The sequence below is a fragment of the Neofelis nebulosa genome, chromosome 15 (genome assembly GCF_028018385.1).
Source record: "Neofelis nebulosa isolate mNeoNeb1 chromosome 15, mNeoNeb1.pri, whole genome shotgun sequence".
Taxonomy (NCBI): domain Eukaryota; kingdom Metazoa; phylum Chordata; class Mammalia; order Carnivora; family Felidae; genus Neofelis; species Neofelis nebulosa.
Window position 1 is genome coordinate 5,710,455 of NC_080796.1, and position 288,358 is coordinate 5,998,812.

Consider the following 288,358-nt stretch of genomic DNA (forward strand, 5'->3'; position numbering starts at 1 on the left):
ACATTATAGAACTGTAAACATTTGCCCATCACTCACGTACTTGACTGTGGTCTCTGGGCAGCTGTATCACCCATGCCGGATGGGCTCTGCAGAACAGTTCAGAGGAATAAATCAATATAGATGCAGAAGAGAAAAGACAGGAAGAAGCTGATGATGGTCCTGAAGAAAATACTATCCGGTTCACAATCGGTTTTCATGTAGGGACTCTGTGTGCCTGGCTTGGGGTGTGTCTTTCAATGTCACTAAATTCAGCCTCTGAGAAAACCGATTAAATTTTGTTTAATCTTTGTTTATTTTTGGGAGAGAGAGACGGGGCACGAGCGGGGTAGGGGTAGAGAGAGAGGGAGACACAGAATCTGAAGCAGGCTCCAGGCTCCGAGCTGTCAGTACAGAGCCCGACGTGGAGCTGGAACTCGCGAACCGGGAGATCATGACCTGAGCCAAAGTCGGAAGCTTAACCTACCGAGCCACCCAGGTGCTCCCAAAACCCGTTAGATTTATGGCTAAGTGACCTTCATAATTGTACCTTCCCAACAAGTTGTCACAGATGAAATCCATCCCTTCATCTGTGCGTCTATGAGTCTGTCTATCCATCCATCACCGATCACATGGATCTGTGTGTCAGCTGTTGGGCTGACAGTTCCAAACACTCCGTCCATAGCCACCAACTCTGTTCAACAAATCAATCTTGTTTGATTGTGATTAAACAATCATATCTTCTCCTCCTATCTTTTTTTTTAAGGAGGCTCCACATGGGACTTGCACTCACAACCCTGAGTTCAAGACCTGAGGCAAGATCAAGAGTGGGACGCTTAACCGCATGAGCCACCCAGGCACCCCATCTTCTCCTCCTATCTTATTTCCATATGCCCCTAATACATCCTCTGTTCCAGCCAGGCAGATTTCTTCACTTTTACCCACATATACCACGCTCCCCACACATGCAATACCATATTTCTCCTTCCTTGTGGAGAGGAAACAAAGACTGCTTTTTAAAGACATTTCTAAAACAGTTCTTTCTTTTATTTTTTATTTTTATGTTTTTCAGTTTTTAGAGAGCGAGAGAGAGAGGCAGAGGGAGAGAGAATCTCAAGCAGCTTCCATGCTCAGCACAGAGCCTGACGCAGGTCTCTATCCCACACCCTGTGATCAGGACCTGAGCTAAAATCAAGAGTGAGATGCTCAATGGACGCTCAACCGACTGAGCCACCCAGGTGCCCCTGAAACGGTTCTTTCTTTCTTTTTCTCCCCAGATTTGAATTTTTTAATTTTTAAATTTACATCCAAGTTAGTTAGCATATAGTGCAATAGTGATCATGAGTAGATTCCTTAATGCCCCTTACCCATTTAGCCCATCCCCCCACAAGTCTTCCAGTAACCCTCTGTTTGTTCTCCATATCTAAGAGTCTCTTATGTTTTGTCCCCCTGCCTGTTTTTATATTATTTTTGCATTCCTTCCCTTGTGTTCCTTGTTCTGTGTCGTCAAGTCCTCGTATGAGTGAAGTCATATGATATTTGTCTTTCTCTGACTGACTCATTTAGCATAATACCCTCTAGTTCCATCCACATAGTTGCAAATGGCAAGATTTCATTCTTTTTGATTGCCGAGTAATGCTCCATTGTGTGTGTATATATATATATATATATACATATATATATATATACACCACATTTTCTTTATCCATTCGTCCATTGATGGACATTTGGGCTCTTCCCATACTTTGGCTATTGTTGATAGCGCTGCTACAAACATTGGGGTGCATGTGCCCCTTCGAAACAGCATACCTGTATCCCTTGGATAAATACCTAGTAGTGCAATTGCTGGGTCGAAGGGTAGTTCTATTTTTAACTTTTGGAGGAACCTCCATACTGGTTTGCAGAGTGGCTGCACCAGTTTACATTCCCACCAGCAGTGCAAAAGAGATCCTCTTTCTCTGCATCCTCACCAACATCTGTTGTTGCCTGAGTTGTTAATTGAAATGGTTATTTCCTATCCTACTTCCTTCATGAGAATTTCGCCAGCAGCCATCCCCCACCCCAGTCATTGTTTACCTAACATTTTTAAAGCCATTAACAGGTTTTAGCACTTCAGGGTATGTTATCTTCAACCATACACTAAATTGGGTTGGTTTGGGTTGCGTTAGGTTCTTTGACTTGAACACTGGGGTCAATGTCTTCTCCTCCTGTTTCTTTTGTCTATTAGCGATCCACAGGAAGACTGGCCTATAGTTCTTCTTTCTTCTACTTAGGTTTTGTCTGATTTTGGTATTAAGATCACAGTGTTCTCATCGGATGGATTGGAAAGTAGCCCTTTTCACCACTCACGGAAATATTGCCATAAGATTAGAATGACACCTCCAATGAAATTTTGGTATTTAGCCAATAATAGCAATAAGGACTGGTGTGTGGGTGTGTGGGTGTGTGTGTGTGTGAGAGAGAGAGAGAGAGAGAGAGAGAGAGAGAGAAACAGAAAAAAAACCTGTTAAACTATGATTACATTTATTCAATGGCTATAAGACTATCTAGAGGTTACATTTCTCTAAGTATCAGTTTTGGGGGCGCCTGGGTGGTGCAGTGGGTTAAGCCTCTGACTTCAGGTCAGGTTCAGGACTCACAGTCCGTGAGTTCGAGCCCCGCGTCAGGCTCTGTGCTGACAGCTCAGAACCTGGAGCCTGCTTTAGATTCTGGGTCTCCCTCTCTCTCTGTCTGCCCCTCCCCCCCCACGCCCCGTCAAAAATAAACGTTATGAAAAAAGAATCCATTTGGGAAATTTGTGTTTTTCAAAGACTTTGTATATTTGGTACACATTTTTCAAATGTATTGGCATAAATGTGTTCATAAGATCCATTTGTTGTCTTTTCTATCTCTGCTGTACCTATAATGATGTCTTTTTAATTCTTAATTTTTTAACATTTATTTATTATTGAGAGACACATTGGTATCAGTTATGTACTATTATCAATAATACTGAATGGGACATAACCTATATATTCATTGGTTGTTACATAAGCTATATTTTTTTCTTCAATGATTCATCTTAGAAATAGAATACTAAGGAAAAGGTGTGGATATTTAATATTTTGGTAAAAACGAAAGATTGGCGTTCCAAAAAGAAGTCACCGAATTAGGGTACCACCATCAGTATATGAGGATTCCTATTTACCCACAGCCTTGATTGCAGAGAATATGATCAATCATAATTAGTCAATTTGGTGATTGAGAAATAATTTTTCCTTTTACCTTCTTTTCCTCAAATTATTAGTGAGATTGCATATATTTGCACATATTTAATAGCCATTTGTATTTTATTCTTCTGTCACTTGATCTGTAATCATTTCCTATTTATAGAGAAATGTTATTTATATAGTCTGTGGGCTTATTTGCATATGAGTTACAAATGTTTTTCCTTAAAGTCTGTGTCTTTTAACTTTGTGTTGTCTTTTGTGGTACTGCTGTGTTCATTTTTTAAATTGTGCTAAAATACGCATAACATGAAATTTATCGTCTTAATCCTTTCTAAAATTTATTTCTTTATTTTGGTGGGGGGAGGTGCCAGTGGGGGGGCGGGGCAGAGAGACAGAGAGAGAGAGGGAGAGAGAGAGAGAGAGAGAGAGAGAGAGAATCCCAAGCAGTCTCCGCAGGGTCAGCACAGAGCCCAACATGGGGCTCGATGTGACGAAACTGTGAGATCATGACCTGAGCCAAAATCAGGAGTCAAATGCTTAAGTGACTGAGCCACCCAGGCACCCCAACACTGACATTGCTTTCTAAACTAAGAAAGAACAAGGTGGTATCTTCTATGTTAGAAGAAAGACTGCAATCCTAGCTTACTTGTTCTTTAGAACATATTAGAAAAAGCGTTGCCCTATGGAGAAGCGATCAAAAACCATGACATCAAAGTAAATTTTTTAAAATTAAAAAAAAAATGAGAAGTGTTGTATGTTTGGCAGGCAATACAGGAAAGCATTATTTTCTGGGTTTTGTAATGTCGCCAATATTTAGACTTTTTCTTAACGCCGCAGTTTGCCACTTTTGACCCGAAATTTGTTTTTGCAGTTTTAATTTTTTCCTCAAAGCGGTCTTCAAAATTCTGGCAGTTTCAGACCCCGTGAAATGTAGACTGGCACTTGTGGCCAGGCATCAACTCATCCTGTCCCCACCCCTACCCCTCAGCCACCTGGGCACCTGGGATCTTGTTCGCCCCATAGTCCCAGGTGCCCCCAAAAGGGCAATACACATGTGCCCAATGAATGGCGAAATGTTTTGTTATTATTGGTGGTTGTCATTATTATTGTTAGCAACAAAAAGGAGAGGAAGAGGTTCCTGACATTTTGTTGAGGAAGTTAGGACGAGGGTGGCTTTGAACTTGTAACACTAAGTTGGCAGCTGAACTTGCACACCTGTGGGATATACTCTGGAGCAGAAGCACTAAAGACAGTGCCTACATTCAGAATCGTCCACCGTCATCTTTGCATAAGCCTGCTCCCGAGGACTCTAATGGAGAGGGACCGGGGGGAGAAAAGTCACAGGCGCCCCAGGGACGTGGGAATCTGCGGAAGCCACTGGAGGCCACTCTGTAGGTGTGGCTGGGAGCCCAGAGGCTGCTGACTGGATTCCTGCTTCCCAGGAGCTGCCTCCTGACTCCCCTGGATGCTGCAGCTGTCCCCTGAGGTCCCCAGAACCCATCATGATACACAGCGCATGGCGGGAATTTGATAACGAATTTGCTGATTGAATCCATGGCACCCTTTGAGATGCGGTTCTGTTGGTTTTGAATGTCTGTGGTCTTCAAGATCCTCTACAACCGAGACTCTTAGCTTAGGGTCTACGAAGCCCCTGAAACTGGATGTAAACTACAGGCTCACGTGTGCTTTCCAGGGGGAGGCATCTACAGAACCCACCATATTCTCTATACTGTTTAAGGCTCCCAAGAAATCGAGAAACACTGGGAAAAACGAAGAAGCATGTGCCACTGGGAAAGTCATCCCAAACCACTGTTTTACAGAGAGCGGCACTCCAGGAGCAGGAGGAGCCTTTGGGATGGTCCAGTGGGGCTAAGCCGACAGACCCAAACAGATGCCTGAGGACCCAGACAGATGCCTGGATGGGACAAACGTGAGGTCCCAGGACATCGTCTGTCCTGCACTTTCCCTGGGATGGACCACAAAAAGTCTTCAGACTTAAGTGCTTATTGTATAACCAATACCTGTTCATTTCTCCGTCACTGACTGAGGCCTCAGTCTGTGCCAAGCTCTGTGCTAGATGCTGGGGACATGTGGGGGCTAGGTTCCCGGGAGAGGGGACACAGTGAGTCTGTCTTATTTGTCTCCGTTCTCTAAGCTCTGGCTGCTGTCCAGCACATAGAAGGCACTCAATCATTAGCCACTGCCTTAGACAATGGGACAGAAAAGTGGTTCAGTCTCTGGTGTTTGGAACCTAGGAACCTCAGTGCGAATCACAGCCTGTCCACTCACGTGCCGTGTGACTCTGGGCAGGTTGCGCCAGCTCTCTGAGGTTCAGTTTCCTGGAATGTAGGGCAGGAACGAACTTCAAGGGGCCTGGGGGTGGTTAAGAAGCTGACGGGTGAAAAGAGCCTGACTCAGGCTGAGCGCCTTTCCAGCTCTAGCTCTGGGCGTTAATATTGTCACCACGATGTCAAGGAGCTCAGGTGAACACTCGGACCTCCACTCAGCTTGCAGGGAATGGGGAGGACTCCCCAGATCACCTCCGTGTCTCTTCCACACGAGGACCGAGGGATCAGAAATGGGGGTGTTGCCAGGGACGGTAGAGCAGCATCTAGCAGAAGGGAAGGACATCTGGAAGAGAAAGCTTCAGAGGCTGGGACAGAGGTTGGCACAGAAGCCAGGAATGTGACCCGCATGAGCTGGTGGCCTCAGCACAGGAGGCTAGACAAGGTCCCCTTAACAGGACCCAAGACTCAGGGCCAGTGCCGGAACAGCCTGCTCCCGGCCTCCCGCCCTCCTGGCCTCCCCAGGTGCTGGGTCTCCGGGTCCGCGGGCTCAGAGGCCCGTCTGCCCTGTTCTGCTCCATCTGTACTGTGTCCAGCTAAGGGCACTGCCTCCGCTGCCCCCGCGTCCCCAGCGCTCAGGATGCCCGGGCAGGAGAGGGCTCTGTGCAGGGCACAGCTGGGCATCTCCATGGCTCTGGGCCGCCCGTCAGCAGCTGGGCCTGCGTCCCTCTGGACACCAGCTCCTTCCTTGGGTTTCTGGCTCTGCTGGTCTCTGCAGGAATGTTCAAGAATGCTGTCCCTTCCCCTTTCCCCACTACCCCCTGCCCTCCCTCACACCCCTGCCCACAGCCCTTCCCCTCTGCCTTCTGCCAAAAGAATCCAGAGCAAAGCAGCGTTCTCTCCTGGCCTTGACTGCCTGGGAGAGTGGTGAGAAGGGACAGTTCTCTCAGGTTCATGAAATAAACATTTGGTGGCAGAGGTCGTGAGGGGCTGGGGATCCTTCGGGAAATCCTGGAGTGGGGTCACAGGCTGTGGGTAAGGAGTGGACCGTCCAAGAGGAGATGGGACTCTGTCCCCTGTCCCTGCAGGGTCTAGGGACGGATGAGGAGTCCTAGAGCCTGGATTTGGGGGAGAAAGGAAGGAGCAGGGAAGGTGCCCCCTCTGAGCCAGTACAACCCCTCCCTGAGTCAGGCGGGCCTTAGCCCAGACTGCTTGGACGGTTACTCAGACCAACATTCAGTGAAACACTGAGAGTCCCAGACTTCATTCGATAAACCACCAAAGCACCAGCCCAACAGGCCGCGTTCCCAGTTGATTCACATTAGCTGCTCAGCCAGGGTTGGCCAGTTGAAGGGAACCTAATTCTCGGTAGAGCCGTCGTGTGAGAGTTGGTTTGGGACGCCCTGGCTTCTGAGTCAGCTTGGGAGCCGAGCAGACGCCTGGCCACTGACGGTGCTCAACTGGCCATTGGGGAAGGCTCCACACGAGGCGGCTGATGGTGTGAAGGTGTGGGGGCAGGATGTGCACAGCTGGGCTCCTTCCTGTGCTCCTTCAGTGGGGCTTGGTTTGGGGAAAACAGTGTCATGTTTTGGGTCGGGGATTGATAGACACAGAGAAGAGGCTGAGCTGCGATTCAGGCTGCTTTTGTGGCTCAGACGCCTCCTCCAGGAGGAACGTTGGGGCAGGAGGAGTTGAGGACTGAAGGGAGGGAAGCCCTTGGTTCAGGAGTCAAGGGCATGATCCAAAGGACTTGCTTGGGGGTTCAGGGATCTCTGTCCCCGGGAACCCGTTGCATTCCTGTCCCAGATCCATCCCTCATCGGTGTTGTGAATCTCTGAAGGTCTCTAAGGTTCCATGCCGGCAACTATAAGATAGGGGTCCCCAGGCCCTGCTCTGAAGCAGGCTCCAGGCTCTGAGCTGTCAGCCCAGAGCCTGACGCGGGGCTCAAACCTAGGCATTGTGAGATCACGACCTGAGCTGAAGTCAGGATACTTAACCGACTGAGCCACCCAGGCACCCATATCTGCTGGGTTTTTTAAGTGCACACTGCAAGATCCTGGAGTGCACGATCAGCTGGTTCACAGGAGATCAAAAGTTTGAACTGTGAATAAGTCATTACTACTTTCGCTGTGATCTTCTGCCGGCCAGGTGCCCACCAGCTCTTATTGTGTGAATGCATTTCCCAGAGTGGTATGAGCTGGATGTGGAAAGACAATGTGTTCCGCATCTAAGAAGACACACACCTCACCCCCAGCAGCGGGTAACAAAAACAGCATCCTGCCGCACCCCAGGGTGCACCCCGCAAACAAATCAATGGAAGGTACTGTGGAAATTCAGTCATTAAGCAAATTCAATGCTGATGGAAGTTTATTCAGTGTACCCGTATAATGGAAAAGGGGAAGGTGCCGCGCCACATGCTTTTTTATTCCACCTGTGAGAAGTTCTCATTGACCGCAACAGACAGACCTTAAGGCTATGACCATGGAAGTAAACATGGGTTAACAACTCAGCCTTGTTGACATTTCGTGGGAAACAATGTCTCAAGCTAATGTTTGCACATTAACTGGTTGCTGAACATGAGTGGAGCTAGATCTCTCCTTGAAACACCGCTGCCAGGTTATTTTCAAATTAATAAACCGGGTGTTTTAAAAGTAATTCTTCATTAATAAAAATAAATTATTTAATTAATTAAATCATTCTGTAACTACTGAAGATCTTCGGATTAACATAAAAATGGAGCAGATAACAGAGAAAGTTCTCCTATGCCCTATCCTCTCCCCCCATCCTATTTCTTCTATTACTCACCCCTAGTCGTTTTGTGCTATACCTGTCACTATTAGTGAACCAATATTGACGGATACTTGACATTGACGTTCACTCTTCGTGTTGTACATTTCTATGTTTTTTAAAGATTTATTTTGGAAAGAGCGCGTGCACACGTGCAGGTGGGGGAGGGGCAGAGAGAGAGAGGGGGAGAGAGAATCCCAAGCTGTCAGTGCAGAGCCTGACGCAGGGCTCCAACCCACGCACTGTGAGGTCATGACCTGAGCCGAAATCAAGAGTCGGGTGCTTCATAATCAACTACGCCACCCAGGTGCCCCAATTTCTATGTCCTTTTTTTGGAAAAAACATTGAATATCTGGTACCAACCAACCAGAAGAGTCTCACTGCTCTAATGATCCCCTGGTTTCATCTGTTCACCCCTTCCTCTTTCCTTGAGACCCCTGGTCTTTTTAGTGTCTCTCCAGATCTGCCCTTTCCAAAATGTCATACAGTTGCAATCATGAACATGTCACGGTGACTTGGATGGCCTTTACTGGAAAGTCTAAAGGCTCTGTTTCTCATTATCTTCTGCTTCTTCCCATTGCCTTCCTTTGGCACCAAGGAAAACCCTGCTCATGGTTATTAACTAACCGGCTCCATAAGCCCCCTTCCGTGCCCAGTCGACCAAAGCTGCCTAAGTGCCAAGTAGCACCACTCGTGACTGGCACGTCGTTCTAGATCCCCCCCCAGGGCCTATCGAGGAAATTCCTCATGACACAGCAGACAAAGAGGCTCCATCTAATGCCAAGGTAAGGTCTCCTGTCTTTGTCTGAGATTGATATGTTGCTTTGGCGGTTTATCTCGGGTTTGATGGATTTCACGCAGGACGACCTGACAGTGTATATTATGGATGGCATATGCAGTTTCCATGGTGGGGAGAGTGTCATTTGGGAGTCTCTTACCAACAGATACCTGAGTCAAGAGGGCACTCAGAAATGACAGCATCCATTCCAAACTGGACAGCAGTGAACATCTTGGCATTTCTCTTCCTTGGAAAAGAATTTTATAATTGCCAATCAAAATGGACCTGAGACCTACTGTCCAGGAAAAGTTGGTGCCTTTTGGCATAAGTACACTGGATCTACTCTTGCTTTTGGGTTCCCTTGAGTCGACTGCCTTTTCCCATCTGGTTTCCTAGACTCCCAAGAGAACAAAAGCCCCATGCAAGCAGAATACAGTATGACCTGACTCTCACTGTGTTTTCATTTCTGGGATTGCAGGGGGACTCAAGGCCCCGTGAAAATGGTACATGTTTTACAATCATTTGCCTATGGAGGAAAAATCCTCAAGAAAGGAAAGGTGGGGCTTTCTTGCTGGTTTTAGTCTGGAAGGTTACCCTATTTCCAGCTTCCTGTTGGGAAAGGGGACATTTCTGGAAGGACCGATTTTCCAGATAAGAACCATGGCCAGTGCTCCAGTCCCTGGGAACAGCCATGCTCCCTTATACGGGGCGGGTCTGTGTGTACGGGCTTTAGGGGCAGGGTCTCTGTGTGCGTCTGCGTGGTGTGAACGTGTGGTGTGGGCAGTGCCTGTGGGTAAGAACATGTGTTTCCCCAGGAGATGTATGCCCCATGTACACGTCACAACGCTGGGTCCTTCTTCTGAGAAAGAACCCCATCGCCCGGCACGCTTTGCGTACATTGTCTTGTTCACCCCTCGCCACGGCTGTGCTGGCGTTGGCTTTCTCTCCCCGCCCCTCGGAGAGAGGGGCTGAGGTGCAGAGATGAAGGGCCCAAGCTCAGGAGCTACCATGTGGCCCCCAGGCACGTGGCTGCAGCTCTGAACTCTGACCTGCACTCCTCACACGCACTCGACGTGGGGCGAGGGAGTTACGGCATCTGGGAACATGCCTGGAGCGCCAGAGTCCACCCAGGTCCCAGATCCTGCCAGCCTTACAAGGTGGCCTCATCGGTCACGCAGCAACCCCCCCCCCCACCCCCCGCAGCCACAAGTGCATTCAGCTGACTTTGGCACGGCCATTAGTGTGAAATGCAGGTAGGAAGCCCTGTGCTCCCGGTCGGCCTACAGTTTGTGAGAAGTGTGAGGCCACCTCGGACAATGTAGGTCAACACCTGTCAGTGCTGGGGTCACTCCTCAGCCTCTGGCCCAAAGCAGATAAGACTCAGGGAGATATTTTAGGGCATTTAATAACAGGATCACCACAAGCCCTGGAAGCGTTGGGTTGTGTGAGCCTAATGGCCGGGGACAGTGACAAACAGGAACTCAATATGCGCTTTGTTATCAGCCTGGACTCTGCCTCTCTCTCCCTTCCCGCCACTCTCCTTTGCCTCCTTCCTTCACCGAGACGGGTGGCCCGGAACAGCTCAGTTCTTGCTTGTTAGCCTGTTGCTGCCAGGCAGGCTGGGCCCGTGTCGTGTCAAGCAGAATCCCCTACGTGAGCACAGCAGCACCGCCATTGAGTGATAGTTACCCTGTGTCCTCCTGGCTGCCCCCCGAGGGCCTGGTGGAGCAGCATCCTGGGACAGGGCCGAGGCCAAGGCCCCGTCCAGTGCCACGGTGAGCTGACCTGCCTGTGTCTGAGACACAAACCCTGCTTTCTAGGTTTCTTTCTTTCAGTTGAATTCATGTGTGAAAATGTGGGCATGCTCATCACAGATGACATTGATCAGTTCCTTGTTGGGGATGGCTGTCGAGTCCTACCAGTGACATCTGGTTCACGCAGCTGTTTGCGAAGGGTTGCACCAGCTCGTAGACTGTGTGTGTGTGGGGGGGGTGGGGGTAGAGGGGGGCAGGGCTTTCCTTAGCAAGAAATGCCCCCTCATCGGACTAAGAATCTCATGACTGGCAACCGACATGGACTTGAGAGGACGTGATCCAGGAATTTTCAGCAGCGTTCTCTACTCTGGCCTTTGGGGCTTCTACTGGATGGTCTCCCGGCTAGGTCTCTAAAGTCACCCAGAGGACACATGGGAGCGATCTGATCCTCATGCTTTTCTGTCCATTGCAGGTGGTCTCGGGATTAAGTGAAAATGGTGAGTTCCATGGAGTCCCACACTTGCTGGGGAAAGATCTAGGTGGTGAGAGACGCGGGGCTTTCCTGCTGGCTTTCATTGGGAGTGCCACCCCGATTCTGGGTGCCTGCTGGGAACGGGGGCTGGGGATGTGGGGAACGAGGCTGACACTACAGGGAAAGAACCGTGGCCATTTCTTCACAAGCACTTTTGCTCCCTTTGGGTGGTGAGGGTTTGTGTGTATGGTGGTGGGCTCTTTCCTGTGTGAATTTAGGTGATGTGGCTCTGAGTGTGTGTGTGTGTGTGTGTGTCTCCCTAGACTGGTGTCCCCTCCAAAAACACAGGTGACAACATCAGCTTCTAAGTGAAAACTCCCATCACCATTGTCTCATGCAATTATATGTATTTCAAACTTGATCAAATTCTGCACTTTGTGTACAGTTCATTGTATGCTAATAAACTTGGGGGGAAATCCCACTGCCAGCTAGGAAGGGTTCCCAGCATTCTAAGTGGACAAAACTGTTTCAAAATCACCATTATTGGGTCAATAACCACTGCATTTAGTGGTAGATCTCACCTCTGAGCAGGCTGTTTCCTTAACGCTATGGCAGGTGGATCAATCCTAATTTAAGAGAAGGAGCCCTAATGGTATCTAATTGGCCTCTGGGACAAGGGAGGCCAGAGAGGGGGATGGATTATGGGGAATAGCACAGCCTGTGGATGGGGAGCCAGGCACTGCGACGAGGCCCTCGGCCCTAAGCCCCATGGACTGTCTCTCACGCATCCCCTGCCTGGGGACCACTTATGAGCAGGGATGAGGCAGGACGAGCCGGGGTGCCGGGTGAGAGCACTGCATGGACATCGTCCTAAAAGCCCGGGGAGAGGGCCTTCCTTCCTGTCCCAGCCTCTTCTCCATCTACCAGACTCTTTCCTTCATTGACACTGGGGAGGGGCAGACAGTGGAGTCAGGTCTCCTGTTCTCCCACCCAGGACATATCACAGGGATGGAACCAGAGCCAGGCCAGACACAAGGAGGTTCCCAGGCCTGATCCACTGGGGGCCAGGGGGGACCAGTTTGTACTTTTCACCTGCTTCTGGGGATCACCTGACAACCAGTCCTTGTCTACACACTGTTGGCCAAGAGTTGTTTGGCTGGAAACACATTCATACAAAAGGGATCTCACCCCACGTGACCAGGGCAGCTGTAGAACATTCTAGTTGCAGAGGAGGTGAGAGGGGCACAGGCTCCAGTGCACAGGGAGTTGAGCAAAGTGGTGGGGGCTGATCCCACGGTTAAGGTAGTCCTCGCTGTACCTTTCCCTGGCTCCGAGGACATCAGTTGGAGAGTTTTTCTGACAGGTATTGGAGTTCTCGGTTCTAAACCCCATCCGTTCTAACCCTTCCTTCCACGCGTGGGCACAGGTGCCCTAGCCCTGGGTGGTCACTACAAGGGCACTGACAGCACCGCCCTCACTCTTGTCTCACACAGTGCTCAGCACTGGGAAGCGCCTCTTGTAAAACTTCTGGGCTGGGATCTAGTTCAGGAGTGGAAAGGTCCCTCCTCAGCTTGTCCCAGCCTGTCGGGCCCCACACTAAGTTGGGTATCTCTCCTGGCTCTGGTCCAGATCCGAGAGAGGGGGGGTGGTTTCCTGAGGACAGTGAGGTGCCCCCCCACCCTGCTGCCCTGATTACATCCAGCACAGCTGTGGGGGGTCATGCTCTTCGCTCTGCTTACAAGTGGGCCCCTGCTGGGATTCCTCTAGGGCTTGGGGGGTGGCCGTCCTCTCTGAGTGTTCCCAGGGACTCATGGAGTGCCTGGCACATGTGTATGAGCCCTAAGAACCTATTAATGAGAGACCGTGTCAGGCCAGCAAATCCTCTGCAGGCACCCCCAGGGCAGGCACGTCAGGTCTTCTGCATCTTTGGATCCTACAGCTGCACTATCCGGGGGGAAGCCACTAGCCAGACGGGCCGGCTCATGTTTAAATGAATTAAAGTAAATGAAGCTAAACATTCCATCCCTCATCACACTAGCCACAGTTCAGGTACCCAGCAGGTGCATGTTTACAACACAGAGCATTTCCATCCCGACAGACGGCTCTCCTGGGCAGCTGCTCTGAGCCTGGCCCAAGGTGTGCTCATGGAACCCACCTAACCCACCATGTGTCCGTCACAGTGGGAAGGTCAGGTTGGTTCGTGCCCAGGTGAGAGCTATCACGATCCAGTGCAGCTGGGGAAGTGCCCGGTGAAGGTGGATCCTTTCTCTCATTTGCAGGTTTGCAAGGGTGGTCAATGTCTCCTTGAAGGACTCTGACTCCACCGAGCCCAGGGAAGGTCTGAGGACCCAGAGGAAGGACAGCTGATGCCGGGTGGGCCAGCATGGGCTCAGCTGGAGCAGCAGGGACAGGGGAGACCCTCTCTCTAGTACCCTGCTTGCTCATGCTTGTGTCTGTAAAGATTGGATTGTCCACTGAAGATATGATTCGAGCAGCGAGGATGAAGAACCCCTAGGTAGGGAACAGCCCTCAGGTGTATCAGGAAATGGTTTCTGGGAGCTGTCAGGTTATACCTGCCGCTTTGGAGACTGAGGGAGGTGGGTATGAAATCAGAGAGAAAAGGAAATGTGCGTCCTTCTCATATTTTAATGCTGTAGGAGTAAGAGCTGTTATGTCTGTTGGCAAGCTTTTCTTGCTTTGTTATTTAAAGTCTCTCTTTCCGCTAAGACCTGCTCTCTTCTGCTCTGCCTCTGCCAAGCATCAAAGCCTTGGTTGCAGTAGGTTCCCACGTCTTGGGACTTGAGCAGGGGCAGTTTACTGGGTCGGATTTGGTGTGATCTGTGACAGAGGTGGTCTGATGAGGCATATTCTGGCATGCACACTTGAAACGGAGACAAAGTGCTTCCATGTGAGCTGGGTGCTGGGGACCCGGGGACCCTCTCCCTCTGCACCTTCAGGTCACAGAGCAGCGCCTGTATGGGCTACCTTCAGCTTTGCCCCTGGGTGAAAGGGTGCTCCCTGGGTGAGCATCACAGAGAACGTTTCCTCTCCAGCTCCTGCAAGTGCTCCTGGGACCGTCAGAAGAAGTGAGGTGGGAGGTGCTCCCTGGAGCAAGTTCTCTCCTCCTCTCCTCACCCAAATCCTGGGTCCCTGGAGCCGAATAAATCCTGTACTTGCCTCCACGTGGAAGGGACCTCTGTGCAGCTCCCCCCACCCCCACCCCCGCTGATACCCTCCCTGGTTGGCAGGATTTCTAGAGGCCTGTGTGAATGCCACTGGGCCCTCGCACACACTGGGTCTCCAGGCCCCGCTGAGCTGTCTCCTGGGAGTGAACAGCCCCAGGAAAGAGGCTCTTGGCAGTGGGGCTGGGGTGCCTGCCCCTGTCAGATCCCACTCCTCCAGCCACACAGCAATGGGCCTGCTCCCCACACCATGGTTATAGCCCTCCGTGTGATCTTTCTTGTGCCTGCCTGGGTGCTCCCCCTCTCCTTCCAGTGCTCAGAGCAGAGGCTGGCAGGCACAGGGGTTTCTACGGCTGCACCTGTTGAGGTTTTCCCCTCGCTTCACCTATAGACTGGGGGACTTTGGGAAAGTTAGGTTACCTCTAATGTCATGGTCACTGTCCCTAAGGGGCTGGGACTTATGTGGAGGAAAGGGCTGTGGGAACGCCCAGTATCCCCCAGGTACCTAAGGTCAGAGCAGGCACAGGCCAGCCACACAGTATGGGGAATGGATTGTCTTCTCCAACGGCCCAGCACAACCATGAAGGTGCCCCTGGATTTGGCCGGATTAATTGATGGATTGATTGGTTAGGGAAGGTGGCAGTATAGCCATGGCATGCACACTTGGGTTCCACTCTCCCCATATTGGAGGAAAATACAAAGGTGGAGGCTGACCAGGAGACGGGAAATGGACAGGAATCTGGAGGCAGGAAGGAGTCCAGGTGGTCATTGGGGAGGGAACTTGGGAGGCGGGCAGTGTATTGCACACAAAGTCCTAGGGACAGTGACTGCCTCTTGGAGGGACGGGGTGGCTCAGGTGCTGCTTCCTGGTCCCAGGTATGGAATCCGAGGACTAGGAAGGACCTGGAGTCCCTGGACCTGCTCCTCATCACATTGGAGAAAGGTGGGAAGAGGGCCCCAGGGGGATTGTAGTGTGAGGGCACAGTTGCCATCTGGGGTCAGGGATGTAATCCCAGAAGCAGCAGCCCGAGTTCTCACCTCCCCTGACCTCATCCTCTCTTTCCCACGGCCACCCCATCACTGTCGCTGCCCTTGTGCACGCAGAAGTCTGTTTTACAGATCCTGAGGATTAGGATTCAGACGCTAGCCATCTGCATATAATTTACTTCCTACTTCGGGCTCTTTTCTATTTATTTCTGGCGCTTAAGTCTCCTGTGTGACTCTTCCCTGCTCCCTCTTTGGATGATTCCCATCCTGAAGGACCCAGTCCCATCCAGGCCCAGGAGGGCCTAGCATCTCCAGCGTCTATATAATCTCCCCAGCATCCCGTCACCAGCTTTCCCAGCAGCACCCTGTTTCCAGGGCTGAGCAGCCCTGTGTGGTGGGTTGGGCACCAGGCTGGAATGAGGAGGGCTGGGATCGCTCTGCTGGCGGGCCCCCCTGGGAGCCTGTGTCTGCCCTGGCCGAGCCCGTCTTGGTGCTCTCCTGCCCCAGAGACGGGGATGGGGGCCTCTGCAATCACATGACTGTCTTCTGCCTTTACAGCTACCAAGATCACACAATTTTAAAACAAGAATTATTCCATCAGGAATCTGATTCCAGAAATCCTCCTGTCGTGGATGAAAGAGAATGTGTCAAGAAAGAAGGGGCATGGAGTGGAACAGGAGGAGGAAATGGAGTGCAGAGAGGCAGGAGGAAGTGCAGAAGGCAATCAAGTGCCCTTCAGGGAACCTGGACGCCCAGGAGCTCGCTGGGGCAGCCCACAATGCACGTGACCTTGCAGGAGGACCTGAAGGTTATGGCCACGTGCCACAAGTGAAGGGTGTACTGACAACGTAGCCCAGGGAGCAGATAGCCATGCCCTGCCCAGCCCTAACTTTGTTGGGACACTGACTCCTGACTCCACGGACTCCTGGATTTGGGCGACAGGGCTGGAGGCCCCTGCGGGGCCACATGGAGCAGGTCACATTGTGTTCTCTGGGAAAGGTGTCCCTGGAGGGTTCAACATCTCAGTCCTGCAGGACCCTATGCTGCCCAACCCTCTCAAGGGAAACAGTGAGCACATCAGCCACTCAACAAGGTGAGATAGTGCAGGGTGGGCTGGGTTTTTTCCCAGTTCAGGCTCCAGGGGAAAGAGGGAGGAGGACAGAGGCCGGGGGTCTCCCTGTGAATCAAGAAGGTGGTTCCCCTGGCTCAGCTCCGCATCCTCATGGGCACAGAGCAGCCTGTGTTTAGATAGGGGCCACAGCAGCCTCCAGTCCGGGCTGGGAGTTTCCCAAGGCCAGTCACCCCCCCAAACCCTTCAGAGTTCTCTGGACGCCCTGGGTCACCTTGTGGCACCATTTCTCAGACTTGGATTCTACAGATTTGTCGTATATGCAGAAAAACCAAAGAGAGCAGACAATTTTGAAGCAAATTCAATGCCGTGCTAACTTGGAATATGTTAAGGAGTAAGGTTTTCCAGTTACTTACATTTCTCTTTCCAATTTTGTAAATAAATATAAGAAATAGAACTTGTATTATATTTTAAAAATCAGTGTCTTCTGTGACCTTACCTTGCTGGAATATGCTAAAGACATATAATTCATGATTCCAATAGGACGCGTACTGATTGTGTTTTAATTGAAAGCTGTAGGCAAAGTTTGATGGGGTGTTAGGAAGAAGGATTGTGAGTGAGGAAAAGAGCGGAGAGTTTCACAGTCCACTGTGACTGTGCAGGTGTCATGATAGTCTGTATTGCATGTGGGGTGGGGAGCAGGGTCACCACTCTCACCACCCTGTATCATTAGACCTCTTGTTCCTCACAGGGCCCAGAGGGTGGGACTTGGGCTTTTCCTCTTGTAATTCTTTTCGTTAGCTTCCCCAATTGGAGCTTTGTGTAGAGAGGAGCTGGTCTGTTTCCCTCTGGGAGAGTGGTAAAGCTTTCCTTGCCCATAGGAAAGGATCCGGTCTATAAGGGCCACCTATGCTTGCTTGGACCTTGCGTTTCAACATCTAACTTAGCCAAGGCCAATTCCTACCTCCTGTCCCCGGACGTGAGTCAGAGGACCTGGGACAGGACAGACGCCTCACCTTGGTGTTTCAGCATCCTTCTGTGAAAAGGATGAGAACAGTTCTCCAAGGCCACTCCAGTTCCTCGATCTCGGACACCAGCTTCCCCAGCTGATCACCTGTCTTGATCTTATCTTTCTGAATGAGCACAGACAAAATGGGCACAAGAAACCATCCTCACAGGGCTCCTTCTGGCATGAATTGACACACTGCAGGCAGCGGACATCACCACATTTTAGGAACGTGGGTTTTTCTTTTGTTTTTTTCGTTTTTGTTTTTTTTTTAATTTGCATGATATTCATTTATTTATTTATTTATTATTTTGTTACTATTTATTTATTTATTTTTTCAATATATGAAATTTATTGTCCAAATGGTTTCCATACAACACCCAGTGCTCAGCCCAAAAGGTGCCCTCCTCAATACCCATCCCCCACCCTCCCCTCCCTCCCACCCCCCATCAACCCTCGGTTTGTTCTCAGTTTTTAAGAGTCTCTTATGCTTTGGCTCTCTCCCACTCTAACCTCTTTTTTTTTTCCTTCCCCTCCCCCATGGGTTTCTGTTAAGTTTCTCAGGATCCACATAAGAGTGAAAACATATGGTATCTGTCTTTCTCTGTATGGTGTATTTCACTTAGCATCACACTCTCCAGTTCCATCCACGTTGCTACAAAGGGCCATATTTCGTTCTTTCTCATTGCCCTGTAGTACTCCATTGTGTATATAAACCACAATTTCTTTATCCATTCATCAGTTGGTGGACATTTAGGCTCTTTCCATAATTTGGCTATTGTTGAGAGTGCTGCTATAAACATTGGGGTACAAGTGCCCCTGTGCATCAGCACTCCTGTATCCCTTGGGTAAATTCCTAGCAGTGCTATTGCTGGGTCATAGGGTAGGTCTATTTTTAATTTTCTGAGGAACCTCCACACTGTTTTCCAGAGCGGCTGCACCAATTTGCATTCCCACCAACAGTGCAAGAGGGTTCCCGTTTCTCCACATCCTCTCCAGCATCTATAGTCTCCTGATTTGTTCATTTTGGCGACTCTGACTGGCGTGAGGTGATATCTGAGTGTGGTTTTGATTTGTATTTCCCTGATAAGGAGCCACGTTGAGCATCTTTTCATGTGCCTGTTGGCCATCCGGATGTCCTCTTTAGAGAAGTGTCTATTCATGTTTTCTGCCCATTTCTTCACTGGGTTATTTGTTTTTCGGGTGTGGAGTTTGGTGAGCTCTTTATAGATTTTGGATACTAGCCCTTTGTCCGATATGTCATTTGCAAATATCTTTTCCCATTCTGTTGGTTGCCTTTTAGTTTTGTTGGTTGTTTCCTTTGCAGTGCAGAAGCTTTTTATCTTCATAAGGTCCCAGTAATTCATTTTTGCTTTTAATTCCCTTGCCTTTGGGGATGTGCCGAGTAAGAAATTGCTATGGCTGAGGTCAGAGAGGTCTTTTCCTGCTTTCTCCTCTAGGCTTTTGATGGTTTCCTGTCTCACATTCAGGTCCTTTATCCATTTTGAGTTTCTTTTTGTGAATGGTGTGAGAAAGTGGTCTAGTTTCAACCTTCTGCATGTTGCTGTCCAGTTCTCCCAGCACCATTTGTTAAAGAGACCGTCTTTTTTCCATTGGATGTTCTTTCCTGCTTTGTCAAAGATTAGTTGGCCATACGTTTGTGGGTCTAGTTCTGGGGTTTCTATTCTATTCCGTTGGTCTATGTGTCTGTTTTTGTGCCAGGAACATGGGTTTTTCAAGATAACTGAGGCAGATGAGACATCTCCTTCCTTCTTTAAAATGTTCAGCCATACTCACTCTCTGTGGAAAAATGAGCATGATAGTAGAGTTTCCTAAGGACCTAAAGGAACAGGGCTGCGTGGGGTTTTATCCTCTTTGCTTGCACAGACATGTCACGTACTTACTACGTGTCCTCCCTCTACTAGGAAATGCCATGCACTACAAATATAAACATAAGTCACTCTTGGTGCTGCTCTTCTGATATTTGAGATGCTAAGTAGAATTAAAGACTCAGTTGGTCATTCAGCTTTGACCTGAGCTGGTAAAATAGACCAGACCTGGAGTGTCCAATACTGTAGCCACCAACCGCCTGTGGAAATCGAGGCCCTGGAATTCAGCTCCTCTGAGTTGAGCCGAGCTCTGAGTGTGACATGCACACTGATTCTGAGGACAGAATAAGAAAAGAAGAAGAAGAAGAAGAAGAAGAAGAAGAAGAAGAAGAAGAAGAAACTTTCTTGTTGAGGTTTTAAAAACAATGTATTTTTGAAATCAAATACACGTTGAAGTGGTACCATTTTGCCCATTACAATGATTTGATTTTTGACTTGTTTCTTTTTACCATAGAGCTACTAGACAATGTGTAGTTGACATGGGTGGGTCCCATTCTATTTCTGCCTGCAATTGCCAGTCTAGGCTGAGAGATCCTCCCAACTCACAGAACCACTCCAACCTGGCCGTGGCTCAGACCCACAGCAGCAGCTGAGAGGTTGAACCAATCAATGGGAGAAACTGAATTCAACATCTCGTACAACAGTCCAAGTCATGATCTGTTCAGGGAAAAGAAAGAATATGTCATCTCTCAAGCCTGGGTGCTGAAAATCTACTCCCACCCACAGCTCCTAGAACAGAGAGCCCAGGCATATACAGTGTCCCTAGGGGCACACACTGTGTTTGTGATGGAGGTGGCCTCCATAACACTTGCTGTATTCATAGAGGATTCGTCCCCTGCACTTTGCCATCTCCCATGTGCCTTTTGTAGAACACTGACCAGCAAAAAGGAGGTTGCAGAAGAGTGGACTCCTCCTCTAGGAGATTCTTCTCTGGTTTCCAACTCCTTTCAAAGGGGGCTCAGTTCTGAAATGAGATGGATTCAGAAGGGGCTCCTTATGTTAAAGGGTCCTCTTGCCACCCTACCATACCAGGACTCACCTATTTCATCATCCGATTATGTTTTAATTTAATTCTGGGAGGACTGAGATTTCCTGATGACAGAAATGGTGCCACATGTGTTTTTATTCCACATGGAACCGAACTTTCAAAAGAAATAGCAGTTTCAGACATTTTGAATATGAGGATTGATAAAGGTGAAGAATTATCTGTGGTCAATAAATATCATGTTTTCCTTGTCTTGTGGACAAAACCAGACATGAATATTTAATTTCATTAATATTACTCTCTCTATACAATACTCCATAGTTATGTTGCTTACACAAATATGCTTCATCTGTCAAGCATATAATGTGTCATAAAATTCCCATTTCAATTTGACTCACTGTTTAAAATTAAAACCTTCTGGTTTACTACTTAATACACTTAGCTTCTATAGGATATGAATTCTCACTCACGTTAGCGCAACGATTTGAAACATGTGGGCCCAGAACCTAGTTTTGAGGAACCGTGGGGTACCAAGCTGAAGAGGGGAAGGAAATTGGCTGTGCTTGGTTCCACTCCTAGGAGATAAATTCTTCACTTTGATTTTATTGCCACCCAGTGACTAGAAAGTAGAAATCTCTTACTGCCACCACGTTTTCCTGCACAGTAAAATATAAGATTATCGGTGTATCAAAGCCCACGAAGCATACTTTAAACAGATTTGAGCTTCAAAATATGGGAAGGTCATAACAACAGTTGGTAAATTAAACACATTTTAAATATCTTTATTAGTGATCTGTCGATGAAATTTGAGAAGTTTGTGTTGTGTCTCACTTATTTGGGTCTTTATTCTTCAACTGTAGGAAAGCGGAGGGATTGTAGTTCTTGAGTGACTTTGGCAGACACCCGAAGAAGGTTGGGCGAACCGAGTGGTAGTAAACACGGCTGGCCGCTAGGTGGAGCTATGTCAAAGACGATGGAAGCACTTCCCTGTTCCTGGCCTCATGCAGGCTTAAGGCATCCACTCTTACCTTCTGAAATGCCCACCGGAAGGCAAACACCCACCTGATCCTGCAGTTGCTCCGTTCAGTAAGCATTTCTGTCTCCTGATAACCAGGGGTAGCCTCACCCCCTGCTTCTTCACAGGACGATTCAAAACTGTAGCCGTTTCAATTCGTAGGTACGTGTTCAGCCTTCCCATTTTCCGGGGAACTTTGATCCATCCTTACTGTGTGGCCAAACTCCGCTACACCCAATGTCCCCTCAATTGTTCCTACCTGTAGAAACCTTTCCTTTTGTCCCAAGACAAATGGTGTTTGTACTTTGCTCTCCCAGGACAACTTGCGGCGGTGGGGGGGGGGGGGGGGCTTCTGATAGAGGGTGTGGTCTTAAATTTTCTTTCATGACACAAATTTAGAAGAGAGCTGGGCCTGTGGTCTTGATTTTGGATATCAAATACAAGGAGAAAAGTAGACAACAAATAGTGACTCTTGGATTGATCTATGACTTAATGCTTTGAAATCCATCAGACTTCCCATACATTGTCTCCTGACCTTGCTTCTCCCTACACTTTCCTGGTTATCTAGGAGTAATACAAACAACAGAACATAATGGAAGGGAGAAAACTTGATTGCACACTATGTAAAGAATAAAGCAAAGGAAACTTGCCTGAATTGTGGCACGACATCAAGAAGGGGAAATATTAAGATTATCTAAGAATTATTTCTAAGTTCCTACCTCAGAAGTCAAGTGCTTCTCAATTCTCGTGCTTCTTGTACATTTTCACACATGTCCAAACTTGAGCTGAACAAAGGAAAGCAAACATGAAACTCATGCAATGCCAATATCGAGAAGTGGTGGTTGTTTTTGACTTTGAGAGACATTGTTCTAAATGGACTATAAATGCTCTGAGTTCACACCTTTGTCAGCCACCAACAGATTTAAACCTCATACACTTTACTAGGATTACCAAGGGGTGGAAATGCTGTGAAATGGCTAATCAATAATAGTTTTGATGTGAATGTTAGTTTAGATAGAAGATGCAGGATAGGATTTAGTGTAACATTAGTAGTCTCATTTCTGTTACAGTCGGTAGCAGAAGTTTCAAAACAGAAACGTTGTTGTCCAATTTCCTGTGATTTTGCACCACTCCAGTTTGCTTCACAAATCCTTGAAAATACATATTTGCAATCACAGAGAGAAATATCTGGGGAGAAATGATGGTGTCCCCGGAGTGAGCTTTTAGAGTACACTTCTCGAAGCAATGATTGTTACATTTCATTAAAACATTTTAGTTTTTAACAGGGCCCCTGGGTAGCTCAGTCAGTGAAGCATCCGACTTTGGCTCAGGTCGTGACTTGTTGTTTTACACGTTCAAGCCCCACATCAGCTCTGTGCTGACAGCTCAGAGCCTGGAGCCTGCTTAGGATTCTGTGTTCTCCCTCTCTCTCTGCCCCTCCCCCACTCACACTCTGTCTGTGTCCCTCTCAAAAACAAGTAAACATTAAAAAAATTTTACGTTTGGGGCGCCTGGGTGGCTCAGTCATTTGAGCATCCGACTTCGGCCCAGCTCATGATCCCGCGCTTTGTGAGTTTGAGCCGTGTGTCGGGCTCTGTGCTGACTGGCTCAGAGCCTGGAGCCTGCTTTGGATTTTGTGTCTCCCTCTCTCTCTCTGCCCCTCCCCTACTCTGTCTCTCTGCCTCCCAAAAATAAATAAACCTTAAATTTTTTAAAAAAATTTTTCCTTTTAAGTAATCTCTGCACCCATTTGGGGCTCAACCTCACGACTCCGAGATCAAGAGTCACACACTCCACGGATCGAGCCAGCCAGGCGAGCCCTCATTACTTTTTACAAAATCTAACTATGAGAATATATTTAATGCATTCACACCAGTGGGGTCTGTGCCTAATTCCTTATAGATAGATAGATATCGACCCTTTAACATTGGGTTCAAAGAGATTGGGAGGAATCCTCCTTTTTCTTAAAGAGACTTAATAGACATGGCTTAAGACAAGGTTTCTTAAACTGGGCTCTGTTGACATTTTACGCAATGTAAGTCTTGTGAGGAGCTGCAGGATGCCTTGCAAAATGTTTAGCTGCATCCCTGGCCTCAGCCTGCCAAATGCCAGCCGTGCCTTCCCCACTGTTGACAACCTTAAATGTATCCAGAATTTGCCAGATGTCCCCTGGGGGCCCAATTTCTCCCTGATTAGGGACCACCAGAAGCCAATATCATGTGTCCCAGAGAACTGGGAAGGTACTCTCTCCAGGTACAATAATCTAGTATGTACCTGAATTAAGTAACAGTAATATTGGACTAATGGGGCATTGAGAGGGTGTGAATACAGTGAGTGAGAGAGAGAAACTCCAATGTAAGTCTGGAGGCCAGGATTCAAGGGGAGGTGAGGGGAGCGCTGAATGCTTTTAGGTAACTCAAATGATTCCTATACATTCATTAAATTAATTGGTTTCTCACATTTTAAAGAAGATGGCTAAGGAGATAGCAAGATGGAGAATTTAGATGATTAAACCATTACTGAGTGCCGACCATCCAATCCATGCCTGGCAACACGGATGTGGTTTTGTCACACACTGACTCTGGGTCTGGAGATTCCAGGCAGAGATGTGATTCTCAGTACTCAGTCTGACAAAGTGGATTATTTCATTATGTTCCTAAAGTATAGCCTAGGAGATCCTGAACAGTACCGTCCACTCTATTGCTGTGCTGTGAATGATCTCCATCTCCACTCTCCTCTACGGTAGCAACCAGCTCTGAGCGGCTCTCGAGCCCTTGAAATGTGGTCACGTTTCATGTGTCACAGTGGAAATCTTAACATTTTGGATGGATAGGATCAAAAATATATTACTCACATTAGCTTCACTGTTTTACTGTTTTTGATTTTCCTTTTTCCAGTGTGTTTACTGGCAAAGCCAAAACTATGTATGTGCTTTGCATAATTTTTATCAGACCTGGAAGGTGGAGAGTGACCTGGAAGGTGGAGAATTGTGCCCTGTTGGAATCCTGAAAGTCACCCTTGTCCTGGGTTCATGTCTAGGCCAGGTAGTACATGCAGACAGAACGGGGGATCCTGCTAAGTCTGGGTCCTCCTTGCATCTCAGCTCAAAGCCCTGGACATTTTTTTTTCTTTTTTTGCAATGTAAATACATATCTTTATTACTTAATTTTATACCTTTATAAAATCTATATTAATTAATACCTTTCCTATTGTTTTTCTGATGAAAACATACATACAATGGCAGAGTAGAAAATCTTAAGATTTAGAACATATAAAATTAATAGAAGTCTCATTCTACCATTCAAAAAGAACACGATAACATTTCTGTTCACCTTTCCCATATTGACACAAGAAAATTTTCCCTTAGTTTTAGTTGAAAATTTTCTTTTTATTATCTTTTCTTAATGTAAATATTATTTTAATTACTATTTTTCATTTTATGACTTTTTCTATATGTGCCATCCCTGATTCTAAACTCCTAGACTAATTTGGTAGAGAAAAAACATGTAATTAATGTAGCTGTTAGTGTTTTATCAAAAACACAGGCATGTGTGTTTCAGTGAAGAGCTAAAGGTAAACTCCTTGTCCCACACCTTTGCTAAGAAAATAAATATGCCTTCTGTGTAATTACTCTACATCAAATTGTGTTTATAATTAATGGGTCTATAACCTGACTAAATTACTTTAAGATATAATGATTACTTCTAATATTTCATCTGGGACAAAATTTAAACTTTGTTCTAGAGGTGTCCTGGGACTGAGGTTGGTAGAAATGGGTATGGATTGTGTTGCAAATAAAAAAATGGGACCTCTCTTTATTCTCAAAATATTCTCTTTTTCCCTCTTCACCCTGCAATTTTGACTAGTTATTATAATTGGTGTTGGAGGGGTCAGGTCATTTCCCTTCATGTAATTTATTTTCAAAACAGAGAATGACAATGTGTGAGACCAGGATTCAGCTTTTGAAACACAAGCACTTAATCTCCAATGGTGTCCCTGTGTCTGTAGAGCCGCACCTGTCCACACAGCAGACGTTGGACGGTGTGCACCTGCATTCCCCATGAAAGCTCTGTTGCCATGGTGATGAAATGATGTAAGATGCCCGTTTTTCCAACTGCCAGTCTCTGAGCTGAGCACTTCAAATCTGATAGCGAGTGAGTTCTCAGATCTATACCTAGCGTCTTCGAAGATGGGCAATCTGATTTGTTGCTGCCGTGGTATGTTCATAAAGATCTTCTTAACACTGTCTGCTACTAACTGGACAGTTAGCTGTTGCTCAAAATATTTTTCCATGGTTTAAAATCTCCTCTATCTGGTCGTTCGGAGTTATGAATATGTTTTATAGTTTTGTTTTATCTCTTGATTTTCGGTTATTCTATCAAGATAGCTCTCTTGATATTTTTTCTTCATTGAGAAAAGTGGCCTATATCCTGCACCCCTTTCTTGTCACCACTAGGTATTCCTAGGAGAAAACATATGGCAATGTCTATTGTAATGTAGGATCTTTTAAAACTCCAAAAGTATGTATTCAAATTATTCATTACAGAAATGTAGAGTGAATCCAGAATGGTTGATATGGAAGGTATCCATCATTGTTTTTAACATGCTTTCCCTATAAGCTTTATACCAAAAATGGGTACTGGGTTCAGTATTTGGGGAGATGTGTTCCTTCATTCACATAAAGAGTTGTCCAAGAGAGACCCTAACAATATGAGAGTTCCAACAATTTGTGGCCCCCACACACGCATTTACTTTTATCCTTTGGGTGTTATCCAGAATTACACTGTATACATTGGATCACTCTGGAGAACGATCATGAATATTTCTGGTCAAGGGCCACAGAGAGTGGGATCCAGGGGTCACCAACAGCTTTTTTTTTTCTTTTTCCTTTTCTTTTGTATTCCTTTTTTTTTTTTGATGCCTCTGATTCTGTCAAAACTAAATTATGTTGAGGTAAAATGATAGTTTTAGGCAAAGCAAAGCAGCTGTGTGTCATAGAACGATGGTCTGGGAACTCAGAGTCCCAGGTTTGAATCCACCTCTGGAACTTGCAAAATCGTAAGGTCTCATTTAAGATCTATCCCCTCTAATGAATCTTTCTGACCACTTGTCATACACCGCACACTTTGCATGCAATAATTCATTCAATGCCATCACAAACATATGTGATGGTTTGTTACTCTTCCTACTTCTCAGGAGGAGAAACTGAGGCACAGAGATTCTTGTGTCCAGGAGCATGAACTCCTAAGAGTCAGGATGTGAACCCAGGCCTGTAGTCCCAATGCTCATGCTTTAACTACTGAACTGCACTTCTACTTAGCCATGGGATCACTGGCTGTGCAAAGGAGTTCCAGCATCTGTGTGTATATCAGGAATCACCTGGACCAAGGAAAATCCCACATGCTGTCTATTATTATGAGGTAGTCTCTGTGGTCCCATAGCCCAGGGAAACTCTCAAGGCAGATTATTATAGAACTTGCCGTAGTCACTAATATGAAAAGGATCTAGAAATCTTACATGGTTCTGGTCAGTTCAAAGATTCTGAAAGTTAGTAGGCACAAGTTAGGAAAACCTGGTCAAATTCTGCCAGTGCTGAGCTACTCCTCAGCACTTGGCCTGAGTCCAGTAAGGACTGAAGAGATCCTTTAGAGGTGTTGGATGGCATTGTCAATACGAGTGAGTCCTAGTAATGCTGAAGTTCTGTGAGCCTACCCATGAGACAACGAAAATGAAGCCTCAAAGTACCAATTCACAATGAACCTTGTGCCATCACCCTCATTGCTGCTCCCTCGTACAGCTGAGTTAGAGAACTGGTCAGCGCCTGCTCAGTCAGTTTCATGGTGTGGTCATTCTTCAGGACACGGCACAAATCTGATAAGAATCGGGAACATAACGGGCTGGTGCTTTACTCAGCGGCTGGAGCATGCATCTCTTGCTCCCTGGGTGATGAGTTCAGGCCCCGTTGCATGTGGTGTGTGAAGACTCATTCAGGAAAAAAGATTCAGGGACATAATGTAGTATATTCGGTAACATTATCAGCATGAGCCCTAAAAACAGCTTGATTCCCAAGAACTACACACTGTAGGGAACGTGACCAATAAGAACTCAAACATTTGATTACCAGCCCGGTGTCCATCCTCCCTGTTTAGGCACTCTCATCCATGCTCCAGTGGGGCCTTTGCTCCTTAATGAACTATCCCATTGCTTGCTAGTAAATGAAAGCCAATAGCTGACATGCTTAATGAATATATATCCGGGTAGCATCGCAAGGCAAGACGAGAAGAAAAATAGCACATAATTAATAATACTGTTTGGTTTTCAATGGTGGGCTTTCCTTATGTACAATTTGTTAATCATTGCTGAGCTTCATAACAAAGGATTTATGATTAACTAACACAGACTGCCGTGCCTAGATTCGAATCTAGTCTCTCAGTAAAGGGTTGGTTATAATCACCTGCAAAACAGTAAACAGCAGATGAAAGACCAATGCAGGTCCGGGTGATCCTTAGGGAGAGTCATGGTGGTGGAGAGGGAGGAGGCTTCTCCAGGCCATGGGTATGGAGGGGTCCATCTAAAAGGAGATGGGACATGGGCCCCTGCCACTGCAGGGTCTCAAGAAGGATGAGGAGTCCGTAGAGATCAGATTTTGGGGAAGGAGGAGGAACTGGGAAGGGGCCCACTCAGAGCCAGTACAACCCCTGCCCTTCACCAGCCAGGCCTTAGTCCTGGCTGCTCAGATGGTTCCACAGGCCAATAGTCAGTGCCACGTTAAGTGTCCCAGCCTACATTCAATAAACCATCAAAGCACCAGCCCGATGGACCAGTTTCGCAGTTAATTCACAGTAGCTGCTCAGCCAGGCTTAGTCAACTGAAGGGAAGCTAATTCTGGGCAGAGCCGTTATGTGACAGTTGGTTTGGAATGTCGTGGCTTCAGAGTCAGCTTGGGAGCTGGGCAGACCACTGGCCACTGAAGGTGGCCAAGTGGCCATTGGGGAAGGCTCCTTGTGAGAGCCCTGGTAGTGTGGATGGCGGGTGAGGATGGCCACTGTTGGGCTTCCCCTGCTCCTTCAGAAGGGCTTCACTTGGTGGTAACTGCATTGTGCCTTGGGTCAGGGGTTGAAACCTAGAGGTGGGAGGCTGAGTTAGGATTTGCACTTTTCTCCTAGCTTAGGCACCTCCTCCAGGGCATCAACTGTCTTCCACAGAGACCTTGGGGAGGAAGATTTGATAAAGAGACTGGGGGAGCCCCTGGCTCAGGGGTTCAAGGCATGATCTCAGGTGCCCTGGGAAGGTCCCAGATTTTCAGGGATCTCTGTCCCCGGGCAACATCTACATTCCTATCCTGGACCTCCCACTCTTCAGAATAGTGAATCTTGCTGAGTCACTTAATCTCTCACAGAAAATATGGGTCACAGGCCCTGCCCTCTCTGCCCCACGGGGTTGATATGGGGATCCCAGGAGGTGGTAACAGGACTTCCCCATGAGCTGTAAAGCATCCTAGCCATGGGCAGGATGAAAAGGAAGCTTCCATCCTCCTTTGTCCTGTAGCCATCCAAGTCCCCACTCTAGATTCAACCACTACCAAGTGTTTAGGTTAATGTTCCGGACATGTAGTGACTGAACACTTACACACTGCTTCTGAACCATCGGTCATTTTTCCCCGAAGACTTTTCCTGCATTTAATCACTTTCAACTTCATACCATAAGACATATAAGCAGCCCCTAAGAAAGTTTTCATTGTGCAGTACAGGGAACTTAGGCACAGCCCAACAGGCACCAACCCCATGCTCTCAATGACTGGATTGCTCTCATTTCTATCCTGTCTCACCCAGATAAAGGTATTTGCCCACACAGTGTCTGTTGGAGCTTTTCTTCTGTGTCTTTCGTGGTAAGGGTACTCAACCTACAAACTCACTCTTACTGATTTTCAAGCAGTTCATCACAGGCCCTATGCTGCAAGGTAGGTTTCCAGAACTGACTTCTTTTGTATAAATGAAACTTGGTGCCCTGAACACCAACATTTCCTCCCTTTCCCCTCCCTCCAGCCCCTATTCTATTCTCTGTTCCTATGCATTTGACTATTTTAGGTTCCACATGTAAGTGTCATCCTGCAGTATTTGTCTTTCTGTGTCTGGCTTATTTTGCTTAACACCAAGTCCCCCAGGGCCATCCGTGTTGTCACAAATGACAGGATTTCCTTCCTTTTTAAGGCTGAATAGTCACCCATTGTATGGACACACCACATTGTCTTTGTGCATTTGATCATCAATGGACCTTCAGTTGTTTCGCTATATTAACTTTTGTGAATGCAGAACAAGGGAGTGTAGGTATCATTCAGAAGACCAGATTTCAATACTTTTGGATGTGTTAGCCCAAAGTGGGATTGCTGGATCAAATGGTACTTCGTTTTTAAATGTCTTGAAGCACTTCCATATTGGTTTTTCATATTCACTGCATCAGTTTACATGCTCTGTTGGGCAACTTTTAAAAGGTCATTGATTGATTGATGGATTGATTGATTGAGGGAACGGGGTGGAATCAGGGATTTGATCCCAGACACCTTGAGATCATGACCTGGGTCGAAATCAAGAGTGGGACACTTAACCAACTGATGAAATTATTAATATGGTCAGGAAGATCGGGCATTCCTGCTGGAATCAGTGTGGAAGTTACCCTGAACCCAGGTTCCTTGCAGGACAGAGGCTTGAGGGTGTGAAGAAAAGACAGATTTCCGAGGGGAAAACCTGTGACTATGGTGACAGTGTGAGAAGAAAATGTATTCACTGTGTTGTGTGTGTGTGTGTGTGTGTGGTGTGTGTGTGTGTGAGACAGGCAAAAAGTGAGCGACAGGGAAACACACAAAGAGAATGAGACACACTCCTAAGAGAGAGAGAGACAGGTGAGAGAGAGAGAGGAGATGTGTGTTTCCCCAGGAGACACGTACCACTGACACTGCACATAACAAAGGTCTACACTCGCAAAAAACTCCTCATGCTGCACACTTCAAGAAATACAGTTGAGCATGGCTCAGCAGTAACACTCAATCCATGCAGGTAACCAAGCCTCTGTATGCTCTGGCCAAAGTTCATATGAGGAACACTCCCTGAGTTATTCTTGAGCAGCACCAACAATATACTGAGGAATATTCTATGTCCTTCTAGGTGACCCTAAGGAGGAAAAACTGCGAGCCAATCATGCAAGGAAGTACGAGGTTGTTGCTGAGGTAAGCTTGCCCGTCTTTCCGTGAGAAACGCAAGTGCTATGTTAGAGTGTTTCCAATCAACATCTGTGGTAAATATGACAATGTACATTTTGGATGATATTGTTACTTTCCCTGATGGGGAGAGGGGTGAGTGGTTGCCTCTTGCCAACGGTCACCTAGGACAGGGGGACATTCACCACTGGCAGGGCCAAACCTGGTAACAAACAGTGTCCTAGGATCTTTTCCGTCAGAAGCAATCTGTCCTGCTTGGGTGAAGAATTTCGTAGCAGGCATCCTCGGTGTTCTAGAGAGACACATCCCCAGGAGAAACAACTTCTGACAGACATCCCATTCATTTGCTTTAGTGGCCTTTGACTCAACCGCTGTGTCCCAACTTGTACGGTCAAGACGCAAAGAGAACTGAAGAGTGGTGCAAATAGTGTATATCATGATCTTACCCTGATGGTGTTTTCTTTCCTAACATTCAGGTGGCCGTAGGAGCACAGGACAAAGGTACGTATCCTGGAAACTGTTTCTTGCTGAGAAAAATGTTTAGATGGTGATGCAGGTGGGGCATTGTTGTTGTCTTCATTCTGGAGAGCTACCCAAATTCCAGAGGCCTGGGAAGACTGGTGCTTGTGAGTTGGGGGAAGGACCTACATCCCAGGTGAGAAACTATGTGATATTTCTACAGTAGGAGAAAGATAATGTATTCCTTGAGTGTGGTGTGTTTCTGCGGGCATGAGTCGTGGGGTTTTTCTCTGTGTGTGTCTGTGTGTCACGTGATTGTGACTGTGAATGTGTGTAGAGTGTGTTTTCTTGAGAGACACACAGACTAAGCCACACAAAATGACACAGACACACTGCAAGGCAGACAGAGAAAGGTACATGTGGGATTGCCCAGAGAATCTGTGTCATTGACACTGCACAATGATGAATGTCTACATTGTCACACACTCCTCCTACAGCACACTTCAAGAAATACTGCTGTGCATGGCTCAGCAGTGACACTTAGTCCATGCAGGTAACCGAAGCCTCAATATGCTCTGGCCCATGTTCATATCAAGGAACAGTCCCTGAGTTATACTTGAGCAGCACCAACATGGTACTGACAGGTATTCTGGTCTTTGTAGGTGTTCCTGAGGAGGAAAGGCGCCGGCCGCATCCTGTCTTGAGTCACCAGGCTGTTGCTGAGGTGAGCTTCCTGTCTTTCCTTGAGGAACACAAGTGATTTCTTAGACTCTTTGCAATCAACATCTGTTGCAAATGTGACAATGTACCGTCGAGATGATAATGTTATTTTCCCTGTGGGGAGAAACATATGGTCAATTTCCATGGTTGTTTCTTGCCAACTGTCACCTTGGTCAGGGGCACATTTACCACTGGCAGTGCCAAACCTGGAAATAAACAGCATCCTAGGATTTTTTTGGCAGAAGCACTTTTTCCTTTTGGGTGAACAATTTTGTAGGCTGCATCGTCAGTGTTCTTTAGAGACACATCTCCAGGAAAAACAAATTCTGACAGGCATATTATTTTTCCTTTTGTGGCCTTTGACTCAAACACTGTGCCCATCCTGAATCCCAAAGTCACCAAGCGAACCGAACAATGGTACACATACTGGACATCATGATCTCACCCTGATGGTGTTTTCTTTTCTAACATTCAGGTGGCCGTAGGAGCACGAGAAGAAGGTATGTGTCCTGGAAACTGTTTCTTGCTGAGAAAAATGTTTACATGGTGATGCAGGTGGGGCATTGTTATTGTCTTTATACTGGAGAGCTACCCTAATCCCAGAGTCCTGGGGGGACGGGTGCTTGTGAGTTGGGGGAAGGACCTACATCCCAGGTGAGAAACTATATGATATTTCTACAGTAGGACAAAGATAATGTATTCCTTGTGTGAGGTGTGTTTCTGTGGACATGAGTCCTGGGGTTGTTCTGTGGTGTGTCTGTGTGTCACGTGATTGTGACTGTGAATGTGTGTTGAGTGTGTTTTCTTGAGAGACACACAGAGTAAGCTACACAAAATGACACAGACACACTGCAAGACAGACAGACAGACAGAGAAAGATACATGTGGATTTGCCCAGAGAATCTGTGTCACTGACACTGCACAATGATGAATGTCTACATTCTCACACACGCCTCCTACTGCACACTTCAAGGAATACTGCTGTGCATGGCTCAGCAGTGACACTTAGTCCATGCAGGTAACCGAAGCCTCAATATGCTCTGGCCCGTGTTCATATCAAGGAACAGTCCCTGAGTTATACTTGAGCAGCACCAACATGGTACTGACAGGTATTCTGGTCTTTGTAGGTGTTCCTGAGGAGGAAAGGCGCCGGCCGCATCCTGTCTTGAGTCACCAGGCTGTTGCTGAGGTGAGCTTCCTGTCTTTCCTTGAGGAACACAAGTGATTTCTTAGACTCTTTGCAATCAACATCTGTTGCAAATGTGACAATGTACCGTCGAGATGATAATGTTATTTTCCCTGTGGGGAGAAACATATGGTCAATTTCCATGGTTGTTTCTTGCCAACGGTCCCCTTGGTCAGAGGCACATTTACCACTGGCAGTGCCAAACCTGGAAATAAACAACATCCTAGGATCTTTTTCAGCAGCAGCACTTTTTCCTTTTGGGTGAACAATTTTGTAGGCTGCATCCTCAGTGTTCTTTAGAGACACATCTCCAGGACAAACGACTTCGGACAGGCATATTCTCTTTCCTTTTGTGGCCTTTGACTCAAACACTGTGTCCCATCCTGAATCCCAAATTCACCAAGCGAACCGAACAATGGTACACATACTGGACATCATGATCTCACCCTGATGGTGTTTTCTTTTCTAACATTCAGGTGGCCGTAGGAGCACGAGAAGAAGGTATGTGTCCTGGAAACTCTTTCTTGCTGAGGAAAATGTTTCCGATGAGGTGTAGGTGGGGTATTCTTGTTGTCTTCAGTCTGGAGAGTACCCGGATGTCAGAGTCCCGAGGGGACTGGTGCTTGAGTGTGGGGGGAAATGACCAACATCCCAGGTGAAATCTATGTCCATGTTTCTATAGTATGAGAAAGACAATGTATTCCTTCTGTGCAGTGTGATTGTGTGTGCATGAGTCTTGGGTTGTTCTGTACCTCTGTATGTCGCATGATTGTGAGTGTGTATGCGTGTGTGGGTGTGTGTTTTCTTGAGAGACTCAGATACAGAGAGACAGAGCCACGCACAGAAAGAGACACACACAGTGAAAGAGAGGGAGAGAGAGAGACAGAGATGTGGGTTGGCCCAGAGATATGGGCCACTGACACTGAAAAATGACCAAAGTCTACATTCTCAAAAATCTCTGCATACTGCACACCTCCAGGAATACTGCTGAGCGTGGCTCTGCAGTACCATTCGGTCCATGCAGTTAACAAAAGCGTCCGTGTGCTCTCGCCCGTGTTCATATAAGGAAGAGTCCCGGAGGCGTTCTTGAGCAGCACCAAGAAGACACTGACATGTATTCTGTGTCCTTGTAGGTGTCGCTAAGGTGAAAAAGCGGCGGCCCCATCCTGATACGACGCAGCAGGTTGGTGCTGAGGTGAGCTTGCCTGTCTTTCCCTGAGGAACACAATTGCTTTCTTAGAGGCTTTCCCATCAACCTCTGCTGTACATAGGACAGTCTACATTTTCGATGATACTGTTACTTTCCCTGATGGGGACAGTGGAGAGTGGTTGCCTCTTGCCAACGGTCACCTTGGTCAGGGGGACATTTACCACTGGCAGTGCCAAACCTGGTTAACAAACAGTGTCCTAGGATCTTTCCGTCAGCAGCAATCTGTCCTGCTTGGGTGAAGAATTCCGTAGCAGGAATCCTCGGTGTTCTAGAGAGACACATCCCCAGGAGAAACAACTTCTGACAGGCATCCCATTCATTTGCTTGGTGGCCTTTGACTCAACCGCTGTGTCCCATCTTGTATGGTCAAGACGCAAAGAGAACTGAAGAGTGGTGTAAATAGGGTATATCATGATCTCACCCTGATGGTGTTTTCTTTCCTAACATTCAGGTGGCTGTAGGAGCACAGGACAAAGGTATGTATCCTGGAAACTGTTTCTTGCTGAGAAAATATTTAGATGGTGATGCAGGTGGGGCATTGTTGTTGTCTTCATTCTGGAGAACTACCCTAATCCCAGAGGCCTGGGGGGACGGGTGCTTGTGAGTTGGGGGAAGGACCTACATCCCAGGTGAGAAACCATATGATATTTCTACAGTAGGACAAAGATAATGTATTCCTCGAGTGAGGTGTGTTTCTGTGGGCCTGAGTCCTGGGGTTGTTCTGTGGTGTGTCTGTGTGTCACGTGATTGTGACTGTGAATGTGTGTTGAGTGTGTTTTCCTGAGAGACACACAGAATAAGCTACACAAAATGACACAGACACACTGCAAGACAGACAGACAGACAGAGAAAGATACATGTGGATTTGCCCAGAGAATCTGTGTCACTGACACTGCACAATGATGAATGTCTACATTCTCACACACACCTCCTACTGCACACTTCAAGGAATACTGATGTGCATGGCTCAGCAGTGACACTTAGTCCATGCAGGTAACCGAAGCCTCAATATGCTCTGGCCCATGTTCATATCAAGGAACAGTCCCTGAGTTATACTTGAGCAGCACCAACATGGTACTGACAGGTATTCTGGTCTTTGTAGGTGTTCCTGAGGAGGAAAGGCGCCGGCCGCATCCTGTCTTGAGTCACCAGGCTGTTGCTGAGGTGAGCTTCCTGTCTTTCCTTGAGGAACACAAGTGATTTCTTAGACTCTTTGCAATCAACATCTGTTGCAAATGTGACAATGTACCGTCGAGATGATAATGTTATTTTCCCTGTGGGGAGAAACATATGGTCAATTTCCATGGTTGTTTCTTGCCAACTGTCACCTTGGTCAGGGGCACATTTACCACTGGCAGTGCCAAACCTGGAAATAAACAGCATCCTAGGATTTTTTTGGCAGAAGCACTTTTTCCTTTTGGGTGAACAATTTTGTAGGCTGCATCGTCAGTGTTCTTTAGAGACACATCTCCAGGAAAAACAAATTCTGACAGGCATATTATTTTTCCTTTTGTGGCCTTTGACTCAAACACTGTGCCCATCCTGAATCCCAAAGTCACCAAGCGAACCGAACAATGGTACACATACTGGACATCATGATCTCACCCTGATGGTGTTTTCTTTTCTAACATTCAGGTGGCCGTAGGAGCACGAGAAGAAGGTATGTGTCCTGGAAACTGTTTCTTGCTGAGGAAAATGTTTCCGATGAGGTGTAGGTGGGGTATTCTTGTTGTCTTCAGTCTGGAGAGTACCCGGGTGTCAGAGTCCCGAGGGGACTGGTGCTTGAGTGTGGGGGGGAAAGACCGACATCCCAGGTGAAATCTATGTCCATGTTTCTATAGTATGAGAAAGACAATGTATTCCTTCTGTTCCGTGTGATTTTGTGTGCATGAGTCTTGGGGTTGTTCTGTATCTCTGTATGTCGCATGATTGTGAGTGTGTATGCGTGTGTGGGTGTGTGTGTGTGTTTTCTTGAGAGACTCAGAGACAGAGAGACAGAGCCACACACAGAAAGAGACAGACACAGTGAAAGAGAGGGAGAGAGAGAGACAGAGATGTGGGTTGGCCCAGAGATATGGGCCACTGACATTGGACAATGACCAATATGTACAATTCAGAGTCCTGGGAGGACTGGTGCTCGAGGGTCGGGGGGGGAAGGACCAACGTCCCAGGTGACAAACTAGGTGATGTTTCTACAGTAGAAGAAACATACTGTATCCCTTGGGTGCGGTGTAATTTTGTGTGTTGAGTCTGGGGGTTGTTCTGTATGTGGCTGTATGTGTCGGGATCGTGACAGTGTATGTCTGCGTGTGTGTGTGTTTTCTTGAGAGACGCAGAGAAAAAGCCACACAGAGAAAGAGACAGACACATTTCAAGAGAGGGTGAGAGAGAGAGAGCGACAGAGAGACAGACAGACGTGGGCTTGCCCACGAGATATGTGCCACTGACGCTGAAAAATGACCAAAGTCTACATTCTCAAAAATCTCTGCATACTGCACACCTCCAGGAATACTGCTGAGCGTGGCTCTGCAGTACCATTCGGTCCATGCAGTTAACAAAAGCGTCCGTGTGCTCTCGCCCGTGTTCATATAAGGAAGAGTCCCGGAGGCGTTCTTGAGCAGCACCAAGAAGACACTGACATGTATTCTGTGTCCTTGTAGGTGTCGCTAAGGTGAAAAAGCGGCGGCCCCATCCTGATACGAGGCAGCAGGTTGGTGCTGAGGTGAGCTTGCCTGTCTTTCCCTGAGGAACACAATTGCTTTCGTAGAGGCTTTCCCATCAACCTCTGCTGTACATAGGACAGTCTACATTTTCGATGATACTGTTACTTTCCCTGATGGGGACAGTGGAGAGTGGTTGCCTCTTGCCAACGGTCACCTTGGTCAGGGGGACATTTACCACTGGCAGTGCCAAACCTGGTTAACAAACAGTGTCCTAGGATCTTTTCCGTCAGCAGCAATCTGTCCTGCTTGGGTGAAGAATTCCGTAGCAGGAATCCTCGGTGTTCTAGAGAGACACATCCCCAGGAGAAACAACTTCTGACAGGCATCCCATTCATTTGCTTTGTGGCCTTTGACTCAACCGCTGTGTCCCATCTTGTATGGTCAAGACGCAAAGAGAACTGAAGAGTGGTGTAAATAGGGTATATCATGATCTCACCCTGATGGTGTTTTCTTTCCTAACATTCAGGTGGCTGTAGGAGCACAGGACAAAGGTATGTATCCTGGAAACTGTTTCTTGCTGAGAAAATATTTAGATGGTGATGCAGGTGGGGCATTGTTGTTGTCTTCATTCTGGAGAACTACCCTAATCCCAGAGGCCTGGGGGGACGGGTGCTTGTGAGTTGGGGGAAGGACCTACATCCCAGGTGAGAAACCATATGATATTTCTACAGTAGGACAAAGATAATGTATTCCTCGAGTGAGGTGTGTTTCTGTGGGCATGAGTCCTGGGGTTGTTCTGTGGTGTGTCTGTGTGTCACGTGATTGTGACTGTGAATGTGTGTTGAGTGTGTTTTCCTGAGAGACACACAGAGTAAGCTACACAAAATGACACAGACACACTGCAAGACAGACAGACAGACAGACAGAGAAAGATACATGTGGATTTGCCCAGAGATTCTGTGTCACTGACACTGCACAATGATGAATGTCTACATTCTCACACACACCTCCTACTGCACACTTCAAGGAATACTGCTGTGCATGGCTCAGCAGTGACACTTAGTCCATGCAGGTAACCGAAGCCTCAATATGCTCTGGCCCATGTTCATATCAAGGAACAGTCCCTGAGTTATACTTGAGCAGCACCAACATGGTACTGACAGGTATTCTGGTCTTTGTAGGTGTTCCTGAGGAGGAAAGGCGCCGGCCGCATCCTGTCTTGAGTCACCAGGCTGTTGCTGAGGTGAGCTTCCTGTCTTTCCTTGAGGAACACAAGTGATTTCTTAGAGTCTTGGCAATCAACATCTGTTGCAAATGTGACAATGTACCGTCGAGATGATAATGGTATTTTCCCTGTGGGGAGAAACATATGGTCAATTTCCATGGTTGTTTCTTGCCAACTGTCCCCTTGGTCAGGGGCACATTTACCACTGGCAGTGCCAAACCTGGAAATAAACAACATCCTAGGATCTTTTTCGGCAGCAGCACTTTTTCCTTTTGGGTGAACAATTTTGTAGGCTGCATCCTCAGTGTTCTTTAGAGACACATCTCCAGGACAAACGACTTCGGACAGGCATATTCTCTTTCCTTTTGTGGCCTTTGACTCAAACACTGTGTCCCATCCTGAATCCCAAAGTCACCAAGCGAACCGAACAATGGTACACATACTGGACATCATGATCTCACCCTGATGGTGTTTTCTTTTCTAACATTCAGGTGGCCGTAGGAGCACGAGAAGAAGGTATGTGTCCTGGAAACTCTTTCTTGCTGAGGAAAATGTTTCCGATGAGGTGTAGGTGGGGTATTCTTGTTGTCTTCAGTCTGGAGAGTACCCGGATGTCAGAGTCCCGAGGGGACTGGTGCTTGAGTGTGGCGGGAAAAGACCGACATCCCAGGTGAAATCTATGTCCATGTTTCTATAGTATGAGAAAGACAATGTATTCCTTCTGTGCCGTGTGATTGTGTGTGCATGAGTCTTGGGGTTGTTCTGTATCTCTGTATGTCGCATGATTGTGAGTGTGTATGCGTGTGTGGGTGTGTGTGTGTGTTTTCTTGAGAGACTCAGAGACAGAGAGACAGAGCCACACACAGAAAGAGACAGACACAGTGAAAGAGAGGGAGAGAGAGAGACAGAGATGTGGGTTTGTCCAGAGATATGGGCCACTGACATTGGACAATGACCAATATGTACAATTCAGAGTCCTGGGAGGACTGGTGCTCGAGGGTCGGGGGGGGGAGGAACAACGTCCCAGGTGACAAACTAGGTGATGTTTCTACAGTAGAAGAAACATACTGTATCCCTTGTGTGTGGTGTAATTTTGTGTGTTGAGTCTGGGGGTTGTTCTGTATGTGGCTGTATGTGTCGGGATCGTGACAGTGTATGTCTGCGTGTGTGTGTGTTTTCTTGAGAGACGCAGAGAAAAAGCCACACAGAGAAAGAGACAGACACATTTCAAGAGAGGGTGAGAGAGAGAGAGCGACAGAGAGACAGACAGACGTGGGCTTGCCCACGAGATATGTGCCACTGACGCTGAAAAATGACGAAAGTCTACAATCTCAAAAATCTCTGCATACTGCACACCTCCAGGAATACTGCTGAGCGTGGCTCTGCAGTACCATTCGGTCCATGCAGTTAACAAAAGCGTCCGTGTGCTCTCGCCCGTGTTCATATAAGGAAGAGTCCCGGAGGCGTTCTTGAGCAGCACCAAGAAGACACTGACATGTATTCTGTGTCCTTGTAGGTGTCGCTAAGGTGAAAAAGCGGCGGCCCCATCCTGATACGAGGCAGCAGGTTGGTGCTGAGGTGAGCTTGCCTGTCTTTCCCTGAGGAACACAATTGCTTTCTTAGAGGCTTTCCCATCAACCTCTGCTGTACATATGACAGTCTACATTTTCGATGATACTGTTACTTTCCCTGATGGGGACAGTGGAGAGTGGTTGCCTCTTGCCAACGGTCACCTTGGTCAGGGGGACATTTACCACTGGCAGTGCCAAACCTGGTTAACAAACAGTGTCCTAGGATCTTTTCCGTCAGCAGCAATCTGTCCTGCGTGGGTGAAGAATTCCGTAGCAGGAATCCTCGGTGTTCTAGAGAGACACATCCCCAGGAGAAACAACTTCTGACAGGCATCCCATTCATTTGCTTTGTGGCCTTTGACTCAACCGCTGTGTCCCATCTTGTATGGTCAAGACGCAAAGAGAACTGAAGAGTGGTGTAAATAGGGTATATCATGATCTCACCCTGATGGTGTTTTCTTTCCTAACATTCAGGTGGCTGTAGGAGCACAGGACAAAGGTATGTATCCTGGAAACTGTTTCTTGCTGAGAAAATATTTAGATGGTGATGCAGGTGGGGCATTGTTGTTGTCTTCATTCTGGAGAACTACCCTAATCCCAGAGGCCTGGGGGGACGGGTGCTTGTGAGTTGGGGGAAGGACCTACATCCCAGGTGAGAAACCATATGATATTTCTACAGTAGGACAAAGATAATGTATTCCTCGAGTGAGGTGTGTTTCTGTGGGCATGAGTCCTGGGGTTGTTCTGTGGTGTGTCTGTGTGTCACGTGATTGTGACTGTGAATGTGTGTTGAGTGTGTTTTCCTGAGAGACACACAGAGTAAGCTACACAAAATGACACAGACACACTGCAAGACAGACAGACAGACAGACAGACAGAGAAAGATACATGTGGATTTGCCCAGAGATTCTGTCTCACTGACACTGCACAATGATGAATGTCTACATTCTCACACACACCTCCTACTGCACACTTCAAGGAATACTGCTGTGCATGGCTCAGCAGTGACACTTAGTCCATGCAGGTAACCGAAGCCTCAATATGCTCTGGCCCATGTTCATATCAAGGAACAGTCCCTGAGTTATACTTGAGCAGCACCAACATGGTACTGACAGGTATTCTGGTCTTTGTAGGTGTTCCTGAGGAGGAAAGGCGCCGGCCGCATCCTGTCTTGAGTCACCAGGCTGTTGCTGAGGTGAGCTTCCTGTCTTTCCTTGAGGAACACAAGTGATTTCTTAGAGTCTTGGCAATCAACATCTGTTGCAAATGTGACAATGTACCGTCGAGATGATAATGTTATTTTCCCTGTGGGGAGAAACATATGGTCAATTTCCATGGTTGTTTCTTGCCAACTGTCACCTTGGTCAGGGGCACATTTACCACTGGCAGTGCCAAACCTGGAAATAAACAGCATCCTAGGATTTTTTTGGCAGAAGCACTTTTTCCTTTTGGGTGAACAATTTTGTAGGCTGCATTGTCAGTGTTCTTTAGAGACACATCTCCAGGAAAAACAAATTCTGACAGGCATATTATTTTTCCTTTTGTGGCCTTTGACTCAAACACTGTGCCCATCCTGAATCCCAAAGTCACCAAGCGAACCGAACAATGGTACACATACTGGACATCATGATCTCACCCTGATGGTGTTTTCTTTTCTAACATTCAGGTGGCCGTAGGAGCACGAGAAGAAGGTATGTGTCCTGGAAACTGTTTCTTGCTGAGGAAAATGTTTCCGATGAGGTGTAGGTGGGGTATTCTTGTTGTCTTCAGTCTGGAGAGTACCCGGGTGTCAGAGTCCCGAGGGGACTGGTGCTGGAGTGTGGGGGGGAAAGACCGACATCCGAGGTGAAATCTATGTCCATGTTTCTATAGTATGAGAAAGACAATGTATTCCTTCTGTTCCGTGTGATTTTGTGTGCATGAGTCTTGGGGTTGTTCTGTATCTCTGTATGTCGCATGATTGTGAGTGTGTATGCGTGTGTGGGTGTGTGTGTGTGTTTTCTTGAGAGACTCAGAGACAGAGAGACAGAGCCACACACAGAAAGAGACAGACACAGTGAAAGAGAGGGAGAGAGAGAGACAGAGATGTGGGTTGGCCCAGAGATATGGGCCACTGACATTGGACAATGACCAATATGTACAATTCAGAGTCCTGGGAGGACTGGTGCTCGAGGGTCGGGGGGGGAAGGACCAACGTCCCAGGTGACAAACTAGGTGATGTTTCTACAGTAGAAGAAACATACTGTATCCCTTGGGTGCGGTGTAATTTTGTGTGTTGAGTCTGGGGGTTGTTCTGTATGTGGCTGTATGTGTCGGGATCGTGACAGTGTATGTCTGCGTGTGTGTGTGTTTTCTTGAGAGACGCAGAGAAAAAGCCACACAGAGAAAGAGACAGACACATTTCAAGAGAGGGTGAGAGAGAGAGAGCGACAGAGAGACAGACAGACGTGGGCTTGCCCACGAGATATGTGCCACTGACGCTGAAAAATGACCAAAGTCTACATTCTCAAAAATCTCTGCATACTGCACACCTCCAGGAATACTGCTGAGCGTGGCTCTGCAGTACCATTCGGTCCATGCAGTTAACAAAAGCGTCCGTGTGCTCTCGCCCGTGTTCATATAAGGAAGAGTCCCGGAGGCGTTCTTGAGCAGCACCAAGAAGACACTGACATGTATTCTGTGTCCTTGTAGGTGTCGCTAAGGTGAAAAAGCGGCGGCCCCATCCTGATACGAGGCAGCAGGTTGGTGCTGAGGTGAGCTTGCCTGTCTTTCCCTGAGGAACACAATTGCTTTCTTAGAGGCTTTCCCATCAACCTCTGCTGTACATATGACAGTCTACATTTTCGATGATACTGTTACTTTCCCTGATGGGGACAGTGGAGAGTGGTTGCCTCTTGCCAACGGTCACCTTGGTCAGGGGGACATTTACCACTGGCAGTGCCAAACCTGGTTAACAAACAGTGTCCTAGGATCTTTTCCGTCAGCAGCAATCTGTCCTGCGTGGGTGAAGAATTCCGTAGCAGGAATCCTCGGTGTTCTAGAGAGACACATCCCCAGGAGAAACAACTTCTGACAGGCATCCCATTCATTTGCTTTGTGGCCTTTGACTCAACCGCTGTGTCCCATCTTGTATGGTCAAGACGCAAAGAGAACTGAAGAGTGGTGTAAATAGGGTATATCATGATCTCACCCTGATGGTGTTTTCTTTCCTAACATTCAGGTGGCTGTAGGAGCACAGGACAAAGGTATGTATCCTGGAAACTGTTTCTTGCTGAGAAAATATTTAGATGGTGATGCAGGTGGGGCATTGTTGTTGTCTTCATTCTGGAGAACTACCCTAATCCCAGAGGCCTGGGGGGACGGGTGCTTGTGAGTTGGGGGAAGGACCTACATCCCAGGTGAGAAACCATATGATATTTCTACAGTAGGACAAAGATAATGTATTCCTCGAGTGAGGTGTGTTTCTGTGGGCATGAGTCCTGGGGTTGTTCTGTGGTGTGTCTGTGTGTCACGTGATTGTGACTGTGAATGTGTGTTGAGTGTGTTTTCCTGAGAGACACACAGAGTAAGCTACACAAAATGACACAGACACACTGCAAGACAGACAGACAGACAGAGAAAGATACATGTGGATTTGCCCAGAGATTCTGTCTCACTGACACTGCACAATGATGAATGTCTACATTCTCACACACACCTCCTACTGCACACTTCAAGGAATACTGCTGTGCATGGCTCAGCAGTGACACTTAGTCCATGCAGGTAACCGAAGCCTCAATATGCTCTGGCCCATGTTCATATCAAGGAACAGTCCCTGAGTTATACTTGAGCAGCACCAACATGGTACTGACAGGTATTCTGGTCTTTGTAGGTTTTCCTGAGGAGGAAAGGCGCCGGCCGCATCCTGTCTTGAGTCACCAGGCTGTTGCTGAGGTGAGCTTCCTGTCTTTCCTTGAGGAACACAAGTGATTTCTTAGAGTCTTTGCAATCAACATCTGTTGCAAATGTGACAATGTACCGTCGAGATGATAATGGTATTTTCCCTGTGGGGAGAAACATATGGTCAATTTCCATGGTTGTTTCTTGCCAACTGTCCCCTTGGTCAGGGGCACATTTACCACTGGCAGTGCCAAACCTGGAAATAAACAACATCCTAGGATCTTTTTCGGCAGCAGCACTTTTTCCTTTTGGGTGAACAATTTTGTAGGCTGCATCCTCAGTGTTCTTTAGAGACACATCTCCAGGACAAATGACTTCGGACAGGCATATTCTCATTCCTTTTGTGGCCTTTGACTCAAACACTGTGTCCCATCCTGAATCCCAAAGTCACCAAGCGAACCGAACAATGGTACACATACTGGACATCATGATCTCACCCTGATGGTGTTTTCTTTTCTAACATTCAGGTGGCCGTAGGAGCACGAGAAGAAGGTATGTGTCCTGGAAACTCTTTCTTGCTGAGGAAAATGTTTCCGATGAGGTGTAGGTGGGGTATTCTTGTTGTCTTCAGTCTGGAGAGTACCCGGATGTCAGAGTCCCGAGGGGACTGGTGCTTGAGTGTGGGGGGGAAAGACCGACATCCCAGGTGAAATCTATGTCCATGTTTCTATAGTATGAGAAAGACAATGTATTCCTTCTGTGCCGTGTGATTGTGTGTGCATGAGTCTTGGGGTTGTTCTGTATCTCTGTATGTCGCATGATTGTGAGTGTGTATGCGTGTGTGGGTGTGTGTGTGTGTTTTCTTGAGAGACTCAGAGACAGAGAGACAGAGCCACACACAGAAAGAGACAGACACAGTGAAAGAGAGGGAGAGAGAGAGACAGAGATGTGGGTTTGTCCAGAGATATGGGCCACTGACATTGGACAATGACCAATATGTACAATTCAGAGTCCTGGGAGGACTGGTGCTCGAGGGTCGGGGGGGGGGAGGAACAACGTCCCAGGTGACAAACTAGGTGATGTTTCTACAGTAGAAGAAACATACTGTATCCCTTGTGTGTGGTGTAATTTTGTGTGTTGAGTCTGGGGGTTGTTCTGTATGTGGCTGTATGTGTCGGGATCGTGACAGTGTATGTCTGCGTGTGTGTGTGTTTTCTTGAGAGACGCAGAGAAAAAGCCACACAGAGAAAGAGACAGACACATTTCAAGAGAGGGTGAGAGAGAGAGAGCGACAGAGAGACAGACAGACGTGGGCTTGCCCACGAGATATGTGCCACTGACGCTGAAAAATGACGAAAGTCTACAATCTCAAAAATCTCTGCATACTGCACACCTCCAGGAATACTGCTGAGCGTGGCTCTGCAGTACCATTCGGTCCATGCAGTTAACAAAAGCGTCCGTGTGCTCTCGCCCGTGTTCATATAAGGAAGAGTCCCGGAGGCATTCTTGAGCAGCACCAAGAAGACACTGACATGTATTCTGTGTCCTTGTAGGTGTCGCTAAGGTGAAAAAGCGGCGGCCCCATCCTGATACGACGCAGCAGGTTGGTGCTGAGGTGAGCTTGCCTGTCTTTCCCTGAGGAACACAATTGCTTTCTTAGAGGCTTTCCCATCAACCTCTGCTGTACATAGGACAGTCTACATTTTCGATGATACTGTTACTTTCCCTGATGGGGACAGTGGAGAGTGGTTGCCTCTTGCCAACGGTCACCTTGGTCAGGGGGACATTTACCACTGGCAGTGCCAAACCTGGTTAACAAACAGTGTCCTAGGATCTTTCCGTCAGCAGCAATCTGTCCTGCTTGGGTGAAGAATTCCGTAGCAGGAATCCTCGGTGTTCTAGAGAGACACATCCCCAGGAGAAACAACTTCTGACAGGCATCCCATTCATTTGCTTGGTGGCCTTTGACTCAACCGCTGTGTCCCATCTTGTATGGTCAAGACGCAAAGAGAACTGAAGAGTGGTGTAAATAGGGTATATCATGATCTCACCCTGATGGTGTTTTCTTTCCTAACATTCAGGTGGCTGTAGGAGCACAGGACAAAGGTATGTATCCTGGAAACTGTTTCTTGCTGAGAAAATATTTAGATGGTGATGCAGGTGGGGCATTGTTGTTGTCTTCATTCTGGAGAACTACCCTAATCCCAGAGGCCTGGGGGGACGGGTGCTTGTGAGTTGGGGGAAGGACCTACATCCCAGGTGAGAAACCATATGATATTTCTACAGTAGGACAAAGATAATGTATTCCTCGAGTGAGGTGTGTTTCTGTGGGCCTGAGTCCTGGGGTTGTTCTGTGGTGTGTCTGTGTGTCACGTGATTGTGACTGTGAATGTGTGTTGAGTGTGTTTTCCTGAGAGACACACAGAATAAGCTACACAAAATGACACAGACACACTGCAAGACAGACAGACAGACAGAGAAAGATACATGTGGATTTGCCCAGAGAATCTGTGTCACTGACACTGCACAATGATGAATGTCTACATTCTCACACACACCTCCTACTGCACACTTCAAGGAATACTGATGTGCATGGCTCAGCAGTGACACTTAGTCCATGCAGGTAACCGAAGCCTCAATATGCTCTGGCCCATGTTCATATCAAGGAACAGTCCCTGAGTTATACTTGAGCAGCACCAACATGGTACTGACAGGTATTCTGGTCTTTGTAGGTGTTCCTGAGGAGGAAAGGCGCCGGCCGCATCCTGTCTTGAGTCACCAGGCTGTTGCTGAGGTGAGCTTCCTGTCTTTCCTTGAGGAACACAAGTGATTTCTTAGACTCTTTGCAATCAACATCTGTTGCAAATGTGACAATGTACCGTCGAGATGATAATGTTATTTTCCCTGTGGGGAGAAACATATGGTCAATTTCCATGGTTGTTTCTTGCCAACTGTCACCTTGGTCAGGGGCACATTTACCACTGGCAGTGCCAAACCTGGAAATAAACAGCATCCTAGGATTTTTTTGGCAGAAGCACTTTTTCCTTTTGGGTGAACAATTTTGTAGGCTGCATCGTCAGTGTTCTTTAGAGACACATCTCCAGGAAAAACAAATTCTGACAGGCATATTATTTTTCCTTTTGTGGCCTTTGACTCAAACACTGTGCCCATCCTGAATCCCAAAGTCACCAAGCGAACCGAACAATGGTACACATACTGGACATCATGATCTCACCCTGATGGTGTTTTCTTTTCTAACATTCAGGTGGCCGTAGGAGCACGAGAAGAAGGTATGTGTCCTGGAAACTGTTTCTTGCTGAGGAAAATGTTTCCGATGAGGTGTAGGTGGGGTATTCTTGTTGTCTTCAGTCTGGAGAGTACCCGGGTGTCAGAGTCCCGAGGGGACTGGTGCTTGAGTGTGGGGGGGAAAGACCGACATCCCAGGTGAAATCTATGTCCATGTTTCTATAGTATGAGAAAGACAATGTATTCCTTCTGTTCCGTGTGATTTTGTGTGCATGAGTCTTGGGGTTGTTCTGTATCTCTGTATGTCGCATGATTGTGAGTGTGTATGCGTGTGTGGGTGTGTGTGTGTGTTTTCTTGAGAGACTCAGAGACAGAGAGACAGAGCCACACACAGAAAGAGACAGACACAGTGAAAGAGAGGGAGAGAGAGAGACAGAGATGTGGGTTGGCCCAGAGATATGGGCCACTGACATTGGACAATGACCAATATGTACAATTCAGAGTCCTGGGAGGACTGGTGCTCGAGGGTCGGGGGGGGAAGGACCAACGTCCCAGGTGACAAACTAGGTGATGTTTCTACAGTAGAAGAAACATACTGTATCCCTTGGGTGCGGTGTAATTTTGTGTGTTGAGTCTGGGGGTTGTTCTGTATGTGGCTGTATGTGTCGGGATCGTGACAGTGTATGTCTGCGTGTGTGTGTGTTTTCTTGAGAGACGCAGAGAAAAAGCCACACAGAGAAAGAGACAGACACATTTCAAGAGAGGGTGAGAGAGAGAGAGCGACAGAGAGACAGACAGACGTGGGCTTGCCCACGAGATATGTGCCACTGACGCTGAAAAATGACCAAAGTCTACATTCTCAAAAATCTCTGCATACTGCACACCTCCAGGAATACTGCTGAGCGTGGCTCTGCAGTACCATTCGGTCCATGCAGTTAACAAAAGCGTCCGTGTGCTCTCGCCCGTGTTCATATAAGGAAGAGTCCCGGAGGCGTTCTTGAGCAGCACCAAGAAGACACTGACATGTATTCTGTGTCCTTGTAGGTGTCGCTAAGGTGAAAAAGCGGCGGCCCCATCCTGATACGAGGCAGCAGGTTGGTGCTGAGGTGAGCTTGCCTGTCTTTCCCTGAGGAACACAATTGCTTTCGTAGAGGCTTTCCCATCAACCTCTGCTGTACATAGGACAGTCTACATTTTCGATGATACTGTTACTTTCCCTGATGGGGACAGTGGAGAGTGGTTGCCTCTTGCCAACGGTCACCTTGGTCAGGGGGACATTTACCACTGGCAGTGCCAAACCTGGTTAACAAACAGTGTCCTAGGATCTTTTCCGTCAGCAGCAATCTGTCCTGCTTGGGTGAAGAATTCCGTAGCAGGAATCCTCGGTGTTCTAGAGAGACACATCCCCAGGAGAAACAACTTCTGACAGGCATCCCATTCATTTGCTTTGTGGCCTTTGACTCAACCGCTGTGTCCCATCTTGTATGGTCAAGACGCAAAGAGAACTGAAGAGTGGTGTAAATAGGGTATATCATGATCTCACCCTGATGGTGTTTTCTTTCCTAACATTCAGGTGGCTGTAGGAGCACAGGACAAAGGTATGTATCCTGGAAACTGTTTCTTGCTGAGAAAATATTTAGATGGTGATGCAGGTGGGGCATTGTTGTTGTCTTCATTCTGGAGAACTACCCTAATCCCAGAGGCCTGGGGGGACGGGTGCTTGTGAGTTGGGGGAAGGACCTACATCCCAGGTGAGAAACCATATGATATTTCTACAGTAGGACAAAGATAATGTATTCCTCGAGTGAGGTGTGTTTCTGTGGGCATGAGTCCTGGGGTTGTTCTGTGGTGTGTCTGTGTGTCACGTGATTGTGACTGTGAATGTGTGTTGAGTGTGTTTTCCTGAGAGACACACAGAGTAAGCTACACAAAATGACACAGACACACTGCAAGACAGACAGACAGACAGAGAAAGATACATGTGGATTTGCCCAGAGATTCTGTCTCACTGACACTGCACAATGATGAATGTCTACATTCTCACACACACCTCCTACTGCACACTTCAAGGAATACTGCTGTGCATGGCTCAGCAGTGACACTTAGTCCATGCAGGTAACCGAAGCCTCAATATGCTCTGGCCCATGTTCATATCAAGGAACAGTCCCTGAGTTATACTTGAGCAGCACCAACATGGTACTGACAGGTATTCTGGTCTTTGTAGGTTTTCCTGAGGAGGAAAGGCGCCGGCCGCATCCTGTCTTGAGTCACCAGGCTGTTGCTGAGGTGAGCTTCCTGTCTTTCCTTGAGGAACACAAGTGATTTCTTAGAGTCTTTGCAATCAACATCTGTTGCAAATGTGACAATGTACCGTCGAGATGATAATGGTATTTTCCCTGTGGGGAGAAACATATGGTCAATTTCCATGGTTGTTTCTTGCCAACTGTCCCCTTGGTCAGGGGCACATTTACCACTGGCAGTGCCAAACCTGGAAATAAACAACATCCTAGGATCTTTTTCGGCAGCAGCACTTTTTCCTTTTGGGTGAACAATTTTGTAGGCTGCATCCTCAGTGTTCTTTAGAGACACATCTCCAGGACAAATGACTTCGGACAGGCATATTCTCATTCCTTTTGTGGCCTTTGACTCAAACACTGTGTCCCATCCTGAATCCCAAAGTCACCAAGCGAACCGAACAATGGTACACATACTGGACATCATGATCTCACCCTGATGGTGTTTTCTTTTCTAACATTCAGGTGGCCGTAGGAGCACGAGAAGAAGGTATGTGTCCTGGAAACTCTTTCTTGCTGAGGAAAATGTTTCCGATGAGGTGTAGGTGGGGTATTCTTGTTGTCTTCAGTCTGGAGAGTACCCGGATGTCAGAGTCCCGAGGGGACTGGTGCTTGAGTGTGGGGGGGAAAGACCGACATCCCAGGTGAAATCTATGTCCATGTTTCTATAGTATGAGAAAGACAATGTATTCCTTCTGTGCCGTGTGATTGTGTGTGCATGAGTCTTGGGGTTGTTCTGTATCTCTGTATGTCGCATGATTGTGAGTGTGTATGCGTGTGTGGGTGTGTGTGTGTGTTTTCTTGAGAGACTCAGAGACAGAGAGACAGAGCCACACACAGAAAGAGACAGACACAGTGAAAGAGAGGGAGAGAGAGAGACAGAGATGTGGGTTTGTCCAGAGATATGGGCCACTGACATTGGACAATGACCAATATGTACAATTCAGAGTCCTGGGAGGACTGGTGCTCGAGGGTCGGGGGGGGGAGGAACAACGTCCCAGGTGACAAACTAGGTGATGTTTCTACAGTAGAAGAAACATACTGTATCCCTTGTGTGTGGTGTAATTTTGTGTGTTGAGTCTGGGGGTTGTTCTGTATGTGGCTGTATGTGTCGGGATCGTGACAGTGTATGTCTGCGTGTGTGTGTGTTTTCTTGAGAGACGCAGAGAAAAAGCCACACAGAGAAAGAGACAGACACATTTCAAGAGAGGGTGAGAGAGAGAGAGCGACAGAGAGACAGACAGACGTGGGCTTGCCCACGAGATATGTGCCACTGACGCTGAAAAATGACGAAAGTCTACAATCTCAAAAATCTCTGCATACTGCACACCTCCAGGAATACTGCTGAGCGTGGCTCTGCAGTACCATTCGGTCCATGCAGTTAACAAAAGCGTCCGTGTGCTCTCGCCCGTGTTCATATAAGGAAGAGTCCCGGAGGCGTTCTTGAGCAGCACCAAGAAGACACTGACATGTATTCTGTGTCCTTGTAGGTGTCGCTAAGGTGAAAAAGCGGCGGCCCCATCCTGATACGAGGCAGCAGGTTGGTGCTGAGGTGAGCTTGCCTGTCTTTCCCTGAGGAACACAATTGCTTTCTTAGAGGCTTTCCCATCAACCTCTGCTGTACATATGACAGTCTACATTTTCGATGATACTGTTACTTTCCCTGATGGGGACAGTGGAGAGTGGTTGCCTCTTGCCAACGGTCACCTTGGTCAGGGGGACATTTACCACTGGCAGTGCCAAACCTGGTTAACAAACAGTGTCCTAGGATCTTTTCCGTCAGCAGCAATCTGTCCTGCGTGGGTGAAGAATTCCGTAGCAGGAATCCTCGGTGTTCTAGAGAGACACATCCCCAGGAGAAACAACTTCTGACAGGCATCCCATTCATTTGCTTTGTGGCCTTTGACTCAACCGCTGTGTCCCATCTTGTATGGTCAAGACGCAAAGAGAACTGAAGAGTGGTGTAAATAGGGTATATCATGATCTCACCCTGATGGTGTTTTCTTTCCTAACATTCAGGTGGCTGTAGGAGCACAGGACAAAGGTATGTATCCTGGAAACTGTTTCTTGCTGAGAAAATATTTAGATGGTGATGCAGGTGGGGCATTGTTGTTGTCTTCATTCTGGAGAACTACCCTAATCCCAGAGGCCTGGGGGGACGGGTGCTTGTGAGTTGGGGGAAGGACCTACATCCCAGGTGAGAAACCATATGACATTTCTACAGTAGGACAAAGATAATGTATTCCTCGAGTGAGGTGTGTTTCTGTGGGCATGAGTCCTGGGGTTGTTCTGTGGTGTGTCTGTGTGTCACGTGATTGTGACTGTGAATGTGTGTTGAGTGTGTTTTCCTGAGAGACACACAGAGTAAGCTACACAAAATGACACAGACACACTGCAAGACAGACAGACAGACAGACAGAGAAAGATACATGTGGATTTGCCCAGAGATTCTGTCTCACTGACACTGCACAATGATGAATGTCTACATTCTCACACACACCTCCTACTGCACACTTCAAGGAATACTGCTGTGCATGGCTCAGCAGTGACACTTAGTCCATGCAGGTAACCGAAGCCTCAATATGCTCTGGCCCATGTTCATATCAAGGAACAGTCCCTGAGTTATACTTGAGCAGCACCAACATGGTACTGACAGGTATTCTGGTCTTTGTAGGTGTTCCTGAGGAGGAAAGGCGCCGGCCGCATCCTGTCTTGAGTCACCAGGCTGTTGCTGAGGTGAGCTTCCTGTCTTTCCTTGAGGAACACAAGTGATTTCTTAGAGTCTTGGCAATCAACATCTGTTGCAAATGTGACAATGTACCGTCGAGATGATAATGTTATTTTCCCTGTGGGGAGAAACATATGGTCAATTTCCATGGTTGTTTCTTGCCAACTGTCACCTTGGTCAGGGGCACATTTACCACTGGCAGTGCCAAACCTGGAAATAAACAGCATCCTAGGATTTTTTTGGCAGAAGCACTTTTTCCTTTTGGGTGAACAATTTTGTAGGCTGCATTGTCAGTGTTCTTTAGAGACACATCTCCAGGAAAAACAAATTCTGACAGGCATATTATTTTTCCTTTTGTGGCCTTTGACTCAAACACTGTGCCCATCCTGAATCCCAAAGTCACCAAGCGAACCGAACAATGGTACACATACTGGACATCATGATCTCACCCTGATGGTGTTTTCTTTTCTAACATTCAGGTGGCCGTAGGAGCACGAGAAGAAGGTATGTGTCCTGGAAACTGTTTCTTGCTGAGGAAAATGTTTCCGATGAGGTGTAGGTGGGGTATTCTTGTTGTCTTCAGTCTGGAGAGTACCCGGGTGTCAGAGTCCCGAGGGGACTGGTGCTTGAGTGTGGGGGGGAAAGACCGACATCCCAGGTGAAATCTATGTCCATGTTTCTATAGTATGAGAAAGACAATGTATTCCTTCTGTTCCGTGTGATTTTGTGTGCATGAGTCTTGGGGTTGTTCTGTATCTCTGTATGTCGCATGATTGTGAGTGTGTATGCGTGTGTGGGTGTGTGTGTGTGTTTTCTTGAGAGACTCAGAGACAGAGAGACAGAGCCACACACAGAAAGAGACAGACACAGTGAAAGAGAGGGAGAGAGAGAGACAGAGATGTGGGTTGGCCCAGAGATATGGGCCACTGACATTGGACAATGACCAATATGTACAATTCAGAGTCCTGGGAGGACTGGTGCTCGAGGGTCGGGGGGGGAAGGACCAACGTCCCAGGTGACAAACTAGGTGATGTTTCTACAGTAGAAGAAACATACTGTATCCCTTGGGTGCGGTGTAATTTTGTGTGTTGAGTCTGGGGGTTGTTCTGTATGTGGCTGTATGTGTCGGGATCGTGACAGTGTATGTCTGCGTGTGTGTGTGTTTTCTTGAGAGACGCAGAGAAAAAGCCACACAGAGAAAGAGACAGACACATTTCAAGAGAGGGTGAGAGAGAGAGAGCGACAGAGAGACAGACAGACGTGGGCTTGCCCACGAGATATGTGCCACTGACGCTGAAAAATGACCAAAGTCTACATTCTCAAAAATCTCTGCATACTGCACACCTCCAGGAATACTGCTGAGCGTGGCTCTGCAGTACCATTCGGTCCATGCAGTTAACAAAAGCGTCCGTGTGCTCTCGCCCGTGTTCATATAAGGAAGAGTCCCGGAGGCGTTCTTGAGCAGCACCAAGAAGACACTGACATGTATTCTGTGTCCTTGTAGGTGTCGCTAAGGTGAAAAAGCGGCGGCCCCATCCTGATACGAGGCAGCAGGTTGGTGCTGAGGTGAGCTTGCCTGTCTTTCCCTGAGGAACACAATTGCTTTCTTAGAGGCTTTCCCATCAACCTCTGCTGTACATATGACAGTCTACATTTTCGATGATACTGTTACTTTCCCTGATGGGGACAGTGGAGAGTGGTTGCCTCTTGCCAACGGTCACCTTGGTCAGGGGGACATTTACCACTGGCAGTGCCAAACCTGGTTAACAAACAGTGTCCTAGGATCTTTTCCGTCAGCAGCAATCTGTCCTGCGTGGGTGAAGAATTCCGTAGCAGGAATCCTCGGTGTTCTAGAGAGACACATCCCCAGGAGAAACAACTTCTGACAGGCATCCCATTCATTTGCTTTGTGGCCTTTGACTCAACCGCTGTGTCCCATCTTGTATGGTCAAGACGCAAAGAGAACTGAAGAGTGGTGTAAATAGGGTATATCATGATCTCACCCTGATGGTGTTTTCTTTCCTAACATTCAGGTGGCTGTAGGAGCACAGGACAAAGGTATGTATCCTGGAAACTGTTTCTTGCTGAGAAAATATTTAGATGGTGATGCAGGTGGGGCATTGTTGTTGTCTTCATTCTGGAGAACTACCCTAATCCCAGAGGCCTGGGGGGACGGGTGCTTGTGAGTTGGGGGAAGGACCTACATCCCAGGTGAGAAACCATATGATATTTCTACAGTAGGACAAAGATAATGTATTCCTCGAGTGAGGTGTGTTTCTGTGGGCATGAGTCCTGGGGTTGTTCTGTGGTGTGTCTGTGTGTCACGTGATTGTGACTGTGAATGTGTGTTGAGTGTGTTTTCCTGAGAGACACACAGAGTAAGCTACACAAAATGACACAGACACACTGCAAGACAGACAGACAGACAGAGAAAGATACATGTGGATTTGCCCAGAGATTCTGTCTCACTGACACTGCACAATGATGAATGTCTACATTCTCACACACACCTCCTACTGCACACTTCAAGGAATACTGCTGTGCATGGCTCAGCAGTGACACTTAGTCCATGCAGGTAACCGAAGCCTCAATATGCTCTGGCCCATGTTCATATCAAGGAACAGTCCCTGAGTTATACTTGAGCAGCACCAACATGGTACTGACAGGTATTCTGGTCTTTGTAGGTTTTCCTGAGGAGGAAAGGCGCCGGCCGCATCCTGTCTTGAGTCACCAGGCTGTTGCTGAGGTGAGCTTCCTGTCTTTCCTTGAGGAACACAAGTGATTTCTTAGAGTCTTTGCAATCAACATCTGTTGCAAATGTGACAATGTACCGTCGAGATGATAATGGTATTTTCCCTGTGGGGAGAAACATATGGTCAATTTCCATGGTTGTTTCTTGCCAACTGTCCCCTTGGTCAGGGGCACATTTACCACTGGCAGTGCCAAACCTGGAAATAAACAACATCCTAGGATCTTTTTCGGCAGCAGCACTTTTTCCTTTTGGGTGAACAATTTTGTAGGCTGCATCCTCAGTGTTCTTTAGAGACACATCTCCAGGACAAATGACTTCGGACAGGCATATTCTCATTCCTTTTGTGGCCTTTGACTCAAACACTGTGTCCCATCCTGAATCCCAAAGTCACCAAGCGAACCGAACAATGGTACACATACTGGACATCATGATCTCACCCTGATGGTGTTTTCTTTTCTAACATTCAGGTGGCCGTAGGAGGACGAGAAGAAGGTATGTGTCCTGGAAACTCTTTCTTGCTGAGGAAAATGTTTCCGATGAGGTGTAGGTGGGGTATTCTTGTTGTCTTCAGTCTGGAGAGTACCCGGATGTCAGAGTCCCGAGGGGACTGGTGCTTGAGTGTGGGGGGGAAAGACCGACATCCCAGGTGAAATCTATGTCCATGTTTCTATAGTATGAGAAAGACAATGTATTCCTTCTGTGCCGTGTGATTGTGTGTGCATGAGTCTTGGGGTTGTTCTGTATCTCTGTATGTCGCATGATTGTGAGTGTGTATGCGTGTGTGGGTGTGTGTGTGTGTTTTCTTGAGAGACTCAGAGACAGAGAGACAGAGCCACACACAGAAAGAGACAGACACAGTGAAAGAGAGGGAGAGAGAGAGACAGAGATGTGGGTTGGCCCAGAGATATGGGCCACTGACATTGGACAATGACCAATATGTACAATTCAGAGTCCTGGGAGGACTGGTGCTCGAGGGTCGGGGGGGGGAGGAACAACGTCCCAGGTGACAAACTAGGTGATGTTTCTACAGTAGAAGAAACATACTGTATTCCTTGTGTGCGGTGTAATTTTGTGTGTTGAGTCTGGGGGTTGTTCTGTATGTGGCTGTATGTGTCGGGATCGTGACAGTGTATGTCTGCGTGTGTGTGTGTTTTCTTGAGAGACACAGAGAAAAAGCCACACAGAGAAAGAGACAGACACATTTCAAGAGAGGGTGAGAGAGAGAGAGCGACAGAGAGACAGACAGACGTGGGCTTGCCCACGAGATATGTGCCACTGACGCTGAAAAATGACCAAAGTCTACATTCTCAAAAATCTCTGCATACTGCACACCTCCAGGAATACTGCTGAGCGTGGCTCTGCAGTACCATTCGGTCCATGCAGTTAACAAAAGCGTCCGTGTGCTCTCGCCCGTGTTCATATAAGGAAGAGTCCCGGAGGCGTTCTTGAGCAGCACCAAGAAGACACTGACATGTATTCTGTGTCCTTGTAGGTGTCGCTAAGGTGAAAAAGCGGCGGCCCCATCATGATAGGAGGCAGCAGGTTGGTGCTGAGGTGAGCTTGCCTGTCTTTCCCTGAGGAACACAATTGCTTTCTTAGAGGCTTTCCCATCAACTTCTGCTGTACATATGACAGTCTACATTTTCGATGATACTGTTACTTTCCCTGATGGGGACAGTGGAGAGTGGTTGCCTCTTGCCAACGGTCACCTTGGTCAGGGGGACATTTACCACTGGCAGTGCCAAACCTGGTTAACAAACAGTGTCATAGGATCTTTTCCGTCAGCAGCAATCTGTCCTGCTTGGGTGAAGAATTCCGTAGCAGGAATCCTCGGTGTTCTAGAGAGACACATCCCCAGGAGAAACAACTTCTGACAGGCATCCCATTCATTTGCTTTGTGGCCTTTGACTCAACCGCTGTGTCCCATCTTGTATGGTCAAGACACAAAGAGAACTGAAGAGTGGTGTAAATAGGGTATATCATGATCTCACCCTGATGGTGTTTTCTTTCCTAACATTCAGGTGGCTGTAGGAGCACAGGACAAAGGTATGTATCCTGGAAACTGTTTCTTGCTGAGAAAATATTTAGATGGTCATGCAGGTGGGGCATTGTTGTTGTCTTCATTCTGGAGAACTACCCTAATCCCAGAGGCCTGGGGGGACGGGTGCTTGTGAGTTGGGGGAAGGACCTACATCCCAGGTGAGAAACCATATGACATTTCTACAGTAGGACAAAGATAATGTATTCCTCGAGTGAGGTGTGTTTCTGTGGGCATGAGTCCTGGGGTTGTTCTGTGGTGTGTCTGTGTGTCACGTGATTGTGACTGTGAATGTGTGTTGAGTGTGTTTTCCTGAGAGACACACAGAGTAAGCTACACAAAATGACACAGACACACTGCAAGACAGACAGACAGACAGACAGCGAAAGATACATGTGGATTTGCCCAGAGAATCTGTGTCACTGACACTGCACAATGATGAATGTCTACATTCTCACACACACCTCCTACTGCACACTTCAAGGAATACTGCTGTGCATGGCTCAGCAGTGACACTTAGTCCATGCAGGTAACCGAAGCCTCAATATGCTCTGGCCCATGTTCATATCAAGGAACAGTCCCTGAGTTATACTTGAGCAGCACCAACATGGTACTGACAGGTATTCTGGTCTTTGTAGGTGTTCCTGAGGAGGAAAGGCGCCGGCCGCATCCTGTCTTGAGTCACCAGGCTGTTGCTGAGGTGAGCTTCCTGTCTTTCCTTGAGGAACACAAGTGATTTCTTAGAGTCTAGGCAATCAACATCTGTTGCAAATGTGACAATGTACCGTCGAGATGATAATGGTATTTTCCCTGTGGGGAGAAACATATGGTCAATTTCCATGGTTGTTTCTTGCCAACTGTCCCCTTGGTCAGGGGCACATTTACCACTGGCAGTGCCAAACCTGGAAATAAACAACATCCTAGGATCTTTTTCGGCAGCAGCACTTTTTCCTTTTGGGTGAACAATTTTGTAGGCTGCATCCTCAGTGTTCTTTAGAGACACATCTCCAGGACAAACGACTTCGGACAGGCATATTCTCTTTCCTTTTGTGGCCTTTGACTCAAACACTGTGTCCCATCCTGAATCCCAAAGTCACCAAGCGAACCGAACAATGGTACACATACTGGACATCATGATCTCACCCTGATGGTGTTTTCTTTTCTAACATTCAGGTGGCCGTAGGAGCACGAGAAGAAGGTATGTGTCCTGGAAACTCTTTCTTGCTGAGGAAAATGTTTCCGATGAGGTGTAGGTGGGGTATTCTTGTTGTCTTCAGTCTGGAGAGTACCCGGATGTCAGAGTCCCGAGGGGACTGGTGCTTGAGTGTGGGGGGGAAAGACCGACATCCCAGGTGAAATCTATGTCCATGTTTCTATAGTATGAGAAAGACAATGTATTCCTTCTGTGCCGTGTGATTGTGTGTGCATGAGTCTTGGGGTTGTTCTGTATCTCTGTATGTCGCATGATTGTGAGTGTGTATGCGTGTGTGGGTGTGTGTGTGTGTTTTCTTGAGAGACTCAGAGACAGAGAGACAGAGCCACACACAGAAAGAGACAGACACAGTGAAAGAGAGGGAGAGAGAGAGACAGAGATGTGGGTTGGCCCAGAGATATGCGCCACTGACATTGGACAATGACCAATATGTACAATTCAGAGTCCTGGGAGGACTGGTGCTCGAGGGTCTGGGGGGGAAGGACCAACGTCCCAGGTGACAAACTAGGTGATGTTTCTACAGTAGAAGAAACATACTGTATTCCTTGTGTGCGGTGTAATTTTGTGTGTTGAGTCAGGGGGTTGTTCTGTATGTGGCTGTATGTGTCGGGATCGTGACAGTGTATGTCTGCGTGTGTGTGTGTTTTCTTGAGAGACGCAGAGAAAAAGCCACACAGAGAAAGAGACAGACACATTTCAAGAGAGGGTGAGAGAGACAGAGCGACAGAGAGACAGACAGACGTGGGCTTGCCCACGAGATATGTGCCACTGACGCTGAAAAATGACGAAAGTCTACATTCTCAAAAATCTCTGCATACTGTACACCTCCAGGAATACTGCTGAGCGTGGCTCTGCAGTACCATTCGGTCCATGCAGTTAACAAAAGCGTCCGTGTGCTCTCGCCCGTGTTCATATAAGGAAGAGTCCCGGAGGCGTTCTTGAGCAGCACCAAGAAGACACTGACATGTATTCTGTGTCCTTGTAGGTGTCGCTAAGGTGAAAAAGCGGCGGCCCCATCCTGATAGGAGGCAGCAGGTTGGTGCTGAGGTGAGCTTGCCTGTCTTTCCCTGTGGAACACAATTGCTTTCTTAGAGGCTTTCCCATTAACCTCTGCTGTACATATGACAGTCTACATTTTCGATGATACTGTTACTTTCCCTGATGGGGACAGTGGAGAGTGGTTGCCTCTTGCCAACGGTCACCTTGGTCAGGGGGACATTTACCACTGGCAGTGCCAAACCTGGTAACAAACAGTGTCCTAGGATCTTTTCCGTCAGCAGCAATCTGTCCTGCTTGGGTGAAGAATTCCGTAGCAGGAATCCTCGGTGTTCTAGAGAGACACATCCCCAGGAGAAACAACTTCTGACAGGCATCCCATTCATTTGCTTTGTGGCCTTTGACTCAACCGCTGTGTCCCATCTTGTATGGTCAAGACGCAAAGAGAACTGAAGAGTGGTGTAAATAGGGTATATCATGATCTCACCCTGATGGTGTTTTCTTTCCTAACATTCAGGTGGCTGTAGGAGCACAGGACAAAGGTATGTATCCTGGAAACTGTTTCTTGCTGAGAAAATATTTAGATGGTGATGCAGGTGGGGCATTGTTGTTGTCTTCATTCTGGAGAACTACCCTAATCCCAGAGGCCTGGGGGGACGGGTGCTTGTGAGTTGGGGGAAGGACCTACATCCCAGGTGAGAAACCATATGATATTTCTACAGTAGGACAAAGATAATGTATTCCTCGAGTGAGGTGTGTTTCTGTGGGCATGAGTCCTGGGGTTGTTCTGTGGTGTGTCTGTGTGTCACGTGATTGTGACTGTGAATGTGTGTTGAGTGTGATTTCCTGAGAGACACACAGAGTAAGCTACACAAAATGACACAGACACACTGCAAGACAGACAGACAGACAGAGAAAGATACATGTGGATTTGCCCAGAGATTCTGTGTCACTGACACTGCACAATGATGAATGTCTACATTCTCACACACACCTCCTACTGCACACTTCAAGGAATACTGCTGTGCATGGCTCAGCAGTGACACTTAGTCCATGCAGGTAACCGAAGCCTCAATATGCTCTGGCCCATGTTCATATCAAGGAACAGTCCCTGAGTTACACTTGAGCAGCACCAACATGGTACTGACAGGTATTCTGGTCTTTGTAGGTGTTCCTGAGGAGGAAAGGCGCCGGCCGCATCCTGTCTTGAGTCACCAGGCTGTTGCTGAGGTGAGCTTCCTGTCTTTCCTTGAGGAACACAAGTGATTTCTTAGAGTCTTCGCAATCAACATCTGTTGCAAATGTGACAATGTACCGTCGAGATGATAATGTTATTTTCCCTGTGGGGAGAAACATATGGTCAATTTCCATGGTTGTTTCTTGCCAACTGTCCCCTTGGTCAGGGGCACATTTACCACTGGCAGTGCCAAACCTGGAAATAAACAACATCCTAGGATCTTTTTCGGCAGCAGCACTTTTTCCTTTTCGGTGAACAATTTTGTAGGCTGCATCCTCAGTGTTCTTTAGAGACACATCTCCAGGACAAACGACTTCGGACAGGCATTTTCTCTTTCCTTTTGTGGCCTTTGACTCAAACACTGTGTCCCATCCTGAATCCCAAAGTCACCAAGCGAACCGAACAATGGTACACATACTGGACATCATGATCTCACCCTGATGGTGTTTTCTTTTCTAACATTCAGGTGGCCGTAGGAGGACGAGAAGAAGGTATGTGTCCTGGAAACTCTTTCTTGCTGAGGAAAATGTTTCCGATGAGGTGTAGGTGGGGTATTCTTGTTGTCTTCAGTCTGGAGAGTACCCGGGTGTCAGAGTCCCGAGGGGACTGGTGCTTGAGTGTGGGGGGGAAAGACCGACATCCCAGGTGAAATCTATGTCCATGTTTCTATAGTATGAGAACGACAATGTATTCCTTCTGTGCCGTGTGATTGTGTGTGCATGAGTCTTGGGGTTGTTCTGTATCTCTGTATGTCGCATGATTGTGAGTGTGTATGCGTGTGTGGGTGTGTGTGTGTGTTTTCTTGAGAGACTCAGAGACAGAGAGACAGAGCCACACACAGAAAGAGACAGACTCAGTGAAAGAGAGGGAGAGAGAGAGACAGAGATGTGGGTTGGCCCAGAGATATGGGCCACTGACATTGGACAATGACCAATATGTACAATTCAGAGTCCTGGGAGGACTGGTGCTCGAGGGTCGGGGGGGGAAGGACCAACGTCCCAGGTGACAAACTAGGTGATGTTTCTACAGTAGAAGAAACATACTGTATCCCTTGTGTGCGGTGTAATTTTGTGTGTTGAGTCTGGGGGTTGTTCTGTATGTGGCTGTATGTGTCGGGATCGTGACAGTGTATGTCTGCGTGTGTGTGTGTTTTCTTGAGAGACGCAGAGAAAAAGCCACACAGAGAAAGAGACAGACACATTTCAAGAGAGGGTGAGAGAGAGAGAGCGACAGAGAGACAGACAGACGTGGGCTTGCCCACGAGATATGTGCCACTGTCGCTGAAAAATGACCAAAGTCTACATTCTCAAAAATCTCTGCATACTGCACACCTCCAGGAATACTGCTGAGCGTGGCTCTGCAGTACCATTCGGTCCATGCAGTTAACAAAAGCGTCCGTGTGCTCTCGCCCGTGTTCATATAAGGAAGAGTCCCGGAGGCGTTCTTGAGCAGCACCAAGAAGACACTGACATGTATTCTGTGTCCTTGTAGGTGTCGCTAAGGTGAAAAAGCGGCGGCCCCATCATGATAGGAGGCAGCAGGTTGGTGCTGAGGTGAGCTTGCCTGTCTTTCCCTGAGGAACACAATTGCTTTCTTAGAGGCTTTCCCATCAACCTCTGCTGTACATATGACAGTCTACATTTTCGATGATACTGTTACTTTCCCTGATGGGGACAGTGGAGAGTGGTTGCCTCTTGCCAACGGTCACCTTGGTCAGGGGGACATTTACCACTGGCAGTGCCAAACCTGGTTAACAAACAGTGTCCTAGGATCTTTTCCGTCAGCAGCAATCTGTCCTGCTTGGGTGAAGAATTCCGTAGCAGGAATCCTCGGTGTTCTAGAGAGACACATCCCCAGGAGAAACAACTTCTGACAGGCATCCCATTCATTTGCTTTGTGGCCTTTGACTCAACCGCTGTGTCCCATCTTGTATGGTCAAGACGCAAAGAGAACTGAAGAGTGGTGTAAATAGGGTATATCATGATCTCACCCTGATGGTGTTTTCTTTCCTAACATTCAGGTGGCTGTAGGAGCACAGGACAAAGGTATGTATCCTGGAAACTGTTTCTTGCTGAGAAAATATTTAGATGGTGATGCAGGTGGGGCATTGTTGTTGTCTTCATTCTGGAGAACTACCCTAATCCAAGAGGCCTGGGGGGACGGGTGCTTGTGAGTTGGGGGAAGGACCTACATCCCAGGTGAGAAACCATATGACATTTCTACAGTAGGACAAAGATAATGTATTCCTCGAGTGAGGTGTGTTTCTGTGGGCATGAGTCCTGGGGTTGTTCTGTGGTGTGTCTGTGTGTCACGTGATTGTGACTGTGAATGTGTGTTGAGTGTGTTTTCCTGAGAGACACACAGAATAAGCTACACAAAATGACACAGACACACTGCAAGACAGACAGACAGACAGACAGAGAAAGATACATGTGGATTTGCCCAGAGAATCTGTGTCACTGACACTGCACAATGATGAATGTCTACATTCTCACACACACCTCCTACTGCACACTTCAAGGAATACTGCTGTGCATGGCTCAGCAGTGACACTTAGTCCATGCAGGTAACCGAAGCCTCAATATGCTCTGGCCCATGTTCATATCAAGGAACAGTCCCTGAGTTATACTTGAGCAGCACCAACCTGGTACTGACAGGTATTCTGGTCGTTGTAGGTGTTCCTGAGGAGGAAAGGCGCCGGCCGCATCCTGTCTTGAGTCACCAGGCTGTTGCTGAGGTGAGCTTCCTGTCTTTCCTTGAGGAACACAAGTGATTTCTTAGAGTCTTGGCAATCAACATCTGTTGCAAATGTGACAATGTACCGTCGAGATGATAATGGTATTTTCCCTGTGGGGAGAAACATATGGTCAATTTCCATGGTTGTTTCTTGCCAACTGTCCCCTTGGTCAGGGGCACATTTACCACTGGCAGTGCCAAACCTGGAAATAAACAACATCCTAGGATCTTTTTCGGCAGCAGCACTTTTTCCTTTTGGGTGAACAATTTTGTAGGCTGCATCCTCAGTGTTCTTTAGAGACACATCTCCAGGACAAACGACTTCGGACAGGCATTTTCTCTTTCCTTTTGTGGCCTTTGACTCAAACACTGTGTCCCATCCTGAATCCCAAAGACACCAAGCGAACCGAACAATGGTACACATACTGGACATCATGATCTCACCCTGATGGTGTTTTCTTTTCTAACATTCAGGTGGCCGTAGGAGCACGAGAAGAAGGTATGTGTCCTGGAAACTCTTTCTTGCTGAGGAAAATGTTTCCGATGAGGTGTAGGTGGGGTATTCTTGTTGTCTTCAGTCTGGAGAGTACCCGGATGTCAGAGTCCCGAGGGGACTGGTGCTTGAGTGTGGGGGGGAAAGACCGACATCCCAGGTGAAATCTATGTCCATGTTTCTATAGTAGGAGAAAGACAATGTATTCCTTCTGTGCCGTGTGATTGTGTGTGCATGAGTCTTGGGGTTGTTCTGTATCTCTGTATGTCGCATGATTGTGAGTGTGTATGCGTGTGTGGGTGTGTGTGTGTGTTTTCTTGAGAGACTCAGAGACAGAGAGACAGAGCCACACACAGAAAGAGACAGACACAGTGAAAGAGAGGGAGAGAGAGAGACAGAGATGTGGGTTGGCCCAGAGATATGGGCCACTGACATTGGACAATGACCAATATGTACAATTCAGAGTCCTGGGAGGACTGGTGCTCGAGGGTCGGGGGGGGGGGAAGGACCAACGTCCCAGGTGACAAACTAGGTGATGTTTCTACAGTAGAAGAAACATACTGTATTCCTTGTGTGCGGTGTAATTTTGTGTATTGAGTCTGGGGGTTGTTCTGTATGTGGCTGTATGTGTTGGGATCGTGACAGTGTATGTCTGCGTGTGTGTGTGTTTTCTTGAGAGACGCAGAGAAAAAGCCACACAGAGAAAGAGACAGACACATTTCAAGAGAGGGTGAGAGAGAGAGAGCGACAGAGAGACAGACAGACGTGGGCTTGCCCACGAGATATGTGCCACTGACACTGAAAAATGACCAAAGTCTACATTCTGAAAAATCTCTGCATACTGCACACCTCCAGGAATACTGCTGAGCGTGGCTCTGCAGTACCATTCGGTCCATGCAGTTAACAAAAGCGTCCGTGTGCTCTCGCCCGTGTTCATATAAGGAAGAGTCCCGGAGGCGTTCTTGAGCAGCATCAAGAAGACACTGACATTGGGGCGCCTGGGTGGCGCAGTCGGTTAAGCGTCCGACTTCAGCCAGGTCACGATCTCGCGGTCCGTGAGTTCGAGCCCCGCGTCAGGCTCTGGGCTGATGGCTCAGAGCCTGGAGCCTGTTTCCGATTCTGTGTCTCCCTCTCTCTCTGCCCCTCCCCCGTTCATGCTATGTCTCTCTCTGTAGAAAAAAAAAAAAAAGAAAAAAAAAAAAAAAAAAAAAAAAAAAAAAAAAAAAAAAGAAGACACTGACATGTATTCTGTGTCCTTGTAGGTGTCGCTAAGGTGAAAAAGCGGCGGCCCCATCCTGATACGAGGCAGCAGGTTGGTGCTGAGGTGAGCTTGCCTGTCTTTCCCTGAGGAACACAATTGCTTTCTTAGAGGCTTTCCCATCAACCTCTGCTGTACATATGACAGTCTACATTTTCGATGATACTGTTACTTTCCCTGATGGGGACAGTGGAGAGTGGTTGCCTTTTGCCAACGGTCACCTTGGTCAGGGGGACATTTACCACTGGCAGTGCCAATCCTGGTAACAAACAGTGTCCTAGGATCTTTTCCGTCAGCAGCAATCTGTCCTGCTTGGGTGAAGAATTCCGTAGCAGGAATCCTCGGTGTTCTAGAGAGACACATCCCCAGGAGAAACAACTTCTGACAGGCATCCCATTCATTTGCTTTGTGGCCTTTGACTCAACCGCTGTGTCCCATCTTGTATGGTCAAGATGCAAAGAGAACTGAAGAGTGGTGTAAATAGGGTATATCATGATCTCACCCTGATGGTGTTTTCTTTCCTAACATTCAGGTGGCTGTAGGAGCACAGGACAAAGGTATGTATCCTGGAAACTGTTTCTTGCTGAGAAAATATTTAGATGGTGATGCAGGTGGGGCATTGTTGTTGTCTTCATTCTGGAGAACTACCCTAATCCCAGAGGCCTGGGGGGACGGGTGCTTGTGAGTTGGGGGAAGGGCCTACATCCCAGGTGAGAAACCATATGATATTTCTACAGTAGGACAAAGATAATGTATTCCTCGAGTGAGGTGTGTTTCTGTGGGCATGAGTCCTGGGGTTGTTCTGTGGTGTGTCTGTGTGTCACGTGATTGTGACTGTGAATGTGTGTTGAGTGTGTTTTCTTGAGAGACACACAGAGTAAGCTACACAAAATGACACAGACACACTGCAAGACAGACAGACAGACAGAGAAAGATACATGTGGATTTGCCAGAGATTCTGTGTCACTGACACTGCACAATGATGAATGTCTACATTCTCACACACACCCCCTACTGCACACTTCAAGGAATACTGCTGTGCATGGCTCAGCAGTGACACTTAGTCCATGCAGGTAACCGAAGCCTCAATATGCTCTGGCCCATGTTCATATCAAGGACCAGTCCCTGAGTTATACTTGAGCAGCACCAACATGGTACTGACAGGTATTCTGGTCTTTGTAGGTGTTCCTGAGGAGGAAAGGCGCCGGCCGCATCCTGTCTTGAGTCACCAGGCTGTTGCTGAGGTGAGCTTCCTGTCTTTCCTTGAGGAACACAAGTGATTTCTTAGAGTCTTGGCAATCAACATCTGTTGCAAATGTGACAATGTACCGTCGAGATGATAATGTTATTTTCCCTGTGGGGAGAAACATATGGTCAATTTCCATGGTTGTTTCTTGCCAACTGTCCCCTTGGTCAGGGGCACATTTACCACTGGCAGTGCCAAACCTGGAAATAAACAACATCCTAGGATCTTTTTCGGCAGCAGCACTTTTTCCTTTTGGGTGAACAATTTTGTAGGCTGCATCCTCAGTGTTCTTTAGAGACACATCTCCAGGACAAACGACTTCGGACAGGCATATTCTCTTTCCTCTTGTGGCCTTTGACTCAAACACTGTGTCCCATCCTGAATCCCAAAGTCACCAGGCGAACCGAACAATGGTACACATACTGGACATCATGATCTCACCCTGATGGTGTTTTCTTTTCTAACATTCAGGTGGCCGTAGGAGGACGAGAAGAAGGTATGTGTCCTGGAAACTCTTTCTTGCTGAGGAAAATGTTTCCGATGAGGTGTAGGTGGGGTATTCTTGTTGTCTTCAGTCTGGAGAGTACCCGGGTGTCAGAGTCCCGAGGGGACTGGTGCTTGAGTGTGGGGGGGAAAGACCGACATCCCAGGTGAAATCTATGTCCATGTTTCTATAGTATGAGAACGACAATGTATTCCTTCTGTGCCGTGTGATTGTGTGTGCATGAGTCTTGGGGTTGTTCTGTATCTCTGTATGTCGCATGATTGTGAGTGTGTATGCGTGTGTGGGTGTGTGTGTGTGTTTTCTTGAGAGACTCAGAGACAGAGAGACAGAGCCACACACAGAAAGAGACAGACTCAGTGAAAGAGAGGGAGAGAGAGAGACAGAGATGTGGGTTGGCCCAGAGATATGGGCCACTGACATTGGACAATGACCAATATGTACAATTCAGAGTCCTGGGAGGACTGGTGCTCGAGGGTCGGGGGGGGAAGGACCAACGTCCCAGGTGACAAACTAGGTGATGTTTCTACAGTAGAAGAAACATACTGTATTCCTTGTGTGCGGTGTAATTTTGTGTGTTGAGTCTGGGGGTTGTTCTGTATGTGGCTGTTTGTGTCGGGATCGTGACAGTGTATGTCTGCGTGTGTGTGTGTTTTCTTGAGAGACGCAGAGAAAAAGCCACACAGAGAAAGAGACAGACACATTTCAAGAGAGGGTGAGAGAGAGAGAGCGACAGAGAGACAGACAGACGTGGGCTTGCCCACGAGATATGTGCCACTGTCGCTGAAAAATGACCAAAGTCTACATTCTCAAAAATCTCTGCATACTGCACACCTCCAGGAATACTGCTGAGCGTGGCTCTGCAGTACCATTCGGTCCATGCAGTTAACAAAAGCGTCCGTGTGCTCTCGCCCGTGTTCATATAAGGAAGAGTCCCGGAGGCGTTCTTGAGCAGCACCAAGAAGACACTGACATGTATTCTGTGTCCTTGTAGGTGTCGCTAAGGTGAAAAAGCGGCGGCCCCATCATGATAGGAGGCAGCAGGTTGGTGCTGAGGTGAGCTTGCCTGTCTTTCCCTGAGGAACACAATTGCTTTCTTAGAGGCTTTCCCATCAACCTCTGCTGTACATATGACAGTCTACATTTTCGATGATACTGTTACTTTCCCTGATGGGGACAGTGGAGAGTGGTTGCCTCTTGCCAACGGTCACCTTGGTCAGGGGGACATTTACCACTGGCAGTGCCAAACCTGGTTAACAAACAGTGTCCTAGGATCTTTTCCGTCAGCAGCAATCTGTCCTGCTTGGGTGAAGAATTCCGTAGCAGGAATCCTCGGTGTTCTAGAGAGACACATCCCCAGGAGAAACAACTTCTGACAGGCATCCCATTCATTTGCTTTGTGGCCTTTGACTCAACCGCTGTGTCCCATCTTGTATTGTCAAGACGCAAAGAGAATTGAAGAGTGGTGTAAATAGGGTATATCATGATCTCACCCTGATGGTGTTTTCTTTCCTAACATTCAGGTGGCTGTAGGAGCACAGGACAAAGGTATGTATCCTGGAAACTGTTTCTTGCTGAGAAAATATTTAGATGGTGATGCAGGTGGGGCATTGTTGTTGTCTTCATTCTGGAGAACTACCCTAATCCCAGAGGCCTGGGGGGACGGGTGCTTGTGAGTTGGGGGAAGGACCTACATCCCAGGTGAGAAACCATATGATATTTCTACAGTAGGACAAAGATAATGTATTCCTCGAGTGAGGTGTGTTTCTGTGGGCATGAGTCCTGGGGTTGTTCTGTGGTGTGTCTGTGTGTCACGTGATTGTGACTGTGAATGTGTGTTGAGTGTGTTTTCCTGAGAGACACACAGAGTAAGCTACACAAAATGACACAGACACACTGCAAGACAGACAGACAGACAGAGAAAGATACATGTGGATTTGCCCAGAGATTCTGTCTCACTGACACTGCACAATGATGAATGTCTACATTCTCACACACACCCCCTACTGCACACTTCAAGGAATACTGCTGTGCATGGCTCAGCAGTGACACTTAGTCCATGCAGGTAACCGAAGCCTCAATATGCTCTGGCCCATGTTCATATCAAGGAACAGTCCCTGAGTTATACTTGAGCAGCACCAACATGGTACTGACAGGTATTCTGGTCTTTGTAGGTGTTCCTGAGGAGGAAAGGCGCCGGCCGCAATCTGTCTTGAGTCACCAGGCTGTTGCTGAGGTGAGGTTCCTGTCTTTCCTTGAGGAACGCAAGTGATTTCTTAGAGTCTTTGCAATCAACATCTGTTGCAAATGTGACAACGTACCGTCGAGATGATAATGTTATTTTCCCTGTGGGGAGAAACATATGGTCAATTTCCATGGTTGTTTCTTGCCAACTGTCCCCTTGGTCAGGGGCACATTTACCACTGGCAGTGCCAAACCTGGAAATAAACAACATCCTAGGATCTTTTTCGGCAGCAGCACTTTTTCCTTTTGGGTGAACAATTTTGTAGGCTGCATCCTCAGTGTTCTTTAGAGACACATCTCCAGGACAAACGACTTCGGACAGGCATTTTCTCTTTCCTTTTGTGGCCTTTGACTCAAACACTGTGTCCCATCCTGAATCCCAAATTCACCAAGCGAACCGAACAATGGTACACATACTGGACATCATGATCTCACCCTGATGGTGTTTTCTTTTCTAACATTCAGGTGGCCATAGGAGCACGAGAAGAAGGTATGTGTCCTGGAAACTCTTTCTTGCTGAGGAAAATGTTTCCGATGAGGTGTAGGTGGGGTATTCTTGTTGTCTTCAGTCTGGAGAGTACCCGGATGTCAGAGTCCCGAGGGGACTGGTGCTTGAGTGTGGCGGGAAAACACCGACATCCCAGGTGAAATCTATGTCCATGTTTCTATAGTATGAGAAAGACAATGTATTCCTTCTGTGCCGTGTGATTGTGTGTGCATGAGTCTTGGGGTTGTTCTGTATCTCTGTATGTCACATGATTGTGAGTGTGTATGCGTGTGTGGGTGTGTGTGTGTGTTTTCTTGAGAGACTCAGAGACAGAGAGACAGAGCCACACACAGAAAGAGACAGACACAGTGAAAGAGAGGGAGAGAGAGAGACAGAGATGTGGGTTTGTCCAGAGATATGGGCCACTGACATTGGACAATGACCAATATGTACAATTCAGAGTCCTGGGAGGACTGGTGCTCGAGGGTCGGGGGGGGAAGGACCAACGTCCCAGGTGACAAACTAGGTGATGTTTCTACAGTAGAAGAAACATACTGTATCCCTTGTGTGCGGTGTAATTTTGTGTGTTGAGTCTGGGGGTTGTTCTGTATGTGGCTGTATGTGTCGGGATCGTGACAGTGTATGTCTGCGTGTGTGTGTGTTTTCTTGAGAGACGCAGAGAAAAAGCCACACAGAGAAAGAGACAGACACATTTCAAGAGAGGGTGAGAGAGAGAGAGCGACAGAGAGACAGACAGACGTGGGCTTGCCCACGAGATATGTGCCACTGACACTGAAAAATGACCAAAGTCTACATTCTCAAAAATCTCTGCATACTGCACACCTCCAGGAATACTGCTGAGCGTGGCTCTGCAGTACCATTCGGTCCATGCAGTTAACAAAAGCGTCCGTATGCTCTCGCCCGTGTTCATATAAGGAAGAGTCCCGGAGGCGTTCTTGAGCAGCATCAAGAAGACACTGACATGTATTCTGTGTCCTTGTAGGTGTCGCTAAGGTGAAAAAGCGGCGGCCCCATCCTGATAGGAGGCAGCAGGTTGGTGCTGAGGTGAGCTTGCCTGTCTTTCCCTGAGGAACACAATTGCTTTCTTAGAGGCTTTCCCATCAACCTCTGCTGTACATATGACAGTCTACATTTTCGATGATACTGTTACTTTCCCTGATGGGGACAGTGGAGAGTGGTTGCCTCTTGCCAACGGTCACCTTGGTCAGGGGGACATTTACCACTGGCAGTGCCAAACCTGGTTAACAAACAGTGTCCTAGGATCTTTTCCGTCAGCAGCAATCTGTCCTGCTTGGGTGAAGAATTCCGTAGCAGGAATCCTCGGTGTTCTAGAGAGACACATCCCCAGGAGAAACAATTTCTGAAAGGCATCCCATTCATTTGCTTTGTGGCCTTTGACTCAACCGCTGTGTCCCATCTTGTATGGTCAAGACGCAAAGAGAACTGAAGAGTGGTGTAAATAGGGTATATCATGATCTCACGCTGATGGTGTTTTCTTTCCTAACATTCAGGTGGCTGTAGGAGCACAGGACAAAGGTATGTATCCTGGAAACTGTTTCTTGCTGAGAAAGTATTTAGATGGTGATGCAGGTGGGGCATTGTTGTTGTCTTCATTCTGGAGAACTACCCTAATCCCAGAGGCCTGGGGGGACGGGTGCTTGTGAGTTGGGGGAAGGACCTACATCCCAGGTGAGAAACCATATGATATTTCTACAGTAGGACAAAGATAATGTATTCCTCGAGTGAGGTGTGTTTCTGTAGGCATGAGTCCTGGGGTTGTTCTGTGGTGTGTCTGTGTGTCACGTGATTGTGACTGTGAATGTGTGTTGAGTGTGTTTTCTTGAGAGACACACAGAGTAAGCTACACAAAATGACACAGACACACTGCAAGACAGACAGACAGAGAAAGATACATGTGGATTTGCCAGAGATTCTGTGTCACTGACACTGCACAATGATGAATGTCTACATTCTCACACACACCCCCTACTGCACACTTCAAGGAATACTGCTGTGCATGGCTCAGCAGTGACACTTAGTCCATGCAGGTAACCGAAGCCTCAATATGCTCTGGCCCATGTTCATATCAAGGAACAGTCCCTGAGTTATACTTGAGCAGCACCAACATGGTACTGACAGGTATTCTGGTCTTTGTAGGTGTTCCTGAGGAGGAAAGGCGCCGGCCGCATCCTGTCTTGAGTCACCAGGCTGTTGCTGAGGTGAGCTTCCTGTCTTTCCTTGAGGAACACACGTGATTTCTTAGAGTCTTGGCAATCAACATCTGTTGCAAATGTGACAATGTACCGTTGAGATGATAATGGTATTTTCCCTATGGGGAGAAACATATGGTCAATTTCCATGGTTGTTTCTTGCCAACTGTCACCTTGGTCAGGGGCACATTTACCACTGGCAGTGCCAAACCTGGAAATAAACAACATCCTAGGATCTTTTTCGGCAGCAGCACTTTTTCCTTTTGGGTGAACAATTTTGTAGGCTGCATCCTCAGTGTTCTTTAGAGACACATCTCCAGGACAAACGACTTCGGACAGGCATATTCTCTTTCCTCTTGTGGCCTTTGACTCAAACACTGTGTCCCATCCTGAATCCCAAAGTCACCAAGCGAACCGAACAATGGTACACATACTGGACATCATGATCTCACCCTGATGGTGTTTTCTTTTCTAACATTCAGGTGGCCGTAGGAGGACGAGAAGAAGGTATGTGTCCTGGAAACTCTTTCTTGCTGAGGAAAATGTTTCCGATGAGGTGTAGGTGGGGTATTCTTGTTGTCTTCAGTCTGGAGAGTACCCGGATGTCAGAGTCCCGAGGGGACTGGTGCTTGAGTGTGGGGGGGAAAGACCGACATCCCAGGTGAAATCTATGTCCATGTTTCTATAGTAGGAGAAAGACAATGTATTCCTTCTGTGCCGTGTGATTGTGTGTGCATGAGTCTTGGGGTTGTTCTGTATCTCTGTATGTCGCATGATTGTGAGTGTGTATGCGTGTGTGGGTGTGTGTGTGTGTTTTCTTGAGAGACTCAGAGACAGAGAGACAGAGCCACACACAGAAAGAGACAGACTCAGTGAAAGAGAGGGAGAGAGAGAGACAGAGATGTGGGTTGGCCCAGAGATATGGGCCACTGACATTGGACAATGACCAATATGTACAATTCAGAGTCCTGGGAGGACTGGTGCTCGAGGGTCGGGGGGGGAAGGACCAACGTCCCAGGTGACAAACTAGGTGATGTTTCTACAGTAGAAGAAACATACTGTATTCCTTGTGTGCGGTGTAATTTTGTGTGTTGAGTCTGGGGGTTGTTCTGTATGTGGCTGTATGTGTCGGGATCGTGACAGTGTATGTCTGCGTGTGTGTGTGTTTTCTTGAGAGACGCAGAGAAAAAGCCACACAGAGAAAGAGACAGACACATTTCAAGAGAGGGTGAGAGAGAGAGAGCGACAGAGAGACAGACAGACGTGGGCTTGCCCACGAGATATGTGCCACTGTCGCTGAAAAATGACCAAAGTCTACATTCTCAAAAATCTCTGCATACTGCACACCTCCAGGAATACTGCTGAGCGTGGCTCTGCAGTACCATTCGGTCCATGCAGTTAACAAAAGCGTCCGTGTGCTCTCGCCCGTGTTCATATAAGGAAGAGTCCCGGAGGCGTTCTTGAGCAGCACCAAGAAGACACTGACATGTATTCTGTGTCCTTGTAGGTGTCGCTAAGGTGAAAAAGCGGCGGCCCCATCATGATAGGAGGCAGCAGGTTGGTGCTGAGGTGAGCTTGCCTGTCTTTCCCTGAGGAACACAATTGCTTTCTTAGAGGCTTTCCCATCAACCTCTGCTGTACATATGACAGTCTACATTTTCGATGATACTGTTACTTTCCCTGATGGGGACAGTGGAGAGTGGTTGCCTCTTGCCAACGGTCACCTTGGTCAGGGGGACATTTACCACTGGCAGTGCCAAACCTGGTTAACAAACAGTGTCCTAGGATCTTTTCCGTCAGCAGCAATCTGTCCTGCTTGGGTGAAGAATTCCGTAGCAGGAATCCTCGGTGTTCTAGAGAGACACATCCCCAGGAGAAACAACTTCTGACAGGCATCCCATTCATTTGCTTTGTGGCCTTTGACTCAACCGCTGTGTCCCATCTTGTATGGTCAAGACGCAAAGAGAACTGAAGAGTGGTGTAAATAGGGTATATCATGATCTCACCCTGATGGTGTTTTCTTTCCTAACATTCAGGTGGCTGTAGGAGCACAGGACAAAGGTATGTATCCTGGAAACTGTTTCTTGCTGAGAAAATATTTAGATGGTGATGCAGGTGGGGCATTGTTGTTGTCTTCATTCTGGAGAACTACCCTAATCCAAGAGGCCTGGGGGGACGGGTGCTTGTGAGTTGGGGGAAGGACCTACATCCCAGGTGAGAAACCATATGACATTTCTACAGTAGGACAAAGATAATGTATTCCTCGAGTGAGGTGTGTTTCTGTGGGCATGAGTCCTGGGGTTGTTCTGTGGTGTGTCTGTGTGTCACGTGATTGTGACTGTGAATGTGTGTTGAGTGTGTTTTCCTGAGAGACACACAGAATAAGCTACACTAAATGACACAGACACACTGCAAGACAGACAGACAGACAGACAGAGAAAGATACATGTGGATTTGCCCAGAGAATCTGTGTCACTGACACTGCACAATGATGAATGTCTACATTCTCACACACACCTCCTACTGCACACTTCAAGGAATACTGCTGTGCATGGCTCAGCAGTGACACTTAGTCCATGCAGGTAACCGAAGCCTCAATATGCTCTGGCCCATGTTCATATCAAGGAACAGTCCCTGAGTTATACTTGAGCAGCACCAACCTGGTACTGACAGGTATTCTGGTCGTTGTAGGTGTTCCTGAGGAGGAAAGGCGCCGGCCGCATCCTGTCTTGAGTCACCAGGCTGTTGCTGAGGTGAGCTTCCTGTCTTTCCTTGAGGAACACAAGTGATTTCTTAGAGTCTTGGCAATCAACATCTGTTGCAAATGTGACAATGTACCGTCGAGATGATAATGGTATTTTCCCTGTGGGGAGAAACATATGGTCAATTTCCATGGTTGTTTCTTGCCAACTGTCCCCTTGGTCAGGGGCACATTTACCACTGGCAGTGCCAAACCTGGAAATAAACAACATCCTAGGATCTTTTTCGGCAGCAGCACTTTTTCCTTTTGGGTGAACAATTTTGTAGGCTGCATCCTCAGTGTTCTTTAGAGACACATCTCCAGGACAAACGACTTCGGACAGGCATTTTCTCTTTCCTTTTGTGGCCTTTGACTCAAACACTGTGTCCCATCCTGAATCCCAAAGACACCAAGCGAACCGAACAATGGTACACATACTGGACATCATGATCTCACCCTGATGGTGTTTTCTTTTCTAACATTCAGGTGGCCGTAGGAGCACGAGAAGAAGGTATGTGTCCTGGAAACTCTTTCTTGCTGAGGAAAATGTTTCCGATGAGGTGTAGGTGGGGTATTCTTGTTGTCTTCAGTCTGGAGAGTACCCGGATGTCAGAGTCCCGAGGGGACTGGTGCTTGAGTGTGGCGGGAAAAGACCGACATCCCAGGTGAAATCTATGTCCATGTTTCTATAGTATGAGAAAGACAATGTATTCCTTCTGTGCCGTGTGATTGTGTGTGCATGAGTCTTGGGGTTGTTCTGTATCTCTGTATGTCGCATGATTGTGAGTGTGTATGCGTGTGTGGGTGTGTGTGTGTGTTTTCTTGAGAGACTCAGAGACAGAGAGACAGAGCCACACACAGAAAGAGACAGACACAGTGAAAGAGAGGGAGAGAGAGAGACAGAGATGTGGGTTGGCCCAGAGATATGGGCCACTGACATTGGACAATGACCAATATGTACAATTCAGAGTCCTGGGAGGACTGGTGCTCGAGGGTCGGGGGGGGGGGAAGGACCAACGTCCCAGGTGACAAACTAGGTGATGTTTCTACAGTAGAAGAAACATACTGTATTCCTTGTGTGCGGTGTAATTTTGTGTATTGAGTCTGGGGGTTGTTCTGTATGTGGCTGTATGTGTCGGGATCGTGACAGTGTATGTCTGCGTGTGTGTGTGTTTTCTTGAGAGACGCAGAGAAAAAGCCACACAGAGAAAGAGACAGACACATTTCAAGAGAGGGTGAGAGAGAGAGAGCGACAGAGAGACAGACAGACGTGGGCTTGCCCACGAGATATGTGCCACTGTCGCTGAAAAATGACCAAAGTCTACATTCTCAAAAATCTCTGCATACTGCACACCTCCAGGAATACTGCTGAGCGTGGCTCTGCAGTACCATTCGGTCCATGCAGTTAACAAAAGCGTCCGTGTGCTCTCGCCCGTGTTCATATAAGGAAGAGTCCCGGAGGTGTTCTTGAGCAGCATCAAGAAGACACTGACATGTATTCTGTGTCCTTGTAGGTGTCGCTAAGGTGAAAAAGCGGCGGCCCCATCCTGATACGAGGCAGCAGGTTGGTGCTGAGGTGAGCTTGCCTGTCTTTCCCTGAGGAACACAATTGCTTTCTTAGAGGCTTTCCCATCAACCTCTGCTGTACATAGGACAGTCTACATTTTCGATGATACTGTTACTTTCCCTGATGGGGACAGTGGAGAGTGGTTGCCTTTTGCCAACGGTCACCTTGGTCAGGGGGACATTTACCACTGGCAGTGCCAATCCTGGTTAACAAACAGTGTCCTAGGATCTTTTCCGTCAGCAGCAATCTGTCCTGCTTGGGTGAAGAATTCCGTAGCAGGAATCCTCGGTGTTCTAGAGAGACACATCCCCAGGAGAAACAACTTCTGACAGGCATCCCATTCATTTGCTTGGTGGCCTTTGACTCAACCGCTGTGTCCCATCTTGTATGGTCAAGACGCAAAGAGAACTGAAGAGTGGTGTAAATAGGGTATATCATGATCTCACCCTGATGGTGTTTTCTTTCCTAACATTCAGGTGGCTGTAGGAGCACAGGACAAAGGTATGTATCCTGGAAACTGTTTCTTGCTGAGAAAATATTTAGATGGTGATGCAGGTGGGGCATTGTTGTTGTCTTCATTCTGGAGAACTACCCTAATCCCAGAGGCCTGGGGGGACGGGTGCTTGTGAGTTGGGGGAAGGGCCTACATCCCAGGTGAGAAACCATATGATATTTCTACAGTAGGACAAAGATAATGTATTCCTCGAGTGAGGTGTGTTTCTGTGGGCATGAGTCCTGGGGTTGTTCTGTGGTGTGTCTGTGTGTCACGTGATTGTGACTGTGAATGTGTGTTGAGTGTGTTTTCTTGAGAGACACACAGAGTAAGCTACACAAAATGACACAGACACACTGCAAGACAGACAGACAGACAGAGAAAGATACATGTGGATTTGCCAGAGATTCTGTGTCACTGACACTGCACAATGATGAATGTCTACATTCTCACACACACCCCCTACTGCACACTTCAAGGAATACTGCTGTGCATGGCTCAGCAGTGACACTTAGTCCATGCAGGTAACCGAAGCCTCAATATGCTCTGGCCCATGTTCATATCAAGGAACAGTCCCTGAGTTATACTTGAGCAGCACCAACATGGTACTGACAGGTATTCTGGTCTTTGTAGGTGTTCCTGAGGAGGAAAGGCGCCGGCCGCATCCTGTCTTGAGTCACCAGGCTGTTGCTGAGGTGAGCTTCCTGTCTTTCCTTGAGGAACACACGTGATTTCTTAGAGTCTTGGCAATCAACATCTGTTGCAAATGTGACAATGTACCGTCGAGATGATAATGGTATTTTCCCTGTGGGGAGAAACATATGGTCAATTTCCATGGTTGTTTCTTGCCAACTGTCACCTTGGTCAGGGGCACATTTACCACTGGCAGTGCCAAACCTGGAAATAAACAACATCCTAGGATCTTTTTCGGCAGCAGCACTTTTTCCTTTTGGGTGAACAATTTTGTAGGCTGCATCCTCAGTGTTCTTTAGAGACACATCTCCAGGACAAACGACTTCGGACAGGCATATTCTCTTTCCTCTTGTGGCCTTTGACTCAAACACTGTGTCCCATCCTGAATCCCAAAGTCACCAAGCGAACCGAACAATGGTACACATACTGGACATCATGATCTCACCCTGATGGTGTTTTCTTTTCTAACATTCAGGTGGCCGTAGGAGGACGAGAAGAAGGTATGTGTCCTGGAAACTCTTTCTTGCTGAGGAAAATGTTTCCGATGAGGTGTAGGTGGGGTATTCTTGTTGTCTTCAGTCTGGAGAGTACCCGGATGTCAGAGTCCCGAGGGGACTGGTGCTTGAGTGTGGGGGGGAAAGACCGACATCCCAGGTGAAATCTATGTCCATGTTTCTATAGTATGAGAAAGACAATGTATTCCTTCTGTGCCGTGTGATTGTGTGTGCATGAGTCTTGGGGTTGTTCTGTATCTCTGTATGTCGCATGATTGTGAGTGTGTATGCGTGTGTGGGTGTGTGTGTGTGTTTTCTTGAGAGACTCAGAGACAGAGAGACAGAGCCACACACAGAAAGAGACAGACTCAGTGAAAGAGAGGGAGAGAGAGAGACAGAGATGTGGGTTGGCCCAGAGATATGGGCCACTGACATTGGACAATGACCAATATGTACAATTCAGAGTCCTGGGAGGACTGGTGCTCGAGGGTCGGGGGGGGAAGGACCAACGTCCCAGGTGACAAACTAGGTGATGTTTCTACAGTAGAAGAAACATACTGTATTCCTTGTGTGCGGTGTAATTTTGTGTGTTGAGTCTGGGGGTTGTTCTGTATGTGGCTGTATGTGTCGGGATCGTGACAGTGTATGTCTGCGTGTGTGTGTGTTTTCTTGAGAGACGCAGAGAAAAAGCCACACAGAGAAAGAGACAGACACATTTCAAGAGAGGGTGAGAGAGAGAGAGCGACAGAGAGACAGACAGACGTGGGCTTGCCCACGAGATATGTACCACTGTCGCTGAAAAATGACCAAAGTCTACATTCTCAAAAATCTCTGCATACTGCACACCTCCAGGAATACTGCTGAGCGTGGCTCTGCAGTACCATTCGGTCCATGCAGTTAACAAAAGCGTCCGTGTGCTCTCGCCCGTGTTCATATAAGGAAGAGTCCCGGAGGCGTTCTTGAGCAGCACCAAGAAGACACTGACATGTATTCTGTGTCCTTGTAGGTGTCGCTAAGGTGAAAAAGCGGCGGCCCCATCATGATAGGAGGCAGCAGGTTGGTGCTGAGGTGAGCTTGCCTGTCTTTCCCTGAGGAACACAATTGCTTTCTTAGAGGCTTTCCCATCAACCTCTGCTGTACATATGACAGTCTACATTTTCGATGATACTGTTACTTTCCCTGATGGGGACAGTGGAGAGTGGTTGCCTCTTGCCAACGGTCACCTTGGTCAGGGGGACATTTACCACTGGCAGTGCCAAACCTGGTTAACAAACAGTGTCCTAGGATCTTTTCCGTCAGCAGCAATCTGTCCTGCTTGGGTGAAGAATTCCGTAGCAGGAATCCTCGGTGTTCTAGAGAGACACATCCCCAGGAGAAACAACTTCTGACAGGCATCCCATTCATTTGCTTTGTGGCCTTTGACTCAACCGCTGTGTCCCATCTTGTATGGTCAAGACGCAAAGAGAACTGAAGAGTGGTGTAAATAGGGTATATCATGATCTCACCCTGATGGTGTTTTCTTTCCTAACATTCAGGTGGCTGTAGGAGCACAGGACAAAGGTATGTATCCTGGAAACTGTTTCTTGCTGAGAAAATATTTAGATGGTGATGCAGGTGGGGCATTGTTGTTGTCTTCATTCTGGAGAACTACCCTAATCCCAGAGGCCTGGGGGGACGGGTGCTTGTGAGTTGGGGGAAGGACCTACATCCCAGGTGAGAAACCATATGACATTTCTACAGTAGGACAAAGATAATGTATTCCTCGAGTGAGGTGTGTTTCTGTGGGCATGAGTCCTGGGGTTGTTCTGTGGTGTGTCTGTGTGTCACGTGATTGTGACTGTGAATGTGTGTTGAGTGTGTTTTCCTGAGAGACACACAGAATAAGCTACACAAAATGACACAGACACACTGCAAGACAGACAGACAGACAGACAGAGAAAGATACATGTGGATTTGCCCAGAGAATCTGTGTCACTGACACTGCACAATGATGAATGTCTACATTCTCACACACACCTCCTACTGCACACTTCAAGGAATACTGCTGTGCATGGCTCAGCAGTGACACTTAGTCCATGCAGGTAACCGAAGCCTCAATATGCTCTGGCCCATGTTCATATCAAGGAACAGTCCCTGAGTTATACTTGAGCAGCACCAACATGGTACTGACAGGTATTCTGGTCGTTGTAGGTGTTCCTGAGGAGGAAAGGCGCCGGCCGCATCCTGTCTTGAGTCACCAGGCTGTTGCTGAGGTGAGCTTCCTGTCTTTCCTTGAGGAACACAAGTGATTTCTTAGAGTCTTGGCAATCAACATCTGTTGCAAATGTGACAATGTACCGTCGAGATGATAATGGTATTTTCCCTGTGGGGAGAAACATATGGTCAATTTCCATGGTTGTTTCTTGCCAACTGTCCCCTTGGTCAGGGGCACATTTACCACTGGCAGTGCCAAACCTGGAAATAAACAACATCCTAGGATCTTTTTCGGCAGCAGCACTTTTTCCTTTTGGGTGAACAATTTTGTAGGCTGCATCCTCAGTGTTCTTTAGAGACACATCTCCAGGACAAACGACTTCGGACAGGCATTTTCTCTTTCCTTTTGTGGCCTTTGACTCAAACACTGTGTCCCATCCTGAATCCCAAAGACACCAAGCGAACCGAACAATGGTACACATACTGGACATCATGATCTCACCCTGATGGTGTTTTCTTTTCTAACATTCAGGTGGCCGTAGGAGGACGAGAAGAAGGTATGTGTCCTGGAAACTCTTTCTTGCTGAGGAAAATGTTTCCGATGAGGTGTAGGTGGGGTATTCTTGTTGTCTTCAGTCTGGAGAGTACCCGGATGTCAGAGTCCCGAGGGGACTGGTGCTTGAGTGTGGGGGGAAAAGACTGACATCCCAGGTGAAATCTATGTCCAAGTTTCTATATTAGGAGAAAGACAATGTATTCCTTCTGTGCCGTGTGATTGTGTGTGCATGAGTCTTGGGGTTGTTCTGTATCTCTGTATGTCGCATGATTGTGAGTGTGTATGCGTGTGTGGGTGTGTGTGTGTGTTTTCTTGAGAGACTCAGAGACAGAGAGACAGAGCCACACACAGAAAGAGACAGACACAGTGAAAGAGAGGGAGAGAGAGAGACAGAGATGTGGGTTGGCCCAGAGATATGGGCCACTGACATTGGACAATGACCAATATGTACAATTCAGAGTCCTGGGAGGACTGGTGCTCGAGGGTCGGGGGGGGGGGAAGGACCAACGTCCCAGGTGACAAACTAGGTGATGTTTCTACAGTAGAAGAAACATACTGTATTCCTTGTGTGCGGTGTAATTTTGTGTATTGAGTCTGGGGGTTGTTCTGTATGTGGCTGTATGTGTTGGGATCGTGACAGTGTATGTCTGCGTGTGTGTGTGTTTTCTTGAGAGACGCAGAGAAAAAGCCACACAGAGAAAGAGACAGACACATTTCAAGAGAGGGTGAGAGAGAGAGAGCGACAGAGAGACAGACAGACGTGGGCTTGCCCACGAGATATGTGCCACTGACACTGAAAAATGACCAAAGTCTACATTCTCAAAAATCTCTGCATACTGTACACCTCCCGGAATACTGCTGAGCGTGGCTCTGCAGTACCATTCGGTCCATGCAGTTAACAAAAGCGTCCGTGTGCTCTCGCCCGTGTTCATATAAGGAAGAGTCCCGGAGGCGTTCTTGAGCAGCATCAAGAAGACACTGACATGTATTCTGTGTCCTTGTAGGTGTCGCTAAGGTGAAAAAGCGGCGGCCCCATCCTGATACGAGGCAGCAGGTTGGTGCTGAGGTGAGCTTGCCTGTCTTTCCCTGAGGAACACAATTGCTTTCTTAGAGGCTTTCCCATCAACCTCTGCTGTACATATGACAGTCTACATTTTCGATGATACTGTTACTTTCCCTGATGGGGACAGTGGAGAGTGGTTGCCTTTTGCCAACGGTCACCTTGGTCAGGGGGACATTTACCACTGGCAGTGCCAATCCTTGTAACAAACAGTGTCCTAGGATCTTTTCCGTCAGCAGCAATCTGTCCTGCTTGGGTGAAGAATTCCGTAGCAGGAATCCTCGGTGTTCTAGAGAGACACATCCCCAGGAGAAACAACTTCTGACAGGCATCCCATTCATTTGCTTTGTGGCCTTTGACTCAACCGCTGTGTCCCATCTTGTATGGTCAAGATGCAAAGAGAACTGAAGAGTGGTGTAAATAGGGTATATCATGATCTCACCCTGATGGTGTTTTCTTTCCTAACATTCAGGTGGCTGTAGGAGCACAGGACAAAGGTATGTATCCTGGAAACTGTTTCTTGCTGAGAAAATATTTAGATGGTGATGCAGGTGGGGCATTGTTGTTGTCTTCATTCTGGAGAACTACCCTAATCCCAGAGGCCTGGGGGGACGGGTGCTTGTGAGTTGGGGGAAGGGCCTACATCCCAGGTGAGAAACCATATGATATTTCTACAGTAGGACAAAGATAATGTATTCCTCGAGTGAGGTGTGTTTCTGTGGGCATGAGTCCTGGGGTTGTTCTGTGGTGTGTCTGTGTGTCACGTGATTGTGACTGTGAATGTGTGTTGAGTGTGTTTTCTTGAGAGACACACAGAGTAAGCTACACAAAATGACACAGACACACTGCAAGACAGACAGACAGACAGAGAAAGATACATGTGGATTTGCCAGAGATTCTGTGTCACTGACACTGCACAATGATGAATGTCTACATTCTCACACACACCCCCTACTGCACACTTCAAGGAATACTGCTGTGCATGGCTCAGCAGTGACACTTAGTCCATGCAGGTAACCGAAGCCTCAATATGCTCTGGCCCATGTTCATATCAAGGAACAGTCCCTGAGTTATACTTGAGCAGCACCAACATGGTACTGACAGGTATTCTGGTCTTTGTAGGTGTTCCTGAGGAGGAAAGGCGCCGGCCGCATCCTGTCTTGAGTCACCAGGCTGTTGCTGAGGTGAGCTTCCTGTCTTTCCTTGAGGAACACAAGTGATTTCTTAGAGTCTTGGCAATCAACATCTGTTGCAAATGTGACAATGTACCGTCGAGATGATAATGGTATTTTCCCTGTGGGGAGAAACATATGGTCAATTTCCATGGTTGTTTCTTGCCAACTGTCACCTTAGTCAGGGGCACATTTACCACTGGCAGTGCCAAACCTGGAAATAAACAACATCCTAGGATCTTTTTCGGCAGCAGCACTTTTTCCTTTTGGGTGAACAATTTTGTAGGCTGCATCCTCAGTGTTCTTTAGAGACACATCTCCAGGACAAACGACTTCGGACAGGCATATTCTCTTTCCTCTTGTGGCCTTTGACTCAAACACTGTGTCCCATCCTGAATCCCAAAGTCACCAAGCGAACCGAACAATGGTACACATACTGGACATCATGATCTCACCCTGATGGTGTTTTCTTTTCTAACATTCAGGTGGCCGTAGGAGGACGAGAAGAAGGTATGTGTCCTGGAAACTCTTTCTTGCTGAGGAAAATGTTTCCGATGAGGTGTAGGTGGGGTATTCTTGTTGTCTTCAGTCTGGAGAGTACCCGGGTGTCAGAGTCCCGAGGGGACTGGTGCTTGAGTGTGGGGGGGAAAGACCGACATCCCAGGTGAAATCTATGTCCATGTTTCTATAGTATGAGAACGACAATGTATTCCTTCTGTGCCGTGTGATTGTGTGTGCATGAGTCTTGGGGTTGTTCTGTATCTCTGTATGTCGCATGATTGTGAGTGTGTATGCGTGTGTGGGTGTGTGTGTGTGTTTTCTTGAGAGACTCAGAGACAGAGAGACAGAGCCACACACAGAAAGAGACAGACTCAGTGAAAGAGAGGGAGAGAGAGAGACAGAGATGTGGGTTGGCCCAGAGATATGGGCCACTGACATTGGACAATGACCAATATGTACAATTCAGAGTCCTGGGAGGACTGGTGCTCGAGGGTCGGGGGGGGAAGGACCAACGTCCCAGGTGACAAACTAGGTGATGTTTCTACAGTAGAAGAAACATACTGTATTCCTTGTGTGCGGTGTAATTTTGTGTGTTGAGTCTGGGGGTTGTTCTGTATGTGGCTGTATGTGTCGGGATCGTGACAGTGTATGTCTGCGTGTGTGTGTGTTTTCTTGAGAGACGCAGAGAAAAAGCCACACAGAGAAAGAGACAGACACATTTCAAGAGAGGGTGAGAGAGAGAGAGCGACAGAGAGACAGACAGGCGTGGGCTTGCCCACGAGACATGTGCCACTGTCGCTGAAAAATGACCAAAGTCTACATTCTCAAAAATCTCTGCATACTGCACACCTCCAGGAATACTGCTGAGCGTGGCTCTGCAGTACCATTCGGTCCATGCAGTTAACAAAAGCGTCCGTGTGCTCTCGCCCGTGTTCATATAAGGAAGAGTCCCGGAGGCGTTCTTGAGCAGCACCAAGAAGACACTGACATGTATTCTGTGTCCTTGTAGGTGTCGCTAAGGTGAAAAAGCGGCGGCCCCATCATGATAGGAGGCAGCAGGTTGGTGCTGAGGTGAGCTTGCCTGTCTTTCCCTGAGGAACACAATTGCTTTCTTAGAGGCTTTCCCATCAACCTCTGCTGTACATATGACAGTCTACATTTTCGATGATACTGTTACTTTCCCTGATGGGGACAGTGGAGAGTGGTTGCCTCTTGCCAACGGTCACCTTGGTCAGGGGGACATTTACCACTGGCAGTGCCAAACCTGGTTAACAAACAGTGTCCTAGGATCTTTTCCGTCAGCAGCAATCTGTCCTGCTTGGGTGAAGAATTCCGTAGCAGGAATCCTCGGTGTTCTAGAGAGACACATCCCCAGGAGAAACAACTTCTGACAGGCATCCCATTCATTTGCTTTGTGGCCTTTGACTCAACCGCTGTGTCCCATCTTGTATGGTCAAGACGCAAAGAGAACTGAAGAGTGGTGTAATTAGGGTATATCATGATCTCACCCTGATGGTGTTTTCTTTCCTAACATTCAGGTGGCTGTAGGAGCACAGGACAAAGGTATGTATCCTGGAAACTGTTTCTTGCTGAGAAAATATTTAGATGGTGATGCAGGTGGGGCATTGTTGTTGTCTTCATTCTGGAGAACTACCCTAATCCCAGAGGCCTGGGGGGACGGGTGCTTGTGAGTTGGGGGAAGGACCTACATCCCAGGTGAGAAACCATATGATATTTCTACAGTAGGACAAAGATAATGTATTCCTCGAGTGAGGTGTGTTTCTGTGGGCATGAGTCCTGGGGTTGTTCTGTGGTGTGTCTGTGTGTCACGTGATTGTGACTGTGAATGTGTGTTGAGTGTGTTTTCCTGAGAGACACACAGAATAAGCTACACAAAATGACACAGACACACTGCAAGACAGACAGACAGACAGACAGAGAGAGAAAGATACATGTGGATTTGCCCAGAGAATCTGTGTCACTGACACTGCACAATGATGAATGTCTACATTCTCACACACACCTCCTACTGCACACTTCAAGGAATACTGCTGTGCATGGCTCAGCAGTGACACTTAGTCCATGCAGGTAACCGAAGCCTCAATATGCTCTGGCCCATGTTCATATCAAGGAACAGTCCCTGAGTTATACTTGAGCAGCACCAACATGGTACTGACAGGTATTCTGGTCTTTGTAGGTGTTCCTGAGGAGGAAAGGCGCCGGCCGCATCCTGTCTTGAGTCACCAGGCTGTTGCTGAGGTGAGCTTCCTGTCTTTCCTTGAGGAACACAAGTGATTTCTTAGAGTCTTGGCAATCAACATCTGTTGCAAATGTGACAATGTACCGTCGAGATGATAATGGTATTTTCCCTGTGGGGAGAAACATATGGTCAATTTCCATGGTTGTTTCTTGCCAACTGTCACCTTAGTCAGGGGCACATTTACCACTGGCAGTGCCAAACCTGGAAATAAACAACATCCTAGGATCTTTTTCGGCAGCAGCACTTTTTCCTTTTGGGTGAACAATTTTGTAGGCTGCATCCTCAGTGTTCTTTAGAGACACATCTCCAGGACAAACGACTTCGGACAGGCATATTCTCTTTCCTCTTGTGGCCTTTGACTCAAACACTGTGTCCCATCCTGAATCCCAAAGTCACCAAGCGAACCGAACAATGGTACACATACTGGACATCATGATCTCACCCTGATGGTGTTTTCTTTTCTAACATTCAGGTGGCCGTAGGAGGACGAGAAGAAGGTATGTGTCCTGGAAACTCTTTCTTGCTGAGGAAAATGTTTCCGATGAGGTGTAGGTGGGGTATTCTTGTTGTCTTCAGTCTGGAGAGTACCCGGGTGTCAGAGTCCCGAGGGGACTGGTGCTTGAGTGTGGGGGGGAAAGACCGACATCCCAGGTGAAATCTATGTCCATGTTTCTATAGTATGAGAACGACAATGTATTCCTTCTGTGCCGTGTGATTGTGTGTGCATGAGTCTTGGGGTTGTTCTGTATCTCTGTATGTCGCATGATTGTGAGTGTGTATGCGTGTGTGGGTGTGTGTGTGTGTTTTCTTGAGAGACTCAGAGACAGAGAGACAGAGCCACACACAGAAAGAGACAGACTCAGTGAAAGAGAGGGAGAGAGAGAGACAGAGATGTGGGTTGGCCCAGAGATATGGGCCACTGACATTGGACAATGACCAATATGTACAATTCAGAGTCCTGGGAGGACTGGTGCTCGAGGGTCGGGGGGGGAAGGACCAACGTCCCAGGTGACAAACTAGGTGATGTTTCTACAGTAGAAGAAACATACTGTATTCCTTGTGTGCGGTGTAATTTTGTGTGTTGAGTCTGGGGGTTGTTCTGTATGTGGCTGTATGTGTCGGGATCGTGACAGTGTATGTCTGCGTGTGTGTGTGTTTTCTTGAGAGACGCAGAGAAAAAGCCACACAGAGAAAGAGACAGACACATTTCAAGAGAGGGTGAGAGAGAGAGAGCGACAGAGAGACAGACAGGCGTGGGCTTGCCCACGAGACATGTGCCACTGTCGCTGAAAAATGACCAAAGTCTACATTCTCAAAAATCTCTGCATACTGCACACCTCCAGGAATACTGCTGAGCGTGGCTCTGCAGTACCATTCGGTCCATGCAGTTAACAAAAGCGTCCGTGTGCTCTCGCCCGTGTTCATATAAGGAAGAGTCCCGGAGGCGTTCTTGAGCAGCACCAAGAAGACACTGACATGTATTCTGTGTCCTTGTAGGTGTCGCTAAGGTGAAAAAGCGGCGGCCCCATCATGATAGGAGGCAGCAGGTTGGTGCTGAGGTGAGCTTGCCTGTCTTTCCCTGAGGAACACAATTGCTTTCTTAGAGGCTTTCCCATCAACCTCTGCTGTACATATGACAGTCTACATTTTCGATGATACTGTTACTTTCCCTGATGGGGACAGTGGAGAGTGGTTGCCTCTTGCCAACGGTCACCTTGGTCAGGGGGACATTTACCACTGGCAGTGCCAAACCTGGTTAACAAACAGTGTCCTAGGATCTTTTCCGTCAGCAGCAATCTGTCCTGCTTGGGTGAAGAATTCCGTAGCAGGAATCCTCGGTGTTCTAGAGAGACACATCCCCAGGAGAAACAACTTCTGACAGGCATCCCATTCATTTGCTTTGTGGCCTTTGACTCAACCGCTGTGTCCCATCTTGTATGGTCAAGACGCAAAGAGAACTGAAGAGTGGTGTAATTAGGGTATATCATGATCTCACCCTGATGGTGTTTTCTTTCCTAACATTCAGGTGGCTGTAGGAGCACAGGACAAAGGTATGTATCCTGGAAACTGTTTCTTGCTGAGAAAATATTTAGATGGTGATGCAGGTGGGGCATTGTTGTTGTCTTCATTCTGGAGAACTACCCTAATCCCAGAGGCCTGGGGGGACGGGTGCTTGTGAGTTGGGGGAAGGACCTACATCCCAGGTGAGAAACCATATGATATTTCTACAGTAGGACAAAGATAATGTATTCCTCGAGTGAGGTGTGTTTCTGTGGGCATGAGTCCTGGGGTTGTTCTGTGGTGTGTCTGTGTGTCACGTGATTGTGACTGTGAATGTGTGTTGAGTGTGTTTTCCTGAGAGACACACAGAATAAGCTACACAAAATGACACAGACACACTGCAAGACAGACAGACAGACAGACAGAGAGAGAAAGATACATGTGGATTTGCCCAGAGAATCTGTGTCACTGACACTGCACAATGATGAATGTCTACATTCTCACACACACCTCCTACTGCACACTTCAAGGAATACTGCTGTGCATGGCTCAGCAGTGACACTTAGTCCATGCAGGTAACCGAAGCCTCAATATGCTCTGGCCCATGTTCATATCAAGGAACAGTCCCTGAGTTATACTTGAGCAGCACCAACATGGTACTGACAGGTATTCTGGTCTTTGTAGGTGTTCCTGAGGAGGAAAGGCGCCGGCCGCATCCTGTCTTGAGTCACCAGGCTGTTGCTGAGGTGAGCTTCCTGTCTTTCCTTGAGGAACACAAGTGATTTCTTAGAGTCTTGGCAATCAACATCTGTTGCAAATGTGACAATGTACCGTCGAGATGATAATGGTATTTTCCCTGTGGGGAGAAACATATGGTCAATTTCCATGGTTGTTTCTTGCCAACTGTCACCTTAGTCAGGGGCACATTTACCACTGGCAGTGCCAAACCTGGAAATAAACAACATCCTAGGATCTTTTTCGGCAGCAGCACTTTTTCCTTTTGGGTGAACAATTTTGTAGGCTGCATCCTCAGTGTTCTTTAGAGACACATCTCCAGGACAAACGACTTCGGACAGGCATATTCTCTTTCCTCTTGTGGCCTTTGACTCAAACACTGTGTCCCATCCTGAATCCCAAAGTCACCAAGCGAACCGAACAATGGTACACATACTGGACATCATGATCTCACCCTGATGGTGTTTTCTTTTCTAACATTCAGGTGGCCGTAGGAGGACGAGAAGAAGGTATGTGTCCTGGAAACTCTTTCTTGCTGAGGAAAATGTTTCCGATGAGGTGTAGGTGGGGTATTCTTGTTGTCTTCAGTCTGGAGAGTACCCGGGTGTCAGAGTCCCGAGGGGACTGGTGCTTGAGTGTGGGGGGGAAAGACCGACATCCCAGGTGAAATCTATGTCCATGTTTCTATAGTATGAGAAAGACAATGTATTCCTTCTGTGCCGTGTGATTGTGTGTGCATGAGTCTTGGGGTTGTTCTGTATCTCTGTATGTCGCATGATTGTGAGTGTGTATGCGTGTGTGGGTGTGTGTGTGTGTTTTCTTGAGAGACTCAGAGACAGAGAGACAGAGCCACACACAGAAAGAGACAGACTCAGTGAAAGAGAGGGAGAGAGAGAGACAGAGATGTGGGTTGGCCCAGAGATATGGGCCACTGACATTGGACAATGACCAATATGTACAATTCAGAGTCCTGGGAGGACTGGTGCTCGAGGGTCGGGGGGGGAAGGACCAACGTCCCAGGTGACAAACTAGGTGATGTTTCTACAGTAGAAGAAACATACTGTATTCCTTGTGTGCGGTGTAATTTTGTGTGTTGAGTCTGGGGGTTGTTCTGTATGTGGCTGTATGTGTCGGGATCGTGACAGTGTATGTCTGCGTGTGTGTGTGTTTTCTTGAGAGACGCAGAGAAAAAGCCACACAGAGAAAGAGACAGACACATTTCAAGAGAGGGTGAGAGAGAGAGAGCGACAGAGAGACAGACAGGCGTGGGCTTGCCCACGAGACATGTGCCACTGTCGCTGAAAAATGACCAAAGTCTACATTCTCAAAAATCTCTGCATACTGCACACCTCCAGGAATACTGCTGAGCGTGGCTCTGCAGTACCATTCGGTCCATGCAGTTAACAAAAGCGTCCGTGTGCTCTCGCCCGTGTTCATATAAGGAAGAGTCCCGGAGGCGTTCTTGAGCAGCACCAAGAAGACACTGACATGTATTCTGTGTCCTTGTAGGTGTCGCTAAGGTGAAAAAGCGGCGGCCCCATCATGATAGGAGGCAGCAGGTTGGTGCTGAGGTGAGCTTGCCTGTCTTTCCCTGAGGAACACAATTGCTTTCTTAGAGGCTTTCCCATCAACCTCTGCTGTACATATGACAGTCTACATTTTCGATGATACTGTTACTATCCCTGATGGGGACAGTGGAGAGTGGTTGCCTCTTGCCAACGGTCACCTTGGTCAGGGGGACATTTACCACTGGCAGTGCCAAACCTGGTTAACAAACAGTGTCCTAGGATCTTTTCCGTCAGCAGCAATCTGTCCTGCTTGGGTGAAGAATTCCGTAGCAGGAATCCTCGGTGTTCTAGAGAGACACATCCCCAGGAGAAACAACTTCTGACAGGCATCCCATTCATTTGCTTTGTGGCCTTTGACTCAACCGCTGTGTCCCATCTTGTATGGTCAAGACGCAAAGAGAACTGAAGAGTGGTGTAAATAGGGTATATCATGATCTCACCCTGATGGTGTTTTCTTTCCTAACATTCAGGTGGCTGTAGGAGCACAGGACAAAGGTATGTATCCTGGAAACTGTTTCTTGCTGAGAAAATATTTAGATGGTGATGCAGGTGGGGCATTGTTGTTGTCTTCATTCTGGAGAACTACCCTAATCCCAGAGGCCTGGGGGGACGGGTGCTTGTGAGTTGGGGGAAGGACCTACATCCCAGGTGAGAAACCATATGATATTTCTACAGTAGGACAAAGATAATGTATTCCTCGAGTGAGGTGTGTTTCTGTGGGCATGAGTCCTGGGGTTGTTCTGTGGTGTGTCTGTGTGTCACGTGATTGTGACTGTGAATGTGTGTTGAGTGTGTTTTCCTGAGAGACACACAGAATAAGCTACACAAAATGACACAGACACACTGCAAGACAGACAGACAGACAGACAGAGAGAGAAAGATACATGTGGATTTGCCCAGAGAATCTGTGTCACTGACACTGCACAATGATGAATGTCTACATTCTCACACACACCTCCTACTGCACACTTCAAGGAATACTGCTGTGCATGGCTCAGCAGTGACACTTAGTCCATGCAGGTAACCGAAGCCTCAATATGCTCTGGCCCATGTTCATATCAAGGAACAGTCCCTGAGTTATACTTGAGCAGCACCAACATGGTACTGACAGGTATTCTGGTCTTTGTAGGTGTTCCTGAGGAGGAAAGGCGCCGGCCGCATCCTGTCTTGAGTCACCAGGCTGTTGCTGAGGTGAGCTTCCTGTCTTTCCTTGAGGAACACAAGTGATTTCTTAGAGTCTTGGCAATCAACATCTGTTGCAAATGTGACAATGTACCGTCGAGATGATAATGGTATTTTCCCTGTGGGGAGAAACATATGGTCAATTTCCATGGTTGTTTCTTGCCAACTGTCACCTTAGTCAGGGGCACATTTACCACTGGCAGTGCCAAACCTGGAAATAAACAACATCCTAGGATCTTTTTCGGCAGCAGCACTTTTTCCTTTTGGGTGAACAATTTTGTACGCTGCATCCTCAGTGTTCTTTAGAGACACATCTCCAGGACAAACGACTTCGGACAGGCATATTGTCTTTCCTCTTGTGGCCTTTGACTCAAACACTGTGTCCCATCCTGAATCCCAAAGTCACCAAGCGAACCGAACAATGGTACACATACTGGACATCATGATCTCACCCTGATGGTGTTTTCTTTTCTAACATTCAGGTGGCCGTAGGAGGACGAGAAGAAGGTATGTGTCCTGGAAACTCTTTCTTGCTGAGGAAAATGTTTCCGATGAGGTGTAGGTGGGGTATTCTTGTTGTCTTCAGTCTGGAGAGTACCCGGGTGTCAGAGTCCCGAGGGGACTGGTGCTTGAGTGTGGGGGGGAAAGACCGACATCCCAGGTGAAATCTATGTCCATGTTTCTATAGTATGAGAAAGACAATGTATTCCTTCTGTGCCGTGTGATTGTGTGTGCATGAGTCTTGGGGTTGTTCTGTATCTCTGTATGTCGCATGATTGTGAGTGTGTATGCGTGTGTGGGTGTGTGTGTGTGTTTTCTTGAGAGACTCAGAGACAGAGAGACAGAGCCACACACAGAAAGAGACAGACTCAGTGAAAGAGAGGGAGAGAGAGAGACAGAGATGTGGGTTGGCCCAGAGATATGGGCCACTGACATTGGACAATGACCAATATGTACAATTCAGAGTCCTGGGAGGACTGGTGCTCGAGGGTCGGGGGGGGAAGGACCAACGTCCCAGGTGACAAACTAGGTGATGTTTCTACAGTAGAAGAAACATACTGTATCCCTTGTGTGCGGTGTAATTTTGTGTGTTGAGTCTGGGGGTTGTTCTCTATGGGGCTGTATGTGTCGGGATCGTGACAGTGTATGTCTGCGTGTGTGTGTGTTTTCTTGAGAGACGCAGAGAAAAAGCCACACAGAGAAAGAGACAGACACATTTCAAGAGAGGGTGAGAGAGAGAGAGCGACAGAGAGACAGACAGACGTGGGCTTGCCCACGAGATATGTGCCACTGACACTGAAAAATGACCAAAGTCTACATTCTCAAAAATCTCTGCATACTGCACACCTCCAGGAATACTGCTGAGCGTGGCTCTGCAGTACCATTCGGTCCATGCAGTTAACAAAAGCGTCCGTGTGCTCTCGCCCGTGTTCATATAAGGAAGAGTCCCGGAGGCGTTCTTGAGCAGCACCAAGAAGACACTGACATGTATTCTGTGTCCTTGTAGGTGTCGCTAAGGTGAAAAAGCGGCGGCCCCATCATGATAGGAGGCAGCAGGTTGGTGCTGAGGTGAGCTTGCCTGTCTTTCCCTGAGGAACACAATTGCTTTCTTAGAGGCTTTCCCATCAACCTCTGCTGTACATATGACAGTCTACATTTTCGATGATACTGTTACTATCCCTGATGGGGACAGTGGAGAGTGGTTGCCTCTTGCCAACGGTCACCTTGGTCAGGGGGACATTTACCACTGGCAGTGCCAAACCTGGTAACAAACAGTGTCCTAGGATCTTTTCCGTCAGCAGCAATCTGTCCTGCTTGGGTGAAGAATTCCGTAGCAGGAATCCTCGGTGTTCCAGAGAGACACATCCCCAGGAGAAACAACTTCTGACAGGCATCCCATTCATTTGCTTTGTGGCCTTTGACTCAACCGCTGTGTCCCATCTTGTATGGTCAAGACGCAAAGAGAACTGAAGAGTGGTGTAAATAGGGTATATCATGATCTCACCCTGATTGTGTTTTCTTTCCTAACATTCAGGTGGCTGTAGGAGCACAGGACAAAGGTATGTATCCTGGAAACTGTTTCTTGCTGAGAAAATATTTAGATGGTGATGCAGGTGGGGCATTGTTGTTGTCTTCATTCTGGAGAACTACCCTAATCCAAGAGGCCTGGGGGGACGGGTGCTTGTGAGTTGGGGGAAGGACCTACATCCCAGGTGAGAAACCATATGATATTTCTACAGTAGGACAAAGATAATGTATTCCTCGAGTGAGGTGTGTTTCTGTGGGCATGAGTCCTGGGGTTGTTCTGTGGTGTGTCTGTGTGTCACGTGATTGTGACTGTGAATGTGTGTTGAGTGTGTTTTCCTGAGAGACACACAGAGTAAGCTACACAAAATGACACAGACACACTGCAAGACAGACAGACAGACAGACAGAGAAAGATACATGTGGATTTGCCCAGAGAATCTGTGTCACTGACACTGCACAATGATGAATGTCTACATTCTCACACACACCTTCTACTGCACACTTCAAGGAATACTGCTGTGCATGGCTCAGCAGTGACACTTAGTCCATGCAGGTAACCGAAGCCTCAATATGCTCTGGCCCATGTTCATATCAAGGAACAGTCCCTGAGTTATACTTGAGCAGCACCAACATGGTACTGACAGGTATTCTGGTCTTTGTAGGTGTTCCTGAGGAGGAAAGGTGCCGGCCGCATCCTGTCTTGAGTCACCAGGCTGTTGCTGAGGTGAGCTTCCTGTCTTTCCTTGAGGAACACAAGTGATTTCTTAGAGTCTTGGCAATCAACATCTGTTGCAAATGTGACAATGTACCGTCGAGATGATAATGGTATTTTCCCTGTGGGGAGTAACATATGGTCAATTTCCATGGTTGTTTCTTGCCAACTGTCCCCTTGGTCAGGGGCACATTTACCACTGGCAGTGCCAAACCTGGAAATAAACAACATCCTAGGATCTTTTTCGGCAGCAGCACTTTTTCCTTTTGGGTGAACAATTTTGTAGGCTGCATCCTCAGTGTTCTTTAGAGACACATCTCCAGGACAAACGACTTCGGACAGGCATTTTCTCTTTCCTTTTGTGGCCTTTGACTCAAACACTGTGTCCCATCCTGAATCCCAAAGACACCAAGCGAACCGAACAATGGTACACATACTGGACATCATGATCTCACCCTGATGGTGTTTTCTTTTCTAACATTCAGGTGGCCGTAGGAGCACGAGAAGAAGGTATGTGTCCTGGAAACTCTTTCTTGCTGAGGAAAATGTTTCCGATGAGGTGTAGGTGGGGTATTCTTGTTGTCTTCATTCTGGAGAGTACCCGGATGTCAGAGTCCCGAGGGGACTGGTGCTTGAGTGTGGGGGGAAAAGACTGACATCCCAGGTGAAATCTATGTCCATGTTTCTATATTATGAGAAAGACAATGTATTCCTTCTGTGCCGTGTGATTGTGTGTGCATGAGTCTTGGGGTTGTTCTGTATCTCTGTATGTCGCATGATTGTGAGTGTGTATGCGTGTGTGGGTGTGTGTGTGTGTTTTCTTGAGAGACTCAGAGACAGAGAGACTGAGCCACACACAGAAAGAGACAGACACAGTGAAAGAGAGGGAGAGAGAGAGACAGAGATTTGGGTTGGCCCAGAGATATGGGCCACTGACATTGGACAATGACCAATATGTACAATTCAGAGTCCTGGGAGGACTGGTGCTCGAGGGTCGGGGGGGGGGAAGGACCAACGTCCCAGGTGACAAACTAGGTGATGTTTCTACAGTAGAAGAAACATACTGTATTCCTTGTGTGCGGTGTAATTTTGTGTATTGAGTCTGGGGGTTGTTCTGTATGTGGCTGTATGTGTCGGGATCGTGACAGTGTATGTCTGCGTGTGTGTGTGTTTTCTTGAGAGACGCAGAGAAAAAGCCACACAGAGAAAGAGACAGACACATTTCAAGAGAGGGTGAGAGAGAGAGAGCGACAGAGAGACAGACAGACGTGGGCTTCCCCACGAGATATGTGCCACTGAAACTGAAAAATGACCAAAGTCTACATTCTCAAAAATCTCTGCATACTGTACACCTCCAGGAATACTGCTGAGCGTGGCTCTGCAGTACCATTCGGTCCATGCAGTTAACAAAAGCGTCCGTGTGCTCTCGCCCGTGTTCATATAAGGAAGAGTCCCGGAGGCGTTCTTGAGCAGCATCAAGAAGACACTGACATGTATTCTGTGTCCTTGTAGGTGTCGCTAAGGTGAAAAAGCGGCGGCCCCATCCTGATACGAGGCAGCAGGTTGGTGCTGAGGTGAGCTTGCCTGTCTTTCCCTGAGGAACACAATTGCTTTCTTAGAGGCTTTCCCATCAACCTCTGCTGTACATATGACAGTCTACATTTTCGATGATACTGTTACTTTCCCTGATGGGGACAGTGGAGAGTGGTTCCCTTTTGCCAACGGTCACCTTGGTCAGGGGGACATTTACCACTGGCAGTGCCAATCCTGGTAACAAACAGTGTCCTAGGATCTTTTCCGTCAGCAGCAATCTGTCCTGCTTGGGTGAAGAATTCCGTAGCAGGAATCCTCGGTGTTCTAGAGAGACACATCCCCAGGAGAAACAACTTCTGACAGGCATCCCATTCATTTGCTTTGTGGCCTTTGACTCAACCGCTGTGTCCCATCTTGTATGGTCAAGACGCAAAGAGAACTGAAGAGTGGTGTAAACAGGGTATATCATGATCTCACCCTGATGGTGTTTTCTTTCCTAACATTCAGGTGGCTGTAGGAGCACAGGACAAAGGTATGTATCCTGGAAACTGTTTCTTGCTGAGAAAATATTTAGATGGTGATGCAGGTGGGGCATTGTTGTTGTCTTCATTCTGGAGAACTACCCTAATCCCAGAGGCCTGGGGGGACGGGTGCTTGTGAGTTGGGGGAAGGACCTACATCCCAGGTGAGAAACCATATGATATTTCTACAGTAGGACAAAGATAATGTATTCCTCGAGTGAGGTGTGTTTCTGTGGGCATGAGTCCTGGGGTTGTTCTGTGGTGTGTCTGTGTGTCACGTGATTGTGACTGTGAATGTGTGTTGAGTGTGTTTTCTTGAGAGACACACAGAGTAAGCTACACAAAATGACACAGACACACTGCAAGACAGACAGACAGACAAAGATACATGTGGATTTGCCAGAGATTCTGTGTCACTGACACTGCACAATGATGAATGTCTACATTCTCACACACACCCCGTACTGCACACTTCAAGGAATACTGCTGTGCATGGCTCAGCAGTGACACTTAGTCCATGCAGGTAACCGAAGCCTTAATATGCTCTGGCCCATGTTCATATCAAGGAACAGTCCCTGAGTTATACTTGAGCAGCACCAACGTGGTACTGACAGGTATTCTGGTCTTTGTAGGTGTTCCTGAGGAGGAAAGGCGCCGGCCGCATCCTGTCTTGAGTCACCAGGCTGTTGCTGAGGTGAGCTTCCTGTCTTTCCTTGAGGAACACAAGTGATTTCTTAGAGTCTTGGCAATCAACATCTGTTGCAAATGTGACAATGTACCGTCGAGATGATAATGGTATTTTCCCTATGGGGAGAAACATATGGTCAATTTCCATGGTTGTTTCTTGCCAACTGTCACCTTGGTCAGGGGCACATTTACCACTGGCAGTGCCAAACCTGGAAATAAACAACATCCTAGGATCTTTTTCGGCAGCAGCACTTTTTCCTTTTGGGTGAACAATTTTGTACGCTGCATCCTCAGTGTTCTTTAGAGACACATCTCCAGGACAAACGACTTCGGACAGGCATATTCTCTTTCCTCTTGTGGCCTTTGACTCAAACACTGTGTCCCATCCTGAATCCCAAAGTCACCAAGAGAACCGAACAATGGTACACATACTGGACATCATGATCTCACCCTGATGGTGTTTTCTTTTCTAACATTCAGGTGGCCGTAGGAGGACGAGAAGAAGGTATGTGTCCTGGAAACTCTTTCTTGCTGAGGAAAATGTTTCCGATGAGGTGTAGGTGGGGTATTCTTGTTGTCTTCAGTCTGGGGAGTACCCGGATGTCAGAGTCCCGAGGGGACTGGTGCTTGAGTGTGGGGGGGAAAGACCGACATCCCAGGTGAAATCTATGTCCATGTTTCTATAGTATGAGAAAGACAATGTATTCCTTCTGTGCCGTGTGATTGTGTGTGCATGAGTCTTGGGGTTGTTCTGTATCTCTGTATGTCGCATGATTGTGAGTGTGTATGCGTGTGTGGGTGTGTGTGTGTGTTTTCTTGAGAGACTCAGAGACAGAGAGACAGAGCCACACACAGAAAGAGACAGACTCAGTGAAAGAGAGGGAGAGAGAGAGACAGAGATGTGGGTTGGCCCAGAGATATGGGCCACTGACATTGGACAATGACCAATATGTACAATTCAGAGTCCTGGGAGGACTGGTGCTCGAGGGTCGGGGGGGGAAGGACCAACGTCCCAGGTGACAAACTAGGTGATGTTTCTACAGTAGAAGAAACATACTGTATTCCTTGTGTGCGGTGTAATTTTGTGTGTTGAGTCTGGGGGTTTTTCTGTATGTGGTTGTATGTGTCGGGATCGTGACAGTGTATGTCTGCGTGTGTGTGTGTTTTCCTGAGAGACGCAGAGAAAAAGCCACACAGAGAAAGAGACAGACACATTTCAAGAGAGGGTGAGAGAGAGAGAGCGACAGAGAGACAGACAGACGTGGGCTTGCCCACGAGATATGTGCCACTGTCGCTGAAAAATGACCAAAGTCTACATTCTCAAAAATCTCTGCATACTGCACACCTCCAGGAATACTGCTGAGCGTGGCTCTGCAGTACCATTCGGTCCATGCAGTTAACAAAAGCGTCCGTGTGCTCTCGCCCGTGTTCATATAAGGAAGAGTCCCGGAGGCGTTCTTGAGCAGCACCAAGAAGACACTGACATGTATTCTGTGTCCTTGTAGGTGTCGCTAAGGTGAAAAAGCGGCGGCCCCATCATGATAGGAGGCAGCAGGTTGGTGCTGAGGTGAGCTTGCCTGTCTTTCCCTGAGGAACACAATTGCTTTCTTAGAGGCTTTCCCATCAACCTCTGCTGTACATATGACAGTCTACATTTTCGATGATACTGTTACTTTCCCTGATGGGGACAGTGGAGAGTGGTTGCCTCTTGCCAACGGTCACCTTGGTCAGGGGGACATTTACCACTGGCAGTGCCAAACCTGGTTAACAAACAGTGTCCTAGGATCTTTTCCGTCAGCAGCAATCTGTCCTGCTTGGGTGAAGAATTCCGTAGCAGGAATCCTCGGTGTTCTAGAGAGACACATCCCCAGGAGAAACAACTTCTGACAGGCATCCCATTCATTTGCTTTGTGGCCTTTGACTCAACCGCTGTGTCCCATCTTGTATGGTCAAGACGCAAAGAGAACTGAAGAGTGGTGTAAATAGGGTATATCATGATCTCACCCTGATGGTGTTTTCTTTCCTAACATTCAGGTGGCTGTAGGAGCACAGGACAAAGGTATGTATCCTGGAAACTGTTTCTTGCTGAGAAAATATTTAGATGGTGATGCAGGTGGGGCATTGTTGTTGTCTTCATTCTGGAGAACTACCCTAATCCCAGAGGCCTGGGGGGACGGGTGCTTGTGAGTTGGGGGAAGGACCTACATCCCAGGTGAGAAACCATATGATATTTCTACAGTAGGACAAAGATAATGTATTCCTCGAGTGAGGTGTGTTTCTGTGGGCATGAGTCCTGGGGTTGTTCTGTGGTGTGTCTGTGTGTCACGTGATTGTGACTGTGAATGTGTGTTTAGTGTGTTTTCCTGAGAGACACACAGAATAAGCTACACAAAATGACACAGACACACTGCAAGACAGACAGACAGACAGACAGAGAGAGAAAGATACATGTGGATTTGCCCAGAGAATCTGTGTCACTGACCCTGCACAATGATGAATGTCTACATTCTCACACACACCTCCTACTGCACACTTCAAGGAATACTGCTGTGCATGGCTCAGCAGTGACACTTAGTCCATGCAGGTAACCGAAGCCTCAATATGCTCTGGCCCATGTTCATATCAAGGAACAGTCCCTGAGTTATACTTGAGCAGCACCAACATGGTACTGACAGGTATTCTGGTCTTTGTAGGTGTTCCTGAGGAGGAAAGGCGCCGGCCGCAATCTGTCTTGAGTCACCAGGCTGTTGCTGAGGTGAGGTTCCTGTCTTTCCTTGAGGAACACAAGTGATTTCTTAGAGTCTTGGCAATCAACATCTGTTGCAAATGTGACAATGTACCGTCGAGATGATAATGGTATTTTCCCTGTGGGGAGAAACATATGGTCAATTTCCATGGTTGTTTCTTGCCAACTGTCCCCTTGGTCAGGGGCACATTTACCACTGGCAGTGCCAAACCTGGAAATAAACAACATCCTAGGATCTTTTTCGGCAGCAGCACTTTTTCCTTTTGGGTGAACAATTTTGTAGGCTGCATCCTCAGTGTTCTTTAGAGACACATCTCCAGGACAAACGACTTCGGACAGGCATTTTCTCTTTCCTTTTGTGGCCTTTGACTCAAACACTGTGTCCCATCCTGAATCCCAAAGTCACCAAGCGAACCGAACAATGGTACACATACTGGACATCATGATCTCACCCTGATGGTGTTTTCTTTTCTAACATTCAGGTGGCCATAGGAGCACGAGAAGAAGGTATGTGTCCTGGAAACTCTTTCTTGCTGAGGAAAATGTTTCCGATGAGGTGTAGGTGGGGTATTCTTGTTGTCTTCAGTCTGGAGAGTACCCGGATGTCAGAGTCCCGAGGGGACTGGTGCTTGAGTGTGGCGGGAAAAGACCGACATCCCAGGTGAAATCTATGTCCATGTTTCTATAGTATGAGAAAGACAATGTATTCCTTCTGTGCCGTGTGATTGTGTGTGCATGAGTCTTGGGGTTGTTCTGTATCTCTGTATGTCACATGATTGTGAGTGTGTATGCGTGTGTGGGTGTGTGTGTGTGTTTTCTTGAGAGACTCAGAGACAGAGAGACAGAGCCACACACAGAAAGAGACAGACACAGTGAAAGAGAGGGAGAGAGAGAGACAGAGATGTGGGTTTGTCCAGAGATATGGGCCACTGACATTGGACAATGACCAATATGTACAATTCAGAGTCCTGGGAGAACTGGTGCTCGAGGGTCGGTGGGGGAAGGACCAACGTCCCAGGTGACAAACTAGGTGATGTTTCTACAGTAGAAGAAACATACTGTATCCCTTGTGTGCGGTGTAATTTTGTGTGTTGAGTCTGGGGGTTGTTCTGTATGTGGCTGTATGTGTCGGGATCGTGACAGTGTATGTCTGCGTGTGTGTGTGTTTTCTTGAGAGACGCAGAGAAAAAGCCACACAGAGAAAGAGACAGACACATTTCAAGAGAGGGTGAGAGAGAGAGAGCGACAGAGAGACAGACAGACGTGGGCTTGCCCACGAGATATGTGCCACTGACACTGAAAAATGACCAAAGTCTACATTCTCAAAAATCTCTGCATACTGCACACCTCCAGGAATACTGCTGAGCGTGGCTCTGCAGTACCATTCGGTCCATGCAGTTAACAAAAGCGTCCGTGTGCTCTCGCCCGTGTTCATATAAGGAAGAGTCCCGGAGGCATTCTTGAGCAGCATCAAGAAGACACTGACATGTATTCTGTGTCCTTGTAGGTGTCGCTAAGGTGAAAAAGCGGCGGCCCCATCCTGATACGAGGCAGCAGGTTGGTGCTGAGGTGAGCTTGCCTGTCTTTCCCTGAGGAACACAATTGCTTTCGTAGAGGCTTTCCCATCAACCTCTGCTGTACATATGACAGTCTACATTTTCGATGATACTGTTACTTTCCCTGATGTGGACAGTGGAGAGTGGTTGCCTCTTGCCAACGGTCACCTTGGTCAGGGGGACATTTACCACTGGCAGTGCCAAACCTGGTTAACAAACAGTGTCCTAGGATCTTTTCCGTCAGCAGCAATCTGTCCTGCTTGGGTGAAGAATTCCGTAGCAGGAATCCTCGGTGTTCTAGAGAGACACATCCCCAGGAGAAACAACTTCTGACAGGCATCCCATTCATTTGCTTTGTGGCCTTTGACTCAACCGCTGTGTCCCATCTTGTATGGTCAAGACGCAAAGAGAACTGAAGAGTGGTGTAAATAGGGTATATCATGATCTCACCCTGATGGTGTTTTCTTTCCTAACATTCAGGTGGCTGTAGGAGCACAGGACAAAGGTATGTATCCTGGAAACTGTTTCTTGCTGAGAAAGTATTTAGATGGCGATGCAGGTGGGGCATTGTTGTTGTCTTCATTCTGGAGAACTACCCTAATCCCAGAGGCCTGGGGGGACGGGTGCTTGTGAGTTGGGGGAAGGACCTACATCCCAGGTGAGAAACCATATGATATTTCTACAGTAGGACAAAGATAATGTATTCCTCGAGTGAGGTGTGTTTCTGTGGGCATGAGTCCTGGGGTTGTTCTGTGGTGTGTCTGTGTGTCACGTGATTGTGACTGTGAATGTGTGTTGAGTGTGTTTTCTTGAGAGACACACAGAGTAAGCTACACAAAATGACACAGACACACTGCAAGACAGACAGACAGACAGAGAAAGATACATGTGGATTTGCCAGAGATTCTGTGTCACTGACACTGCACAATGATGAATGTCTACATTCTCACACACACCCCCTACTGCACACTTCAAGGAATACTGCTGTGCATGGCTCAGCAGTGACACTTAGTCCATGCAGGTAACCGAAGCCTCAATATGCTCTGGCCCATGTTCATATCAAGGAACAGTCCCTGAGTTATACTTGAGCAGCACCAACATGGTACTGACAGGTATTCTGGTCTTTGTAGGTGTTCCTGAGGAGGAAAGGCGCCGGCCGCATCCTGTCTTGAGTCACCAGGCTGTTGCTGAGGTGAGCTTCCTGTCTTTCCTTGAGGAACACACGTGATTTCTTAGAGTCTTGGCAATCAACATCTGTTGCAAATGTGACAATGTACCGTCGAGATGATAATGGTATTTTCCCTGTGGGGAGAAACATATGGTCAATTTCCATGGTTGTTTCTTGCCAACTGTCACCTTGGTCAGGGGCACATTTACCACTGGCAGTGCCAAACCTGGAAATAAACAACATCCTAGGATCTTTTTCGGCAGCAGCACTTTTTCCTTTTGGGTGAACAATTTTGTAGGCTGCATCCTCAGTGTTCTTTAGAGACACATCTCCAGGACAAACGACTTCGGACAGGCATATTGTCTTTCCTCTTGTGGCCTTTGACTCAAACACTGTGTCCCATCCTGAATCCCAAAGTCACCAAGCGAACCGAACAATGGTACACATACTGGACATCATGATCTCACCCTGATGGTGTTTTCTTTTCTAACATTCAGGTGGCCGTAGGAGGACGAGAAGAAGGTATGTGTCCTGGAAACTCTTTCTTGCTGAGGAAAATGTTTCCGATGAGGTGTAGGTGGGGTATTCTTGTTGTCTTCAGTCTGGAGAGTACCCGGATGTCAGAGTCCCGAGGGGACTGGTGCTTGAGTGTGGGGGGGAAAGACCGACATCCCAGGTGAAATCTATGTCCATGTTTCTATAGTATGAGAAAGACAATGTATTCCTTCTGTGCCGTGTGATTGTGTGTGCATGAGTCTTGGGGTTGTTCTGTATCTCTGTATGTCGCATGATTGTGAGTGTGTATGCGTGTGTGGGTGTGTGTGTGTGTTTTCTTGAGAGACTCAGAGACAGAGAGACAGAGCCACACACAGAAAGAGACAGACTCAGTGAAAGAGAGGGAGAGAGAGAGACAGAGATGTGGGTTGGCCCAGAGATATGGGCCACTGACATTGGACAATGACCAATATGTACAATTCAGAGTCCTGGGAGGACTGGTGCTCGAGGGTCGGGGGGGGAAGGACCAACGTCCCAGGTGACAAACTAGGTGATGTTTCTACAGTAGAAGAAACATACTGTATTCCTTGTGTGCGGTGTAATTTTGTGTGTTGAGTCTGGGGGTTGTTCTGTATGTGGCTGTATGTGTCGGGATCGTGACAGTGTATGTCTGCGTGTGTGTGTGTCTTCTTGAGAGACGCAGAGAAAAAGCCACACAGAGAAAGAGACAGACACATTTCAAGAGAGGGTGAGAGAGAGAGAGCGACAGAGAGACAGACAGACGTGGGCTTGCCCACGAGATATGTGCCACTGTCGCTGAAAAATGACCAAAGTCTACATTCTCAAAAATCTCTGCATACTGCACACCTCCAGGAATACTGCTGAGCGTGGCTCTGCAGTACCATTCGGTCCATGCAGTTAACAAAAGCGTCCGTGTGCTCTCGCCCGTGTTCATATAAGGAAGAGTCCCGGAGGCGTTCTTGAGCAGCACCAAGAAGACACTGACATGTATTCTGTGTCCTTGTAGGTGTCGCTAAGGTGAAAAAGCGGCGGCCCCATCATGATAGGAGGCAGCAGGTTGGTGCTGAGGTGAGCTTGCCTGTCTTTCCCTGAGGAACACAATTGCTTTCTTAGAGGCTTTCCCATCAACCTCTGCTGTACATATGACAGTCTACATTTTCGATGATACTGTTACTTTCCCTGATGGGGACACTGGAGAGTGGTTGCCTCTTGCCAACGGTCACCTTGGTCAGGGGGACATTTACCACTGGCAGTGCCAAACCTGGTTAACAAACAGTGTCCTAGGATCTTTTCCGTCAGCAGCAATCTGTCCTGCTTGGGTGAAGAATTCCGTAGCAGGAATCCTCGGTGTTCTAGAGAGACACATCCCCAGGAGAAACAACTTCTGACAGGCATCCCATTCATTTGCTTTGTGGCCTTTGACTCAACCGCTGTGTCCCATCTTGTATGGTCAAGACGCAAAGAGAACTGAAGAGTGGTGTAAATAGGGTCATGATCTCACCCTGATGGTGTTTTCTTTCCTAACATTCAGGTGGCTGTAGGAGCACAGGACAAAGGTATGTATCCTGGAAACTGTTTCTTGCTGAGAAAATATTTAGATGGTGATGCAGGTGGGGCATTGTTGTTGTCTTCATTCTGGAGAACTACCCTAATCCAAGAGGCCTGGGGGGACGGGTGCTTGTGAGTTGGGGGAAGGACCTACATCCCAGGTGAGAAACCATATGATATTTCTACAGTAGGACAAAGATAATGTATTCCTCGAGTGAGGTGTGTTTCTGTGGGCATGAGTCCTGGGGTTGTTCTGTGGTGTGTCTGTGTGTCACGTGATTGTGACTGTGAATGTGTGTTGAGTGTGTTTTCCTGAGAGACACACAGAGTAAGCTACACAAAATGACACAGACACACTGCAAGACAGACAGACAGACAGACAGAGAAAGATACATGTGGATTTGCCCAGAGATTCTGTCTCACTGACACTGCACAATGATGAATGTCTACATTCTCACACACACCTCCTACTGCACACTTCAAGGAATACTGCTGTGCATGGCTCAGCAGTGACACTTAGTCCATGCAGGTAACCGAAGCCTCAATATGCTCTGGCCCATGTTCATATCAAGGAACAGTCCCTGAGTTATACTTGAGCAGCACCAACATGGTACTGACAGGTATTCTGGTCTTTGTAGGTGTTCCTGAGGAGGAAAGGCGCCGGCCGCATCCTGTCTTGAGTCACCAGGCTGTTGCTGAGGTGAGCTTCCTGTCTTTCCTTGAGGAACACAAGTGATTTCTTAGAGTCTTGGCAATCAACATCTGTTGCAAATGTGACAATGTACCGTCGAGATGATAATGGTATTTTCCCTGTGGGGAGAAACATATGGTCAATTTCCATGGTTGTTTCTTGCCAACTGTCCCCTTGGTCAGGGGCACATTTACCACTGGCAGTGCCAAACCTGGAAATAAACAACATCCTAGGATCTTTTTCGGCAGCAGCACTGTTTCCTTTTGGGTGAACAATTTTGTAGGCTGCATCCTCAGTGTTCTTTAGAGACACATCTCCAGGACAAACGACTTCGGACAGGCATTTTCTCTTTCCTTTTGTGGCCTTTGACTCAAACACTGTGTCCCATCCTGAATCCCAAAGACACCAAGCGAACCGAACAATGGTACACATACTGGACATCATGATCTCACCCTGATGGTGTTTTCTTTTCTAACATTCAGGTGGCCGTAGGAGCACGAGAAGAAGGTATGTGTCCTGGAAACTCTTTCTTGCTGAGGAAAATGTTTCCGATGAGGTGTAGGTGGGGTATTCTTGTTGTCTTCAGTCTGGAGAGTACCCGGATGTCAGAGTCCCGAGGGGACTGGTGCTTGAGTGTGGGGGGAAAAGACTGACATCCCAGGTGAAATCTATGTCCATGTTTCTATATTATGAGAAAGACAATGTATTCCTTCTGTGCCGTGTGATTGTGTGTGCATGAGTCTTGGGGTTGTTCTGTATCTCTGTATGTCGCATGATTGTGAGTGTGTATGCGTGTGTGGGTGTGTGTGTGTGTTTTCTTGAGAGACTCAGAGACAGAGAGACAGAGCCACACACAGAAAGAGTCAGACACAGTGAAAGAGAGGGAGAGAGAGAGACAGAGATGTGGGTTGGCCCAGAGATATGGGCCACTGACATTGGACAATGACCAATATGTACAATTCAGAGTCCTGGGAGGACTGGTGCTCGAGGGTCGGGGGGGGGGAAGGACCAACGTCCCAGGTGACAAACTAGGTGATGTTTCTACAGTAGAAGAAACATACTGTATTCCTTGTGTGCGGTGTAATTTTGTGTATTGAGTCTGGGGGTTGTTCTGTATGTGGCTGTATGTGTCGGGATCGTGACAGTGTATGTCTGCGTGTGTGTGTGTTTTCTTGAGAGACGCAGAGAAAAAGCCACACAGAGAAAGAGACAGACACATTTCAAGAGAGGGTGAGAGAGAGAGAGCGACAGAGAGACAGACAGACGTGGGCTTGCCCACGAGATATGTGCCACTGACACTGAAAAATGACCAAAGTCTACATTCTCAAAAATCTCTGCATACTGTACACCTCCAGGAATACTGCTGAGCGTGGCTCTGCAGTACCATTCGGTCCATGCAGTTAACAAAAGCGTCCGTGTGCTCTCGCCCGTGTTCATATAAGGAAGAGTCCCGGAGGCGTTCTTGAGCAGCATCAAGAAGACACTGACATGTATTCTGTGTCCTTGTAGGTGTCGCTAAGGTGAAAAAGCGGCGGCCCCATCCTGATACGAGGCAGCAGGTTGGTGCTGAGGTGAGCTTGCCTGTCTTTCCCTGAGGAACACAATTGCTTTCTTACAGGCTTTCCCATCAACCTCTGCTGTACATATGACAGTCTACATTTTCGATGATACTGTTACTTTCCCTGATGGGGACAGTGGAGAGTGGTTGCCTTTTGCCAACGGTCACCTTGGTCAGGGGGACATTTACCACTGGCAGTGCCAATCCTGGTAACAAACAGTGTCCTAGGATCTTTTCCGTCAGCAGCAATCTGTCCTGCTTGGGTGAAGAATTCCGTAGCAGGAATCCTCGGTGTTCTAGAGAGACACATCCCCAGGAGAAACAACTTCTGACAGGCATCCCATTCATTTGCTTTGTGGCCTTTGACTCAACCGCTGTGTCCCATCTTGTATGGTCAAGACGCAAAGAGAACTGAAGAGTGGTGTAAATAGGGTATATCATGATCTCACCCTGATGGTGTTTTCTTTCCTAACATTCAGGTGGCTGTAGGAGCACAGGACAAAGGTATGTATCCTGGAAACTGTTTCTTGCTGAGAAAATATTTAGATGGTGATGCAGGTGGGGCATTGTTGTTGTCTTCATTCTGGAGAACTACCCTAATCCCAGAGGCCTGGGGGGACGGGTGCTTGTGAGTTGGGGGAAGGGCCTACATCCCAGGTGAGAAACCATATGATATTTCTACAGTAGGACAAAGATAATGTATTCCTCGAGTGAGGTGTGTTTCTGTGGGCATGAGTCCTGGGGTTTTTCTGTGGTGTGTCTGTGTGTCACGTGATTGTGACTGTGAATGTGTGTTGAGTGTGTTTTCTTGAGAGACACACAGAGTAAGCTACACAAAATGACACAGACACACTGCAAGACAGACAGACAGACAGAGAAAGATACATGTGGATTTGCCAGAGATTCTGTGTCACTGACACTGCACAATGATGAATGTCTACATTCTCACACACACCCCCTACTGCACACTTCAAGGAATACTGCTGTGCATGGCTCAGCAGTGACACTTAGTCCATGCAGGTAACCGAAGCCTCAATATGCTCTGGCCCATGTTCATATCAAGGAACAGTCCCTGAGTTATACTTGAGCAGCACCAACATGGTACTGACAGGTATTCTGGTCTTTGTAGGTGTTCCTGAGGAGGAAAGGCGCCGGCCGCATCCTGTCTTGAGTCACCAGGCTGTTGCTGAGGTGAGCTTCCTGTCTTTCCTTGAGGAACACAAGTGATTTCTTAGAGTCTTGGCAATCAACATCTGTTGCAAATGTGACAATGTACCGTCGAGATGATAATGGTATTTTCCCTATGGGGAGAAACATATGGTCAATTTCCATGGTTGTTTCTTGCCAACTGTCACCTTGGTCAGGGGCACATTTACCACTGGCAGTGCCAAACCTGGAAATAAACAACATCCTAGGATCTTTTTCGGCAGCAGCACTTTTTCCTTTTGGGTGAACAATTTTGTAGGCTGCATCCTCAGTGTTCTTTAGAGACACATCTCCAGGACAAACGACTTCGGACAGGCATATTCTCTTTCCTCTTGTGGCCTTTGACTCAAACACTGTGTCCCATCCTGAATCCCAAAGTCACCAAGCGAACCGAACAATGGTACACATACTGGACATCATGATCTCACCCTGATGGTGTTTTCTTTTCTAACATTCAGGTGGCCGTAGGAGGACGAGAAGAAGGTATGTGTCCTGGAAACTCTTTCTTGCTGAGGAAAATGTTTCCGATGAGGTGTAGGTGGGGTATTCTTGTTGTCTTCAGTCGGGATAGTACCCGGATGTCAGAGTCCCGAGGGGACTGGTGCTTGAGTGTGGGGGGGAAAGACCGACATCCCAGGTGAAATCTATGTCCATGTTTCTATAGTATGAGAAAGACAATGTATTCCTTCTGTGCCGTGTGATTGTGTGTGCATGAGTCTTGGGGTTGTTCTGTATCTCTGTATGTCGCATGATTGTGAGTGTGTATGCGTGTGTGGGTGTGTGTGTGTGTTTTCTTGAGAGACTCAGAGACAGAGAGACAGAGCCACACACAGAAAGAGACAGACTCAGTGAGAGGGAGAGAGAGAGACAGAGATGTGGGTTGGCCCAGAGATATGGGCCACTGACATTGGACAATGACCAATATGTACAATTCAGAGTCCTGGGAGGACTGGTGCTCGAGGGTCGGGGGGGGAAGGACCAACGTCCCAGGTGACAAACTAGGTGATGTTTCTACAGTAGAAGAAACATACTGTATCCCTTGTGTGCGGTGTAATTTTGTGTGTTGAGTCTGGGGGTTGTTCTGTATGTGGCTGTATGTGTCGGGATCGTGACAGTGTATGTCTGCGTGTGTGTGTGTTTTCTTGAGAGATGCAGAGAAAAAGCCACACAGAGAAAGAGACAGACACATTTCAAGAGAGGGTGAGAGAGAGAGAGCGACAGAGAGACAGACAGACGTGGGCTTGCCCACGAGATATGTGCCACTGTCGCTGAAAAATGACCAAAGTCTACATTCTCAAAAATCTCTGCATACTGCACACCTCCAGGAATACTGCTGAGCGTGGCTCTGCAGTACCATTCGGTCCATGCAGTTAACAAAAGCGTCCGTGTGCTCTCGCCCGTGTTCATATAAGGAAGAGTCCCGGAGGCGTTCTTGAGCAGCACCAAGAAGACACTGACATGTATTCTGTGTCCTTGTAGGTGTCGCTAAGGTGAAAAAGCGGCGGCCCCATCATGATAGGAGGCAGCAGGTTGGTGCTGAGGTGAGCTTGCCTGTCTTTCCCTGAGGAACACAATTGCTTTCTTAGAGGCTTTCCCATCAACCTCTGCTGTACATATGACAGTCTACATTTTCGATGATACTGTTACTTTCCCTGATGGGGACAGTGGAGAGTGGTTGCCTCTTGCCAACGGTCACCTTGGTCAGGGGGACATTTACCACTGGCAGTGCCAAACCTGGTTAACAAACAGTGTCCTAGGATCTTTTCCGTCAGCAGCAATCTGTCCTGCTTGGGTGAAGAATTCCGTAGCAGGAATCCTCGGTGTTCTAGAGAGACACATCCCCAGGAGAAACAACTTCTGACAGGCATCCCATTCATTTGCTTTGTGGCCTTTGACTCAACCGCTGTGTCCCATCTTGTATGGTCAAGACGCAAAGAGAACTGAAGAGTGGTGTAAATAGGGTATATCATGATCTCACCCTGATGGTGTTTTCTTTCCTAACATTCAGGTGGCTGTAGGAGCACAGGACAAAGGTATGTATCCTGGAAACTGTTTCTTGCTGAGAAAATATTTAGATGGTGATGCAGGTGGGGCATTGTTGTTGTCTTCATTCTGGAGAACTACCCTAATCCCAGAGGCCTGGGGGGACGGGTGCTTGTGAGTTGGGGGAAGGACCTACATCCCAGGTGAGAAACCATATGATATTTCTACAGTAGGACAAAGATAATGTATTCCTCGAGTGAGGTGTGTTTCTGTGGGCATGAGTCCTGGGGTTGTTCTGTGGTGTGTCTGTGTGTCACGTGATTGTGACTGTGAATGTGTGTTGAGTGTGTTTTCCTGAGAGACACACAGAATAAGCTACACAAAATGACACAGACACACTGCAAGACAGACAGACAGACAGACAGACAGAGAAAGATACATGTGGATTTGCCCAGAGAATCTGTGTCACTGACACTGCACAATGATGAATGTCTACATTCTCACACACACCTCCTACTGCACACTTCAAGGAATACTGCTGTGCATGGCTCAGCAGTGACACTTAGTCCATGCAGGTAACCGAAGCCTCAATATGCTCTGGCCCATGTTCATATCAAGGAACAGTCCCTGAGTTATACTTGAGCAGCACCAACATGGTACTGACAGGTATTCTGGTCTTTGTAGGTGTTCCTGAGGAGGAAAGGCGCCGGCCGCATCCTGTCTTGAGTCACCAGGCTGTTGCTGAGGTGAGCTTCCTGTCTTTCCTTGAGGAACACAAGTGATTTCTTAGAGTCTTGGCAATCAACATCTGTTGCAAATGTGACAATGTACCGTCGAGATGATAATGGTATTTTCCCTGTGGGGAGAAACATATGGTCAATTTCCATGGTTGTTTCTTGCCAACTGTCCCCTTGGTCAGGGGCACATTTACCACTGGCAGTGCCAAACCTGGAAATAAACAACATCCTAGGATCTTTTTCGGCAGCAGCACTTTTTCCTTTTGGGTGAACAATTTTGTAGGCTGCATCCTCAGTGTTCTTTAGAGACACATCTCCAGGACAAACGACTTCGGACAGGCATTTTCTCTTTCCTTTTGTGGCCTTTGACTCAAACACTGTGTCCCATCCTGAATCCCAAATTCACCAAGCGAACCGAACAATGGTACACATACTGGACATCATGATCTCACCCTGATGGTGTTTTCTTTTCTAACATTCAGGTGGCCATAGGAGCACGAGAAGAAGGTATGTGTCCTGGAAACTCTTTCTTGCTGAGGAAAATGTTTCCGATGAGGTGTAGGTGGGGTATTCTTGTTGTCTTCAGTCTGGAGAGTACCCGGATGTCAGAGTCCCGAGGGGACTGGTGCTTGAGTGTGGCGGGAAAAGACCGACATCCCAGGTGAAATCTATGTCCATGTTTCTATAGTATGAGAAAGACAATGTATTCCTTCTGTGCCGTGTGATTGTGTGTGCATGAGTCTTGGGGTTGTTCTGTATCTCTGTATGTCGCATGATTGTGAGTGTGTATGCGTGTGTGGGTGTGTGTGTGTGTTTTCTTGAGAGACTCAGAGACAGAGAGACAGAGCCACACACAGAAAGAGACAGACACAGTGAAAGAGAGGGAGAGAGAGAGACAGAGATGTGGGTTTGTCCAGAGATATGGGCCACTGACATTGGACAATGACCAATATGTACAATTCAGAGTCCTGGGAGGACTGGTGCTCGAGGGTCGGGGGGGGAAGGACCAACGTCCCAGGTGACAAACTAGGTGATGTTTCTACAGTAGAAGAAACATACTGTATCCCTTGTGTGCGGTGTAATTTTGTGTGTTGAGTCTGGGGGTTGTTCTGTATGTGGCTGTATGTGTCGGGATCGTGACAGTGTATGTCTGCGTGTGTGTGTGTTTTCTTGAGAGACGCAGAGAAAAAGCCACACAGAGAAAGAGACAGACACATTTCAAGAGAGGGTGAGAGAGAGAGAGCGACAGAGAGACAGACAGACGTGGGCTTGCCCACGAGATATGTGCCACTGTCGCTGAAAAATGACCAAAGTCTACATTCTCAAAAATCTCTGCATACTGCACACCTCCAGGAATACTGCTGAGCGTGGCTCTGCAGTACCATTCGGTCCATGCAGTTAACAAAAGCGTCCGTGTGCTCTCGCCCGTGTTCATATAAGGAAGAGTCCCGGAGGCGTTCTTGAGCAGCATCAAGAAGACACTGACATGTATTCTGTGTCCTTGTAGGTGTCGCTAAGGTGAAAAAGCGGCGGCCCCATCCTGATACGACGCAGCAGGTTGGTGCTGAGGTGAGCTTGCCTGTCTTTCCCTGAGGAACACAATTGCTTTCTTAGAGGCTTTCCCATCAACCTCTGCTGTACATATGACAGTCTACATTTTCGATGATACTGTTACTTTCCCTGATGGGGACAGTGGAGAGTGGTTGCCTCTTGCCAACGGTCACCTTGGTCAGGGAGACATTTACCACTGGCAGTGCCAAACCTGGTAACAAACAGTGTCCTAGGATCTTTTCCGTCAGCAGCAATCTGTCCTGCTTGGGTGAAGAATTCCGTAGCAGGAATCCTCGGTGTTCTAGAGAGACACATCCCCAGGAGAAACAACTTCTGACAGGCATCCCATTCATTTGCTTTGTGGCCTTTGACTCAGCCGCTGTGTCCCATCTTGTATGGTCAAGACGCAAAGAGAACTGAAGAGTGGTGTAAATAGGGTATATCATGATCTCACCCTGATTGTGTTTTCTTTCCTAACATTCAGGTGGCTGTAGGAGCACAGGACAAAGGTATGTATCCTGGAAACTGTTTCTTGCTGAGAAAATATTTAGATGGTGATGCAGGTGGGGCATTGTTGTTGTCTTCATTCTGGAGAACTACCCTAATCCAAGAGGCCTGGGGGGACGGGTGCTTGTGAGTTGGGGGAAGGACCTACATCCCAGGTGAGAAACCATATGATATTTCTACAGTAGGACAAAGATAATGTATTCCTCGAGTGAGGTGTGTTTCTGTGGGCATGAGTCCTGGGGTTGTTCTGTGGTGTGTCTGTGTGTCACGTGATTGTGACTGTGAATGTGTGTTGAGTGTGTTTTCCAGAGAGACACACAGAGTAAGCTACACAAAATGACACAGACACACTGCAAGACAGACAGACAGACAGACAGACAGAGAAAGATACATGTGGATTTGCCCAGAGAATCTGTGTCACTGACACTGCACAATGATGAATGTCTACATTCTCACACACACCTCCTACTGCACACTTCAAGGAATACTGCTGTGCATGGCTCAGCAGTGACACTTAGTCCATGCAGGTAACCGAAGCCTCAATATGCTCTGGCCCATGTTCATATCAAGGAACAGTCCCTGAGTTATACTTGAGCAGCACCAACATGGTACTGACAGGTATTCTGGTCTTTGTAGGTGTTCCTGAGGAGGAAAGGCGCCGGCCGCATCCTGTCTTGAGTCACCAGGCTGTTGCTGAGGTGAGCTTCCTGTCTTTCCTTGAGGAACACAAGTGATTTCTTAGAGTCTTGGCAATCAACATCTGTTGCAAATGTGACAATGTACCGTCGAGATGATAATGGTATTTTCCCTGTGGGGAGAAACATATGGTCAATTTCCATGGTTGTTTCTTGCCAACTGTCCCCTTGGTCAGGGGCACATTTACCACTGGCAGTGCCAAACCTGGAAATAAACAACATCCTAGGATCTTTTTCGGCAGCAGCACTTTTTCCTTTTGGGTGAACAATTTTGTAGGCTGCATCCTCAGTGTTCTTTAGAGACACATCTCCAGGACAAACGACTTCGGACAGGCATTTTCTCTTTCCTTTTGTGGCCTTTGACTCAAACACTGTGTCCCATCCTGAATCCCAAATTCACCAAGCGAACCGAACAATGGTACACATACTGGACATCATGATCTCACCCTGATGGTGTTTTCTTTTCTAACATTCAGGTGGCCATAGGAGCACGAGAAGAAGGTATGTGTCCTGGAAACTCTTTCTTGCTGAGGAAAATGTTTCCGATGAGGTGTAGGTGGGGTATTCTTGTTGTCTTCAGTCTGGAGAGTACCCGGATGTCAGAGTCCCGATGGGACTGGTGCTTGAGTGTGGCGGGAAAAGACCGACATCCCAGGTGAAATCTATGTCCATGTTTCTATAGTATGAGAAAGACAATGTATTCCTTCTGTGCCGTGTGATTGTGTGTGCATGAGTCTTGGGGTTGTTCTGTATCTCTGTATGTCGCATGATTGTGAGTGTGTATGCGTGTGTGTGTGTGTGTGTGTGTTTTCTTGAGAGACTCAGAGACAGAGAGACAGAGCCACACACAGAAAGAGACAGACACAGTGAAAGAGAGGGAGAGAGAGAGACAGAGATGTGGGTTTGTCCAGAGATATGGGCCACTGACATTGGACAATGACCAATATGTACAATTCAGAGTCCTGGGAGGACTGGTGCTCGAGGGTCGGGGGGGGAAGGACCAACGTCCCAGGTGACAAACTAGGTGATGTTTCTACAGTAGAAGAAACATACTGTATCCCTTGTGTGCGGTGTAATTTTGTGTGTTGAGTCTGGGGGTTGTTCTGTATGTGGCTGTATGTGTCGGGATCGTGACAGTGTATGTCTGCGTGTGTGTGTGTTTTCTTGAGAGACGCAGAGAAAAAGCCACACAGAGAAAGAGACAGACACATTTCAAGAGAGGGTGAGAGAGAGAGAGCGACAGAGAGACAGACAGACGTGGGCTTGCCCACGAGATATGTGCCACTGACACTGAAAAATGACCAAAGTCTACATTCTCAAAAATCTCTGCATACTGCACACCTCCAGGAATACTGCTGAGCGTGGCTCTGCAGTACCATTCGGTCCATGCAGTTAACAAAAGCGTCCGTGTGCTCTCGCCCGTGTTCATATAAGGAAGAGTCCCGGAGGCGTTCTTGAGCAGCATCAAGAAGACACTGACATGTATTCTGTGTCCTTGTAGGTGTCGCTAAGGTGAAAAAGCGGCGGCCCCATCCTGATAGGAGGCAGCAGGTTGGTGCTGAGGTGAGCTTGCCTGTCTTTCCCTAGGAACACAATTGCTTTCTTAGAGGCTTTCCCATCAACCTCTGCTGTACATATGACAGTCTACATTTTCGATGATACTGTTACTTTCCCTGATGGGGACAGTGGAGAGTGGTTGCCTCTTGCCAACGGTCACCTTGGTCAGGGGGACATTTACCACTGGCAGTGCCAAACCTGGTAACAAACAGTGTCCTAGGATCTTTTCCGTCAGCAGCAATCTGTCCTGCTTGGGTGAAGAATTCCGTAGCAGGAATCCTCGGTGTTCTAGAGAGACACATCCCCAGGAGAAACAACTTCTGACAGGCATCCCATTCATTTGCTTTGTGGCCTTTGACTCAGCCGCTGTGTCCCATCTTGTATGGTCAAGACGCAAAGAGAACTGAAGAGTGGTGTAAATAGGGTATATCATGATCTCACCCTGATTGTGTTTTCTTTCCTAACATTCAGGTGGCTGTAGGAGCACAGGACAAAGGTATGTATCCTGGAAACTGTTTCTTGCTGAGAAAATATTTAGATGGTGATGCAGGTGGGGCATTGTTGTTGTCTTCATTCTGGAGAACTACCCTAATCCAAGAGGCCTGGGCGGACGGGTGCTTGTGAGTTGGGGGAAGGACCTACATCCCAGGTGAGAAACCATATGATATTTCTACAGTAGGACAAAGATAATGTATTCCTCGAGTGAGGTGTGTTTCTGTGGGCATGAGTCCTGGGGTTGTTCTGTGGTGTGTCTGTGTGTCACGTGATTGTGACTGTGAATGTGTGTTGAGTGTGTTTTCCAGAGAGACACACAGAGTAAGCTACACAAAATGACACAGACACACTGCAAGACAGACAGACAGACAGACAGAGAAAGATACATGTGGATTTGCCCAGAGAATCTGTGTCACTGACACTGCACAATGATGAATGTCTACATTCTCACACACACCTCCTACTGCACACTTCAAGGAATACTGCTGTGCATGGCTCAGCAGTGACACTTAGTCCATGCAGGTAACCGAAGCCTCAATATGCTCTGGCCCATGTTCATATCAAGGAACAGTCCCTGAGTTATACTTGAGCAGCACCAACATGGTACTGACAGGTATTCTGGTCTTTGTAGGTGTTCCTGAGGAGGAAAGGCGCCGGCCGCATCCTGTCTTGAGTCACCAGGCTGTTGCTGAGGTGAGCTTCCTGTCTTTCCTTGAGGAACACAAGTGATTTCTTAGAGTCTTGGCAATCAACATCTGTTGCAAATGTGACAATGTACCGTCGAGATGATAATGTTATTTTCCCTGTGGGGAGAAACATATGGTCAATTTCCATGGTTGTTTCTTGCCAACTGTCCCCTTGGTCAGGGGCACATTTACCACTGGCAGTGCCAAACCTGGAAATAAACAACATCCTAGGATCTTTTTCGGCAGCAGCACTTTTTCCTTTTGGGTGAACAATTTTGTAGGCTGCATCCTCAGTGTTCTTTAGAGACACATCTCCAGGACAAACGACTTCGGACAGGCATTTTCTCTTTCCTTTTGTGGCCTTTGACTCAAACACTGTGTCCCATCCTGAATCCCAAAGACACCAAGCGAACCGAACAATGGTACACATACTGGACATCATGATCTCACCCTGATGGTGTTTTCTTTTCTAACATTCAGGTGGCCGTAGGAGCACGAGAAGAAGGTATGTGTCCTGGAAACTCTTTCTTGCTGAGGAAAATGTTTCCGATGAGGTGTAGGTGGGGTATTCTTGTTGTCTTCATTCTGGAGAGTACCCGGATGTCAGAGTCCCGAGGGGACTGGTGCTTGAGTGTGGGGGGAAAAGACTGACATCCCAGGTGAAATCTATGTCCATGTTTCTATATTATGAGAAAGACAATGTATTCCTTCTGTGCCGTGTGATTGTGTGTGCATGAGTCTTGGGGTTGTTCTGTATCTCTGTATGTCGCATGATTGTGAGTGTGTATGCGTGTGTGGGTGTGTGTGTGTGTTTTCTTGAGAGACTCAGAGACAGAGAGACAGAGCCACACACAGAAAGAGACAGACACAGTGAAAGAGAGGGAGAGAGAGAGACAGAGATGTGGGTTGGCCCAGAGATATGGGCCACTGACATTGGACAATGACCAATATGTACAATTCAGAGTCCTGGGAGGACTGGTGCTCGAGGGTCGGAGGGGGGAAGGACCAACGTCCCAGGTGACAAACTAGGTGATGTTTCTACAGTAGAAGAAACATACTGTATCCCTTGTGTGCGGTGTAATTTTGTGTGTTGAGTCTGGGGGTTGTTCTGTATGTGGCTGTATGTGTCGGGATCGTGACAGTGTATGTCTGCGTGTGTGTGTGTTTTCTTGAGAGACGCAGAGAAAAAGCCACACAGAGAAAGAGACAGACACATTTCAAGAGAGGGTGAGAGAGAGAGAGCGACAGAGAGACAGACAGACGTGGGCTTGCCCACGAGATATGTGCCACTGACACTGAAAAATGACCAAAGTCTACATTCTCAAAAATCTCTGCATACTGCACACCTCCAGGAATACTGCTGAGCGTGGCTCTGCAGTACCATTCGGTCCATGCAGTTAACAAAAGCGTCCGTGTGCTCTCGCCCGTGTTCATATAAGGAAGAGTCCCGGAGGCGTTCTTGAGCAGCATCAAGAAGACACTGACATGTATTCTGTGTCCTTGTAGGTGTCGCTAAGGTGAAAAAGCGGCGGCCCCATCATGATAGGAGGCAGCAGGTTGGTGCTGAGGTGAGCTTGCCTGTCTTTCCCTGAGGAACACAATTGCTTTCTTAGAGGCTTTCCCATCAACCTCTGCTGTACATATGACAGTCTACATTTTCGATGATACTGTTACTTTCCCTGATGGGGACAGTGGAGAGTGGTTGCCTCTTGCCAACGGTCACCTTGGTCAGGGGGACATTTACCACTGGCAGTGCCAAACCTGGTAACAAACAGTGTCCTAGGATCTTTTCCGTCAGCAGCAATCTGTCCTGCGTGGGTGAAGAATTCCGTAGCAGGAATCCTCGTTGTTCTAGAGAGACACATCCCCAGGAGAAACAACTTCTGACAGGCATCCCATTCATTTGCTTTGTGGCCTTTGACTCAACCGCTGTGTCCCATCTTGTATGGTCAAGACGCAAAGAGAACTGAAGAGTGGTGTAAATAGGGTATATCATGATCTCACCCTGATGGTGTTTTCTTTCCTAACATTCAGGTGGCTGTAGGAGCACAGGACAAAGGTATGTATCCTGGAAACTGTTTCTTGCTGAGAAAGTATTTAGATGGCGATGCAGGTGGGGCATTGTTGTTGTCTTCATTCTGGAGAACTACCCTAATCCCAGAGGCCTGGGGGGACGGGTGCTTGTGAGTTGGGGGAAGGACCTACATCCCAGGTGAGAAACCATATGATATTTCTACAGTAGGACAAAGATAATGTATTCCTCGAGTGAGGTGTGTTTCTGTGGGCATGAGTCCTGGGGTTGTTCTGTGGTGTGTCTGTGTGTCACGTGATTGTGACTGTGAATGTGTGTTGAGTGTGTTTTCTTGAGAGACACACAGAGTAAGCTACACAAAATGACACAGACACACTGCAAGACAGACAGACAGACAGAGAAAGATACATGTGGATTTGCCAGAGATTCTGTGTCACTGACACTGCACAATGATGAATGTCTACATTCTCACACACACCCCCTACTGCACACTTCAAGGAATACTGCTGTGCATGGCTCAGCAGTGACACTTAGTCCATGCAGGTAACCGAAGCCTCAATATGCTCTGGCCCATGTTCATATCAAGGAACAGTCCCTGAGTTATACTTGAGCAGCACCAACATGGTACTGACAGGTATTCTGGTCTTTGTAGGTGTTCCTGAGGAGGAAAGGCGCCGGCCGCATCCTGTCTTGAGTCACCAGGCTGTTGCTGAGGTGAGCTTCCTGTCTTTCCTTGAGGAACACACGTGATTTCTTAGAGTCTTGGCAATCAACATCTGTTGCAAATGTGACAATGTACCGTCGAGATGATAATGGTATTTTCCCTGTGGGGAGAAACATATGGTCAATTTCCATGGTTGTTTCTTGCCAACTGTCACCTTGGTCAGGGGCACATTTACCACTGGCAGTGCCAAACCTGGAAATAAACAACATCCTAGGATCTTTTTCGGCAGCAGCACTTTTTCCTTTTGGGTGAACAATTTTGTAGGCTGCATCCTCAGTGTTCTTTAGAGACACATCTCCAGGACAAACGACTTCGGACAGGCATATTGTCTTTCCTCTTGTGGCCTTTGACTCAAACACTGTGTCCCATCCTGAATCCCAAAGTCACCAAGCGAACCGAACAATGGTACACATACTGGACATCATGATCTCACCCTGATGGTGTTTTCTTTTCTAACATTCAGGTGGCCGTAGGAGGACGAGAAGAAGGTATGTGTCCTGGAAACTCTTTCTTGCTGAGGAAAATGTTTCCGATGAGGTGTAGGTGGGGTATTCTTGTTGTCTTCAGTCTGGAGAGTACCCGGATGTCAGAGTCCCGAGGGGACTGGTGCTTGAGTGTGGGGGGGAAAGACCGACATCCCAGGTGAAATCTATGTCCATGTTTCTATAGTATGAGAAAGACAATGTATTCCTTCTGTGCCGTGTGATTGTGTGTGCATGAGTCTTGGGGTTGTTCTGTATCTCTGTATGTCGCATGATTGTGAGTGTGTATGCGTGTGTGGGTGTGTGTGTGTGTTTTCTTGAGAGACTCAGAGACAGAGAGACAGAGCCACACACAGAAAGAGACAGACTCAGTGAAAGAGAGGGAGAGAGAGAGACAGAGATGTGGGTTGGCCCAGAGATATGGGCCACTGACATTGGACAATGACCAATATGTACAATTCAGAGTCCTGGGAGGACTGGTGCTCGAGGGTCGGGGGGGGAAGGACCAACGTCCCAGGTGACAAACTAGGTGATGTTTCTACAGTAGAAGAAACATACTGTATTCCTTGTGTGCGGTGTAATTTTGTGTGTTGAGTCTGGGGGTTGTTCTGTATGTGGCTGTATGTGTCGGGATCGTGACAGTGTATGTCTGCGTGTGTGTGTGTCTTCTTGAGAGACGCAGAGAAAAAGCCACACAGAGAAAGAGACAGACACATTTCAAGAGAGGGTGAGAGAGAGAGAGCGACAGAGAGACAGACAGACGTGGGCTTGCCCACGAGATATGTGCCACTGTCGCTGAAAAATGACCAAAGTCTACATTCTCAAAAATCTCTGCATACTGCACACCTCCAGGAATACTGCTGAGCGTGGCTCTGCAGTACCATTCGGTCCATGCAGTTAACAAAAGCGTCCGTGTGCTCTCGCCCGTGTTCATATAAGGAAGAGTCCCGGAGGCGTTCTTGAGCAGCACCAAGAAGACACTGACATGTATTCTGTGTCCTTGTAGGTGTCGCTAAGGTGAAAAAGCGGCGGCCCCATCATGATAGGAGGCAGCAGGTTGGTGCTGAGGTGAGCTTGCCTGTCTTTCCCTGAGGAACACAATTGCTTTCTTAGAGGCTTTCCCATCAACCTCTGCTGTACATATGACAGTCTACATTTTCGATGATACTGTTACTTTCCCTGATGGGGACACTGGAGAGTGGTTGCCTCTTGCCAACGGTCACCTTGGTCAGGGGGACATTTACCACTGGCAGTGCCAAACCTGGTTAACAAACAGTGTCCTAGGATCTTTTCCGTCAGCAGCAATCTGTCCTGCTTGGGTGAAGAATTCCGTAGCAGGAATCCTCGGTGTTCTAGAGAGACACATCCCCAGGAGAAACAACTTCTGACAGGCATCCCATTCATTTGCTTTGTGGCCTTTGACTCAACCGCTGTGTCCCATCTTGTATGGTCAAGACGCAAAGAGAACTGAAGAGTGGTGTAAATAGGGTCATGATCTCACCCTGATGGTGTTTTCTTTCCTAACATTCAGGTGGCTGTAGGAGCACAGGACAAAGGTATGTATCCTGGAAACTGTTTCTTGCTGAGAAAATATTTAGATGGTGATGCAGGTGGGGCATTGTTGTTGTCTTCATTCTGGAGAACTACCCTAATCCAAGAGGCCTGGGGGGACGGGTGCTTGTGAGTTGGGGGAAGGACCTACATCCCAGGTGAGAAACCATATGATATTTCTACAGTAGGACAAAGATAATGTATTCCTCGAGTGAGGTGTGTTTCTGTGGGCATGAGTCCTGGGGTTGTTCTGTGGTGTGTCTGTGTGTCACGTGATTGTGACTGTGAATGTGTGTTGAGTGTGTTTTCCTGAGAGACACACAGAGTAAGCTACACAAAATGACACAGACACACTGCAAGACAGACAGACAGACAGACAGAGAAAGATACATGTGGATTTGCCCAGAGATTCTGTCTCACTGACACTGCACAATGATGAATGTCTACATTCTCACACACACCTCCTACTGCACACTTCAAGGAATACTGCTGTGCATGGCTCAGCAGTGACACTTAGTCCATGCAGGTAACCGAAGCCTCAATATGCTCTGGCCCATGTTCATATCAAGGAACAGTCCCTGAGTTATACTTGAGCAGCACCAACATGGTACTGACAGGTATTCTGGTCTTTGTAGGTGTTCCTGAGGAGGAAAGGCGCCGGCCGCATCCTGTCTTGAGTCACCAGGCTGTTGCTGAGGTGAGCTTCCTGTCTTTCCTTGAGGAACACAAGTGATTTCTTAGAGTCTTGGCAATCAACATCTGTTGCAAATGTGACAATGTACCGTCGAGATGATAATGGTATTTTCCCTGTGGGGAGAAACATATGGTCAATTTCCATGGTTGTTTCTTGCCAACTGTCCCCTTGGTCAGGGGCACATTTACCACTGGCAGTGCCAAACCTGGAAATAAACAACATCCTAGGATCTTTTTCGGCAGCAGCACTGTTTCCTTTTGGGTGAACAATTTTGTAGGCTGCATCCTCAGTGTTCTTTAGAGACACATCTCCAGGACAAACGACTTCGGACAGGCATTTTCTCTTTCCTTTTGTGGCCTTTGACTCAAACACTGTGTCCCATCCTGAATCCCAAAGACACCAAGCGAACCGAACAATGGTACACATACTGGACATCATGATCTCACCCTGATGGTGTTTTCTTTTCTAACATTCAGGTGGCCGTAGGAGCACGAGAAGAAGGTATGTGTCCTGGAAACTCTTTCTTGCTGAGGAAAATGTTTCCGATGAGGTGTAGGTGGGGTATTCTTGTTGTCTTCAGTCTGGAGAGTACCCGGATGTCAGAGTCCCGAGGGGACTGGTGCTTGAGTGTGGGGGGAAAAGACTGACATCCCAGGTGAAATCTATGTCCATGTTTCTATATTATGAGAAAGACAATGTATTCCTTCTGTGCCGTGTGATTGTGTGTGCATGAGTCTTGGGGTTGTTCTGTATCTCTGTATGTCGCATGATTGTGAGTGTGTATGCGTGTGTGGGTGTGTGTGTGTGTTTTCTTGAGAGACTCAGAGACAGAGAGACAGAGCCACACACAGAAAGAGTCAGACACAGTGAAAGAGAGGGAGAGAGAGAGACAGAGATGTGGGTTGGCCCAGAGATATGGGCCACTGACATTGGACAATGACCAATATGTACAATTCAGAGTCCTGGGAGGACTGGTGCTCGAGGGTCGGGGGGGGGGAAGGACCAACGTCCCAGGTGACAAACTAGGTGATGTTTCTACAGTAGAAGAAACATACTGTATTCCTTGTGTGCGGTGTAATTTTGTGTATTGAGTCTGGGGGTTGTTCTGTATGTGGCTGTATGTGTCGGGATCGTGACAGTGTATGTCTGCGTGTGTGTGTGTTTTCTTGAGAGACGCAGAGAAAAAGCCACACAGAGAAAGAGACAGACACATTTCAAGAGAGGGTGAGAGAGAGAGAGCGACAGAGAGACAGACAGACGTGGGCTTGCCCACGAGATATGTGCCACTGACACTGAAAAATGACCAAAGTCTACATTCTCAAAAATCTCTGCATACTGTACACCTCCAGGAATACTGCTGAGCGTGGCTCTGCAGTACCATTCGGTCCATGCAGTTAACAAAAGCGTCCGTGTGCTCTCGCCCGTGTTCATATAAGGAAGAGTCCCGGAGGCGTTCTTGAGCAGCATCAAGAAGACACTGACATGTATTCTGTGTCCTTGTAGGTGTCGCTAAGGTGAAAAAGCGGCGGCCCCATCCTGATACGAGGCAGCAGGTTGGTGCTGAGGTGAGCTTGCCTGTCTTTCCCTGAGGAACACAATTGCTTTCTTACAGGCTTTCCCATCAACCTCTGCTGTACATATGACAGTCTACATTTTCGATGATACTGTTACTTTCCCTGATGGGGACAGTGGAGAGTGGTTGCCTTTTGCCAACGGTCACCTTGGTCAGGGGGACATTTACCACTGGCAGTGCCAATCCTGGTAACAAACAGTGTCCTAGGATCTTTTCCGTCAGCAGCAATCTGTCCTGCTTGGGTGAAGAATTCCGTAGCAGGAATCCTCGGTGTTCTAGAGAGACACATCCCCAGGAGAAACAACTTCTGACAGGCATCCCATTCATTTGCTTTGTGGCCTTTGACTCAACCGCTGTGTCCCATCTTGTATGGTCAAGACGCAAAGAGAACTGAAGAGTGGTGTAAATAGGGTATATCATGATCTCACCCTGATGGTGTTTTCTTTCCTAACATTCAGGTGGCTGTAGGAGCACAGGACAAAGGTATGTATCCTGGAAACTGTTTCTTGCTGAGAAAATATTTAGATGGTGATGCAGGTGGGGCATTGTTGTTGTCTTCATTCTGGAGAACTACCCTAATCCCAGAGGCCTGGGGGGACGGGTGCTTGTGAGTTGGGGGAAGGGCCTACATCCCAGGTGAGAAACCATATGATATTTCTACAGTAGGACAAAGATAATGTATTCCTCGAGTGAGGTGTGTTTCTGTGGGCATGAGTCCTGGGGTTTTTCTGTGGTGTGTCTGTGTGTCACGTGATTGTGACTGTGAATGTGTGTTGAGTGTGTTTTCTTGAGAGACACACAGAGTAAGCTACACAAAATGACACAGACACACTGCAAGACAGACAGACAGACAGAGAAAGATACATGTGGATTTGCCAGAGATTCTGTGTCACTGACACTGCACAATGATGAATGTCTACATTCTCACACACACCCCCTACTGCACACTTCAAGGAATACTGCTGTGCATGGCTCAGCAGTGACACTTAGTCCATGCAGGTAACCGAAGCCTCAATATGCTCTGGCCCATGTTCATATCAAGGAACAGTCCCTGAGTTATACTTGAGCAGCACCAACATGGTACTGACAGGTATTCTGGTCTTTGTAGGTGTTCCTGAGGAGGAAAGGCGCCGGCCGCATCCTGTCTTGAGTCACCAGGCTGTTGCTGAGGTGAGCTTCCTGTCTTTCCTTGAGGAACACAAGTGATTTCTTAGAGTCTTGGCAATCAACATCTGTTGCAAATGTGACAATGTACCGTCGAGATGATAATGGTATTTTCCCTATGGGGAGAAACATATGGTCAATTTCCATGGTTGTTTCTTGCCAACTGTCACCTTGGTCAGGGGCACATTTACCACTGGCAGTGCCAAACCTGGAAATAAACAACATCCTAGGATCTTTTTCGGCAGCAGCACTTTTTCCTTTTGGGTGAACAATTTTGTAGGCTGCATCCTCAGTGTTCTTTAGAGACACATCTCCAGGACAAACGACTTCGGACAGGCATATTCTCTTTCCTCTTGTGGCCTTTGACTCAAACACTGTGTCCCATCCTGAATCCCAAAGTCACCAAGCGAACCGAACAATGGTACACATACTGGACATCATGATCTCACCCTGATGGTGTTTTCTTTTCTAACATTCAGGTGGCCGTAGGAGGACGAGAAGAAGGTATGTGTCCTGGAAACTCTTTCTTGCTGAGGAAAATGTTTCCGATGAGGTGTAGGTGGGGTATTCTTGTTGTCTTCAGTCGGGATAGTACCCGGATGTCAGAGTCCCGAGGGGACTGGTGCTTGAGTGTGGGGGGGAAAGACCGACATCCCAGGTGAAATCTATGTCCATGTTTCTATAGTATGAGAAAGACAATGTATTCCTTCTGTGCCGTGTGATTGTGTGTGCATGAGTCTTGGGGTTGTTCTGTATCTCTGTATGTCGCATGATTGTGAGTGTGTATGCGTGTGTGGGTGTGTGTGTGTGTTTTCTTGAGAGACTCAGAGACAGAGAGACAGAGCCACACACAGAAAGAGACAGACTCAGTGAGAGGGAGAGAGAGAGACAGAGATGTGGGTTGGCCCAGAGATATGGGCCACTGACATTGGACAATGACCAATATGTACAATTCAGAGTCCTGGGAGGACTGGTGCTCGAGGGTCGGGGGGGGGGAAGGACCAACGTCCCAGGTGACAAACTAGGTGATGTTTCTACAGTAGAAGAAACATACTGTATTCCTTGTGTGCGGTGTAATTTTGTGTATTGAGTCTGGGGGTTGTTCTGTATGTGGCTGTATGTGTCGGGATCGTGACAGTGTATGTCTGCGTGTGTGTGTGTTTTCTTGAGAGACGCAGAGAAAAAGCCACACAGAGAAAGAGACAGACACATTTCAAGAGAGGGTGAGAGAGAGAGAGCGACAGAGAGACAGACAGACGTGGGCTTGCCCACGAGATATGTGCCACTGACACTGAAAAATGACCAAAGTCTACATTCTCAAAAATCTCTGCATACTGTACACCTCCAGGAATACTGCTGAGCGTGGCTCTGCAGTACCATTCGGTCCATGCAGTTAACAAAAGCGTCCGTGTGCTCTCGCCCGTGTTCATATAAGGAAGAGTCCCGGAGGCGTTCTTGAGCAGCATCAAGAAGACACTGACATGTATTCTGTGTCCTTGTAGGTGTCGCTAAGGTGAAAAAGCGGCGGCCCCATCCTGATACGAGGCAGCAGGTTGGTGCTGAGGTGAGCTTGCCTGTCTTTCCCTGAGGAACACAATTGCTTTCTTACAGGCTTTCCCATCAACCTCTGCTGTACATATGACAGTCTACATTTTCGATGATACTGTTACTTTCCCTGATGGGGACAGTGGAGAGTGGTTGCCTTTTGCCAACGGTCACCTTGGTCAGGGGGACATTTACCACTGGCAGTGCCAATCCTGGTAACAAACAGTGTCCTAGGATCTTTTCCGTCAGCAGCAATCTGTCCTGCTTGGGTGAAGAATTCCGTAGCAGGAATCCTCGGTGTTCTAGAGAGACACATCCCCAGGAGAAACAACTTCTGACAGGCATCCCATTCATTTGCTTTGTGGCCTTTGACTCAACCGCTGTGTCCCATCTTGTATGGTCAAGACGCAAAGAGAACTGAAGAGTGGTGTAAATAGGGTATATCATGATCTCACCCTGATGGTGTTTTCTTTCCTAACATTCAGGTGGCTGTAGGAGCACAGGACAAAGGTATGTATCCTGGAAACTGTTTCTTGCTGAGAAAATATTTAGATGGTGATGCAGGTGGGGCATTGTTGTTGTCTTCATTCTGGAGAACTACCCTAATCCCAGAGGCCTGGGGGGACGGGTGCTTGTGAGTTGGGGGAAGGGCCTACATCCCAGGTGAGAAACCATATGATATTTCTACAGTAGGACAAAGATAATGTATTCCTCGAGTGAGGTGTGTTTCTGTGGGCATGAGTCCTGGGGTTTTTCTGTGGTGTGTCTGTGTGTCACGTGATTGTGACTGTGAATGTGTGTTGAGTGTGTTTTCTTGAGAGACACACAGAGTAAGCTACACAAAATGACACAGACACACTGCAAGACAGACAGACAGACAGAGAAAGATACATGTGGATTTGCCAGAGATTCTGTGTCACTGACACTGCACAATGATGAATGTCTACATTCTCACACACACCCCCTACTGCACACTTCAAGGAATACTGCTGTGCATGGCTCAGCAGTGACACTTAGTCCATGCAGGTAACCGAAGCCTCAATATGCTCTGGCCCATGTTCATATCAAGGAACAGTCCCTGAGTTATACTTGAGCAGCACCAACATGGTACTGACAGGTATTCTGGTCTTTGTAGGTGTTCCTGAGGAGGAAAGGCGCCGGCCGCATCCTGTCTTGAGTCACCAGGCTGTTGCTGAGGTGAGCTTCCTGTCTTTCCTTGAGGAACACAAGTGATTTCTTAGAGTCTTGGCAATCAACATCTGTTGCAAATGTGACAATGTACCGTCGAGATGATAATGGTATTTTCCCTATGGGGAGAAACATATGGTCAATTTCCATGGTTGTTTCTTGCCAACTGTCACCTTGGTCAGGGGCACATTTACCACTGGCAGTGCCAAACCTGGAAATAAACAACATCCTAGGATCTTTTTCGGCAGCAGCACTTTTTCCTTTTGGGTGAACAATTTTGTAGGCTGCATCCTCAGTGTTCTTTAGAGACACATCTCCAGGACAAACGACTTCGGACAGGCATATTCTCTTTCCTCTTGTGGCCTTTGACTCAAACACTGTGTCCCATCCTGAATCCCAAAGTCACCAAGCGAACCGAACAATGGTACACATACTGGACATCATGATCTCACCCTGATGGTGTTTTCTTTTCTAACATTCAGGTGGCCGTAGGAGGACGAGAAGAAGGTATGTGTCCTGGAAACTCTTTCTTGCTGAGGAAAATGTTTCCGATGAGGTGTAGGTGGGGTATTCTTGTTGTCTTCAGTCGGGATAGTACCCGGATGTCAGAGTCCCGAGGGGACTGGTGCTTGAGTGTGGGGGGGAAAGACCGACATCCCAGGTGAAATCTATGTCCATGTTTCTATAGTATGAGAAAGACAATGTATTCCTTCTGTGCCGTGTGATTGTGTGTGCATGAGTCTTGGGGTTGTTCTGTATCTCTGTATGTCGCATGATTGTGAGTGTGTATGCGTGTGTGGGTGTGTGTGTGTGTTTTCTTGAGAGACTCAGAGACAGAGAGACAGAGCCACACACAGAAAGAGACAGACTCAGTGAGAGGGAGAGAGAGAGACAGAGATGTGGGTTGGCCCAGAGATATGGGCCACTGACATTGGACAATGACCAATATGTACAATTCAGAGTCCTGGGAGGACTGGTGCTCGAGGGTCGGGGGGGGAAGGACCAACGTCCCAGGTGACAAACTAGGTGATGTTTCTACAGTAGAAGAAACATACTGTATCCCTTGTGTGCGGTGTAATTTTGTGTGTTGAGTCTGGGGGTTGTTCTGTATGTGGCTGTATGTGTCGGGATCGTGACAGTGTATGTCTGCGTGTGTGTGTGTTTTCTTGAGAGATGCAGAGAAAAAGCCACACAGAGAAAGAGACAGACACATTTCAAGAGAGGGTGAGAGAGAGAGAGCGACAGAGAGACAGACAGACGTGGGCTTGCCCACGAGATATGTGCCACTGTCGCTGAAAAATGACCAAAGTCTACATTCTCAAAAATCTCTGCATACTGCACACCTCCAGGAATACTGCTGAGCGTGGCTCTGCAGTACCATTCGGTCCATGCAGTTAACAAAAGCGTCCGTGTGCTCTCGCCCGTGTTCATATAAGGAAGAGTCCCGGAGGCGTTCTTGAGCAGCACCAAGAAGACACTGACATGTATTCTGTGTCCTTGTAGGTGTCGCTAAGGTGAAAAAGCGGCGGCCCCATCATGATAGGAGGCAGCAGGTTGGTGCTGAGGTGAGCTTGCCTGTCTTTCCCTGAGGAACACAATTGCTTTCTTAGAGGCTTTCCCATCAACCTCTGCTGTACATATGACAGTCTACATTTTCGATGATACTGTTACTTTCCCTGATGGGGACAGTGGAGAGTGGTTGCCTCTTGCCAACGGTCACCTTGGTCAGGGGGACATTTACCACTGGCAGTGCCAAACCTGGTTAACAAACAGTGTCCTAGGATCTTTTCCGTCAGCAGCAATCTGTCCTGCTTGGGTGAAGAATTCCGTAGCAGGAATCCTCGGTGTTCTAGAGAGACACATCCCCAGGAGAAACAACTTCTGACAGGCATCCCATTCATTTGCTTTGTGGCCTTTGACTCAACCGCTGTGTCCCATCTTGTATGGTCAAGACGCAAAGAGAACTGAAGAGTGGTGTAAATAGGGTATATCATGATCTCACCCTGATGGTGTTTTCTTTCCTAACATTCAGGTGGCTGTAGGAGCACAGGACAAAGGTATGTATCCTGGAAACTGTTTCTTGCTGAGAAAATATTTAGATGGTGATGCAGGTGGGGCATTGTTGTTGTCTTCATTCTGGAGAACTACCCTAATCCCAGAGGCCTGGGGGGACGGGTGCTTGTGAGTTGGGGGAAGGACCTACATCCCAGGTGAGAAACCATATGATATTTCTACAGTAGGACAAAGATAATGTATTCCTCGAGTGAGGTGTGTTTCTGTGGGCATGAGTCCTGGGGTTGTTCTGTGGTGTGTCTGTGTGTCACGTGATTGTGACTGTGAATGTGTGTTGAGTGTGTTTTCCTGAGAGACACACAGAATAAGCTACACAAAATGACACAGACACACTGCAAGACAGACAGACAGACAGACAGACAGAGAAAGATACATGTGGATTTGCCCAGAGAATCTGTGTCACTGACACTGCACAATGATGAATGTCTACATTCTCACACACACCTCCTACTGCACACTTCAAGGAATACTGCTGTGCATGGCTCAGCAGTGACACTTAGTCCATGCAGGTAACCGAAGCCTCAATATGCTCTGGCCCATGTTCATATCAAGGAACAGTCCCTGAGTTATACTTGAGCAGCACCAACATGGTACTGACAGGTATTCTGGTCTTTGTAGGTGTTCCTGAGGAGGAAAGGCGCCGGCCGCATCCTGTCTTGAGTCACCAGGCTGTTGCTGAGGTGAGCTTCCTGTCTTTCCTTGAGGAACACAAGTGATTTCTTAGAGTCTTGGCAATCAACATCTGTTGCAAATGTGACAATGTACCGTCGAGATGATAATGGTATTTTCCCTGTGGGGAGAAACATATGGTCAATTTCCATGGTTGTTTCTTGCCAACTGTCCCCTTGGTCAGGGGCACATTTACCACTGGCAGTGCCAAACCTGGAAATAAACAACATCCTAGGATCTTTTTCGGCAGCAGCACTTTTTCCTTTTGGGTGAACAATTTTGTAGGCTGCATCCTCAGTGTTCTTTAGAGACACATCTCCAGGACAAACGACTTCGGACAGGCATTTTCTCTTTCCTTTTGTGGCCTTTGACTCAAACACTGTGTCCCATCCTGAATCCCAAATTCACCAAGCGAACCGAACAATGGTACACATACTGGACATCATGATCTCACCCTGATGGTGTTTTCTTTTCTAACATTCAGGTGGCCATAGGAGCACGAGAAGAAGGTATGTGTCCTGGAAACTCTTTCTTGCTGAGGAAAATGTTTCCGATGAGGTGTAGGTGGGGTATTCTTGTTGTCTTCAGTCTGGAGAGTACCCGGATGTCAGAGTCCCGAGGGGACTGGTGCTTGAGTGTGGCGGGAAAAGACCGACATCCCAGGTGAAATCTATGTCCATGTTTCTATAGTATGAGAAAGACAATGTATTCCTTCTGTGCCGTGTGATTGTGTGTGCATGAGTCTTGGGGTTGTTCTGTATCTCTGTATGTCGCATGATTGTGAGTGTGTATGCGTGTGTGGGTGTGTGTGTGTGTTTTCTTGAGAGACTCAGAGACAGAGAGACAGAGCCACACACAGAAAGAGACAGACACAGTGAAAGAGAGGGAGAGAGAGAGACAGAGATGTGGGTTTGTCCAGAGATATGGGCCACTGACATTGGACAATGACCAATATGTACAATTCAGAGTCCTGGGAGGACTGGTGCTCGAGGGTCGGGGGGGGAAGGACCAACGTCCCAGGTGACAAACTAGGTGATGTTTCTACAGTAGAAGAAACATACTGTATCCCTTGTGTGCGGTGTAATTTTGTGTGTTGAGTCTGGGGGTTGTTCTGTATGTGGCTGTATGTGTCGGGATCGTGACAGTGTATGTCTGCGTGTGTGTGTGTTTTCTTGAGAGACGCAGAGAAAAAGCCACACAGAGAAAGAGACAGACACATTTCAAGAGAGGGTGAGAGAGAGAGAGCGACAGAGAGACAGACAGACGTGGGCTTGCCCACGAGATATGTGCCACTGTCGCTGAAAAATGACCAAAGTCTACATTCTCAAAAATCTCTGCATACTGCACACCTCCAGGAATACTGCTGAGCGTGGCTCTGCAGTACCATTCGGTCCATGCAGTTAACAAAAGCGTCCGTGTGCTCTCGCCCGTGTTCATATAAGGAAGAGTCCCGGAGGCGTTCTTGAGCAGCATCAAGAAGACACTGACATGTATTCTGTGTCCTTGTAGGTGTCGCTAAGGTGAAAAAGCGGCGGCCCCATCCTGATACGACGCAGCAGGTTGGTGCTGAGGTGAGCTTGCCTGTCTTTCCCTGAGGAACACAATTGCTTTCTTAGAGGCTTTCCCATCAACCTCTGCTGTACATATGACAGTCTACATTTTCGATGATACTGTTACTTTCCCTGATGGGGACAGTGGAGAGTGGTTGCCTCTTGCCAACGGTCACCTTGGTCAGGGAGACATTTACCACTGGCAGTGCCAAACCTGGTAACAAACAGTGTCCTAGGATCTTTTCCGTCAGCAGCAATCTGTCCTGCTTGGGTGAAGAATTCCGTAGCAGGAATCCTCGGTGTTCTAGAGAGACACATCCCCAGGAGAAACAACTTCTGACAGGCATCCCATTCATTTGCTTTGTGGCCTTTGACTCAGCCGCTGTGTCCCATCTTGTATGGTCAAGACGCAAAGAGAACTGAAGAGTGGTGTAAATAGGGTATATCATGATCTCACCCTGATTGTGTTTTCTTTCCTAACATTCAGGTGGCTGTAGGAGCACAGGACAAAGGTATGTATCCTGGAAACTGTTTCTTGCTGAGAAAATATTTAGATGGTGATGCAGGTGGGGCATTGTTGTTGTCTTCATTCTGGAGAACTACCCTAATCCAAGAGGCCTGGGGGGACGGGTGCTTGTGAGTTGGGGGAAGGACCTACATCCCAGGTGAGAAACCATATGATATTTCTACAGTAGGACAAAGATAATGTATTCCTCGAGTGAGGTGTGTTTCTGTGGGCATGAGTCCTGGGGTTGTTCTGTGGTGTGTCTGTGTGTCACGTGATTGTGACTGTGAATGTGTGTTGAGTGTGTTTTCCAGAGAGACACACAGAGTAAGCTACACAAAATGACACAGACACACTGCAAGACAGACAGACAGACAGACAGACAGAGAAAGATACATGTGGATTTGCCCAGAGAATCTGTGTCACTGACACTGCACAATGATGAATGTCTACATTCTCACACACACCTCCTACTGCACACTTCAAGGAATACTGCTGTGCATGGCTCAGCAGTGACACTTAGTCCATGCAGGTAACCGAAGCCTCAATATGCTCTGGCCCATGTTCATATCAAGGAACAGTCCCTGAGTTATACTTGAGCAGCACCAACATGGTACTGACAGGTATTCTGGTCTTTGTAGGTGTTCCTGAGGAGGAAAGGCGCCGGCCGCATCCTGTCTTGAGTCACCAGGCTGTTGCTGAGGTGAGCTTCCTGTCTTTCCTTGAGGAACACAAGTGATTTCTTAGAGTCTTGGCAATCAACATCTGTTGCAAATGTGACAATGTACCGTCGAGATGATAATGGTATTTTCCCTGTGGGGAGAAACATATGGTCAATTTCCATGGTTGTTTCTTGCCAACTGTCCCCTTGGTCAGGGGCACATTTACCACTGGCAGTGCCAAACCTGGAAATAAACAACATCCTAGGATCTTTTTCGGCAGCAGCACTTTTTCCTTTTGGGTGAACAATTTTGTAGGCTGCATCCTCAGTGTTCTTTAGAGACACATCTCCAGGACAAACGACTTCGGACAGGCATTTTCTCTTTCCTTTTGTGGCCTTTGACTCAAACACTGTGTCCCATCCTGAATCCCAAATTCACCAAGCGAACCGAACAATGGTACACATACTGGACATCATGATCTCACCCTGATGGTGTTTTCTTTTCTAACATTCAGGTGGCCATAGGAGCACGAGAAGAAGGTATGTGTCCTGGAAACTCTTTCTTGCTGAGGAAAATGTTTCCGATGAGGTGTAGGTGGGGTATTCTTGTTGTCTTCAGTCTGGAGAGTACCCGGATGTCAGAGTCCCGATGGGACTGGTGCTTGAGTGTGGCGGGAAAAGACCGACATCCCAGGTGAAATCTATGTCCATGTTTCTATAGTATGAGAAAGACAATGTATTCCTTCTGTGCCGTGTGATTGTGTGTGCATGAGTCTTGGGGTTGTTCTGTATCTCTGTATGTCGCATGATTGTGAGTGTGTATGCGTGTGTGTGTGTGTGTGTGTGTTTTCTTGAGAGACTCAGAGACAGAGAGACAGAGCCACACACAGAAAGAGACAGACACAGTGAAAGAGAGGGAGAGAGAGAGACAGAGATGTGGGTTTGTCCAGAGATATGGGCCACTGACATTGGACAATGACCAATATGTACAATTCAGAGTCCTGGGAGGACTGGTGCTCGAGGGTCGGGGGGGGAAGGACCAACGTCCCAGGTGACAAACTAGGTGATGTTTCTACAGTAGAAGAAACATACTGTATCCCTTGTGTGCGGTGTAATTTTGTGTGTTGAGTCTGGGGGTTGTTCTGTATGTGGCTGTATGTGTCGGGATCGTGACAGTGTATGTCTGCGTGTGTGTGTGTTTTCTTGAGAGACGCAGAGAAAAAGCCACACAGAGAAAGAGACAGACACATTTCAAGAGAGGGTGAGAGAGAGAGAGCGACAGAGAGACAGACAGACGTGGGCTTGCCCACGAGATATGTGCCACTGACACTGAAAAATGACCAAAGTCTACATTCTCAAAAATCTCTGCATACTGCACACCTCCAGGAATACTGCTGAGCGTGGCTCTGCAGTACCATTCGGTCCATGCAGTTAACAAAAGCGTCCGTGTGCTCTCGCCCGTGTTCATATAAGGAAGAGTCCCGGAGGCGTTCTTGAGCAGCATCAAGAAGACACTGACATGTATTCTGTGTCCTTGTAGGTGTCGCTAAGGTGAAAAAGCGGCGGCCCCATCCTGATAGGAGGCAGCAGGTTGGTGCTGAGGTGAGCTTGCCTGTCTTTCCCTAGGAACACAATTGCTTTCTTAGAGGCTTTCCCATCAACCTCTGCTGTACATATGACAGTCTACATTTTCGATGATACTGTTACTTTCCCTGATGGGGACAGTGGAGAGTGGTTGCCTCTTGCCAACGGTCACCTTGGTCAGGGGGACATTTACCACTGGCAGTGCCAAACCTGGTAACAAACAGTGTCCTAGGATCTTTTCCGTCAGCAGCAATCTGTCCTGCTTGGGTGAAGAATTCCGTAGCAGGAATCCTCGGTGTTCTAGAGAGACACATCCCCAGGAGAAACAACTTCTGACAGGCATCCCATTCATTTGCTTTGTGGCCTTTGACTCAGCCGCTGTGTCCCATCTTGTATGGTCAAGACGCAAAGAGAACTGAAGAGTGGTGTAAATAGGGTATATCATGATCTCACCCTGATTGTGTTTTCTTTCCTAACATTCAGGTGGCTGTAGGAGCACAGGACAAAGGTATGTATCCTGGAAACTGTTTCTTGCTGAGAAAATATTTAGATGGTGATGCAGGTGGGGCATTGTTGTTGTCTTCATTCTGGAGAACTACCCTAATCCAAGAGGCCTGGGCGGACGGGTGCTTGTGAGTTGGGGGAAGGACCTACATCCCAGGTGAGAAACCATATGATATTTCTACAGTAGGACAAAGATAATGTATTCCTCGAGTGAGGTGTGTTTCTGTGGGCATGAGTCCTGGGGTTGTTCTGTGGTGTGTCTGTGTGTCACGTGATTGTGACTGTGAATGTGTGTTGAGTGTGTTTTCCAGAGAGACACACAGAGTAAGCTACACAAAATGACACAGACACACTGCAAGACAGACAGACAGACAGACAGAGAAAGATACATGTGGATTTGCCCAGAGAATCTGTGTCACTGACACTGCACAATGATGAATGTCTACATTCTCACACACACCTCCTACTGCACACTTCAAGGAATACTGCTGTGCATGGCTCAGCAGTGACACTTAGTCCATGCAGGTAACCGAAGCCTCAATATGCTCTGGCCCATGTTCATATCAAGGAACAGTCCCTGAGTTATACTTGAGCAGCACCAACATGGTACTGACAGGTATTCTGGTCTTTGTAGGTGTTCCTGAGGAGGAAAGGCGCCGGCCGCATCCTGTCTTGAGTCACCAGGCTGTTGCTGAGGTGAGCTTCCTGTCTTTCCTTGAGGAACACAAGTGATTTCTTAGAGTCTTGGCAATCAACATCTGTTGCAAATGTGACAATGTACCGTCGAGATGATAATGTTATTTTCCCTGTGGGGAGAAACATATGGTCAATTTCCATGGTTGTTTCTTGCCAACTGTCCCCTTGGTCAGGGGCACATTTACCACTGGCAGTGCCAAACCTGGAAATAAACAACATCCTAGGATCTTTTTCGGCAGCAGCACTTTTTCCTTTTGGGTGAACAATTTTGTAGGCTGCATCCTCAGTGTTCTTTAGAGACACATCTCCAGGACAAACGACTTCGGACAGGCATTTTCTCTTTCCTTTTGTGGCCTTTGACTCAAACACTGTGTCCCATCCTGAATCCCAAAGACACCAAGCGAACCGAACAATGGTACACATACTGGACATCATGATCTCACCCTGATGGTGTTTTCTTTTCTAACATTCAGGTGGCCGTAGGAGCACGAGAAGAAGGTATGTGTCCTGGAAACTCTTTCTTGCTGAGGAAAATGTTTCCGATGAGGTGTAGGTGGGGTATTCTTGTTGTCTTCATTCTGGAGAGTACCCGGATGTCAGAGTCCCGAGGGGACTGGTGCTTGAGTGTGGGGGGAAAAGACTGACATCCCAGGTGAAATCTATGTCCATGTTTCTATATTATGAGAAAGACAATGTATTCCTTCTGTGCCGTGTGATTGTGTGTGCATGAGTCTTGGGGTTGTTCTGTATCTCTGTATGTCGCATGATTGTGAGTGTGTATGCGTGTGTGGGTGTGTGTGTGTGTTTTCTTGAGAGACTCAGAGACAGAGAGACAGAGCCACACACAGAAAGAGACAGACACAGTGAAAGAGAGGGAGAGAGAGAGACAGAGATGTGGGTTGGCCCAGAGATATGGGCCACTGACATTGGACAATGACCAATATGTACAATTCAGAGTCCTGGGAGGACTGGTGCTCGAGGGTCGGAGGGGGGAAGGACCAACGTCCCAGGTGACAAACTAGGTGATGTTTCTACAGTAGAAGAAACATACTGTATCCCTTGTGTGCGGTGTAATTTTGTGTGTTGAGTCTGGGGGTTGTTCTGTATGTGGCTGTATGTGTCGGGATCGTGACAGTGTATGTCTGCGTGTGTGTGTGTTTTCTTGAGAGACGCAGAGAAAAAGCCACACAGAGAAAGAGACAGACACATTTCAAGAGAGGGTGAGAGAGAGAGAGCGACAGAGAGACAGACAGACGTGGGCTTGCCCACGAGATATGTGCCACTGACACTGAAAAATGACCAAAGTCTACATTCTCAAAAATCTCTGCATACTGCACACCTCCAGGAATACTGCTGAGCGTGGCTCTGCAGTACCATTCGGTCCATGCAGTTAACAAAAGCGTCCGTGTGCTCTCGCCCGTGTTCATATAAGGAAGAGTCCCGGAGGCGTTCTTGAGCAGCATCAAGAAGACACTGACATGTATTCTGTGTCCTTGTAGGTGTCGCTAAGGTGAAAAAGCGGCGGCCCCATCATGATAGGAGGCAGCAGGTTGGTGCTGAGGTGAGCTTGCCTGTCTTTCCCTGAGGAACACAATTGCTTTCTTAGAGGCTTTCCCATCAACCTCTGCTGTACATATGACAGTCTACATTTTCGATGATACTGTTACTTTCCCTGATGGGGACAGTGGAGAGTGGTTGCCTCTTGCCAACGGTCACCTTGGTCAGGGGGACATTTACCACTGGCAGTGCCAAACCTGGTAACAAACAGTGTCCTAGGATCTTTTCCGTCAGCAGCAATCTGTCCTGCGTGGGTGAAGAATTCCGTAGCAGGAATCCTCGTTGTTCTAGAGAGACACATCCCCAGGAGAAACAACTTCTGACAGGCATCCCATTCATTTGCTTTGTGGCCTTTGACTCAACCGCTGTGTCCCATCTTGTATGGTCAAGACGCAAAGAGAACTGAAGAGTGGTGTAAATAGGGTATATCATGATCTCACCCTGATGGTGTTTTCTTTCCTAACATTCAGGTGGCTGTAGGAGCACAGGACAAAGGTATGTATCCTGGAAACTGTTTCTTGCTGAGAAAGTATTTAGATGGCGATGCAGGTGGGGCATTGTTGTTGTCTTCATTCTGGAGAACTACCCTAATCCCAGAGGCCTGGGGGGACGGGTGCTTGTGAGTTGGGGGAAGGACCTACATCCCAGGTGAGAAACCATATGATATTTCTACAGTAGGACAAAGATAATGTATTCCTCGAGTGAGGTGTGTTTCTGTGGGCATGAGTCCTGGGGTTGTTCTGTGGTGTGTCTGTGTGTCACGTGATTGTGACTGTGAATGTGTGTTGAGTGTGTTTTCTTGAGAGACACACAGAGTAAGCTACACAAAATGACACAGACACACTGCAAGACAGACAGACAGACAGAGAAAGATACATGTGGATTTGCCAGAGATTCTGTGTCACTGACACTGCACAATGATGAATGTCTACATTCTCACACACACCCCCTACTGCACACTTCAAGGAATACTGCTGTGCATGGCTCAGCAGTGACACTTAGTCCATGCAGGTAACCGAAGCCTCAATATGCTCTGGCCCATGTTCATATCAAGGAACAGTCCCTGAGTTATACTTGAGCAGCACCAACATGGTACTGACAGGTATTCTGGTCTTTGTAGGTGTTCCTGAGGAGGAAAGGCGCCGGCCGCATCCTGTCTTGAGTCACCAGGCTGTTGCTGAGGTGAGCTTCCTGTCTTTCCTTGAGGAACACACGTGATTTCTTAGAGTCTTGGCAATCAACATCTGTTGCAAATGTGACAATGTACCGTCGAGATGATAATGGTATTTTCCCTGTGGGGAGAAACATATGGTCAATTTCCATGGTTGTTTCTTGCCAACTGTCACCTTGGTCAGGGGCACATTTACCACTGGCAGTGCCAAACCTGGAAATAAACAACATCCTAGGATCTTTTTCGGCAGCAGCACTTTTTCCTTTTGGGTGAACAATTTTGTAGGCTGCATCCTCAGTGTTCTTTAGAGACACATCTCCAGGACAAACGACTTCGGACAGGCATATTGTCTTTCCTCTTGTGGCCTTTGACTCAAACACTGTGTCCCATCCTGAATCCCAAAGTCACCAAGCGAACCGAACAATGGTACACATACTGGACATCATGATCTCACCCTGATGGTGTTTTCTTTTCTAACATTCAGGTGGCCGTAGGAGGACGAGAAGAAGGTATGTGTCCTGGAAACTCTTTCTTGCTGAGGAAAATGTTTCCGATGAGGTGTAGGTGGGGTATTCTTGTTGTCTTCAGTCTGGAGAGTACCCGGATGTCAGAGTCCCGAGGGGACTGGTGCTTGAGTGTGGGGGGGAAAGACCGACATCCCAGGTGAAATCTATGTCCATGTTTCTATAGTATGAGAAAGACAATGTATTCCTTCTGTGCCGTGTGATTGTGTGTGCATGAGTCTTGGGGTTGTTCTGTATCTCTGTATGTCGCATGATTGTGAGTGTGTATGCGTGTGTGGGTGTGTGTGTGTGTTTTCTTGAGAGACTCAGAGACAGAGAGACAGAGCCACACACAGAAAGAGACAGACTCAGTGAAAGAGAGGGAGAGAGAGAGACAGAGATGTGGGTTGGCCCAGAGATATGGGCCACTGACATTGGACAATGACCAATATGTACAATTCAGAGTCCTGGGAGGACTGGTGCTCGAGGGTCGGGGGGGGAAGGACCAACGTCCCAGGTGACAAACTAGGTGATGTTTCTACAGTAGAAGAAACATACTGTATTCCTTGTGTGCGGTGTAATTTTGTGTGTTGAGTCTGGGGGTTGTTCTGTATGTGGCTGTATGTGTCGGGATCGTGACAGTGTATGTCTGCGTGTGTGTGTGTCTTCTTGAGAGACGCAGAGAAAAAGCCACACAGAGAAAGAGACAGACACATTTCAAGAGAGGGTGAGAGAGAGAGAGCGACAGAGAGACAGACAGACGTGGGCTTGCCCACGAGATATGTGCCACTGTCGCTGAAAAATGACCAAAGTCTACATTCTCAAAAATCTCTGCATACTGCACACCTCCAGGAATACTGCTGAGCGTGGCTCTGCAGTACCATTCGGTCCATGCAGTTAACAAAAGCGTCCGTGTGCTCTCGCCCGTGTTCATATAAGGAAGAGTCCCGGAGGCGTTCTTGAGCAGCACCAAGAAGACACTGACATGTATTCTGTGTCCTTGTAGGTGTCGCTAAGGTGAAAAAGCGGCGGCCCCATCATGATAGGAGGCAGCAGGTTGGTGCTGAGGTGAGCTTGCCTGTCTTTCCCTGAGGAACACAATTGCTTTCTTAGAGGCTTTCCCATCAACCTCTGCTGTACATATGACAGTCTACATTTTCGATGATACTGTTACTTTCCCTGATGGGGACACTGGAGAGTGGTTGCCTCTTGCCAACGGTCACCTTGGTCAGGGGGACATTTACCACTGGCAGTGCCAAACCTGGTTAACAAACAGTGTCCTAGGATCTTTTCCGTCAGCAGCAATCTGTCCTGCTTGGGTGAAGAATTCCGTAGCAGGAATCCTCGGTGTTCTAGAGAGACACATCCCCAGGAGAAACAACTTCTGACAGGCATCCCATTCATTTGCTTTGTGGCCTTTGACTCAACCGCTGTGTCCCATCTTGTATGGTCAAGACGCAAAGAGAACTGAAGAGTGGTGTAAATAGGGTCATGATCTCACCCTGATGGTGTTTTCTTTCCTAACATTCAGGTGGCTGTAGGAGCACAGGACAAAGGTATGTATCCTGGAAACTGTTTCTTGCTGAGAAAATATTTAGATGGTGATGCAGGTGGGGCATTGTTGTTGTCTTCATTCTGGAGAACTACCCTAATCCAAGAGGCCTGGGGGGACGGGTGCTTGTGAGTTGGGGGAAGGACCTACATCCCAGGTGAGAAACCATATGATATTTCTACAGTAGGACAAAGATAATGTATTCCTCGAGTGAGGTGTGTTTCTGTGGGCATGAGTCCTGGGGTTGTTCTGTGGTGTGTCTGTGTGTCACGTGATTGTGACTGTGAATGTGTGTTGAGTGTGTTTTCCTGAGAGACACACAGAGTAAGCTACACAAAATGACACAGACACACTGCAAGACAGACAGACAGACAGACAGAGAAAGATACATGTGGATTTGCCCAGAGATTCTGTCTCACTGACACTGCACAATGATGAATGTCTACATTCTCACACACACCTCCTACTGCACACTTCAAGGAATACTGCTGTGCATGGCTCAGCAGTGACACTTAGTCCATGCAGGTAACCGAAGCCTCAATATGCTCTGGCCCATGTTCATATCAAGGAACAGTCCCTGAGTTATACTTGAGCAGCACCAACATGGTACTGACAGGTATTCTGGTCTTTGTAGGTGTTCCTGAGGAGGAAAGGCGCCGGCCGCATCCTGTCTTGAGTCACCAGGCTGTTGCTGAGGTGAGCTTCCTGTCTTTCCTTGAGGAACACAAGTGATTTCTTAGAGTCTTGGCAATCAACATCTGTTGCAAATGTGACAATGTACCGTCGAGATGATAATGGTATTTTCCCTGTGGGGAGAAACATATGGTCAATTTCCATGGTTGTTTCTTGCCAACTGTCCCCTTGGTCAGGGGCACATTTACCACTGGCAGTGCCAAACCTGGAAATAAACAACATCCTAGGATCTTTTTCGGCAGCAGCACTGTTTCCTTTTGGGTGAACAATTTTGTAGGCTGCATCCTCAGTGTTCTTTAGAGACACATCTCCAGGACAAACGACTTCGGACAGGCATTTTCTCTTTCCTTTTGTGGCCTTTGACTCAAACACTGTGTCCCATCCTGAATCCCAAAGACACCAAGCGAACCGAACAATGGTACACATACTGGACATCATGATCTCACCCTGATGGTGTTTTCTTTTCTAACATTCAGGTGGCCGTAGGAGCACGAGAAGAAGGTATGTGTCCTGGAAACTCTTTCTTGCTGAGGAAAATGTTTCCGATGAGGTGTAGGTGGGGTATTCTTGTTGTCTTCATTCTGGAGAGTACCCGGATGTCAGAGTCCCGAGGGGACTGGTGCTTGAGTGTGGGGGGAAAAGACTGACATCCCAGGTGAAATCTATGTCCATGTTTCTATATTATGAGAAAGACAATGTATTCCTTCTGTGCCGTGTGATTGTGTGTGCATGAGTCTTGGGGTTGTTCTGTATCTCTGTATGTCGCATGATTGTGAGTGTGTATGCGTGTGTGGGTGTGTGTGTGTGTTTTCTTGAGAGACTCAGAGACAGAGAGACAGAGCCACACACAGAAAGAGTCAGACACAGTGAAAGAGAGGGAGAGAGAGAGACAGAGATGTGGGTTGGCCCAGAGATATGGGCCACTGACATTGGACAATGACCAATATGTACAATTCAGAGTCCTGGGAGGACTGGTGCTCGAGGGTCGGGGGGGGGGAAGGACCAACGTCCCAGGTGACAAACTAGGTGATGTTTCTACAGTAGAAGAAACATACTGTATTCCTTGTGTGCGGTGTAATTTTGTGTATTGAGTCTGGGGGTTGTTCTGTATGTGGCTGTATGTGTCGGGATCGTGACAGTGTATGTCTGCGTGTGTGTGTGTTTTCTTGAGAGACGCAGAGAAAAAGCCACACAGAGAAAGAGACAGACACATTTCAAGAGAGGGTGAGAGAGAGAGAGCGACAGAGAGACAGACAGACGTGGGCTTGCCCACGAGATATGTGCCACTGACACTGAAAAATGACCAAAGTCTACATTCTCAAAAATCTCTGCATACTGTACACCTCCAGGAATACTGCTGAGCGTGGCTCTGCAGTACCATTCGGTCCATGCAGTTAACAAAAGCGTCCGTGTGCTCTCGCCCGTGTTCATATAAGGAAGAGTCCCGGAGGCGTTCTTGAGCAGCATCAAGAAGACACTGACATGTATTCTGTGTCCTTGTAGGTGTCGCTAAGGTGAAAAAGCGGCGGCCCCATCCTGATACGAGGCAGCAGGTTGGTGCTGAGGTGAGCTTGCCTGTCTTTCCCTGAGGAACACAATTGCTTTCTTACAGGCTTTCCCATCAACCTCTGCTGTACATATGACAGTCTACATTTTCGATGATACTGTTACTTTCCCTGATGGGGACAGTGGAGAGTGGTTGCCTTTTGCCAACGGTCACCTTGGTCAGGGGGACATTTACCACTGGCAGTGCCAATCCTGGTAACAAACAGTGTCCTAGGATCTTTTCCGTCAGCAGCAATCTGTCCTGCTTGGGTGAAGAATTCCGTAGCAGGAATCCTCGGTGTTCTAGAGAGACACATCCCCAGGAGAAACAACTTCTGACAGGCATCCCATTCATTTGCTTTGTGGCCTTTGACTCAACCGCTGTGTCCCATCTTGTATGGTCAAGACGCAAAGAGAACTGAAGAGTGGTGTAAATAGGGTATATCATGATCTCACCCTGATGGTGTTTTCTTTCCTAACATTCAGGTGGCTGTAGGAGCACAGGACAAAGGTATGTATCCTGGAAACTGTTTCTTGCTGAGAAAATATTTAGATGGTGATGCAGGTGGGGCATTGTTGTTGTCTTCATTCTGGAGAACTACCCTAATCCCAGAGGCCTGGGGGGACGGGTGCTTGTGAGTTGGGGGAAGGGCCTACATCCCAGGTGAGAAACCATATGATATTTCTACAGTAGGACAAAGATAATGTATTCCTCGAGTGAGGTGTGTTTCTGTGGGCATGAGTCCTGGGGTTTTTCTGTGGTGTGTCTGTGTGTCACGTGATTGTGACTGTGAATGTGTGTTGAGTGTGTTTTCTTGAGAGACACACAGAGTAAGCTACACAAAATGACACAGACACACTGCAAGACAGACAGACAGACAGAGAAAGATACATGTGGATTTGCCAGAGATTCTGTGTCACTGACACTGCACAATGATGAATGTCTACATTCTCACACACACCCCCTACTGCACACTTCAAGGAATACTGCTGTGCATGGCTCAGCAGTGACACTTAGTCCATGCAGGTAACCGAAGCCTCAATATGCTCTGGCCCATGTTCATATCAAGGAACAGTCCCTGAGTTATACTTGAGCAGCACCAACATGGTACTGACAGGTATTCTGGTCTTTGTAGGTGTTCCTGAGGAGGAAAGGCGCCGGCCGCATCCTGTCTTGAGTCACCAGGCTGTTGCTGAGGTGAGCTTCCTGTCTTTCCTTGAGGAACACAAGTGATTTCTTAGAGTCTTGGCAATCAACATCTGTTGCAAATGTGACAATGTACCGTCGAGATGATAATGGTATTTTCCCTATGGGGAGAAACATATGGTCAATTTCCATGGTTGTTTCTTGCCAACTGTCACCTTGGTCAGGGGCACATTTACCACTGGCAGTGCCAAACCTGGAAATAAACAACATCCTAGGATCTTTTTCGGCAGCAGCACTTTTTCCTTTTGGGTGAACAATTTTGTAGGCTGCATCCTCAGTGTTCTTTAGAGACACATCTCCAGGACAAACGACTTCGGACAGGCATATTCTCTTTCCTCTTGTGGCCTTTGACTCAAACACTGTGTCCCATCCTGAATCCCAAAGTCACCAAGCGAACCGAACAATGGTACACATACTGGACATCATGATCTCACCCTGATGGTGTTTTCTTTTCTAACATTCAGGTGGCCGTAGGAGGACGAGAAGAAGGTATGTGTCCTGGAAACTCTTTCTTGCTGAGGAAAATGTTTCCGATGAGGTGTAGGTGGGGTATTCTTGTTGTCTTCAGTCGGGATAGTACCCGGATGTCAGAGTCCCGAGGGGACTGGTGCTTGAGTGTGGGGGGGAAAGACCGACATCCCAGGTGAAATCTATGTCCATGTTTCTATAGTATGAGAAAGACAATGTATTCCTTCTGTGCCGTGTGATTGTGTGTGCATGAGTCTTGGGGTTGTTCTGTATCTCTGTATGTCGCATGATTGTGAGTGTGTATGCGTGTGTGGGTGTGTGTGTGTGTTTTCTTGAGAGACTCAGAGACAGAGAGACAGAGCCACACACAGAAAGAGACAGACTCAGTGAGAGGGAGAGAGAGAGACAGAGATGTGGGTTGGCCCAGAGATATGGGCCACTGACATTGGACAATGACCAATATGTACAATTCAGAGTCCTGGGAGGACTGGTGCTCGAGGGTCGGGGGGGGGGAAGGACCAACGTCCCAGGTGACAAACTAGGTGATGTTTCTACAGTAGAAGAAACATACTGTATTCCTTGTGTGCGGTGTAATTTTGTGTATTGAGTCTGGGGGTTGTTCTGTATGTGGCTGTATGTGTCGGGATCGTGACAGTGTATGTCTGCGTGTGTGTGTGTTTTCTTGAGAGACGCAGAGAAAAAGCCACACAGAGAAAGAGACAGACACATTTCAAGAGAGGGTGAGAGAGAGAGAGCGACAGAGAGACAGACAGACGTGGGCTTGCCCACGAGATATGTGCCACTGACACTGAAAAATGACCAAAGTCTACATTCTCAAAAATCTCTGCATACTGTACACCTCCAGGAATACTGCTGAGCGTGGCTCTGCAGTACCATTCGGTCCATGCAGTTAACAAAAGCGTCCGTGTGCTCTCGCCCGTGTTCATATAAGGAAGAGTCCCGGAGGCGTTCTTGAGCAGCATCAAGAAGACACTGACATGTATTCTGTGTCCTTGTAGGTGTCGCTAAGGTGAAAAAGCGGCGGCCCCATCCTGATACGAGGCAGCAGGTTGGTGCTGAGGTGAGCTTGCCTGTCTTTCCCTGAGGAACACAATTGCTTTCTTACAGGCTTTCCCATCAACCTCTGCTGTACATATGACAGTCTACATTTTCGATGATACTGTTACTTTCCCTGATGGGGACAGTGGAGAGTGGTTGCCTTTTGCCAACGGTCACCTTGGTCAGGGGGACATTTACCACTGGCAGTGCCAATCCTGGTAACAAACAGTGTCCTAGGATCTTTTCCGTCAGCAGCAATCTGTCCTGCTTGGGTGAAGAATTCCGTAGCAGGAATCCTCGGTGTTCTAGAGAGACACATCCCCAGGAGAAACAACTTCTGACAGGCATCCCATTCATTTGCTTTGTGGCCTTTGACTCAACCGCTGTGTCCCATCTTGTATGGTCAAGACGCAAAGAGAACTGAAGAGTGGTGTAAATAGGGTATATCATGATCTCACCCTGATGGTGTTTTCTTTCCTAACATTCAGGTGGCTGTAGGAGCACAGGACAAAGGTATGTATCCTGGAAACTGTTTCTTGCTGAGAAAATATTTAGATGGTGATGCAGGTGGGGCATTGTTGTTGTCTTCATTCTGGAGAACTACCCTAATCCCAGAGGCCTGGGGGGACGGGTGCTTGTGAGTTGGGGGAAGGGCCTACATCCCAGGTGAGAAACCATATGATATTTCTACAGTAGGACAAAGATAATGTATTCCTCGAGTGAGGTGTGTTTCTGTGGGCATGAGTCCTGGGGTTTTTCTGTGGTGTGTCTGTGTGTCACGTGATTGTGACTGTGAATGTGTGTTGAGTGTGTTTTCTTGAGAGACACACAGAGTAAGCTACACAAAATGACACAGACACACTGCAAGACAGACAGACAGACAGAGAAAGATACATGTGGATTTGCCAGAGATTCTGTGTCACTGACACTGCACAATGATGAATGTCTACATTCTCACACACACCCCCTACTGCACACTTCAAGGAATACTGCTGTGCATGGCTCAGCAGTGACACTTAGTCCATGCAGGTAACCGAAGCCTCAATATGCTCTGGCCCATGTTCATATCAAGGAACAGTCCCTGAGTTATACTTGAGCAGCACCAACATGGTACTGACAGGTATTCTGGTCTTTGTAGGTGTTCCTGAGGAGGAAAGGCGCCGGCCGCATCCTGTCTTGAGTCACCAGGCTGTTGCTGAGGTGAGCTTCCTGTCTTTCCTTGAGGAACACAAGTGATTTCTTAGAGTCTTGGCAATCAACATCTGTTGCAAATGTGACAATGTACCGTCGAGATGATAATGGTATTTTCCCTATGGGGAGAAACATATGGTCAATTTCCATGGTTGTTTCTTGCCAACTGTCACCTTGGTCAGGGGCACATTTACCACTGGCAGTGCCAAACCTGGAAATAAACAACATCCTAGGATCTTTTTCGGCAGCAGCACTTTTTCCTTTTGGGTGAACAATTTTGTAGGCTGCATCCTCAGTGTTCTTTAGAGACACATCTCCAGGACAAACGACTTCGGACAGGCATATTCTCTTTCCTCTTGTGGCCTTTGACTCAAACACTGTGTCCCATCCTGAATCCCAAAGTCACCAAGCGAACCGAACAATGGTACACATACTGGACATCATGATCTCACCCTGATGGTGTTTTCTTTTCTAACATTCAGGTGGCCGTAGGAGGACGAGAAGAAGGTATGTGTCCTGGAAACTCTTTCTTGCTGAGGAAAATGTTTCCGATGAGGTGTAGGTGGGGTATTCTTGTTGTCTTCAGTCGGGATAGTACCCGGATGTCAGAGTCCCGAGGGGACTGGTGCTTGAGTGTGGGGGGGAAAGACCGACATCCCAGGTGAAATCTATGTCCATGTTTCTATAGTATGAGAAAGACAATGTATTCCTTCTGTGCCGTGTGATTGTGTGTGCATGAGTCTTGGGGTTGTTCTGTATCTCTGTATGTCGCATGATTGTGAGTGTGTATGCGTGTGTGGGTGTGTGTGTGTGTTTTCTTGAGAGACTCAGAGACAGAGAGACAGAGCCACACACAGAAAGAGACAGACTCAGTGAGAGGGAGAGAGAGAGACAGAGATGTGGGTTGGCCCAGAGATATGGGCCACTGACATTGGACAATGACCAATATGTACAATTCAGAGTCCTGGGAGGACTGGTGCTCGAGGGTCGGGGGGGGAAGGACCAACGTCCCAGGTGACAAACTAGGTGATGTTTCTACAGTAGAAGAAACATACTGTATCCCTTGTGTGCGGTGTAATTTTGTGTGTTGAGTCTGGGGGTTGTTCTGTATGTGGCTGTATGTGTCGGGATCGTGACAGTGTATGTCTGCGTGTGTGTGTGTTTTCTTGAGAGATGCAGAGAAAAAGCCACACAGAGAAAGAGACAGACACATTTCAAGAGAGGGTGAGAGAGAGAGAGCGACAGAGAGACAGACAGACGTGGGCTTGCCCACGAGATATGTGCCACTGTCGCTGAAAAATGACCAAAGTCTACATTCTCAAAAATCTCTGCATACTGCACACCTCCAGGAATACTGCTGAGCGTGGCTCTGCAGTACCATTCGGTCCATGCAGTTAACAAAAGCGTCCGTGTGCTCTCGCCCGTGTTCATATAAGGAAGAGTCCCGGAGGCGTTCTTGAGCAGCACCAAGAAGACACTGACATGTATTCTGTGTCCTTGTAGGTGTCGCTAAGGTGAAAAAGCGGCGGCCCCATCATGATAGGAGGCAGCAGGTTGGTGCTGAGGTGAGCTTGCCTGTCTTTCCCTGAGGAACACAATTGCTTTCTTAGAGGCTTTCCCATCAACCTCTGCTGTACATATGACAGTCTACATTTTCGATGATACTGTTACTTTCCCTGATGGGGACAGTGGAGAGTGGTTGCCTCTTGCCAACGGTCACCTTGGTCAGGGGGACATTTACCACTGGCAGTGCCAAACCTGGTTAACAAACAGTGTCCTAGGATCTTTTCCGTCAGCAGCAATCTGTCCTGCTTGGGTGAAGAATTCCGTAGCAGGAATCCTCGGTGTTCTAGAGAGACACATCCCCAGGAGAAACAACTTCTGACAGGCATCCCATTCATTTGCTTTGTGGCCTTTGACTCAACCGCTGTGTCCCATCTTGTATGGTCAAGACGCAAAGAGAACTGAAGAGTGGTGTAAATAGGGTATATCATGATCTCACCCTGATGGTGTTTTCTTTCCTAACATTCAGGTGGCTGTAGGAGCACAGGACAAAGGTATGTATCCTGGAAACTGTTTCTTGCTGAGAAAATATTTAGATGGTGATGCAGGTGGGGCATTGTTGTTGTCTTCATTCTGGAGAACTACCCTAATCCCAGAGGCCTGGGGGGACGGGTGCTTGTGAGTTGGGGGAAGGACCTACATCCCAGGTGAGAAACCATATGATATTTCTACAGTAGGACAAAGATAATGTATTCCTCGAGTGAGGTGTGTTTCTGTGGGCATGAGTCCTGGGGTTGTTCTGTGGTGTGTCTGTGTGTCACGTGATTGTGACTGTGAATGTGTGTTGAGTGTGTTTTCCTGAGAGACACACAGAATAAGCTACACAAAATGACACAGACACACTGCAAGACAGACAGACAGACAGACAGACAGAGAAAGATACATGTGGATTTGCCCAGAGAATCTGTGTCACTGACACTGCACAATGATGAATGTCTACATTCTCACACACACCTCCTACTGCACACTTCAAGGAATACTGCTGTGCATGGCTCAGCAGTGACACTTAGTCCATGCAGGTAACCGAAGCCTCAATATGCTCTGGCCCATGTTCATATCAAGGAACAGTCCCTGAGTTATACTTGAGCAGCACCAACATGGTACTGACAGGTATTCTGGTCTTTGTAGGTGTTCCTGAGGAGGAAAGGCGCCGGCCGCATCCTGTCTTGAGTCACCAGGCTGTTGCTGAGGTGAGCTTCCTGTCTTTCCTTGAGGAACACAAGTGATTTCTTAGAGTCTTGGCAATCAACATCTGTTGCAAATGTGACAATGTACCGTCGAGATGATAATGGTATTTTCCCTGTGGGGAGAAACATATGGTCAATTTCCATGGTTGTTTCTTGCCAACTGTCCCCTTGGTCAGGGGCACATTTACCACTGGCAGTGCCAAACCTGGAAATAAACAACATCCTAGGATCTTTTTCGGCAGCAGCACTTTTTCCTTTTGGGTGAACAATTTTGTAGGCTGCATCCTCAGTGTTCTTTAGAGACACATCTCCAGGACAAACGACTTCGGACAGGCATTTTCTCTTTCCTTTTGTGGCCTTTGACTCAAACACTGTGTCCCATCCTGAATCCCAAATTCACCAAGCGAACCGAACAATGGTACACATACTGGACATCATGATCTCACCCTGATGGTGTTTTCTTTTCTAACATTCAGGTGGCCATAGGAGCACGAGAAGAAGGTATGTGTCCTGGAAACTCTTTCTTGCTGAGGAAAATGTTTCCGATGAGGTGTAGGTGGGGTATTCTTGTTGTCTTCAGTCTGGAGAGTACCCGGATGTCAGAGTCCCGAGGGGACTGGTGCTTGAGTGTGGCGGGAAAAGACCGACATCCCAGGTGAAATCTATGTCCATGTTTCTATAGTATGAGAAAGACAATGTATTCCTTCTGTGCCGTGTGATTGTGTGTGCATGAGTCTTGGGGTTGTTCTGTATCTCTGTATGTCGCATGATTGTGAGTGTGTATGCGTGTGTGGGTGTGTGTGTGTGTTTTCTTGAGAGACTCAGAGACAGAGAGACAGAGCCACACACAGAAAGAGACAGACACAGTGAAAGAGAGGGAGAGAGAGAGACAGAGATGTGGGTTTGTCCAGAGATATGGGCCACTGACATTGGACAATGACCAATATGTACAATTCAGAGTCCTGGGAGGACTGGTGCTCGAGGGTCGGGGGGGGAAGGACCAACGTCCCAGGTGACAAACTAGGTGATGTTTCTACAGTAGAAGAAACATACTGTATCCCTTGTGTGCGGTGTAATTTTGTGTGTTGAGTCTGGGGGTTGTTCTGTATGTGGCTGTATGTGTCGGGATCGTGACAGTGTATGTCTGCGTGTGTGTGTGTTTTCTTGAGAGACGCAGAGAAAAAGCCACACAGAGAAAGAGACAGACACATTTCAAGAGAGGGTGAGAGAGAGAGAGCGACAGAGAGACAGACAGACGTGGGCTTGCCCACGAGATATGTGCCACTGTCGCTGAAAAATGACCAAAGTCTACATTCTCAAAAATCTCTGCATACTGCACACCTCCAGGAATACTGCTGAGCGTGGCTCTGCAGTACCATTCGGTCCATGCAGTTAACAAAAGCGTCCGTGTGCTCTCGCCCGTGTTCATATAAGGAAGAGTCCCGGAGGCGTTCTTGAGCAGCATCAAGAAGACACTGACATGTATTCTGTGTCCTTGTAGGTGTCGCTAAGGTGAAAAAGCGGCGGCCCCATCCTGATACGACGCAGCAGGTTGGTGCTGAGGTGAGCTTGCCTGTCTTTCCCTGAGGAACACAATTGCTTTCTTAGAGGCTTTCCCATCAACCTCTGCTGTACATATGACAGTCTACATTTTCGATGATACTGTTACTTTCCCTGATGGGGACAGTGGAGAGTGGTTGCCTCTTGCCAACGGTCACCTTGGTCAGGGAGACATTTACCACTGGCAGTGCCAAACCTGGTAACAAACAGTGTCCTAGGATCTTTTCCGTCAGCAGCAATCTGTCCTGCTTGGGTGAAGAATTCCGTAGCAGGAATCCTCGGTGTTCTAGAGAGACACATCCCCAGGAGAAACAACTTCTGACAGGCATCCCATTCATTTGCTTTGTGGCCTTTGACTCAGCCGCTGTGTCCCATCTTGTATGGTCAAGACGCAAAGAGAACTGAAGAGTGGTGTAAATAGGGTATATCATGATCTCACCCTGATTGTGTTTTCTTTCCTAACATTCAGGTGGCTGTAGGAGCACAGGACAAAGGTATGTATCCTGGAAACTGTTTCTTGCTGAGAAAATATTTAGATGGTGATGCAGGTGGGGCATTGTTGTTGTCTTCATTCTGGAGAACTACCCTAATCCAAGAGGCCTGGGGGGACGGGTGCTTGTGAGTTGGGGGAAGGACCTACATCCCAGGTGAGAAACCATATGATATTTCTACAGTAGGACAAAGATAATGTATTCCTCGAGTGAGGTGTGTTTCTGTGGGCATGAGTCCTGGGGTTGTTCTGTGGTGTGTCTGTGTGTCACGTGATTGTGACTGTGAATGTGTGTTGAGTGTGTTTTCCAGAGAGACACACAGAGTAAGCTACACAAAATGACACAGACACACTGCAAGACAGACAGACAGACAGACAGACAGAGAAAGATACATGTGGATTTGCCCAGAGAATCTGTGTCACTGACACTGCACAATGATGAATGTCTACATTCTCACACACACCTCCTACTGCACACTTCAAGGAATACTGCTGTGCATGGCTCAGCAGTGACACTTAGTCCATGCAGGTAACCGAAGCCTCAATATGCTCTGGCCCATGTTCATATCAAGGAACAGTCCCTGAGTTATACTTGAGCAGCACCAACATGGTACTGACAGGTATTCTGGTCTTTGTAGGTGTTCCTGAGGAGGAAAGGCGCCGGCCGCATCCTGTCTTGAGTCACCAGGCTGTTGCTGAGGTGAGCTTCCTGTCTTTCCTTGAGGAACACAAGTGATTTCTTAGAGTCTTGGCAATCAACATCTGTTGCAAATGTGACAATGTACCGTCGAGATGATAATGGTATTTTCCCTGTGGGGAGAAACATATGGTCAATTTCCATGGTTGTTTCTTGCCAACTGTCCCCTTGGTCAGGGGCACATTTACCACTGGCAGTGCCAAACCTGGAAATAAACAACATCCTAGGATCTTTTTCGGCAGCAGCACTTTTTCCTTTTGGGTGAACAATTTTGTAGGCTGCATCCTCAGTGTTCTTTAGAGACACATCTCCAGGACAAACGACTTCGGACAGGCATTTTCTCTTTCCTTTTGTGGCCTTTGACTCAAACACTGTGTCCCATCCTGAATCCCAAATTCACCAAGCGAACCGAACAATGGTACACATACTGGACATCATGATCTCACCCTGATGGTGTTTTCTTTTCTAACATTCAGGTGGCCATAGGAGCACGAGAAGAAGGTATGTGTCCTGGAAACTCTTTCTTGCTGAGGAAAATGTTTCCGATGAGGTGTAGGTGGGGTATTCTTGTTGTCTTCAGTCTGGAGAGTACCCGGATGTCAGAGTCCCGATGGGACTGGTGCTTGAGTGTGGCGGGAAAAGACCGACATCCCAGGTGAAATCTATGTCCATGTTTCTATAGTATGAGAAAGACAATGTATTCCTTCTGTGCCGTGTGATTGTGTGTGCATGAGTCTTGGGGTTGTTCTGTATCTCTGTATGTCGCATGATTGTGAGTGTGTATGCGTGTGTGTGTGTGTGTGTGTGTTTTCTTGAGAGACTCAGAGACAGAGAGACAGAGCCACACACAGAAAGAGACAGACACAGTGAAAGAGAGGGAGAGAGAGAGACAGAGATGTGGGTTTGTCCAGAGATATGGGCCACTGACATTGGACAATGACCAATATGTACAATTCAGAGTCCTGGGAGGACTGGTGCTCGAGGGTCGGGGGGGGAAGGACCAACGTCCCAGGTGACAAACTAGGTGATGTTTCTACAGTAGAAGAAACATACTGTATCCCTTGTGTGCGGTGTAATTTTGTGTGTTGAGTCTGGGGGTTGTTCTGTATGTGGCTGTATGTGTCGGGATCGTGACAGTGTATGTCTGCGTGTGTGTGTGTTTTCTTGAGAGACGCAGAGAAAAAGCCACACAGAGAAAGAGACAGACACATTTCAAGAGAGGGTGAGAGAGAGAGAGCGACAGAGAGACAGACAGACGTGGGCTTGCCCACGAGATATGTGCCACTGACACTGAAAAATGACCAAAGTCTACATTCTCAAAAATCTCTGCATACTGCACACCTCCAGGAATACTGCTGAGCGTGGCTCTGCAGTACCATTCGGTCCATGCAGTTAACAAAAGCGTCCGTGTGCTCTCGCCCGTGTTCATATAAGGAAGAGTCCCGGAGGCGTTCTTGAGCAGCATCAAGAAGACACTGACATGTATTCTGTGTCCTTGTAGGTGTCGCTAAGGTGAAAAAGCGGCGGCCCCATCCTGATAGGAGGCAGCAGGTTGGTGCTGAGGTGAGCTTGCCTGTCTTTCCCTAGGAACACAATTGCTTTCTTAGAGGCTTTCCCATCAACCTCTGCTGTACATATGACAGTCTACATTTTCGATGATACTGTTACTTTCCCTGATGGGGACAGTGGAGAGTGGTTGCCTCTTGCCAACGGTCACCTTGGTCAGGGGGACATTTACCACTGGCAGTGCCAAACCTGGTAACAAACAGTGTCCTAGGATCTTTTCCGTCAGCAGCAATCTGTCCTGCTTGGGTGAAGAATTCCGTAGCAGGAATCCTCGGTGTTCTAGAGAGACACATCCCCAGGAGAAACAACTTCTGACAGGCATCCCATTCATTTGCTTTGTGGCCTTTGACTCAGCCGCTGTGTCCCATCTTGTATGGTCAAGACGCAAAGAGAACTGAAGAGTGGTGTAAATAGGGTATATCATGATCTCACCCTGATTGTGTTTTCTTTCCTAACATTCAGGTGGCTGTAGGAGCACAGGACAAAGGTATGTATCCTGGAAACTGTTTCTTGCTGAGAAAATATTTAGATGGTGATGCAGGTGGGGCATTGTTGTTGTCTTCATTCTGGAGAACTACCCTAATCCAAGAGGCCTGGGCGGACGGGTGCTTGTGAGTTGGGGGAAGGACCTACATCCCAGGTGAGAAACCATATGATATTTCTACAGTAGGACAAAGATAATGTATTCCTCGAGTGAGGTGTGTTTCTGTGGGCATGAGTCCTGGGGTTGTTCTGTGGTGTGTCTGTGTGTCACGTGATTGTGACTGTGAATGTGTGTTGAGTGTGTTTTCCAGAGAGACACACAGAGTAAGCTACACAAAATGACACAGACACACTGCAAGACAGACAGACAGACAGACAGAGAAAGATACATGTGGATTTGCCCAGAGAATCTGTGTCACTGACACTGCACAATGATGAATGTCTACATTCTCACACACACCTCCTACTGCACACTTCAAGGAATACTGCTGTGCATGGCTCAGCAGTGACACTTAGTCCATGCAGGTAACCGAAGCCTCAATATGCTCTGGCCCATGTTCATATCAAGGAACAGTCCCTGAGTTATACTTGAGCAGCACCAACATGGTACTGACAGGTATTCTGGTCTTTGTAGGTGTTCCTGAGGAGGAAAGGCGCCGGCCGCATCCTGTCTTGAGTCACCAGGCTGTTGCTGAGGTGAGCTTCCTGTCTTTCCTTGAGGAACACAAGTGATTTCTTAGAGTCTTGGCAATCAACATCTGTTGCAAATGTGACAATGTACCGTCGAGATGATAATGTTATTTTCCCTGTGGGGAGAAACATATGGTCAATTTCCATGGTTGTTTCTTGCCAACTGTCCCCTTGGTCAGGGGCACATTTACCACTGGCAGTGCCAAACCTGGAAATAAACAACATCCTAGGATCTTTTTCGGCAGCAGCACTTTTTCCTTTTGGGTGAACAATTTTGTAGGCTGCATCCTCAGTGTTCTTTAGAGACACATCTCCAGGACAAACGACTTCGGACAGGCATTTTCTCTTTCCTTTTGTGGCCTTTGACTCAAACACTGTGTCCCATCCTGAATCCCAAAGACACCAAGCGAACCGAACAATGGTACACATACTGGACATCATGATCTCACCCTGATGGTGTTTTCTTTTCTAACATTCAGGTGGCCGTAGGAGCACGAGAAGAAGGTATGTGTCCTGGAAACTCTTTCTTGCTGAGGAAAATGTTTCCGATGAGGTGTAGGTGGGGTATTCTTGTTGTCTTCATTCTGGAGAGTACCCGGATGTCAGAGTCCCGAGGGGACTGGTGCTTGAGTGTGGGGGGAAAAGACTGACATCCCAGGTGAAATCTATGTCCATGTTTCTATATTATGAGAAAGACAATGTATTCCTTCTGTGCCGTGTGATTGTGTGTGCATGAGTCTTGGGGTTGTTCTGTATCTCTGTATGTCGCATGATTGTGAGTGTGTATGCGTGTGTGGGTGTGTGTGTGTGTTTTCTTGAGAGACTCAGAGACAGAGAGACAGAGCCACACACAGAAAGAGACAGACACAGTGAAAGAGAGGGAGAGAGAGAGACAGAGATGTGGGTTGGCCCAGAGATATGGGCCACTGACATTGGACAATGACCAATATGTACAATTCAGAGTCCTGGGAGGACTGGTGCTCGAGGGTCGGAGGGGGGAAGGACCAACGTCCCAGGTGACAAACTAGGTGATGTTTCTACAGTAGAAGAAACATACTGTATCCCTTGTGTGCGGTGTAATTTTGTGTGTTGAGTCTGGGGGTTGTTCTGTATGTGGCTGTATGTGTCGGGATCGTGACAGTGTATGTCTGCGTGTGTGTGTGTTTTCTTGAGAGACGCAGAGAAAAAGCCACACAGAGAAAGAGACAGACACATTTCAAGAGAGGGTGAGAGAGAGAGAGCGACAGAGAGACAGACAGACGTGGGCTTGCCCACGAGATATGTGCCACTGACACTGAAAAATGACCAAAGTCTACATTCTCAAAAATCTCTGCATACTGCACACCTCCAGGAATACTGCTGAGCGTGGCTCTGCAGTACCATTCGGTCCATGCAGTTAACAAAAGCGTCCGTGTGCTCTCGCCCGTGTTCATATAAGGAAGAGTCCCGGAGGCGTTCTTGAGCAGCATCAAGAAGACACTGACATGTATTCTGTGTCCTTGTAGGTGTCGCTAAGGTGAAAAAGCGGCGGCCCCATCATGATAGGAGGCAGCAGGTTGGTGCTGAGGTGAGCTTGCCTGTCTTTCCCTGAGGAACACAATTGCTTTCTTAGAGGCTTTCCCATCAACCTCTGCTGTACATATGACAGTCTACATTTTCGATGATACTGTTACTTTCCCTGATGGGGACAGTGGAGAGTGGTTGCCTCTTGCCAACGGTCACCTTGGTCAGGGGGACATTTACCACTGGCAGTGCCAAACCTGGTAACAAACAGTGTCCTAGGATCTTTTCCGTCAGCAGCAATCTGTCCTGCGTGGGTGAAGAATTCCGTAGCAGGAATCCTCGTTGTTCTAGAGAGACACATCCCCAGGAGAAACAACTTCTGACAGGCATCCCATTCATTTGCTTTGTGGCCTTTGACTCAACCGCTGTGTCCCATCTTGTATGGTCAAGACGCAAAGAGAACTGAAGAGTGGTGTAAATAGGGTATATCATGATCTCACCCTGATGGTGTTTTCTTTCCTAACATTCAGGTGGCTGTAGGAGCACAGGACAAAGGTATGTATCCTGGAAACTGTTTCTTGCTGAGAAAATATTTAGATGGTGATGCAGGTGGGGCATTGTTGTTGTCTTCATTCTGGAGAACTACCCTAATCCCAGAGGCCTGGGGGGACGGGTGCTTGTGAGTTGGGGGAAGGACCTACATCCCAGGTGAGAAACCATATGATATTTCTACAGTAGGACAAAGATAATGTATTCCTCGAGTGAGGTGTGTTTCTGTGGGCATGAGTCCTGGGGTTGTTCTGTGGTGTGTCTGTGTGTCACGTGATTGTGACTGTGAATGTGTGTTGAGTGTGTTTTCTTGAGAGACACACAGAGTAAGCTACACAAAATGACACAGACACACTGCAAGACAGACAGAGAAAGATACATGTGGATTTGCCCAGAGAATCTGTGTCACTGACACTGCACAATGATGAATGTCTACATTCTCACACACACCTCCTACTGCACACTTCAAGGAATACTGCTGTGCATGGCTCAGCAGTGACACTTAGTCCATGCAGGTAACCGAAGCCTCAATATGCTCTGGCCCATGTTCATATCAAGGAACAGTCCCTGAGTTATACTTGAGCAGCACCAACATGGTACTGACAGGTATTCTGGTCTTTGTAGGTGTTCCTGAGGAGGAAAGGCGCCGGCCGCATCCTGTCTTGAGTCACCAGGCTGTTGCTGAGGTGAGCTTCCTGTCTTTCCTTGAGGAACACACGTGATTTCTTAGAGTCCTTGCAATCAACATCTGTTGCAAATGTGACAATGTACCGTTGAGATGATAATGTTATTTTCCCTGTGGGGAGAAACATATGGTCAATTTCCATGGTTGTTTCTTGCCAACTGTCCCCTTGGTCAGGGGCACATTTACCACTGGCAGTGCCAAACCTGGAAATAAACAACATCCTAGGATCTTTTTCGGCAGCAGCACTTTTTCCTTTTGGGTGAACAATTTTGTAGGCTGCATCCTCAGTGTTCTTTAGAGACACATCTCCAGGACAAACGACTTCGGACAGGCATATTCTCTTTCCTTTTGTGGCCTTTGACTCAAACACTGTGTCCCATCCTGAATCCCAAATTCACCAAGCGAACCGAACAATGGTACACATACTGGACATCATGATCTCACCCTGATGGTGTTTTCTTTTCTAACATTCAGGTGGCCGTAGGAGCACGAGAAGAAGGTATGTGTCCTGGAAACTCTTTCTTGCTGAGGAAAATGTTTCCGATGAGGTGTAGGTGGGGTATTCTTGTTGTCTTCAGTCTGGAGAGTACCCGGGTGTCAGAGTCCCGAGGGGACTGGTGCTTGAGTGTGGGGGGGAAAGACCGACATCCCAGGTGAAATCTATGTCCATGTTTCTATAGTATGAGAAAGACAATGTATTCCTTCTGTGCCGTGTGATTGTGTGTGCATGAGTCTTGGGGTTGTTCTGTATCTCTGTATGTCGCATGATTGTGAGTGTGTATGCGTGTGTGGGTGTGTGTGTGTGTTTTCTTGAGAGACTCAGAGACAGAGAGACAGAGCCACACACAGAAAGAGACAGACACAGTGAAAGAGAGGGAGAGAGAGAGACAGAGATGTGGGTTGGCCCAGAGATATGGGCCACTGACATTGGACAATGACCAATATGTACAATTCAGAGTCCTGGGAGGACTGGTGCTCGAGGGTGGGGGAGGAAGGACCAACGTCCCAGGTGACAAACTAGGTGATGTTTCTACAGTAGAAGAAACATACTGTATTCCTTGTGTGCGGTGTAATTTTGTGTGTTGAGTCTGGGGGTTGTTCTGTATGTGGCTGTATGTGTCGGGATCGTGACAGTGTATGTCTGCGTGTGTGTGTGTTTTCTTGAGAGACGCAGAGAAAAAGCCACACAGAGAAAGAGACAGACACATTTCAAGAGAGGGTGAGAGAGAGAGAGCGACACAGAGACAGACAGACGTGAGCTTGCCCACGAGATATGTGCCACTGACACTGAAAAATGACCAAAGTCTACATTCTCAAAAATCTCTGCATACTGCACACCTCCAGGAATACTGCTGAGCGTGGCTCTGCAGTACCATTCGGTCCATGCCGTTAACAAAAGCGTCCGTGTGCTCTCGCCCGTGTTCATATAAGGAAGAGTCCCGGAGGCGTTCTTGAGCAGCACCAAGAAGACACTGACATGTATTCTGTGTCCTTGTAGGTGTCGCTAAGGTGAAAAAGCGGCGGCCCCATCCTGATAGGAGGCAGCAGGCTGGTGCTGAGGTGAGCTTGCCTGTCTTTCCATGAGGAACACAATTGCTTTCTTAGAGGCTTTCCCATCAAACCCTGCTGTACATATGACAGTCTACATTTTCGATGATACTGTTACTTTCCCTGATGGGGACAGTGGAGAGTGGTTGCCTCTTGCCAACGGTCACCTTGGTCAGGGGGACATTTACCACTGGCAGTGCCAAACCTGGTAATAAACAGTGTCCTAGGATCTTTTTCGGCAGCAGCACTTTTCCCTGTTTGGTGAAGTATTTTGTAGGCTGCATCCTCAGTGTTCTTTAGAGACACATCTCTAGGAAAAATGACTTCTGATAGGCATCCTATTCATTTGCTTTCGTGGACTTTGACTCAATCGCTGTGTCCATCCTGTGTCCAAAGTCACCAAGAAACTGAAGAGTGTTGCACATAGTGTATATCATGATCTCACCCTGATGTTGTTTTCTTTTCTATCATCCAGGTGGCCGTAGGAACACGACAAAAAGGTATGTGTTTTGGGCCTTGTTTCTTGCTGAGGAAAATGTTTCGGAGGCGGTTTAGGTGGGGTATGCTTGTTTTCTTCAGTCCGGAGAGTACCCAGATATCAGGGTCTTGGTGGAATGGTGCTTGAGTGTCGGGGGGAAAGACCGACATCCCAGGTGAAGTCTATGTCCATGTTTCTTTCGATGAGAAAGATAATGTATTCCTTCCGCTCCGTGTGATTCTTTGTGCACGAGTCTTCGGGTTGTTCTGTATGTGTCTGTATGTCGCATGACTGTCAGTGTGTATGCGTATCTCTGTGTGTTTGTGTGTTTTCCTGAGAGACTCACAGACAGAGAGACAGAGCCACACACAGAAAGAGACAGACACAATGAAGGAGAGGGAGAGTGAGAGACAGAGATGTGCGTTGGCCCAGAGATATGGGCCATTGACACAGGACAATGACCAATATCTACAATGCAGAGTCCTGGGAGCACTGGTGGAAAGACCTACATCCCAAGTGACAAACTAGGTGATGTTTCTACAGTAGAAGAAAGCAACTGTGTTTTTTGTGTGCGGTTGTAATTTTCTGTGTTGACTCTGGGGGTTGTTCTTTATGTGTGTGTGTGTCGCGGGATTGTGATTGTGTATGTTGTGTCTGTGTGTGTCCTTTGTTGAGAGACTCAGAGACAAAGCCACATACAGAAAGAGACAGACACATTGAAAGAGAGAGAGACAGAGAGAGAGAGAGAGATGTGGGTTTGCCCAAGAGATATGTGCCCCTGACACTGAAAAATGACCAAAGTGTACATTCTCAAAAATCTCTGCATACTGCACACTTGAAGGAATACTGCTGAGTGTGGCTCAGCAGTAACAGTCCCTACAGGTAACAAAAGCCTCCGTATGCTCTGGCCCATGTTCATGTAAGGAAGAGTCCCGGAGGTAATCTTGAGCAGCACCAAGAAGATACTGACATGTAATCTGTTTCCTTCTAGATGTCCGTAAGGTGGAAAAGCTGCGGGCCATTCTTCAAAGGAGGCAGCAGGCTTTTGCTGAGGTGAGTTTGCCTGTCTTACCCTGGGGAACACAAGTGCTTTCTTAAAATTATTTTTCAACGTTTTTTATTTTTTTTTGGGACAGAGAGAGACAGAGCATGAACGGGGGAGGGGCAGAGAGAGAGGGAGACATAGAATCGGAAACAGGCTCCAGGCTCCAAGCCATCAGGCCAGAGCCTGATGCGGGGGTCGAACTCACAGACTGCGAGATCTTGACCTGGCTGAAGTCGGACGCTTTACCGACTGCGCCACCCTGACGCCCCTCACAAGTGCTTTCTTAGAGTCTTTCCAATCAACTTCTGTTGTAAATACGACAATGTACATTTTAGTTGGTATTGCTACTTTCCCTGCTGGGGAGACTGGTGAGTGGGTGGCTCTTGCCATTTTTAACATTGGTCAGGGGGCATTTACCACTGGCCATGCCAAAGCTGGTAAGAAAGAGTGTTATCAGCACTTTTTCATCAGCAGCAATTTTTCCTACTTGGGTGAAGAATTTTGTACTCGGCATCCAAAGTGTTCACGAGAGACACATCCACAGGAAAAACAACTTCTGACAGGCATCCTATTCATTTGCTTTTGGGGCCCTTTGACTCAAGCACTGTGTGCCATCTAGTTTCCTAAAGTCATAGGAGAACCAAAGAGCAGTGCTATGAGTGTACATCATGATCTCACCCTGATAGTGTTTCTTCTCTCTACATTCAGGTCGTCCAGAGAGCGATGGGATATGGTAGGTATTTTGGCATCTGTCTCCTGCTGATGAAAATATCCATATGGTCAGGAATCTGGGGCAGGAATCTGGGGCATCATTCTGCAGAGCTACCCTGACTCTAGGTCCCTTGTAGGACCGAGGCTTTAGGGTGTGGAGACAAGACAGATTTCCCAGGGGAAAACCTATTTCCATGTTTACAATGTGAGAAGGCAATGTATTCACTGTGGTGTGTGTGTGTGTGTGCGCACACGCGTGTTTGAGAGAGACAGAAAATGAGGTACAGGGAAACACACAAAGAGAACGAGACACACTCATAACAGAGTGAGGTCAGAGAGAGAGAGAGAGAGAGAGAGAGAGAGAGAGAGAGAGAGATGTGCTTTTCCCCCGGAGATATGTGCCACTGACACCTCACAAGACGAATATCTGCATTCTCAAAAAAATCCTCATACTGCACACTTCAAGGAATAGTGCTGACGGTCGCTCAGCAGTAACATTCAGTCCATGCAGGTAACCAGAGCCTCCATATGCTCTGGCCCATGTTCATATCAAGGAACAGTCCCTGAGTTATTCTTGAGCAGCACCAACAAGGTACTGATGTGTATTCTGTGTCCTTCTAGGTGTCCCTAAGGAGAAAAAGCTGCTGGCCATTCCTGAAAGGAGGCAGCAGGCTGTTGCTGAGGTGAGCTTGCCTGTCTTTCCCTGACAAACACAATTGCTTTCTTAGAGCCTTTCCAATCAACTTCTGTTGTATATGTGACAATGTACATTTGAGATGATATTGTTACTTTTGCTGGTGGGGAGAGTGGTGAGTGGCTGCCTCTTACCAACTGTAACCCTGGTCAGGGGGATATTTACCACTGGCAGTGCCAAACCTGGTAAGAAAGAGTGTTATTGGATATTTTTCGTCAGCAGCAATTTTTCCTACATAGGTGAAGAATTTTGTAGTTGGCATCCTAATTGGTCTTGAGACACATCCCAGGGAAAAACAACTTCTGACACGCATCCTATTCATTGGGTTTTGTGGCCTTTGACTCAACCACTGTGTCCCATCTTGTATCCGAAAGTCACCAAGAGAACCAAAGAGTGGTGCAAATACCGTATATCATGATCTCACCCTGATGGTGTTTTCTTTCCTAACATTCAGGTAGCCGCAGGAGCAAGGGAAAAAGGTATGTATCCTGGACACAGTGTCTTGCTGAGGAAAATGTTAGGTGGTGATGTAGGTGGGGCATTCTTGTTGTCTTCGGTCTGGAGAGCTACCCTAATTCCAGAGTCCTGGGAGGACTGGTGCTTGAGGGTGGAGGAAGGACCGATGTCCCAGGTTAAAAACTATACGATATTTCTACAGTATGAGAAAGATAATGTATTCCTTGTGGGCGGAGTGATTTTGTGTGCATGACTCTTGGGGTTGTTCGGTATGTGTGTGTATGTCACGTGATTGTGTGTGTGTGTGTATGTTTTCTTGAGACACTCAGAGACAGACAAAAACACACACATAAAAAGACGGACACATTGAAAGACTGGGAGAGATAGATAGAGAGATGTGGGTTTGCCCTGGAGATATGTGCCACTGACATGGCACAATGACCAATGTCTACATTCTCAAAAACTCCTCATAGTGCATACTTCAAGAAATACAGCTGAGCGTGGCTCAGCAGTAAGATTCAGTCCATGAAGGTAACCTAAGCCTCCATGTGCTCCTGCCCATGTTCATATCAAGGAACAGTCCCTGTGTTATTCTTAAACAGCACCAACAAGGTACTGACGTGTATTCTGTGTCTTTCTAGGTGTCCCGAAGGAGGAAAAGGAGCGGGGCGCTCCTTTAAGGAGGCACCAGGCTGTTGGTGAGGTGAGCTTGCCTGTTTTTCCCTGAGGAACACAAGTGTGTTCTTAGGGTGTTTCTAATCAACTCTGTTGTAAATATTAACATTTACATGGTAGATGATATTCTTACTTTCCCTGGTGGGGAGAGTGGTGAGTATATGGCTCTTGCCAACTGTAACCTTGGTCAGGGGGACATTTACCACTGGCAGCGGCAAACCTGGTAACAAACAGTGTCCTAGGATCTTTTTCGTAGGCAGCAATTTTTCCAGCTTGGGTGAAGAATTTTGTAGTCGCCATCCTAAGTGGTCTTGGCAGATACATCCCAGGCGAAAAAAATCCTTTTACAGGCATACTATTCATTTGCTTTTGGGGACCTTTGACTCAAGCACTGTGTGCTATTTGGTTTCCTAAAATCAAGGGGAGAACCAAAGAGCAGTGCTATGAGTTTACATCATGATCTCACCCTGGTGTTGTTTCCTTTCTCTACATTCAGGTCAAGAGAGCAATGGAACATGGTATGTATTTTGGAATCTGTCTCCTGCTGATGCAAGAATCTATATGTTCAGGAAGCTGGAGCATTCCTGATGGCATCAGTCTGGAGAGCTACCCTGACGCCAGGGTTCTGGTAGGACAGAGGCTTGAGGGTGTGGAGAGAAGACAGATTTCCCAGGGGAAACCTATGTCCATTTTTACAGTGTGAGGAAGAAAATATAATCAGTGTGTGGTGTGTGTGTGTGTGTGTGTGGACGCACAAGTGTGTTTGAGAGAGGCAGAACCTGAGGGACAGAGAAAGAGACAGAGAAACTTACAAAGAGAATGAGACATGAGAGACAGAGACAGAGAGAGAGAGAGAGAGAGGTGTGTTTCCCCGGGAGATATGTGCCACTGACACTGCACAATGTCCGATGTTTAGTGTCTCAGCAAACTCCTCCTACTGCACACTTCAAAGATTATTGCTGAGTGAGGCTCAGCAGTCACATGCAGTCCATGCAGGTTACCAAAACCTCTGTATGGCCTGCCCCATATTCATATCACGGAACAGTCCCTGAGTTATTCTTGAGCAGCACCAACAATGTACTGACCTGTTTTCTGTGTCCTTCTAGGTGTCCCTGTGGAGAAAGAGCTGCAGTCCGTTGCAGTAAGGAGGCAAAAGACTGTTGCAGAGGTGAGCTTGCCTGTCGTTCCCTGAGACATACAAGTGCTTTCTTAGTGTCTTTCCAATCAACTTCTGTTGTAAATATGATAATGTGCATTTTAGATGATATTGTTACTTGCCCTGGTGGGGAGAGTGGGGAGTGCTTGCCTCTTGCCAACTGTAACCTTGGTCAGGGGGACATTGACCACTGGCAGTGCCAAACATGGTAAGAAACAGTGTCAAAGGATCTTTTTCGTTAGCAGCAATATTCCCTCCTTGGGGGAAGAATTTTGTACTCTGCATCTTAAGTGTTCTTTAGACACATCCCCAGGGAAAACAACATCATACAGGCATCTTATTCATTTGCTTTTGTGGCCTTTGACTCAACCACTGTGTCCCATCTTGTATCCTAAAGTCACGAAGAGAACTCAAGGGTGGTGCAAATACTGTATATCGTGATCTCACCCTGATGGTGTTTTCTTTCCTAACATTCAGGTGGCCATAGGAGCACGAGAAGAAGGTACGTATTCTGGAAACAGTTTCTTGCTGAGGAAAACGTTTAGATGTTGATGTAGGTGGGGCATTCTTGTTGTGTTCAATCTGGAGAGCTACCCTGATTCCAGAGACCTGGGACGTCTTAGGCCAAGTGGGGGGTGTGAGACCGAAGTCCTAGGTGAAAAACTATGTCCATGTTTCCACAGTATGAGAAAGAGAATGTATTCCTTGATTGCAGAGTGATGCTCTGTGCATGAGTCTTGGTGTTGTTCTGTATGTGTCTGTATGTAGTGTAACTGTGAGTGTGTGTACATGTGTACGTGTGTGTGTTTACTTGAGAGCCTCACAGACAGAGAGACAGGCACACACAGAAAGAGACAGACATATGGAAAAAAGAGAGAGAGAGAGAGATGTGAGTTTTGCCAGGTGATATGTGCCACTGACACTGCACAATGGCCAATGTCCACTTTCTCCAAAAGCTCCTCATAGCGCACACTTCAAGAAATACAGCTGAGCGTGGTCAGCAGTGACATTCAGTCCATGCAAGCAACCAAAGCCTGCATATGCTGTGGCGCATTTTCTTATCAAGGATCAGTCCCTGCGGTATTCTTGAGCATTACCGACAACATACTGTTGAGCATATATTCTGTATGCTTCTAGGTGTCCCTAAGGAGGAAAATGTGTGGGCCATTCCTGTCAGGAGACACCAAGGTGTTGCTGAGGTGAGCCTGCCTGTCTTTGCCTATGGAAGACACGTTGATTACTTAGTGTATCTCCACTCATATTCGGTGACATAGGACTATGTACATTTTACATGATAGCATTCAATTCTGTCGTAGGGAGATTGGTGAGTGGTTGTCCCTTACCAACTGTAACTTGATCAAGAGCACATTAACCACTGGCAATGCCAATCCTGCTAAGAAACAGTGTCATATGATCTTTTCCTGAGTAGCTTTATTTCCTGCTTGGGTGAGGAATTTTGTAGTCGGCACCCTAAATGGTCTTCAGAGACACATCCCCAGTAAAGAACAACTTCTGACGGGCATGCTATTCATTTGCTATTGGGGACCTTTGACTCAAGCACTGTGTGCCATCTAGTTTCCTAAAGTCCAGAGGAGAATGAAAGCCCAGTGCAATGAGAGTTCATCATGATCTGACCCTGATGGTGTTTCTTTTCTCTACAATCAGGTGGCCGCGGGAGCAACGAAATATGGTATGTACTTTGGAATCAGTCCTCTGCTGATGAAATAATCTATGTGGTCAGGAAGTTGGGATATTCCTGCCGGCATCAGTCTGGAGAGATACCCTGACTCCAGGTTCCCTGTAGGACAGAGGCTTGAGGGTGAGGAGAAAAGACAGGTTTCCCAGGGGAAACCTGTGTACATGTTTACAGTGTGAGGAAGACAATGTATTCACTGTGTGTGTGTGTGTGTGTGTGTGTGTGTGTGTGTGTTTGTGTGTGTGTGAGTGCCTGTATGTTTGAGTCAGACAGAAACTGACAGACAGGGAAAGAGACAGGGAAACACACTAAGAGAAAGAGACACACACATTCATTAGAGAGACGGAGAGAGACACAAAGAGAGGTGTGTCCTTCCCTAGGAGATATGTGTCACTGACACTGCACAATAACCAATGTCTACATTCTCAAAAAACTCCTCAAACTGCACACTTCAAGGAATACTGCTGAGCGTGGCTCAGCAGCAACCTTCAGTCCATGCAGGTAACAAAAGCCTCCGTATGCTCTTGCCCATGTTCATATCACGGAACAGTCCCTGAGTTTTATTGAGCAGCACCAACAGTGTACTGACGTGTGTCTGTGTTCTTCTAGGTGTCCCTGAGGAGGAAAAGATGTGGGCCGTTCCTGTCAGGAGGCACCAGGCTGTTGGTGAGGTGAGCTGGCCTGTCTTCCCCTGAGGAACACAATACTTTCTTAGTGTCTTTCCAATCAACTTCTGTTCTAAATTTGACAATATACATGGTAGATGATATTGTTACTTTCCTTGGCGGGAGAGTGGTGAGTGGTTGTCTCTCGCCAACTGTTACCTTGGTGAAGGGGACATTGACCAGCGGCAGTGCCAAACCTGGTGATAAATAATGTGTTAGGATTAATTTTATCAGAAGCATTTTTCCTGCTTGGGTGAACAATTTGAGAGTCTCTATACTAAGTGAACTTGAGAGACACATCCCCCAGAATATACAACTTCTGACAGGCATCCTATTCATTTGCTTTTGTGGCCTTTGACTCAACCACTGTGTTCCCTATTGGATCCTAATATCACCAAGATCTAAAGAGTGGTGCAATCAGTGTGCCTCACCTTCTTACCCTTATGCTATTTTCTTTTCTATAGCTTCCTGTGGTCTCTGGAACCATGGAGAATGGTAGGTATTCAGGAATCAATCATGTGCTGTCTTTAGTCAGGGGAGTGCTTCTGATTTTGGGTTTCCAATGAAAGGAGGATCACAGACGTAGTGACAAAGCGATTTGTCGAAGGGTAAAACCATGTTCACGTGTTTACAGGCACTCGTGTGGCATTCAGGTAGTGAGTTTGTGTGCGTGGAGATGGGTGAGTCTCTTTGTGAACTGACGAGTGTGTGGAGTGAGCAGGTACGTGCTTGTATGTGGTCTCTGTGTGAGAAGTTTATGTTCCTCTAGATTAACATGTCCCTAAAGAGCACAGTTGCTGGTGTGAACTTTGCCATTCATAAGAAAAATCCCATCACCGAGCTTCATGTGTGTATGTCAAAGGATATAAATATGGACAATTTAAATACAGTTAGTATATTATACACCAAACATAGCTTGTTTAGGCTGAAAAAAGTCCTATTAATAGCCAGGAAAACATTCACAGGATTCTGAAAGGGAAATATGTTTTCAGAATCCATAGGATTCTGTGAATCATGACTTCAGTTCAAGGTAGACCTCAACTCTGAGGAGGCTGTTGCATTGCCTTCAGGGCACCTGGATCGATCCTGATTAAGGAGAAGGAGCCCTCATGGTATCTAATTGGCCTCTGAGGAAAGGAAGCTTATGGAAGTGATGAATCATGGAGGGGTTGGCACGGGCTGTGGGGATGGGGGCTGGACGGGGAGACGAGGCCCTTTAACCCCCAATTCCTAGTACTTTCTCTCACGCCTCTACTTTCTGAGGCAGACCCTGAATTTCTAGGCTGAGGTTGTCATCAGTAATAATTTCAGTCCTTGCTCCTGATCCTCCTTGTGTGGGGCACCCGCCAGTGCTGAGACTAGAGTGATCCCAGAGTCCTTGCTCCATCATACTTCAGCAGTAAAGAGATAATTGCCCCAGGGTTACTGCCTTCCTGCCCCTCCTATCCTTTCCAAAAAGGAGATTCAAGGAGCCTGAGAAGGGAATCCTCCCCCTCTTAGCTGGAGGGCTGGGGCAGGTGGCCCCTGGTGCAGGCGTGTGCCACACCCAGTTCTGGAGGGCATCTGAGAAGAGGATCCTCCAGCTTCTAGAAATCCTTTCTCTCAAGATCTTGGTATCCCAGGGGTGTGGAAGTTAATGCCTGCTGTGTGTGGTCAAATGCAGGAATGAAACCAGCAGCCAGGCTCTAAGGGCCCTTGCTCCTTCAAATACTTCAGCTTGAAAGGGTGAGAGCACGGTCCAAGGTCTTGGACTAGATGTTAAGCGGGAAATATTGATGGGTTGCAGAGGGAAGACATGAAGGACATCCAGGCTATGTGAGGGTGGGAGGGGACACCACGGTGGCAGGATTATTTGAATCAGTGTAGCATCAGCACCTGGGCCCAGCCTTGTCCTCACCGAGGATGACATTTGGGCTCCTTCTGGGTGGGATGAGGCAGGACGAGCCGGCATGCCGGGTGAGAGCACCGTATGGACATCTTCCTAAAAGCCTGGGGAGAGGGGCGTCCTTCCTGTGCCAGCCTCTTCTCCATCTACCAGACTCTTTCATTGGTGGACACTGGGGAGGAGCAGACAATGGAGTCAGGTCTCCTGTTCTCCCACCTGGGACACGCCAGCAGGGATGGAACCAGGGTCAGGCCAGACACAAGTACGTTTCCAGGCCTGATCCACCTGGGCCAGGAGGGACCAGTTTTCACTTTTCACCTGCTTCTGGCCGTCACCTGACAGCCAGTCCTTGTCTACACACTGTTGGCCAAGGGTTGTCTGGCTGGAAACACATTCATACAAAAGGGATCTCATCCCATGTGACCAGGGCAGCTGTAGAACATTCTAGTTGCAGGGGAGGTGAGAGGGGCACAGGCTCCAGTGCACAGGGAGCTCAGCAAAGTGGTGGGGGCTGATCCCAGAGTGGAGGTGGTCCTTGCTGTGCTCTTTCCTGGCCCGAGGACATCCGTGTGAGAGTTTGTCTGAAAGGTATGGGAACTGACAGGTCCAAATACTGTCTCTGACCTTCCTTCCACTCATGGGCACAGGAGCCATAGCTCTGGATGGTCACTGCAAGGGCACCGACAGTCTCTCCGTCATTGCTCGTCCCCCAGGGGCTCAGCCCTAGGCAGCCCATGTTTGGCCCCAATAAACGCCTGCTGTTCACAGCCTTGGGCTGGGAACTCGTTTAGGGGTGGAAAGGTCCCTCCTCAGCTCACCCAGGCCTGTTGGGCCCCACACTATGCTAGCTGTCTGCCCAGGCACTGGTCCAGATCAGAATGAGAAGGGTGGGCTCCTGAAGACAGTGAGGTGCTCCCCCTCTGCCCTGCGGCTCTGATTACATCCAGCATGAGTGTGGGGGTGTCATGCTCTTCACTCTGTTTATAATGTGCCCCTGCTGGGATTCCCCTCAGACCTGGGTGTTGACCTTCCACCAGAAGTGTCCCCAGGGTCTCACGCAGTGGCTGCCACATATGCATGAGCCCAGGGAGAACCGACAAAGGAATGGTCAGATCAGGCCAGCAAGCTCCTCTGCAGAAACCTCCAGGACTGGGAGGTCACGTCTTCCTCATGTGTACATCCTAAAGCTGTGCTATCCAGGGCAGAAGCCACTTGCCACATAGCCATTAGCCGCACTAGCCACGTTTCTGGTGCCCGGCAGACGCAGGTTTACAACGCAGAACATTCCCACCCTCACAGAGGGTTCTTCTGGGCAGCTGCTCTGAGCCGGGCACAGGGTCTGCTCGTGGAACCCGCCAAACCCTATGTATGTCTGTAACCGTTGGAATGTCAGGTTGCACAGGTGGCACCTTCTTGTGCGGGTGAGAGCTATCATGATCCAGTGCAGCTGGGGAAGTACCAGATGAAGGGGGATCCTTTCTCTTGCTTGAAGGTTTGCAACTGTGGTCAATGCCTTGTGGAAGGGCTCTGCCTTTGCCAAGCCCAGGGAAGGTCTGAGGACCCAGAGGAAGGGCAAGTGATGCCGGCTGAGCCAGCATGGCCTCAGAGGGAGTTACAGGAATGGTGGAGCCCCTGTCTCTAATAACCTGCTTGCTCATGCTTGTGTCTCTAAAGATTGGGTGTTGGAGAGCCTGTCTGACTCTGGAACCGATGATGAATAGTCGTCAGATAGGGAACTGCACTCAGGTAGGAATCAATGGGAGAGGGTTTCTGGAAACAGCTGGCTTATACCTGCTGCTTTGTAGACTTAGAGTGGGAGGTATGAAATCAGAAAGACAAAGCAAGGATGTGCGAAGCCTTGTTTTGTTCTTTTAATATAATAGTAGCGTCTTTTAATAGAATAGATGTGTTCTCCCTCTGGGCTTCGAATGTACTCTGTCTGTAATCATCTTTTTAAATTTTTTTTTTTTAAACCAAGTTGGTTAACATATAGTGTAATAATAGTTTCAGTAATAGAATTTAATGATTTAGCACTTCCATAGAACACCCAGTGGTCATCCACACCAAGTGCCCTCCCTAATGCTCATCACCTATTTAGTACATCCCTCTACCCAACACCCTTCCAACAGTCCTCAGTGTGTGAAGAGTTAATCAAGTCACTTATGGACTGTCTTCATCTCTGTTTTTACCTTATTTTTCCTTCCATTCTATCTTCATCTATTTTGTTAGATTCCACACGAGTGAAATCATATGATATTTGTCTTTCTCTGACTGACTTATATATATACACAGATATATATATAGACAGATATATATATAGACAGATATATATATCTATATAGATATATATATATATACACACACACATATATATATATATATATATATATAGATATATAGATATAGATATATAGACAGATATATACATCTATATAGATCTATATAGATGTATATATCTATATCTTCTTTATCCATTCATCAGTCACTGGACACCTTGGCTCTTTCCATAATTTGGCTATTATTGATAGTGCCACTATAAACACTGGGATGCATGTGCCCCTTTGAATCAGCACTCCTGTATCCTTTGGATAAATATCTAATCATGCAATTGCTAGGACGTAGGGTAGCTCTCTTTTTAATTTTTTGGCAGGCCTCCATACTGTCTTCCGGAGTGGCTGCACTAGTTTGCATTCCCACCAACAGGGCAAAAGTGTTCCCCCTTCTCCGCATCCCTGCCAACATCTATTGTTACCTGCGTCGTTAATTTGAGCCATGCTGACAGGTGTGAGGTGGTATCTCATTCTGCTTTTGATTTGTATTTCTCTGATGATGACTGCTGTTGAGCCTCTTTTCATGTGTCTGTTAGCCATCTGGTTGTCTTCTTCGGAAAAACGTCTGTTCATGTCTTTTGACCATTTCTTCCCTGAATTCTTTGTTTTTTGGGTGTTGAGTTTGGTAGTTCTTTACAGATGTTGGAAACTAACCCTTTATCTGATATGTCATTTGCAAATACCTTCTCTGATTCCCTCAGTTTTGTTGGTTGTTTCTGTTGCCGTGCAGAAGCTTTTTTTTATCTTGATGAGGTCCCAAGAGTTTTGTTTTTGTTTGTTTTGTTTTTGTTCTTTGCTTTTGTTTCCTTTCTCTCCTGAAACATGCCTATTAAGACGTTGCTGTGGCTGAGGTCAAGAGGCTGTTGCCTGTTTTCTCCTCTAGGATTGTGATGGTTTTCTGTCTCACATTTAGCTCTTTCATCCATTTTGAGTTCATTTTTGTGTACAGTAGGTAAGCGGTCCCATTTCATTCTTCTGCATGTCACTATCCTGTTTTCCCAATACCATTTGCTGAAGAGACTGTCTTTTTCCATTGGATATTCTTTCCTCTTTTGTCAAACATGACTTGGCTATACACTTGTGAGTCCATTTCTGGGTTCTCTATTCTGTTCCATTCATGTATGTCTCTGTGTTTGTGCCAGTACCATACTCTCTTAGTGATTATAGCTTTGTAACATAGCTTGAGGTCTGGAATTGTGATGCTTCCATGTTTGGTTTTCTTTTTCAACATCACTTGAACTATTCGGGGTCTTCTCCAGTTCCATACATATTTTAGAATTGTGTGTTCTAGCTCTGTGGAGAATGCTAATGTTACTTGATAGGGATTGCATTGAGGCTGTAGATAGCTTTGAGGAGTATCAACATTTGAACAGTATTTTGTCTTCCAATCCATGAGCGTGGAATGTCATTCCAATTCTTTGTGTCTTCTTCAATTTCTTCATCAGCTCTCAATACTTTTTAGCGTACAGATCTTTTACCTCCTTGGATACGTTTATTCCTATGTATCTTATGGTTTGGGATGCAATTGTTAATGGGATAGATTCCTTAATTTCTCTTCCTTCTGCTTCATTATTGGTGTATAGAATGCAATTGATTTCTGTACATTGGTTTCATATCCTGTGACTTTGCTGAATTCATGTAACAGTTCTAGCAGGTGTGTTTGGTGGAGTCTTTTCTTTTTTAAATATGAAATTCATTGTCAAATTGGTTCCATACAACACCCAGGGCTCATCCCAAAAGGTGCCCTCCTCAAAGCCCATCACCCACTTTCCCCTCCCTCCCACCCTCCATCAACTCTCAGTTTATCCTCAGTTTTAAAGAGTCTCTTATGGTTTGACTCCCTCCCTAACTTTTTTTTCCTTCCCCTCCCCCATAGTCTTCTGTTACGTTTCTCAGGATCCACATAAGAGTAAAACATATGGTATCTGTCTTTCTCTGAATAACTTATTTCACTTAGCGTAACACTCTCCAGTTCCATCCACGTTGCTACAAAAGGTCATATTTCATTCTTTCTCATTGCCAAGTAGTATTCCATTGTGTATATAAACCACAGTTTCTTTATCCATTCATCAGTTGGTGGACATTTAGGCTCTTTCCATAATTTGGCTATTGTTGAAAGTGCTGCTAGAAACATTGGGGTACAAGTGCCCCTATGCATCAGCACTCCTGTATCCCTTGGGTAAATTCCTAGCAGTGTTCTTCCTGGGTCATAGGGTAGATCTATCTTTACGTTTTTGAGGAACCTCCACACTGTTTTCCAGAGTGGCTGCCCCAGTTTGCATTCCCACCAACAGTGCAAGAGGATTCCCATTTCCCCGCATCCTCTCCAGCATCTATAGTCTCTGGATGGGTTCACTTTAGCCACTCTGACTGTCGTGAGGTGATATCTCAGTGTGGTTTTGATTTGTATTTCCCTGATGAGGAGTGACATTGAGTATCTTTTCATGTGCCTGTTGGCCATCTGGATGTCTTCTTTGGAAAAGTGTCTGTTCATGTCTTCTGCCCATTTCCTCACTGGAGAATGTGTTTTTCGGGTGTGGAGTTTGGTGAGTTCTTTATGGATTTTGGAAACTAGCCCTTTGTCTGATAGGTCATTTGCAAATATCTTTTCCATTCCATCGGTTGCCTTTTAGTTTTGTTGATTGTTTCCATGCAGTGTAGAAGCTTTTCATCTTGATGAGGCCCCAATAGTTCATTTGTGCTTTTAATTCCCTTGTCTTTGGAGACGTGTCAAGGAAGAAATTGCTGCAGCTGAGAGTTCAGAGCGGTTTTTTCCTGCTTTGTCCTCTAGGGTTTTGACGGTTTCCTGTCTCACATTCAGGTCCTTTATCCATTTTGAGTTTATTTTTGTGAATGGTGTAAGACAGTTCTCTTGTTTCATTCTTCTGCATGTTGCTGTCCAGTTCTCCCAGCACCATTTGTTAAAGAGACTGTCTTTTTTCCATTGGATATTCTTTCCTGCTTTGTCAAAGATGAGTTGGCCATACATTTGTGGGTCCAATTCTGGAGTCTCTATTCTATTCCATCGGTCTATGTGTCTGTTTTCGTGCCAATACCATACTGTCTTGATGATTACAGTTTTGTAGTAGAGGCTAAAGTCTGGGATTGTGATGCCTCCCATTTTGGTTTTCTTCTTCAATATTACTTTGGCTATTCGGGGTCTTTTGTGGTTCCATACAAATTTTAGGATTGCTTGTTCTAGCTTGGAGAAGAATGCTGGTGCAATTTTGATTGGAATTGCTTTGAATATGTAGATTGCTTTGGGTAGTATTGACATTTTAACAATTTCAGTCTTCCAATCCATGAGCATGGAATGTTTTTCCAGTTCTTTGTATCGTCTTCAATTTCCTTCCTAAGCTTTCTATAGTTTTCAGCATACAGATCTTTGACACCTTTGGTTAGGTTAATTCCTAGGTATTTTATGATTCTTGGTGCCATTGTGAATGAGATAAGTCACTTTATTTGTCTTTCTGTTGCTTCATTATTAGTGTATAACAATGCAACTGATTTCTGCACATTAATTTTCTATCCTACGACTTTGCTGAATTCATGTGTCAGTTCTAGCAGACTTTTCGTGGAGTCTGTTGGGTTTTCCATGTAGAATATCATGTCATCGGCAAAAAGTGAAAGCTTGACTTCATCTTTGCCAATTTTGATGCCTTTGATTTCCTTGTGTTGTCAGATTGCTCATGGTAGCACTTCCAACACTATGTTAAACGACAGTGGTGAGAGTGGACATCCCTGTGGTGTTCCTGATCTCAGGGGGAAAGCTCTCAGTTTTTCCCCATTGAGGATGATATTAGCTGTCGGCTTTTCATAAATGGTTTTTAGGATGTTTAAGTATGTTCCTTCCGTCCCGACTTTCTCGAGGTTTTTTTATTAAGAAAGCATGCTGATTTTGTCAAATGCTTTTTCTGCGTCGATTGACAGGACCATATGGTTCGTATCTTTTCTTTTATTAATGTGATGTATCCCATTGATTGATTTGCAAATGTTGAACCAGCCCTGCAGCCCAGGAATGAATCCCACTTGATCATGGTGAATAATTATTTTTAAATGCTGTCGAATTCGATTTGCTAGTATCTTGTTGAGAATTTTTGCATCCGTATTCATCAGGGATATTGGCCTGTAGTTCTCTTTGTTTGCTGCGTCTCTGTCTGGTTTGGGAATCAAAGTGATGCTGGCTTCATAGAATGAGTCTGGAAGCTTTCCTTCCCTTTCTATATTTTGGGACAGCTTGAGAAGGATAGGTATTATCCCTGCTATAAATGTCTGATAGAATTCCCCAAGGGAAGCCATCGGGTCCTGGACTCTTATTTGTTGGGAGATTTTTGATAACTGATCCAATTTCTTCGCTGGTTATGGGTCTGTTCAAGTTTTCTATTTCTTCCTGTTTGAGTTTTGGAAGTGTGTGAGTGCTTAGGAATTTGTCCATTTCTTCCAGGTTATCCCGTTTGTTGGCCTATAATTTTTCATAGTATTCCCTGATAATTGCTTGTATTTCAGAAGGATTGGTTGCTGATCGCTTAGATTCCACCCACATCTGCCTAATTTACCCCAATAACCACCAGAAGCCTAGCAGAACAGACTCTCCGGAGCCAAGCATAGACAAGAGGCCCACGGAAGAGGGTAGGAAGGGTGGAGAGGCGGCGCGCGCTACACGGACTGGCGGGAGGGAGCCAGGGCGGTGGAGGGGCAGCCAGCCCACCCGGCAAGGCAGAGCCCCCGAGTCTGGCTTGCAAAAGCGGAGGGGCCGGATGGAGTGTGTTCTGACAGCCAGTGGGACTTAATATCTGGAATGTTATAAGTCAACTGCTGTGCTTGGAGAGCGGGAGGGAGAGTTGTTGAGCCCCGGACAACGGAGCTCAGCTTGGCGGGGAACAAAGGCGCTGGAAGTGCCGTCTCCCTCGCCCACCCCCCAGCCAAAATCCCAAAGGGAGCCGGTTCCCATCACGGAACTTGCTTGCACCGCGCAAACACCCAACGCTGTGCTCATGCGGATCCGTCCCTCCGACAGGTCTGTCTCCCTCCCGTTGCCACTAGGCCCCTCCAAAGCGGACCACCGAAGTCAAAGCGAGCTGAGCCTGCCCCTCCCGCCCCTGTGCACCTTGCAGACCCACCCCGGCTAATACGCCAGATCCCATCGAAGCAGCACCACAAGCCTGGCAGTGTGCAAGTAGCCCAGACAGAGGCCACACCACTCCACAGTGAGTCCTGCTCCTGGGAGAGGGGGAGATAAGGTACACGCCAGTCTGACTGTGGCCTCAGCGGTGGGCTGGGGGCAGACATCAGGTCTGACTGCGGCCCCGCCCACCAACTCAAGTTACTCCAGACAGCACAGAGGAAGAGCCCTGCAGTTCCGTGCCACTCCAGGGACTATCCAAAATGACCAAACGGAGGAATTCTCCTCAAAAGAAACTCCAGGAAGTAGCGACAGCTTACGAACTGATCAAAAACGATGTAAGCAATATAGCAGAAAATGAATTCAAAATAATAGCCATAAAATTAATCGCTGGGCTTGACAAAAGTATAGAGGCCAGCAGAGAATCTATTACTACAGACATCAAGGGACTAAGAAACAGTCAGGAGGAGCTAAAAAATGCTATAAATGAGCTGCAAAATAAAATGGAGGTGACTACAGCTCGGATTGAAGAGGCAGAGGAGAGAATAGGTGAATTAGAAGATAAAATTATGGAAAAAGAAGAAGCTGAGAAAAAGAGAGATAAAGAAACATGGCCACTTTGAAATGGTCTTACCACTCTGCTTCTTTGAAGAATTCTTACTTCTTTCATAATTCTTCCTGAGAAGGACACGAAGTTGGGGTCAAATTTCAAATCCCAAAGTTGGAGTTCCTTTTGTGCACTCTTATTTCTGAAAGTTAAAATGTCCACAAATCAATCCAAATGAAGTACGCAAAGGCAATGATCCACTTATAAAATTCTCCTCTAATCTAAAGATGTCTTCTATTGTCCTCTGTGCTGACATGGTACAAAGAAGGTCCCTGGTACCCTGAAATCATGATGTCTTCGCTCTCACATTTGCACAGGGTCTTAGGATCTTTCTATATCATTCTCCCCCTCCAGACTTGCCCTAACTTTGCACTGACAGAAAAAAATAGAGTTGTTCCCTCCAAGGTATCGTTTTCGTCCCAACTGTCACATTTTAGTTGGAGCATGTGAGATGCCAGGGGTTCTACGCAGTCTCCGCTTCAGGACACACACACACACAGAAAAATAACACTTACTTTTGTCCAATATTCGTGAATCTTTGTAATTCATGCTGCCTTTTTTTCTGGATCCAACCTTGTATGCACAGCCATGTCTCTCTTCACTCTGTAGTCTTTATGCAGTTCATCTGTTAGACCTTTCCAAAGACAAAGTTTAGAAAAGATATAGCTAAAGAAGCAAGAATAGTGTAAACTCTCTCGTGTAAACGAGAGAAGCCTTGACCACTGCACCTGCAAGAGGAAGAACCAGCAGAGAGAATGCAGCTCTGGGCCATATGGAGCATTATGAAACGCTGGTACTTCTACATCCTAACACCTGGGGCTCAGAAGGGGTGGACTTCTCTGAAGACTGCACAAATCTGTAGTACCTGTCAGGTAGCACAGCTCGGGAACCAGCATTATAGGCTCATGGGGCGTGTCCTGTTGGCTCTTTTTCCATTTGCCTTTGCTGACCAAAAGTGGCTGAGTTAGGGCAGTGACCACTAGACCATGTTGCTGCTCAACAGAAACAAGAAAGAACACTGCTGTAACTATCGGTGAAGCCTCAGCAGAGTCACGTAAATATGTACAGAAGTGCATTTTGGGGTCACCAACAGAGGCCTGGGGTGTGCTGGTGATACGGTTTCCTCAAGGTTAAGAACGCATTAAAGGTTCTCTTCATATTCTCTTAGTTAGACGTCCCGCAGATGGCCTCTTTTTTTTCTCTGTCAACACACGTAGCCAAGGAGAGCGGGATGCTCACAGACATTATATTGGGGGTCATTGTACGATCCTTTCACTACATATAAGTAAACGTATGACAGACTCTTAGGATCTGTATTTCTCACTACAGCACTGTCTTAAAGATTCCTCAAACATACTTGAGCACTTTCAAGACGATTCCCAAACGGAGGGGTGGGCAACAAACCCAGTCAACTTTTTAGAGTTGCAATTCCACATCTATTCCCAACATGCCTCTTGCATCATTTCTCCTAAACTCTCAGTCCCTGCTTCCAGGAGGAAGAGATATTTGCCAAGACATCCTACCCCTGGGCTGCAATTTCCGTGCCACAAACTGCCTTTACTCTCCAACACACAGCAATGGTTCTTCATAGATCCTTCCATGCCGATCAGGAAGGTCCTCATCAGTAGGAATTTAGCCACATCAATTCTGGTTTTATCTGACTGCTAAACATCCCGAGAACTTCAAAGGAGTTCCTACCCGCGACAAAACTTCACATCCAGTGTTCATGGCTCTTTTTCTCTTAAGCTGAACTATTAGTTTTAATTCGTATGATCTCATTGCAGACTATACATGGTTTTTTTTCACCCTTAGAGTGGTCTTTAGTTATTTGAAAGACAGCTGGGATTCACCCCCATTTTCCTGGTTCTAGAGTCTTAAGGCCCAAGCTTGTGCAGGTGTCTACATGTGTGTAGAATCATGGCATCCTTTTAGGGCCTCATCTATCAAAACCTTTGGACGAGCTATTCTTCCTGTCAAAAACTTTGGGAAACACGCCTCTTATTTCCCATAGCTGCCATGCAACATCCTAGAAGGATCTCCTCCTCTAACATCAACTTCTGCACCTAAACAGGAGTTCTGTGGTCCTTCTTTGCAGCATTATGAAACCTTTTTTGAAGGCCAGGATTGTACTTTCCTTCTAAGGGCTCATCGATCGATTCCAGGATTTTTCTAGATCTCATGACAACAGGGCAACTAAATTGCCATCTGTCATTAGACTGAGTTCCCACCAGGGCATCCCAAGATGACTCAAATCGTTTCAAATATTTCAGCCCGTCTGTTTTTTTTTTTTCTCAATTAAACCTGCTGAAACCACAGTCTTAGGTTTCTTTTACATCCAAGGCTCCTGCCTATCAACTCGTGCCAAGAAGGTAGTTTGTCTTCATGTGACAAATCCTCTAATTATTCCCAAACCCACTGCTCTGTGATGCCAGCATGTGTGAATTTACTACAACCTATATATATTTCAACTTCTATGTGCTAGTCATGGTATAAGACAGGAGAGGTATTTACAAGGAGCAAAACCAACACTGTCATGCCCTGGTGGAACTCTGTCTACAGAGAGGGGAGAGATTCATAAAATAACCACTCAAATACAGAATTCCGAATTGGGATAGATGCTATGAAATGCAAGAGCACAACAGAACAGGGGGACCCCACAGAGGCCTGAGGTTGCAGGTTGGTGTGGGGGTGGGGTGGATGTACTCTGGATACCCAGCATGGCTCTTCTCAATCAATGACATTTGAGGTCAAATTTGGAGAATGAACAAGCAAATATCAGCCAGGTATCTCCATCTACCACCTCCATCAGAGCCTAAGTCAACCCCAAAGTCCCCAATCTTCTCACACCGACTCCCCCGTTGTAGTAAATGACTCTGGCATCCACTCACTTCCTACCTCTCCCACCCTAATCCCGGTCACCATTATCATTGACCTAAAGTGACTTAGCCACCTCCTCACTGATGTCTCTGCCTCCCTTTTTACCCACATACAGCCCGTTCCTTGTAATTAGACACATCTCTGTAAAATAAAATATATCACTTCATCCATCTGTATAACATCTGACAATATCTCATTTGTCTCAGTGGACAGCACTTTATACAACGTGGCCCCCACTTCATCCTCTGATTTCATATCCTACATCCAAGGATGTCCTCCCCGCAACCATGTGCACTTCTTCACAGAATAATCTAGCCTTGTTTGGGATCTGGATACATCTCGCCCATCTGGAAAGTGGGGTCTTTTCTCTTCTCCCTCATTTGCACACAGCTTGCTCCTTTCAGACATTCACATACCAGCTTCTCAGAGCTTCCCATGACCACCTACTCTGAACCACCAGACACCGTCCATAATACCTCTCAATTTTAATTATCTAGATATATCCCTCATAACCCTTAGAACAGTCTTGTCTGCCGTCTCTCTTCCTGCCGTAAGGATGCAAGTTCCTTAAGAACAGACAACTCAGTGGTCTTACCAATGTATACCCAAGATGTGTAATGGGCACTCATTAAGTGCTTTTTTGGATTGAATGAACAAGAACTAAGTATGAAGCACAAGTGAGGATAATGTAATAGCACCACCCCTTGAAGGGATGCCAGAGGGCTGTGTAGCCTTGGTGGTTCCAAGTAGCCATGGTTTGGATTCCAGTATAAAAATACAAGCTGTTCTTTAAAAAAAATATTTGTAAGTTCTTTCCATTTGTTACAGATATCTGTAATTCCTTTCTCTCATCTGCCAAAGCTAGAAAACTAATCTCCTCAACTAGTGTATCTTTGTGCACCAAGCTAAGTTTACTTATGTCTTTGTGAACAGAGATTGAGGAATCCATGAGTTCTGAGATTCAGCATACAGCTGACATCTTTCCAGATGGTAATTGGTCATTTGTTTCTTCTTTTCAAACCAAATTCTATAGGGCTCAACCTTCTATATAAGGAAAGTGGTCACATATGAAGTCTTGCCATATTTTCTACCCAATGATCCATCAACATGTTTCAAAGTACCATAGCCTCCTCTTAGGCCCACGGGAGAGGCCATACCGGAGCCATTCTAATCATGTGACATTACCCTATATATGAGGCACTCGAATGCATGGATAATACATCTGTCAAGTTACAATACCACTAAGGAGAAATTTTATAATAGATTATATATATGTTATAGGCTAATAGGTGATGTTATATTATTATAATCTAACATACAGGACTCTATATTGCACATGTATTTTTAGGAGACATATATTTGACTACATAATAAGAACAAAATGAGATTTAAATACATTGAAGGACAGGACATTTCCTACCTCCTTGTAGTAGTCTATGAAGGTGATTTCCTCACCACCTGATTTCTTAAACGTACTTCTGGGAGTCTCCTCCCAATTAATAGCATCCACTCGATAGGTTCTATTGTTATACCTGTGGAATGGTCACAACACATAGTAGTATTCCTAACATATTTATGGCATGGGATCATGTAAGAAGTGAGAAGCTTTAAATCCTACAAGAAGTTTCAGGATATATCCACTTTAGTAAATTCATATGACATATAATTCACCTACGGAAGGCTACAATCCAATGGTTTTAGTATATTCACAGAGTTGTAAATCCTATACATTTGCCTACCCACCCTATTTCACATGAATTGAATGATACAGTATGTGACCTTTCCTGACAGCCTTCTTCCACTTGGTGTACTACTTTTCAAGGTTTATCTATGCTGTAGCATGTATTGGTATTTCATTCCTTTTTGTTGCCAAATGACACACTATTTTATGGATGTACATTTTTATTTTTCCATTTGTCAGTTGATGAACATTTGAGTTGTTAACACCTTTGAGCTATTATGAATAATGAGATTATGGACATTCATGTATCAATTCTGGTAGACATAGGTGTTCATTTCTCTTGGGTATAAAACTAGGAAGAGATTGCTGGCTCATATGGTGACACTGTATTTAGCATATTGAAAAAGGGCCATCCTGTTTTCCAAAGAGACCACACCATTTTTACTTCTACCGGCAGTATTTGACGGGTGGTTCCAACTTTTTCACATCCTTGCCGACACTTAGTCTCTGCCTTTTCAAATTTAGCCATCATACTATGAAGGGGTATTTCACTGTGGTTTGACTTTGCATTTCCCTGATGGCCAAGAATATTGAGTATCTTTTCATGTGATTATTGGCCATTTGTATATTTTCTTTGGAAGCCTGTCTATTCAGATCCTTTGCCCATTTTTTTGAAAGTTGGGTTGAAGAAATAAGTAAAAGTTAGGTTCTCTTTTAATTATTGACTTGTAAACATTTCTTACATATGTAGAAGCAAGTTGTTCTGGAGATATGTGATTTCAAATGTTCTCTCATTCTGTTCCTTTTTTTTTTCTTTCTTTTTCTTAACTTTAAATTTTTTGTAACGTTTATTTATTTTTGAGACAGAGAGAGACAGAGCATGAACAGGGGAGGGGCAGAGAGAGAGGAAGACACAGAATCTGAAGCAGGCTCCAGTCTCCTAGCCATCAGCCCAGAGCCCGACGCGGGGCTCGAACTCAGACTGCGAGATCGTGACCTGAGTTGAAGTCGGACGCTTAACCGTCTGAGCCACCCAGGCGCCCCCCTTTTTTTTCACTTCAAAGAAAGAAAGTTTTCAATTTGGTGAAGTCCAATTTACGTTTTCCTTCTGTCAACCCTTCTCTGTTGGCATTTTATTTTATAAGGTTTTCTCTAAGCCAAAGTCAAGAAAATTTACTCCTAGATTTGCTTCTAGGAATTTTATAGAGTTTTAACGCTTACATTTAGGTCTATTTTTAGTTAATTTTGGGGATAAATTGGAGTTAATTTTGTATCTTCTGTGAGGAACGGCCAGGTGGATATCCAGTGGTCCCAGCAATATTTGAGGAAACGAGTATTCCTACCCCAAGAAAGCGGTCTTGAAACTCTTGCTGAAAAAAAAAAAAATCAATGGACTATAAATGTGAGGGTTAACTCCAGGATTCTCAATTGTATTCCATTGATTTTTAGGTCTATCTTCATACCAGTATCCCACTGTCCTAATTCCTAGAGCTTTGTAGTGAATTTTGAAATTGGAAAGCAGGAATAAAGTTGAGGACTCCTACGATGATGCTGGCCAAGCAGCTTTACATCCACGCTCTTCAGCTTAAAATGTCTGGTCTAGAAGAAGGTTAGAAGTAAAACACTTCCGTCAAGTGGACATTTGCTAATGGATGATAATTAAGCCCTGATTGTTAAAAATAGTTAGACACAAAGCAAGGGAAAAGAAATTTGGAAGGAGCATATTCTGTTACATGTGAGAGAGGGTTCAGAGCAGGTGACTGGATCAACATCAGGAATCACAAGAACAGCAAAATCTACAACTGAAACTTATCTTTCTCTCATGCTGTATAGCCAGATGAGAAAAGTGTGGATGGATTCTCACCATTCCCATGCTATTTCTGCCTCTGACCTTTACTGTTTATTGATTCAAAAACTATAGGACCATCTCTTATGGGGGGAAAAAGTTCTCAAAGTGGTTGGATAGGTTTTTAAATAGCAGACTCACAGGACACCTGGGTGGCTCAGTTGGTCAAGTGTCTGACTTCAGCTCAGGTCATGATCTCATGGTTCGTGGGTTCGAGCCCCACATCAGACTCTGTGCTGACAGTGCAGAGCCTGGAACCTGCTTCGGATTCTGTGTCTCCCTCTCTGTCTCTGTCTCTCTCTCTCTGCCCCTCCCCACACTCTCTCTGCTTCTCTCAAAAAAAATAATAAGCATTAAAAAAGTTAATAAACACAGATGTAAAAACAATTGATCCAACTAATTCTTAAAAATTTCCATAGCATCTTTCCTTTGGGATTTGTTATCAACATGCATTAGATCATAAGCAGTTTGCATTCAGAGCAGTTTGTGGTTCACATCAGCACAGAGGGTAATGCTGGTTTCATACTCAAGAATAGAAGCACTATATCCAGGCCAGATTACCAGCCTGCAAACAGAAGACATTAGATGTAAGGGTCAAAGTCCAAGCTCTGAACAAGGAAGCAAGCGTCCCAGTGTTGGAACTTGGGATCTAAAATTGGTGCTTAGGAGTCAAGCAGTTTCAATTTCTTATTTTTAGTAAGAACTGATCTTTTGAAGGACCTTTCCAATAGAGATTTACCTGATGGGCTAGTTATAACTCTTACACTCTTTGTTAAACCATATTGTTACCACCCACAGGCTCACACACCTATAGCCACACACATGCGTATGTATGTATGTGAGAATATATAGGATATAGGTGTATGAATTATAAACATATACACAATATATACACATACATACATGTAGCTATAATTACTATGATTGAAAGTATTTAAGAGAAATCTACTATCCAAATTTTAGAAGATTTAGACTTCTTATGAGGTTTATAGAACTACCGAATACCTCAAGGTTTATGCTTATCACTCTAGGACTGTAAGAGTGAATCTTTTCACTTCGTTCCAAATTTACATGAAATTCTAACTGAATCGTTCATGGCCAGTGGGTACCACTGAAAAGACCATCACTTATAAATCCTACTGCTTCAAATGAGAGTCACTTTCTCAAATGCTTCTATGGTCAGGTCTGTAGAATGTGAAACTTTCCACTGTGTACTTATGATTGAGGAACTCCGTGGCCTCATTCTCGTTGTAATAGTTGCGACCAACTTGCTTCAAATCCATCATCTTCGAAATTCTAGAAATTGGAAGAATGGATTTCGTGGAAACCGCAGTGAATATTATGAAGATTTACTAACAAACACGGAGATACACTGGGGGAAAGAAATCGATCAGTGACTTTGTTTTACAAACGATTAACAGGAAGTGCCTGATACAACAAGGAAATGACATTGTAAGGTAGATATTAAGGCCCCTTGAACCTCCATTTTTCCCTCCTTTACATAATCTACAACAAAGGGTCATGGGAAGGTCATCAGAAGGTCCTTCATCCCCAGAAATGAACTGAAACCTCTTTTGCAGACTACGTGCCTCCAATTTTCATTTTCACTATTTGTGCGTCACCGTAAGTGTAGAACACCAAACAAATGTAGGGGTGCCTGCTTGGCTGAGTCGGTTAAGCACCAGACTTTGGCTCAGGGCATGATCTTGCACTGAGGGCTCAAGCCCCGCACTGGGCTCTGTGCTGACAGCTCGGAGCCTGGATCCTGCTTCAGATTCTGTGTCTCCCTCTCTCTGCCTCTCCCCTGCTTCTGCTCTTTCTCTCTCTCTTACAAAAATAAACAACCATTAAGAAAAGAAAACAAATGCACCTTTACTCCAGGAGAAAGAGGCATCGCTGTGCACAGCTGACATCTGTCCCTCCCTAGACAGGGAGCAGGCACGGGATGTGGGGGTAGGCAGGAAGAACAATGTCAACAATAAGCCACAGAACTCAAGCACATCTAGGTGAGGTTCAAGTGCCGATGCATCTCAAAGATCGCTTGCCCTCCCAGAACACGAGGAGACCTCGAGAACACAAATTCTAGGACCAAACAGCTATGTACAGTGCCACTGACACACTAACATGCAACCAAATCTCAAGGAAATGAAATCTCAGAAACACATTTGCTAGAGAGTATGTTGTAATAACGTAAGCAGTCCAGTGAGGTGGGTTTGAGTTCACTGAAGAATTCAGTGATCACCTTCACAATCTTTTTGCCCCACCGGCTGACCAGTTCTGTTTTCTGAGGTAAAGAAACAACAAAAAGGTCTAGTGCTCCTTCCAAGGAGAGGACGCTCATTACTGGACCACAAAACAACAGGTCACTTGGGTGTCTGGCAGGAGCAATCTTAACCCCCAGAGACACAGGCAGGTAGAAAATATGATTTAGGAGACCCAAATGAGGGTCCGAATCAAATAGTTACAGTGATTTTTTTTTTTAACTTAAACAAACTCCTGTAAACTATGCACTTGCTAAATAAATACAGAAGTTTACTGAAGTGGGGTGTCTGGGTGGCTCAGTCGGTGAAATGTCTAACTTCAGCTCAGATCATGATCTCACATTTTATGGGCTCTAGCCCTATATCGGGCTTTGTGCTGACAGCTCAGAGCCTGGAGCCAGCTTCAGATTCTGTGTCTCCCTCTCTCTGCCCCTCCCCCGCTCACACTCTGCCTCTGCCTCTCTCTCTCTCTCTCTCTCTCTCTCTCTCTCTCTCAAAAATAAACGTTTTAAAAGAATAGTTATTCAAGTTTATTGAAGAGGGTCAGCTGGGTGGCTCAGTCAGTTAAGCCTCTGACACTTGATTTCAGCTCAGGTTATGATCTCATGGTTCAGGGGTTTGAGCCCCACTTCAGGCTCTGTGCTGTGTCAAACCTGCTTAAGATTCTTTCTCTCTGCCCCCCCCCCAATTGCTCCCTCTCAGAAATATTAAATTAAGGAAAAGAAATGGAGTATTAAGTCCTTCCAGTTCTGTGTGTGTATGCGTGTGTGTGTGTGAAGTTTTGGAACAAGAAATAAAAACTTTTTCAATACTTCGTCAGCATTTGAGCCCTATTTGCCATTGGAAAGGTAAAAAATATATATTTTGTTCTTAAATTCATTTTAACCACCAAAATGAGGCATGAGGGAACATCAGTGATAGCCAAACACGGCATGTGGGTTTTGTTACAAATCCTATGGGCAAGAGATCGAGAGGTGTCCATGAACCATTGTATGAAAAAGGTGTATTTGCTATAATACAGGGAGAATGTGAGAGAAAGAAGAAAGGTCAAGAAAATGTCCACTAACAGGAGTGCCTGCATGGCTCAGTTGGTTAAGTGCCCAACTCTTGACTTCAGCTCAGGTCATGATCTTGTGGCTTGTGGGTTCAAGCCCTGTGGCCCTGCACAAACAGTGCAGAGCCTGCTTGGGATTCTCTCGCCCTTGCTCTCTGCTCCTCCCCTACGTGTGCTTTCTCTCTCTCAGAATAAGTCAATAAACTTAAAGAGAAAGAAAGTGTCCAATCACATTACTTACCCTGCTTTTGTAGTTTATGAGGCAGTAATAAAGAGTTCCCATCAAATGTGGGACACTCTTCAATTACGTGTTTATGCTGGCAGAGCAGATCTGTACGAACTTTTCCCTCTTCAACCTCTGGCATGTAATCAATGTTGTACTTATACGTGAGGGGTTCAGGGCGAGAGGTCACTCGGAAATGGTTGGGGAATAGCTTCACCACTCTACCTTGCATTCCTGCAAAAACCGAGGCACAGGTCAATAATGAAACAAGTTGACCAATCGCTCCCCAAACAATGGAGACACCACAATCTTGAGAGCTTAAGTTAGGCCAAACCAAGACATGAACAAGTAACGAACACTTATACACACCTGATGCCCAGAATATGTACCGGCCTTTTAGAGGAATCCTCACACAAACATACATTTAGAGTTAAAACAGGAGATTAAAATATTAAATTAACAGTAACAAGAGATCAAAAGAAAACCTCTTGTAGCACAACGCTTCCAAAAGGGGACGGTGAGTGGGGAGCCACTGTTTGTAATAGTGTTTAGCATTAAAAAAAAAAAAAAAAAAAAAGGCTCAGCACAACCAAAGAACTGCATCATTTTAGTTGCTATAAAAGGAAAAGAAAACTGGAGAGTACATCCAGGCCCCTAAAATAGGTCTCTATTTCTGCAAAGGTGGAGGTTATTAAATCATGAGAAGGTAGGAAGGTACCTCCACTCACAGTGATGGGGTGAAGCTCTAAGATTCTCAAACACAAATGAACCTCAGAACAAGATCAACATGAACAATTCCATAACACTAGGTTGTTAAAGGCCAGCACACCTGTTGTGGAGTCTTTCACATGTTCCAAGTACTGTCGGGTATTCACCACCTGGTCTTGAAAAATGGCTCCAAGACCCCTTTTCCCCTCAGCGACAGTGCCTGCAATCCAGCCCCCAGCTGAAGTTCCTCTGCACAGAAACAAATGCAAAAACCATGAATTTTATAGGATAAACAACAAATGGAAACGTAAACAAAGGACAATGTTAAGTACAACTTAAGTGGAGGTGGTTGGAGGTAGAAAAGAGGGTTGTCAAAGGATCCAAACAACAGTAGTTCGGTAATGGATCACCAGAGAAGGTGAATGTTACCCAGAAGCCTTTCTCAACAAGACCCCATTCCATGTCAGCGGCTACCCTAGCACCGCATTCATTGCTGCTATGGCGTTGCCTCCTTTCATCCGGTATTTGTTCAGAGTGCAAGCTTCTTCTAATCAGAAACTTTGTCCTTTCTCTACCTTTATAGGCTAATCACCTGGTACCAGAGTGCCCTCTACTGGCATCAGAAGATGCTGACTAAATAAACAGTCCTTTCAAAAAAAAAAAAAATGCATGAGAGGTGTTTGTTTGAGTGGCCTCAGTGGATGAAGCTGAGGACTCTTGCTTTCAGCTCAGGTCATTATTTCACAGTTCCTGAATTCGAGCCCTGCATCAGAGCTCTGTGCTGACAGCATGCAGTCTGCTTGGGATTCTCTCTCTGCCCCTCCCCTGCTCTTGCTCTCTCGGTCTCTCTACATAAACAAACTGAAAACAAAATTTATCAAAGGCCAGTTTCATGATTTTTTTTTTTAAAAACAACTGATCGATTTTTTTTTTACAGCAACTGGGAAAGGCTCTCATGTTATTTTTATCACATTGTAATATTCATCTAATTTAACTATTTTACAAGGTGAATATTTGAGCACAGTGCAAGGCAATCTTTCACAAATTATGAAAGAAACCTCGTAAATGGGTAATACAGTCCATGCCTTGGGTTGCACAAACTGGTTTTCTTCAAAATGTTACTTCTGGAAGCTATTATCCCTAGCTTATGATGCTCTTATAAAAACACAGTCTGAATTTCCTTAATAGAAAAACTTATTTCATTTTACACGTAAGTTTTTAAATGATTTTTATCAAACTCTCAACTAATTCCTGACACGCCCAGCAATCAAATTTATCATATTCAAACTTCACTGAAAGAAAACACCAAGCATCATTCATTAGTACTTGCTACATACAGTGTACTTACATTAAATATTAATAACCCCTGAGATGCGACATAGATGATAAAAATAGGTGTCTTAAGGGGCGCCTGGGTGGCGCAGTCGGTTAAGCGTCCGACTTCAGCCAGGTCACGATCTCGCGGTCCGTGAGTTCGAGCCCTGCGTCAGGCTCTGGGCTGATGGCTCGGAGCCTGGAGCCTGTTTCCGATTCTGTGTCTCTCTCTCTCTCTGCCCCTCCCCCGTTCATGCTCTGTCTCTCTGTCCCAAAAAAAAAAAAAAAAAAAAAAAGTTGAAAAAAAAATTAAAAAAAAAAATAGGTGTCTTAATATTGTATATTCATGTTTATCACGTCGTCTTACGGGGTCTGGATTTTGTCTCAGTTTATTATAAAAGTATCTACAACAGAGGATACCAAAAGCAGAGGAAACAGGAGCAAAATAGACAAGTGGGAATTCAAACTAAAAACTTTCTGTACAGCAAATGAATCAACAGAATGAAAGGCAACTTACGGAATGGGAGAAAGTATTTGCAAACCACGCATCTGATAAGGGGTTAATTTAAAATATATAAGGAACTCCTGCTACTCAATAGCCAAAAAACCTAATAACCCATTTTTCTTTTAATGGGGAAAGGACCTGAATCGGCATCTCTCCAAAGAGGACATATAATGGCAAACAGACATATGAATTTAGAACCAAGCAAAGTACAGAAAACTGGGTATTACCGGAAGGTGGGATGTGAGGGGGCTGGTTGAATTCATGGGGGACAAAGCAGACCCTCAGTGAGAAGTTGCCACTGAATCAAAGACTGGAAAGAGGAGAGTGAGTTACAAGGTTATAAGAGCCATAGGTAGAGGAAAGAGCAAATCTTCTAATGTAGAAACGTGCAAGAAAGAACAAGGTGGCCGATGTGACTGCTGCAAGGTGAGCACGAGGTAGACAAGCTTAGGTCAGAGACGTGGTGGGAGAGAGGCCATTTTTTTCAATGTTTATTGTTGAGAGAGAAAGAGAGAGAGAGAGAGAGAGAGAGAGAGAGAGAACAAGCAGGGGAGGGTGAGAGGGTGGGTGAGAGAGAGAGAGAGAAAGACAGAGGATCCAAAGCGGGCTCTGCACGGTCACACTTGGGGCTCAAACCTACAAACCGCGAGATTGTGACTTGAGCTGAAGTCAGGGCTTAATGGAATGAGCCACCGGTGCACCCCAGGAGGGAAGCCACCTCAAAGAATGTGCCTCTGACTGAGAAAATGGGAATCTTTACAGGATGTCGGGCAGAGGAACTGCATGGACCGATTTATATGGTTCTGTGTGCTGGGAACCAGGCAGAAGGAAAGACCAGGGTGGAAGCAAGAAGACGAGCTTGGAGACCGCTTGCCACGTGCAGCAAGGGATGCTGGTGGCTTGGACCAGAGGGCAGGAACAGAGGTGGTGACACACTGTCGGATGCCAGATAGTTTTTGGACAATTGGGAGACGACAGTGTTTCCTGGATGTTGGTGTGCAGGAAGAGTTTGGGGTCGACAGAGGAATCTAGGGCGGCTGCAAAGACTTTCGCCTGAGCGACTGGAAGAATGGAGCTTCTTCCAACGAAGCAAGCCAGACAAGTGTGCGAGGGAGAATCAGGAGCTCAGAGATGCCTGTGGGGTGTTAGGTGCCCGTTTTGAAGTCACTTTCAAAGAGGGGTCATTGGCTAGGGCCAAGCTCTTTAGAAACCTTTCCATCCACTCGGGTTGAAGGGAAGTCTATTCGCATAGGAGAAAACGCATGAGAAGGAAGTAGCAGGGGAAGAAGATAAAGCATCTTTTGCGCCAAGGAGACTGAACAGGCTGTGGAGGCTCCAGGCGGCGGAGGTGCGGCGGCTCCCTGCGGCGGGGCGCGTTGAGAGGGCGCCCGACCTCGCCCGCGGCCTCGGCCTCGGGTCCTGGCCCGACCTGCCATTGCTGCCCGGAAGGGGACAGACCCTGGAAGGGGGCACAGTTACGTTCGACTTCTCTAGGTAGTTGTCTGGTCACCTTTTACAAACCAGGACTTTGAAGAAGGCATCAGCTTGCTAACTACACGTGTTTTCCAATCACGCCCCAAACACTGCTAACTGCCAAGTTGCCAGAGAAGGATCCTGTGGTAACAGGGAGCCTGGTAAAACATTCTTAGAGATGTGCAGAAAATTACTGACTAGGATTCTTTTCCCCCACACCAAGTGACAGGTCACTGTGGGTTACCCTGCTTGCTTGTAGGAGTCCGGTGTGCACGGAGTTCACACCTACCGCCTAGCCCCATGGCGCGCGCACGCGCGCACACACACACCCCCCACACCCACCCAGGGCTACCGCCACCCGAACGGGTCACCCACCCCTGACTCCGCTGACACAACTCACCTTCGTTCCTGCCTCCTGAAGCATTAGTCTGATCTGTGGGGTGTTTCAGTTGCCTTCTTTCACGCCCTGTCGCCTAGGGTTCCTCTTCCAGCCCCGCAGCGCCTGAGCGCTGACATCCGCGGGGTCAGAGGGCCAAAGCTCCTCTCTGAAAGGGCCGGCCTTTCCCGGGACTGGCCCTGTACCTGTACCTCGCCGCGGTCACCGAGGGGCAGTAGGACTAGCCTGGCCTCCTTGCGGGACGCTCCCACAGTCAGCAAGGCTGGCCCCGACCAGCCCCCACCCTCATTTCTAGTTCAACCCTGCTGGCCCAGCCCCTTCAGGCACCGCCTCCATCCGGGCCCAAATGAGGCCTACCTAGTGGTGCACCTGGCGGTTTCAAAGGTGCTCGGAATCTCAGGGGGATGGGCGTGGGCGGTTCTGCCCGCTCTCCTGCCCGGCCCAACCTCCCCCACCAACCATCCCCCGATTAACCTGCCAGTGACTTCACCAAACGAGGTACACATGGAGCTCCAGAAACTTAGGGCCTTACCACTTAATATTTTAACCAGTTCCCCACGGCTCCCAATAAAACTACACTGTAACCACTGCGACTATCCTTGGATCCAAATCTAGGCTCCTTCATCATCCTCTCCTTGGCCTAGATCCCTACAAGTGGGTTTGCAGTGATTTCTAAGCTTTTCAGCATTGGCGTAATTAAAAAAAAAAAAATTCTTGTTGTTGTTGAATCAGGCTTTTTTTGTCCATTGCTTCCGAGTTTCTGTCACTCTTTGACTTTGCCACTTAAAATTGTTTTTTTAATTCACGAATTCTTTAATTGTTGTAATTGCATTGTCTTGCATTTAAATCCTTGATGCACACACTGGATACCCATTTCATTGTTTAACTTTTTTAGTTTAATTCCAGTTAGCGTAACAGCATTGCATTAGTTTCCAGTGGACACTCATTTTAACTCAGAGAGAGTTATCTGACACCATTTCTAAAATAATCCTAACCTTGCCCCTGCTTTGAAGTCCCATCGTAATTCTGCAGAAACCCGTGCGTTCCTTTGGCTCTAACTCCAAACTCAGTTCTGCTTTGTCTGGTGTACCAGTAACACGATGTTTTGTTCGTTGATCTTCAAAGTATTCTGAACACTAGAAAAGCCTAAATTGGCTAAGCACCTGAAAATCCTTGGCTGTTCCTTCAAATGAGTTTTCGAGTCAGTGCATTAAGTTCCAGAATATAATAAGCACTATTGCCTGGTGACCTGAGGGTGGATTGAATTTAGACATCGATTTAGTTCTTCTGAGTTGCAGAGTCTTCACTAAGGTTTTCCTGGAAAATCCTTGTGCTCATAAGTGATTCCAAGGAAGATGTTTGGGGGTATCCAATTGCTGTATAGAGAGCACCCTGGAAACTGGCTCAGGTGCCCTCTGGTGGGGGCCATGTCAATTGAGTGTTCTGGTTTCAGATTCTGGTTTCTCTGATGAAGGTAGCCTGAGAGAGGGTGTAGGGAGAAGAAGAGGAGAAAACTCTGGAATAGCACATTTTAATATTTTTATATTATATATGATCTGATATACATACAAATGTATCTACTTGTCAAATGGAGGAAATTACCTTATGGTAAACATTTCTATTTTCATATTCCAAGCACCACATCAACTATGATTTTACATATTCACATAGGTGAATGACACTGCTATTCTCGTGATTATAAAACTGAACATGCTGTTTTCAGTGACCACAAGATACTTCATGGAACAGTTTGAGAAGCAGGATCTTAGGTAGGAGCCAGAATGCCTGGGTCTGAATTCCCAGTTCTGCTCGTTATGAGCTGTATGACCTTGAGCACACTACCTAAAGCTTCCGTGTCTCAGTCTCTGCATCTGTAAAATGAAGGTAATAATAGCACCTACTGGGGCACCTGGGTGGCTCAGTCGCTTCAGTGTCTGGCTTTTGATTTCGGCTCAGGACCTGATCTCAGGGTCACGTGATTGAGCCCCACAGCGAGCTCTGTGTGGACAGCGAGCAGCCTGCTTGGGATTCATTCTCTCTCTCTCTCTCTCTCTCTCTCTCTCTCTCTCTCTCTCTCTGAAAACAAATAACCTTATAAAAGTGATCTCAAAATAAACAATAATAGTATCTACCGCACTGGGATCTTGGGAACATAAAATTAGGAAATAATACATGAACAACTTAGAAGGGTACGTGGCACATAGTCAGTTCTAAGTGTATGCATTTAGCCTGATTACTGTTGCTGTATTTTGCGTTCCAATACAATGTGATAGTTCAGGCAGGTGGCATGCCAATACAAGTGGTCCCCATACAAATTATACTGAAGTTATTCTTCATACCACCGCAAGTGGCAGCAAATGGGGAGCATGAGGCCCAGAATCTCTCCTCAGTACTTCACACAACTTTCGCCAATGCCACTAGCCAACAGTACTTTTTTCCCCTTCTAATACTTTTAACTTACATCCTCTCTATACTACTCAGTGGACGATGCTCACGGACTACAGTACAAATAGCACCTCCTAGATTGAGTAGTAGATCCTTTACATGACCATCAGAGGCAAGGGAAAGCCACTGACATGGAAATAAACGAGTCTTGCTAAACCAAAGTTCCTCAATCATTTCATGTCCATACTGTTTACGTTAGGCTGCTTTAGCAGGTACTCTGATGAAGAGATTAAGGCTTTGGGGTAAAAGCTTATCAGAAGAGCTGTCCCCAGAGCTTTGCAGTTGGTAAAATGCTATAAATGTGTAAATCCCAGTTCTGGCTCCATAAGGAAGAAAGACTGCAATTTCTCCTTTTCTACGAACCATTTGCTTAAGTTTTGAAGCCTTGTCCATCTATCACCCTGCTTCTCCCCTTGCAGTGGACTCGAACATTCTTTAATGTATCGTCTCATCCACAGATTCAACTTTTCTTCACTTATTTCCTTCTTTTACACTAAAATCTAACTTTCATTCCCATCATTCCACTAAGAAATTTTGAGGGTCATCAGGGACCTTTGTTTTTTTGTTTTAATTTTTTCAAGTCTTTATCCTGCTTCACTTCTCAGCAGCAGCTGATAACAATGCCCATACCCTCCCTCTGCTCTTTGAACCCCACCTTATTTCTAAAGGACGGCAACCCCTGACATTGAGTTCTTGCCCCTTGCTATCTGTCTTTTGAATAGCACTTAAGGCTTCAAAACCAGATTCTCCAATTCACATTTCCAGCTCTGACCCCTTTACCTAGGCCATGTGTACTTTTTGCTCTATCGTCTAGGTGTTCATAGACAACATCCTCAACTGCACACTCAAAAGTCATTACTTGACATGGATTACCTTTGTAGACAGTGATTCATGTACATTTTATTGGGACTCTTTTTGGTGTTACTTTGAGTGTGTTTTTCTTATTGAGTCTTAGGAGGCACCCTTACCCTTAGGATGCTGACCAGCATACTTTGTCTCGCTTTTCATTTATAACACGATACTTATCACAAGGGCTGGGTGATCACTGGTTTGCCTTTGTTTCCTTTTGAGTAATTTCTTAGTCCATAGAGATCTCAACTTATGGAAGTCTTCTGAAGTTCCTTTCAGACGCACACTTGACTATATTGTTAGGAAGGTTAAGTTGGCTAGAGCTACCTCTTCTTCCCAATCCAGATTCTTCTCCTCAAAACTGTGTGCATCAAATATCTTAACCCAGGTAGCCCCTGGTTTGGGGATTCAGGAGATAAGGACCTTCTAGAGAAGTCAGAGCTATGGACTGAGTTGGCTGAAAGCTATCTTAACTTTTTGATTCACAGGGAACACCTTAAAGTGGCAGCTAATTTCGTGCCATAACCCTAATTCCTTTCTATAGGGATCTACAGAAAATCCCTCCTTATTCTTTAATAAGCTTCATCAGTTTCAGATATTCTTACAAATTTTAGTTTTTGAGACCTTAAAGATTTCTTTAGGACACAGTAGCAGGACAACGCCTAGCACTCTCATTCACGGAAGACTGATCAACAGAGTGTCATGTTACTTGCATGAAAGTACCCTAATACAATGTGATTCATTTATAAGAGATCTAGAAAAGAAAAGAATTTTCAATGTCTCTTCAGCCACAAAAAGGACCAGTCAACAGAATGTTCTAGTTCCCCTGATGGGTATAGCTGTCTAATGAAACTTGCATGTATATTACACAGCTTGTGTGACTGACAGAAACGAGTTGGTCAGTGTATCTACCCCATTGCACCCACTTAGGATTTACAGTGTAAATCCTACAAAGGAGGGTGAGAGTGCGATCACATTAACTGTTCTGCTTGGAAAACAGTTGGGGTTTCACTACATATCAATAAATTAGAATCTTGAATGGCACATTAGTCTCTTCTGAGATTGAATTGTGAAATCTCTGAAAGGCTGATTAACTCAAGTGAGTGGAAAAAGAAAATGACTTTCTGAACTTGCAAAGGTAGGAGCACTATGTTACTAGATAAGGCCCTGACAGAGCAGACATGTCTACTATTTTACTGGCATTTCTTTTCCTTTACAAATCCAACAAAGAGAAAACTCCATTCCTTTGAGAAGGACGTCTGCATAACGACCTGCTAGTCATTCTTGATAAAGACAATAAATTGCAAACTTCTAATTACAAACTACAACAAATCGTCATTAAAATAACCCGTTCGAAAACTGTCACTAAAGGGATGAGATTACAAAAGAAAGTCAGAATTCAAGATCAAATGATCACTCAAAGTTTGCGCAAGTTTGAAACACCCTGAAAAATATTAGCAGGGACTCACACCTCTGTATGCCAACATTCACAGCAGCATTATTAACAATAGCCAAAAGGTGGACTAAACCAAACGCTCACTGTGGTATATATAAAATGTTGTTTTACTTAGACTCTCAATCAACTTCATCTCTATAGAAGAATTACATCACTAGTAGCAAGTAGGAACGATATCAACCTAACCTTTAGATCAGTGAGATTTTCCATATGAGCCAAAACATTCTCATGTACTACTACTAGTGAAATAAGGATTCCTTTTCAGTAGGACAGACATTAAGAGACCCACTTACCAAACTTGTCCTTAACAAGTTGCTCTGAAGATCCTGAATTTGGGCCACTTGATGTTTAATGGTTTCTTCCTGTCTGGCATTTTGAACTTTTAGCCGAAAATGCAGATCTTAAGATAATTATTCTCACACATAAATTTTAAAAAATACCATATAATTTCTGAACACATGAGGGTATTATTACACAAATTCTTAAAATTTTATCAAGAGGAAGATTTGGAAATTGTGCCATTTTCTTTGTGTTTTGTGGATAAGGTACAAAATTGAGAGATAAGATGCCACGATTCTGCATTTCAAAATAGCTCAAAGCTGGAATCTGTATCCACTTAACAATGATATACTGGCATAACTAATACATTTCTCATACTACACTGCTTATCTGCTCTATAAATACTCACGCTATTTTCTCTGAGGGCAAAATTCTACTTTTGCATATGATCTTTCACCTTCTCAGCATGTCTTATGGCCTCTGCATGTCCATCCTGTGCTTCTTGCAACTAAAATAAAGAAAACAAACAATGCTCACTACTGACAATCTAATAGAACACCATCACCTATTTCTGTAACTAAATTATTTTCTTTTTTGACTTGAGAGAGAGAGAGAGAGAGAGAGAGAGAGAGAGAACATGCACAAATGGGGAAGAGGGGCAGAGGGAGAGACAGAGAAAATCGTAAGCAGGCTCCAAGCTCAGGGTGAAGCCTGATGTGGGGCTCGGTCTCATGACTGGTCTCATGATGTGAGGTTTGGGATCATGACCTGAGTGGAAATTAGGAGACAGGACGCTCAACCAACTAAGCCGCCCAAGTGCCCCTGTAACTAAAATCTTATTGGACTCCGCCGCACTCTCCCCTACATGCTGATGATGGCTACTTTGAGGTCATAACAGCAGAGTTGAGCTGCTACAACAGAGGCTATGGCCAACAAAGATGAAACGTTTCAATACTCTTACAGAATAGTTTACCAACCTTACTGTACTACAAAAACATAACGTTTTTAATGACTTTAAATTATATATGATCAGATAACCGTACAAATGTATCTACTGGTCAAACAGAGGAAATATAGGAAATTGCCTTATGGCAAACATTTCGGTTTTCATATTACAAGCACTGCATCAACTATGATTTTAAATATTCACATAGGTGAATGACATTGCTATTCTCGTGATGATAAAACTGAACATGCTGTTTTCAGTGACAACAAGATACTTCATGGAACAGACTGAGAAGCAGGATCCTAGTAGGAGCCAGAATGCCTGGGTCTGAATTCCCAATTCTGCTGGTTATGAGCTGTATGACCTTGACTACACTACCGAAAACTTCCGTGTGTCAGTCTCTGCATCTGTAAAATGAAGGTAATAACATCACCTACTGGGGCGCCTGGGTGGCTCAGTCGCTTCAGTGTCTGGCTCTTGATTTCGGCTCAGGACATGATTTCAGGGTCATGTGATTGAGCCCCACAATGAGCTCTGTGTGGACAGCGAGGAGCCTGCTTGGGTGTCTCTCTCTCTCTCTCTCTCTCTCTCTCTCTCTCTCTCTCACTCTCTCTCTCTCTCTCTCTCCCTACTTGCCCTTCCCCACAACCTCTCTCTCTCTCTCTCTCTCTCTCTGAAAACAAAAACCTTATAAAAGTGATCTCAAAATAAATAATAATAGTATCTACTTCACTGGGATGTTGGGAAGATTACAATAGGAAAAAACACATGAACAACTTAGAAGGGTACATGGCACATAGTCGGCTCTAAATCTCTGCATTTAGCATGATTACTGTTGCTATATTTTGCGTTCCAATACAATGTGATAGTTCAGGCAGGTGGCATGCCAATACAAGGGTCCCCATACAAATTATACTGAAGTTATTCTTTATTCTACCACAAGTGGCAGCAAATGGGGAGCTTGAGGCCCAGAATCTCTCCTCAGTACTTCAAACAACTTTGCCAATGCCACTAACCAACAGTACTTTTTTTCCACTTATAATCCTTTTAACTGACTTCCACTCTATACCACTCAGTGGACAATGTTCACAGACTACAGTAGAAACAGCCCCTCCTTGATTGAGTAGTAGATCCTTTACATGACCATCAGAGGCAAGGGAAAGCCACTGACATGGAAATAATAGAGTCTTGATAAAATAAAGTTCCTCAATCATTTCATGTCCATACTGTTCATGTTAGGCTGCTTTAGCAAGGGTTACGGGCTCTGATGGCCATGCACTCGAAAATCCACAAATATCTTTTGAATCTTCAAAAACAAAATCCAAAAAAAAAAAGTCACCTACTAAATTTCCTACTTTAAAAGCAATTACACATAAAAATCAAAAAGTATATATATATTAAAAACCAGAACATTAAAGCAGAAGCCCTTGTACATGCTCTCTGGATCTAAACTACCTTTTCGGCCTCATTTGGCCATTAAGTCTATAAACTGAGCATGGAAGTTCAGGGTTAGGATAATGCAATGCTGACCTTACCAACAATATAAACAGTCGATTAATGCATGTTTTCTCTGTTATATATATATATATATATATATATATATATATATATATACACACACACACATACACAGGTATATATATATACATATATATAATATATATGTCACATACTGTCTTCTTACCCTATAAACTAAAGAAAAGGTTACTAAGAAAATCGGAAGGAAGGGGTGCTGGGTGGCACTGTCGGTTAAAGGTCAGGCTCTTGCCTTTGGCTCAGGTCATGATCTATACTTCTTGCGTTCAAGCCCCATGATAGGTTCAGCACTGGCAGTGTGGAGCCTGATGAAGATTCTCTCTCTGCCCCCACTTCCCCTACTAACATCCTCTGTCCACTCTCTCTCTCAAAATAAATAATTTAAAAAAAAGAAGAAAAATAAAATCATAAGGAACAGAAAATACATTTACAGGATAGTACTCTATTTATTGAAAAATATCTGTGTGTAAGTGGACTCCCACGGTACAAACCCACCTGGTTCAAGGGTCAACTGTATACCTGTATGATGTCTCCACTAAGAGATTACCGGAACTTAACATAGCGCCAAATTAGAAAATCAAAACCCCGTTCCTACTTTCCCATTCTTTTCTGGACACTATGGCCATTTTATTGGCCTTCAGACATCTTCACATTTAAAACAAGTATTTTCTTGGGGGGCCTGGGTGACTTAGTCGATTAGGTGCCCAACTGTGGCTCAGGTCATGTTCTCAATTTCATGAGTTCGAGTCCTGCATTGGGCTCCTTGCTCTCAGTGCAGAGCCTGCTTCGGATGTTCTGTTCCCCCCACCCCCCTCTCAACAATAAACAAACATTCACCAAACAAAATATCCTCAATATATAGTAAGTCACTAAAAGCCACTGTGATCATTTTGTCTTCTATTTCTATAGCACGCTTTACAGTTTACAAAACGTTGCCACATTTGTTCATTCCACATAACCAAGAGGTGGGTATTAGTGCCATTTTTAGGAACGAGGTCATTGACATTCAAGCAAGTTTTTCCAAGATCCCACAGCTAGGAAGTGACGGAATCAAGATGCTAGCATGTCTTTTGATTTCAAATACAGTGCTTGTAGCATTGTGCAGCAGCTGCCTGAGCCTAAGAGATCAGGACCTTTTCACCTCCTTCCCTAGTTGTCACCTTAGAATAGGTCATCATTACTTTAACCATATTACTACAAGTAGGACTGCGAAGTTATTTTAATTATCCAAAATGGGTTTTACTTATTGAAGCACCACTAAACCAAACTGTGGTCATCATAATCCCAATGTTCCTTGTAGATCTACTTGACAATCCAAATATATTATTATCAAGTCCCAGGCCTTATCTTTGGAAGGTTCAAGTGGTAAACACCATAATCCAAACTCTTTCTGGATGTCAGTAGGAGTTTGACACATCTGTATACACCACAGGATCATACACTTGGCCATAGGTTGACCTAGAGTAATTCTTTAGTGTTTCAGATAACTTAACTCCAAAACCCAAACTCATTGCCTCCAAGCCTTCGTTTTCTGCACTAATACTACACAACTTTCATTATGTCTGCAAATTGGCAGAACTCTACTATGTTGTGTGGTCATAATTAACACATAATTATTTTATCACATATAGGAAAACATACAAGGAAATCGTTTCTGTGGGCAAATGCAGAGATGAGAGAGTGAAGTCAAAGCATCTCTTGGACGTTTTAACATCACTCCATGCTTATACTTAAAAATAAGAAGAAGACAGTACCTCAGGAAGAGAAGGTGATTCTACATCTTCCTCTTCTCCTAGTTCTAATGCTGACATCGTATCTAGAGAATACGGTCACAGATAAATTAATGAAAACATGTGTTACTATGAATTTTAAACACATACACAAGTCTATCTCCATTCATGAATATTTCAATAAAATAAAAGCAATAGCAGAAAAGATGTTCAGGGGGTTCAAGATTTTCCAGAAGTAAAAGGGGGTCATACTTGGGATACTTATAAAGAAAGATAGCAAGAGAAAAATATCTTCGCGAATAAAGGATAATATATTTGGATCTACATACTTTCAGATTTTTCTCGTACTAGCATTTAATCATAGGAAAACAACTCACAGAGATTCACTAGCTTACCACTTCTGTCATTTTTATGCACTCCACCAGCAGAAGTCAAACTGCCATTAACTGTTTGCTCTGGTGGCACATTTTCAATAATACCAACACCATCTTCCTTTGCTTCCGTTGCTGACTTTGCTGTTCCTTCCTAGAAAAACAGCACAAAACAAAAACCCAACTTCAGAAAAATATCACATTAATTCATTTGGTCACACACTCACCCACTCAGAAAGACAGGCACATCCTGTATCTGTCAAGTCATAGCCACGATCCGGGGCAGAGCTGGAAACAGAAATAAAAGACAGAGTCTCTTCTATATGCTAGTAGCGGTAGAGATGCATGAAAACAGGTAAGGACAGAAAAATACCATCCACTAGTTCTGCAAGGGAAGTGAATAACGTACAGTGAAGGCACAAAGGAGGAAACACTTACATTTGGGAAGCTCAGCAAACACTGGGAAGATAGGGCTGTATCTTAAAAGACACACAAAGTGCACAGGGAGGGTGTGAAGGGCATTCTAGAAGGAGCAAAAGGATCAAGTATGAAATAACATAGTAAGTGACAACACCTATGCGATATGGCAAAACTGGAACAGAGTTCTTGGCAATGGGATAGATAGAGATTACTGGAACATGAGGACGAAACAAAAAAAAAGGGGGGGGAGCAGTGTTATGCTAGAACATGAATTTTCTCCTTCAGATAATGGGGATCCATTGAATAAGCAGAAGAATGACACTGTCACAAGTATATTTTAGAAAGGTCACTCTGGAAGCAATGTAGGAGGAATGTCAAGGAAGCAAAACCAGAAGAGTACTGCAAAATTATAGGTGAGAGACTGAATTACAGGACTAACATATGAAAAATGGTAAGCAGGTACAAACTATCGAATGTGGTGAGTGACAGCATGCGGTCATTTCAGGGAAGTTCGGAGTCCAGGACTTTTCCTGTTTCAGGGATGCTATTTATCAGACTAGGGAACACAAATGACAGAGCAGATTACAAAGAGTCAGGAAAGAGGAAAGGGAAAGCATCAGAAACAATGTCTTTAAACTAGGGCGTATTAAATTTAAAGTACCCAGGGGACGTAGGAAGAACATGTTAGGGCCGCCTGAATGCCTCAGTCAGTTAGCACCTGACTCTTGATTTTGGCTCCGGGCATGATCTCACAGTTCATGGGTTCAAGCCCCCCATCTGGTTCTGCGCTGACAGTGCAGGGTCTGCTTGGGATTTTCTCTCTCTCCCTCTGTCTCTCTGCCCCTCCCCACTGGTGCTCTCTCTGTCTCTCTCTCCAATTAATAAATGAATAAACTTTAAGAAAAGAAAAAGACAGAAAATTCAGATCAATACAGTCCAAGTAAGAAAAAAGCCCATCATAAATATCTATAAAACATATTAAACTGATATAATGCAAACCTACACAGAACTCTGAAGTTGTGAAAAGGAAAGTAAAAGGAGGCGGGAGGAGTTAAGATGGCAGAGGAGGGGGATCAGAATTTCCCTTGTCCCTCAAACACAGCAGTATTGAGGTCACAACACTCGGAATACCAGGAGTACAGGCTGCAGAGGGACAGAAAAATCTCCACAGGTGCAAACAGACAGCTTGGCGGGAGGACAGAAGGGTGTGTATGCGAATTGGGAGACATAAAATGGGCAGCACAGGCATGGAGTGGGGGAAGCCCTTTGGTGGAGAAACCAAAGGAAGATAGAGAGAGGGGCTGCGGGAAGTGCATTTGGATATGAGAAAGCCTGTCTGGACCACAGACCAAGGAGAGGTCCAGAGAGCCAGTTTCTACTTTGCAAAACAGCCTTAGAGGCTAAAAAACAGAATTTTCAAGGTTGCCAGACTTTCTCTAGAAAAGAGCTACCACCTCCCATGCCTGGTGGGGAGGGAGCCGCCCCTAGGCTTGGTAGCAATCTCAGGGCTACCCTGGGAGAGAACACCTTGAGTATGGTGGAAAGGGGAGGTATTGCCCTGCCCAAGGGAAAAAGACCCTGCAGGCACGAGCCAGAGGCCCTCTGTCCACTGCACAGAGTGGCGCTACTCCAGAACCAGGTCCGAGCAAAGCGGGATCCTACAGGGTTTTGAATCCCAACTCAGTGCTCAGGGAGCACAGGAGACTGTGCAGCAAGGCAAGCCAGCCCCCCAGGCTATTCCGTGAGGACGGCCTGAACAGTGAGTTTTGAGACACCTCGTGTGGGCAGGAGAGATTGGGGTGTCGCCATTTCTCTCCCCATGACCTACATCGTGGGGCATCAGGGAACGGACAGTGAGCCTCAGTGGAGGCAGGCCCATTACACCAAACCCTGCCTCTCTGTGCCTGGTAACTGCTTCTCTATGGGAGTGACACTGACACTGATGGGACCAGACAGCCCCTCCCCTATACCAGCACAGCCACCAGTCCCAGGCACCAACAGACAACTCTCCTCTGGTTTCGTATCTGAGTTTGTTTGTTTTCATTTGAATTATTGTTCTTTTCATCTTTTCTTTTTTAATGTTTATTTCTGTATTTTGAGAGAGAGAGTGAGTGATCAAGCAGGAGAGGTACAGAGAGAGGGAGAGAGAGACAGAATCCGAGCAGGATCCATGCTCTCACTGCAGAGGCTGGTGGGGGTATCGAACCCACCAACAGCGACAACATGACCTGAGCCAAATTCAAGAGTCAGACACTTCATCAAATGAGCCGCCCAGGCGCCCATCTTTTCTTTCCTTTTCTGTCCCTTTCTCCTCTTTTTCCCTTTTTTGTCTTTCTACTCTCCTCTTTCCTCTTCTCCCGTTGGAATCAGCCTAGTAGTCTCGAGTTGATTTTCAGTCAAAGCTAATTATATATATATTTTTTTCTCTTTGTTCCTCTGTTCTGATTGTTTGTTTGTTTGATCGGGCATTTTCTCCATACCTTTCCAGATCTCCTTCTTCCTTTTCCTCCTTCTCTTTCTGCATGAAGCCATAGAGCTCCTTTGAGTCACTGCCTGGTCTTTTTTTCCACTCCTGTCATTTCTCGCTTTGTTTGGGCTAAGGATTCTTCACCACCCTCTTCTCCTTTTTCCCAAGATTACATCAACAAACAAATCAAAGCACACCGGGTGGAAGGCCCAAACTACCACTCCAAGTAGTGTGAGAAGCAAGCAAAGATGCACCAAAAGAGTGCACACAACACACTCCAAAAACACTCGTTCGACCGCCAGGTCCTGGACAGTGTATGACCCCTTTTTATTATAGTAGTACTCACAGGTGTGGGACACAGAACAAGCTATTACAACACATAAAGGACAAGAAACTAGCCAAAACGACAAAACGGAAGAATTCTCCTCAAAAACAATTCCAGGAAGAAAGGACAGCCAGAGAAGGGCTCAAAAGAGACAGAAACAATATATCTGATCAAGTTTTTGGAACTGTCACGTTGAATGCTGAAAACGAAATGTTGTCAAGGAGATACAAAATAAACGGGATGCAGTGACAGCAAGGATGGGAGAAGCAGAAGAGAGAATCGGTGAAACAGAAGATACAATTGTGGACAAAGAGGAAGCAGAGAAAGGAAAGAAAGGAAATTACTAGACCACGAGGCAGGTACTAGAGATCTAATTGACTCGGTGAGATGAAATAACAGCCACATCATAGGGGTCCCAGAAGAAGAAGAGTGAGAGAAAGGGGCAGAAGGTTTATTTGAACAACTTGTAGCTGAGAGCTTCCCTCATCTGGGGAAGGAAACAGGCATCCAAGTCCTGGCGGCACAGAGAATTCCCTTCCAAATCAACAAAACCAGGTCAACACCACGACATGTCATAGCGAAACTGGAAAAATACAAAGATCAAGAGAGAATTCTGAAAGCAGCTAGGGACAAACGGGGCTTAATCTGCAAGGGAAGACACATAAGGGTAGCAGCAGACCTGTCCAATGAAACTTGGCAGGGCAGAAGGGAGGGGTAGCAAACGGTCAGTGTGCTGAATGGGAACATATGCAGCGAAGAACGCTTTCCCCAGCAAGGCTGTCATATGAATAGAAAGAGAGAGAAAGGCTTCCCCAGACAAACAACACCTCATGGAGTTCATGACCACTAAACCAGCCCTGCAGGAGATCCTAAGGGGCGACTCTGTGAGTGGAAAGCAGCAGAGACGACAAAGGACCAGAGGCCTCACCAAAAGCATGAAACCTTCAGATAACACAATGACACTAAATCCATATCTTTAATCACTCTGAATGTCAATGGACTCAATGCCCCCATCAAAAGACACAGATAATCAGAATGGATAAGACACAAAACAAAACCAAAGAACAAGATCCATCTATATGCTGTCAACAAGACACTGATTTTAGACCCCAGGACACCTCCAGATTCAAAGTGAAGGTGTGGGGAACAACCTATCATGCTACTAGAAGTCAAAAGAAAGCTGGAGTCGCCATACTTCCACCAGACAGACTAGATTTTAAACCAAAGACGGTAGTAACAGATTCAGAAGGGCGTTTTATCATAATTAAGGGGTCTATCCATCAAGAGGACCTAACAATTGCAAACGTTTATGCCCCCAAAGTGAAACGCCCACATATATGAATCGATGAATCACAAACATGAATAAATGTATACATACAAATACCATGATTGTAGACGACTTTAAGACTCCACGCATGGCAATAGGCGGATCGTCAAGGCAGAATATCAGTAAGGAAACACAGATCCTATGTGTCACTGGACCAGATGTATTCAGATATACATACATATATATTGGCCTTAAGATATACATTTACATACACGGATATCAACACCGATATATTGAGATCTTTTCATCCAACAGCAGTAGAATGCACATTCTTCTTTTTTTTTTTTTTAATTTTTTTTTCAACGTTTTTTATTTATTTTTGGGACAGAGAGAGACAGAGCATGAACGGGGGAGGGGCAGAGAGAGAGGGAGACACAGAATCGGAAACAGGCTCCAGGCTCCGAGCCATCAGCCCAGAGCCTGACGCGGGGCTCAAACTCACGGACCGCTAGATCGTGACCTGGCTGAAGTCGGACGCTTCACCGACTGCGCCATCCAGGCGCCCCAGAATGCACATTCTTCTTAAGTGCACATAGAACATTCTCCAGTATAAGTGACATCCTGGGTCACAAAACAGCCCTCCACAAATATAAAAGGACTGAGATCGTAACTTGCATATTTTCAGATCACAACAACGAGCACTTGCTCATTCTTTCTCTCTCGCCCTCCCTTTCCAAGAGAAATACAAACATTACAAAAACATTTAGCTCACCTCCTTTCAAGAAAGAGAAGAAAAGAACAATAAACCTTGTGGGGCAATGAGTCATGGATGAAAACCACACACAGACAGAATTCCATAACCAATATGTTGACAATGGAGTTGACAGAAAGTGATGTACTAAGAGAACAGACACTAAAGAAATGTTTTCTGCAAGGAAATATTAGGGTAGGGGTAAACCATTAAAAAAGAGCATGGTGGGGGGGGGGGGAACACGTCGGTGGCTCAGTCAGTTCAGCGTCCAACTTCAGCTCATGAGTCATGATCTCACGGTTTGTGGGTGTGAGACCTTCATTGAGCTCTGTGTTGACAGCTCGGAGCCTGGAGCCTGCTTTGGATTCTGTGTCTCCCTCTGTCTCTGCCCCTACCCCACTTGCTCTCTCTCTCTCTCTCTCTCTCTCTCTCTCTCCAATATAAATAAACTTTTAAAAAATAAAAATTACATTAAAAAGTATGGGGGGATAAGAGGAAAAAAGGAAACAATAGAAGACACGACCAATCAATCAAGCATGAGCTTAAGACAAGGAAGAAAAGGAGAAAGGTGAGTAAAATAAGGTAAGTGGAAACAACATACATTTTTCAGCAGGTACATAAGTAGGATTGGGAATATAATATGAACAATAGTCTCTTTGAAAGCTTTTCAAGATATATATATATATATATATATATATATATATATATATATATATATATATATAATCTATACGTAAAACAGAGGCTTTGATTCACAGTATATCCCTAATAATACTGACTTTTATCACTCTACAGTTATCTGGTTATAAATACTGTAATATTTAAGTTTTGTCACTATAAATTGTTCAATTACTGGCATCTATTGCTTCCTAAAAGCTATAAATTATTACTAGACTAACGAAAAAACAGAAAAAGAAAGGTTTCTAACACATCAACTGTCACTATGGAGAAAGAATTGGGAATGAGAATTCTAGAAAGAAATGTGAACCTTCAAAAGATGTATGTAATGGGACACAGATGGGGTTAAAAAAAAACAAAGACTGAGGAATTTTTATTTGCAATTCTAAGCTCACAATGGGAGGATACTAAAAATATACGGTAATCTTCTTTCGTATGTAACTCCTGATTTCCTCAATAGAATTCATTTGCGTTTATACGTATGAAACACCAAAACAGAAGATAAACTGACCTTACTTTTTAAATTCACATATTTAATTGTGCCATATCATGCGTATTTCATTACTTTTCAAATTCCATTCTACGGAATTCCATTTCCCTACTCCTTTATTCACATTCAACAACTATGACATTGCTTCTTACAAGCAAGACTTCATTCTAGGAGCTCCAGGAGTCAAACAAGTGTGTTTCCTAACCTCCAGTAGCTTATAATGATTTAGGGGCTTTGAAATGAATATTTAACTAAATATCAGATGTCTGAAACTTAAATTTTAGAATCTGACACAACGATTAGGAGGAGATATTTTTAAAAGCTAGAATATCAAAGATTTCTGAAATTAGAAATTTGACAACTTGGCTAAGAAGAGCCTCTGCTCATAGAGCTACTCTTCTCAGCAAAATACGTATTCTTCAGGGAGATGCACAATTTTAACTTAAATACAGGGAAACACCTTTGTAAGGTAAATGTTGAGAAATAATGTAAACATCTAAGTTTCTACATTTTCTAATATTATTTTAGACTAAATGTAGAACAAAGGATACAGACAAAGGGAAATCCTGTATCTCTCTCTCAAAATAAAAATTGCCCGGGGCGGGGGCAACCTACAATAGATAATTAGATCCAATAAGATTTCATTAGGCTTCAGTATTATCAGTCATGTTAGTATCACAGTAAGAATCCTTATCCTTAACCAAATGTCATGTTTCCTCCATTATGGGAAAGCTTTGCCCAATATAATTTGACGGTCATTATATATTTTCCAGCCCATTCTTTTCTCAGCCTCCACCTCTAGGAATTACCAAAGTAAAAAAAACAAAACAAAAAATTCAACGTGTCATGTATCTGTCAAGGGGTTTGTTCTTGCTAAATTTCCATTACACACATAAAATGATAATGCACAGGCTACTCTTAAATTTTCCGAGTAAATAAGGGAGAAAACTAAATTCAGAGCAGGAAAGTGACTTTCACAGGAGGGTACTTTACCTTGGTACCGAAATCTAAGTCTTGGCTAGCTGATGTAGGCCATGAATCATCAGGACCAGGTTTGTCAGAAAGCCTTTAGAGCAAAAATATACAACAAAAACATGTTCATTTTTTTAAAAACAAAATTTTCAAAAATTATGGGAAAGGTCAGCTATCTGTTTATTCAACGAAGTTTCTTGTTATAATTAGAAGTTGGCCTCTGTTTTTTCTACTAAGTTTTATTTTAATTCCAGTAATAGTAACATCCAGTATTATATTAGTTTAAGTTGTACAATACAGCGATTCATCAACTCCATACTCACCCCGTGCTCATCATGACAAGGACACTCACTCCATCATCCCCATCACATCCTTCACCCCGCCCACCACTCACCTCCTCTCTGGGAACCATCTGTTTGTTCTCGGCAGTTAAGAGCCTGTTTCTTGGTTTGTGCCCCCCTTTTTTCTCCCTTTGCTCATTTGTTGTTTCTTAAGTGCTACATGAGTAAAATCATATGGTATTTGTCTTTCCCTGACTTTGCTTAACTTACTACTCTCAGGCTCCATCCAGGTGATTTCAAAAGGCAAGATTTCATCGTTTTATGGTTGAGTAATATTCCTGTGTGTGTGTGTGTGTGTGTGTGTGTGTGTGTGTGTGTGTATGGATATACATATACACACACGCACATACATATAGGACTTCCTTTTCATTCACTCATTTGTCAATGGACCCTTGTGCTGGCTATTGGAAATAATGCTGCAATAAACACAGGGGTGCGTGTGTCCTGTGGAATTCGTGTTTTTGTATTCTCTTGGGTAGTATCCAGTAGTGCAATTACGGGATCATAGGAGAGTTCTGTTTTTAATTTTTTGAGGAACCTCCATACTGTTTTCCACAGGGGCCGCACCCATTTGCATTTCCACCAACGGTGCAAGAGGTTTCCTTTGTCTCCACATCCTCGCAAACACTTGCTTCTTGTGGCTTGGAGTGTAGCCATTCTGACAGGTGTGACGTGGTATCTCGTTGTAGTTTGGGGAGCATCTTTTCATGTGTCTGTTGACCATCTGTATGTTGTCTTTGGAAAAGTGTCTGGTGATGTCTACTGCTCATTTGTAAACTGGGCTTTTTTGGAGGGGGGTGATGTTGACATGTATCATTTTTTTAGACATTGTGGATACACAGTGGACATTGTGGAATATTACACAGCTATAAAACAGAATGAGATCTTGCCATCTGCAACATCATGGATATACCTAGACGATATGAGGCTAAGTGAAATAAGTCAGAGAAAGACAAATCCTATATGATTTCACTTCTATGTAGAATCTAAAAAAGGGAACAAAAGAGCAAATAGAGAAAAAGCAGAAACAGACCCATAAATGCAGAGAATTGGCTGTTGCCAGAAGAGAGGGCTGGTGGGGGGTTGGACAAAGTGGGTGAAGGGGAGAGGGAAGTTCAGGGTTCCAGTTATAGAATGAATAAATCACAAGGCTCAAAGGTACAGCATAGGGAATCTAGTCAGTGGTATCGTAATAGCATCATACATTAACAGATGGGAGCTACGCTTATGGCGAGCATCGTGGAACATCCAGAGTTGTTGCATCACATATTACATTGTGTGTCAGGTAGACCTCCGTTTAAGTAAATATACCAAAGTTAATGTTTCTATGATATGAGTGGAAGTACTAACTAGAGATTAAAAGACAAAAACTTACCAAGGCCAACTCTTTTCCTCCACTGGTCTTGCCTTATTTAGGTCCATAATAACTAGCAAGACCTTCCAAGCCTTCAGGGGCATTCAGCTACCCAAGGAGAGAGACTGCGAACAAAATGGTCCTGGTAGTTGTGCCTCTATTTCTCTATATGCTGCCTGAATATTTTCTTCCCGATGAGCTCCCACTCCTACATCACTCTTCGACACGGTTCAGTGGCATTCTCCAACCTTTCAATCTTTAGCCTATGAAGGCACACACTCCTACAACAAGGATGGGCTCAAATGACCGAGGGTAGGAGCCATGTCCTGCTCCTGGAAAACAAGCTAATTGGGAGTCTCAGTCATCCGCACAGTCACCTCAACATAGGCATGTTATCACCTATCCAGATGAAGCTCCCTTACTGGTTTGACAAGTCAGTCCTACCCCTGCCCAGCCCTACAGGTACATGGGAAAGGCATCACAGATTTAGGAAAAGAGGTGGAGTGAGGAGACAGCTTGCCTTGGGCCATACATCTCTGTTGTTCAGAATCTCCACCACCCACCCCCAATTCCTTGAGAGGATCTAAGCCATCCTCCCTAAGTTGGGGTGGAAGTCGATGATATCATACTTCTATTTGTTGTAAACAGACTCTTCCCAGCAGCGCAAATGATTTTTAATCTCTCTCATCAGAAAATCTGAGGTATGCTCACACCTTCAATGAAACCAACACACACAGGAGCAGAAACCTGGTCAGGACCCTCTTGAACTCTCTATTTGAATATGCCTTTCTAAACAACTCCCCGAATCCTGGGTCCTTCATTTCTGTCATTTACCTATATCTCACTGGGCAAAAACCCCCATATTCTGACATCTCTTCTAAAACTCTTATTCCCACCTAACTCAGTGTTGTTCTTCTTGAAACCCGGTCTCCTCTGCTAATTCGATGTTTACCCTCCTTCACTGTATTCATTAGACCCACTCCCCAGCTTTCTATTATTTAAATTTTGCCTGCAAGGTGAAGAAAAAAAAATGAAGAAAAGAAAGAAAGAAAGAAAGAAAGAAAGAAAGAAAGAAAGAAAGAAAGAAAGAAAGAAAAGAACCCAAATTGAAATCTCATTTCTGTCACTTATCATATCCAAATAGGTCACTTCAATCTCTTTTGAGTTTCAAATTCTCCATGGAAACAACCATTGGTCAAGGAGGTTAAATGTAGGTTGACGTACCAGAGGGTATTTTGATGAATCAATCTCTGAGGTTCCTTAAATCATGAGATTCTAAGTGCTTTTGCTTTGACCTCTGGAAAAATGGAGAGTCCTTCGCTGGCAGAAGTGGAAAAATGAATGGAAAAAAAAAAGGAATACCAAGAAAATCAGAGAGAAAGTAAAAAGGCAAAAACACAGTACAGAAAAGTCATGGGAAAAACATCTCAAAAAAAATAAAAGCTTCCTAGAACTAGTCAAGGGTACTAGCCCAAAGGGAAACCAGACTGGGAACTTAGGCAACAGAGAATCATATAGCAATATCCTCGAAAGAGAGGCTGAATTTAATTAACATAACATGGTCTACAACTAGATATCCTTCCCTTACAGAAAAATGATTTGTCTCAGAAGAGGAGATATCACCATATCTAAGGCGCTGCCTGAAGAGACCTTGCTTATTATGTGAAAGCTGTGACACCATGGCCACAGCTGACATCCACCCTAAAATCTCTGATGGCAAAAACATGGCAGTAGTTACCACTGCACTAATTATTTTGTTAGCACTAGTAGTCAAATATATAAGGGCAAATGCTTGGACTAACCTGGGTTCTTAAGAAAACCCTAAATTAGAGTTCCGACACCATTACCTTTGACATTCTGAGTTGATCTGCCCTAGGATCCGGATCTTCATCTCAGTGCTGCTGAGGAACCAAGGAATGGATGTGGAAGCTTCACGGGCTGATGGGCAAAGCCCCTCAGCTACCCATTAACTATGGAATCATGGGGCGAGTAATCAACTTCCCTAAACCACACTTGCCAAAGAAATAAAAAGTAGGCTACAATAACACAGCTACTTTGCAAAGCTATGCAATGACTATACAACTGAACGGATGTTACGCATAGGATATAGTGTCTAGTCCAGGGTAGAACACTCAACAACTGCTTTTGTTCTCCGCATTCCCTTAAGAAACACATCATTTTCAGTTCATTCATTTCCTTTCCTTTCCTTTCCTTTTCCTTTTCGTTTCATTTCATTCCTTTATACTTTCAGAGTGAGTGCACACAGAAAGAGGGAAAGATATCCCACGGAGCCTGTCCGCGCAAAACCCGACGTGGGGCTTGAACTCACAAACCTGAGGTGAAATCAAGAGTCACACACTTAACCGACTGAGCCACCCAGGTGCCCCAACAAGTGTCATTTTTACAAATCCATACAAATCCTACCTGGTTATAGAGTCTTCCTCAGCATTCTTATCTGTTCCTAAAGAAGAAAGCAAAATACATGTTAAATCAACAGAATTCCCCCGCCTTCAGTAGAGACTGTTCAGTTTTAGGATGAAACACCCCCTCACAAAGTGGGCTCTATAGCTATTGTCCTTTGCAGCATGTCCAAACCACAGCAAACAGACTCTCCCTGGCCTTATTTCCAATGGCAAAGTAAGAAGGAAAGATTGCCATTCCAGTTAGGTAAAGTTCTAACCTCTTGAGACTGTCTCTTTCCATTGCTAGAGAGTCTATCTCCACCCACCGCACATCACAGAGGAGGATGCTCCCAATGTGAGTGCTATGTAGTGGTTCATGATGTCATTTTTCTCAACCCTCCCCATTAGGTGACACACATCTAGAGCAATCATGCTTTTTTTCATGGAAGGCATAGGTCATCAGATCCTCTCCTGGTGAGCAACAAAACAAAACAAAGGGCAAAGAATGTCTTGAATGCCTACCTTCAATTACCAGGGAATTTTAACTTTCTAAACATTCAAAGATATCCACTGTATGATTCTAACTATATGACACTCTGGAAAGAGCAAGGCTATGGAGGTAAGGGTTGGGGTGAATGGAGGGATAAAGGGGCACAGCACAGAAGACTTTTAAGACAGTGAAACTCTTTCACACGATACCACAAAGGTGGATTCACATCATTACACATTTGCTAAAACTCACAGAATGTGTAACACCAAGGATGACCACTAATGCAAATTAGAGATTTTGCCTGAAAATGATGAGTTAGTGTCCATATAAAATGCACGACTGTTCTCAGGGTGCCTGGGTGGCTCAGTGGGTTCAGCGTCCAAGTCTGGATCTGAGCTCAGGTCATGATCTCACAGTTCATGGGATCAAGGCCTGCATCAGGCTCTGTGCTGACACCACAGGATTCTTTCTCCCCTCTCCCTCTGCCCTTTTGCTGCTCACACACATGCATGCTCTCTCGCTCAAAACTAAACCAAGGAACTGAAAAACATATACTACGAAAAATGGACCACTGTCGTGCAAGATGTTGACAACAGGGGAGGCTAGGTGTGTACGGGGGTATGGTATATGGAGACTCTCTGTACTTTCTATTATATTTTGCTGTGAACTTAAAACTTGTGTAAAAAATAAGGCTTATTAAATGTATAGAACAACACCAACAACAAGACATGGTATCCACTGAAGCTACTCTTAGCATATATTAACGCATGATACAGTCACCTTGAAAATGAAGATAGAGATCAAAGTAACACAGTAGGGGGACTGTCTCCCATATGGAAGTATATGAAAATACATAAAGCAAAATGCAAAAATACAAAAGTTATTTGTATACTTAGGCAAGAAAACATTTGGTGAATATGATCAAATATCTTATAACTATAAACAGGGATTCAGCATATAGGAATCAAACCTGGGTTTTCCATATAATTACGAGATTTCATTCTAATTTTAAATCAAAAATCATTATGTTGATCATATCTAAGAATCATAATGAAAGCTTAGCCACATAAAAAAAGATTATAATGAACTAATATTGCCCTAGTAATTTTTGTGCAAATACCTACCTCATATGGATGATGAAACTGAAACCAGTACCATGGTAACCATCATATTACTTGCTAGCAAAATAAAATCTTAAGACAGCACCAAAAATTAAGTCAGGGCTATAATTCCTATGCAGAACAGGTTTCATCCAGCGGGCCAAAGATGGCTACCCTCCGAACATCCTACTTGAATGACTGGCCCTTGGTGGTTCCCTGGGATCTTGGATCTCAGGAGGGTTCCCACCATTCCCTAGCTGGTTAAGAGTCGCTCACTCTGCCTAAGTGCTGGTACAATCAATGTGCTTCAGGCCGTACACTTGATTTCCTTCTGGAAACCTGGAATTTGGGGATATGTAAGGAGAAGATGCCTATGTGATTAGCATTTGATGAAACCTCGGGCACTGAGTATCCATAAGCCTCGTACTGTCAGACAACATTTCACTTGTGCTGCCCTAATTGCATGCTGGAGGAATTCACATCCTGCTAACTCCATAGAGAAAGGGTTCCTGGAAGCCTGCGCTTGGTCTCCTCTGGCCTTCACCCCATGCACCTTTCCTCTGTGGTGATTGGCCTTTCAGCCTGTCCCCGTACCAAACCACAGGCACGAGTACAAGTATATGCTGAGTCCTGTGAGCTCTTCTAGTCAATAATCAAATCTGGGTGTCGTTAGGGTGCTTCCAACACAACTGTGTTATATGAAATTTTTATTATTTGGGTTGATGTCTTACACGTGGTTACAGTCAGAAGGTTATGTCACAGAACACTTTTCCCGGAAACTCTTTTTCTTGGGATTCGTTGAAAATTCCTACATTCCTATATACCCATTTGAAGAAAGGTTTCAAAGGAATAGATGAAATCATGTCAGAAAGTGTGAAACAAGCAACAATCCTATTTTACTCAGAAAAAAAACAAAAGAGAATCCTGGTGGTTGCCACTATGTTCTACCATATACAAGTTCCTCTCAAATATGAAAAATCAGTTAATCTTCTCCCACTAACTAGGTCTTAGTTCATTTTTTCTGGCAGATTGGAATCAAGAGAAGTAACAGGGATTGTTCTAGAAAAAAACAGAACTATCAGACCCAGTATAACAACATACTACTGATTATAGTGTTTTGCTTGTTTGTTTCTTTTCCTTAATTTCTTAGAAAATTAAAAATATAGTTCACCTATTAAAGGCAGTTATTGCCAAAATAATCAGAAGTCATAATTACTGTGTCCTCATTCCTGCTGCTCTCCTCTGTTCATCTGATAAAGTTCTACTCATTCTTCACGTCCAATTTAAATGCCTGCACACCACCTGGAAACCTCTGAATCTTCTGAGAGTTCTCTCTCACCCCCTAACTTTTGATATTCAGGAATCACAAATTCATATTAACTATACTGTTTCGGTCTCTGCTTTATCTTTCCCCTGCCAGTGCCGTAGTCAAACATGAGTTCTTAACTGATAATTTTCGCAGGGAAAAAAAAAGCCACCAAATATTATTGGTATTTCTTAAATGATTAAAAAAAGTTAACCAAAACAAATGAGAAAGACACAAGGCCCAGAAACAAAAATTAACGGAGTAAATTGAACCCCCTGACGTTTTCAATCTACACAGCTGAAAGTTTCATAATGGACTAATACTAGGCTAAGAAAACAGGAGCTTCCTCTGCCTCCCAGTCTCTATATGTGGTTTCCTATAAGCGATCCTCCATATGAGGCTTCAGCAAACTACGGCCACAGGCCAAATCCAACCTGCCATCTGGTTCTGTAAACAGTGTTTTCTTGGGGCATAGTCCCATGTCTTCACTTACATATTGCTATGGCTGCTTTCACACTACAAGGGCAGAGCTGAGAGACCACATCACCTAAAATATTCACTGGCTCTTTAGGAAAAAGGCTTGGTGATCTGTATTTTATGCATCAACCAGAGTGTCCTAACTCAAATCTAATCTTATTAGTCTTCTGCTTCAAATTCTCCAAAATCCCTGCATCAAATACTGCTGGCTCCCTCCTTCTAAGAGCCATTCCGTATTCTTCATTCTCGCTGGAGAATCACAACTTTATTTGGATATTTATTGTCTCCATACACAGAGAAGGTGGCCTCACCCTGGCTTCAAAAAGAGAAAGGATTATTCTAAGCTAATCACAGTACCTGATTTACCAGGGACCCGTTGAGGAATGAGTGTGTGACCTAACCTAGTCTTTAAAATGTTAGAGGAAGTCTACTGCAAGCCTCTTCCTAGTGAAAAGAAACACCTAAAGAAAAGCAGTCTTTCCCACCCACTGGGTGTTCCCCTGAGAATATGATACCTGGAACCGTTGCTAATTAGCCACCCCAGAAAGGAGAAATAAAAATACCACCAACTCCAAAACTGAACAAGAGACGACTGGCATCCTGATGACATCACTGAACCATCAAAACATTTCTGGTTCCTACTGCTTTAGTCACTGATAGAAGTCACCTATTATTTGCCGCTAAAAGCATTCTACCGAAGAAATTTCCCAAGGCCTATCGGGTAAGATCTACTCCTTTCTATAGCACTAACAAACTTCCATAAGCTTGTCTTACCTAGGTACTCACCTCATTCCCAACCACTGCCATAGCACACGTTTTCTACCAGCAAAACCCAGCTGCTCCTAAATCCTGCTAAGTTCACTCGTACACCTTCGCCTCTGCACTGCTGTGTACTCCACCAAACACGTAATCGTGATAGTTTACAAACACTGTCAAACACACCAATGTTGGTCCTTCTGCCTCTCTACCTGGCAAACTGAACTACTCACTCTGCACGCTTACCGTAGGTTCTACCCAGTCTTTGAAAACTCGGATTCCTCACCGGGAACTTACGGTAACTGGAACAAATGCCAATACAAAATAACAATGATAATTATAAGCTCTACGAGACTCTGGCACCTAGAAAGCACTAAATAGAGTAAATAATACAAAGGACAGTGGTAACAACAAACTCCTGGGGTGCAGAGACTGGTTTTGGAACGTTTGTATTCTACAACAACAGGATAACACTTAGTAGCTAACAGGCACTTAAGAGTTACTTGTGAAGTGAACAAATGGCCATGAATAAAAATGAATTCCTTTGAAAATTATTTTTAAAAACCACAGAAAGTTTCCTGTTTCAAAAACCCCAGGGACAGCTCTATTCTGTTATGAGCACCTTAATGATCCAAACACTGTCTGCTCGATCTCTGTCTTTCCTGTAACTTCCAAAACTAACTTACAGAAGGTCTTTGGTAACAGCCTACCAAGTTAAAGCTTTCTTCCTACTTTTCAGATGGTACAGTGCACTAGTGTCCGGCTTCGGCTCAGATCATGATCTCACGGTTTCTGGGTTTGAGCCCCGCATCGGGCTCTGTGCTGACAGCTTAGAGCCTGGAGCCTGCTTCGAATTCGGGGTCTCCCTCTCTCTCTGCTCCTCCCCCACTCCTGCTCTGTCTCTCCTTCTCCTTCAAAAATAAATAAAAACAGTACAACATTTTTTAAATAGAAAAAATTAAAAAGCAACTGACTGTTACGCCAACAGTTCCAGAAAGAAGGGTGGGAGGTGTCTCTGGGAAAGGCTGTGACAGGCAGGGATGTGGCTCCTCTGAACCCAGAAAATGGGGAGAAGGAAGAGTTGACTTGACTCCCCGATTTCTAGGCAAAGAGCTTCCCTATGCCACTCCACTGGAGCCTGGCTCTCTGATACTGGGGGGGAGATGTTCCCCAAAGAGGTGGGCAGAGAAAGGGAAGGAGAGAGGAAGTCGGCTTTGGTGGGACATGGGCTTGTGGCCATGCCCTCAGGGGGCACCCGGGCTGAACAAAGGGCTGACAAACAGAAGACCTGAACTTGTCCTTTACTTGTTCTCTGCCCTTGGGACATCATTTATTCTCTCTGGGCCAGTTTTCACATCCGTGCGATGGAAATCATCCACCACCCGTGCTGACATTGCAGTGCTGCGGACACGTGGATGGACACGTTTGGGTTATGAGAGGTAAAAACCTGGCTCTGTGCCAGACAGACCTGGGGGTGAAGTCCCTGGCTCTGCACCCTGTCGGCCGTATGCTCTTGAGCAACTCACGCCTCCCCTCCAAGCTCGGTTTCTCTGTCTCTAAAGTGGGGACAGTTGCACTCACCTCAGAAAGTTACCTGTCCACACAAGGTACGGCACAGAGTAGCCTCCAGTAAATGGAAGTTCTGATTCCTGAAACGATGTGCCCCAAGAAAGACAGAATTCAGAATCAGCCACCAACTCACTACTGTAAGCCGTGCCTTCTGACTGCAGATCCGGAGTGAATGGGCGCTAGAGGCCTTTTGCCCAAATCTGCGAGGTTCTGTCCCTGCCCCCCTGAGGCACCAAGGGGGATGCCACACAGTCTCTCTGATCAGGCGATGGCCTTGGCCTCCTGTCAGGCAGAAAGCTCATTCCATGCCCCAAACTCGGCTGCTCCCAGGAGAGAGGATGCACGCCCACACTTCTGGTCACCAGGGGCAAAGTATACCCACCCCACCACCCCACCCCCCCTCCCCGCGGCCAATAATCCAAACTAGACTGACATGGGTGGGACCTCCAAGGACGCTCCTTCTCCACATGTGGAAACTGAGTCCTTGAGAGGGGAAAGGACTTGTCCAGGGCATCGAGGGAGCTGCTGGCAGAGCTGGGACCAGGGTCCCAGCTGGAGCCCTGCCCAGAGGCAGATGCCTTGTTCACACATTCTTCTGCCTGTGGCCCCCACTCCCAGTTGAACAGCCAACCATTTCCTTGAAAACACAGCCATTCCAGTTGCAAACATCTGGAGAGCACATATTACAACCAGGTTTGGTTAAACAATGAGCAAAGAGTCTGCAGGTTTTTAACCTGAAGGCTTTTCGGGGAGGTGCTAGAGACACCCTCCCCTAACATAGTCATCAGAATATTGTAGGTCTGTATGTTTTGTTGGAAGGTGGTCTATCTACACAGAGCTTTCTTCAGGTCCCCACAGGGCCTCTAAGAGGGCTAAACTGGAAACATCTGGGCCTTTCTGAGGAATTCCACACATCCCACCTTATTCCGAAATGCGAGAATGAGGGGTGCCTGGGTGGCTCAGTCGGTTAAGCGTCCGACTTCGGCTCAGGTCATGATCTCGCGGTCTGTGAGTTCCAGCCCCGCGTCGGGCTCTGTGCTGACAGCTCACAGCCTGGAGCCTGCTTGGGATTCTGTGTCTCCCTCTCTCTCTGACCCTCCCCCATTCATGCTCTCTCTCTGTCTCAAAAATACATACACGTTAAAAAAACAAAAAAAAAAAAAAAGAAGAAGAAACGCTATAATGTACAGTCAGCCCTGGAGCTGATTCTTTCAACAACGCGGGACGCGCCACATCTAGAGACCTACACGCAGACACATATGCCCGAGCTTTCTGCGCAGGGAGGGGCAGCAACCGGTCCCGGCTTCAAGGCTGTCCTTTGGTGGCTGTCTGCCACCAGGAGGGGAGGGGCTTCTTGGTGCTCAGTGATGACACCAGAGGCGGACACCCTCAACACACATCCACAGGCGCAGAAATGAGGCCAGCCCCCAAGGGCTGCGGGCATTTGTGGTCTCAGGCTGAGGACTCAGGATACAGGGCTGGGGCAGCTCAGCAGTGGCGGGGTCCCAGGATGTGAAGTCACGTAAGGAAGGCAACAGACTCACACACAATCACACGTACACGGTCACGGCCTCTCCCATGTACACAGAGACTCATGCATCACACAGATGCACCTCATACTCGCGGAAACACGTAAACACACAGACCCGTGTACACGCAATAAGAAGATGTACTTGGATATCTCCAGACCGATGCACAGACATTCTCAGAGGCACACACTCACAGCCACATGTCCTCGCCCACACAGGCGTGTGCATGCTTTACACACACGCACACACACGGTCCAAGCATCTAAATGCTTCCCAGGAACCAACCACTATGGATTCTCCCCTCTGCGGGCAGTCCAGGGCTAGAAGCTAAAGGCTGGACTGGGTTCCCAGTTGGCCCCAAGGAGAGGGAAGGGGCAGAGGGACAGCTGAACCTTGCTTGCTTCTCACTCTACTGCATGTGGGGGTGGGGTAGGGGCTAAGGGACACCCAGCTGCCAAAACAGCAGGGGACGAGCCCACAAATGGAGTAACCCACTTGCCAGGGGCTTTCAGGGATGGGGGCGGGGGGAGTCTCTTGGCTCCTGGGGGTGGCTCCAAGCATTGAGAATTTGCGGGAAAGGGCAGATCTGGGATGAGGGGCATTTTTCCAGTGAACCTTTCCCCCCTTCCGAAGTCTGGTCTCCCTTCTGCAGCTCCATTCAGCCCCCCACCACCCAATACGCCCAGTCAGCACCCCCAGGCGCTGGCCTCACCTGACTGAGACCCAACCACAAGAGGAGGTCCTACCCACACATATCCAGGGGTGCCCCACACGCGGGGGGCCCTCCCGCTGCACCCGCCCCTGCACGCAGCATAAAAACATCCAGAGTCCCCCTATACCCCCACCCCCAAACTCGGCCGCCTTCAGTTCCGCGGGAGGTACATACCCAGCCAGGTGAGCCCCAAACCGGAAATGGCCGTCCCGCCGCCGAAACCGGCTACCTCTCCTTCCAGACCCTTCCCCGGGGGGCTTGGAAGCCCCCTCCCCCAGGATCGCGCCCCGAGCCCCCGCCCCCGCCCCCGGCACCCACCTCCTTCTTGACGGTGCGCAGCAGCCTCCGTCGAGTGTCGGCCTGTGGGACGAGACGAGGGGGCACACGGTCAGCCGAGCGCTGGGGACGGGGCCGGGGCTGCCGTCCCGCCGCCCGCTCGCCCTGCGCCCGCTTAGCTGCGGCGCCGGAGGCCATGGCCGCTCGCGCTGCGTTCCAAGCCCAGGCGGCGGCGGTGCCGGCTCTCTGGCTGCGAGGCTTCAGCCGCGTTGGGGCGGGGCCGAGCGCCCGGTTACGTCAGGCCGCGCCGCGCCGCCGCCCGCGCGGAGGGGGGGGAGGAGGAGGGGGGGGAGGAGGAGGGCGGAGGAGGAGGAGGGGGGAGGAGGAGGAGGGGGGAGGAGGAGGGGGGGAGGAGGAGGAGGGGGGAGGAGCGGGGAGGAGGAGGGGGCAGGAGGAGGGGGGGAGGAGGAGGGGGAGGGAGAAAGAGGAGAGAGGAGGAGGAGCCGCCGCCGCCGCCCGCGCCGCGCCGCCAGTGAGGAGGAGGAAGAGGAGGAGGAGCCGCCGCCCGCGCCGCGCCGCCAGTGAGGAGGAGGAAGAGGAGGAGGAGGAGGAGCCGCCGCCGCCGCCGCCGCGCAGCCTGGCCCCTGGCGGGAAGGTCCTCGGGGCGACGCACGCTCTGGGCCCCTACCACCCGCAGCCCCGCCTCCGCGGGAAGCCCCGCCTCCCACGCCCGGCGGCCCAGCTACCACTCCCCCTCCTTTGGGCAGGGCGGAAATGTATCCTTCATTCCTGGAGCAGCTCCTGGCCGGGCTGCAGGGAAGTGGCCTGAGGCGGTGGAGCCTGTTACGGACACGCTCCAAGCCCCATGGTTCCCATCTTTAAATTGGATGTAATAGGGGCGCCTGGGTGGCTCAGTCGGTTGAGTGTCCGACTTCGGCTCAGGTCATGATCTCATGGTTCGCGGGTTCGAGCCCCGCGTCGGGCTCTGTGCTGACTGCTGAGAGCCTGGAGCCTGTTTCCGATTCTGTCTCCCTCTGCCTCTGCCCCGACTCCACTCGTGCTTTGTCTGTCTCTAAAATAAACAAACATTAAAATATATGTGTACGTATAAAATGGATGTAATAGGACCGCCTCTTCGGAACGATACCAGACATAAACGAGATAGTGAATATAAAGCACTTAACAGAGACCTAGGAAAAAACACCAGCAACCATAAAAGCTGCCATCATCATCATCATCATCATCATCATTGGGTCTTCCAAGATACAGTGGCTCTCCACCCAGACTGGCCAGGCCTTACGTGGCTCCCTCCCCCACACGCAGGTCACTGCGAGAGTGGCAGAGAGGGATCCTTCCAGGACCCCAATAGGGCACTTGTCTGCCAGGAGTGAGTCAGCCAAGACCCTTTGCGACCAACGCTCGTTCCACCAAGTTCCTGACCGCGTCCACCCAGACGGCAACTCGGGTTTACAAACGTTTATTGACACCTACCACATGCCAGGTTACTGTACTGAGGATACGGAAGTGAGCAAGATGGGCAAAAGCCTGCCCTCACAGGGCGTGGGAGGTAGACAGAAAAATAAATAAGCAGATGATGTGGTATGTTGGAAGTTTCTGGAGAAAACTGAAGTAGGCGAAGGAGACAGGTGTATTTTTGAAGTAGGGTGCTTGAGGGAGGCCCCGTGAGGAGATGCCATTGAGCAAAGAAGAGAAGAGTAGATTGGGGGATTTCTGGAGGAAGAGCATTCCAGGCAAAGGGAACAGCAAGTGCAAAGGCCCTGAGGTAGGAGGGTCCCGCTGGGTGGGACAAATAGCTAGGAGGCCAGTGGGGCTGGAGTGGCATGAACAAGAAGGACTGGCAGTCTTCCAAGGTCCTGTTAAGGCCTTGAAGTCCACTTAAAGGACTTGCATCCTGCCCTCAAGAGCCCCCCGGGTTTCAGCCCTCCGGTCACTAGGACTGGGGACAGCTCAGAGCAGCCCTCTTGCTGAGGAGATTCAGAGTCCCTTGTCTCCATTTGTCAGTGCCATAAGCCAGGGAAGATGATTTTCACTAGCCTAGGGAAAAGAAAAGAAGCTGGAAGGATAATGGGCATTCCCAGAGTCCAAGGGGGGCCTGGAGGACTGGGCTGAAAGCAAGGTAGCTCCAGAAAGAGAGACCCTTGGGAATAGTCGCCTGGCAAGGACAGAGTGGTTAGGGTGCCACCACTCAGGTGGAAGGAGCTCCAGGGGTTGGAGGTTCCCGTTCCAAGGAGGGAGCATCCTACTGGCCTGGCCTGAGACCTACGCCTGCTTCTTGCTGGGCAAGGGGAGTCTCAGCCACAATCCCACCACCCCACTATCTCCAGTGAGAGTCCCTGGGGAGCCCAGAGAATGTGAAATGGTTGCTTGGTAGCCAAACCCCCCCCCCCCATATACTAGAACCATATATTGAGGACCCGCTGTGTGCCAGCCACTGCATTAAGGGCTTTAGAGTTTGGGTTGCCTGCTTTCAACACAACACGGACATGAGCCCAAGCTTCACTTTTGGCCTCTTAATACTATCTTCTTCAATATATTACATTGTGAAAGGTGAAATGAAAGAGTCACTTATGTCAACAGGTTTTCAAATGGAGCCAGAGGCCAGTAAGGAGATGGGCCTTATGCACATCCTCACCGGTAGGAGAACCACAAGTGTTGGAACCGGGCCAAACTGCATGTCTTCCAGGGCCTCTGCCCAAACACCCGCAGCTTGCTATAGTGAGAGACCCCGCTTAGTGATAGCCTTAGAAACCAGGTACGGTCACCAAATTTATTCTCCTGCCACCAACACCAATCTTGGTCATCAGAATTCTTAGTAAATGACATATACAAGCATTCCCTTTTGTCTTCAAAAACCTCTTACTTTTCTTCCCTGGATGGGGGTGGGGAGGGTAGAGGCACTCTTTTGGTTGCTGCCCACATGTGTCTTTCCCAAACTGCAATTCTGAGACCCCAGATAAATAACTTTGTTTTTATTTCAGCTCTGCCTCTTCTCTCAGTTGACAGATTACATCCTGCATCGCTAAGTAGGAATGCACAAATCCTTTCTTCACAGCTTCTAGGCCTCTTAATTTTGATACAGTTTGAAACCTGTGGGGGTGGTGGGCGGAGGAATTCAAGCGCAGCACAAAGCATCTTGGTATATTGATCAACTGAATTCATCAGTTGTTAACTGCGATTCATCAACTGTTAACATTTGCTGCCTTAACTTTATGTTCTCTGTCTCCCTCTCTTTACAACAAATTGCACACATTGATTGTATACATCTCGATGACTTTTCTCCTATGCACTCCCCTGTAACACCATCACTATAACCAAGGTACTAAACATACCCATCACCTCCAGAAATGGATGTGTGTTCTTTCGTGGTTGTTTATTTCTTTGGGTAGGAACGTGTAGCATGTGATCTATCTCCTGGCAGCAGAGGCGTGGGAACAAGGTGTGGGAGGGAAACATGAAGGAAGCAGAGAGGGAGCAATTGATGTGATTTTATGCAAGGTGGTGTAGACAGCCATCCCTTTTACCCAGGTTTCTCCATTACTTTGCAGAGGCCTGCTAATTATTCCTCTTCTCCTCCTTTCCCTCTCTGTGATCATTTCTTCATCATCTTTGCACAGATTCTCGGCGCTTTCTTTTTGTCTTAATTAGGCTTCTTGGTGGTTTGGCCGCTTAGCTGCTATCTTGATTTCTTAAAGAACCACCTTAGTTTTTTCGCCTTCCATTTTGTCAGCCTCTTCCATTAGGTTTATTTTGGTGTGTGATTGTGTTTTCTCATTTCAGGTGTAAATAAATCCATACATACATAAGTTCATGCAAGAATGTGTGTGTAGATCCAGTATATGTACCAACTGTATATCCAAATTGCATTTAGTTGTCTACTGCTTTTTGACTGTGTATCCCCAGTTTTCTGACTAAAATACCACCTTCTCTCCCACTGCCCTCCACTCCTTTTTTTTTTTTTTTTTTTTTTTTTTTTTTGCCCAGAAAGAACACTGGCAGATTCCTGCATGTCATCAGGAAGGTAATGATAATCAGATCAACTCTGTGGCAATTGGGGTTGTCTATAAGAGTTATAAGTCAGGGGCGCCTGGGTGGCTCAGTCAGTTGAGCGTCCGACCACCAGCTCTTAGATGAACACTGGCAAGCCCATCCTCTGCCCAGTTGAATTGCCCATAATAACTGGGAGCCCATTGCTTTGCCTGAGCCCACCTATGCAGTAACTATTCAAGAGTTATGGGGGTCCCTGGGTGGCTCAGTTGGTTGAGCGTCCGACTTCAGCTCAGGTCATGATCTCGTGGTTCCTGAGTTCAAGCGCCACATCGAGCTCACTGCTGTCAGCGAGGAGCCTGCCTCAGATCGTCTAAGGATCTCTCTCTGCCCCTCCCCCACTTGCACTCTCCCAAAATTAAATATAAGGAAAAAAGAGTTTTGTATTCCAAGAGGACAGTGGAAAATCTCCCCTCTGATTCAAATGCTAGTGTAAGCAACTAAGCCCCCACACCAGACTCGAGTTTCTTTTTTTTTTTATTTTTTTATTAAAAAAAATTTTTTTTCAACGTTTTTTATTTATTTTTGGGAGAGAGAGAGACAGAGCATGAACGGGGGAGGGGCAGAGAGAGAGGGAGACACAGAATCGGAAGCAGGCTCCAGGCTCCGACCCATCAGCCCAGAGCCTGACGCGGGGCTCGAACTCATGGACCGCGAGATCGTGACCTGGCGGAAGTCGGACGCTTAACCGACTGCCCCACCCAGGCGCCCCAAGTTTCTTTTTTTTTTTTTTTTTTAAGTTTATTTATTTATTTTGAGAGAGAGAGAGGGAGCTCTCCAAACTGTCATCACAGAGCCTGATGCGGGGCCCGAACCCACAAACCATGAGATCATGACCTGAGCTGCAGTCAGATGTTTAACTGACTGAGCCACCCAGACACCATGAGGCTGGAGTTCCTGAGAGAATTGTGTGCAGCTCTCTCAGATGACAGCTGCGTTTTTGGACTAGAATACTTCCTGATTCCAAGGATGGAGGCAACCCCTTAGGCATGCATGCTATTGGCATAAAGGACCTCACATTATATTGAGGCATAAAGACATTCTTAGGTCTCGAGTGCTATTGAAAGGTCATCCTAGAAATATCTGTGAGACAGAACACTCCATAAAATGACATATGCTAAGAGTGGGGGGTATTTCTGCGAGGATGCAAGCAGATCAAGTCTCTGCCTCGAGGACTGGTAGTAGGGCAACCTGAGCACCTGCCCCCATTGTAGAGCCAAATGTTCTGGACTTTGTATCCCCCCACTCCGCTGAACTAAAGCAAGAGGCTTAGCTCTCGGAGGGAGTTCTCACATGGCAGGACTTTCCTGACGTGGCTCCAGAAGCTACACCATGGCTCATGAAACACAACCAGGTTGTAATGTACTTGTCAAGGCCACCCCTCCTCACTGGCAATGACTTTCACCCACAGCCTCAGACTCTGAATCTGTCTCATGCTGGGAGGAAGTGTGTGTCCTGGGGGGTATCCTTCATCTCAAACCAGCTGCACTGCACATAAACACTGGGAAAGGCAGCACAGTGGGATCCTCCTTCCCATGAGATCATGTGACCACAGACCACGGATCTGTAGGCATCTTGATTGGTGATGTTCAAAATCAAATTCATGGGGAGCACTGTGTGATGTACGGGATTGCTGAATCATCATGTCGTATACCTGAAACTAATACAACATTGTATGCCGACTCTACCTCAATTTAAAATTTTTTTTAACGTTTATTTATTTTTGAGACAGAGAGAGACAGGGCATGAATGGGGGAGGGGCAGAGAGAGAGGGAGACACAGAACTGGAAGCAGGCTCCAGGCGCTGAGCCATCAGCCCAGATCGTGACCTGAGCTGAAGTCGGACGCTCAACCGACTGAGCCACCCAGGCGCCCCTCTACCTCCATTTAAAAAAAATAACAACAAAACAAAATCCAATGGAGTACGTTTGGAGATCTAATTCACTATATTAAGCAGTCCACAAATCCGGCAGCATCGCAGCTAGCAAGCAGAGAGATGCTCCGAGGAGTTGTACAAAATGGGAAGTTTTCCTAAGGATAGGAGGAGGGTGAGGTCGCAGGCTAGGACATCTTCTTCGGCGGGGGTGGGGGGGACAGGAATGGCAGCGTTTTCATCATGCATGTGACCTCACTCGTGATGATCAGGAAATTTCAGAATGACTTTTTAGGAGGTCACATTATAGAACTGTAAACATTTGCCCATCACTCACGTACTTGACTGTGGTCTCTGGGCAGCTGTATCACCCATGCCGGATGGGCTCTGCAGAACAGTTCAGAGGAATAAATCAATATAGATGCAGAAGAGAAAAGACAGGAAGAAGCTGATGATGGTCCTGAAGAAAATACTATCCGGTTCACAATCGGTTTTCATGTAGGGACTCTGTGTGCCTGGCTTGGGGTGTGTCTTTCAATGTCACTAAATTCAGCCTCTGAGAAAACCGATTAAATTTTGTTTAATCTTTGTTTATTTTTGGGAGAGAGAGACGGGGCACGAGCGGGGTAGGGGTAGAGAGAGAGGGAGACACAGAATCTGAAGCAGGCTCCAGGCTCCGAGCTGTCAGTACAGAGCCCGACGTGGAGCTGGAACTCGCGAACCGGGAGATCATGACCTGAGCCAAAGTCGGAAGCTTAACCTACCGAGCCACCCAGGTGCTCCCAAAACCCGTTAGATTTATGGCTAAGTGACCTTCATAATTGTACCTTCCCAACAAGTTGTCACAGATGAAATCCATCCCTTCATCTGTGCGTCTATGAGTCTGTCTATCCATCCATCACCGATCACATGGATCTGTGTGTCAGCTGTTGGGCTGACAGTTCCAAACACTCCGTCCATAGCCACCAACTCTGTTCAACAAATCAATCTTGTTTGATTGTGATTAAACAATCATATCTTCTCCTCCTATCTTTTTTTTTAAGGAGGCTCCACATGGGACTTGCACTCACAACCCTGAGTTCAAGACCTGAGGCAAGATCAAGAGTGGGACGCTTAACCGCATGAGCCACCCAGGCACCCCATCTTCTCCTCCTATCTTATTTCCATATGCCCCTAATATATCCTCTGTTCCAGCCAGGCAGATTTCTTCACTTTTACCCACATATACCACGCTCCCCACACATGCAATACCATATTTCTCCTTCCTTGTGGAGAGGAAACAAAGACTGCTTTTTAAAGACATTTCTAAAACAGTTCTTTCTTTTATTTTTTATTTTTATGTTTTTCAGTTTTTAGAGAGCGAGAGAGAGAGGCAGAGGGAGAGAGAATCTCAAGCAGCTTCCATGCTCAGCACAGAGCCTGACGCAGGTCTCTATCCCACACCCTGTGATCAGGACCTGAGCTAAAATCAAGAGTGAGATGCTCAATGGACGCTCAACCGACTGAGCCACCCAGGTGCCCCTGAAACGGTTCTTTCTTTCTTTTTCTCCCCAGATTTGAATTTTTTAATTTTTAAATTTACATCCAAGTTAGTTAGCATATAGTGCAATAGTGATCATGAGTAGATTCCTTAATGCCCCTTACCCATTTAGCCCATCCCCCCACAAGTCTTCCAGTAACCCTCTGTTTGTTCTCCATATCTAAGAGTCTCTTATGTTTTGTCCCCCTGCCTGTTTTTATATTATTTTTGCATTCCTTCCCTTGTGTTCCTTGTTCTGTGTCGTCAAGTCCTCGTATGAGTGAAGTCATATGATATTTGTCTTTCTCTGACTGACTCATTTAGCATAATACCCTCTAGTTCCATCCACATAGTTGCAAATGGCAAGATTTCATTCTTTTTGATTGCCGAGTAATGCTCCATTGTGTGTGTATATATATATATATATATATATATATATATATATACATATATATATATATACACCACATTTTCTTTATCCATTCGTCCATTGATGGACATTTGGGCTCTTCCCATACTTTGGCTATTGTTGATAGCGCTGCTACAAACATTGGGGTGCATGTGCCCCTTCGAAACAGCATACCTGTATCCCTTGGATAAATACCTAGTAGTGCAATTGCTGGGTCGAAGGGTAGTTCTATTTTTAACTTTTGGAGGAACCTCCATACTGGTTTGCAGAGTGGCTGCACCAGTTTACATTCCCACCAGCAGTGCAAAAGAGATCCTCTTTCTCTGCATCCTCACCAACATCTGTTGTTGCCTGAGTTGTTAATTGAAATGGTTATTTCCTATCCTACTTCCTTCATGAGAATTTCGCCAGCAGCCATCCCCCACCCCAGTCATTGTTTACCTAACATTTTTAAAGCCATTAACAGGTTTTAGCACTTCAGGGTATGTTATCTTCAACCATACACTAAATTGGGTTGGTTTGGGTTGCGTTAGGTTCTTTGACTTGAACACTGGGGTCAATGTCTTCTCCTCCTGTTTCTTTTGTCTATTAGCGATCCACAGGAAGACTGGCCTATAGTTCTTCTTTCTTCTACTTAGGTTTTGTCTGATTTTGGTATTAAGATCACAGTGTTCTCATCGGATGGATTGGAAAGTAGCCCTTTTCACCACTCACGGAAATATTGCCATAAGATTAGAATGACACCTCCAATGAAATTTTGGTATTTAGCCAATAATAGCAATAAGGACTGGTGTGTGGGTGTGTGGGTGTGTGTGTGTGTGAGAGAGAGAGAGAGAGAGAGAGAGAGAAACAGAAAAAAAACCTGTTAAACTATGATTACATTTATTCAATGGCTATAAGACTATCTAGAGGTTACATTTCTCTAAGTATCAGTTTTGGGGGCGCCTGGGTGGTGCAGTGGGTTAAGCCTCTGACTTCAGGTCAGGTTCAGGACTCACAGTCCGTGAGTTCGAGCCCCGTGTCAGGCTCTGTGCTGACAGCTCAGAACCTGGAGCCTGCTTTAGATTCTGGGTCTCCCTCTCTCTCTGTCTGCCCCTCCCCCCCACCCCCCGTCAAAAATAAACGTTATGAAAAAAGAATCCATTTGGGAAATTTGTGTTTTTCAAAGACTTTGTATATTTGGTACACATTTTTCAAATGTATTGGCATAAATGTGTTCATAAGATCCATTTGTTGTCTTTTCTATCTCTGCTGTACCTATAATGATGTCTTCTTTTTAATTCTTAATTTTTTAACATTTATTTATTATTGAGAGACACATTGGTATCAGTTATGTACTATTATCAATAATACTGAATGGGACATAACCTATATATTCATGGGTTGTTACATAAGCTATATTTTTTTCTTCAATGATTCATCTTAGAAATAGAATACTAAGGAAAAGGTGTGGATATTTAATATTTTGGTAAAAACGAAAGATTGGCGTTCCAAAAAGAAGTCACCGAATTAGGGTACCACCATCAGTATATGAGGATTCCTATTTACCCACAGCCTTGATTGCAGAGAATATGATCAATCATAATTAGTCAATTTGGTGATTGAGAAATAATTTTTCCTTTTACCTTCTTTTCCTCAAATTATTAGTGAGATTGCATATATTTGCACATATTTAATAGCCATTTGTATTTTATTCTTCTGTCACTTGATCTGTAATCATTTCCTATTTATAGAGAAATGTTATTTATATAGTCTGTGGGCTTATTTGCATATGAGTTACAAATGTTTTTCCTTAAAGTCTGTGTCTTTTAACTTTGTGTTGTCTTTTGTGGTACTGCTGTGTTCATTTTTTAAAATTGTGCTAAAATACGCATAATATGAAATTTACCGTCTTAATCCTTTCTAAAATTTATTTCTTTATTTTGGTGGGGGGAGGTGCCAGTGGGGGGGCGGGGCAGAGAGAGAGAGGGAGAGAGAGAGAGAGAGAGAGAGAGAGAGAATCCCAAGCAGTCTCCGCAGGGTCAGCACAGAGCCCAACATGGGGCTCGATGTGACGAAACTGTGAGATCATGACCTGAGCCAAAATCAGGAGTCAAATGCTTAAGTGACTGAGCCACCCAGGCACCCCAACACTGACATTGCTTTCTAAACTAAGAAAGAACAAGGTGGTATCTTCTATGTTAGAAGAAAGACTGCAATCCTAGCTTACTTGTTCTTTAGAACATCTTAGAAAAAGCGTTGCCCTATGGAGAAGCGATCAAAAACCATGACATCAAAGTAAATTTTTTAAAATTAAAAAAAAAGAGAGAAGTGTTGTATGTTTGGCAGGCAATACAGGAAAGCATTATTTTCTGGGTTTTGTAATGTCGCCAATATTTAGACTTTTTCTTAACGCCGCAGTTTGCCACTTTTGACCCGAAATTTGTTTTTGCAGTTTTAATTTTTTCCTCAAAGCGGTCTTCAAAATTCTGGCAGTTTCAGACCCCGTGAAATGTAGATTGGCACTTGTGGCCAGGCATCAACTCATCCTGTCCCCACCCCTACCCCTCAGCCACCTGGGCACCTGGGATCTTGTTCGCCCCATAGTCCCAGGTGCCCCCAAAAGGGCAATACACATGTGCCCAATGAATGGCGAAATGTTTTGTTATTATTGGTGGTTGTCATTATTATTGTTAGCAACAAAAAGGAGAGGAAGAGGTTCCTGACATTTTGTTGAGGAAGTTAGGACGAGGGTGGCTTTGAACTTGTAACACTAAGTTGGCAGCTGAACTTGCACACCTGTGGGATATACTCTGGAGCAGAAGCACTAAAGACAGTGCCTACATTCAGAATCGTCCACCGTCATCTTTGCCTAAGCCTGCTCCCGAGGACTCTAATGGAGAGGGACCAGGGGGGAGAAAAGTCACAGGCGCCCCAGGGACGTGGGAATCTGCGGAAGCCACTGGAGGCCACTCTGTAGGTGTGGCTGGGAGCCCAGAGGCTGCTGACTGGATTCCTGCTTCCCAGGAGCTGCCTCCTGACTCCCCTGGATGCTGCAGCTGTCCCCTGAGGTCCCCAGAACCCATCATGATACACAGCGCATGGCGGGAATTTGATAACGAATTTGCTGATTGAATCCATGGCACCCTTTGAGATGCGGTTCTGTTGGTTTTGAATGTCTGTGGTCTTCAAGATCCTCTACAACCGAGACTCTTAGCTTAGGGTCTACGAAGCCCCTGAAACCGGATGTAAACTACAGGCTCACGTGTGCTTTCCAGGGGGAGGCATCTACAGAACCCACCATATTCTCTATACTGTTTAAGGCTCCCAAGAAATCGAGAAACACTGGGAAAAACGAAGAAGCATGTGCCACTGGGAAAGTCATCCCAAACCACTGTTTTACAGAGAGCGGCACTCCAGGAGCAGGAGGAGCCTTTGGGATGGTCCAGTGGGGCTAAGCCGACAGACCCAAACAGATGCCTGAGGACCCAGACAGATGCCTGGATGGGACAAACGTGAGGTCCCAGGACATCGTCTGTCCTGCACTTTCCCTGGGATGGACCACAAAAAGTCTTCAGACTTAAGTGCTTATTGTATAACCAATACCTGTTCATTTCTCCGTCACTGACTGAGGCCTCAGTCTGTGCCAAGCTCTGTGCTAGATGCTGGGGACATGTGGGGGCTAGGTTCCCGGGAGAGGGGACACAGTGAGTCTGTCTTATTTGTCTCCGTTCTCTAAGCTCTGGCTGCTGTCCAGCACATAGAAGGCACTCAATCATTAGCCACTGCCTTAGACAATGGGACAGAAAAGTGGTTCAGTCTCTGGTGTTTGGAACCTAGGAACCTCGGTGCGAATCACAGCCTGTCCACTCACGTGCCGTGTGACTCTGGGCAGGTTGCGCCAGCTCTCTGAGGTTCAGTTTCCTGGAATGTAGGGCAGGAACGAACTTCAAGGGGCCTGGGGGTGGTTAAGAAGCTGACGGGTGAAAAGAGCCTGACTCAGGCTGAGCGCCTTTCCAGCTCTAGCTCTGGGCGTTAATATTGTCACCACGATGTCAAGGAGCTCAGGTGAACACTCGGACCTCCACTCAGCTTGCAGGGAATGGGGAGGACTCCCCAGATCACCTCCGTGTCTCTTCCACACGAGGACCGAGGGATCAGAAATGGGGGTGTTGCCAGGGACGGTAGAGCAGCATCTAGCAGAAGGGAAGGACATCTGGAAGAGAAAGCTTCAGAGGCTGGGACAGAGGTTGGCACAGAAGCCAGGAATGTGACCCGCATGAGCTGGTGGCCTCAGCACAGGAGGCTAGACAAGGTCCCCTTAACAGGACCCAAGACTCAGGGCCAGTGCCGGAACAGCCTGCTCCCGGCCTCCCGCCCTCCTGGCCTCCCCAGGTGCTGGGTCTCCGGGTCCGCGGGCTCAGAGGCCCATCTGCCCTGTTCTGCTCCATCTGTACTGTGTCCAGCTAAGGGCACTGCCTCCGCTGCCCCCGCGTCCCCAGCGCTCAGGATGCCCGGGCAGGAGAGGGCTCTGTGCAGGGCGCAGCTGGGCATCTCCATGGCTCTGGGCCGCCCGTCAGCAGCTGGGCCTGCGTCCCTCTGGACACCAGCTCCTTCCTTGGGTTTCTGGCTCTGCTGGTCTCTGCAGGAATGTTCAAGAATGCTGTCCCTTCCCCTTTCCCCACTACCCCCTGCCCTCCCTCACACCCCTGCCCACAGCCCTTCCCCTCTGCCTTCTGCCAAAAGAATCCAGAGCAAAGCAGCGTTCTCTCCTGGCCTTGACTGCCTGGGAGAGTGGTGAGAAGGGACAGTTCTCTCAGGTTCATGAAATAAACATTTGGTGGCAGAGGTCGTGAGGGGCTGGGGATCCTTCGGGAAATCCTGGAGTGGGGTCACAGGCTGTGGGTAAGGAGTGGACCGTCCAAGAGGAGATGGGACTCTGTCCCCTGTCCCTGCAGGGTCTAGGGACGGATGAGGAGTCCTAGAGCCTGGATTTGGGGGAGAAAGGAAGGAGCAGGGAAGGTGCCCCCTCTGAGCCAGTACAACCCCTCCCTGAGTCAGGCGGGCCTTAGCCCAGACTGCTTGGACGGTTACTCAGACCAACATTCAGTGAAACACTGAGAGTCCCAGACTTCATTCGATAAACCACCAAAGCACCAGCCCAACAGGCCGCGTTCCCAGTTGATTCACATTAGCTGCTCAGCCAGGGTTGGCCAGTTGAAGGGAACCTAATTCTCGGTAGAGCCGTCGTGTGAGAGTTGGTTTGGGACGTCCTGGCTTCTGAGTCAGCTTGGGAGCCGAGCAGACGCCTGGCCACTGACGGTGCTCAACTGGCCATTGGGGAAGGCTCCACACGAGGCGGCTGATGGTGTGAAGGTGTGGGGGCAGGATGTGCACAGCTGGGCTCCTTCCTGTGCTCCTTCAGTGGGGCTTGGTTTGGGGAAAACAGTGTCATGTTTTGGGTCAGGGATTGATAGACACAGAGAAGAGGCTGAACTGCGATTCAGGCTGCTTTTGTGGCTCAGACGCCTCCTCCAGGAGGAACGTTGGGGCAGGAGGAGTTGAGGACTGAAGGGAGGGAAGCCCTTGGTTCAGGAGTCAAGGGCATGATCCAAAGGACTTGCTTGGGGGTTCAGGGATCTCTGTCCCCGGGAACCCGTTGCATTCCTGTCCCAGATCCATCCCTCATCGGTGTTGTGAATCTCTGAAGGTCTCTAAGGTTCCATGCCGGCAACTATAAGATAGGGGTCCCCAGGCCCTGCTTTGAAGCAGGCTCCAGGCTCTGAGCTGTCAGCCCAGAGCCTGACGCGGGGCTCAAACCTAGGCATTGTGAGATCACGACCTGAGCTGAAGTCAGGATACTTAACCGACTGAGCCACCCAGGCACCCATATCTGCTGGGTTTTTTAAGTGCACACTGCAAGATCCTGGAGTGCACGATCAGCTGGTTCACAGGAGATCAAAAGTTTGAACTGTGAATAAGTCATTACTACTTTCGCTGTGATCTTCTGCCGGCCAGGTGCCCACCAGCTCTTATTGTGTGAATGCATTTCCCAGAGTGGTATGAGCTGGATGTGGAAAGACAATGTGTTCCGCATCTAAGAAGACACACACCTCACCCCCAGCAGCGGGTAACAAAAACAGCATCCTGCCGCACCCCAGGGTGCACCCCGCAAACAAATCAATGGAAGGTACTGTGGAAATTCAGTCATTAAGCAAATTCAATGCTGATGGAAGTTTATTCAGTGTACCCGTATAATGGAAAAGGGGAAGGTGCCGCGCCACATGCTTTTTTATTCCACCTGTGAGAAGTTCTCATTGACCGCAACAGACAGACCTTAAGGCTATGACCATGGAAGTAAACATGGGTTAACAACTCAGCCTTGTTGACATTTCGTGGGAAACAATGTCTCAAGCTAATGTTTGCACATTAACTGGTTGCTGAACATGAGTGGAGCTAGATCTCTCCTTGAAACACCGCTGCCAGGTTATTTTCAAATTAATAAACCGGGTGTTTTAAAAGTAATTCTTCATTAATAAAAATAAATTATTTAATTAATTAAATCATTCTGTAACTACTGAAGATCTTCGGATTAACATAAAAATGGAGCAGATAACAGAGAAAGTTCTCCTATGCCCTATCCTCTCCCCCCATCCTATTTCTTCTATTACTCACCCCTAATCGTTTTGTGCTATACCTGTCACTATTAGTGAACCAATATTGACGGATACTTGACATTGACGTTCACTCCTCGTGTTGTACATTTCTATGTTTTTTAAAGATTTATTTTGGAAAGAGCGCGTGCACACGTGCAGGTGGGGGAGGGGCAGAGAGAGAGAGGGGGAGAGAGAATCCCAAGCTGTCAGTGCAGAGCCTGACGCAGGGCTCCAACCCACGCACTGTGAGGTCATGACCTGAGCCGAAATCAAGAGTCGGGTGCTTCATAATCAACTACGCCACCCAGGTGCCCCAATTTCTATGTCCTTTTTTTGGAAAAAACATTGAATATCTGGTACCAACCAACCAGAAGAGTCTCACTGCTCTAATGATCCCCTGGTTTCATCTGTTCACCCCTTCCTCTTTCCTTGAGACCCCTGGTCTTTTTAGTGTCTCTCCAGATCTGCCCTTTCCAAAATGTCATACAGTTGCAATCATGAACATGTCACGGTGACTTGGATGGCCTTTACTGGAAAGTCTAAAGGCTCTGTTTCTCATTATCTTCTGCTTCTTCCCATTGCCTTCCTTTGGCACCAAGGAAAACCCTGCTCATGGTTATTAACTAACCGGCTCCATAAGCCCCCTTCCGTGCCCAGTCGACCAAAGCTGCCTAAGTGCCAAGTAGCACCACTCGTGACTGGCACGTCGTTCTAGATCCCCCCCCAGGGCCTATCGAGGAAATTCCTCATGACACAGCAGACAAAGAGGCTCCATCTAATGCCAAGGTAAGGTCTCCTGTCTTTGTCTGAGATTGATATGTTGCTTTGGCGGTTTATCTCGGGTTTGATGGATTTCACGCAGGACGACCTGACAGTGTATATTATGGATGGCATATGCAGTTTCCATGGTGGGGAGAGTGTCATTTGGGAGTCTCTTACCAACAGATACCTGAGTCAAGAGGGCACTCAGAAATGACAGCATCCATTCCAAACTGGACAGCAGTGAACATCTTGGCATTTCTCTTCCTTGGAAAAGAATTTTATAATTGCCAATCAAAATGGACCTGAGACCTACTGTCCAGGAAAAGTTGGTGCCTTTTGGCATAAGTACACTGGATCTACTCTTGCTTTTGGGTTCCCTTGAGTCGACTGCCTTTTCCCATCTGGTTTCCTAGACTCCCAAGAGAACAAAAGCCCCATGCAAGCAGAATACAGTATGACCTGACTCTCACTGTGTTTTCATTTCTGGGATTGCAGGGGGACTCAAGGCCCCGTGAAAATGGTACATGTTTTACAATCATTTGCCTATGGAGGAAAAATCCTCAAGAAAGGAAAGGTGGGGCTTTCTTGCTGGTTTTAGTCTGGAAGGTTACCCTATTTCCAGCTTCCTGTTGGGAAAGGGGACATTTCTGGAAGGACCGATTTTCCAGATAAGAACCATGGCCAGTGCTCCAGTCCCTGGGAACAGCCATGCTCCCTTATACGGGGCGGGTCTGTGTGTACGGGCTTTAGGGGCAGGGTCTCTGTGTGCGTCTGCGTGGTGTGAACGTGTGGTGTGGGCAGTGCCTGTGGGTAAGAACATGTGTTTCCCCAGGAGATGTATGCCCCATGTACACGTCACAACGCTGGGTCCTTCTTCTGAGAAAGAACCCCATCGCCCGGCACGCTTTGCGTACATTGTCTTGTTCACCCCTCGCCACGGCTGTGCTGGCGTTGGCTTTCTCTCCCCGCCCCTCGGAGAGAGGGGCTGAGGTGCAGAGATGAAGGGCCCAAGCTCAGGAGCTACCATGTGGCCCCCAGCCACGTGGCTGCAGCTCTGAACTCTGACCTGCACTCCTCACACGCACTCGACGTGGGGCGAGGGAGTTACGGCATCTGGGAACATGCCTGGAGCGCCAGAGTCCACCCAGGTCCCAGATCCTGCCAGCCTTACAAGGTGGCCTCATCGGTCACGCAGCAACCCCACCCCCACCCCCCGCAGCCACAAGTGCATTCAGCTGACTTTGGCACGGCCATTAGTGTGAAATGCAGGTAGGAAGCCCTGTGCTCCCGGTCGGCCTACAGTTTGTGAGAAGTGTGAGGCCACCTCGGACAATGTAGGTCAACACCTGTCAGTGCTGGGGTCACTCCTCAGCCTCTGGCCCAAAGCAGATAAGACTCAGGGAGATATTTTAGGGCATTTAATAACAGGATCACCACAAGCCCTGGAAGCGTTGGGTTGTGTGAGCCTAATGGCCGGGGACAGTGACAAACAGGAACTCAATATGCGCTTTGTTATCAGCCTGGACTCTGCCTCTCTCTCCCTTCCCGCCACTCTCCTTTGCCTCCTTCCTTCACCGAGACGGGTGGCCCGGAACAGCTCAGTTCTTGCTTGTTAGCCTGTTGCTGCCAGGCAGGCTGGGCCCGTGTCGTGTCAAGCAGAATCCCCTACGTGAGCACAGCAGCACCGCCATTGAGTGATAGTTACCCTGTGTCCTCCTGGCTGCCCCCCGAGGGCCTGGTGGAGCAGCATCCTGGGACAGGGCCGAGGCCAAGGCCCCGTCCAGTGCCACGGTGAGCTGACCTGCCTGTGTCTGAGACACAAACCCTGCTTTCTAGGTTTCTTTCTTTCAGTTGAATTCATGTGTGAAAATTGGGGCGCCTGGGTGGCGCAGTCGGTTAAGCGTCCGACTTCAGCCAGGTCACGATCTCGCGGTCCGTGAGTTTGAGCCCCGCATCAGGCTCTGGGCTGATGGCTCGGAGCCTGGAGCCTGTTTCCGATTCTGTGTCTCCCTCTCTCTCTGCCCCTCCCCCGTTCATGCTCTGTCTCTCTCTGTCCCAAAAATAAATAAAAAATGTTGAAAAAAAAAATTTAAAAAAAAAAAAAAAAAAAGAAAATGTGGGCATGCTCATCACAGATGATATTGATCAGTTCCTTGTTGGGGATGGCTGTCGAGTCCTACCAGTGACATCTGGTTCACGCAGCTGTTTGCAAAGGGTTGCACCAGCTCGTAGACTGTGTGTGTGTGGGGGGGGTGGGGGTAGAGGGGGGCAGGGCTTCCCTTAGCAAGAAATGCCCCCTCATCGGACTAAGAATCTCATGACTGGCAACCGACATGGACTTGAGAGGACGTGATCCAGGAATTTTCAGCAGCGTTCTCTACTCTGGCCTTTGGGGCTTCTACTGGATGGTCTCCCGGCTAGGTCTCTAAAGTCACCCAGAGGACACATGGGAGCGATCTGATCCTCATGCTTTTCTGTCCATTGCAGGTGGTCTCGGGATTAAGTGAAAATGGTGATGAGTTCCATGGAGTCCCACACTTGCTGGGGAAAGATCTAGGTGGTGAGAGACGCGGGGCTTTCCTGCTGGCTTTCATTGGGAGTGCCACCCCGATTCTGGGTGCCTGCTGGGAACGGGGGCTGGGGATGTGGGGAACGAGGCTGACACTACAGGGAAAGAACCGTGGCCATTTCTTCACAAGCACTTTTGCTCCCTTTGGGTGGTGAGGGTTTGTGTGTATGGTGGTGGGCTCTTTCCTGTGTGAATCTAGGTGATGTGGCTCTGAGTGTGTGTGTGTGTGTGTGTGTGTGTCTCCCTAGACTGGTGTCCCCTCCAAAAACACAGGTGACAACATCAGCTTCTAAGTGAAAACTCCCATCACCATTGTCTCATGCAATTATATGTATTTCAAACTTGATCAAATTCTGCACTTTGTGTACAGTTCATTGTATGCTAATAAACTTGGGGGGAAATCCCACTGCCAGCTAGGAAGGGTTCCCAGCATTCTAAGTGGACAAAACTGTTTCAAAATCACCATTATTGGGTCAATAACCACTGCATTTAGTGATAGATCTCACCTCTGAGCAGGCTGTTTCCTTAACGCTATGGCAGGTGGATCAATCCTAATTTAAGAGAAGGAGCCCTAATGGTATCTAATTGGCCTCTGGGACAAGGGAGGCCAGAGAGGGGGATGGATTATGGGGAATAGCACAGCCTGTGGATGGGGAGCCAGGCACTGCGACGAGGCCCTCGGCCCTAAGCCCTATGGACTGTCTCTCACGCATCCCCTGCCTGGGGACCACTTATGAGCAGGGATGAGGCAGGACGAGCCGGGGTGCCGGGTGAGAGCACTGCATGGACATCGTCCTAAAAGCCCGGGGAGAGGGCCTTCCTTCCTGTCCCAGCCTCTTCTCCATCTACCAGACTCTTTCCTTCATTGACACTGGGGAGGGGCAGACAGTGGAGTCAGGTCTCCTGTTCTCCCACCCAGGACATATCACAGGGATGGAACCAGAGCCAGGCCAGACACAAGGAGGTTCCCAGGCCTGATCCACTGGGGGCCAGGGGGGACCAGTTTGTACTTTTCACCTGCTTCTGGGGATCACCTGACAACCAGTCCTTGTCTACACACTGTTGGCCAAGAGTTGTTTGGCTGGAAACACATTCATACAAAAGGGATCTCACCCCACGTGACCAGGGCAGCTGTAGAACATTCTAGTTGCAGAGGAGGTGAGAGGGGCACAGGCTCCAGTGCACAGGGAGTTGAGCAAAGTGGTGGGGGCTGATCCCACGGTTAAGGTAGTCCTCGCTGTACCTTTCCCTGGCTCCGAGGACATCAGTTGGAGAGTTTTTCTGACAGGTATTGGAGTTCTCGGTTCTAAATCCCATCCGTTCTAACCCTTCCTTCCACGCGTGGGCACAGAGCCCTAGCCCTGGGTGGTCACTACAAGGGCACTGACAGCACCTCCCTCACTCTTGTCTCACACAGTGCTCAGCACTGGGAAGCGCCTCTTGTAAAACTTCTGGGCTGGGATCTAGTTCAGGAGTGGAAAGGTCCCTCCTCAGCTTGTCCCAGCCTGTCGGGCCCCACACTAAGTTGGGTATCTGCCCCGGCTCTGGTCCAGATCCGAGAGAGGGGGGGTGGTTTCCTGAGGACAGTGAGGTGCCCCCCCACCCTGCTGCCCTGATTACATCCAGCACAGCTGTGGGGGGTCATGCTCTTCGCTCTGCTTACAAGTGGGCCCCTGCTGGGATTCCTCTAGGGCTTGGGGGGTGGCCGTCCTCTCTGAGTGTTCCCAGGGACTCATGGAGTGCCTGGCACATGTGTATGAGCCCTAAGAACCTATTAATGAGAGACCGTGTCAGGCCAGCAAATCCTCTGCAGGCACCCCCAGGGCAGGCACGTCAGGTCTTCTGCATCTTTGGATCCTACAGCTGCACTATCCGGGGGGAAGCCACTAGCCAGACGGGCCGGCTCATGTTTAAATGAATTAAAGTAAATGAAGCTAAACATTCCATCCCTCATCACACTAGCCACAGTTCAGGTACCCAGCAGGTGCATGTTTACAACACAGAGCATTTCCATCCCGACAGACGGCTCTCCTGGGCAGCTGCTCTGAGCCTGGCCCAAGGTGTGCTCATGGAACCCACCTAACCCACCATGTGTCCGTCACAGTGGGAAGGTCAGGTTGGTTCGTGCCCAGGTGAGAGCTATCACGATCCAGTGCAGCTGGGGAAGTGCCCGGTGAAGGTGGATCCTTTCTCTCATTTGCAGGTTTGCAAGGGTGGTCAATGTCTCCTTGAAGGACTCTGACTCCACCGAGCCCAGGGAAGGTCTGAGGACCCAGAGGAAGGACAGCTGATGCCGGGTGGGCCAGCATGGGCTCAGCTGGAGCAGCAGGGACAGGGGAGACCCTCTCTCTAGTACCCTGCTTGCTCATGCTTGTGTCTGTAAAGATTGGATTGTCCACTGAAGATATGATTCGAGCAGCGAGGATGAAGAACCCCTAGGTAGGGAACAGCCCTCAGGTGTATCAGGAAATGGTTTCTGGGAGCTGTCAGGTTATACCTGCCGCTTTGGAGACTGAGGGAGGTGGGTATGAAATCAGAGAGAAAAGGAAATGTGCGTCCTTCTCATATTTTAATGCTGTAGGAGTAAGAGCTGTTATGTCTGTTGGCAAGCTTTTCTTGCTTTGTTATTTAAAGTCTCTCTTTCCGCTAAGACCTGCTCTCTTCTGCTCTGCCTCTGCCAAGCATCAAAGCCTTGGTTGCGGTAGGTTCCCACGTCTTGGGACTTGAGCAGGGGCAGTTTACTGGGTCGGATTTGGTGTGATCTATGACAGAGGTGGTCTGATGAGGCATATTCTGGCATGCACACTTGAAACAGAGACAAAGTGCTTCCATGTGAGCTGGGTGCTGGGGACCCGGGGACCCTCTCCCTCTGCACCTTCAGGTCACAGAGCAGCGCCTGTATGGGCTACCTTCAGCTTTGCCCCTGGGTGAAAGGGTGCTCCCTGGGTGGGCATCACAGAGAACGTTTCCTCTCCAGCTCCTGCAAGTGCTCCTGGGACCGTCTGAAGAAGTGAGGTGGGAGGTGCTCCCTGGAGCAAGTTCTCTCCTCCTCTCCTCACCCAAATCCTGGGTCCCTGGAGCCGAATAAATCCTGTACTTGCCTCCACGTGGAAGGGACCTCTGTGCAGCTCCCCCCACCCCCACCCCTGCTGATACCCTCCCTGGTTGGCAGGATTTCTAGAGGCCTGTGTGAATGCCACTGGGCCCTCGCACACACTGGGTCTCCAGGCCCCGCTGAGCTGTCTCCTGGGAGTGAACAGCCCCAGGAAAGAGGCTCTTGGCAGTGGGGCTGGGGTGCCTGCCCCTGTCAGATCCCACTCCTCCAGCCACACAGCAATGGGCCTGCTCCCCACACCATGGTTATAGCCCTCCGTGTGATCTTTCTTGTGCCTGCCTGGGTGCTCCCCCTCTCCTTCCAGTGCTCAGAGCAGAGGCTGGCAGGCACAGGGGTTTCTACGGCTGCACCTGTTGAGGTTTTCCCCTCGCTTCACCTATAGACTGGGGGACTTTGGGAAAGTTAGGTTACCTCTAATGTCATGGTCACTGTCCCTAAGGGGCTGGGACTTATGTGGAGGAAAGGACTGTGGGAACGCCCAGTATCCCCCAGGTACCTAAGGTCAGAGCAGGCACAGGCCAGCCACACGGTATGGGGAATGGATTGTCTTCTCCAACGGCCCAGCACAACCATGAAGGTGCCCCTGGATTTGGCCGGATTAATTGATGGATTGATTGGTTAGGGAAGGTGGCAGTATAGCCATGGCATGCACACTTGGGTTCCATTCTCCCCATATTGGAGGAAAATACAAAGGTGGAGGCTGACCAGGAGACGGGAAATGGACAGGAATCTGGAGGCAGGAAGGAGTCCAGGTGGTCATTGGGGAGGGAACTTGGGAGGCGGGCAGTGTATTGCACACAAAGTCCTAGGGACAGTGACTGCCTCTTGGAGGGACGGGGTGGCTCAGGTGCTGCTTCCTGGTCCCAGGTATGGAATCTGAGGACTAGGAAGGACCTGGAGTCCCTGGACCTGCTCCTCATCACATTGGAGAAAGGTGGGAAGAGGGCCCCAGGGGGATTGTAGTGTGAGGGCACAGTTGCCATCTGGGGTCAGGGATGTAATCCCAGAACCAGCAGCCCGAGTTCTCACCTCCCCTGACCTCATCCTCTCTTTCCCATGGCCACCCCATCACTGTCGCTGCCCTTGTGCACGCAGAAGTCTGTTTTACAGATCCTGAGGATTAGGATTCAGACGCTAGCCATCTGCATATAATTTACTTCCTACTTCTGGCTCTTTTCTATTTATTTCTGGCGCTTAAGTCTCCTGTGTGACTCTTCCCTGCTCCCTCTTTGGATGATTCCCATCCTGAAGGACCCAGTCCCATCCAGGCCCAGGAGGGCCTAGCATCTCCAGCGTCTATATAATCTCCCCAGCATCCCGTCACCAGCTTTCCCAGCAGCACCCTGTTTCCAGGGCTGAGCAGCCCTGTGTGGTGGGTTGGGCACCAGGCTGGAATGAGGAGGGCTGGGATCGCTCTGCTGGAGGGCCCCCCTGGGAGCCTGTGTCTGCCCTGGCCGAGCCCGTCTTGGTGCTCTCCTGCCCCAGAGACGGGGATGGGGGCCTCTGCAATCACATGACTGTCTTCTGCCTTTACAGCTACCAAGATCACACAATTTTAAAACAAGAATTATTCCATCAGGAATCTGATTCCAGAAATCCTCCTGTCGTGGATGAAAGAGAATGTGTCAAGAAAGAAGGGGCATGGAGTGGAACAGGAGGAGGAAATGGAGTGCAGAGAGGCAGGAGGAAGTGCAGAAGGCAATCAAGTGCCCTTCAGGGAACCTGGACGCCCAGGAGCTCGCTGGGGCAGCCCACAATGCACGTGACCTTGCAGGAGGACCTGAAGGTTATGGCCACGTGCCGCAAGTGAAGGGTGTGTTGACAACGTAGCCCAGGGAGCAGATAGCCATGCCCTGCCCAGCCCTAACTTTGTTGGGACACTGACACCTGACTCCACGGACTCCTGGATTTGGGCGACAGGGCTGGAGGCCCCTGCGGGGCCACATGGAGCAGGTCACATTGTGTTCTCTGGGAAAGGTGTCCCTGGAGGGTTCAACATCTCAGTCCTGCAGGACCCTATGCTGCCCAACCCTCTCAAGGGAAACAGTGAGCACATCAGCCACTCAACAAGGTGAGATAGTGCAGGGTGGGCTGGGTTTTTCCCAGTTCAGCCTCCAGGGGAAAGAGGGAGGAGGACAGAGGCCGGGGGTCTCCCTGTGAATCAAGGAAGGTGGTTCCCCTGGCTCAGCTCCGCATCCTCATGGGCACAGAGCAGCCTGTGTTTAGATAGGGGCCACAGCAGCCTCCAGTCCGGCCTGGGAGTTTCCCAAGGCCAGTCACCCCCCCAAACCCTCCAGAGTCCTCTGGACGCCCTGGGTCACCTTGTGGCACCATTTCTCAGACTGGGATTCTACAGATTTGTCATATATGCAGAAAAACCAAAGAGAGCAGACAATTTTGAAGCAAATTCAATGCCGTGCTAACTTGGAATATGTTAAGGAGTAAGGTTTTCCAGTTACTTACATTTCTCTTTCCAATTTTGTAAATAAATATAAGAAATAGAACTTGTATTATATTTTAAAAATCAGTGTCTTCTGTGACCTTACCTTGCTGGAATATGCTAAAGACATATAATTCATGATTCCAATAGGACGCGTACTGATCGTGTTTTAATTGAAAGCTGTAGGCAAAGTTTGATGGGGTGTTAGGAAGAAGGATTGTGAGTGAGGAAAAGAGCGGAGAGTTTCACAGTCCACTGTGACTGTGCAGGTGTCATGATAGTCTGTATTGCATGTGGGGTGGGGAGCAGGGTCACCACTCTCACCACCCTGTATCATTAGACCTCTTGTTCCTCACAGGGCCCAGAGGGTGGGACTTGGGCTTTTCCTCTTGTAATTCTTTTCGTTAGCTTCCCCAATTGGAGCTTTGTGTAGAGAGGAGCTGGTCTGTTTCCCTCTGGGAGAGTGGTAAAGCTTTCCTTGCCCATAGGAAAGGATCCGGTCTATAAGGGCCACCTATGCTTGCTTGGACCTTGCGTTTCAACATCTAACTTAGCCAAGGCCAATTCCTACCTCCTGTCCCCGGACGTGAGTCAGAGGACCTGGGACAGGACAGACGCCTCACCTTGGTGTTTCAGCATCCTTCTGTGAAAAGGATGAGAACAGTTCTCCAAGGCCACTCCAGTTCCTCGATCTCGGACACCAGCTTCCCCAGCTGACCACCTGTCTTGATCTTATCTTTCTGAATGAGCACAGACAAAATGGGCACAACAAACCATCCTCACAGGGCTCCTTCTGGCATGAATTGACACACTGCAGGCAGCGGACATCACCACATTTTAGGAACATGGGTTTTTCTTCTGTTTTTTTCGTTTTTGTTTTTTTTTTAATTTACATGATATTCATTTATTTATTTATTTATTATTTTGTTACTATTTATTTATTTATTTTTTCAATATATGAAATTTATTGTCCAAATGGTTTCCATACAACACCCAGTGCTCAGCCCAAAAGGTGCCCTCCTCAATACCCATCCCCCACCCTCCCCTCCCTCCCACCCCCCATCAACCCTCAGTTTGTTCTCAGTTTTTAAGAGTCTCTTATGCTTTGGCTCTCTCCCACTCTAACCTCTTTTTTTTTTTCCTTCCCCTCCCCCATGGGTTTCTGTTAAGTTTCTCAGGATCTACATAAGAGTGAAAACATATGGTATCTGTCTTTCTCTGTATGGCGTATTTCACTTAGCATCACACTCTCCAGTTCCATCCACGTTGCTACAAAGGGCCATATTTCGTTCTTTCTCATTGCCCTGTAGTACTCCCTTGTGTATATAAACCACAATTTCTTTATCCATTCATCAGTTGCTGGACATTTAGGCTCTTTCCATAATTTGGCTATTGTTGAGAGTGCTGCTATAAACATTGGGGTACAAGTGCCCCTATGCATCAGTACTCCTGTATCCCTTGGGTAAATTCCTAGCAGTGCTATTGCTGGGTCATAGGGTAGGTCTATTTTTAATTTTCTGAGGAACCTCCACACTGTTTTCCAGAGTGGCTGCACCAATTTGCATTCCCACCAACAGTGCAAGAGGGTTCCCGTTTCTCCATATCCTCTCCAGCATCTATAGTCTCCTGATTTGTTCATTTTGGCGACTCTGACTGGCGTGAGGTGATATCTGAGTGTGGTTTTGATTTGTATTTCCCTGATAAGGAGCCACGTTGAGCATCTTCTCATGTGCCTGTTGGCCATCCGGATGTCCTCTTTAGAGAAGTGTCTATTCATGTTTTCTGCCCATTTCTTCACTGGGTTATTTGTTTTTCGGGTGTGGAGTTTGGTGAGCTCTTTATAGATTTTGGATACTAGCCCTTTGTCCGATAGGTCATTTGCAAATATCTTTTCCCATTCTGTTGGTTGCCTTTTAGTTTTGTTGGTTGTTTCCTTTGCAGTGCAGAAGCTTTTTATCTTCATAAGGTCCCAGTAATTCATTTTTGCTTTTAATTCCCTTGCCTTTGGGGATGTGCCGAGTAAGAAATTGCTATGGCTGAGGTCAGAGAGGTCTTTTCCTGCTTTCTCCTCTAGGCTTTTGATGGTTTCCTGTCTCACATTCAGGTCCTTTATCCATTTTGAGTTTCTTTTTGTGAATGGTGTGAGAAAGTGGTCTAGTTTCAACCTTCTGCATGTTGCTGTCCAGTTCTCCCAGCACCATTTGTTAAAGAGACCGTCTTTTTTCCATTGGATGTTCTTTCCTGCTTTGTCAAAGATTAGTTGGCCATACGTTTGTGGGTCTAGTTCTGGGGTTTCTATTCTATTCCGTTGGTCTATGTGTCTGTTTTTGTGCCAGGAACATGGGTTTTTCAAGATAACTGAGGCAGATGAGACATCTCCTTCCTTCTTTAAAATGTTCAGCCATACTCACTCTCTGTGGAAAAATGAGCATGATAGTAGAGTTTCCTAAGGACCTAAAGGAACAGGACTGCGTCGGGTTTTATCCTCTTTGTTTGCACAGACATGTCACGTACCTACTACGTGTCCTCCCTCTACTAGGAAATGCCATGCACTACAAGTATAAACATAAGTCACTCTTGGTGCTGCTCTTCTGATATTTGAGATGCTAAGTAGAATTAAAGACTCAGTTGGTCATTCAGCTTTGACCTGAGCTGGTAAAATAGACCAGACCTGGAGTGTCCAATACTGTAGCCACCAACCGCCTGTGGAAATCGAGGCCCTGGAATTCAGCTCCTCTGAATTGAGCCGAGCTCTGAGTGTGACATGCACACTGATTCTGAGGACAGAATAAGAAAAGAAGAAGAAGAAGAAGAAGAAGAAGAAGAAGAAACTTTCTTGTTGAGGTTTTAAAAACAATGTATTTTTGAAATCAAATACACGTTGAAGTGGTACCATTTTGCCCATTACAATGATTTGATTTTTGACTTGTTTCTTTTTACCATAGAGCTACTAGACAATCTGTAGTTGACATGGGTGGGTCCCATTCTATTTCTACCTGCGATTGCCAGTCTAGGCTGAGAGATCCTCCCAACTCACAGAACCACTCCAACCTGGCCGTGGCTCAGACCCACAGCAGCAGCTGAGAGGTTGAACCAATCAGTGGGAGAAACTCAATTCAACATCTCGTACCACAGTCCAAGTCATGATCTGTTCAGGGAAAAGAAAGAATATGTCATCTCTCAAGCCTGGGTGCTGAAAATCTACTCCCACTCACAGCTCCTAGAACAGAAAGCCCAGGCGTATACAGTGTCCCTAGGGGCACACACTGTGTTTGTGATGGAGGTGGCCTCCATAACACTTGCTGTATTCATAGAGGATTCGTCCCCTGCACTTTGCCATCTCCCATGTGCCTTTTGTAGAACACTGACCAGCAAAAAGGAGGTTGCAGAAGAGTGGACTCCTCCTCTAGGAGATTCTTCTCTGGTTTCCAACTCCTTTCAAAGGGGGCTCAGTTCTGAAATGAGATTGATTCAGAAGGGGCTCCTTATGTTAAAGGGTCCTCTTGCCACCCTACCATACCAGGACTCACCTATTTCATCATCCGATTATGTTTTAATTTAATTCTGGGAGGACTGAGATTTCCTGATGACAGAAATGGTGCCACATGTGTTTTTATTCCACATGGAACCGAACTTTCAAAAGAAATAGCAGTTTCAGACATTGTGAATATGAGGATTGATAAAGGTGAAGAATTATCTGTGGTCAATAAATATCATGTTTTCCTTGTCTTGTGGACAAAACCAGACATGAATATTTAATTTCATTAATATTACTCTCTCTATACAATACTCCATAGTTATGTTGCTTACACAAATATGCTTCATCTGTCAAGCACATAATGTGTCATAAAATTCCCATTTCAATTTGACTCACTGTTTAAAATTAAAACCTTCTGGTTTACTACTTAATACACTTAGCTTCTATAGGATATGAATTCTCACTCACGTTAGTGCAACGATTTGAAACATGTGGGCCCAGAACCTAGTTTTGAGGAACCGTGGGGTACCAAGCTGAGGAGGGGAAGGGAATTGGCTGTGCTTGGTTCCACTCCTAGGAGATAAATTCTTCACTTTGATTTTATTGCCACCCAGTGACTAGAAAGTAGAAATCTCTTACTGCCATCACGTTTTCCTGCACAGTAAAATATAAGATTATCGGTGTATCAAAGCCCACGAAGCATACTTTAAACAGATTTGAGCTTCAAAATATGGGAAGGTCATAACAACAGTTGGTAAATTAAACACATTTTAAATATCTTTATTAGTGATCTGTCGATGAAATTTGAGAAGTTTGTGTTGTGTCTCACTTATTTGGGTCTTTATTCTTCAACTGTAGGAAAGCGGAGGGATTGTAGTTCTTGAGTGACTTTGGCAGACACCCGAAGAAGGTTGGGCGAACCGAGTGGTAGTAAACACGGCTGGCCGCTAGGTGGAGCTATGTCAAAGACGATGGAAGCACTTCCCTGTTCCTGGCCTCATGCAGGCTTAAGGCATCCACTCTTACCTTCTGAAATGCCCACCGGAAGGCAAACACCCACCTGATCCTGCAGTTGCTCCGTTCAGTAAGCATTTCTGTCTCCTGATAACCAGGGGTAGCCTCACCCCCTGCTTCTTCACAGGACGATTCAAAACTGTAGCCGTTTCAATTCGTAGGTACGTGTTCAGCCTTCCCATTTTCCGGGGAACTTTGATCCATCCTTACTGTGTGGCCAAACTCCGCTACACCCAATGTCCCCTCAATTGTTCCTACCTGTAGAAACCTTTCCTTTTGTCCCAAGACAAATGGTGTTTGTACTTTGCTCTCCCAGGACAACTTGCGGCGGGGGGGGGGGGGGGGGGGCTTCTGATAGAGGGTGTGGTCTTAAATTTTCTTTCATGACACAAATTTAGAAGAGAGCTGGGCCTGTGGTCTTGATTTTGGATATCAAATACAAGGAGAAAAGTAGACAACAAATAGTGACTCTTGGATTGATCTATGACTTAATGCTTTGAAATCCATCAGACTTCCCATACATTGTCTCCTGACCTTGCTTCTCCCTACACTTTCCTGGTTATCTAGGAGTAATACAAACAACAGAACATAATGGAAGGGAGAAAACTTGATTGCACACTATGTAAAGAATAAAGCAAAGGAAACTTCCCTGAATTGTGGCACGACATCAAGAAGGGGAAATATTAAGATTATCTAAGAATTATTTCTAAGTTCCTACCTCAGAAGTCAAGTGCTTCTCAATTCTCGTGCTTCTTGTACATTTTCACACATGTCCAAACTTGAGCTGAACAAAGGAAAGCAAACATGAAACTCATACAATGCCAATATCGAGAAGTGGTGGTTGTTTTTGACTTTGAGAGACATTGTTCTAAATGGACTATAAATGCTCTGAGTTCACACCTTTGTCAGCCACCAACAGATTTAAACCTCATACACTTTACTAGGATTACCAAGGGGTGGAAATGCTGTGAAATGGCTAATCAATAATAGTTTTGATGTGAATGTTAGTTTAGATAGAAGATGCAGGATAGGATTTAGTGTAACATTAGTAGTCTCATTTCTGTTACAGTCGGTAGAAGTTTCAAAACAGAAACGTTGTTGTCCAATTTCCTGTGATTTTGCACAAACTCCAGTTTGCTTCACAAATCCTTGAAAATACATATTTGCAATCACAGAGAGAAATATCTGGGGAGAAATGATGGTGTCCCCGGAGTGAGCTTTTAGAGTACACTTCTCCAAGCAATGATTGTTACATTTCATTAAAACATTTTAGTTTTTAACAGGGCCCCTGGGTAGCTCAGTCAGTGAAGCATCCGACTTTGGCTCAGGTCGTGATTTGTTGTTTTACACGTTCAAGCCCCACATCAGCTCTGTGCTGACAGCTCAGAGCCTGGAGCCTGCTTAGGATTCTGTGTTCTCCCTCTCTCTCTGCCCCTCCCCCACTCACACTCTGTCTGTGTCCCTCTCAAAAACAAGTAAACATTAAAAAAATTTTACGTTTGGGGCGCCTGGGTGGCTCAGTCAGTTGAGCATCCGACTTCGGCCCAGCTCACGATCCCGTGCTTTGTGAGTTTGAGCCGTGTGTCGGGCTCTGTGCTGACTGGCTCAGAGCCTGGAGCCTGCTTTGGATTTTGTGTCTCCCTCTCGCTCTCTGCCCCTCCCCTACTCTGTCTCTCTGCCTCCCAAAAATAAATAAACCTTAAATTTTTTTTTTTAAATTTTCCTTTTAAGTAATCTCTGCACCCATTTGGGGCCCAACCTCATGACTCCGAGATCAAGAGTCACACACTCCACGGATCAAGCCAGCCAGGCGAGCCCTCATTACTTTTTACAAAATCTAACTATGAGAATATATTTAATGCATTCACACCAGTGGGGTCTGTGCCTAATTCCTTATAGATAGATAGATATCGACCCTTTAACATTGGGTTCAAAGAGATTGGGAGGAATCCTCCTTTTTCTTAAAGAGACTTAATAGACATGGCTTAAGACAAGGTTTCTTAAACTGGGCTCTGTTGACATTTTACGCAATGTAAGTCTTGTGAGGAGCTGCAGGATGCCTTGCAAAATGTTTAGCTGCATCCCTGGCCTCAGCCTGCCAAATGCCAGCCGTGCCTTCCCCACTGTTGACAACCTTAAATGTATCCAGAATTTGCCAGATGTCCCCTGGGGGCCCAATTTCTCCCTGATTGGGGACCACCAGAAGCCAATATCATGTGTCCCAGAGAACTGGGAAGGTACTCTCTCCAGATACAAGAATCTAGTATGTACCTGAATTAAGTAACAGTAATATTGGACTAATGGGGCATTGAGAGGGTGTGAATACAGTGAGTGAGAGAGAGAAACTCCAATGTAAGTCTGGAGGCCAGGATTCAAGGGGAGGTGAGGGGAGCGCTGAATTCTTTTAGGTAATTCAAATGATTCCTATACATTCATTAAATTAATTGGTTTCTCACATTTTAAAGAAGATGGCTAAGGAGATAGCAAGATGGAGAATTTAGATGATTAAACCATTACTGAGTGCCGACCATCCAATCCATGCCTGGCAACACGGATGTGGTTTTGTCACACACTGACTCTGGGTCTGGAGATTCCAGGCAGAGATGTGATTCTCAGTACTCAGTCTGACAAAGTGGATTATTTCATTATGTTCCTAAAGTACAGCCTAGGAGATCCTGAACAGTACCGTCCACTCTATTGCTGTGCTGTGAATGATCTCCATCTCCACTCTCCTCTACGGTAGCAACCAGCTCTGAGCGGCTCTCGAGCCCTTGAAATGTGGTCACGTTTCATGTGTCACAGTGGAAATCTTAACATTTTGGATGGATCGGATCAAAAATATATTACTCACATTAGCTTCACTGTTTTACTGTTTTTGATTTTCCTTTTTCCAGTGTGTTTACTGGCAAAGCCAAAACTATGTATGTGCTTTGCATAATTTTTATCAGAGAACAGTGACCTGGAAGGTGGAGAATTGTGCCCTGTTGGAATCCTGAAAGTCACCCTTGTCCTGGGTTCATGTCTAGGCCAGGTAGTACATGCGGACAGAACGGGGGATCCTGCTAAGTCTGGGTCCTCCTTGCATCTCAGCTCAAAGCCCTGGACATTTTTTTTCTTTTTTTGCAATGTAAATACATATCTTTATTACTTAATTTTATACCTTTATAAAATCTATATTAATTTAATACCTTTCCTATTGTTTTTCTGATGAAAACATACATACAATGGCAGAGTAGAAAATCTTAAGATTTAGAACATATAAAATTAATAGAAGTCTCATTCTACCATTCAAAAAGAACACGATAACATTTCTGTTCACCTTTCCCATATTGACACAAGAAAATTTTCCCTTAGTTTTAGCTGAAAATTTTCTTTTTATTATCTTTTCTTAATGTAAATATTATTTTAATTACTATTTTTCATTTTATGACTTTTTCTATATGTGCCATCCCTGATTCTAAACTCCTAGACTAATTTGGTAGAGAAAAAACATGTAATTAATGTAGCTGTTAGTGTTTTATCAAAAACACAGGCATGTGTGTTTCAGTGAAGAGCTAAAGGTAAACTCCTTGTCCCACACCTTTGCTAAGAAAATAAATATGCCTTCTGTGTAATTACTCTACATCAAATTGTGTTTATAATTAATGGGTCTATAACCTGACTAAATTACTTTAAGATATAATGATTACTTCTAATATTTCATCTGGGACAAAATTTAAACTTTGTTCTAGAGGTGTCCTGGGACTGAGGTTGGTAGAAATGGGTATGGATTGTGTTGCAAATAAAAAAATGGGACCTCTCTTTATTCTCAAAATATTCTCTTTTTCCCTCTTCACCCTGCAATTTTGACTAGTTATTATAATTGGTGTTGGAGGGGTCAGGTCATTTCCCTTCATGTAATTTATTTTCAAAACAGAGAATGACAATGTGTGAGACCAGGATTCAGCTTTTGAAACACAAGCACTTAATCTCCAATGGTGTCCCTGTGTCTGTAGAGCCGCACCTGTCCACACAGCAGACGTTGGACAGTGTGCACCTGCATTCCCCATGAAAGCTCTGTTGCCATGGCGATGAAATGATGTAAGATGCCCGTTTTTCCAACTGCCAGTCTCTGAGCTGAGCACTTCAAATCTGATAGCGAGTGAGTTCTCAGATCTATACCTAGCGTCTTCGAAGATGGGCAATCTGATTTGTTGCTGCCGTGGTATGTTCATAAAGATCTTCTTAACACTGTCTGCTACTAACTGGACAGTTAGCTGTTGCTCAAAATATTTTTCCATGGTTTAAAATCTCCTTGGGGCGCCTGGGTGGCGCAGTCGGTTAAGCGTCCGACTTCAGCCAGGTCACGATCTCGCGGTCCGTGAGTTCGAGCCCCGCGTCAGGCTCTGGGCTGATGGCTCGGAGCCTGGAGCCTGTTTCCGATTCTGTGTCTTCCTCTCTCTCTGCCCCTGCCCCGTTCATGCTTTGTCTCTCTCTGTCCCAAAAATAAATAAAAAACGTTCAAAAAAAAATTAAAAAAAAAAAAATCTCCTCTATCTGGTCGTTCGGAGTTATGAATATGTTTTATAGTTTTGTTTTATCTCTTGATTTTCGGTTATTCTATCAAGATAGCTCTCTTGATATTTTTTCTTCATTGAGAAAAGTGGCCTATATCCTGCACCCCTTTCTTGTCACCACTAGGTATTCCTAGGAGAAAACATATGGCAATGTCTATTGTAATGTAGGATCTTTTAAAACTCCAAAAGTATGTATTCAAATTATTCATTACAGAAATGTAGAGTGAATCCAGAATGGTTGATATGGAAGGTATCCATCATTGTTTTTAACATGCTTTCCCTATAAGCTTTATACCAAAAATGGGTACTGGGTTCAGTATTTGGGGAGATGTGTTCCTTCATTCACATAAAGAGTTGTCCAAGAGAGACCCTAACAATATGAGAGTTCCAACAATTTGTGGCCCCCACACACACATTTACTTTTATTCTTTGGGTGTTATCCAGAATTACACTGTATACATTGGATCACTCTGGAGAACAATCATGAATATTTCTGGTCAAGGGCCACAGAGAGTGGGATCCAGGGGTCACCAACAGCTTTTTTTTTTCTTTTTTCTTTTCTTTTGTGTTCCTTTTTTTTTTTTTTGATGCCTCTGATTCTGTCAAAACTAAATTATGTTGAGGTAAAATGATAGTTTTAGGCAAAGCAAAGCAGCTGTGTGTCATAGAACGATGGTCTGGGAACTCAGAGTCCCAGGTTTGAATCCACCTCTGGAACTTGCAAAATCGTAAGGTCTCATTTAAGATCTATCCCCTCTAATGAATCTTTCTGACCACTTGTCATACACCGCACACTTTGCATGCAATAATTCATTCAATGCCATCACAAACATATGTGATGGTTTGTTACTCTTCCTACTTCTCAGGAGGAGAAACTGAGGCACAGAGATTCTTGTGTCCAGGAGCATGAACTCCTAAGAGTCAGGATGTGAACCCAGGCCTGTAGTCCCAATGCTCATGCTTTAACTACTGAACTGCACTTCTACTTAGCCATGGGATCACTGGCTGTGCAAAGGAGTTCCAGCATCTGTGTGTATATCAGGAATCACCTGGACCAAGGAAAATCCCACATGCTGTCTATTATTATGAGGTAGTCTCTGTGGTCCCATAGCCCAGGGAAACTCTCAAGGCAGATTATTATAGAACTTGCCGTAGTCACTAATATGAAAAGGATCTAGAAATCTTACATGGTTCTGGTCAGTTCAAAGATTCTGAAAGTTAGGAGGCACAAGTTAGGAAAACCTGGTCAAATTCTGCCAGTGCTGAGCTACTCCTCAGCACTTGGCCTGAGTCCAGTAAGGACTGAAGAGATCCTTTAGAGGTGTTGGATGGCATTGTCAATACGAGTGAGTCCTAGTAATGCTGAAGTTCTGTGAGCCTACCCATGAGACAACGAAAATGAAGCCTCAAAGTACCAATTCACAATGAACCTTGTGCCATCACCCTCATTGCTGCTCCCTCGTACAGCTGAGTTAGAGAACTGGTCAGCGCCTGCTCAGTCAGTTTCATGGTGTGGTCATTCTTCAGGACACGGCACAAATCTGATAAGAATCGGGAACATAACGGGCTGGTGCTTTACTCAGCGGCTGGAGCATGCATCTCTTGCTCCCTGGGTGATGAGTTCAGGCCCCGTTGCATGTGGTGTGTGAAGACTCATTCAGGAAAAAAGATTCAGGGACATAATGTAGTATATTCGGTAACATTATCAGCATGAGCCCTAAAAACAGCTTGATTCCCAAGAACTACACACTGTAGGGAACGTGACCAATAAGAACTCAAACATTTGATTACCAGCCCGGTGTCCATCCTCCCTGTTTAGGCACTCTCATCCATGCTCCAGTGGGGCCTTTGCTCCTTAATGAACTATCCCATTGCTTGCTAGTAAATGAAAGCCAATAGCTGACATGCTTAATGAATATATATCCGGGTAGCATCGCAAGGCAAGACGAGAAGAAAAATAGCACATAATTAATAATACTGTTTGGTTTTCAATGGTGGGCTTTCCTTATGTACAATTTGTTAATCATTGCTGAGCTTCATAACAAAGGATTTATGATTAACTAACACAGACTGCCGTGCCTAGATTCGAATCTAGTCTCTCAGTAAAGGGTTGGTTATAATCACCTGCAAAACAGTAAACAGCAGATGAAAGACCAATGCAGGTCCGGGTGATCCTTAGGGAGAGTCATGGCGGTGGAGGGGGAGGAGGCTTCTCCAGGCCGTGGGTATGGAGGGGTCCATCTAAAAGGAGATGGGACATGGGCCCCTGCCACTGCAGGGTCTCAAGAAGGATTTGAACCCAAAGACTACTCCTGACAAGCACCCTCCCTGGTGTACTCCAGTCAGCCTTTTGTGGAGACAACTGCTCTGTTTTAGGGCCAGGGCCTGGAGTCTCCTAGGACCTAACCCTAACACTAACTGTAACCCTAACTATAACCTGCAATGTACACCTAACTCTATCTCGAAACCTAACCCTACATTTGACCTACACTTTCGCATGGGGCCTCAATTCAGCCCTCGAGGGAGATCATGAAACTGGGTTGCTGCAGCCCTAGCAATGTCCCTGGATAGAACCTTAACCCTAGCTAAGGCTCTGTCACCTTGGGGACCCAATTCCAAAGTATGACAACAGCACACACACGGGGTCGAGAATCTGTGCAGAGATACTTGGCATGGTAGCTGGAACATCACCATGTCATTTCCAAAGTGTGACTGCAGGTGCACGAGAGGATTCCTGAGGTCTACACGAAGGGTGGCCCATACATTTGTCTGGACTTGGAACACAAAGACTAATCCTGCCTGGCATCCTCCTTTGCCTACTCCACTCAGCCCTTCAGGGAGACAATTGCTCTGCTGTGGGGTCAGGGCATGGAGCCTCCTGCGATCTAACCCAAACCCTAACTGTAACCATAAACTATATAACCCTCAATCTACACCTAACCTATCTATCTCACTAAGTCTACACCAGACCACAGCCGGGCATGTGCCCTCATGCCAGCCTTTCATGGATATCAAAACCTTGGAGCCGCTTCGGCCCTGACGACTTTCCTGGAACGAACCCTCACCCTCGTGAAGACTGTCTCCCAATGATGACATAATTCTAAAGTATGACAACACACACAGGCTGGAAAAAAGATGCAGAAATACTCGGCATGCAACCTGGAACAGCACCAGGTAATTTCCAAAGCGCGACTGCAGCTACATGAGAGGATACCTGAGGTCTACCCGAAGGGTGGCCCACACATTTATCTGGACGTGGAACCCAAAGACTGCTCCTGATTGGGACCCTCCCTTGTGTACTCCACTCAGCCTTTCGTGGAGACATCTGCTCTGCTGTGGGTTTAGTGTGTGCAGCCTCCTGGGACCTCACCCTAGCCCTAACCGTAACCCTAACCATATCCCGTAACCCACACCTAATCCTATCTCTAACCCTAACCCTACACTTGACCTGTACCCTCGAATGGGCCCTCAATTCAGCCATTGAGGGAAAATAAGAAACTGGAGTCGCATCAGCCCTGGCAACATCCCCAGTCCGATCTGTCACAGTAGCTAAGGTTCCTCCCCATGGGGACCCAATTCCAAAGTCAGACAACAGCACGCACAGGGGTTGGAGAATCAGTGCAGAAATACTCGGCATGGAACCTGGAACATCACCATGTCATTTCCAAAGTGCGACTGCAGGTGCACGAGAGGATTCCTGAGGTCTACCCCAAGGGTGGCCCATACATATGCCTGGCCTTGGAACCAAAGACTAATCCTGTTCTGCACCCTCCCTTGTATACTCCACTAAGCCCTTTGGGGAAAAAATTGCTCTGCTGTGGGGTCAGTGCATGGAGCATCCTGGGACTTAACCCTAACCCTAACTGTAACCTTAACCATTACCCTCAACCTTCACCTAATCCTATCCATCTCACTAAGTCTATACCAGAAACCGAGTCACGCATGTGCCCTCTCTTAATCCCTCCATGGAATTCACAAGAGTGGTGTCGCTTCAGCCCTGGTGACGTCTATGGACCGAACCCTAATCCTAGTTAAGTCTCTCTCCCCATGGAGACCCAATTTCAAAGTGTGACAACAGCAGACACACGGATTTGAGAATCGGTACAGAAATACTGGGTATGGTACCTAGAACATCACAATGTCATTTCCAAAGCATGAATGCAGCTGTACGAAAGGATTCCTGAGACCTACTCGAAAGGTGACCCATACATTTGTCAGGCCTTGGAACCCAAAGAATAATCCTGACCGGAACCCTCCCTTGTGATCTACACTCAGTCCTTTGGGGAGACAACTGCACTGCTGTGTGTTCACCTCTGGAACATCCTGGGAGCAAATACTAACCCTAACCCTAAATTTAACAAGAACCCTCAACAGAAACGTCACCCAATGACCAACCCTAACCCTGCACTCGAACCACACCTTCGCATGGTACCTCACTTCATCCCTCAAGGGAGATTACGAGACTGGAGTTGCTTCTGGCCGGGCAACGTCCTTGGACCGAACCCTAATGCTAGCTAAGGCTCTCTCCTCATGGGGACCCAATACCAAAGTCTGACAACACCACACGCCTGGGGTCCTTAAGCAGTGCAGAATCACTCGGCATAGAAGGTGGAACATCATATCGTTTCCAAGGCTGGGCTGCAGCTTCCTGAGAGGATTCCAGAGGCCTACCTGACCAGTGGCAAATACAGTTGTATGGCCTTGGAAACCAAAGACTAATCCTGAACAGCACCCTCCTTTGTGCCCTCAACTCAGCCGTTCGGGAAGAAAACTGCACTGCTGTGGATTCAGCGACTAGAGCCTCCTGGGAAGAAACTCCGAACCTTCCCCCGAAACCTAATCAGAAACCTCAACTGAAACCTAAACCTAACTCGAACTCTAAACCTACACTTGCTCTGCACCGTCGTTTTGACGCTCAATTCAGACCTCGAGGTAGATAATGAGACTGGATTCTCTTGGAGCTGGCGACGTCCCTAGACCGAATGAATCCTAACCCTAGATAAGGCTCCCTCCCCATTGGACCCAAACCAACGTATGACAACACCACGTGCCTGGGGAAAAGAAGCGGTGCATCGTCACTTGGCAAAGAACCTGGAACATCACTATGTCCTTTAGAAAGTCAGGCTGAAGCTCCAGAGAGGATTTTGGAGGTCTAACTGACCAGTGGACCATACACTTGTCTGGCTTTGGAACACAAAGACAAACACTAACCGGCACTTTCCTTTGTGGCCTCAACTCAGCTCATCGGGGAGACAACTGCACTGCTCTGGGTTCAGCGCATGGTGTGTCCTGGAACATAACCTTAACCCTAATCCTAACCCTAACCTGAAGCAAAACCCTTAACCGAATCCAAACACTATATCGCCCCTAACCCTACACTTGACCCGCACCGTCTCATGGGATCTCACTTCAGCCCTCGAGGGAGATCACGAGACTGGAGACGGTTCGGCCCTGGAGATATCACTACACCAAACCATAACCCTAATAAGGCTCTCTCCCCATGGATACCCAATACCAAAGTCTGACAGCACCACGTGCCTGGGGTCCAGAGGCGGTGGAGGATCACTTGGCATGGAACCTGGAACATCACCATGTCGTTGCCCAGGCCCGGCTGCAGCTGCCTGAGTTGATTCCTGAGGCCTATTAGATCAAGATCCCATACAGTTGTCTGGCTTTGGAAACCAAATACTAATCCTGACCAGCATCCGACCATGGGCCCTCGACTCAACCAGTCGGGGAGACAACTGCAATGCTGTGTGTTCAGACCCTGCAATGACATGGGACCTAATCCTAACTACTAAGCCAAAGCCTAATCCTAAAACTAACCATAGTCCTAACAGTATCCCTAACCCCAACCATAGCACTACTCTACCATAAAACAAACCACAAATCCAACAATATTTTGAACCCTAATCCCTACACTGTAACCCTGAACACTAATCCGCAAATCCTAACCCAAACACTAATCATAACTATAACGATAAACCCTAAAAATAAACCATAAACCTAACCCCTAAACCAAAACCCCTACACTCTGAACCTAAACCAAACACTGACCATCACCCTACATTACATCCTAAATCGTAACCCCGAAAACCTAACCCCTAAACCCAAGCACTAAATCCTAAACTCAAAACCCTAAACCCTAAATGCTAACCCCTATCCCCTGAACATGACTGAAATTGACCGTGATCCTAACCCTGATGCTAACCCTGACCCTAACCCTAACCCCTAAGCCCTACTCTAACCCTAACCGTCCCCCCAACCCTAACCCCTAAACCCTAACCCTAAACTTCACCCTGATCCTAACCCTCTAACTCTAACCATCTAAACGTAACCCTAACCCTAACCCCTAACCGCTAACCCTAACCCTAACCCCAAGGACAGTCCTTCATCACCAGTCATGGGCTATGAGCCAACCTTCCTCCTCCACCTCCTCCATTTGATAAGATAACCTGAACTGGATGAGGGATTTGTAAAGCATATCCATCTTCTTCATGAAACACTTTGTGGGAAAAATGTAGAGATCATTGTTAGGGCTTGGCAATTCAACTGCAAAACTGCCTGAGAACTTTGTAACATATCTCAAGTTTCTCAGGACATATGTACAATGGACTGTGTCATTTCCCTTTAATGAGGTCAGCTTTAGGTTTCTCTGGTCAAAAAGAAAGAGGATTTTTACACAAAGGCCAATGTATCGAGAGTACTGATGCATATTTTACAAACACAATGTTTTGAGTTATGTGAAGGACGAGATGCACCAGTAAGTGTAGGTGCTTCAGATGTCCTGTGTGAAATGGAGCACATGCATTATATGACACAGACCTTGTGGTCACCATAATGGAAGCACCAGTGAAGGAGTGGGGGAACTTGAATCACACAGGAATAGAAAGGAATTTGAGGACAGTAAGCAGAGTTTGAGGAGGTGCAGAGGGGAGAGTCCTGGGTTCAGTGAGATGCAGTTGCAGGCTATTCCTGACCACAGCCTGAGCAGGGAGCATGAGTTCCATACGGAGCTGCTATGTGGGATCACTCTCAGTGCACAATGCAGGGTTCCTCTGCGAAATGTCATATTTGTCAAAGTGCACCTAGGTGATCATCTAAAAAGGTTCTTGTCTCCCTGCAATGTTTGAAGGTTCTGGATATTTATGGGTGAAAAAATGCCCTGGATATACAGGAAATTTAACTTGGTCTTAAGGAAATGCTTGTCTGCCTAAGTTCATACCTCTCAGTGAGACTAAAAGTGAAGACAGGATCTAGATCAGCTGACTGCCTGCATTGGCCTTCAGCCTCAGTCAACCTACAATTCAGGGCTCACTAGATGCCACACCTGCTGGACCCTTGACATGACCCGGACTACAGCTTTGCATCTATCTCCTTAAACTTCTCTCACAATATGCTGAGGATTTGCCTGTGTTCCTGCTGTCTCGGCCAGAATACCAATTCTCAGTGGGACCTACACAGAGCCTGAGCTGTGTTATCTGTGAAACAGGGGTTATATTTGTTTCTAAGGACATAACAAAAAGAATACGTTGAATACAGAATGCATCTGCAAAATGGGAAATGTCCACTCACGCTTCTCACAGTTTCAATTAAGATACTTCCACACAAATGATCATCAAAAAAAGATGGTCACAGAAGTTCATTAAAGACTGTTAACAACTCATCCCAGGGATTGGGGATCGCCACTTTAAACAATAAGACAAAGATACACTTATTCTATTAAGATTCAGGCCCTACCAGACAAAGAAAGAAAAAGATAATTACGAGAATGTGTATATCAGAGTTCTACATCTGATATCTGAAGACAATCATTTTCCATTACATATAGACTCACAGATGCATCCACACACTTAAGTGTTCATCTGAGGCCACAGATTAACTACCGAAGAGGGAATGCATGTAGGAAAACATAAGACTATAGGGAAATAACCCCAAATCTCATACATCTCACTGCCTTATATGACTATTTTGAAATTTGAAGAGGACCGTGTGAGGTGACAGTGTATGGTGACTATATATCTTTAAAATGTGTCAGATCTGCCTTTATGCATTCTCTGCCCACCCTGCGCTCTCCACTTTGTTTTTCTTAGTATCCCTTAAACCTGCTTTCACTGTTCTGTCTCTCTTTCAGTGTTTGCTTCTAGGAAGACCTGGTCTCACCCCCCATCGAATGCACACACTGCAGGTTCTTTTTTTTTTTTTTTTCAATATATGAAGTTTATTGTCAAATTGGTTTCCATACAACACCCAGTGCTCATCCCAAAAGGTGCCCTCCTCAATACCCATCACCCATCCTCCCCTCCCTCCCACCCCCCATCAACCCTCCGTTTTTTCTCAGTTTTTAAGAGTCTCTTATGCTTTGGCTCTCTTCCACTCTAACCTCTTTTTTTTTTCCTTCCCCTCCCCCATGGGTTTCTGTTAAGTTTCTCAGGATCCACATAAGAGACACCCTGCAGATTCTATACACACAGGTAACAAACTAGCAGAAATGGCGGTAATGAAGGATAGTAGCAAGATCGCCCTTTTTGCAGAGGAGCCCGAGGGAGATTTCTGGGGTGATGGTAACTTCGTATATCTACATGCATGGGTGCTTGTGCTCATTTATTTTAGAAATATTCACTGACTCCTGGTGCTTGGGGTCAGATAGACAGCTACCTGACCCTAGCATATGGCTGATTTCTAATGGTGGGTAAAGATCAGGGACCAGCAGAGACTGTGGGAGATGAGTGAGGAGGCTACACATGGAGTCAGATCCTCCCACAGGATGCCATGTCTCCACGGACAGCAACCTTGTGCAGGAGGGCTCTGAGGATCACATATTTCTTGATCAGTCCTGTGAACTGCATTCTCACTGAGGGATGGGCAGGGCAGAGGCCAGCAGCTGGAGGACACCCTGATCATGGCTGGAGTGGAACAGTGGGCCTGGGGGATTGAGTCAGAGAAAGGCAAAGGCAGAAGGTAGCGACAAGGATGTTGAGAGATAAAGTGGAGAGGAGAGAAGGGAATGTTTTCTACGGACTTCACCTGCATTTCTGTGTGAACAAAAGGAGATTCTTGTCTCGCAGGGAAGGGAAGATGGATGGCAAAAAGACGGAGTGACATTCTCAGCTCAAGGGCTCAGGATATCTGCCTTGCTCTTGAATACCTATCACAGGAAGCCTGTGCACTCTGTCATAAGTGGAACTGCAGCTCATACCATTAGTGAAAATTAAAGCAATGACGAAGACCTCATCATTAAAGTAGTGCAACAGAAGTATGTGAACATAAAGAGACACAATGGAAGCAAAAGTCCAAAGGTAGACCGACTGCAATACTTCTGAGAATATAGACTATCAGCAAAGGAGATACCCCAGTGCAGGCTTTCAGACACCCGGGCAATATCTGAAAACATGCGGGAAAAAAAGTAGTCCTTACTTCAAAAGCATCATTAGCGTTAGACACAAAGGGATCGTGATGGGAGGTTTAGGGAGAAACCATATCATTTCATGGTGCTGTACCCATGGTCCGGTACCCTCATGTCTCATCAAATTATACCCTTTAACTTGAGGCTATTTGTTATGTGTAATTTTACCTCATTAAAGAGAGTTTCAAAACATAAAATAATAGAAGCAAATGTGGGAAAGTTCCTTTCTAATCCTGAAGTGCATGTGTGATATGAGTCTGTCTGCCCATGTCTCAAAAATCCAAAATAATAAGACATTTAAAAAATGTATAAGAGCAGAGTAAGAGGACCCTGAGCTCACCCTACCCCATGTGTTCAACAACATAGCATCCACATCCAAGTCCAAGAACCAGAGAGCGATCCAAAGATTGGCAGAACAAACTCCACACCTAGAGAGAAGCTGCATCAGAAAGGTTAGGAAGGCCAGAAAGGTGGAGGCTGGCTGCCTGCAGGAGGGGCAGAAAAGAGTGATCCCTCACACCAGGGAGCTGACACAGGGAAGACTAATCTCCATAACATTGGATATTAAAACCCAGAGGGGCTGAATTCCCTTGTGTTCAGATCCTGGAGCTTTGGAGGTCAACTGACCCAGCACTGGGTGATCCAGGAGGATGAGTGATAGCCAGATCCCTGCCTGTGTAGTGAGGCAATGTAAAATTGGCATTTTACACAATGCCGAGGCAACAGGAGACAGACGTATTCATGCTGATTCCTGCGCGTGTTGGAGGACTTCTTCAACAGTGAGGGAGATCACAGGCACCATTCTTCTCCCCTAGCTTCCTAGAATAAGCATAGAAGCACCCACCAGAGGATGAGGCTGCACAGACACTTGTTACCTAACCCGTTAGCAGTGTGCCAGTCCCAAGGGTTCACTAGGGGACTCATCAAACGAAACCTCCTGCTCTCAGGGCAAACATTTTTCAAACTAAAAGGGCACCCTGTCCAACAAACTGCATGCATAGCTGCGACAGCACGCTGTGCACATCTGAACCTCACCCAGATGTGCATATCCAGGCACCCTCATCTGTCTCACCCAGCCACATGTCCCCAGGCACAGACATGCTCTGTGCATATCCTCAAGCCCCTAGCTTCCACCGCTGGTCCACAGCCCCCAGCCACCAAAGGATATTGGGAAACCTGGCATAGGACTAGTAGCCCTGTGCAATTTTGCTAACACTCCTGCTCTGCTTCCAAGTTACCCAGCGGGCATACCACCCCACTGCTGACCTGCCCGGGTCCCACTAACACAACTGAGAGCAAGCACAGCCCACAACAGGCACGCAATCAGTGCAAACACCTGCACTAAAAGGAAAAGTAACCCAGACACAACAGCAGGCCATGAGCAATACCCATATGATATCCTCCTGAAGGTCCAGGTCCTATAAATGGACATGTGCACTACTGAGGTCTCCAGGACCTCTTCTTAATAATGTTATTAGTTTCAAGAGCAGAAGGCACAGCTGACTTTCTTAACACAGAGAAATAGAGCCAGAGAGACAGACAAAATGGACACACAGAGATTTTTATCCATATTGAAAGACCTAGTCAAAGCCACAGCCAGAGATCTAAGCCAAAGAGATATAAATAACATACCTGATAGAGAATTTAAAGCAATGATCAAAAGGATACTCATTAGAGTTACGAAATGACTAGAAGAGTGAGACCCTTGACTAGAGATAAGAAATAATGCAGTAGACATTGAGGACACAATAAAGGAGAAACACGCTTCCTGGAACGAACAGAGGGATGGAAGAAGAAGAGGAACAAACCAGTGACTTCGAAGACTGAGTAATGGAAATTACTCCCACTGAACCAAAGAGAGAGAACAGATTTCTGCAACGTGAGACGAGACTAAGGGAACTCAGTGACTACAGGAAAGATAATAATATTCATATTGTAGGAGTCCCAGAAGAAAGAGAAAAGGAGGCAGAAAATTTATTTGTGGAAACAATAGCTGAAAACTTCCCCAATTGGGGGAGGCAAACAAACATCCACATCCAGGAGACTAGAGAATTCACATCAAAATCAACAAAATCAGGCCAACACCCAGACATATTGTAAGGAAACTTGCAAATTACAGTAACAATAAAGAAAAACTCTTAAAAGCAGCAAGACAAGGAGAACTTCACTTAGAAGGGAAAACCCATAAGACTAGCTACCAGATTTCTGAACAGAAACTTGGCAAGCCATAAGCGAGTGACATCACATATTCAAATACTGAATGGAAAAATCAGCAGCCGAGAATATTCTATCCAGCAAGGCTATCATTCAGAATGGAAGGAGACACAGATTTTCCCAAACAAAAACTAAAGGTGTTTGTACCACTAAACCAGTCCTGCAAGAAATATTAAGAGGGACTCTTTGAGTGGAAAGGAGAGACCAAAAGTGACAGTATAGAGGTAAAAGACACAAATCAAGTAAAACATGATTATTTCTGTAAAAAATCAGTTAAGGAACTCAGAGAAATGGATTTGAAATGTAATAACATCTACCAAAAACCTAGGGAGGAGAATATAATGGGTTCCAAGGTAAATGACCATCAGCTTAATACAAACTGCTAAATGCAGAAGAGGTTATATATAACCAGCAGTAACCATATATCAAAAGCCAGTCACAAATATGCTGAGAATAAAGATAAAGAAATTTAAACATATCACTAAAGAAAATAAGCAAAACGTGAAAGACAGACAAGAAAGGATTGGAGACAATCATTAGAAACCACAAGAAAACAGGTAATAAAATGGCAATACATACATACATATCAATCATTTCTTTGAAGGTAAATGCAATTAATGGTCCAATCTAGCATTGGAGGGTAGGGTGTAAGAACGGATGAAAAAACAAAAGCTGGAGTAGCAATACATGTATCAGAAAAAATACACTTAAAAAAAAGTACATAACAAGAGACAGAGGAGGACACTATATACCAGGAAAGGGTACAATCCAAAAAGAAGATATAACAACTGTAAATTTATCCCATAATTAAGTGGGATTTATTCCCAAGCTGCAAGGGTGGTTCAATATTCGCAAATCAATGTGATACAATATATCAACAGGAGAAAGGATAAGAACCATATAATCGGGGCACCTGGGTGGCTCAATCCTTTAACAGTCTGACATCAGTTCAGCTCATGACCCCATGATTCGTGACTTCAAGTCCCACATCGGACTCTGTGCTGAAAGCTCAGAGCCAAGAGCCTCCATCAAATTCTGTGTCTCCCACTCTATTTCTGCCCCTCCCCATGCTCACGTTCTGTCTCTCTCAAAATTAATAAAATTTAAAAGAAAAGAACCATACGGTCATTTCAATACATGAAGAAAAGGCATTCGACATAGTACAACATCCATTCATGATTATAACCCCCTAAAGTAGGTTTACAGGGAACATACATCAATGTCATAAATGTTTTCTATGAAAACCCCGCATCTGTAGTCAATCTTAATGGAGAAAATCTGAGAGATTTTCCCGTAAGGTCAGGAAGACAAGGATATTTACTCTCACCACTTCCAATAAACATAGCACTGGAAGTCCAAGTCACAGCCAACAGATAAACGAAAGGAAAGGAAAGGAAACAAAACAAAACAAAACAAATGTAAAGTAAAATAAAATTAATTAAAATAAAGTAAAATAAAATAAAACAAAGTAAAATAAAATAAAATAAAATAAAAACAAATCCAAATCTGGGAGAAGTGAAACCTTCACACTCTGCAGATTACATGTCACTATATATAGAAAAACCTAAAGAGTCCACCCAATAACTGCTAGAACTGATAAATGAATTCAGCAATGTCACAGGATACAAAATCATTGTACAGAAATCTGTTGCAATTCTAGACAATAATGCAGCAGTAGAAAGAGAAATTAAGAAAACAGTCCCATTTACAGCTGTACACCAAATAATAAGGTATCTATGAATAAATCTAACCAAAGTGGTGAGCGACCTACACTCCGAAAACTATAAATGTGATGAAAAAACTACAAGATGACACAAAGAAATGAAAGGATAGTCCATACTCATGGATCAGAAGTACAAATTTCATGAAAATGTCTATACTTCCCAAAACAATTGACACAATTAATGCAATCGCCATCACAATACCAGCAACATTTTTCATAGAACTAGAACAGTCCTAAAATTTGTACAGAACCACAAAAGACCCCAATCTTCAGAGTAAACAGCCTTTATGTGAAGTGATAATTATGGATGGCATTATGCCTCTGGATCTTCTGCTCCAAAACACAGTAACTCTGGCCTAAGCATCTGAACAAACGTTAGACTTATCCCAACCAAGGATCATTCTACAAAATACATTCTACAAACGTACCCTCAAAACTTTGCAAGATTATGAAAAATATGGAAAAATCTAAAAATCGTCATGGCCAAGTGGAGCCTAAGGAGACAGGATGACTGTAATGTGCCGGCTGGAATGAGTCTGGGACTGAAGAGGTTAAAACCGAAGGAATCTGAATACAAATACAAACTTTACTTAATATTACCATATCTCTTTGGGATATTGATTGTGATCACGTATCAACTCATAGGACATCAATAGTCAGAAAACAGTCTGATGTATGTGGAGACTCAGTAATACCTTCCCAATTTTTCTGGTAACTAGAAACCCATCGCAAATGAAAAGATTATTAGTAATCATGGTTTTAGGTTTTCAACACGTAATATTATATGACTAGTTCTAGTATTAGTTACTAGTGATGGTCATGTACCTATTCTTGTTGTTCTTACTATTGTTTAATTTAAATAATAGCATTCATGGTACAGAAAACTGAATGCATGATATACACTTCATAGAAACATCTACTTTACATACTTTAAGATAATAGCATATGTATATACCACTGTATTATGTGGTATGTAAATTAAGTGTTTTTATGATCTTGAACGAGCATGTCATTGAATGGCTTTCCATAAAGGTGGTTATCCTAGATAAGGAATGATACTCAGATTTCACAGGATGTACTTCACATCGTGCTTGAACATTGTCAAAAAAAAAAAAACATGTACACATGGACAGATGGATCTTTGTGACTGGCTCACTTATTGTAAAGAATCCTTGCTTTAATATTTTCATGCATATTTTTATCAGGAATACAAGAGAATGAAATATTTCCAAATCAAAGAGATATTCAAAGGATGGAAGAATAATAGGGTGTTCAAAGGGTTTCAGAGGGATAGGATGTGACCATGAAGTGTCAGTCACAGGCAAGCAGATTTCTCTGGTCCACTTTGACAGGTTTTTATGACGGGATGTCCATCACAGCATGTGATCTGTAAAAGGGTAAGACCCAGAAGTACCAGAGGGAAAGACAACACTTTAGGAAGAGGTCACTTGGAAACGGTGCTCTTGTGCCTAAGTGATGGCTCAGCAACCTGGCTAGGGGACCCTGGGTCAAAGATTTCAGAAGGCCAGCAGTAACCTAGACTCACAAAGACCTTAGGAACATACGTCAATATAACGTAGAGTCACAAAAATCTTAGAGCCACAGAGTTGATCTTCATCTATGATTAGGAGATGGTCACAGTTTTACAGGATATGATCATCGGGCCGGCAGTAGATGGCTAAAATATTATTTAGGGCTATATTTTTAATTAAAAAATCTATGTGTAAAAATATGGGTTTGGAATGTTAAGAAAACTGAAACGACCATCATGGAGTTACGTTAAGGCCCCACCCATGTCACTAAACCTAATTTCATTCCTGCAGGAATGTAACCTTTAACCAGTCAGCAAAGAATTTGCTAGTCAGTGATGGAAATTTAACTAATAGACCCCTGCCATTTCCCTCAGGGAGGAAATCTTGCCTAAATAAGGTATTCCATGCCACTAAATTTGTTTGAAGTTTATTTATTTTGAGAGGGATAGAAAGAGGGCACATGCAAGAGAAGGGCAGGAATAGAGGGAGAGAGAGAATCCCACGACCACAAGGTAGAGGAGAAATAAATGATACAGAGATTAAAACTATGCACCACATGGACCGAAGATGAATGAGGCAGTACGTGAATCCTACCATACCAAGAAAGGGCAGGGTGACGCTATGAAACACTCCAGAGTTATGCTGGAATGGGGCAAGGTGAGAACAACCTACAGTGCAGAGAGACAAGGGTGATAAAATGAATAAAAACCCTCCGAGAGGGAGGACAGTGTCAACGCATGAACATCGTCCTTCACCAAGGGGCAATGCAAACATGTCTTCCTTCTTGCCCTAGCCCTGACCCTAACAGTAACCCAAATCCCAACACCTAAACCTGACAGCTAACCCTAAACATAACCGTAATACTAAACACTGCCCCTATCCCTATGCCCAAACCCAACCTTAACCCTACAGAACCGTAAAAGTAAACATAACCCGAACTAACCCAAACCTTGAACTTAACCCTCTAACACTCTAACTTTAAGCCTAAAACCCTAACCCTAAGGTACTAACTCTACCTGCTAACCCTAAAATTATAAAACCTAAAACTAACACTAACCCTAACCATAAAACTCTAACACTAACCCTAAAGCTAACCCCTAATCTAATCCCCCTAACACATAACCCTAACCAAAGTGCTAGACCTAGACCTCACCTTATCCCTAAACCTAACGCAAACCCTAACACTACCACTAACACCTAACCCTAACCCTACCAGCTACCGAAAACCCTAACTCTAAAACCCAAACCATAACCCTAAACCTAAACCCTAAACCCTAAACCCTAAACCTAAGCCTAACCCAAGCCCAAACTTAACGCCTAAACCTAACTGTAACTCCAAACCCTAACACCTAACCATAACCCTAAACACTAACCATAACCCTAAACCCAACCCTAATGCATAAACCTAACACTAACCCCTAACACCAAACCCAATCCTAAACCCTAACCCAATGCACACGACACACAGGAATGGGGTCACATCGGCACTGGTGAAGTTCCTGGACAGAACATTAACCCTAGTTAAGGATCTCTCTGGATAGGGACCCAATTCCTATCTCTGAGAACACCACAAACAAAGGGCCCAAAGTGGTGCAGGATTACTCAGCATGGAACATGGAACATCATCATGACATTTCCAATGCCCGCATGGAGCTGCACAAGGGGGTTGATGAGGCCCAACTGAAGATGACACACACACAAGGCTGGCCCTGGCACACAGAGACTAAGCCTGAACAGCTTGTTCCGATGAGGTCTACACTCAATCCTCTGGGGAGACCACCACCCTGCAAGAGTTTCAGCGCTTGGAGCTTCCTGGGACCTAACCCTAACCTTAACTGTGACACTCACATACCGCTCAAACTAAACCTCACCCCAACTCAAACCTAACCCTACACATGACCTGCACCTGCGCATGGACTCTCATTCAGCCCTCCAGGGTGATCATGGCACTGGTGTCCCTTCGGCCTTGGCAACATCCATGGAACGAACCTTAACCTTGCCAAAAGCTTTCTCCTAATGGGGACCCAATTCCTAAGTCTGAGGACATGATGGACATGGGGCCCAGAAGCAGAGGAGGATTACGTGGCATGGACCCTGGAACATCACCATGTCATTTCCAAAGACCAGAAGGAGCACCACAGGGGACTTCTTGAGGTCTAACCGAGGAGTGGCACTGGCACCCAAAACTCAGCCTGACTGGGACCCTCCTTAGACCCCTCTACATAGCCCTGCGAGGAGACAACGGCCCTACTGGGGGTATAATGTCAAGAGCCTCCTGTGACTAAGCTCTAATCTTAACGGTGACCCAAGTATAACACGTAACTTAAACCTCACCTCATCTTTAACACTCACCCTAAACCTGACTCACACCAGGCATGTGCCCTCACATCATTGATACAGGGAGATCACAGGACTGGAGTCACTTCAGCCCTGGAGATTTCCCTGGCCCAAACCAGAAAAGTAGCTAAGGCTTTCTGCACATGGGGACCGAATACCATAGTCTGACAACAGCACGCACAATGGGTTGAGAGGCGATGCAAGATAATTCTGTGTGAAACGTGGAACATAACCATGTCATTTCCAAATCACAGCTCCGATTAACAGGAGGAATCCTGAGGCCACTGAAGAGTGCGGATATAGATGTCTGGCTTTGGAATGCAAAGACTAATGCTGAGCAGTACCCTCCCTCTACACGCCAGTCAGACCGCTGGGGAGACAACTGCACTGCTATATGTTCAAGAACTAGAAACTCCGGGGAACTAATCTTAACCCTAAACAGAACTGTAACCTTAACCCTAACCTAACCTAAGGCAAACTTTCAAAATAACTCTACTCCACGGAGACCTTGGGGGAGACAACTCCTCTACTGTGGGGTCAGTGCCTGGAGACAAAGGGGAACTAACCCTAACCCTAACGTTAACCCTAACCAGAAAAATTAAGCGAATTTTAAGCCTATCTTGAACCCTAATGCTACACTTTACCCGCACGGTCACATGGGCCCTCATTAAGGTCAAAGAGGGAAATCAAGAGACTAGAGCTGCTTCCGCCCCTGAACCGAACACAAACCCTAGCTAAACCACTCTCCCTGAGGGGACCACTTCCAAAGTTTGAGAGCACCACGTGCCTGGGGTCCAAAAGCGGTGCAGGAGAACTGAGGCTGGAACCTGATACATCACCATGACAATTCCATGGCCAGGATGCAGCTGCCAAGGGGATACCTGAAGTCGACCCAAACACTGGCCCAAAGAGTTTCTAGGCTTGATATTCAAAGATTAACCCTGAAAGTCACGCTCCCTTCTACACTCAACTCAATCTATCAGGGAGACAACTGCACTGCGGTAGGTTCAGAGCCAGGAGGATGCTGAAATCTGACCTTAACCACTAACACAAACCATAACCACTAACGTGACACTAACACTAACCATAATGCAAACCCTAACCCCCAACCCTAAACCTAACCCTAACCTTAACCCTAACCCTAACACTAACCCTAACCTTAACCCTAACCCTAACTCTAACCCTTAGCCTTAACCCTAACCCTAACTCTAACCCTAACCCTAACCCTAACCCAGCTCAGGTTTGTGAGTTCGAGCCCCACATTGGGCTGTGTGCTGACAGCTGGAAGCCTGGATCCTGCTTGGGTTTTGTCTCTCTCTCTCTCTCTCTGCCCCTCCCCTGCTCAGGCTCTCTCTCTCTCTCTCTCTCTCTCTCTCTCTCTCTCTCTCTCTCAAAAATAAAACATTAAAATAAAAAAAACGAAAACAAAAAGTTAGGGTTATCCATGTTTATTAAAATGGAAAAATCTTTTGGGCACCTGGGTGGCTCTGTCAGTTACGCATCTGACTTTGGTTCAGGTCATGATCTCAAGGTTCATCAGTTTGAGCCCCAAGTCGAGCTCTGTGCTGACAGCTCAGAGCCTGGAGCCTGCTTGGGTTCTGTGCCTCCCTCTCTCTCTGCCCTCCCCTTGCCCATGCTCTGTCTCTCTCTATCTCAAAAATAAATAAATGTTTTTGTAAGAATTTAAAATGCATCTGAAAGGGTGGGCATCTCTGTCAGAGCTTCTCAGCATCAGGGTCAAGAACCAACAACTTGTCCGATTGATTAAACAAATCTCAAGCAACATCTTGTTACAAAATGAAAGTGGACTAAAAAAAAATTATCAGAAAGCAGGTGGGAAAGATAGGTAGTTTCATGAAATTTTTTTTTTAGTTTTCATAGATATGTGTACATACCAGATCTCCATGGGAAATGTATTTTTCCCCTATGGATCAAGGTTAAAAAGTTTGAAGAACGTGATCTATTTCATTGCACGGAAGCATACAATTGTTTCCACCCAGTGGACGTATCAAGAGTGAATTGTATGTGATAAAGTCTTGTTAAAAGAAGGGATTATTTGCTACAATTCTTTAGGGATATTGTCAAACATGCTCCCAGAACACATCGATGGTAGACAATAAGTTGAGCAAAGGGGTTCTGATCAGACTGAGTTTTCCAGAATGATCGCTTCCCTGGACAGTGCCCATCGTGTGCCCGTTTCTCAGAGTTCCCTGTTCAAGCACATACTTTCCTTCACTAATCAGGCCCTGAACTTGTGCCATTTGTCATGTTCACTGGTTACAAATCATTTTCCTCCTCTCTTCTCAAAACACACCGTCACTGTATCTCTTACGCCCACATGCAATCATCTGAAAGTACATTTATAAACGTCTGTAGTGAGGAGTGCAGTGGTAGCAGAGACCAGAGTTGGGTTATGAAGTATTTTAAGGCATTGCAAATGCCTGGGAAGAGAATTCAGTTGATGGTTGACACCTGAAATCCCAAGAAAAATAAAACAGAAGGAATGAGACAATTCCTGTACGTGGCATTTTCAAATACAGTGCTGACCAGGTGGTTTATATAAATCATTTTCTAAGACGGGGAAGCAACAGAATCTTGCAGAATGTGCAGAACAACTTCTTAGTCTTCGGACATGTGCCTTCTGATTTTGAGGAGCAGTACTTTTGCAATTTCCAAACATATTGTCAAGATCTTACATACTCTGGAACCCCCAAGAAGCTGAGGGGAGGCCATCAGTAAAGAGAGTGGAAGGTCCTGCCATCAGGGAACTGACTTGGGACGTACCTGATAGTCCTTTTTTTTCCCTCTTCTTCTCCAAACGTTTATTTTGAAAATATACCAAATCTACAGAAACATTGGAAAAATAGCACAACAAAGATCTGTATAGTCTTCATGTATCTTATTTCACCAATCGTTAACATTTTGCCATACTTTCTTTCTCATATACATAGATAATAGACAGACACAGAGAGAGAGAGAGGTCCCAAGTAAGTTGCCGACATCATAACAACCCCCCCTAGATGCTTCAGCAACTGCCTGCAAAGAGCAGGAACACCGTCCTGTAGAAACAGTGCTTCCCGTTGAATCCATAGTGTCTCCTATGACTGAGCCCAGCCGTCCCAGCCCCTGGTAATCTTGATTCTGTGCCACTTCCAAGTCCCAGAGAAAGCACAGCCCTTAAACCCACAGTGCATCTTCCTTACCCCACGGGCGGTCCCAAGCCCCCAGGCCCACACAACACACAAATGCTCTACAGCACAACCACATCAGCATGGAGGGACAGGAGGAACATGGTCAACACAGCGGAGGGACTCGTGCTGGGCTGGAGGGGAAACCCTGTGAGGATGAGTGGGGACACTGAGGTGTGGGATTGCTTTTCTTCCCAACATTAAAGGTCTAGTGTACCTGAGGGGCGCTGACATCTGAATCCTGGCCAGCTCCACCCTGCCTAGTAAGGCATTCAAGGCCCTTCTTGAACTGGCTTCTGTTTACCTCTCCAACCTCATCCCCTGGCCTCCTGACAACCTGCCGTCTGGCCTCCCCCACAGATGAAGCTCCCCCTGCCATGTGGCCATTGCATATGTCCCTTCTGCCCACTTTGTCCCCCCATCTCCTCTGAGCTCCCCCAGGTCTGAGTAAGCTGCCCCTTCTCAGCCCCTGTAGTGTGTTCCTTCTCCTTTCCCTTTTTAATGTTTATTTACTTTTGAGAGAGAGAGCGTGCGCGCACACAGGGAAGGGGCAGAGAGAGAGAGAGAGAGACAGAATCTGAAGCAGGCTCCACGTTCTGAGCTGTCAGCACAGAGCTCTTCACGAGGCTTGAACCCACAAACCGCGAGATCATGACCTGAGCAGAAGTCAGATGCTTCACGGACTGAGCCACTCAGGCACCCTGAGCCACCACTGATGTGCTTGGCCGTGGACTCACAACTACATGCTGTGGGCCGAGCTGGGTCTCCTCAGTCCCTGCTGCAGGATCAGCCAGGAGCAAGCGCTCAGCCGGTCTTTACTGAACAGATTCGTTGCATAGTGAGTCAACTCTCCTAGCTGAGGAATTAGGGCCCCTGCAGTTTGCCTTCCTTCACACCCTGGCTCGTTCCAGGTGCTCAGTGGATGACAAGTACTATAAGATGAAACCTGCATCCTCAGGGAGCTAGGGAAGCAAGTCTGAGATGCACAAAAGGCCAAACAATAACCCAACAAAACTGGGTAAGAAATGGTTGATTCAGGTGCATTCCAGACCAGAAGCATCCAAAGGGACTTGCTAAAAACACACATTCCTGGTCTCCACACGCTAAGAAGGCCCAGGGATCTCTCGATGTAAGTGGCCCAGGAGATTCTGAGGGGCTGGACGATGGGCTGGCCTTTAGGCCAGTTAAGGGCTAAAACTTAAGATGGAGTGGTCACAGACAGGACCTCCCCACCACATCCTTTGGTGCCTTTATGTGAGTGAGACAAAGGCACCCCCTAGAAAGATACCACCCCAGGTGTGTGGCCTGGTGTGAGGCTGGGCTGCCCACCTGCTTCCGCTTGACCCTTGGTTGGATGCTTGCAGAGGACACAACTGTATAAGCTGACATGGCAACTGGTCCCCGTGAGTCCAGGTGCAACGTCGCAGAGTGCACACTGAGTGGAGAAGGTGGGGTGAAGTCAACACAGGAAGCTGACTGGTCCACCTGAATGCCAGTCCATGGTGAGTGCTTAGTGCCACAGGTAATAGGGAGTCTTTGAAGGATTTTAAGCAGGACCATTACTTGATGAAAACAATGTGTAAGCATCTGATAACACAGTGGTTATTACCTACAGAAGTGAAGAGGAGGAGGAGGAAGAGGAGGAGGACATCTTTCCAGGTGGAAGGAACAGCATTGCAAACTGCTGTAGAGCAGGACCTGGAAAGTGTGGCTGGAGCTGGGGGCAGTGTGTGGGGTGACCACACAATCTAGCATCTTCTGAGCACGAATGTGTGCTCTGACACTTCTGAGCACGAACGTGTGTGCTATGAACAGTTATTCCAGGACAGTACCTGTAAGTAAGGACTGTCCCGGGGAAAACTGGGAAGCACATAAACAGCTAGCGGAGTGGTGCCTGGTAATTTGGGGCCACATTACACAGGCCCACAGCCCATGGGAAAGAGCTGGGGTTTTATTCTAAGTGCACTGGGGAGGAAGACTTCGAAGGGTGTTGAACCAAGCAGTGTCATACCACGTTCCAATTTATGCAAGGTAAGGGATTCTCGTGTGAACGCGCAAAGGGTAAAAATTCAAGGATAGAGCATGACTCTTCGATATTGATCATTGCCTTGTTTTGGATGCACCGGAAAATAGCATGTAAGCACCTTGTTTATATCTCTTCAGAGTGTTCTATTGCTGCACATGGGAGGTCATACAGTGTATCTCAGCATCCCAGGAACATTTGGCTTTCAAGTGAATCCCAACACACATGGAAACCACACAAAACAACTGAGTCAAGCACTATTACTTGCCTTACAACTTCCACTTGGAGATAGCCAAACCCCAGGCTATGGCCACCCAGCCAAGGGAGACCATGCTGGCTGGCTGTGAGACCCTCCAATTAGCTTCGGGGGCAGCACATGTCTGTGGCACTGAAAAAAGAATTTGGGCTGACATGAACTTCAGTGAGGTCCCAGGTGTCAAACTTGAGTCACAGGGTGCCATAGGCAAAATATTTGCACCCCCGCCCTCAACGCATGTGTTGAAACCTTACCCCAGTGTGGTGCTATGAGGAGGTGGGGCCTTCTGGAGGTGATCAGGTTAGGAGGTGGAGGCCTCAGGAATGGCATCGGTGCCTGTACAAAAGAGACCTCGGAGACCTCAGGGACCTCCCTCACCCCTTCTGCCACCTGAGGACACAGCAAGAAGACAGGCTCTATGAACCAGGAAGCCCTCACCAGATATCAAATGTGCTGACATCTTGATCTTGGACTCCCCAGCTGCCAGGACTTAGAAGTCAATTCCCACTGTTTATAGATTAGTCTATGGTGTTTTGTTACAGCAGCCAGGAGGGATTAAGACACAGGGAAACCAACTAACTTCCAAACAAGCATCCTAGGGGTGCAATGCTCCCTGCATGTTCCCCAGATGTTTAAGACCACCAGCATTTATTGGGCACCTATGGCGTACAAGGCACGACGTTCAACCCTGGCAGTGGACTGCAATGATGAGTAAGTACCAGTGCCTGCCTTCTGTCAGGAAAAATACAGTAAAGAGATAACTGATCTCAGGGTATGACACATAAGCAAGATGATAAGCTAACAACTCCAATAAAGGTTCAGACACTGTGCTCTTGGTTAACAGAAAAAGAGATGAATATACTTAGTGGAGTAGGTGGAACTTACCCTGGGCAGTGAAAAATGGGAAAGACTTGGCAGGTAAACAGGCGGGAAAAGACATTAAGGCCACTGGAACCTTGGCTCTGTGATCAGTTCGTGTGTGACCTTGAGTAAGCCACCTAACCTAAGTTTTCATTTCCTCATTATTAAATTAGGAAAATGATGGTGCAAGGTTGTTGTGGGCAAAAGCTGAAATGATGTGCATGAGAGCACCCAACAAAGTGTCCAGCATCGAACAGGTTGCCCTCACCACCCATTCCGCTGACCCTGCATTCGGAGGAGGAAATCAGGGGAGTGAGCTGAACTTTGGGGGAGAATGGGAAATACTCCCGTTTGAAAGAAAGGCGGAATGAGTGGAGACAATGGCTGGAAAGCAGTTCTGGACCTAAGGAAGAGGAACCCAGGGCGTGAGAAACCCTTGGCTGAGGTGCTGGGTGTCCTTCACATGTCACACACATGTTACCCATATATATCTGTCCTTCCATCACCAGGTGGGGTGGGCTTAGTCTCAGGACCCAGTCACGACCCTGTGAATTGCTCAGGTCCAATCCCAACCCAGTCTGAACATCCTGCAACTAAAAATTAAGTTGTGAAGTTCATCTTCCAAAAATTAATCTCCACCAAAATTGTCAACAACTTAATAGAAAGAATTATTAAGGAATTAAAAATAACTGAAGCAACACAAGGGAGAAGCTACTGCCCCTCTGACAATGGGAACAAGGGGAAGCTTGGAGTTATTGAAACTTAGAAGTTCCTCAAAAAATTAACACTGGAATTACTATATGATACCGCAATTCAGCTTCTGGGTAAACACCCAGAAGAACTGAGACCAGGGCCTCAAAGAGATATTTGTACACCTGTGCTCACAGCAGCGTTATTCACAGGAGCCAAAAGGTGGAAGCAGCCCAGGTGTCCATTGACGGACGACTGGATGAAGAAGGCAAGGTGTGTACACGCGATGGGATGTATCAGGGTTAAGAAGAAATGAAACTCTGGCACATGCTTCAACCCACGTGAACCTTCAGGTTTGTTTGTTACAAAATAAGTTTGTTACAAAAGGGTAAATACTGTACGATGCTACTTATAGGAAGTACCCAGAGGGGTCAAACTCATAGATACAAAGTAAAATGGTGGGAGCCCCAGGGGCTGGGGAGGGGAACAGATAGGGACTACATGGGGATAAAGCTCCAGTTGTACAAGATGAAAAGAGTTCTGGAAATTGGTCGCACCAACAATGTGAATGCTCTTAACAATATTAAACTATACCCTTAAAAATGGTTACAAGGGGTGGCACCTGGGCGGCTCAGTCAATTGAGCGTCCGACTTGGGCTCAGGTCGTGGTCCCACGGTTCATGAGTTCGAGCCCCATATCGGGCTCTGTGCTGGCAGCTCAGAGCCTGGAGCCTGCTTCAGATTCTGTGTCTCCCTCTCTCTCTCTCAAAAATAAATAAACGTTAAAAAAATTAAAAAAAAAAAGAATTAGACCAGAGGTCAACAGCATCACCTTTAAACAAAACAAAACAAAACAAAAAAAAATGGTTACAATGGTAAATTCCGTGTTGTGTGTATTTTAGCAGTTAAAGAAAAACCAGAGTTTTGGAAGAGGAGTCTGGCAGAATTGAGACTCACACCCTGGGCGCTGGTGTCCCTGAGTTACAGGGATGTTCTGGGGCTGGGAGCTGAGGAGAAAAGGCCGCTAGAGCCATACTAGCAGGACAGGATGCAGAGGGAGAGGGGAAATCTCTTCTTTCTTATGGCCATCCAGTCTCTCACCGCTTTGCCCGCTCGGCAGAGCCAAGCTCAGAGCCACCTGGCAAACAAAGAAAAGCAGTTTGCAAAGTCCAGGGTCCTGCAGCACAAGTCGAGTGAGTGCAATGGTGCAGCTTTGAGGACAAGACCATGGCTGGCACCATGGGCCACACAATGTTTCTGAGCAAGGAAATTGCACAATCAGGGTTTTTGAAAGCTGAGTCTGTCTGGGAGAGACCCTGAGAGCCCAGCCTCAGGATTCTTCTGCTTTTGACACCAAGGTTTCTGTCCTATTCCTGAACCCTGAATCCTACTCCTCACTCTATCCTTAGTTCTAGTAAGTGGATTCTGTTGTGCTCCTAACTTTTGAGGCTGCCCAAAGGTTGGGGAGAGCTCAGAAGCATGAAAGTGACAGTCAGCTCGTGTCCCCTAATACGACCTGCTTTAAACACTGTAAGAGAGGAAAACATTTCCTTCCGCCCATCTCAGGGTCTTGGCCGGGGCTCAGTAATAAAGACTGATTAGCAAGAGAAAAACACGAGTTTAATAATAGTAACGTGTGTCTCACGTATCCATGGGAGAAGCTCAGGCTTATACGGTATGTGTAACAAAGGACAGTAAAGTCCATTTCTCCATAGAAGTAACAGGACAAAGACAGCAGTTTGGGCTGCAATCAAACAACACAAAGAAATGAAAGGCATCCGAAGCGGCAAGGAGGAAGTGAAACTTTCACTCTTTGCAGACAACATGATACTCTATGTGGAAAACCCAAAAGATTCCACCAAACACTGCTAGAACTGATCCATGAATTCAGCGAAGTCACAGGATATAAAATCAGTGCACAGAAATCTGTTGCATTTCTATACACCAATAATGAAGCAGCAGGAAGAGAAATCAAGGAATCGATCCCATTTACAATTGCACCAAAAACCATAAAATACCTAGGAATAAACTTAACCAAAGAAGTGAAAAACCTATACACTGAAAATTATAGAAGACTTATGAAAGAAATTGAAGAAGACACACACAAAAAAAGGAAAAATATTCCTTGCTCATGGACTGGAAGAGCAAATATTGTTAAAATGTCAATACTACTCAAAGCAATCTACATATTCAGTGCAATCCCTATCAACATAACACCAGCACTCTTCATAGAGCTAGAACAAACAACCCTAAAATTTGTATGGAACCAGAAAAGACCCCAAATAGCCAACACAATTCTGAAAAAGAAAACCAAGCCTAAAGGCATCACAATTCCGAACTTCAAGATGTATTACAAAGCTGTAATCATCAAGACAGTACGGTACTGGCACAAAAAACAGACACATAGATCAATGGAACAGAAGAGAGAACCCAGAAATGGACCCATAAATGTATGGCCAGTTAATCTTTGGCAAAACAGGAAAGAATATCCAATGGAATAAAGACAGTCTCTTCAGCAAATAGTGTTGGGAAAACTGGACAGCAACAGGCAGAATGAATCTGGACCATTCTCTGACACCATACACAAAAATAAACTCAAAATGGATGAAAGACCTAAGCCAAGACAGGAAGCCATCAAAATCCTAGGGAAGAAAGCAGGCAAAAACCTCTTTGACCTCAGCCACAGTAACTTCTTACTCAACATGTCTCCAGAGGGAAGGGAAACAAATACAAATATTGGGACCTCATCAGGATAAAAAGCTTCTGCACGACAAAGGAAACAATCAGCAAAACTAAAAGGCAACAGATGGAATGGGAGAAGATATTTGCAAAAGATATATCAGATAAAGGTTTAGTATCCAAAATCTATAAAGGACCTGGGCACCTGGGTGGCTCAGTTGGTTGAGCATCCGACTTTGGCTCAGATCGTGTTCTTGTGGTTTGTGAGTTGGAGCCATTTGCAAGAATGTGGATGGAACTAGGGTGTATTATGCAAAATTAGAGAAAGATAATTATCCTATGACTTCACTCACATGTGGAATTTAAGACACAAGACAGATGAACATAGGGGAAGGGAAGCAAAAATAAGATAAAAACAGGGAGGGGGACAAAACAGAAGAGGCTCTTAAATACAGAGAACAAACTGAGGGTTGCTGGAGGGGCTGTGGGTGGGGGGGTGGGCTAAGTGGGGGATGGGCATTAAGGAGGACACTTGCTGGGATGAGCGCTGGGTGTTATACGTAGGGGATGAACCACTGGAGTCTACTCCTGAAATCATTATTGTACTAGATCTAACTAACTTGGATGTAAAACAAACAAACAAACAAATAATATTTTTTTTAAACGAAAGAAAGAAACATTGCTGAGGGGAATGCCAATTCCTGTCACACACCATTTCTGTGACCGAGAGCAAAGGCAGACAGCCCAGACCCTAACCCTCTTTGCCACGTCAGTCTCGACTTTATTCAACCATATCTGTCTCAGTCACCAGGTGAAATAGGGCAGAGGAGACTCAGTAAATCATTAGGGGCGCCTGGGTGGCTCCGTCGGTTAAGCGTCCGACTTCGGCTCAGGTCACGATCTCGCAGTCTGTGAGTTCGAGCCCCGTGTCGGGCTCTGTGCCGACAGCTTGGGGCCTGGAGCCTGCTTCGGATTCTGTGTCTCTCCATCTCTCGGTCCCTCCCTTGCTCATGCTGTCTCTCTGTCTCTCAATAATAAATGAACATTAAAAATTTTTTTTAAATAAAAAAATATTAAGTGCTGTACAAATATCACTGCCACCAGCAGAACTGGCCAGTTCTCATCACTTTCCTTCCTCCCACAAGTGCTGTGAAAATCCTAAGGAACTTCACCTGAAAAGACCCCATGTTGTTTCAGGACTGGACACTAGGTGTTGCTATTTGTTGGGATAACATATTGTTAATTTTCTCCCGTGACTCCAGAAAGCCTGTATTTTTTGTAGATACAGAGATGGGTTTTTTTCTCTATTTGATTTTGAGAATTACCTTGTGTTTCCCATAATGTATACATAGTCAGTAAAGGAGACTATATTTCCCGAGACTTCGCTTCTGTTTTCCCTCCTCCGGTGCCCCTGACTTTAACAATCACCCACCTCCCTGCAGTGCAGTTCACTCCCCGGTCACTATTTCCTTCCTTCAGCCAACGTTTGTTGAGCATCATATACAGGCCAGGAACTGGACCGGGGGACTGCAGACACCAGAGAGAACAGACCAAGCGGCATCTGCCACACAGTTCGCTCTGATGCTTGTCCTCAGACAACAGCCCCCGTTTCCAAGTGTCTGTTGGGAAGGGGACTAACAAAACCTTTCTGTCTGTCCCCACGCTGAAAGCCCCGGAAGTGTCTTCCCTGAAGTTCACCTGCCTCTCTGTATTCACCTTGAGCACTGGCTCTTGACTTGAATGGAGCTCTCTCAAGTCATCAAGCTCTCAACCCGCACTTCCCGGACCCCCTCCTTCCTCCCCTCTGCCAACCGGGGGCCACACCCGAGCTTTGCACCGGGTCTTGCCCTTATCTCCGCCCCCAAAGCAACCACCAACAGTCAGGTCATCAGTGCCCTCGGCCTGGGCCATGGTGAGAGACCCCAAACTGGCTTTCCTGCCTCCATTTCTTCTCTCCTACAAATGCCTTGCCCTAATGACAGAGTGCTTCTTGTGAAGAGTGCTCCCCACCATGTGACCCCCACCTCGATTCTTTATTCTAGAATATTTAAACCTCTCCCTAGCATCTAAAACTTTTCTCTGTCACCAGACTCCAAGCTACATAATCTGCATCCTACTTCTAAATTAACAAAAAGTGGGTAAAGAAATATTTCTGTGCCAGGCGTTGGCTGAGGCACATGGGCTACAGACATGAGCAAGACCGGACCCCTTCTCTCAGGATAAGCAGGTTATAAAATACCTGTAATAGACTGAATCGTGCCCCTCTCCCACAAATTCACATGTTGAAGCCTTAACCCGTGGTTCCTTAGAAGGTGAAAGTGCTCAAGGTGAATACAGAGAGGCAGGTGAACTTCAGGGAAGCCATCTCCGGGGCTTTCAGCGTGGGGACAGACAGGAAGAGTCTTTGAATAGGTAAGGAAGGTAAAATGAGGTCATATGGGGGGGTCCTCCTAATCCAGTATGACTGCTGTCCTTCTAGGAAGAGGGGGTGACACCAGGGAGAGCAGCCTCGGAAGGTACTGACCCTGCCAGCACCTTGACCCCAGGCTTCCGAGTCTCCAGAACTGTGCTGAAATAAATGTCTGTTGCTTAAGCAACCCCGTCTGTGGAATTTTATGACACCTGACCTAGCAAACTAAGACAATAAGTAAATACAAAAAATCTTTGGAGGAAGGACGCTCGCCTGTATATGGGGACCACACAAGGAGTGGTCAACTCTCTTCTGTAAGCCCAGGGCTGCGTTCTTCCTTATTGTTCTCCTAATATGTCCAGTTTTGTCCAGTATCCATGGCTCTGCTCTGTTTCTTCCCTTGTACAGTCTGCTTCCTGCTCCACTGCTGCAGCCAGCGTTCACCGTGGAGGCCAAGGACAATGTTACCACAGTCTTTGCTCTGTTCTGAACTTGATTTCATTTGTCTCTCCTTTTTGCTCCTGTACCATTTTCCGGGTGCCTTTCCTGTAGTCCTCATCGCCCTCATATTTATTTCTGTATCTCTGTAGTTTGACTGGCCAACTCTTCCCAATTATAAATGCTTTGATGTATGGCAATGTCTCTCACTTACCTTCATGTCCCTTATGGCACCTGTTACCGGGACTTAACACACAGAAGATGCTCAGTAAATAAGTATCTAACTGGAGCAAGGGGGAAACTCTGCTAGAATAAAGGAAGCCAATCATTTTTACGTGAACTTTTTTTAAAATTCTGTTTGAATGTTTATTTAGTTTTGACAGAGAGAGAGAGCATGAGTAGGGGAGGGGCAGAGAGAGGGTGAGACACAGAATCCAAAGCAGGCTCCAGGCTCTGAGCTGTCAGCACAGAGCCCGATGCGGGGCTCGAACTCACGAGCTGTGAGATCACGACCTGAGCCGAAGTCAGATGCTTGACCGACTGAGCCACCCAGGCGCCCCTTACTTGAACTTTTAAGGAGAATACGGTTGTTCCTTCTTTCCTGTAAAACAAAGGCAAAAACTGCTGGGTTCTTTTCTGTTCTCTTGACGTCCTGACTCAACCCCCTCATGATTTTGCAGCTTCATCAGATTGCCAATGTTTCCTCTCCTGTGAACAAAGTATTTGGCCACATCTTGGCAGTCAAAGCTGTGAGCTTTTATTTTGTTTTTGAGAGAGAGCACAAGCTGAGGAGGAACAGAGAGAGAGGGAGAATCATAAGCATACTCTACCCCCAGTGCAGAGCCCAACATGGGGCTTGAACCCACGACCCTGGGATCATGACCTCAGCTGAAATCAAAACTCAGACGTCTAACTGAGCCACCCAGGGGCCCCAAAGCCATAGGTTTTCAATTTACAGAAGTAGGGCTTTAGGTTTAATGGGGATAATCAGGAGAAGCTGACTCTCCAACCTGAGTCTTCAAATGTGGTTTATATGGATCTAGATGAAGTTTGGATGAAACGGGCACACTGGCCATGAGCAAACCTATAGGATCTAAGTACTGAGGAGTGAACCCGGAGGGGCTGAATGGGAACCACTAACTACAAGTCTAACATTTTCTGCCCTCTGGAAATGCGGCCTCTCTTCCGGAGGTGATTTTCCCCTTTTCCCGAGGTCTGCCTTCACCTTAAACCCGAGGGAGCCCAGAGAACAGCTTCAGAATTCCCCCCCTCATTCTCAATCACAAACAAGTGGTTTCACCCGTAAACGTTCTCCTCTTCTCCTCTGCTGGCTAAACCTTTATTTTAAAACTGTAATTACAATATCTCTCAGAAATGTCAAGAACTCAAGCATGAGTAATCCTGGAGTTCAACAGGAGCAGAGGCCGTATTGCTCTACTGGGCTCGTAACACGGTCGTCTTCGTGTAAACTGAAGCTGGGAGACCCTGTGCTCGTCAACTCGTGGGAATTCTGCCGCACAGTGAAAACGTGAACCACAGTTACGTCCGACGGTGTCAGCGAATCTCACGGACCTGACGTCGAACGCAAGAAGCTGCTCACAGAGTCCGTGCTATACTATTTCATTATTACCAAGTTCGAGAATAGGCAAAGGGAATCTCCCGTGACGGTGAGGTTTACATGAGCAGATTCACGTAAAGTCCTCGGAAAAGTGAACGACTGGAAATCAATCCGTAAGCGTGAGCCACTTTTGTTAGAATGAGAGACGTTCAGTGAAACCTCTCTGAAATGAGTGGTGCTCATTAAACGGTCTTAATGAGGAGCCTGAAGGTAACCTTGTGGGAGAACCGCACAGGAGCCTCACTGAGGAACTTGGCTCTGGGAAGCAGGACCCCTGGACTTGCAGGCAGAGGTGAGGTCAGGAGGGAAATGGGCTCCCGGAAGGGCAGGAGGCAGAGGGGTCGGGAGAACAACAGGAACCATCGCATGGCTCGGGCAAGGGGTGGGACGGGGGTGGTAGCAAGTTATTTCTGAGAGGAGTGGGACTGAAGGAGCAGAAAAGCTTGTAGCAGAAGCTCCAGAGAGGGATTTTGGGGACACCCACGCCCCAAATAAGTAAAATCTAGGGCCGGGACTTGTTATAGCTTCAGAAAGCCACATCCTTGCTTTGGAAACAGCTCCAGGAAAAGCCCCCCAGCCTGTTCCAACCAGATCCCTCCCTCTTAAGATTCAGGAACGGCCCTGGGCCTCTGCTCCCTTATTTTCCTGAGGCATCTTCACGCTCCAGCCTCGCTTCGCGTTCTCCAGGAAGAATGCACACATGCTCAGGAGTGTTGAATTTGTTTCAAAACGTTGGAACATTTCTTTCTACTTACTGCTCTTTCCCACCTACCCTCCTTTTACTCAGGAATTTTCTGATCCAAAGAGACTTAAAGAGTGGCTTGGGAGTTGATAGCAGGTGTTATCAAGAAGGCTTTGATACTGGTTTTTAAAGTACTATTTTCTTCAGATTTATCTTTCCATACATAAATGTAAAAGTGTCTCTGTAAAGTGCCCCACTGCACTTATAAACTATCATTCTCAAATTAATGGACAATCACAATGAAAAAGTAATTATAACCCTCTGTAATTATCACGGCACCATTAAGTTCTTCACGCCTCAAGATTGTTCTACATGAGAATGAGGGTTTCAACAGCGTGGCTCATCACACAGTTGCACAGATGCTATCTGATGTTCTTACCCTGATTGTGTTTCCTTCTTCCTCACCTCCGGATAAAAGAAGTATGATGCAGGAAAGGCATGAGCACAGAGGATCGAGTGTAAACTATTCACGAATTTTTTCAAAAGAAAGAACTACTTCAAATTATGTTTTGGTAGTAGAAAAGGGGACGCTTAGGCAAAACTTGCGGACTCGTTGGCATTCCTTTAGATAAATAGGTGAAGCCTGGATCTTTCACTCCGCAAACCACGAAAATCGCCAGGGTGAGGAGACTCACTGGGTTGGCTCCAACAGTGTGTGTTTCTGAGAAGCCGTCTCACAAAACCTGACCCCAGTGAACTCCTGAGCCATTCATCACAAAGACTTTAAAAACATAGGGTATACTCTGTCTCTGATATATTGGGTCAACTTTGTCTATATAGTTACGGTTTTGTATGATAAGACCCAAACGGAGAGATTTCCACGAGCACACTAAAATTGTTTGCAAAATCGTGCGTGTACATGCCTGTGCGCGCTTTGTCTTGTGGGGATGGATGTATATCCTTCATCACGTTCTCAAAAGGAGCCACAACTGAAATAAGGTTAAGAATCACTGACCTCCGGGTGAGGTTCAGAAAAACAAGACAAACCAAACCAAAACAAACCCGGAGAGCCCAAGAGCAAAGCCCACAGTTCACACAAAGACAGTCACAGGGTGGGTGGAGGGGACCACACAATAAAGGTGCTGAAGCATTAAACTAGCAAATAGCTGTGCAGAAGCAGAGAGAGCCGTCAGTCCCCACCAGACAGGGTTTGCATATTGTGGATGCTCTGAGCTCAGTTTGCCAGAATTGATTTTTTCGAGTCAGGCTCCCAAATCATTCGGGTCAAGACTGTCCTCCCAAGCCCTTGGAGAAAGGGAGAAAGCCCGCGTGGACCGCAGGTGGGGAAACAGTCCAGCCAGGAGGGAAAGGTTGCTGGGGGGACGTGGCCTGGAACAATGCCAGGCTTAAACCTTATGGAGGCATGAGACAGGGCACCCATTGTTTGGATCATTTCAAGCCTTTTCAGTTTGTTTGTGGTGTGCCTAGAAGCCGTCCTTCCCAAGTGGCACCTTTTCTTGAGGGATGGGTCTCAGGAACCTGGAGGGGGAAGGGGAGGAGAAGGATTCACCTCCCCCTGGGCTCACCTCCCCCTGGATTCACCTCCCCCTAGATTCACCCCCCACCGCCCTGGATTCACCTCCCCCCGGACTCATCTGCCCTGGATTCACCTCTCCCTAGATTCACCTCCCCTTGACTCACCTGCCCCGAGATTCACCTCCCCCTGGACTCACCTCCCCCTGGATTCACCTCCCCCTGGACTCACCTCCCCCTGGGTTCACCTCCCTCTTGGCTCACCTCTCCCTGGACTCACCTGCCCCTAGATTCACCTCCCCCTGGATTCACCTCCCCCTGGATTCACCTCCCCCTGGACTCACCTCCCCCTGGGTTCACCTCCCTCTTGGCTCACCTCTCCCTGGACTCACCTGCCCCTAGAGTCACTTCCCCCTGGATTCACCTCCCCCTGGATTCACCTCCCCCTGGATTCACCTCTCCCTGGACTCACCTGCCCCTAGATTCACCTCCCCCTGGACTCACCTCCCCCTGGACTCACCTCCCCTTGGACTCACCTGCCCCTGGATTCACCTCCCCCTGGACTCACCTCCCCCTGGATTCACCTCCCCATGGACTCACCTGCCCCTAGATGCACCTCCCCCTGGACTCACCTCCCCCTAGCACCTCACTGCTGATTATCTCTTGTTTCTGGTTCTCCTGGCATTTTCGTAGCCCTGAACTTGGAGCACTCGCCTCTCTTCTCCCACCACCTTATCCTTCTTCCTCCGAGTTTGACTTTTGTAGTAAGAGGAATAGGTTACATTTGCATTTTTCAGACCCCTTTGGAGGAACGACCCTTGCGTGAAACACTAGTGTATTGAGCTTCCCTGCTGTGAACTTGTACAAAACTAATCATCTTGAGGACCAACTTCTAGTACGTGCTGTGTATTTATACACCTTTGTAGCATAATTTTTTAAAAAGTAGTAGGATGAACTGACAACGTTGGGGTCCAATTAGAGTTTATTTGCATCACAAGTGACCTGGCCCAAAGGCTCACCTACTGTCAAGCAAGCAGTAGGCAACGGCGGCAGGTGAAAGCAGCAGGTGGTGAAGGTGACAGGTGAACAAGGCGGCAGGTGAACAAGGCAGCAGGTGAAGGTCTCTACGCCTCTGTCCGTTCTGAGTTGCTCTTACTCGATCAGTTCATTTACTTGTTCATTAACTGAACACATAGTGGGCACCGGAGTCCTCTTTTTGGGGTATATTTCCTGCCTTTCAGGGATGGAAGATTCCTGCAAGGAGAGACAAGTATGTAACTGTGTGAGGTGGTGCACAGGGGGGCTATTGACTCATCAGGTATGAAGTCTCCCATTGGCCTAGAGGACATGACTCGTTTCCTCTCTATGAAGTCACATCTGGGAGGGGCTTGAGGGTCGAGTAGGGATGTGTGGTGGAGGGAGAGGCAGAAGGAGAACATTCCAGTGCCGAGAAAAACACATGAAGACACTCAATAAGAAAAGACTGGGAAGACAGTGGTGCTAGAAAGTCCATCCCTCGGAACCTTCTAGCAAGGAAGTAGATTTTGTCAGAGGGGTGAGGAGACAGGTAACGATGGGTAGTAGAGAGGGAAAAAGTGGAGGGTGAGTCTGCAAAGATAGCTGGAGGTTCCTAGTAGGAAAACCCATATCTGCTACACAATTGCATTTTATCCCCAAAGCAACATGAGGATAACAGCGTTTTCAAGTGTAGCAATGATGGCCATCACATGTTTCATTTTGTCCTAAGTACTTGTCTACATTAACTTATTTAGACCTTATACCAATTTTATGAGATAGGTACTATCGTTGTCCCCATTTGAAGATAATGAAACCAAAGCACAGAGAGGTTAACCAAATTACGAGGGCCACACAGCTAGTAAGTGATGAAGCTGTGTGAATTAGTTAAGAGAGATTTGGACAAATACCGGACAGCAATTGCTGTGTGTCCCAAGCTAGTGGCAAGGAATCCAGTCTGGAGGATGTTATAGCAATCCAAAAAAGGGATCTTGTGTCGAGACAGAGCTAAGATGTAAAAGTGCATCAAAAGTATTCTGTGTGGGGGCACCTTGGGCTCAGTAGGTTAGCACTCGACTTTGGCTCAGGTCATGGTCTTGCGGTTCATGGATGGAGCCTCACGTCAGGCTCTGTGCGGACAGCTCGAAGACTGGAGCCTGCCCCCTCTCCTGTTGTGCTCTCTCTCTCTCTCTCTCTCAAAAATAAATAAACATTTAAAAAAAGTATTCTGTGTCAAAATCCTGTCTCTCCTCTGCTTGTTACCGGACCCAAAGCAGTCTGAGTTTTCCAGGATGACTTCATCATAGATTAAAGCTTTGATATGGGGCGCCTGGGTGGCGCAGTCGGTTAAGCGTCCGACTTCAGCCAGGTCACGATCTCGCGGTCCGTGAGTTCGAGCCCCGCGTCCGGCTCTGGGCTGATGGCTCGGAGCCTGGAGCCTGTTTCCGGTTCTGTGTCTCCCTCTCTCTCTGCCCCTCCCCCGTTCATGCTATGTCTCTCTCTGTCCCAAAAATAAATAAAAAACGTTGAAAAAAAAAATTAAAAAAAAAAAAAAAAAAAAAAAAAAAAAAAGCTTTGATAAAGAATGTCGACTGAACCTGGGTGAGCATTGACTCTTGATTTTGGCTCAGGTCATGATCCCAGGGTCATGGGATGGAGCCCCAAATTGGGCTCCTTGCTGAGTGTGGACCCTGCTCGAGATCCTCTCTCTCTCTCTCTCTCTCTCTCTCTCCCGCAGCCCCACTCCCTGGCTCACACACACTCTCTCTAAAAAAATAAAAAAATAAAATACAAAAATAAAGTGGGGTGTGGTATTTCCTTAGTGCATGAATATAAAAGAAAAGATGTTCTTTTATAGGGGTTCAGGCAGGGGGTGCTGCTCACAAGGAGACCTTGCATTTGCTCTGCCGAAGAAGGTGGCTTTCTGAGAGCTTAATGAGCAAGTTGGGGTTGGATGTCACGCCTTCAGGCACTGGTCTCAATTTACTTAGCTGGTGCATAGAGAGGATATTTTTGCCTTATTCGTTCGACAAACCTTGTTTGGGCACTGTCACCTGCTGGGATTGTGCTGAGTGCTTGCAATCGGAGCCAAATAAAACGTGGTTGGTGACTTCAGGAAAGTTCTCTCTGGCCCCTTTATCAGTCAAGCTCCAGCCAGGAATAAGAAGCAACACCAGTTATGCTAACGAAGAGGAATTTGTGCAGGGGGTTGGTTTCCTGGGCGATGGGCATCTGGGCAGGCAAGGGAGGCATGGCTGGGAAACCAGGCAACACGAGTGAAGCACGAGGCCGGGGAGCAGGGTCGAACCTGGGAACCCGTCCCAACAGCCATTGCCAAGGCGAAGGGTCACCCCAGGTGATGTGACAGAGGAGGAGGCAAGTCCTG

At 46.7% G+C, this 288,358-nt stretch overlaps 7 long non-coding RNA genes across 13 annotated transcripts; 2 read left to right on the plus strand and 5 right to left on the minus strand.

Moving 5' to 3' along the window:
• Positions 1–19,708: 19,708 nt before the first annotated feature.
• Positions 19,709–190,017, minus strand: LOC131495944 (uncharacterized). 2 transcript variants are annotated; one of them, XR_009254191.1, is made up of 13 exons: positions 189,643–190,017; positions 186,072–186,199; positions 185,261–185,476; positions 182,920–183,076; positions 181,080–181,224; positions 179,598–179,709; positions 176,166–176,292; positions 175,816–175,934; positions 175,328–175,442; positions 22,114–22,179; positions 20,434–20,536; positions 20,273–20,358; positions 19,709–20,051 (listed from the first exon to the last, which is right to left on the minus strand). It is a non-coding gene; the product is annotated as an uncharacterized LOC131495944 (long non-coding RNA). The 2 variants fall into 2 exon arrangements; XR_009254190.1 differs by lacking the exons at positions 176,166–176,292; positions 181,080–181,224; positions 182,920–183,076.
• Positions 158,841–161,189, plus strand: LOC131495980 (uncharacterized). Its single transcript, XR_009254235.1, has 3 exons — positions 158,841–159,140; positions 160,526–160,697; positions 161,163–161,189. It is a non-coding gene; the product is annotated as an uncharacterized LOC131495980 (long non-coding RNA).
• On the plus strand, positions 161,996–164,502 carry LOC131495953 (uncharacterized). Its single transcript, XR_009254200.1, has 3 exons — positions 161,996–163,007; positions 163,473–163,497; positions 164,133–164,502. It is a non-coding gene; the product is annotated as an uncharacterized LOC131495953 (long non-coding RNA).
• Positions 190,018–190,512: 495 nt separating the features above from the next.
• LOC131495963 (uncharacterized) lies at positions 190,513–195,170 on the minus strand. The gene is made up of 2 exons (XR_009254215.1): positions 195,078–195,170; positions 190,513–191,118 (listed from the first exon to the last, which is right to left on the minus strand). It is a non-coding gene; the product is annotated as an uncharacterized LOC131495963 (long non-coding RNA).
• Positions 195,171–199,209: 4,039 nt separating this feature from the next.
• Positions 199,210–209,648, minus strand: LOC131495956 (uncharacterized). 2 transcript variants are annotated; one of them, XR_009254204.1, is made up of 4 exons: positions 209,541–209,648; positions 208,338–208,648; positions 206,643–206,715; positions 199,210–199,405 (listed from the first exon to the last, which is right to left on the minus strand). It is a non-coding gene; the product is annotated as an uncharacterized LOC131495956 (long non-coding RNA). The 2 variants fall into 2 exon arrangements; XR_009254203.1 differs by lacking the exon at positions 208,338–208,648.
• Positions 209,649–245,104: 35,456 nt separating this feature from the next.
• On the minus strand, positions 245,105–253,649 carry LOC131495959 (uncharacterized). Of its 5 annotated transcripts, XR_009254207.1 has the most exons (5): positions 250,816–251,094; positions 247,531–247,596; positions 245,851–245,953; positions 245,690–245,775; positions 245,105–245,468 (listed from the first exon to the last, which is right to left on the minus strand). It is a non-coding gene; the product is annotated as an uncharacterized LOC131495959 (long non-coding RNA). The 5 variants fall into 5 exon arrangements; XR_009254210.1 differs by lacking the exons at positions 245,851–245,953; positions 250,816–251,094 and adding an exon at positions 253,493–253,649; XR_009254208.1 differs by lacking the exon at positions 250,816–251,094 and adding an exon at positions 253,493–253,649 and having other exon boundaries at positions 245,690–245,953.
• A 32,273-nt stretch (positions 253,650–285,922) lies between these two features.
• Positions 285,923–288,327, minus strand: LOC131495973 (uncharacterized). The gene is made up of 2 exons (XR_009254229.1): positions 288,008–288,327; positions 285,923–286,212 (listed from the first exon to the last, which is right to left on the minus strand). It is a non-coding gene; the product is annotated as an uncharacterized LOC131495973 (long non-coding RNA).
• Positions 288,328–288,358: the final 31 nt, after the last annotated feature.